This window comes from Hemicordylus capensis, chromosome 9, assembly GCF_027244095.1.
Source record: "Hemicordylus capensis ecotype Gifberg chromosome 9, rHemCap1.1.pri, whole genome shotgun sequence".
NCBI lineage: Eukaryota > Metazoa > Chordata > Lepidosauria > Squamata > Cordylidae > Hemicordylus > Hemicordylus capensis.
Window position 1 is genome coordinate 23,467,727 of NC_069665.1, and position 288,358 is coordinate 23,756,084.

The following is a 288,358-nucleotide window of genomic DNA, read 5'->3' on the forward strand; positions in this document are numbered from 1 at the left end:
AATCCAGTGCAGGAACCAGACTTGGGTGGGTTCAGACATCACACCCGCTGTGGGCATACTCTGCTGTTTACTCATACTTCCCCAGCGTTTCCCCAGTTTCTTTACTTCAAGTGGATTGTGTGAACTTGCCATCAGTATTATGGTCAACCTTAGGCAGGGATGTAACAGGGTCCCAGTCTAGCTAGTGAACATAAACCATACCCCTTTGGAAATGTTAGCAACATTACTGTTTTCACAGGGACATCATATCTGACAATATATGATGAGACAATACCTTGGCTTAATTTTGCATAGGTGAACATCAGAAGGAAGATCCTTGCTTTGGGTTGGCTGAGGTGTTGGCTGATAAGGTTTTTGCTTTCTCTCTCTCTCCCTAATCCTCTGGTAAAGTGTGCATCGAGTTGGTGTCAACTCCTGGCAACCACAGAGCCCTGTGCTGGTCTTTGGTAGAATACAGGAGGGATTTACCATTGCCATCTCCCACGCGGTATGAGATGATGCCTTTCAGCATCTTCCTATATCACTGCTGCCTGATTTAGGTGTTTCCCATAGTCTGGGAAACCTACCCGCGGGGAATGGGGATTCGAACCAGCCACCTCTGGCTTGCTAGTCAAGTCATTTCGCTGCTGCGCCGTTAGGTGACCTGTCCTCTGGAGGAGGAGGAGGAGGAGGATAAAAAATGAGCAGTGGAAGTCGAAACTTGTACCTATTGCTAATCTCAAATTAACCTGTAGGTCATGTGGGGATTCCAGATAGGGTTGCCAGCTGGGGATCCACAAATTTAGGTTTAGCTCACAAGCCAGCTATTATCTGTGGTTGCCACCAATCCCTTCTCTTCCCTTTTTAATTCTTTTCTGGCACACAGCCAGAGGGCTTAGGAGAGAAGCAGATCTTCTGTCATCTGCACTGAGATACGGAGACGGTAAGAAACGGGGAGCGCTCTCCTACAGATCAGAAAGGATTCCTACTGTTTCTTACTCTCTTGGAAATCACAGTAGAGACAAGATCTCTGGTGAGGAGATCTCTTGGTCCTGGGTGTTCTGCTTGCCAGAGAGCTGGGCCCAGCCATCCAGGATTGGCCTGGAATCCCCAAAAATTGGCATCAGTCTCCAAGTGACTCCTGAAAGCATTTCTAGATACTTTAATTGATATTTTAATTCTTGATGCTGGGGGCAGTGGTGGGGGGGGCGGCGGCGAGGGCTCCAGGAACTGCTTCAATCTTTTTCACACAATGCATAATCAACTCGTGGAATTCTCTGCCACAAGATGTGGTGACAGCCAACAACCTGGATGGCTTTAAGAGGGGTTTTGGATAACTTCATGGAGGAGAGGTCTATCAAGGGCTACTAGTCGGAGGGCTTTAGGCCACCTCCAGCCTCAAAGGCAGGATGCCTCTGAGTACCAGTTGCAGGGGAGTAACAGCAGGAGGGAGGGCATGCCCCTTTCAACTCCTGCCTGTGTCTTCTGGAGGCATCTGGTGGGCCACGGTGTGAAACAGGATGCTGGATTAGATGGGCCTTGGGCCTGATCCAGCAGGACTGCTGTTATGTTCAATCAGTGTTCACTTTCCAGAGATAATTCCAGATCGAACTTGATCCTCTGAGAATTGACCCAGCAGGGCGTTTTCTGGGCTTATCAACCAAGATAAGGACATTTCATGGTGAGGATTTCTAGAGGCCAGGCACCTGTGTTTTCATATTGCTAAATCTGGTGTTGCTTTTCATGTTACTAAATACAAACCTAAAACAAATAATACCTGCTGGTGGTGGTTGATTTCTTTCATTGTTGTGGTGGGAGGTGCAGCAAGTTTCAATAAATGAATAAATGCCAAGCATTAAAGACATGTTTAGTGGCAAGCTGTTCAGAGCTATTTTAATCCTATATGCAGGAATGGAAAACCTGCATCAGACCTTTGACGGAAATAAACTAAACAAGTGTTTTCTTTATCTGACTGGAATAAGGAAACGTTTAAATGAAAACAATAATCTCTCCCCCTCTAAAATTAATTTGGATGTGTGTTCCTTGAACTGTGTTTGGCCCTTGATTAACAAGCAGTCAGACACTATTAGTGATATGCAGGGAAACTGCATTTGCTAGAAGATGCTTGTAAGTGCCATATGATAAACTAGATCTGTATCAGGAATACCACAATTCTTAACCGGGTTGTCATTGTGGTAAACATGCTGGAATCCATCCTTAGGTGAGTTCCAAATTCCTTTTCAGCTCATGATAACAGCTGTCATGTTTATCTGCATGGATTTATTTGTTTTTAATTAACTGCTCTTGTTCTGTCCAGACTTCCAAGTGAGCATGGAGAAACATATCGGTCTGCCAAAATGTGTACTTGTAATCGGCCCTCCCCTCTCTGGTCTTGGAGGACTACCCAGTGCTTTCTAGGATATGGTCCAAGAATGGGTTTGTAAATGGAAATGTTCCTTGGGGCACCTCACCACAAATGCACCACAAGATGGAAAGAACAGCTATTCTGAATAAATCTGATATCGGGCTTTGGTACTATAGATTATGTGGTACTGTTAACATGATCCTTGTGCATGGGGTGAGCTGCTTTGTGGTGACTTTGATCGTGCCTCTTGGAACTTCGGGAGCGGTTTGGATTAATTGTTTGTCTACTTTCCATGGGAGTCTTTTCTCATAGGATTATGTTCCATCTTCTCTTCCATTCAGCATGTGTGTGAGAGAAAGGAGGGCATTTCAGAGAGAATGAGGATGTTTTGCTCTGCGCTCACCTTATTTATTTATTATTTATTATTTATTTATTTATTCGATTTTTATACTGCCCTTCCGAGCAGGCTCAGGGCGGTTTACAATTAAAAGACAAAAATCATTAAAAACAATTAAAACAGAAATACAAATATCAACCCCAATTTAAAAACATCTTAAAAAACAATTAAACTATCAAAACAATTAAAACCCTGAAAGCCAGGTTAACATTAAAACAATTAAAACTAATTAAAAACCCTGAAAGGCCAGGCCAAACAGATGAGTTTTAATAGAAACCACCTTGGTTTCTATTAAATAGAAACCACCTTGGTTTCTATTTTGACTTGGGAAGATGATAGGCTTGGTTGGGCAAGAATTTGGATGGTGGGCTCAATTGGAACAAGTAATTTCTTCTTTTAGTGGGGTGTGTTTGCCCTTTGCTGCTAAGAAATACTAGGGCTGTCCTTCTTGTCATTATTAAGGTAGGAGGCATGTCCTATCCACATTCAGGAGCTGTGTGCTCTCCCGTTATCCAATGTCTGTGTGTAAAAAGCAAAGCAGGAGTGGGAGGAAGTGGTTGTGTGCTAAACAGCAGCAGGGTCAGAGGGCTGGTCTTGTGGTAGCAGGCATGAATTGTCCCCTTTGCTAAGCAGGGTCCACCCTGGTTTGCATTTGAATGAGAGACTACCTGTTGTGTGAGCACTGTAAGATATTCCCCCTCAGGGGTTGGGGCCGCTCTGGAAAAGAGCACCTACATGCTTGGATGAAGAAGATTCCAGCTTCTCTCCCTGACATCTCCAAGATAGAAGACCCAAGTTCAAATCCTCATTCAGCCAAATACTTGCTGGGTGACTCTGGGCCAGTCGCTTCTCTCTCAGCCTAACCTACTTCACAGGGTTGTTGTGAGGAGAAACCTAGGCATGTAGTACACCGCTCTGGACTCCTTGGTGGAAGAGCGGGATATAAAAAGTAAACAAAACAAAACCAGTCTGTGTAGACAGTGCTGAGCTAGATGGACCAATGGTTTGACTTGGTATATGGCAGCTTCCTATGTTACTATGCAGCTCATTAAAGAGCTGGGTACAACTGGAGCTCTCCGGCCCAGCTGATGCTTAGCAGATGGTCACTTCCTCCCCTTCCCCTTCCTACCTTGCTTTTTACTCACAGGAGATTGCTGAGGGGGGGGTAATGTGTGTGGGGGGTTTGGTAAGAGCACCCTCCCTCCTCCTTAAAGGTAACCCCAACGCAAAACTGGCCGCCTGCCGGTTCATGCACATCTCTACTTTGGAATAACTCCTGAGTAGTACTGTTGAATAATTCAGTCAGGATGTCAGCCCTGAGATTCATATGAGCCAGGTTATTCATATGAGCCATCTCCAAAAGCCAGGTTATGGTTTTGGCAATAAGCATTCCCTCCCACACCTGTCGGTAACTAATGCATATATTTTTGCCACTCAGTGGATGCACTCTTCTCCATTGCTGCCCATCATTTTTCTAACTGCCAACATAGGCTTTGTTCAAGTTCTTCGCTGTGGCAGCATGATTTGAAAATTTCAGCTGGTGCAGAACATGATTTAGCTACAGAGGGACATGAATCCCTGACATCTCTGTGTCTCATAGCCTTGTAATTTGCTTCAGTCCTTTTTAACGCAACAAATGGTTAACTGACTGTCTATGCAGCTTCAGACATCGGTAGATCAAGAGAAGCATTTTTGCTTAGGGTCCAAGAATTTCCACTTTTGGAAGGAGCAGGAGCTAGTGTGCTTTCCAGGTAGGACCCATATCTCTGGAATTTCTTACCTGGTTTTAATTTTATTAACACCTGAAAAATTGCTGGTCTTCAGGAACCCGTTAAATCTCTGCAGGATGTGCTGAACATGGCCTGAATGAGTTCTGAAACATTGACATTCAGCCACAATTGAAGTTTACACATGGACAAGGACCATCTCTTTATTCAACCAGACAGTCTAGATAGATTTTTGATGTATCTGCTGACACCGTCTTCATTTGCTTGCTTGGCTTGCTTGTACAGCTGACCTCAGAGCGATCTTTCTTTCTTTCTTTCTTTCTCGCTCTCTCACTAGCTAGCTGAAATCCGGACAAATCTGGGTGGGCTAAGCAATCCGGGTGAGATGCTTAAAATCTGGGTGAAACCTGGAATTTTGGGGGGCATGGCAACTCTAACGTAGTGACACATAGGAACACCTCAGATGGTGTAGTTTGTGATGATATCATCCATCCACCTCAATTCAAGATGGCGGACATGTGAAAGTTTAATGCTGAAATGGGCTAACTTTTGAAGATTATCAATTAGGATTATAATGAAAGGAAAATAGGCAGATTAGTTCTTATCAGAACAGTTTGGTATTTGGTTAACATGTGGCTAGGGTTGCCAACATTACATTGCCCAAATAAAGGACATGAGAGCAAGAGGATGCAGGGGTAATTGGAAGCCAAAGTAGCAGTGCTGTATCTGTTTTAACCACTTTCAGCTTAAACTAGGTACAATTTAGACTGTATCTCTGCCTATTGATATAACCACGGTTAGTCAAGCTAGGTGTAATGTAATTTTGTTTTCTTGAAAGAGAAGCGTTATTAGCTGGTAATGATAGGTTTTGCACATGAGCACTGTCTAGTAGTAGTATCTTGGATGACTTTCAGGATCCCGATACCTGGAGATTGGTAAGCTAGCAAATAGTTGATGGCTGTCAGTATTTTTAATGTCCTGGGCCTGCAGCCCACCAGAACCACAGAGTACTCCGGTAGGGAAGGAGAAAAGAAAGGAGTTGGAAGATCATAATCATCACCTTTATTTTGTTATGGGAGAAAACAACTGGTTTAATCTTAGCTGTAGGTTATTTCTGTTAGCTGAAAATAAGGGACAAATGGCATCCTGTCAGCGACATACAATTTTGGGCTGAAACAAGGGATGTCCTTACTGATAAGGCAGCAAATGGCGCAGCGGGGAAGCAACCTGCCTAGAGAGCAGGAGGCTGTTAGCTCGAATTCCTGCTGGTGTGCATCCCAGAATATGGGAAACTCCTATATCTGGCAGCAGCAGCTGAAGAAAGGCATCATTTCATACTGTGCAGGAGATAGCAATGGTAACCCCCTCCTGTATTCTACCAAAGAGAACCACCTGGCTCTGTGGGCACCTGGAGTTGACACCGACTCAATGGCACCACCTTTCCTTTCTGACAAGGGACTGGTGTGGCCAGGGCTGTCCATAGAGAGCCCTAGGAGGGAACAGGGCCTGGGGCAAATCAGCCAAAACCAGGGCCCCTTCCAGTGAATTTCCATTGGAGATAAGAGTGGGACCCCCGAGCAGTTGCCCTGCCCTCAGGACACCCCTGAGTGTGGCTCTCATAATGTGTGTCTCTAAGTTGTAGCTTCCTTCGCTTGCACCTCCACCCTGAATAGACTGCAGCCGAAGACCTCTGCCTTCCATGCAAGAGGTTGCAGGCTCTGCTCTTCTTGCAGATGTCCTCCTAATGCTTCTTCACAATTTCCAGCCTCCACCATGCCTGGACTGCTCTCTAGAGATGTATATAGTGATGCCAGGGCAGAGCCAGCCCTGGAGGGCTGCCCGTGTTGCAACCCTCCCTCAGCCTTGTGCCTCCTTGACCCCATTCGTAAGACAAGAGGGGGAAAACGTTAACATCGATTTATTATGCTATCTTTGAACACGATTACAGCTCCTTTTGCCAGCAGGGGCACTGGTCACTACTAGGTGGTGATGGTACTACTACTACGAGCCAGCGTGGTGTAGTGGTTAGAGTGCTGGACTAGGTTCAAATCCCCATTCCGGCATGAGACTTGCTGGGTGACCTACCTCACAGGGTGCTTGTGAGGAGAAACTTTACACAAGAGCTCTGGGCTCCTGGGAGGAAGAGCCGCAGGCTATAACATGTGAAATAAACCAAACAAACAAATGGTTACTACTATTACTAGGTACTACTACTAGGAGGTAGCAGTACGAGTGGTAATGCAATAATCTGAGAAAACGGTGCAGGGCAGAGAAGTCCCCGGAGCGCGTGGGGATCCCATGCGGCCGCGTGGCTCGGGGAAGCCGAGGCGGGAGGCAAACGGAGCGCGGGGGCGAGGCCTGAGGCAGGCCTGACCCACCACCACCACCACCACCCCCACCCCCCACGCCGGCCAGGGGTGGGCCGCAGGCGGGCCTGACCACGGCAGCACGGTGGGGCGACAACGACGACGATTGCCGACTACTTCGGGCAGGTCGGCGGCCGCCGAGCCGACTCCGGGCTCCCCTCCCACCCACGCCTTTATTACGCGCGGCCCGTGCGGCGGCCGCCTCCTCGGCAGGGCCCCGCCTCGCTCGCCGGAGGGGCGGGGGCTGCTGCGTGGTGGACGGAGGAGGAGGAGGAGGAGAGGAGGTAGCGGAGCAGCAGCAGCAGCCGCCGTAGCAGTCGCCGCCGCAGCAGGCGCTCAGTCCGCCGCCCGCCCGCCCGTTTCTCCGACTGCGTGCCGGGCCAAGGAGTGGGAAGGAAAGAGGCGGCAGCGGCGGCGGCCATCGAGGCAGGCAGGCGGCCAGAGGCGGCCCAGCGCGGGAGCCCCCCGCTCCTCCCTCCCCGCCGTCGCCCCCTTCCCTCCCCGCTTGCCGCTGCCGCCGCCGCTGCTGCTTCTCTCTCCGCGGCTCCGTCTCGCCCGCCCGCCATTAGCGCGGGGAGCCGGTGGTTGCGCCGCCGCTGGGGCTGGGCCGGGCGGAGCGGAGGAAGAGGAGGAGGAGGAGGAGGACCCGGGCCCCCGCCGCCCCCAGCCCCGCGGGCGCTCGAGGCAGGCCGGGTCCCCGTTTGATGGATTCCCGGATCGCCTGGTTCCAGCCAGAGCAGCTCGGCCCCTCGAACCGCCTGTGGATGCAGATCTGGGAGACCACGCAAGGGGTCCGCAATCTCTACTTCCAGCAGCAGCAGCAGCAGCAGCAGCACCAGCAAGCCGCCTCGGCTCCGCCGCCGCCGGCCGCCCACCACCCCGCCGCCGCCGCCAGCAGCAGCAGCAGCCGCCACCCGACCCCCGGCGCCGGCCCAGCCTCGCCGCCCGGCATGTCCCGCGGCCCGCGCAGCAGCAGCGACCCCCAGCCCGACTTCCTGCCGCTGGAGAGCGCCAGCCACCCGCACAGCAGCAGCAGCAGCAGCAGCCACCATCACCACCACCCCCGGCGGCAGGCCTCGCCGCCCCCCGCCGCCGCTCGGCAGGGCACCCGGGCAGCAGCGGCAGCAGCCCCGCCGCCTGCCGCCGCCTCGCTCTCCGCCTCGTCCCTGGTCCCGGCGGCTTCGTCGCCCTCCGCCAGCCCTTCTTCGGCCGCCGCCGCCGCCAGTAGCAACAACAAGAGGAAGCGCGACAACAAGGCCAGCACCTTCGGGTTCAACTACAGCCTCTTGTTGGGCCCCGCCGGCGAAAGCGGCGTCCCGGCGCCGGGAGACGGGCCGCTGGGGAGGCCGCAAGCCGGGCCGGAGGAGCCCGCCTACACCGGCACCCCCTGGAAGAAGAGCAACTACAACCAAGGCGTGGTGGGGTGAGGACGACGACCAACACTTTCCCCCTTCCCCGGCAGGGAGGGCGGCCTTTTGCTTTTCTTTCCCCCTTGCACCGGGTTGCTTCACCTTGGGTGGTCTCTCTCCCCCCCGCATCAGATGTGGTTGGACTACAAATCCCATCAAGAGGTGGTTGGACTACCGCTCCCATCACCCCGAGTCATGGCCTTTGTGGTTGGGGGGGGTGGGAGTCGTTGCCCAGCAACATCTGGGGACCCAAGGTGGAGAGACCCGGTTTCCCAGACCCCATTTCTATCTCTCTTTCTCCCCCTTCTCTCCTTTTTCTCTCTGAAGTGAGGCCTAGTGTTAGATGAGGATCCGTGGAGCATCGTGGGGTGTGGGATATGTGGGTTGTGAAATGGGGTGTGTGTGTGTGTGTGAAGATTTGGGGTGGGAGCGGGGAGGACGACAGTTGCTACAAAACGGTGGAGTGGGTTGTTCTCTAGACCAGGACTGTGCAAATTGGGTCTGGGTCCTGTTGGACCACAACTCCCATCATCCCCAGCCACAGTGGACAGTAGTTGGGGTGATGGGAGTTGTTGTCCGGCAGCTGGGTTCTGGAGGGATGTGTACTCAGTGTATTGATTGGTAAGAGAGAGGTTTCTAGGCAAAAGTTGATTCCATTTAATGTTTTTATGAAGGGGGCTGAAGTCCCCTTTGGATGTGGAGGCCACGAATCCCAGAGGTAGAGGGCAGCTGAAGTTCTCTGTGTGTGGCTGTGCACTTGCATTCTGCATGTGCTTATGGGCACTCTTGTTTCTTTCTGTTCAGCCTGGGGTAGTTTCCGGTCCTGGACTCCAGTTTGGATTGAGGCTGGCTTCTTGGGATAGAATTGGGACATTCTGGATTGATGGGAGTAGGAAGCTGGCCGCAGCCTAGACCTGCACATTGGGCTGGAGAACTAACAGTAGTCCTACTAACTACGGTGGTAGGCTTGCCTGCAGATATGGTGGGGCAGGCTAGTCGAAGTGTGTGGTATTGCTTCGGGTGTTCCTCTCAAGTCTGTGGTGTGTTGATTGACTTTTTTTTTGGCTGAGGAAGACCTGGGGGGCGGGGGGCTGGGCCGGGCTGTCATGCTGCAGAGATCTGTAGGGCCTGAAGTGTGCTTGGAGGTTGTTCAGGCGTGGCCAGCTGCTGAGGTTTAATTCTGGTTCGTTCTGGGGTGCCAAGCTAGGGGGATGATGGTAGGTGTTGGTGTGGGCAGGGGGAGAACATCCATACCCGGCCTGGGGTGCTGTACGATGGTTAAAAAGAAGTCTCCTTTGAGATACGTGTCTGCAAATGCTGTGAAATTTCAGTCATCCTCTGCAGCCCAGAAATGCGCCTGAACAAGGGACAAGCGCTCTAAAATGCTGCCTGGCAATCGCAGTCCAAGGGCACATGGTGTGGGAAGCAAGAATGTGTTCCCATCCATGTCTGAGAGAAAGGCCCTGTCTGTCGTCACAGCACAGATGCACACCCGTTTCTCTTGCGGCCCACGCATAGGCATGTGTGTGCAGCCATATAGGAATGGGGGCACCTTTATGCTTCCTGTATCGGCAGCTTTTAGGCATGTGCCGGGGGGGTGGATATGCTCCGGTGCCATGTCTTCTTTCCATCTCTGCTTATTTGCGTGTGAGAAAAAGCCGGGGAGTACTTGGAGAGGTACTTCTTGGAGGGCAGGCGTTACTGTCGCCTGTGTGAGCTGAAATGCCACCGTGACAAGCACACGCAGACACACATTGGAAAAAAGGCAGGTTGGAGATTGAGGCTTCTGGTCCTGCGACCAGGCACCACCCAGGGCTGCCGCAGCACGTGCTCCAGCACATGGGAGTGCGTGGGCCAGGAGGTGTATTACCCATAACGTGCCAGATAAAGAGCAGCGTGTACAGAGGCTGTACAGCTGGTGTGACACCTGGGCCCCTGGGTGCGCAGCAGAGCGTTGCAGAGCACCTCCTTGGGCACAACCACTCACGGCTGTGGGCAATGCTACAGTTCCGAAGGAGCAGCTTTGTCTCTCATCGGGTTGCATTATGCAAGTCTCCAGGAGACAGGTGCCTTTCTGAATACAAATGTTCCTGTGTGTGCAGAGCCGGTGGGGGGGGGGGCGTGGCGTGCAGGGAAGTCTCCGGCCCAGCTGATGCACAACTCCTCCATGGCGTGTTCACTGGTCTTTGGAAGGTATTTGGAAAGCGCTGCAAGTTCCACGCCCTGCTCTGCCCCATTCTTGCTGCTCCGTCAAATCCTGTGCTGTGCACCATTTTTGCTTTTATTCTCCTGCTGTTGTTTCTAAGCCCGCTGCTCATACCGTCTGTGTGCTCTGGGGTTGAGGAAGCACTTGAGATGTCGTCGTAGGCAGTCTCGTCTCCTGTGCAGGATCTGTTGCATGTGGTGGGGTCTTTCACTGTAGACTTGACACAATATGGGGTATTGATGTTTTGCAGTCAAAATGTGTGGAAGAGAGGGAGGGGTGTGTTTGTCTGTGTGTACATATGTATGTATATGTTGGTCCTTTCTTTTACATGGATCTGCTCATATAGCACTATATGCCTTTTTACAATCCTGCTTCAAGGTATATATTTAGTACACGGACAGTTAAGGTAGTGTTATCTTCATGGTAGGAGATAGAAAGAAAGGGACCTCAGTTGTCCAGTTTTGCCTTTCTGTAGTTTTTTGGGCATTCATGAATGGCAGCAGGAAGAATTAGATCATAATCTACTGGTAGATCACAGAATGATATGCAGTAGATCAGCAAACAATTCTTAGTAAAGGTAAAGTTGCGCTGTCAAGTTGGTGTCGGCTCCTGGCCACCACAGAGCCCTGTGGTTTTCTTTGGTAGAATGCAGTCTTTCAGCATCTTTCCTATATCGCTGCTGCCCGATATAGGTGTTTCCCATAGTCTGGGAAACACGCCAGTGGGGATTTGAACCGGCAGCCTCTGGCTTGCTAGGCAAGTTACTTCCCCGCTGTGCCATTTAACAGTAGCAACAAAATGCCCCTCCCCGCCCCCCATCCCCATTACACTGCTTAATTAACAGAGGCCTTGTGGGGAAGAAATGATGGGCAGGCTTTATATCTCTGAGCCTTGGTATTCATATGTGAAATGGAACTTTATGAGTAAGAGTACTGACAAAATGTGCTGTTCGTTAAGCATTGCACGCAGAGGAGAAATCTGACATAACTGGTTTTGTGCTCATTGCTTACCTCTCAGTGTTGCTCACCTGCAAAATATCAGTATTAACCGGTTGCCTTTGACCAGGATATTGTGCAGCTGTGCTGGCCAGTGTGCGGGTTTTGTATGAGAATCTTTGATCGGTAGTGATTTAGATGTTGCTTTGAACTTACATGGCCCATGAAGTGCAGTAGGTAATGGTCTCTATTTTCTAAGCCCCCATTTTATGTCTGACTCTGCCCCAAACTACTCTTAAAAAAAAAAAAAACCTCGTTCTAGTTGGTGGACCATCGATTTCCATTTTTAAAAAAACTCCACCAACCACCAGTAAACTCTGCACGCCTGAAGTCTGCCCACCACAGGAGCTCCATGCAAACACGTACCTCCTGGTGGCGAATCCCTTTGATAAATACTGTGTTAAAAGCGGGAACTAGCATGAGTTGCTTGCCGCACACCAGAGTATGGAGATTTGCCATCCAATCCTGCGGAGACACGTTAAAGCTTAGTTGTTACATCATTAGTATGTGAACTACTTTACTGTAGTAGTAGGTGATCAAGTCCTGTCATCAGTGAAACTTGAGATGAGGGTGATTCTGTTAGTTGCACCTTCCAGAGAATTTGGCCCCGACTCAATGGCTTACTTGATTATTTGATAACTTTAAGTGAATATACAATTGCCTGCTTAATCTTGTACTGTATCTCCAGGAATGGCCAGAAGCTGAATTCTTGAGTGAAAGAGTATTGAGTTGTGCATGGAGGGAAGAGAACCATCATCTCATCTGAAGCATTGCCTATTACCAGGGTTGATAAATCCCAGGCGCCAGGGAGCCATGGCACCTAGAAATTTAACTGTGGCGCCTAGACTAGGATATTCAGAGATAGAATTGCTTAATGAAATTTTAATTGGTCCCCGGCTTCCCTGTTCTAAGTAAGTTACTTGTAAAGGGGATAAAGAGATACCTTTATGTCGCTGTGCATATAAATTAAATGGCTCAGTTCAGGTATCATGCTAAACTATGGCTTGTGCTAACCATTGCTTAGAACCTGGTTTCAGCTTCCAAATGTACAAACTGATTTAGAGCTGCTTGTCGTCTTCCATTTCCCCATCTACTCCACACAGTCTGTAGATCTTCGGGTTGCAGAGCAATTGCTAGAACTTTGGTTCGTCAATTCAGACAAGACAGTAAGCCACAGTTAACCTTCCTTAACCATGGTTTGGCATGATGTCTGAACTGGGGTGGTGTGTGTGTGTGTTTTAGTGAGATGTTAGGAAATGGCAAGTTGCTCTTATTTTTTGAGTTCAAGTTCTAATGATTTCAGTAGAATTGGGCTCCACTAAAGACCTTGTACTGCCAATAATTGTCTAAAATTGCCAGTTACTGCTAAAAGTAGGTCTTAATGTTCTCATGATCTCTTTCTGGAAACTCCCGTGTTGGCTTGTGGTTTGCACAATGATTAGTTAAAATCTGGGCTGGTGTCAGTGTCCTTAACCGTCATAAATCAAGCTATTAACTAGGGGTTAAGAGCTGCGTGGTTGAAGCTAGAAACTGATTATATTACCATACATTATTCCTGGGTTAGTATGTGTCACCTATATTCCAGTTGTAAGGTAACTTTTGGACTTTGCATGCATTTGACACTTAGTTTCCTCAAAACTGTTTCTTTTAGAAGGTTTTGCCAACGTATTCATTTAATGCTTATGCTTTAGCAAAGAATTGGTCAGGTTTCAGTATACATAGGAAGCTGCCCTATACCGAGTCAGACCATTGTTTCATCTAGCTCAGTATTGTCTACACAGACTTGGTAGCGGCTTCTCCAGGGTTGCAGGGAGGAGTCTCTCTCAGCTCTGTCTTGGAGATGCTGCCAGGGAGGGAACTTGGAACCTTCTTGCTCTTCCCAGAGCAGCCCCATAACTTCCAGTGCTCACCCATGTAGTCTCCCACTCAAATGCAAACCAGGGCAGATCCTGCTTAATAAAGAGAACAATTCATGCTTGCTCCAACAAGACCAGCTCTCCTCTTTATCAATGTGATAAAATTATGAAACAGTTCCTTTTGGATAGCACTGGGCAGAGTAGAAGTTTATCCTAAATCCTCCAAGGGAGGTAGTACATCTGAACATTTCAGTTCAGCAGATTATTTTTAAATACTTGAAGAAGGTGCTTTTAACTAAAATTCTGACTAGATCAGCTGAAAGCGACAATTGATATCCAGTTGATATGAAGAATCCGGAGAGGTCTCTGGAAGGTTTGCAAACTGACTTCGTTGTGTGTATGTGACGAAGCTAGAATCAATCCCCCAGGTTCTGTTCCTCATCTGTTAAATGGAACTAGTTATGATGCAGTTCACATATGTTTGGACTCAAGGTATTCAAAACGTTTTAAAGGGCTTCATAATAAATAGTAGCACTTAGTGGCAAATGGATACATGTCTTGTATCTAGGAACAGGTCTAAAAATTTAGGAGTCAGACACTGGACTCTTGAAACTTCTACGGAGTAGTAAATGTTACGTAGTGATGGGCATTGGAAGTGGTAGTGGAATGGGTTTCCCTTCATCCCCTTTACAAGTAACCCACTGAGAACAGAAACAAGGCTGACTGGAATAAATAAATATTTTATTAAATAACAATACAGCTGAGTATCCTAGTCTAGGTGCCACGGTTTACTGAACCTATTCTGAGAGGTTTTTCTGCCTAGTCTATTTATATGGTTTCTTAACCAACAACCTTCTTGTTGCTGTCTGAATTCTTGCCAAAATAATATTGTGGCTGTTGACTCTTCTTCTCCAGGCTTCTGCAATGAATAATTTTTGAATATTGCAGAAAATTGCATCTCAATCCTGTTTGAGATATCAGGTGTGCAGATTTCTTCAATTGCACTCTTTTTAATGGTAGTTTGCTTATGTGTCCCCGATTCTCCAAGTGATCTTTCACTAACAGACTGTCCCTTTTGTTGTCTAAAATGCTTGCATGGTTTAACTGTATAGATGATTACTCCCTGCCCTAGCTGATACACGTTCCCTAATCCTGTTATCCATGTCCTGACTGCAATATTACCAGATTCTAGTAGTTCTCTTTGCAGCTTCGGTCTTTTGCCTTGGTCTGAGTAGTATTCATCTGGAGGGAAATGTTGTGACACATTTAACACTGCATCAGAGTAGCACAGGTCAGGATTAGCTAGCACAAGTTGGATGCTAATTTCTCATGCCAGTGATGCTCATCCAGCAGTATACATTGGACAAGGAGCTGCCTTGCACTGAGTCAATCCAGTAGTCCATCTCGTCAGATACTGTACACTTGGACCATTTGACCAGCAGTAGCATATCCAGGACCTCAGGTATGATATTATGAACCTTTTTTGCCCTTGAAAGATTTGTTTGCAATATTTCTTCATTCTATCCAGTCAGTGAATTTTCATTTTGAATTGCTTCTCATCCTTTGAAGTTCATTATTAGGTTCAAAACCAAAATGCAGACCTGACTGTATCCGACAGTGGATCCGGTTTAGCCAGCTTAATTTGCCAGAATGCGTGCCTTGAAATCAGTGTTGTATGTACCGCAGAGCACTTGAAACCATTCTATACTGCTGGCTAATTGGCCTGCAATTAGTCAGCAGTTAATCAACAGTGCAGGCAAGTTATGGCTTTCCTACAGTTGTATTCACAAATACTCCTGAGTAATGCTGTCCATTAGTAGTGTAGCACTAAACTGAAAAATAATATACAGGAGGCCTTCATTATCTGCATGGCTTCTGTTCTCTGCTACAACTGCGGATAATGGAACTGTGGATAACGAGATCTTGAGGCAAGCCTGCTCAGTTTAGACTCCCCCCCCCCCCCCCGCTGTTTTTGGACTACAGCTCACATAATCCACAGCCACAGTGGCCAATAGCCAGGGATTATGGGAGTTGTAGGCAAACACCTGCAGGAGGGCTGAAATTGAGCAGCCCTGAGGCAATGGGAATTGGGGGGTTAGGTTCCTGGAGGCTAAAAATACCTGCTGAAACGGGAAGAAATAAAGTGCTGTAAGTACTCTGCAGGTCTCCAACTGTTGAGCAATGACACACACACACACCACCACACCCCACCCATACCCGCTTCTAGTCATTTTCCATGAAAAATTACGTGAGAGGGCGATTTGTTGTCGTCTTTTTACAAAAGAGCCATAAAATGGCTCCTTTCAGCAAAATGGTGGCTGAAAATGACCTTGGAGGTCATTGCCAGCCATCAATAAACACAGATAGTTGAATTTTAACCTTTTTAAAATGCACAGATAATGAGGCCATGTGCTCATGGCCCGGCCGCAGATACACAAAACTGTGGGTGTTGGGACCGCGGATAATGAGGGCCACATGTAATCAGTTTGATTCTTTGGGATATAAAACTGAAATTAGTTTATTTTGCAAAGGGTTAAAAGGGAAAAAAGCATATTAATAACCTGAGCACATGTGATTACCAGTTTTCCCTATAAAAGGGATTTCCAGATGTTGACTACAACTCTCATAATCCCCAGCCAAAGGCCATTACAACTAGAAGTGATGGAAGTTGTAGTCAACAACTTCTCGAAATGTTTAACTTGTGGTTACTTGTAATATCTTACTTCTAAAAAAACAACAACCCTTGTAAATATTTACAATTAATTCATGGGGAATTCTAGCAACATAACAGCAATAATAAATCTACTTGCATGTCAAAAATATTTCAGGTCACTTGCATAATTCATTCAAGTTTCAGGATAATATCAGTAATGATTAGGGTTATCTATATTTTAAAAAAAAAAGAGTTCCATAATCTGTCAAGACAAACACTAATCTTCTGTCCAAATGAAATAATATGGAACAGACTTCTGCCATAATCCATATGTGATGATTAAGTACCCAATTTTTTTTCATCCAAAAGGAAATAAATGTATTCCATATGCTTTGAAAAATGAAAGCATGTAACCTCTCAGCTCTAAATTTAATATTTTTGTGCTATACCCAGCACTTTTTTCAACCAGTGTTTATTGTGGGGGCAGGAACCAATTAAATTTCCAGCATTGTGCTACATGTAATTTTGCAGCTCTGTATACATTGGAGACAGGGTTGGATTGTTTTCTTTTTAAATCATTTAATCCAACTTCTCTATTTTAGGGTTCAGAGGTGTAAGACTCTATATTTCTTAGATTCCAGTGCCGTGGTCCTCCTATCCCCCCCCCCCCCAATCCATCCATGCGCAGACTGAGTTTTGTTGTTCTGGGGTGGCAGTATCAAGGCAGTGAGCGCGCACATGCATTCATAGAGTGAGGCCTTCCTGATTCAACCTGAGCGGGATCTAAAATTAACTGAGTGGACATTTAAAAATGTGTGTGTAGGGAACACTGTTGCAGTGTTCAGTAATAGTATTGTAAATATTGGGCATTTGAGGAGTTGTGGGGAGCGGGAAGAAATAATGGGGAAATCTCCTCCTCACTTGACTGTGGAATAATGCTTAGGTTTGGGACTAGGACAGCTATCTCTGAATGCTCACGTACAGTGTGTATAGTGTATAAATCATTCCCTGAACCATATGGGAGAGTTTGTAGGAACGGGGGTTGATGTAGAGCATCCCGTAGCCATAATTCCCATTCCTTCTAGGATCCTTTAAGATGTCAGTGGGTCTGCCCTCCTTCTCAGCTGAAGTAATACTTTAGGGATTCATTTGGCTCAGAAGAAATGCTTTCTCCTCCAATCCCAATTAACCATTTCCTCAGGACCCATTTAAGCTTGCAAAGGGGCAGGCCAGCCAGCAAATTTAAAGGATCCTGGTGGGTACACCACTGCTTTGCGTGCAGAAGGTCCCAGGTTCAATCCCTGGCAGCTTCTCCAGGTAGGGCTGGGAAAGACTCCTGCCTGGAACCTTGGAGAGCTGCTGCCAGTCGGTGTAGACCAGGCCTGCTCAGCTTAGGCCCCTAGCTGTTTTTGGACGACAACTCCCATAATCCCCAGGTACAGTGGCCAATAGCCAGGGATTATGGGAACTGCAGGCCAACATCTGCAGGACGGCCGAAGTTGAGCAGCCCAGGTGTAGACACTACTGAGCTAGATCGATCTATGATCTGTCTTGGTATAAGGCAGCTTCCTAGGATCATCTTAAGAACATGCATCCTCTGATCCCAGTTTTCTGCTCCTCCTTAGGGGTCACCATAGTGTTACAGCACTGAGGAAGTGAAGTGAATAATTCATCTTCATGTTCCAGCAAGTATGGCTGAGAGAGCTTAGGGGCTTAGTTCTATGCCGTTCCTTGTTTGACTGTTTTGCTCTGCTGATGAGGAAATATTTATCATAGCCTTTATGATACTTGACATGCTTACGAGTATACAAGGAATGGGATAGATAGCATTTGAATCCTGTCCTCTGTAGTGGCCTTTGAGCCTGTCCTAAAATTTGCAGCATTGGACATTTTAGAAGACTGGATTTCCCTTGAACGACTGGGTTTTTCTTGGATTTTACCAGTTCTAGTTGAGAATTCAGTGTGTGGCTTGTCTTTGTAGACATATGCTTGCATCTCTTGACATAGTGGTCTGTCTCCCAGAATAATTGAGAGGTTTGGGAATTGAAGTTCCTGATAGTGTTGGAGAAGTGTAAGTTTTTTTCCTCCTTTCTCGTCTTTTTTTGTTGCTCTCCTTTAAAAACATAATACATCATCGAATGTACAAAAAGAAGTTGACTTGTTGGCAACTTGTGTTTAACTTGTTCAAGGCAGAGTTGGCACTCAACCATGGGTCTCCCATATTACACTGCACTGAATCTGCTGGAACACACTGAGTGGATTACAGGAGCCAATCTTTTAATCTTTATTTTTGTGTTGAATGAGAAATAGGTATCTTCTTGTATAGATTCTAATGCTATATCTTTACAGGAGCGTAACCACTCTTTTGGAGTTGCATATGTGTAATCAGTGTGCAGAGTAAAGAGACCAATTTACTTTGCTTGAAGTTTACTCTGATCTTCCATTGCGTTCTCTACATTGCCAAATTTGCAAGATGGTGTCTAGAAAGAGAAAGAGAAATGAATAAAACTGCCCAAATAACACAAAATCTGCTCTCTTTGATGTCTCTAAAAGGAGTGGGGGCAAAACCAGCAGTGTCTAGTAGCACCTTTCAGTACTCAGTAATCCTACTTCTAGCTGCACAACAGTTTTGGGTGTTCATCTCGGAACTGCCAAAATTGATCTAAGGAACTGAGATTGTACTACTTCCAAGGAGCAAACATCCTCGTAAACACACATCTGTGAGCCATATAACAACCGAGGAAGCTCTCTAGGATGAAAGACGCTAATAGTTGAAGGGGCATGATAACCTCCTTTCTGTGCTCTGGGGATAATTGGAGGAATTGGTCGTAGATGTGTTCCTATTGCAGAGATTAGTACTACTATAAGGAACTGCAAGAAATATTAAAAATCCCTTTGCACCAACTCCAGATGTTTATGTACCAACCTTGTTGCATGGGAATCATGAGATTCTTAGGTACCTGGGATTTTTCTGGCTCTACTGGTGTAATACCTGTGATAATTGGAATTATATATGGTATTATTCCCTTAATTTCATTTTTTTAAAATGTAAACATCCTTTGAAACCAAACATAGCATGGGGGGTGGGAAATGAACACACAAGGACATTTTGTTTAGAGATAAGATGATCAAGTTTAGACTCAGAGGCTGCAGCTACAAATTACCGCATAAATTACTTAACTAAGGTGATGAGTATTGAAGCAGAAATATATTGTTCTGGAGCTGTCCATGTGTGGTTTGCTGGTCAGCTGCATCCTGTACTCTCCACGGGTGAAAGTACACTTCTGGATAATATTTAAAGACTGACCTCAGTTTCTGCCTCAGCAGACAACTTGGCCCTTAGCCAGCCAAACTTAGTCACAAGTTCCAGTCAAATCAACGGAAGGAGCTAGTTGCAGTAGAAGCTGGTCCATTGGTTTCAGTGGGACTTTGTCTTGATTACTGTTCATCGGATTGGGTCCTTTGCATTCAAAGTTGTTTTTAGAAAGAGCGTAAAAACACAGGCATAGTATGAAAATAGGGCTCTTGGTGAATTCTCAAGCCGTGCTACAAGCCTGGGGTCCTCAGACAGACAGATATATCAGCAAATACAATGCCGTTGAACTTGCCCTGTCCAGCATGCTTTTGGTGGGTTTGTCCACCCTTTTTTAAGTGTTAAGAGTGCCATATATGTGGACATTCATGCTTACATTCATTAATCACCTGTCTCATTTTTTTAAAAGTCTGCTTTATTTAAAAATGCAAAACTGCTTTGGATATTGGGGGGGGGGATTGCTTGTTGATGTCAGTGCTGTGCACGGCTTGGCTTCTGTTTCAGATGTGTACAACTGGTGTTTTTCAAAGCCTAACTCTGGAAATGAATAGCTACGCTTGCGTTGAATGTAGTAAGGGTTTTTTAGGGTGTTTTTCCCTTAAAAGTGGGAGACCTTGCTTTTTTGAGCTGCAGATCTCCTGGCCTTCAGCAAATCTTCCAACTTAAGCCTCACAGATAATGGTTACAGATTTATTGGACTAGGAATGACCTACCTCACAGGATTGTTGTGAGTGTTAGGAAAGCCCTTGGCTCCGCTTAAGTAGCTCTATCATGAGATATTATACCTAATTAAAGGCTTTGCAAACCAACTCTCTGAGCTGCTCTAGAATCCATGATTGTTCTGGGCTCATTAAACCCAAAATTGGCTTCCAGATCTCTTGTGAAGAACCTTATCCATCTAAAGATTGCTTTTTTGCTTTTGCTATCAAATGCGGTCAACTGCTAAAAGCTGTCTGGGCAACCTTTTATGAAGTAATACCAAAAGAATTCTAGAATACTGCTGTTGAATTTCTGGATGCTTAGAATGAAGCCAATATGATTTTATTTATATAATTTTTTAAAAGTGCCTAGGAAAAGTGGTTTTTCTTTAAAAAGAAGCCTAAGCTTGCTTGCTTTATTTATTTATTTATTACATGTTATATCTTGCTCTTCCTCCAAGGAGCCCAGACTGGTGTACTACATACTTAATTTTCTCCTCACAACATCCCTGTGAAGCAGGTTAGGCTGAGAGAGAGAAGTGACTGGCCCAGAATCACCCAGCAAATATCATGGCTGAATGGGGATTTGAACTCGGGTCTTCCCAGTCCTAGTCCAGCACTCTAACCACTCTAACCACTACACCACTCTGGCTAAGCATGACACATTATCTGAATTCTTGATTGGGAGGGGTAGACGAGGAAAAGTGTTTGAGATTGACGTATGTGGGCGTGGATTTCTTTATTGAAGAGGCGAAACCCTTTTGATTGTACTTCCGTTGGATGAGGTGAACCCCGAAAAGTGTTTCTTGGCATCAGCCTAACGCAATCTACTCAACTGGCGGCCCTTTGCAACCAGTTGTGATATCCCTGTGTCAGTGGTTTTGCCACTCTTCCATCCCTTGCAGTCGTTGTGTTAGCATATTTGTGGTGTGGTCTTGTGTTGAAAGTGAGTGGAGATGTCATGCCCTGGCTAGGATCGTGTACCTAGATAGGGGAAATGGAACACATTGGCCCATCTTGTCCGGCACCCTTTCCCCCACAGTGGCCCACCAGATGCCTCTGAGAAGTCCACCGGCAAGAGGTGAGGCAGGGCATGCCCTCTTGCCTGCTGTTGCTCCCTTGCAACTGGGATTCAGAGAGGCATCTTGCCTCCGATGCTGGAGGTGGCCCTTGTTGGACTACAGCTCCCCACATCCCCAGCCACAGTGGCCACTAGTCAGCGGTGATGGGGGTTGTAGTCAGTCCAACAGCTGGAGGGCCAGAGTTCAGTTGTCCTGCTTTAGCGTGCTTTCATGCCCAGCTCTCTGCCACTTGATATGTGAGCAGGGCAAACAGGTGCTAAAACACATGGTCCCACAGAGTTGTGTCTTCAGCTGGAAGACAAAGGAACACTGAACGTCCCTTCGTCGCTGGTGGATAACACTGAACGCAGCAAATGTATCCCCTTGCGTACTTTCTCCATCATTATATGGCTGAAGAGGGACACTCCGCTTGTGTTAACGGCATAATTAGGCTGTGATTTTTGTGTTTAGTCAGGCCCAATTAATTAGTCCCTACAGTGGGGGAATGTATGCAAAAGTGTGGGGGCACTTGGGGCATCTTGAGTTCCGGGCCCAGGGTAGGTACGTGGGGCCCGGACCCGTAGGACGGCCTTCTCTGTTGCCTCTCCTTCTTTATGGAACACTCTGCCTCCTGAAATTCTTAATGCCCCCTCTCTTCATTGTTGTTTTAATTTATGTAAACCGCCTGGAGTCTAAGGAAGTCAGGCAGTCAGTAAACTTGCTAACTAAATACATCTTGGAATGCATGCATAACGTTCTGGTTCCCCTTTAGAATGGGACACCTTGGTGCACTCAAGGCACAAATGCACCCTGTAATTTCCCCCTCGGTGCATATAGTTGGGGCTAAGAGATCTGATGCAACTTTGACCAGGATGTGAGGGAACCTGGCAGCTTGACAATGAGTGTCGTCATTTTTACAAGTTGCCAGCCATTAAGAAGCCAAAATATTCAGCGTATAAAAGATGAAGGCCTCGTATTCCAGTCTGATGCTTGGAGTTCCTATCTAAAGTTCGTGACTCTCTCTGTGTGGGTGTGCGTGTGTGTGCGTTGCCTATGCTTTGCTCCTCCAGGCCAGTTCAGATGAATTAGTTTTGCATTTAACTTTGGAAATGAGTGGGGTAGGAAAAGGATCTTCTTCCTGGTGCTGAAAGACTGAGAGAATGTGCCCGCCACTGCCCACACCCCAAGTTAGCTAGGTTTGGAGTATTGTAAGTCATGCTGAGAAACATTCAGTTCATCATCTTTTAAGCCCACTTGTCCTCAATATGAGCTGGACTAAAGTGTGCCATCAAGTTGGTGTCGACTCCTGGCGACCACAGAGCCCTGTGGTTGTCTTTGGTAGAATACAGGAGGGGTTGACCATTGCCTTCTCCCGCGCAGTATGAGATGATGCCTTGCCCATAGTCTGGGAAATGTACTGGCGGGGATTTGAACCGGCAACTTCTGCCTTGCTAATCAAGTCATTTCCCCGCTGCACCATTAGGTGGCATATGAGCTGGACCAGAACAAACATTATCCTGTTCAGCTTTGGATGCAAGAATGTGTAAGAAAACAAACCTGTTTGCTGAAAAGAACTGATGATGATTAAGTTTAGTGGCACAGTCCTTAGGATGTAATTACACTTAAATAAATAAAACATTTAAATGGTTGAAATCTTATTTATTTAACATGATCAGCTTTGATTTAAAAGCACAAACAAGCTCACCAACACACTGGGGGGGGGAATTTCCTGCAGCTTCTTCTTGTGCAATATTGACTTATCATGTCCACTTTACATGGTGCTGCTCTAACTTTACTGTTGTTGATTGCTGTTGAAAAATATATACTACTAATGTCCATGTTAAAAGCATCTACTGTGCACACTGAAAGTACATGGAGCACTAGCTTCTGTAAGTTTCGTTTCACTGTCATTACAATACAAATTACATCATGTTTTGGTAGTGCTGGCAACATGACATAGATTGTGATTTTGGGAACTAACCACAGGAGTCTGTAAGCAGTAAGCAAAAAGAGCCGTCAGTTTAATGATAGAAGAACTAGGTCGTTTGCTGAAATTGCTACTTGGTAAAGGCCCATTTTATTAAGCCACCTAATGACGCAGCAGGGAAATGATTTGACTAGTAAACTAGAAGTTGCTGGTTCAAATCCCCGCTGGTATGTTTCCCAGACTAAGGGAAACATCTGTATCGGGCAGCAGCGATATAGGAAGAAGCTGAAAAGCATCATCTTATACTGAGCGGGAGATGGCAATGGTCAACCCCTCTTGTATTCTACCAAACAGGGCTCTGTGGTTGCCAGGAGTTGACACTGATTCGACGGCATACCTTACCTTTTAAAGGCCCATCTTAATGGTTAGATGTTTCACCGTTGAGTGTTTAACAACTCTAAATCCTGCTTGCCCAGCATGCTGGGAGCAGTATGCAGCACTGCCTTGAAGGCACCTGGCTGGCTTTCCAAATTCTCTTCTTCACCAGGTTATTTCCAGGAAGTTTTTCACACCTGGATTTTAGCTCACGTCTCTTCCATAATGGAGGGTGTGTGTTCACATGCCAGCCAAATTTACCCTGAAGTCCCCATGAACTCTCAGGGAGCACTTTATACACAATTCCGGTTTTTCATTGCGCTGATATAAATTGTAGCCCAATTTATATCTGGAGTGTAAAAAATCTACTTTTTGCCTCATTTTTGTCGGGCGGGGGGGATTTGAACTCTCTGAAAAAAGTGTTAAAATCTGCTGTCTGGGAAAGCTCCAGGTGGTTGCTGAGTGTTCTGTAGGCCTCACCTTGGAGTAGACAATGCAGTGAGAAGTGGTGAAATGGGAAGGAAAAGAGACATAAGAACAGCCCTGCTGGATCAGGCCCAAGGCCCATCTAGTCCAGCATCCTGTTTCACACAGTGGCCCACCAGATGCCGCTGGAAGCCATAGGCAGGAGTTGAGGGCATGCCCGCTCTCCTGCTGTTGCTCCCCTGCAACTGGTACTCAGAGGCATCCTGCCTTTGAGGCTGGAGGTGGCCTATAGCCTTCCGACTAGTAGCCGTTGATAGACCTCTCCTCCATGAAGTTAACCAAACCGCTCTTAAAGCCATCCAGGTTGTTGGCTGTCACCACATCTTGTGGCAGAGAATTCTACGCGTTGATGATGCGTTGTGTGAAAAAGTACTTCTGTTTCTTGGGCCTAAATTTCCTGGCAATCAGTTTCATGGGATAACCCCTGGTTCTAGTGTTATGTGAGAGGGAGAAGAATTTCTCTCTATTCACTTTCTCCACACCACGCATGATTTTATAGACCTCTATCATGTCTCCCCGCAGTCATCATTTTTCTAAACTAAAAAGCCCCTGGTGTTGTAGTCTTGCCTGATCAGAAAGGTGCTCTAGGCCCCTGATCATCTTGGTTGCTCTCTTCTGTACCTTTTCCAGTTCTATGTGTGCCATCCCTTGGAGGTGCTTCTGCACACTACTCAGAGCATGCGGTGAGCAGGATTCTACCCTTTGTGAAGTGTATGTGGGTCTACAATGTAGTGTTCAAAGGCACAGGAGTGAAGATGCAGCATAATTAAAAGCATTATTAACGTTAACACGTGTTCCTTCACTGACACGATGGTGTTTTGATACGGAGAAGTCTTTTTTTATTTTTAAAATCGAATTATTTGTTACACACTGGTTGGGAAGTGAATTGTAGCCTGATGTTAATGATCCATCATTGCATTTTGAGAAGCTGCCTCTTGGCCCTTAAATGAAGCTTGTTACTCAAGGTTACTGTGGAATAAGTGATTTCAAGATTGGAATCCACCCACCTAAATGAGGAGAGAGGAACACTTGCTGCAGACCTGGTCTGCTGCACTCGTGTGCATGTTCAGGCTGAAATAAGTGTTAATGTGTAGCAATTAGAACTTTAATCAGTTGCGGGGTTGGGGGGACCTCGAACTTGCAAGCTTTAATTTACTGTACATCACGAAGCAAGACTGAGGCATTGGTGATTCCTGCTTGGAGGCAAGGCGTGAGGGCGGGGCTTCTGCCACAATGTTTCCCCCTCTTTCTAGAAGGTTCTGGCGTGTGGTCTCAGCGCATGTGCAAACCGATCAGTGTGATGCACAGAACCCACGTAGAAGCATCTCTTCCTTCTCTTGTTTCAAATTGCCACGTTTGTAATGTATGATTAATCCAAGTTATAAAAGTGTGAGTATGCAGATCTCTCCCTGTGGGTTCACTCTGAGTTCATAGGCACCAGGCTTTCTCGAGTAAAAACAGTTACATTAGAGACAATCATGTTTCCCCCCTGAGAGGACTGCCTCGGTATTCTCAAATGTTTGCCAATCTGTAGATGATGTTGCTTTACTCTGTGCAGCATTACTGCTGTTTGACCATTTAGAAGACCGGTTTGGATAGTATTGCTTGCAATAAAGTTGCAAATAAAACTATCCCATAAAAATAGGCAGGAGTTAATTGCATTTTATTGGCTACATTTTGTATTCTGTCTTTTCTCCAGGGAGCTAAGCACAGCATCATGATCTACCTGTGAGCAGTAGCTGAGGCTGATCAGTAGTAGCTTAGTCAACAAGGCCTCCCAGTCACTGACTTGGGTGCCCTTCTGTTAGGATGGGATATACATGCTCGTAAATACCTAATTTCCCTGATCGTGCTTCCCGTGCACAGATTCTAGACACATGCACGCTCTCTGTCCCCCCCGATGTGCTTTCAACACACATACAGTCATTCCTCGCCAACCGCAAGGGTTCCATTCTTGGGAACCCTTGTGATTGGCAAATTTGCGGTTGGCGAGCAATTGAAAAGCATTGGAAATGTGGTTAGGGGAATCGCGGTCGCAAAAAGAAAAAAATACACACACGGGAAAAAAAGGCAAAGAACAACCCAGAATCCCTTAAAATCACCAATAGTCAGCAAAAGGAGTGAGGGAGGACCCCCAGAAATCACTTCTGGACCCCCCTCCCCATTACAAAAAATCTCAAACTGTGCATATTTGGGTCGCAGTTGGTGCGACCTGTCTCAGATTCCCAGTTGCGGATACACGAAACCGCGACGGGGAAAAGCACGGTTGGCAAGGGAGGACTGTATTGCCATTTCAAGTTCATGTTAAAAGGAACTTGGTTATCCTCCTAAACTCACCTGAAGAATCCTGCTGCAAAGGCTGGGGGCGGTGGGGCGGTACTGTGTACAACATTGTAGGGGGTGCTGGTGGGGAATTCATGTCGGAGAGGGAAGGGTTTCTACGATCTTGGAGGCCTGGCTCTAGTGTTCTCTCTCTATCCATAGCAGCCACGCAGACCTCTCCTCGTTTCACAGAGCCCTGAACAGTCAGTGCTGCAATTCGTGTCTGGATTCAGCTCCAGCGTGTTAACCCTCACGCTGTAACGGTCTGAGGGGGTACCACTGCTGGTCCCGAATCAGTGTTTAATTTCTGTATATTATCAGAATACAGGAGAACCTTGTTATCTGCAGGGATTCCGTTCTCCGCTTTATCCGTGGATAACGAAACCACAGATAACACAGCATTAAAGTCAATGGGACAGGGAGTGGGTTTAGGTTCCTGGAGGCTGCAAAAAAGCACCACCACCCCCGCCAAAAACAGCGAAATAATGTGCACTACTGTGCTCCATGGGTTTTCACCAGTCCAACGATGCCCCCCATGGCCCAAAGTCCCAGTATTCCCACAAAAAATCATGGGGTGAAAGGCTATTTTTTTAGTCAAGATGAGTCACAAAATGGCTCCTTGTCATAAAATGGCAGCCGGAAATTACCTCAGACATCATTTCTGGCTATTCTGACCCACAGATCTGTGAAATTAACCTTTTATTTGCTGTGTTTTCCCTGTGTGTGCGGAGTTCAGGTGTCACTTTGCTTTAAAATACACTTGCTTTAAATTAGAACACGGCTTTGGATAGATTTAGTACTGTAATTTTGGGCAGAAACGCCGCCGTAAGGAAAAATGGTTGAAAAAATGCAGAAACGCCGCCTTTAGAGGGGGATATCATGCATCATTTTTTCAGTTGTGTTGAATGCTTAAAATTTTACTACAGCTCGATCCTGAATTCTAGCATAAACGCTGTAGGCGGCAATAAACAACTTTTAATAATGTACCCACTGTGGCCTTTCTACCCAAAATGACAGGTATTTTAAAAACCGAATTACAGCCTTTGCTCTGTCCTCAGAATATGAGGCTGAAAAGGAACTCACCTAGAGTAGGCAGTATTATCTTTGGCTCTTGGTACTGAGAGCAGATAACACCTACCATGTAGTGTGAATAATGCTGTCCTCTTTAACACATCCCTAGTGGCTGTATACCATTTTCCCCCACCCAGCCCTTTTTGCAGACCTGAGCTTGGATCCAAAGACCCAGAAGCGGAAGCAAAACAAATGCATTTGCCCTCTTCTGTGAGTTCTTGTTGAAGGCTTCTTGCAGCTCAGCGCCGTGATATATCAGGTTGCATTACAATACGAGGAACGGTGAGCAACGAAAGTACAGGCTGTAGCGGATAGACTCTAGTGGGCGGTAAAAAGGTCTCGAGAAGGAGTTTGTGCAAGCAGAAGAACTTCTTTGGATTTAGGGCTCACTTTTTCCTCACACAGTACTCTCTCCTGCTAAGTTGGAAGCAGAAGCGGTTTCCTGGAAGGGGACGGGCACCTCCGTTGGCTTTGAGGCCATGGAAGGAAGGAGTCCCGTGCCCAATCTCCATGTGTCATGGAGGCTTAGAAGTGGCAGTGGCAGCTTCCCTTCATGGAGGGAAAACTATGGGTTTTTCCACTGAAATCTGAGCCCAGCCTAGTATGTATTCCCAGCATGCTTTGGGACAGACAGGATGTTCACACAGCAGATTTTCTGGTGGAGAGTAGGAAGAGCCCCAATACCCTAGTTCTTCCCTCTCTCGCCTCAGGAAGACATCTTTGAAAGAGCTCTGATTTTTGGGTTATACTTGGGCACTATTTTTCTACCTTGCTACCACTGTCGGCTTTTTCCCTTTCAGTTCTTCCTTCATTCAAGCACTCCCAAAAATCCTCTTCCAAAAATCTAAGTTGCAAAAAGGAGACTCAACTTGGCAGGTGGTTCTTGCACACACTATTGATAAAGACCAACTGGGTCTGTTGTAATTGATCTTTTAAAGCAGAGCTACCGAACTCTGGCCATCCGCCTGCCGTTGGACTGCAACTCCCATCATGTCCAGCTACAGAAGCCAATAGACAAGGAAGTCCATGTTTATTTCAATGAAAGATCAAATACAGAGATGAAAACAAACAATAAATGCATTAAAATATCACAACCAACTGGATTGTGACTGTACCAATTGTCGTGTTTTCACTTCTGCTACCCCTACGGTGCAGGTTATGGTTTGATTTGTATCACAGTGCAAAAGCTTAGTATAGGACCCCTCCAATCCATCTGGGTACCTCTCCAATAGAGGGGAAATATATCTTATGTGGGACTCCTTGTAAAAGAGACAGTATGTTGGATTGTTTCTATCTCCTCTGCCCCACATGGGCAGGTTCTATCAGCCATTAGCCCTTTTGAGTATCAACCCTGCAGGATTGCGGAGGGGAGAACATTATGTCTTGCCCTGAAGAAGTCCTTTTGCAGCCTGGGGCAGGAAAGTGTTGTATGGGAACCCACGAGTTATTTAACAAAATTTACTGCCCAGTCCCTCATGAACCGGGGGTAGTCTGTTAACATCATTTTTATATTCTATATCATCTGCCTGTTGAGGTAATATCTGGTTTGCTGATAGCCTAAGGAAATAAGGAGTTCTACTGAAAGACCCAGTGACAGTAACTTGCTTGTAATTTCCAGTTTCCACTTGGAAAGGATGGGAATTGTAATTCAACATCAGCTGGAGGGCTGAGGTTTTGCAGCCTGGTTTTAAAAGGAGTAAAGAGGGTTCATTTTGGGGCCAAGTTCCCTATCTTTATGATGATTTAATTGTGATGGTTTCTCAGAATTTTATTTCTTTTTATTTGCATTTTTGTTGATGTGCCTACCTATTGTTATAACAGGCAGTGCCAGAACTGCTGGAAAGCTCTGCGTATCTTATCACTTTAAACCAGGCCTGCACAACATAAGGCCAGGGGGGCCAGATCCGGCCCGCGGAGACCTTTTTGCTGGCCCCCAGGTAGGAATATCCTGCAGCAACAGCAGGAGCCATGAAGAGCTCTCGGCCGTTCTTGGTGCTCCGTGGCAGCAGCCCAATAAAGTTGGCTGCTTGGGACCAGATGTCTGGACCCTACTGGCATGATCCCTCCCCCCCCCCCCACCTTTCCCTTGAACTCCAAACCTCTATTCGCTAACTTTTATTAATATTTCAAATGATTACTTTTAAGGTAATAATTAATGTGCTGAAAATTGACCTCGGGCCTACCCAGCAAGTCATGGCTGGTTCCAGCCCACCGGGGCATTTGAGTTGTGCACCCCTGCTTTAAAATGTGCTTGTGGTCTAGTTGAAAAGGATTGTGGGACAGTGGCTTTCTGAACAATACTGTATGTAACCTGGGAGTTGTTGAGAATGGGCTCGGGAAAATCATTGCTTTGGGCAACTTCATAGACATTCTGCAAACATAGCTTTGTTTAGTTGGAGGAAAGTCATTCCCCCCCTCAGAGGGGATGCAATTAGATGTGGGTTTTCACTTACGGAAGGGGCCAAAAGTGTGCCCCACCAAAGAATTGGCTCTGGCTTGTGTTGGGATAGTCAACATTGCATTGCCTAAATATTTGCATCTTCTGGCTGTAGCATCACACAGTGATTTTCTTTTTAATATACATCGAGAAATGGCTTCGTTTCTCTTATACTTATTACTCTTAACCTTTCAGTAATTGTGTAGGCTGCACAGATATTTCATTGGCAACACATGCAAGTAGCTGCCACTTACCTCTTCATTCACAATCCTTGTAGGGAAAGATTCCTGCAGTTACACAAGAGATGTAAAAACTGGCATTTAAAAACCTAAATAAATCTAAAATACAAGATTACCACAACCCCAAACCCGCCAAACCAATACACATTAGCACCCTGTCAACTTCTTACTCTCTTCATCACGCGTTATTGACTTGACTTTATGGCTTCTGTTACTTATGCAGTCTGTGGTATGTCTAGATCTCCATCATTAGTGTTATGACTACCTGGAATACAGCCAGGCTTTGACTTTGTGCATGGAAACGAAATACAGTATGAAGGATGGGTGGCGTGTATATGGCTCTTCAGACCAAAGCTGCAATCCTAAGGCTAGATGCCTTGGAAGCAAATCCTGCTGAACTCAGTGGGACTAAGAACAGAGCTATGTGTTATCCCAGTACAGATTCCCAAATCTCTGTGAATGTGGGGGTGAAGATTGCGGGGAGGAATTGGTAGGTGGAGAGGGTGCCCTGCAAAAAAGCACACCCCTCCTTGGGCCTATTTCTGGGGCTTGTTGCTTGGTTGGTGAAAAAGTAGCGTATTTACCTGAATACAAGATGACTCTGAATTTAAGATGAGCACCTTTTAAAAACAGAGGTTAAATATTATTATTATTATTATTATTATTATTATTATTATTATTATTATTATTATTTATTAAATTTATACCCTGCCCAAACTTACGTCTCTGGGCGGCTAATAATACAGGTTATCCCTGAATTTAAGGCAAGCCCCTCATTTCTAATATCGGAGAACTTGAGGTTAAATACAGTATGGGGATTGCCCAGGGAAGAATCTAGGTGGCCGAAGGTGGTAACCATCCCTGCCTTGCAATGCCCAATCCCGGCACTAGCATTGCAAGGAAAATGGCGCTTGGGGGACTCTGTGTTTGCTTTGGAACGTGAACTGTCGTTCTGCCTGTACTACTTACTGCTTTTGAATGAGCATGTTTAGGACTGGGCTGAAACCATTCATATCCTTATCAGGCTTAGACGGCGGCGGTCCTGTCGAGGCGTAACGTAACGTGGGGGAATTGAGCTCAGCGGGGCGGACTTCCAAGTAAACCTTGCAGTGTTAAGACTGGAGGGTGATGGTTCTTCGCAGAGTTGGCCGGCTATTCTTATCGCCCTGTTGTTGCATACTTTGGCTGACAGGTTGCTCTTTTTGTTTCGTTTCTTCTCTTTCAGGCTTCATGAAGAGATCATTGATTTCTACAAGTATATGTCTCCCAGACCTGAAGAAGAGAGAATGCGAATGGAAGTAGTAAATAGGATAGAAAACGTTATAAAGGAACTCTGGCCGAATGCCGATGTAAGACTCCCTAAATGCACCTTTGTCTCTCTGTGATCGGGGTTTTTCGTCTTTTTCCTGCTAGAGCCTGCTAATGCCTGTCTCGAACTGCACCATTCAGCATTAGCTAGAGGCATAATAAGTGGAAGTAAAAATACTACTTTCACTTACAGAAGAAAGGAAACCGAAAGCTTGGAATGAAATGGTTGTATAACTTCTGGGTTTGGTTTGGTTTTTTTCAACGGCATGATTGTTCTTTGCACTGTGTGTGTGTATGTGCTCGCATTCTTTCCTCCTGCTCAGTATATTGGGGGCAATTAGAGCCAAAGATATTGGCAGATCCTTTTGGAATGGCACATTCCTGTACTGAATGGAGTGGCACTGATGAATGAGGGCCTCCCCAGCTGAATTTTAGCTGCAAAGGCCTCGCTCAAGGTGCCCCCCCCATCCAGTTATTCAGCAATGCCTTATGTTGAACGCTGGGATTGCAGATCTCCATTAATCCCTTGCTACCCTCAAATTCCACCTCACTTTTTACAGGCAGCCATCCTCTTTGCTCTCTCCTCTGCCAACCCTAAACACACAAAACAAAACACTGTAGGTGGCAGTCCTGGGAGATAAAAGGGGAAGCGACCTGGAAATCCCACCCTGCCTCCAAATGAGGTGAAAGCAAGCCTTTTGCTGAATTCTGGTTATGGTATGCTATGAGAGTATTCCCCGGCCCTGTAACTGAAGTGATTTGCAAAAAGACAACCATGAGAGCCAGCGCGGTGTAGTGGTTAGAGTGCTGGACTAGGACCGGGGAGACCCAAGTTCAAATCCACATTCAGCCATCATACTAGCTGGGTGACTCTGGGCCAGTCACTTCTCTCTCAGCCTAGCCTACTTCACAGGGTTGTTGTGCAAGAGAAACTTAAGTATGTAGTACACCGCTCTGGGCTCTTTGGAGGAAGAGCAGGATATAAATGTAATAGTAATAATAATAATAATGATGATGATGATGATGATGATGTAAGCCAACCTCTGTTACGGAATAGCAATTTCATTATTTATTTTATTTATTTGTTTGCATGTTATATCCTGCTCTTCCTCCAAGGAGCCCAGAGCGGTGTACTACATACGTTTCTCCTCACAACAACCCTGTGAAGTAGGTTAGGCTCATTATATGGGCTGAGTCGCTGCAAACCTGGCGTCCCTTTAGAAAAATGTGGTGCATTTGCTTGCCGGATCACAAATTTAACCAGCAGAAAGAACATCTGCACTGATCTGTGATTCTCCCCCCGCAACTTAATTAACTTGAGCTCTACCTGTTGCTCGCATCTAAATTTGAAAGCAAGCTGCTGCCACTCACTTTTTAGAAAGATCTTGAATAATTTTTTTTCGGGGGGGGGGGGGAGCGTGTTTCTGGGAGGAAGAGGCCTGTGTGAATCCTTCCTCCAGTGTGTTCAGGAAGAGGATACAACCAAATCTTGATGGCATTAAGTGAGCATTTCTTAAACCATGGCTTTATTTATAGAAGCCAGCAAATTGTGTCATTTGCTCTATTGCTCCAGGGAATGTGCTTAGACGGAAACATTCCTAGTAAGTGAGAACTGTTCTTGGCATCAACTGGGCCCCACCAGAAGAGTGGCTAAGAGAGGCTTTAATTATCCTGGGGCCAGGGCAGCACGACTGACATAAGAGGAGGCGTGCTAGTTGAGTTTCGGGAAAGAACGCAAACCTCGTTAAAAAGTGCCAGCAGCAGCACACAGTGAGATCTTGAGGCTCTAAATTAAGTATCCGTAAAGGTAAATTGTGCTGTCGAGTCGGTGTCAACTCCTGGCGCCCACAGAGCCCTGTGGTTGTCTTTGGTGGAATACAGGAGGGGCTGACCATTGCCTTCCTCCCGTGCAGTATGAGGTGATGCCTTTCAGCACCTTCCTATATCGCTGCTGCCCGATAGAGGTGTTTCCTATAGTCTGGGACACATACTAGCGGGGATTCGAACCGGCAACCTCTGGCTTGCTAATCAAGTCATTTCCCCGCTGCACCATTAGGTGGCTTAAGTATCCTTAACATGGACCTAAATACCATCCAGTTTATTTTGTAGGCAGATGTGTGTCTGGTTGTGATGATTAACTTGGAAGGGTGCTTTTGTGTGTGCACATACGTGCGGAGGACTCTCCCTCCCCCCCCCCCCAGCCATGATTATCTCCTCACGTCCATCATAAAGTCAGGGTGTCTCAGACTTCAGGATTTGTGATACCAGGTTCTTATGACTTAATGCTCATGCGCGAAGGTGAGCGCTGTCTGCTAAAACTAGGTATTTACGTATCACTGGTCATTTTTATGATGCCAGATTTGCTGACTAGCTGGAAAGGCTATTAGTGGCACAGCTACTGTCCTCGAGCCGAACCAGACCCGGTTTGGCTTGAACTTAAGCCGACCCACTCCCCCCAGCTCGTCTGGGAGTTGTAACGATTAAAACAAAACAAAAAAACAAAAAAACTTGCAGCCCACGGGACATGGATGTGCAGCGGCCGGGGGGGGGAGTGTCTCCAGCGATTTCCCCCTCCACCCAGACTCCAATCAGCCCGGTTCGGTTGGTTTTCTGGTTGTTTCCAGCCCGTTCTTGGCTTCTTTGTGCTGGCGGTGGCCGTTTTGGAGGTCACCGCGCATGCGCACTGGCCATCTGCTAGCCAGGAATAGTGCCGTTCTGGTAGAACATTGGTTTGGGTCTCTGGAACACAGCTTCTTTGCTTCAGCAGAAGGCCAGTTGGTGCACACCCTCCTCCTCCTTCAGGTGTAGTTTAGAGAATGGGCACATCTTTAAAAAGACCCCCTCAATTCCCAGAGAGAACATCGGATGCTTGAATGCTTATCTGGATTCCTGACACTGTAGGGCTTATCCTCAAGGTCACTTTGTCAGCTTTGCACCCTGGAAATTTCTGTGCGGTGGTGGCTGCCCCAAAGCATATCTTGTTAATCAGGCTGTGTCTGAGGACAGCTTGCAATTACGGTGATGGTTTGTGCTGGAGCTACTCTTATACATTGGATATACTTGGATCTAGTGACGGTGCCATTTTTACATTCTGTACAGAGCTCTGCATGTTGCTGGCACTAAATGCATGTTGAGTCAGCCCAGCTTTTTCAAAAGGGGCTGCTGCGTTATGGCATGCGTTGATACAGCTGAAGTTCGGGTTTCCCATAGGAATGAATGGCCACAGGTGCATCGTTCATCCAAGATGGGAAGAACAGATAAAATATATAATCACCCCAGTTTTCTGATATGGTCAAGAGCATACATCTGAGTGGAATGTTACATGCTTCTGACTGTGAGCCAGCTATTCACACGAGCATCCTAACTTAGGCTGGGGCAGTCCAGCCTGGGTTAGGCTGCTTGTGTGCAGCGCACGGATCAGGGCCAATCTCGGTGCTGCCCGCCAGCTGCCTAACGCTGCTTTTAACCCCCTCATTAGCCAGGGTTAAGGGCACAAGTGCGCCCTTAACCCTGGCGCCAGGGTCGTGTGGACACAGAGTTGGATGCCTAGAGCACCCAACTCCGGGGCGATCCCCCCAGTGCACCACACAGGTTGTGCGGTGCATTGAAGGAAATCTCGCAGGAGTCGGGCACTCTAGGTCCATTGTGGGGTATCGGGAGGCCAGGATGCATTGTCCCGGTCTCCAGAGATCCGTGCTGCTTGGAGCAGCGTGGAGCAGTAAATTGGCAAAGTCCCCACCCCCAGCCCCCATCCTGTGAATCGCCTATGTGTTTTGCAGAAGCTAGGTTTGACTCCACGAAGGCCCAGGGGGTAAATGCCATCTATCTTGTCTTTTCTCCCTCAAAGTCGGAGGTCACGGCTCACAATGGGTAATCTTCTGCTCCTTGTTCCAGATAGACAGGAAGTCTCAGGTGTTTCAGAGAGGTGATGATCCGTCCCTTTCTCCCAGCATGCCCAGGTGCACTTCCCCAGTTCCTTCCTGTCTTAGCTCCTGTATAGATGCACCTGGGCAGGCTCCTGCCCAGGCCATCCTTTCTACTCTTCTTTGGTGAGCTTTCCTTTCACTTATATGGATCTTTCTCAGGTGGGGGATACCCTACAGGGATCCCTCTCAGAGAGCACCAGGGGGGAAGATTCAAGGGCGGTAAAGAAAAAATCTCATAAGAGGGGCCACCACGCTTCTTCTCCTGACCCACATGGTCAGGGAAAGAGGAAAAAGACCCCCCCACCGCCAAGGGAAGAAAAAGGAGAATGAGGCTGGGGGGAGGAATCAGTCTACTCTGCTTGCTCTGCGGCAGAGTGAAAGAAACCTAATTCAGGTCATGTTTTTGACTGGTTACAGATAATTGTCGGATGCCACGTACCTGCTTACTAGCATACACTTTTTTAGGATTGGCTGTTGGACAATGAAGATGGCTCCAGAATTTGACATGCTCAAACTCATGTCCCTGTGTCATGGCTAATTCGTTACCAATATGTACCAGTTGAGGGCAGCAACACTCCATGTTGTTCTGTTTTTGTTGAAGGATTTTAACTTGCTATTTCCCCCCACAGGTGCAGATATTTGGAAGTTTTAAGACTGGCTTATATTTACCTACGAGGTTAGTAGCCTTTCATTTGCCCCTTCCTCCTGTGCTTCATTTGAACTGAAGAGCATTCAATATTTTTGTCTCCTGCTTGCCTTTAACTCTTGAGTATATTGGGACTGCAGAGCAAGCAGTGTGATGGTTACAGAACAGAAAAGTTGTGTAAATTAATTGGAAACCAACCAAAGGAGTCAAAGTGGCTTTCAGCCTTATTTACCCTCCCTTCCGTGGCCCAGCCTGGCAGACTGTGGCATGATTTGAACAGAAACTTAGGCAGCTGCTTACCTCATCTAGTACATGATGCAATAATGGCCTAGATTCTGCTTTGCTGTAGAATTGCTAATCTACACATCTGCTCACTCACCCTTTCCCTGGAACGAAGGTGAGAGTATATTTTAGTAGGAGAATTAGTTGACTTTTTAAAAAAAGTTCTTCACACTTGTGTTTCCTCAAGGTAACTTACATCAAAATCAAAACCACAATAAATACAGTCCAAAAAATTCACAGACAGTGCCAAGGTAAGACAGCAGTGTTAATAGAACAAGCCATACCGAATAAAACCAATACGCGCAAAAAAAAAAAAGTCAGAAGTGCAGGTGAATTGGTCGGATTTAGCTTGGCACTCAAATTAGAACATTTAAGTGAAGGTCAGGCAAACCTTTCTAGGGAGGAATTGTAAATATGGGATGCCACCACAGAAAAAGCCCCTTCTGCACTAGGCACCTGCTTTGGTTAGGAAGATGGTAGTCTGGAGAAGGACTTGGTCTCAATGGCCAGGCAGATTCATGTAGTAGAAGATGGTCCTTCTGGTATCCTGAGCTCAAACCATGCATGATGCATCCTGCTGGAATTGTAGCTCAATTAATTTGTACTGAATTTATCTGTTTTACGATGTTTATATTACCCTTACAAGCCTACTTTCAAGGAAAGTTGGGGAAAGGCACTCTATACATGTGTAGAGATACTTCTGTTTACACAAGTGTGTGAGCTTCACAAGTCCTTGGTGCTGATTCTGAAAATAGGTTGCAGATATCAGCCCAAGCAAATGCTCTCTTCCATCCTTCCTTCCTTTTGGTTTATACACTGTCCTTCCAAAAATGGCTCAGGGCGGTTTATATCAAATTGTACTTCCCAAATATGCCCTCTTCTGATCCTTTATGTACCTTCTGCAGAGTGGTCTGTTAATTTTTGCTTTCTTTCAATTTCAGTGATATCGACTTAGTTGTGTTTGGAAAATGGGAGTCACTGCCTCTCTGGACCCTGGAAGAGGCTCTCAGAAAGCACAATGTAGCAGATAAAGGATCAGTAAAGGTTTTAGACAAAGCAACTGTAAGTTTATTTTCTTTTCTCTCCACTTAACTAAAATGTATCCTAAGACAGACACTCTTGTTTGTTTACTCGGTTTGTTTCTGTCAAGGCAACAACAAATATTTATATACTGCTTTTCAACAAACTTTTCCAAAGCGGTTTACATAGAGAATGAATGAATGAATGAATAAGATGGATCTCTGTCCCCAAAGGGCTCACAATTAGGGATGTGCATGGAACCGGTGACGGCCAGTTTGACGGCAGGGGGCGGGGTTTGCATTTAAGGTTATGCTTACGCCATAGCGCCCCCCGCCCCCTGCGCTGGATTTACCCCACCGGCACTTTGCTTTAAAAAATGGTCCCATGGGGTGGCAGGGTACCTCCAACACCCTGGTGCACTTTGGACCCGGGGCGCAAGGAAGTACGCTGCCGCCCCACAGGACCATTTTTATCACAGAGCTGATGGGGGAAGCATGGTGTGGGGATGGGTTAAGAGTACTCTCCTTGCCCCTCAAAGGTAACCGCCCTCCACCGTCAAACCAGCCAAACTGCTGGACCTTCGAACTGGTTTGGAGGTCCATTAAACGGCCTCCGAACTGATTCATGCACATTTTTACTTACAAGAAACATAAGATAGACACCAGCAACAGTCACTGGAGGGGTCCTGTGCTGGGGCTTGATAGGCATTCAGAGCAGTTTGCAGTTTAGTATTGAAACAAACAAAACCGACCAAGGACAGTAGCAGGCTTGTCTCCGACTGTTCTTCACCCCAGGAGTTGATGGGCTTTGCTTCTTGACCTAGGCTGTTTTGCTTCTGCCTTCCCGGAAGGCAGGAAGGTCTTTGGATAAAGCTGGAGTTCCCAACCTTGGTTTCCCAGATGTTGTTGGGTGACGACATTCCCAGCCTCAGTGGCCAAGAGGGGGATGATGGGTGTTGTAGTCCAATAACACCTGGGGACCCAAGGTTGGGAAACCCGCCCGCGCCAAGTAACTTCTTGCTGTGCAGCTGCCTTTGGCTTATGGATGTTGCATGTCCAATCAGTAAATTACTTTGGGCCGACGTTGCTTTATCAATTTTAACATGCATCACTGTGTAGATACCTATTCTGAATGAGCAGCATCGGTTGCCACTTTGGTTCCTGCATACCTGAAGGACCACCTGCTCCCAAGGGTTTCTGCCTGCCCAATAAGGTTGTCAGAGGGGCCTTTGCTCCGAGGTCACAGGGCCGTCTCTGTAGTTGTCCCCAGGCTCTGGAATGCTCTCCCAGTGAATGTCTGCTCCTTGGCATCTGTGCCTGTGTTGTTGTTTTTTAAAAAACTAAAGACACTTTTATTTGTTCAGGCTTTTACGCCTTAGGGGCTGCCGGGTCTCTCAGCTTTCCTGTTTGTCTTTTTAATGCTGGGTGGTTTTGGGGTTTTTTTTTTTGGTGTGTGATGCTTTTTATTGTTTCACTGGTTTTAGATGCAAGTTTGGTGGAATTTTATTGTATTTTGCTTTTGCAAACTGCCTTGAGATGCATTATGAAAGGCAGTATAAAAACTGAACAATAAATACAATAAACGAGTGAGACAAGTATAGGAAGAAGGGCTAGTAAAGGTCCCTGCAGGAAAACCGTGGAGGATAAAAATGCTTCCCCCTGTAACTCATCTCTGGCTGTGGGTAATGCAGGCATTTTTCCTGCAGCAGGGAATATCTTCAGCCACAGAAAGCAACGTGGAGGTGTTTGCCCAGGAACAAGGACTTGAGCTGAGGGAGGAGCGATAGATTCTTTGCTCCAGCGGTTGGCGTAGGGAAGGCTTAGCCTCTCCCTGCCACTTTCTGTCCCGAGCAGGGAGGAGGCGGCACACAAATCGCAACATATTTTGGTGGGCACACACTTGGTTGCCCACGTTGTCAATGACACCAAGCCAAAATAGCTACTTATTGACAATTATATTTGAGGCACCATCCTTCAGAAGAAACCCTTCCACACTGCCCTTTGTTTTAAGACCCCAGGGTGGTTAAGAAGATAAAAACAATTCAATAAAGACACCAAAACAGCACAGTTGAGAGTGTAAAAAGAGCAAAGCACAGCTCATGGGTGAAAAGCCTAGATTAAAAGGGCAGTCTTCACTTTCCTCCTAAAGGCTGGAAGAGAGGGAGCTGTGTGGTTCTCGGCTGTGCATTGCTCAAGGGAGGAAAATCCAGGGTTCAAACATAGGAACATAGGAAGCTGCCATATACTTACTGAGTCAGACCATTGGTCGGTCTAGCTCAGTATTGTCTTCACAGACTGGCAGTGCCTTCTCCAAGGTTGCAGGCAGGAATCTCTCTCAGCCCTATCTTGGAGAAGCCAGTTCACTGGGCATACCAAGGTCTAGTCATGCTTAAAGGGGAATGTTCTTTGTTGCTTGGTTTGCTTTGATCGTATTGTTTGTCCAAGCAATGCAGACACCTTTGATTCAGAGAAGTCTTTAGAATCCTTGGTGGACTCTAGTGTCATGAATCTGGATCTCTTTGCATCAGGGCTGCACAACTGGCCCTCCAGCTGTTGCTGAACTACAGCTCCCATCATCCCCAGCCATAGTGGAAAAGTTGTAGTCCGACACCTCCAGGAGGGCTGAAATTGTGCAGTCCTTCTTTATATCTTCTCTTCCAATAGGTTGCGTGTGGGTTGAACTCTTGAGTGTGCCATATTTTTCAGAAATAAGAGAAATCTCTCTCTGACATGAATTGTTTGCTTTTATGTTCCTCACTCTTCTCCGATAGAAGAAGAATGTATGAAGAATAGTTTCCTTTGATGGGCTTCTGTCTCCCCCTGCTGTCTGCTTGTAATGAAAAGCAACTGCTTTGTATCTGAAGTGCTATTTTATCTGCAAGTGCTGGAGGAAGGACCCGTTGTGACAGCAGAGGGTTGGATTCTGTAGAGAACTATTTTGTTCCGTTTTACTAGTGTGCTGTACCATAGTAAGGCAAAGTTTATAGCTGAAAAGGCGCTTTCTGCTTGAGATGAACATGGTGGTCTGCTCTTTCCTCAGGTACCTATTATTAAACTGACTGATTCCTTCACTGAAGTAAAAGTTGATATCAGCTTCAACGTACAGAACGGGGTAAAAGCTGCTCATCTCATCAGAGATTTTATCAAGGTTAGGTGATGCTTACATGTCAGTTGTAAAGTTGTAGTTCATATAAACTCACTCAGAATAGAGAGAGTTATGGTACGTTGTGGTCCTGAGAATCCCAGTTTCTTTCCTTCTTTTTTAATTTTTTAAGAAGTCTGGTTTATATTCTGGTGGCTGTAGAGGAATACTGGATAATTTGATGCCAAATATGTTTAAAGGGTTGGAATAAGATAAATTAAAAGGTCTAGTTCCCAAGATTGAAGGCTGCAGTCCTATCCATGCTTTCCTAGGAGTAAACCCCACTAAACGGTGCATTAGCTTCAATACTGTGTTAATGACTCTTGTTCTCAGAAGCTCCACAGCTATAGTTACTTCCAGGACAAAAGTCATAATTGGCACAGGTGGCCTCCGTTTTCCGCGGATGGGTCTTAGAGACCTAGTTTCATTAACTGTGGTATTAAAAAATAGGCTGTTTTCACCTGTCTACGGTTCCAGGGGCATTTCCTGTCCAGAAGCAGTGCAGAGCCATTTAGTAGCCCACTTTAAAAAAAAATAAATCAATGATGCAAAAATCAGCTGGTTTTTTGGGGAGTGGGTTATTGCTGGAGAGCTGGAAAGTGAGGTACTGTGCTGTACTACTTTTATTTCTGCTTCCCTCCTGTGTTTTTAGTTATTTTTGGCAATTTTTGTGTGTGCAGGAGATTGCCATGGAGTTGAGGTTTCATTATTCGCCGTTCCCATATTCGCAATTGTAGGCGAGAACAGAAGCCCCGTGAATAATGAGGGCCTCCTGTAATATTACAGCACAGGACAAAATGTCACAGCACCACTCTCAGGCTTGTGATATATGAGACCAAGATGGTCGAGAGGGAAGAGATGGAGGGGGTTTGTAAATCAGCTCCACTTTGAGCAACACTTTTCCAGTGTTCTCTCTAATTTTTTTCAACTGTGTGCGAATGAGTTTTCTTCTGGGCGTCAGTATCGAGGCAGTGTGTGCGCATGTAGGACCTAGAGTGGGACCTTCCTGATTAAACCGGAGCGGGATCCCAAATCAACTGAGTGGATATTTAAAAATGTGTGAGCACACACACATGCCTTAGAGGCAACCCTGCTCTTTTCTCTGCCCTCATCTTTAAAGATACATATGGGAATTAGGAAAAGAATGGCAGAGAACACATCTTCTGGTTGATTTGAACAGGGCAATCTAAGGCGGCTGTGTGCAACTTGATGCAGCTGTTAATCTTCATGTCTCAAAGGTAGGGTTTCATACTGAAACATCAAAAGGTTTTCGGGTGACGTGTTTTTCTTGCTTCTCTGTTCAGAAGTGGTGAGCCACGTCCCCAAACACCCCGCCCTTGTGCAGTGATGCTCCAAAGTTCTGGGATTAGCTCGGCTTACCTGTGCCTCTTGCAAGCCTCGTGAGACCGCCTTCCAACACTGTGTACCTATTTGTTGGGAGAGTGGGCTTTGGCAGTGCAGCTCAGTGGTCGGGCATCTGCTTTGCACGCAGAAGGTTGCAGACTCCATCCCTGGCAGCTTCTCCAGGTAGGGCTGGGAAAGAGTGCTCGAAGAAGCTGCAGCCAAGTCAGTGTACACAATACTGAGCTAGATGGACCAGTGTATGGTCTGATTCGGTATAAGGCAGCTTCCTCTGTGGCACTGTACATGAGCATAAGCAGCAGGATAGGGACCTGTGAGAATTTTCTTCTCAAAGAATCGACAGTTTTCTCAAAGCACCTGAGCCATAGCGGTGGTAGTTTTCATTCCTCCCACTAGAAGGCACCAGAGGATAAGTGTTTTCTCTCCACTTAGCCGTTTTAAATGAGGTTTTCAGAGATGTCTGCTACTACAGTGTATTTTCCAGATGTTGAGATCAAAATAACACAATTAATTCAGGCAAGATTTCCTCTGTATTATCCCACATGAACTGTTTCCACCATCATAGCTATGAATAGTAAGTTCTTGGACCTCTTACCTTGTACCTTTGAGTGAGTTGCCTGGGGACTTCTGTTGTTGGAGCGGAGAATCATGGCTGATCTCAACTATAACCTGAATTATAGCACTTAGTAAGAACGTGCAGGAAATTGACCTTGGGTTGGTAATGGCCCACCACTTTAATAATAATAATAATAATAATAATAATAATAATAATAATAATAATAATAATATTGTTATTATTATTATTAGGCACTTCTGATTTCTCATTGTGAACTTAATGCGATTGGGAAAGGGAAGCCATCATGGATTGAAACTAATTAGTATTAATGCAATAATAAAAAAAATAGAAACAATATTTATAGATTTATTGAGAGAAATATTCAGGGCAGGGCACTGACCTCTGGCTACCTGCAGCAGGTAGCTTCCTCACCCTGCCTGATCTCTCACTCTGCTCCTCAACTGGAAGCCAAGGTTGTGTGAGAGGAGACGAGAGAGGTACCGGCTAATACCAGGCCTGTGCATTGGGTTTGCCAGTCCCTTATCTGCTGTTCTAAACTAGCATCAATTCACATGAAGATATCCCAGTGTACCTGCAAGAGTCAGGCACAGCAAATTAGCACACCCAATGCACGATAAACCCTCTGCCTGGACGTACCCCTACAATAGCAACATTACTGAGGATGCGTCCATAGCTCAGTGGTAGATCTGCTTTGTGTGCAGAAGACCCCAGGTTCATTCTAAGTAGAGCTGAGAAAACCCCCTGACTGAAACGGTAGAGAAGCTGCTGCCAGTCAGTGTAGACAATACTGAGCAAGATGGGCCAAGAGTCTGACTTGGTATAAGGCAGATACTTAGATTCCCACTTCCTTCCTACCATTCCTCTATTCTCCTCCCCACTAGAATATCACTGGCTGCTAATTGTAAGTACTGCTACCTCTCATTTCAAGTGGCAGACTTTTTTTGTATTAACGTTTTATTTAAGTTTAAGATTACACAATCAAAATAACAACAAAAGCAGCCCACAAACCCACCCCAGACCCTTAATACAGATGAAGAAAAGCAGTGGGGGGGCGGGAGGGGGGAGAACCTAGACAAAATATCGCTAGCAACAAAGCCTGGCTCATCCGCAAGGCACAAGTACCACTGTTCCATAATAAAGCCAGAGAAGAGTTCAACCAAAGCTTTCCAAAGGTTGTTAAATTTGCTTAGTTGGTCCATTTTTCTCAATGCGTTGTTTTCTCTAGAAGCCAGGGCTGACTCTGTCCAATCTTCTCTATCGGGGGCCACAGCGGCTTGAAGAATAAGCCTTTTAGCTGTTAATAAAGTGTCAGACTTAAGGTTTTGCTTTTCACAATTGATGGTGTAAACAGAAGCCTGATTCACATCTTCTTTTTCTCCCACAGAAATATCCTGTATTGCCATATCTAGTTTTAGTATTGAAACAGTTCTTGCTGCAGAGAGATCTCAATGAAGTATTCACAGGTGGAATTGGTTCTTATAGTCTTTTTTTAATGGCTGTCAGCTTCCTCCAGGTAAGTTGAAAGTGTAATTAAATTTTATAGCACACGGACAACCTTTTTCTTCTTAAAAAAGGTGTTATAAGAGTTACAGTGAACAGGGTTATAGGCTGTAAATCAGGTCCAGGTCTAGCTTAACATTTGTTTCAACTGTTGACCCAAATTTAAAAGGTTGCAGTAAAACTGGCATAAAATCAAACGTGCATCATTTTGTACGTAGATGGCCTTGCAGTTAAATGTATTGGGCAGAACTCCTGCTTTTAAAAATGGCTCTTTGAAATGGAATTGCCAGCTCAGTTTGAATGCATCTTCTAGGTGTAATTTTTGCAAGAAATGGGGCAACTTGCTGTTGGGAAATACTTCACATTCCAAATATTTGCCTGCTTAACAGGGGACTGCGTGGGAAATGAATAGATGCTTTTGTAGAGTCCTCTTACTTTGCCAGGTATTAAATTGAGGTGCTTGTAGGTCATCATCTGAGTTTAGCTTTTTAATGGACTAGAAGGATCTCTGGAAAGTAACTTAATTCTTGTTTTTCAACAGTTGCATCCCAGGGAAGATGCCTGCACCCGCAATGCCAACTATGGTGTTCTTTTAATAGAATTTTTTGAATTGTATGGACGTCATTTCAACTACCTGAAAACAGGCATCCGGATAAAGGATGGCGGTTCCTACGTAGCCAAGGATGAAGTGCAGAAGAATATGCTGGATGGCTATAGGCCATCAATGCTCTATATCGAAGACCCCCTACAACCAGGTACTATGTCTGCTTCACGCTTTTCTGTGACACAGTGGAAAGCAGTTTCTGTAATCTTAATCTAAGGATACAAAATACGAGAGAATAAAAAACAAGTTCCATTTTCCAATAATGTTCTTTGTGAACCCTCACATTATAATAGGAACATAGGAAGTTGCCTTACACAGAGTCAGACCATTGGTCCATCTAGCCCAGTTTTGTTCACACTGACTAGTAGCGACTTCTCCAAGGTTGCAGGCAGGAGTCTCTCCCAGCCCTGTCTGGAGATGCCAAGGAGGGAACTTGGAACCTTCTGCACGCAAGCATGCAAATGCTTTTCCCAGAACAGCCCCATCCCCTAAGGGGAATATCTTCCAGTGCTCACATATAGTCTCTCATTCAAATGCAAACCTATGCAAACCCTGCTTAGCAAAGGGGACAATTCATGCTTGCTTTCACAAGACAGCTCTCCTCCCATAGACTCCCTCTCCTCCCTATTCAGAACTCATTAATAGAATGTTATCTTGACTCTGTTGCCTTTCTCTTAGGCAATATATGAATAGTCTTCTGTTTTTTTGGTGGGTGTTGATGGAATAGAACTAATGCACGCCTCTGAGATGGGATAGAACAAATGCATCCTTTTGAGACTTGCATGCGTGATCTAGGAACGCACAAGCTGAACACCAGCAGCCTCGCCTCCCAATTGTCTACTGTTGGGACATAGTGGGATCTTGTAGCTGCAACCCTTTGTGTTATTCATTTGGATTACTTTCACTGGGGGTGGTGGTGTATAGCCTGCCTGCCAAGAGCACTGGCCACTCTGAACATGTAACTGACATGCTTTAATTTGACACTGGACATGTAACTGACATGCTTTGATTTCACCCGAGGAAGGTCACCATGGTTTATCCAAGTGCTTTTCCTTGCTTGTCAGGGAGTTGGATTTCCCCCTCTCCTTTAAACCCCACTTCTGCAGGGGGACAAATGTGGGTCTTGGCTTTTTTATGAATTAATTATTAATTACATTTTTATGCCTGCCCACTCAACTGCATCTCTTGGCAGTTTACAAAAGGTTTAAAGCCAACAGTTAAAACAACCCAGCACCAGATGCCTGATCAAAAAGATTTATGGCCCTCTTGAAAAACCCATATTTCTATGGGGGGAGCATGTTCGAAAGTTCGGGAGCAGTAACCAAGAAGGCCCAGCTTTGGGTCACCACTGGACGAACTGGCGGAAACTGCAGGCGGACCACTCCTGATTTTAATAAGCAATGGGGTTCTTGCCGAAGGAGGCACTCTGAAGTTTACGTTTCTGCGAAACGACGACTACGTTGGTCAAACCTTTTGCTATCTTGCCCAAGGTTCTGATTCTACCTTTTTATTGCTTGGAGACATACACTGTATATATATTCCTTTTATTTTGTTTTACTCTTGTTTTTATCTTGTTGTAAACTGCCCAGAGACGTACGTTTTTGGCGGTATAAAAATATGTTAAATAAATGAAAGTAAACAAAAACAAACCCTAGAACCACACAACATATGAACTGAGGATACGTTTGTTAGTGAAATGATATTTGTATAATTTTGGCAGAATTCAGCAAAAACTGTAGGGCTTCTTGGGGAGGGTGAAGTGGGGTTGTGTTCAGGAAAAAAGACACTGTTGATCTTATCACAACCAACCCAATCTCTGTTTATTTTTTAAAGGCAATGATGTTGGGAGGAGTTCCTATGGTGCCATGCAAGTAAAACAAGCCTTTGATTATGCATATGTCGTCTTGAGCCATGCGGTGTCGCCAATAGCTAAATATTACCCCAACAATGAAAGTGAAAGGTAAACATTTTGCCTTCTAGTGAGATACATTGGTGATGTTGCTGCTCCCCCCCCCCTTTTTTTTAACATCTAGTAATCTCTCCTTTCTCTTTCGCCACTCTCAGCATATTAGGAAGAATAATCAGAGTCACGCAAGAAGTGGCGACGTATAGAGACTGGATATCAAAGCAGTGGGGAATACAGAACAGCACAGAGACGTCATGCAACGGTAAGATTTTCCTGCGAGTAGGCTTCTGCAAAGCCCTCGTGACCCCTTGGGAACCAGGTAGGGCAACCTGTAATAGAGACTGTACAGGCTTCACCCCTAGCCAGCAATATAAACCTTGCAGAATTATTTTTTTAAACACATCACTATCCCTCATGAACTGCAGGTGTGCTTGGAAGGGTAAGTGCATGATCGGCAGAAGCCCCTTCTTTCGACACAAATAATAGAATTGTGGTGCTGAAAGGAAACTGAAGCCACCCAGCCATTTGCCACGTCCTTGCTGTCCATTCCGAAACACTCTGGAAAACGTTCAGCAGCAGAGAAGCCTGCAGACTTGGATTTGGGCTCAATGCCACAAGCAAGCGCAAGGCAGTAGAGCAGGCCTGCTCCACTTTGCCTCCCCGACCCCAGCTGTTTTTGGACCACAGCTCTCATAATCCCCAGCCACAGTGGCCAATAGCCAGGGGTTCTGGGAGTTGTAGGCCAGCATCTGCAGGAGGGCCGAAGTTGAGCAGCCCTGTGGGTAGAGCAAAGAACACAATTATGTTCTTTGGTGTGTGTGTGTGTGTGTGTGTGTGTGTGTGTGTGTATTCAGATGAATCCAGAGTGGAAGTTGGGACTATCCCCCAGATTGCTTAATACTCAGGATTTGTTCCCCCAAAGCAATCTGCTAAATGTTGCTGTTTGGTAACTTCTGTTTGTCAGAACTGCCATCTGGCAGAGTAGAGCTGTAGGAGAGAGGAGCTTGCATATTAGGGGTGTGCACAGAACCGCCTGGTCTGTTTTGGTTCGAGTTCGAACCGGACCTGGACTGGGCCAGTTGGATTTGACACCCCCTCGAAACTCCCCGGTCCAGGGTGAGAGCGTTTCGTGAGCTTGCTTGATTTTTTTTTCTTTTCAAAAAATATATTTTAAAATGTGCAGAGGCCCATTGCACAGGCCGGTGTGGGGAGGGGGAACCTCCGCGGACCCCCAACCCCCCGCCCGCCACCTTGAATAACTCCTCCTGGTGGGGGTAAGTTGGGGGGGATTATTATTATTATTTTAAGTAAGCTTGCGACCCCCCTGAATTGGCCTGGAGTGTGTGTGTTTCGGTCTGAGGTTGGACCGAACGGGGGTGGTTTAGTTGGACTCCAAGCAGTCGAACTGAACTGGTTCAATGTCAAACACATTCGCACATGCCTATTGCATGTGCAGTAGCCACAATAGGGGGTTCTGTCCTTTTAATCAAGAATCCATATCCAAGCACTTCGGCTCAAGTCTGTTCATACAGGCCTTGCTAACAGCACAAGTTATTTTAAAGATTGCTTTGTAAGATCTGTAGCTGGGAACAAAAAGGGAAGCGTGGCATGGCGAGGGCTCAGTTAGGCAAACGCGGTGCAGTAGTTGGGCTGTTTTGGACTGGAAATGCCACAGGAACGCAGGACGCAGGCTCCTCCTGACCCAGACCTCCCAGGGTTGAGTTCTCATGGAAGCAGAGATGCCAACTCAGACAAGCAGAGGCGAGAAGCCTGGAAGTGTTTGTGCATCAAGTCCGTCAAGATTGGAGTGTTTCTGAGAGAGTGGACACCCTCAGAAGAAGAGAGTGCAAAGTATGGTGCCCTTGTCAAGGAACCTGAGATGTAAAGAACACGCAAATCCACACTATCCATTTGTATACCTTGGCAGGGAGCTGGTGCTCTGTGCATGTGGCATTTATGACCGTGGGTGTTTTTTTCTGCGAGCAATTTTCTTGCGGGGTTTTTTCATGTGCGTTTTTTTCTGGTTACCGTCTTTGATGTATCTATACTTAAAGAGGTAATTGTTCCCCTCCTTAAGAAAAGTCTTTGTGTAGTACAGGGTGTGATGTTTCTCGCCCTCCCGCAGTCCAGGGCAAACCGGCCTCGAGAGAGAGTGGGGAGGGGGTTTCCAAGCACCGTAGCTGTCCTTCACCAGGCCCCTCGCCTGATGTCTGCGTCATTCACCCAGGCGGCCTCTAAAAGGGTTGTTTGCCTGGGCCCTGCACCTTCTCCCAGTGTTGTTAAGTAGCGACACAGCAGAGGGCTGGGAACTGCTCTCACCTTCCCACAGCCAGGCGGCGGCCCAGCGGGCCAGCCCACCCATGGGCGGCCTGCCCTTGGGCTTCCTCACCCTCATTTTAATAAAAATTAAACAAATAAATAAGTAGAAGCGAGATCATCACAGTTGTGAGCAGCTTCATCTTTGTGCACAGATGCTCACACTGTTCTCTACTCCTTTTTCTACCAGGTAATGGGGTGACCTTGATAGTAGATAACCAACAGCTGGACAAATGCAACAATAATCTTTCTGAGGAGAGTGAATCGCTAGGGAAACCTAGGAGTAAAACCTCAGAGACACCAAGCAAACACTCATCAAACTCTTCATCGGGGCCCCTGTCGTCGTCGTCATCTACGCTTTCAAGCTCCAGCGATGTAGTGAGTATGGAAGCGCTCAGACACTGTTTGCTGTGTTCAGGATGGCTAGAGCGATGCAGTTACTTCAGTGCACTCAAGGAGACTCCAAAATCCCTATTAGCCAGTGTGGCTGAGGATGATGGGAGTTGTAGTCCAAAGACAGCTGGAGGGCTGAACTTGCATAGCTCTGCTCTGGACTGTGCTTCTCAAGTAGTACCATCCCACAGCCAGTAGTTTTTGGAACTGAGAGGAAATTCAGAAGCCATCACCCCTCAGTGATGTGGCGTGATGAGGGGAGAGAACCCATGAGATCTCATTTTCAAAGGAAACAAATTATCAAAATTTGGTCCATGTCAACATTCACATGTGAACCTCAAACATTCCAGAAAAATGTCATGGGTGTCCAAACACTGAGTGGTATATCAGTAAAGGCTAAGAGTAACCTAAATGTTGTCGTCATGACTGACTGGTGTATATTTGGAAAGTAGAGATACATCTGCCTGTTTTCAACATTCACAGAATTCATCTTGGATTAGCGTGAATGTCGACAATCACCAAATTTTGGACATACCCTGCAACTATAATTTTTAAGCACCTAAAATAATAAAGCTGACACCTTCACAATCATGGGTCAGGACCAAAGTGCTTCTTCAAGCAAGCCCGTGGGGTTTACGTGTGTCCAGGATATTCTCGGGTACTGCGCATGTATGTGTAAGTGTACACACATGCGCACATGTCAACAGTGAATGTCCAGAGGTCCCTTGGGCACGCGGAAGTAGTTGTTGTCGTTCTCGAGATCCTGTGTGAGAAGTGGAGCGCTTGAGCCTTTTGGAAGGGCGGTATAAAATTTTTAATAATTAATTAATTAATAATTAATTAATTTCCACTCATTAGCTGCAGACGTCAAAATGGTGGAAAGGGGCATTTTGCCAGTATGTTCCTATTTAATCTGATTGAGATAGGGAAAGAGCAAGCCTCTCTTTAGTGAACTGGGGACAGACACAGCATGTGTGCTAGGCTGCATGTGTCGCAGTGGCCCACTGCGAGCCTGCACAACTTGTGAACAACCAAGCTGAGTGTAGCCTACTAGCCCCCTGTGGTGGTCCATCAGACATTCACTTCCACATTCTGTTTTGGCTGTCCAGAGGGAGGACTACAGAAACAGGCAGGTGGTGAAGCATCCGGCAGGCCAGCTGCCTTTAGCTTTGTAGTTCGCACGTTGTGTAGACCAGGTCAAGACACACTCCTCTTGGCTGGGTTTGCCAACGGCAGCAAGCCTTGCTTAGAATATTTTTTTTTTCATCCATTCATTTATATACCGTCTGACTCCAAAGGCTCTAGGCGGTTCACACAAATCCTATAAAGCCGATCCTGCTGTCAAAGCAGCAGTTAAAAACAGTTTAAAACATTCAGCCGTGAGTATGGGAAGCTAGGGTGATAGGGAAACAAATGGCATACCATTTACCACGCATGATGTGGAGGTGAGTGTGTTGGGAAGCTGCTCTTACGTTGGAGGATTTTTGTGCCACCTTGAAGTTTTCGCTTCAAGAACAGTGAAGACCACTGCCCCAGGCCACCAGGATCTGGGATCAGGAGAAGACTCTAGGGCGGTCCCCTTGCAGGTCATGTTCTCACTTCCTCTCTGTGTGTGTTTCTCAGCACTTGTTGCAGGTCTGGCAAATAGTTGCCATCCCAGCCATCTCTGAGGGGGGAGGAGGAGGAGGAGGAGGAGGAGTGGGGACCAGTTTCCGCTCATGCCCAAGTACCAGGACTGCCTAGGGATAAGAGTGCTATAAAAATGCCATTTCCTGCAGCTTCCAAACAGCTTACTTCAGGGTACTGAAGCTAGGCTCACGTCAAAATAATTGGATTGAGGTTTGCAGCTACGTGACGTATTAAACTCATTTCTGTGAATAAAAACAACAGTATATCATGAGTGGAGAAATGGGATTCAGGAACATTCTGGGTATAAACAGGGCTGCAATAGGTCATGGAGATGGGAGCATACATGTTTCGTCTTTGAGAGTAGTGTCCTCCTGTGTAGTTGTAGTTTGGGGATGCTGATGACCATCGGAAAACAGCCGATGGGTTTATCTCCTCTCTCTTTCCCATTAACTACCCTGTGTGTTCCTACTGTTGCCTGTTTCCGACAGGAGTCTGATGGAACACCATGCAAAACCTCTAAACAGCTGAGCTGCCGCCAGCCTACAGCAAACAGAATGGCAACTCAGGACATATCCCTGGGATCCACACAGTCAAGTGGGAAAATACCAAGCAGCCAAACAGTGAACACATCCGGTGTGGCAAACAAATCCCAGGTGGGTAGGGCGTTGGGCTCACTGGTCTGGGTCCCCTCCCTCCCATGCCTGAAGTCTCTGCATCTTCAAGGGCTTCAGTAAGCCAGCTGGGGTGGTCCGTACCATCTGCATGGATGAATGCTTATTCTGATTTTTGTCTGTCCCCCTAGAACAGGGGTGGGCAAAGTTGGCCCTCCAACTACAACTCCAGTCATTGGTAGTCAACGTTTATTGTGGCTGGGAATGATGGGTGTTGTAGTTGAGCAGCTGCTGGAGGGCCAAGTTTGCCCACCCCTGCCCTAGAGGTCTGTACCCCAGAGATGAAAAATAGGTCATCGCATTGCAGTGCTTTCAGCTTTCAGCCTGGGGGTATGCTTTTCTTGTCCTGGCCATTGGGCTTGGAGCCACCAAATGTGCAATGTTTTAAAAGCTTTTAAAAACACAAAAACTACTATTAAAATGTATCATTGTTGTCAGAGGAATGGAAAAGAACGTTGGCAGGAATGTTCTCCAGAGATTACTCCATGGAGAGAGCATGATGGCGTGTTCATTATTACCCTGCGCCTGGGCAAAAATGATGGCACTTTTACCCTTATCATTTGGAGGTAGGGATAAAGGAGGGGTGATAATCCAGAGAAAGCTGTAAGCGCAACAACGCTATTACCTATTTCCCACCTCTAGGGAGTTGAAGTTGCCAAAAACCACTAGGAGCCTCCATCCACTGAGGTGGTACCAATGGCCAAACTTTGTGGACCTGGCCCATGGACTATAGAGCATTCTGTGGGCTGCAGAGATTTAGTGACCTATGTAGTTAACATAGGCTTAAGGTTGAGATCTGGAAATGGAGATCTCTTCCCCCTCTCCAGGTGTTGATGCTAAGGGGGAAGATTGTCTCTGTTTATCCAGTGAGAGGAAAGGGATTTCCGAGACATTAAGATAGCTAAAGGTATGTGGGGGGGGGGGGGAAGAGTTTGAAGTGACATGGAGATCTAGAACAGCTGGCATCCTGGAAAGACCACACAAGCCTTCCTGCTGCTTATGTGACTTGACTCTTGACCTCTGGCTTGATGGGTGTGGTTCCAGACTGCAGACTCCTGCTCACACTGCCTGCCTTCTCTTTTGCAGCATGGGTCCACGAGGCTATTCCGCACTTCTTCCAACAAAGGCTTCCAAGCTCCCGCGAACTCAAGCCATGGTGCCTCGGTGACAAACAAACAGCACCCAGGAGCCAAGTCGCATCAGTATTTCCATGGCAAAAAGAGGAAACACAAGAGGGACGTGGTCCTGTCAGACCTTTGTAGATAGTTTTTCTATCTGACACTCGGCTGTTCTTCTGTGCGCAAGGGTCTTGCGCTATGGGAATAAGTTGGACAGTGACTCTCCAGACCTCGTCTCGAGTCTCAAGACTGTTGAAACGTTGATTAGCAATGCGTTTTAGCTTTTTCCAGCTTGCCACGGAACAGATCATGAAGAATATGTGCAAAAAACAGGGGGGAGTGGGGGAGGGAGAAGGCAGCGGTTGTTCATTTGACCAGACATGCTACAACAGGGTCGTTTTAGGATATAAAAGCTTGAATGTAAAAAATAAATATCTCCCTTCAGCTTTTATGCTGACTTATAGGGGTGTAGTATTCAGTGTATTTAAGGGGTTGGGGAATGAAATAAAGCAAAGCAGAGGATAAACGGGGAGGGGGAAGAGAAGGAATGTATTTTGAGAGAAACCCAAACTTCAAAAGAGAGTAAATTCACGCACGGTTTTTTAATTATTTTTGCATATATGTACCATTTTATTGTGTATCTATAGATGACCATATAGGAAAATTTACCTTTGTAATAGTGGATTTGTTAATACTTTTTTCATAACACTACCATTCAAATTGTAGAAATGGTTTCCCTCCCGCCTTTCCCCTCAGGATTCGATTTTTTTTTAAAAAAAGAAAACCTGAATTGTCAACTTAGCAAGTAAACATGGCTTAGAATACTGTGTGTTCCCTTTTTAGCATTCAGATAATTTAATAGCACATTAATGAGACTGCACAAGTTGCTTCTCTGAAGGTGGGGCGGAGTTAGACACGGGGCAAATGTGCCAGCACACTTATAAACACACTTATCTAAGTGTTTATAAAAGTGTACAAATGCATTCTGTGTCAACCCTGACTCTGTATTTCTCTCATGGGGGGCTGGGGGTGAGGACTGAATGTTTATCTTGTTTCTGAAGTGCCATCATCTCAGGCAGTGGGCTATTCCAGGTTAGGTTTCATCAAAAGTGTGTGTCTCTCTCTCTCTCTCTTTTGTATTTGATAGGAAACAGAAATGTTAGGGAGGGGCCTTTGTTCTGTTTTACTGCATTAAACAGAAACAAATTGACCGTGGGTGATATCTGCATTTTGGGACCTCTTAAATCCTATGCCTTTTTTTGGTGTGTGCCTTTCTGTCCCAACCCTAACCCCTTTCCCCCCCCACTCCTATCTCCCGCAACTTTGTATCCCCCCCCTTTTTTTTAAACTTAAAAAAGAAATTGAACTGTTACGGTGGCTGAACATTTTTACCACGTGCTATCTCCTTTTCTTCTAGATATTTTTAATCCACCCTTACAAGAATTAAAAACAGTGTTGAATAATGGAAATAAATTTGTATTGCTGTTGAAAGAGCTTGAAGCCTTTCCTATCCCAGAATTTCTGTGCTGAACTGTTGACTCTTTCTTCCCCGACCCCCATCTCTCCTAAGGTGTTTGAACATTTTCCTAGCTCAGCCATGCTGTGAATTATCAGACTGAAGATAAGTTTAATGCTATGGATGCAGATGGAATGTGTAGATTAGTCACTTGCATCGTTTGCAGCGGTGGGGGGGGGAGATTCGAGCACTTTAATTGATAGAATGTAAAGTGACATTTACTGTAACATTTTTCTTTGAAGAGGAAAGTGTGTGCGTGCGGGCGTGTGTGTATGTCCCCAGTGCATAAGACTGCGTTCAGTGTATCCAGTCTGGAGAATGATGATGATCCTTTTGTGAGAACTAATATTAGCTTTTAGATGTTTCTTTTATAAACCGCAGACCAACTTTGACCTTTAATAAGCACTGGTCAGTGCAGAAGCTTTTTAAATAAAATAATGCAACACGACCAAAAACTGTCATGACTGAACGCTAACAATAAAAACACTACACGGTAAAGCATTTTGATTTCCAAAAACGGAGGAGAGGAGAAAAAACTACCCTTTCCATCATAATGCTCAAGAACACTAAGCTCACAAAAAAGAGAATGTTGACTTTTAGATCCACATTTTGTTCTAAGTTTAACCCTTTAAACAAACAAAAAAAACAAGACTGGTTGATAGAAGTTAGTTTAAGACATCACATTATGCATTATCAGAGTATTTATTTTGGGTTTAAAAACAAATATTTTGTATACACATAGGCCTACCTACCTACCTTCACTGCTTTGGGAACAAATTTTAAATTATATTTAATCCAGTATTACTAGCTGCTGTTGCAAACATGAAGGACAACAATCTGTATTACATTTAACCACATTGAAGGATTTTTATTTTTTATTTTTTTGTTATTGGAAGAATCACCCTCATTGTTGGAAACAAATGTTCTGTCAGGATGAAGAGATTGGTATTCCAATAAATGTGATTATTTTAATGCGGTGGTAGCGGGGAGATAATCTTGATTCCATTGGGAATCTTAGGTTTACGTTAATTTATGATTTTCATAAATTTTAATGGAAAAATAGCTTTTCCTGGACTGCTCAAGTTTCATTTTGTAAACAATACCTTTCTAACAAGAAAAAGAAGAAAGCATGAAGGAGAAATTTAAGTACTTACTTTGCCTCAAATGACCAGCATTGTATTCACAACACTGTATATATTGCAAAACTTTATTTAAACCGAACAGTTGAACTGTTCCTTTTTTCAATCTGAAGTTAAAACAACAAAACATTCAAGACCTTTTAAGTTTTGCCTGCTCATTTATCTTGTACATTTCATCTCTGTATTTGACTTAAATCTAATTTCTTTTGAGTTTCCAGACTTTTGTGAAAATTTTGTGGAAATATATATATAAATATATATATAAAATAAATGTCTGAAACAAGTTTTATCATTCTTGACATCTATTTTATTTTCATGGCATGTCTCCCCCCCCCCCCCCCGCCCCGCTTTTCTTTCACTGACAAGCACTAAATGGGCAGAAGATTACATAAAAGAAGCAATAAAGTGGGAAGAAATACCATGGCAGCATTAATTAATTCCAAGCAGTGGTGGTAAAGGGGATTTCTGATGTATGCAGAGTATCGGGTCCCTGGCAGCATCTCCACGTTAGGCCTGGGAGAGACTCCTGCCTGAAACCTTGGAGAGCTGCTACCAGTCAGTGTAGACCATGCTGAGTTTGATGGACTAACGGTCTGACTTGGTATATGGCTGCTTCTTATGACCACCCATCTGGCAAACACACGGTGAAGTGCACCCAAAGTACTAGCACCACTCTGGGCCCCTTGTCTGGTGTTTTTATTGAGTATTAAGGGTGAGAGTATAGCACAAGAGCTAGAAGGCAGGAGTTTAGAGCTAACTGCAATAAATGCCTGCAGGCCTACCATCACCAAAGCTACACTCCCCACCCCAGTTGGGTTGCAAGATGGCTGTGTATGCATTACATTTTTCAGTTAGCTTCTACAAAAGATCTCCTCACACCAGAAATGGATAGGTGTGTGACCATTCCCTAGCCAGCCTCTGTCCTGTAACTTTGCAGTTCACAGGTTGGCAAAGAAAGCCATAGGGTCATAGGAAGCTGCCATATACTGAGTCAGACCACTGGTCTATCTTGCTCAGTATTGTCTACACAGACTGGCAGTGGCTTCTCCAAGGTTGCAGGCAGGAATCTCCCTCAGCCCAATCTTGGAGATGCTGCCAGAGAGGGAACTTGGACTCTTCTGCCTGCAAGCATGCAGATGCTCTTCCCGGAGCAGCTCCATACGTGGCAGTGCTCACACAAAGGATGACCAATTTTGCAGTCCCATTCATATGTAACTAGGATGGACCCTGCTTAGCAAAGGGGACAAGTCCTGCTTGTTACCACAAGACCAGCTCTCCTCCCATACACTTGCTTGCTTGTTGAGGAATGCCAGTGTTTACAGCAGAGCTCCTGTCAGTGTTGTATTTTCAGTTCACCTCTACTGTATGGATGGGTCAGCTTTCTGCATGCAGAGGGATGAGCATATGGACCTTATTGGCACCTTCCACTGAAGTGAATGGGGAAGATAAGCAGCAGGGAGGCCCAAGGCCCAGGAAAACAAACACCTCTAGACGGCATGATCATGGCACTCGGGCAAGGGATCATTTGCAGAAGTGATGTGAGTGGATGGAAATCGTAACACAGTTTATTTGCAGTGTTCCCTTTAAGGCGTGCACACACAAGTTTTTTTTAATACCCACTCAGTTAATTTTAGATCCCGCTCAGGTTGAATCAGAAAGGCCCCACTCTGAATGCACGTGCATGCACACTGCCTTGATACTGCTGCCCAGAACAAAACTCATTCCGCACACAGATGGAAAAAAGTAGAACACTGGTGACTTGTAGGCACTACGGCTGTAAAGTGTGCTGTCGAGCCGGCATAGACTCTAATGCAATTATTTTGGAGAGGTGTAACTACCATGCAGCTCACAATTCTCATTTGGGTTTTCCAAGGGAAGTAAATATTTATCTTGTAGCTTTGTATCAAAGTTGGACGTCTGTTCTGCTTGATATTACTTGCAAGACATTTCCAAAGCCGTCAAGAAAATAGAATGTCTGTAAAGAATCACAAGAGCCTGCTTTGTTCAATACAGCTGCTGAGAAAGCTCGAAACTTGTTTTTGAGAAACCGTTCTTGTCTTGCTGCAACAGACTAATAAGACTTCTCTGGAATTAGCACCTCTATTGTACTTGGAGAATGAGGAAACTGAGTTAACATAAATGAACTTCGTGGTTGCTAGCAAGTGCCCCACTGATAATATAGCCTTGGGGCAGAGAGAGGGTAGATTTCTGGGTGCAACGCAGGAGGTAGGTAGGGGTTAGGCCCACGGCATTTATTGGAGAGTTGGCACCCCTGGAGAAGGAACTGAGAGATACAAAACATGATAACCTCGGTGAACTGAGAAGTAAAGATACAAGTAGAAAAATATCCTAACAGAGCTACTGTTATCTACCCTCATCCAAGTATGTGTCTGTCTCTTTCCGATAACTGGCCCTGCTCCTAGTAGTAGGGTGTGAGTCAGAGGGAACCACCCAGCCAACAGCTCAATTTATATTGAGTTGGGTGTGCAAAGAGTGATTAACTGAAGTTCCATTTTAATTTCTGCGATACAGCATACACGGAGAAGTTTCATCCCCGAAAGGCAGATATTCAGAGCTGTTTTTCTCTGACCAGTTTTGCTGAGTCATTTAGTGAGGTCAAGTCTGCTGGAGCCAGCAGTTCTTTTTCAATTTATACTGATCTTAGTCTGTTATAGCAAAGTATAGAAACAGTATATTAATCCCAGCCCATATTGGCATAGGAAACTGCCTGCTACTGAATCAAACTGTTGGTCCATCTATCTTAGTACCATCTGCACTGGCTGCCAGTAGTTCTCTAGGCTTTCAGGCAGGGGTCTTTCCAGCCCTACTGTGCAAGGAGATTTAAGCCAGTGTTCCCTCTAACGTGTGTGATCATGAGGTGTTTTTTTAATGTTCACTCAGTTAACTTTAGATCCCACTTAGGTTGAATCAGGAAGTTCTTACTCTGAACGCACGTGTGCACACACTGCCTTGATACTGCCACCCAGAACAAAACTCATCCCACACACAAATGAGAGGACACTGGTTGGGACTTGGGACCTTATGCCCACGAAGTGCGTGCTTCATCACTGCACACACGTCCCCTGGTAGAGTCCCCACACTATATTCTTCATGGACATTACTTAAGCAATGCTAACAAGGTCAAACATCTCCCATGTACAGAAGGGATGCAGAGATGAGATGTGGTGATTTGTCTAAGGATTGCGCAATTTCAGCCCTCCTGCAGATGTTGGTCTACAACTCCCGTCATCCCTGACAATTGGCCACAGTGACTGGGGGTGATGGGAGTTGTAGTCCAACATCCCCCAGATAGCGCATGTTGTACAACCCTGGTCTAAATCTAATGGATAGCCAGGAAAACAAACCAATGGATCATAGAACAAACCAATCCAGAATTTTCATTCAAGGCACAAATGACCAGGCTCAAACTATCATACTTTGGACACATTATGCAAAGATCCAGCTCCCTTGAGAAGTCCACAATGCTGGGAAAAGTTGAAGGAAAAAGAAGAGGACGACCAGCAGCAAGGTGGATGGACTCGATTACGACAGCAATGAATGCACCACGGAGAGACCTTAAAGGCCAAGTTGAAGACAGATCATCCTGGAGAGAATCTATCTACGTGGTCGCTATCTATGTTGGTCGACACTGACTTGACGGCACTTAATCAATCAATCAAATCTCCCCCTGCTAAATATAAGATAGCCCCACTTTAAAAGGTGCCTCTTTGCCCAGCTAGGAGGAGTTAGAGATGGCTGGAACTCTAGTGATTTGGGACCTGAGCCCTCGGATATCCCTTTCCCCCCCCATGGCTATAAAATGTTGTCAGTGTTGAATGCAATCCATCTGTTCTGAAGCAAGTCTACGTATCTCAGCAGCATTATGTTTGTTATTATTTATTTTCTATTTCCTGCTCTTTGTAAATCTTGTAATCTAATCTAACCCTTTTGAAATTCCTGGCCGGAGAAGGAGCCACTGACACTGATTTCTGTTTAACTTGTTGGATTTCTCTCTTCCTCACTCCCCCCTCAGAAGAATGCAAGCAGGTGTTTTTTTTTCTCTTGGTGCATGAGTGATACTTTACACTGAAAACAGCCCTTTTTGTTTCACTTATCTAAATAAGCTTAATGCTTGTTGCTACACAGCCATATCTTTATTAGGGCCATCGTGCTGGGAAACCACAGCTAGGCAGGTATCAGTAAAACCCAGCATGCAGATAAGCACGGCAGTTCCAAGTAGCTCCACCCATCCTGTATCTCTCTCATGGCATTTTCCTAGATGTCCCTGCTCCTCGTGGACACGAGTGAGCCTCCCTGGAGCTTCTGTGTTGTTAGAACTTGCAACGGCTTTGCCTACAGAATTCTGGGCATTGTAGTTCGGCCATTGCAGAACTACAGTTCCCAGTAAGGCTGTGCACACTGTCGGCAATGGGGCCGGAGAAGCATAGCGCCCAGCTCTGGGAGCTGTGTGCGCTCCCAAAATCTGGCCATGTGCTAGCGTAAACCTAGGTTGGCGTAGATGTTTATAAAACCAAGTGGATAAGCTTGGACTATCCCTTTATGGGCACTGGAAGGAACACTAGCTAAGGAAACGGGAGAGCTCACTTGGGTGGGAAAGCAGCAGATAAAGAGTCCTTTGTTAAATATACACCCGGCTTGCAGGAGGGGTGGAGAGCTGGAGAGACTGAGTTTGGAATGAATGACAGCCTGGCATGCCTCATTGGATGCATTTCCAGAGGCAACAGAGCAGTGGCTGCAGAAGGATGTGCAAGAGCTGAGCAGCAGGGGTGGGGGAGATGTCTAAAACTTTTGCCAACTTCAGGCACAAGCTCGGGTAACACATGTATACCACGGATGTGGTGAATATTTATAAACTGCTTTTCAACAAAAACTTCCCAAAGCGATCAATAAAATGGCTCCCTGTCCCCAAAAGGGTCACAGTCTAAAAAAAAGAAACATTAGATATGACACCAGCAAAAGCCACTGGAGGGTTGATGTGCTGGGGATGGATAGGGCGATTTGCTCTCCCCCTGCTAAATAGAGAGAACCACCACCTTTAAAAGGTGCCTCTTTGCTCAGTTAGCAAGGAACTACGGCAATGTGTTGTTGCAGTTCTATACTCTCCTAATTTCGTTCTTTAAACGCTTCTTTTAAAAACACCTTAGGTTTTTTCTTTAGGTTTCGTGAAACTGATGCGTCTGCAGGTTGTGCGGAATCTGCTGGTACATCTCCTTTGCCTGCAAGTGCTCTGGTTACGCATCCATAAGAATAGTATTTCTAGTTCCTTTAGAAATAGATTAATCCATGGACTCCATTGTGTCTGGGGATGATGACGTTGTAGTCCAACAACATTGCAGGGGCCCAAATTTGAGAACTCTTGCTGTACAATGCTAGTTCACATTTTCAGGAAGCATTTAGGAACATAGGAAGCTGCTGTATACTGAATCAGACCATTGGTCTATCTAGCTCAGTATTGTCTACACAGACTGGCAGCGGCTTCTCCAGGATTGCAGGCAGGAATCTCTCTCAGCCCTATCTTAGAGAAGCCAGGGAGGGAACCTGAAACCTTCTGCTCTTCCCAGAACCACCTTAAGTGGTGCAGCGGGGAAAGGCTTGACTAACAAGCAGAAGGTTGCCGGTTCGAATCCCCACTGGTATGTTTCCTAGACTATGGGAAACACCTATATCGGGCAGCAGCAATATAGGAAGGTGCTGAAAGACATCATCTCATACTGCGTGGGAGGAGGCAATGGTAAACCCCTCCTGTATTCTTCCAAAAGAAAACCACAGGGCTCTGTGCGAGCCCGGAGTCGAAATTGACTTAATGGCACACTTTACCTTTACTCTTCCCAGAGCGGCTCTATCCCCTGAGGGGAATATCTTGCAGTGCTCACATGTAGTCTCCCATTCAAATGCAACCAGGGTAGACCCTGCTTAGCTAGGGGGACAAGTCATGCTTGCTACCACAAGACCAGCTCTCCTCTCTAATTTCTTCCTTTAAACATTGAGGGAAGAGCAAAACATGCTCTTTTCCTCCATTTTATGATTTTATTAAGTTTTGCAAATAATACAACGTAAAAAAATGTAAACAAGAATAAAAGTTTAACTTCCCTCCCATGCAACTATCCCCCATTCTTGCTCAAAAAGGAACCAAGTGCTATAAAGAATAATCTTTCCCAAGCTGATTAATACAAATGTTTAGTTCTGTAGTCAGTTGGTTTGTCTCCATTTAGAGGATGGCTCTTAAAAAAACAAGAGCACTAGCTACCACAGGGCTCAGCGGCAGGGCACGTGGTTTCCCCACAGAGAGTCCCAGGTTCAATCCCTGGCAGCATCTCCAGGGGTTGGAGGGAAGGACTCCTGCCTGAAAGCTTGGAGAGCTGCTGCCAGTCAGGGTAGGCAATTCTGCATTAGACTGACCAATTGTCATATTTTTATACCGCCTGATATGTAAATCTCTAGGCGGTATAAAGCAGCTTTCTATGTTCTGCTCCTCCAGAAAGTGATCTGACCTTTTCCTCCCTTGGCAGAACTGCATTTGCTGAATAGGTTTATCCATACCCGGAAACGGTTGCTTCACTGCCACAATGATCAATTACCTTGAAATTGTTTCCTGAAAGGAGGTATGGAAATCTATACATAAACAAGAACTGGCAATCAACAATCAACACACAAGAACTTCCCTTACTCCGTGTCAATTTCCAGCCATCCACGTTTACTGTCGTCCTTAACATTTCGCCGCAACATGGAACGAATATAGAATGGAACAAATGCAGCACCTCTTAGTTTCCTGTTCGTTTAAGATCTGCTTTATCGTCTCCCCTTCTCCCAGTTTCAGCTTAGAAAGCTATCTTCACGCTTAGACCGAACACCGCCTATTAATTTTCGACCAACCAAGACTACCTGCACACATTCACTTCCCCAAGGCGCTCCAGCTGATGGCCTCTCCTGCTGCTTGCAGAGCAGACCCTAAACACCTCGCGGGATATGAAGGAGAAAATAACGAGACCTTGGGTTGGAAAACCCATTTTCCTGCAGTCAGGGTGCCCGTTGTGACTGAAGCAATTCTTAGATAGATCTCATTCCCCCTCTCCCTTCTCTCCCCCGCCACCATGACACTCCCTCGCTTTCCAAAGTCTTCTGGAAGACTGGTGCAGACTCTGGCCTTGGCAACGTGTGGTCTACGTGGTACAGCCCGCTCGGCCATGCCTCTACCACCTCTTCTCCGGCCACCCGTTCAGCCTCAGCCGGCCTGCCTGCGCGCGCACTCTGCTCCAGCGCTTAGCCCCGAGCAACTCGCGGACAGCGGCTGCCCTGGCTACGGCTCGGGCGCAAAGCGCGCCCCTAGAGGCGGAGCTGGGCCGGGGCCCGCCCCTGCCACCTGCTCCGTTCCCAGCCACCCGCGCAGAGAGCGGGGAAGTGGTCGGAGCGGGTCTCCCCGCGGCGCGCTGCGACTGCCGGCTCGCCTTGCGCAAGGCTGGCCGCTCCCTTGAGAGCTCAGCGCCGCCAGAGGGCGGGGACGCCGCTCGCTCGCTCGCTCGCCCCCCGGGCGGACAGCCCCTTTCCGCTTTTGACTCACGCACTCCTCGGCAGGGCTCCTCGCGCGCGCACAGCCGGGGCGAAGGGAAGCGTCCGCATGCCTGCCTCGCGGAGCCACCGAGGTGAGTCGGGGCGCGCGGCCGCTGCCCGCTCCGTGCGCCCTGGGCGGGGCGGCGGCCCCAAACGACACGCGGGGTTCCTGCGCGTGACCCCCGCCCCCGCCCGCGCGAGCCTTGCCTTCCCGCGCCAGGTGGAGCGGGGCTGTGTGCGCCAAGTGGCGCGCCGCTCGCAGTTTGCGCTCGCCGAGGGCTTTGCGCTCGCCTCGCGCGCGCTGCCCCGGCCGCCGCCTCCTCCTCCTCTCAATGATTGCGGGTTGTTGCCCCGACGGTGGTGGGCGGGGAGGAGCGAGGGGGGCCACTCAGCACGCGCAAGGCTGCTCCCACCCCACCCTTTCCTCGTCTCCCCCTCCTCCCTTTCTTCACTCCAGTCCAGCCGGGTCCGAGCGGAGGGGAGACGCCTTTAGCCCCTTGGCGCCGCTAGCCCGTCGAGCAGTGCGTCTCAGGCTGGGGTCCCCAGGGGGACTGCAACTCCCATCATCCCCATCACAAAGGCTTCTTGCCCCGGGGATGATGGGAGTTGTAGTCCGACACATCTGGCGGGGGGGGGTATCCCTCCCACCCACCCAACCACCCCAGAAGCCCGGCCGTAGAGGAGAGGCTGCCTCCGAACCCAGCCCGACCTGCAGCTGTTCAGATTAGAAGTCTCGCCGAGTTCCGTTGGGCTTGCTCTCTCCTGTAACCACCCCGGGTGCAGAAGAGAGGGGAACTCGCTTGAAGAGCAGCTCTTCAGCCCTTTTTTGGCTAGGGGAGGAAAGGCACCTGGCAGTGGGGTGGGTGCGGGGAATATGCATTTAGGGGGCAGAGTGGGGAAGCATCTGCTTAGCATGCAGAAGGTCCCAGGTGCCATCCCTGGCAGCATCTCCGGGAAGGGCTGGGAGAGACTCTGGCCTGGAACCGTGGAGAGCCGCTGCCAGTCAGTGTAGGCAATGCTGAGCCGGGTGGACCAATGATCTGACTCAGTAAATGGCAGCTTCCTCTGTTCCTCACGGTGGTGACGTTCAGTAAAATGAATGAGAAGGGGGACTCCTTAAATACTTAGGAGGGACCTGCACCCCTGCTAGTAACTGAGTAACAAGATACCTTTTCAAAGTGGTGACTCTCCTGTTTTGTGTAGAGCAGGGATTCTCAGCGTTGGGTCCCCAGATGTTATTGGACTTCAACTCCCATAATCCCCAGCCAAAGGCCACTGGGCCTGAGGATTATGGGAGTTGAAGCCCAACAACATCTGGGGACCCAACGTTGAGAATCCCTGGTGTAGAGCAACTGTCCTATCCAACCCCAGCCCAGCATCCTTCCAGTGGTTGTTCCTAGTGTCTTATATTTCCTTTTGGATTGTAAGCCTTTATGTGTCAGGGAACCATCTTTATTTGTTTGTAAACTTTGTAAATCTTTGGTTGTTGTTACAAAGCGGTATATAAATATTATTTTTGTGTGACAAAGCATTATATAAATCCATACAATGATGATTAAATGTGCTTTGAGTTGCCGTCTAAATAATCACTGGTTCCTCCCAAATATCTGGGATGATGGGGGAGGGCTTCCTTGGAAATTAAACTAGGGGTGTGTGTGGAATGGCCAGTCCAGGCTTGCGTTGGGGATCAACCTCAGAATTGACTTTCAGTATTGTAAGAAGAGCGTTTCTGGAGTTGTGAATTGCCCCGAGCAGTAGTGTACTGGAGGGGTGTGGTATAAATGTGTTAAATAAATAAGCAGACCAAGGGATGTGGAGACATTTCTTCTCCAAAGTGGAAATTTCTTTTGAATGTTCAGAGTTCCTCTCAAGGAAAATCTCAAAATCCTCTTTGAGGCTCCTCCCAATCTGAAAATTATCTATGGATTTTCTGGATTCCTTCCTATTTCGGAGAACTCTCTAAATTTTTCCGCACATCATCTAGTTCGGCATTCTGTTCGCTGCAGCGGCCAACTGGGTGTCTCTGGGATGCAGGAGCATGAAGGCAACTGTGCTCCCTTACTGTGTATCATTGCCTTTCCCCTCAACCATTATCCAGAGATATACTACTACTGCAAATGGAGGTTCAGTTTAGGTATTTTTATTTCTGGCTGGTAGCTACTGATAGATTTTTCTTCCATAAGCAGAGCCCTACTGGACCAAGGAAGAGTCCATCTAGTCCAGTACTGTTACCTACAGTGGGTCAACCAGTTGTCTCTGGGAAGCCCACAATTAGGGCAGTATCCAGGCCATAACCCTTCCCTGTGACTTGTTCCCTAGCAGCGTTTCAGATATACTGCCTCTGAACATGGAAGTTCTATTTGTGACAGACTTCTCCATCAATTTATTAAAAAGCCATCTAAGTCAGAAATCACCGGGTGAGCACCCCCTGTTGATGCATTTTGTGAAAAAGTCCTTTATTTTCTCTGTCCTAAATCTGTAACCAGTCAGTTTTATTGGTTGACCCTGAGTTGCAATATTTCTATAAGAGGGGGAAAACTTTCCCTGAATTATGCATCATTTACAAACTACTATTCTGTTTCCTTCAGGTGTCTTTCCCGGCACACCCAAATTAAGCAAACCCCTGACTTTGAACCATTCCTCCTTGAGAAATGGCTTACACCTTTTAGTTGTCCTTTTCTGCACCTTTTCTAATTCTTCCATAGATTGCATTTGCAGTCTATTGCCAAGAATATGTGAAGTAGCAATAAGGAAAAGGGCCTGTGAGCATGTGCAGAGTGCCTTTCCTCACCGCTCACTAGTGACTCTCTTCCAGGTGCTTCTTCCCACCCATAGGCAGGGCTTAACCTGAGCTTGCACTCCCTAGGGCTCACCCCAAAAGGCTGTGGTTCAATTTCAGAAGAACAGCACCCCTGAACATGTGCAGAATGCATTCCTCCTGCACTGCTGAATAACCACAGCGAGCCTCTCGGCACATCTGCAGCTGGGTGCGTGTGAGGAAAGGTTTACAAACTGCAGTTTCAGTTTGACTCTTCTCCCTTTGTCGGTAGTTGTTTCAGGAGACAAAATGAGAGTTAAAGATCGCCTGCTGTTTCTCTTTCCCCCGTTCTTTACTATTTACGGGTGCTCCACTCGTGGCGTCTTTTAATTCTTAAAATAAAATGGGTTATTTGAAAAGCTTATTGCAGCATGCAGCACTGGGACAACCTCTTCCTCTCCGTTTATGCTTTGTTTCTGTAGGAATGATAGGGTAGCAAACTTTCTGGCTTGCTGCATCTGTTGGCCAATCTGCGTTGTAATCTGTTCAGTATGGCACTGTTCATCCCCCCCTCCAACTTTTTTTTTTTTTTTTTGGCATTCATTTCCTTTTGATGTAGAAGTTGCTGCATTTTGCAAGCCTCCCAGTATTGAGCGTGTCTCAAAGGAACAGAAGACAAAGGTTTTATGCTTTTGTTGAAAAGAAGTGAGGAATTAACAACTTGGGCCAAACTTTGCATTTTCTCAGTGAGGACAGCACCTGATGGGATCATGTCTTGCCTGAACAAAGTGTGTTTAGCTTTTAATTTCTTAAAAGTATGCTTTTGATGGCAGAAAATAAGCCTTCCTTTCCTGGAGGGGAATGTGATGTTTTCTCTGTACAGTTACTGTGACGAGACAGGGGTTATGCTATGCTTTCCTGGGATCTACCCTCACTAGAGAGATTGCTCTGATCCCCATTTAGGAGCGCGCCGCTCCCTCGAGGTAGGCTGCCACCCGCTGAAGACTGATCTAAAGCCACTGACCAGGTTTAGACACGGCTTCAACAACCTAGAACTATCTGGGTTTAGACACGGCTTCAACAACCTAGAACTATCTGGCTTGGGACCTACAGGCACTGTACAGTCCACACAACCATCTCTGGACAACAATATCGTATTCTGACAACAACTCAACAGTCGCGTGTGACCTTACGAGGAACGTGGGGAAGAGTTTTGCAAGCAACCCTCCCGAACCATCTCTGGTTACTAACTGCGAGCTGCCAAAATCTTTCAGTCCTCTGTATCTGCTATTGTTTTAAAACACTCTGATTGATATGAGCCCCATTCAGACATTATAATGTACCTGCATACAGGGGTCTGTAGAGATATACGTGTATTTCTGTACATGACCCTACCTGCATTCATTTAAAAAGTTGACCTCTCCCACAAGGCCCTCAAACGAGTGCACAAAGTTGCCCCCCTCAGATAGGAAATGTACTACTGTACATGGGTTCAGCACAATGTGTGCATAATTAACTTTGCATGCATACAGATCTCTCTGTGTGTGTATTCTGTTAGGTTTTAACTTGTTTGTGTTCTCTTTGTTGTGCACTCGTTTGAGGGCCTTGTGGGAGAGAAAAGTGGTATGGAAATATAATAATAAGCCAAAAGAAAAAAGAGAGAGCCTGTTTGGATTCATAGTTTCTACAATCTGTATCACATGGAAGAATATCAGAACAACACTCGTTTCCCAGTGCTGGCTGACTGAGTGGAACTGCCTCCTTTGAATCTGTACGAGAAAAACATGCAAGGCTTATGTAGCTCATGGCTATGATGAGTGCGTGTTACGTCCATTGTGGTGTATATGGTGCTGTGATCGCAAGTATGGTCACCTTTGCTAAGCAGGGTTTGCCTTGGTTTGCATTTGGATGGGAGACTACATGTGATCACTGTCAGATATTCCCCTTAGGGGATGAGGACATAGCTCAGTGAAAGAATATCTGTGTGCTTCCATGCAGAAGGTCCCAGGTACACTCCCTGGCAGCATCTCCAGGTAGGGCTGGGAAAGACTCCTACCTGAAACTTTGGAGAGCTGCTGCCAGTCAGAGTAGACAGTACTGAGCTAGATGGACCAGTGGTCTGACTCTGTATAAGGCAGCCGCTTTCTATGTTTCTAGAAGCCTTTTCAGAACTACCACTGGGTGCACTTTCCTGTGCATGTACTAATGGAACAGTCTTCATGTGGCCTGCACACTTCTTTATACATGAGATTGCAGGAAGCCCCCCACTTAAAAATAGGGGACCAAAATTTCATTTGTAAGTTGGATGTTAACAACCCGAAACGCATATAGTTCCAAAAGTGACATCTTGTTGGTATGTGCAGATTGGCGTTTGTAAGTTGGGGACTTCCTTACATTACATAGCTTTGTTTGTATGTACAGATGTGTGTAAACCGGATGCCTGTAATTTGGGGAGTGCCTCTGCTATGCTTGCAAGAAAAACCTAATGTTTTAATGTGACCTTTGTGTACAACAGTTTCTTTCTCTTTGCTCTGTGAAATGTTCTTGTAAAAAGATAATATGAAATGTTGTGTCTTAGGCACATGTAGATCTTACAGCAAACCAGGCAGACCAGAGGTGAGTGATTCACAACGCCATGAGAGACGTAGATGACAGATGACCCACAGCAGGGGGGAAAAACCTAGATGGTGATGCTTGCCAGAACACGTTTCCAAATGTGAGACGTCATCTCGCATCAGCCAGTATTAGTAAGCTGGTTTTGAGACGTAAAATGTGGTAGAAATTGTTTAAGTTCGTGGTGGTGGTGTGTTTGTTGCTTTCCACCCACAGGAAGCCGCGCCCTCTAGTCTCCGTCCCAGTATGGGGATAAAAGTACTCCCCTTACAGGTAAGGATTGCAACAATATAATAAACATGAAGCTCTTTGCTTGCTCGAAAAAAGTACTATATAATTATTAATTAATAATTCTTAGTAAGTTAGTATTAGGCACCTAATGGTGCAGCAGGGAAATGGCTTGACTAGCAAGCCAGAGGTTGCCGATTCGAATCCCCGCTGGTATGGTTCCCAGACTATAGGAAACACCTCTATCGGGCAGCAGCGATATAGGAAGGTGCTGAAAGGCATCATCTCATACGGCACGGGAGGAAGGCAATGGTCAGCCCCTCCTGTATTCTGCCAAAGACAACCACAGGGCTCTGTAGCTTCCAGGAGTAGACACCGACTTGATGGCACAACTTTATCTTTAAGTTATTATTATTATTGGGTAAGTGGTAACTTCATGCCACCGGCAGCTAGACTGGTTCATGGAGGATGAACCAGTCCATTTGTGAAGGATGGTTTGTAGTGGGATGTATCTCTTTCCCCCTCTTCTTCCACTCCTGCTTGGTCTGCAAACAAAAACAAACATCCTCTGCATTTAACATCCCTGCTACAGGGTACACAGTAGCTGTAGGTACTGCCCATTTGCTTTTAAATGTGGAATGAAGTTGCGTATTGCAGTAACGATCTGATCTCTTTTGCATCTGGTCAGCTGCTGACTGCAGCATTACATGTGCTGCTCAGTGTGATAATGTGACTCATAGGAACATAAGAAGCTGCCTTATACTGAGTCTGACCCTTGGTCCATCCAGCTCAGTATTGTCTTCACAGACTGGCAGCAGCTTCTCCAAGGTTGCAGGCAGGAATCTCTCTCAGCCCTATCTTGGAGATGCTGCCAGGGAGGGAACTTGGAACCTTCTGCTCTTCTCAGAGCGGCTCCATCCCCTGAGGGGAAGATCTTACAGTGCTCACACATCAAGTCTCCCATTCATATGCAACCTGGGCGGACCCTGCTTAGCTAATGCTTGCTACCGCAAGACCAGGTCTCCTCTCTGTCAAACATGGTGCATATCTCAGCCTAAGCTCTCAAAAAATGCTTCTGGGAGCAGAGCTCCAGCAGGCAATTAGAGGCATCTGGAGCCACACTGGGGCGTGCAGCTGCTCTGGTGGTAGCTAGCATAAATGGTTGCCTTTGCTAAGCAGGGTCTGCCTAGGTTTGCCTTTGGATGGATGACTGCATAGATATTCTCCTTTGAGGATTGGGCCAGAGCTCAAGGGAAGAGCATCGGTTTTGCACACAGAAGGCCCCAGGTTCACTCCCTTGCGACATCTCCAGGTTGGGCGGGGGGTGGGGAGACCCTTGCCACCTTACAGAGCTGCTGCCAGTCAGTGTTAACAATACTGAGCTAGGCAGACCAGTGGTCTCACTCAGTATAAAGCAGCTTTCCTTTGTTCCTGTGTTCCAGCACAGGTGTCTGGAGCCGCAGGAAGAGAACCAGCAGGAACAGACAACAGTGTGGTGCTAGTGGAAGTCAGTGGAAAGCCAGGGGTGAGAGTGGGCGCACTGGTGGTGGAAGCCAGCTGTTGGCATGTGTTCCTCCCGCCGGCAGCCCCACCACCACGCCCCCTGCCTGGGTTGGACTTCAGACCCAGGGAGTGTGGCTGGGGTGCCAGGCGCGGCCCCTGATTGGCGGTGGCCCAGGTTCTTTGAACCCGTCTGCTTAATGGTGGCTCCATCCCTGAGTGGGCGGGAAGTCAAGATGGAGCTCATAAATCACAGGTCTTAGGTGCAGCATTGGCTGTGATCCCTGAATGTGGGGAACAGCCCCGCCTGAGCTAGATGCCTTTATAAGAATAGTTAAATATGATTATTTGTTGTTCTCACGTGGAAGCTGAAGGTCTGTCCTGATGCACGGCTGTAGCCCACTCGCATCTTCCCAGTAACAGCCAGTAAGAGAAATGTGTGGTTTGGTATCGCATAATCATGTACGGTGTCTGGTGGCTATAGGCCGCCTCCAGCCTCAGAGGCATGATGCCTCTCAATACCAGTTGCAAGGGAGCAACAGCAGGAGAAGGGGCATGCTTCTTGGAGGCATCTGGTGGGCCACTGTGTGAAACAAGATGCTGGACTAGATAGAGCCTGGGCCTGATCCATCAGGGATGTTCTTCAGTGTTTCCTCTATCCCCCCCCCCATCTGTGTGCGGAATGAGTTGCGTTTTGGGTGGGGTGGCAGTATCAAGGCAGTGTGTGCGCATGTGCATTCAGAGTGGGGCCTTCCTGATTCAGCCTGAGCAGGATCTAAAACTAACTGAGCGGACATCAAAAAACATGTGAGCGTGCACGCACACACACACACACACACACACGCCTTGGCAGGGTTTCTCAACGTGTGAGTCCCCAGATGTAATTGTACTTCAACTCCCATAATTCCCAACCAAAGGCCACTGGGGCTGGGGATTATGGGAGTTGAAGTCCAATAACATCTGGGGACCCACATGTTGAGAAACCCTGCTAGAGGGAGCACTGCTGTTCTTAAGTTCTTCCTCACCCCCTGCAAGCATCCGCCTGGGAATGAGAATGAGAATAGGAATGGAGGGAGCACAGACCTCGATGGCATCACATCACATGTTTGTTTTGCTAGATGCTAATTTGGAAGTGCGTATTGCAATGTTTGGTTGGGCTCCAGGGGTGTTACCTTTCCCTAATAGGGCTTCAATAATCTAAAATATCCCAACGGAGTGTGGACACTGTGCTGATAAATGGACTAAGTTCTCTTCCTCTTTTAGTGCACTGTCTTCAAGTTTTAAAATGTCTTCTCCCCTGAGTCCTTTTATGAAAGCTAAAGCAGGATTAATCATTAAACCACCTCCTTAAAAAAAAAAAGTGTTTGATATAGGATTTTTTTTTTTTTAAACTACCCAAGAATGAGCAATTGCCTAGGAGGAAGGTGTCACCTTGACAGCACCCTATTCAGAGTAGGATGGAGAATATGCAGATCCTACTTCAAAATGGTGTGCCTCATGCTTGCAGGATAAGTTCCATAATTGCTTCTTTCTTTCTTCTGAAAAAAGCAATGAAATTTAAAAGAGTTGAAATATGATTGTGAATATATTTCCCTCTGTCATGCTGTAATTCAGAGGACTATTTCTAGTCTGCGAAGGCGGCTGTTGAGTCCCATTTAGTAAGTTAGGATGGGGGATAAGGCCTGGTCTATCTACGCATTCAGCAGAATGACATGGTAGAGTGGACTGAACCACTTCAGACTCAAAAGTGGATGATCCAGTTTTTGAATGTTCTTCTGCATAAAAAACACTCCCCACAAGTAGAGCCGGGGCCTTTTCAGTTGTGGCCCTTTGGCTTTGGAACACGCTTCCGGAAGAGCTTTACCATGCTCCCTCCCTCAGAGTTTTTCAGAAACAATTGAAGACACATCTTTTTAGAGAGGCCTTTTAATATTTTATCTGCTGCTCAAAAATGTAGACAAGCTTTTTTTATTAATATGTGGTTAGAGTGCTGGACTAGGACCAGGGAGACCTGAGTTCAAATCCCTATTCAACCTTGATACTTGCTGGGTGACTCTAGGCCAGTCACTTCTCTCTCAGCCTAACCTACTTCACAGGGTTGCTGTGAGGAGAAACTTAAGTATGTAGTACACCGCTCTGGGCTCCTTGGAGGAAGAGCGGCATATAAAATGTAATAAATAAATAAATATACCGCCAACTACTGGTCTCCAGGTGGTATAAAGTTGTGCTGTCAAGTCGGTGTCAACTCCTGGTGACCACAGAGCCCTGTGGGTTTTTTTGGTGGAATACAGGAGGGGTTTGCCACTGCCATCTCCTGCGCAGTATGAGATGATGCCTTTCAGCATCTTCCCATATCGCTGCTGCCTGATAAAGGTGCTTCCCATAGTCTGGGAAACATACCAGCGGGGATTCGCACCGGCAACCTCTTGCTCCCTAGGCAAGTTACTTCCCCGCTACACCGTTAGATGGCTCCAGGCAATTTACAACAATGTTAATAAAGAGAGGACTTCTTCACTCTAGTCTCTACCTGGAATGCAGTCCTCTTTTTAAATGGAGTTCTCTTATAAGAATATTGGATAAATGCCCCTGAAGAAATCTTACGTCTGAAACGCGTTGGGCACATCTACACATATTAATAAAGAAGCTTGTCTACATTTTGGAGCATCTTAAGACTGGGTCTTTTTTAATGCTATCTTACAGACCACAGTCACTCCACCCACCCACGTCCTCTCACCTGTTCCTTAACAGGGTACCCTGGAGGGAGAAGCCGGGACCAAACTGGGCCACCAGCCTCTGCCAACTAATTCTCTTTGATCCATACCAGGTGGGCCCCTTCATCCGTAATCAAATCATGGATGATTTCTGACTTTTTCTGGACTGACAAAGAAGCAATTTGAGGCACTGTGAGTGCTTGGCACTGCTCCCCAAGGTCAAAGAGTTGGCAGGACAGCCATAAGGGGAAACAGCTATTCGGTTTCTGATTCCCCTTCCCCTAATGGCCTGCTGACAATGGAAACACACACGCACACACACACCCCTCCAGTCTCCCATCTCCAGACAAGCCTAGACACATTATAGACCAAGACTCAACCAGTGGTCCCTCTAATTTTTTTCATCTCTGTACGGAATGAGTTTTGTTCTGGGTGGCAGTATCAAGGCATGGTGTATGCACATGCATTCAGAGTGGGGCCTTCAACCTCAGCAGGACCTAAAGTTAACTGAGCGGACATCAGAAAACTTGTGAGTGCGCGCATGTGCGCACGCCTTAGAGGGAACAGTAGACTCAACAACCAAAGCGCTCTCAACATCAGCTTCCACTTCTGAAACAGTCATAAAAAATATGTCCATAGCTTGGTCATTACAGTGGCAATGGGTGCCTTTTAACCCTCCTTGAGTAGATAACCAGTGTATCTTTCCTGGATCAGGTGGGTTTGGTGTTGCAAGCTCAGTTCTGTCTTTCTTTAGTGTTCATTAGGCAGGTTCACACAACCATTAAAATCGGGTTAAGAGGTGAGTTACCTAGGTTTGCTTGATTGTGAGAACCTGTGCTTTCCCCTTCAGCCCAGGCTGGCTGTGGCAGATCTACCCAGATTTTGTGCCCAGGGTTTTACTGAGGGTGGAGGACACCCTGATAATTTGGTCATGTGAACGAACCTGTACCCCATTCCTACTGGTACATGCCACGCCGTCACCTACACGGCAACAACCATTGACCCCTGAGCCTAGAGTGGCCATCTCCTGCTCCTTTGGCCCTAGTGGGAGGACAGCTGCTGATGTCACTAAGCTTTTTCAGTCTGCTGGCAGGGCAGAGGATCCTGGGAATGCACCTGGGCCCTCGGAGGACCTTCCAAGAAGCGTTGGAACCTGCAGCTGCCGATTTTGGCAGCGGAGCTCATGCCAGCTGTGATGGTTTGCCTGCTGTGTTCGTGGAGTCCAGCAGAGATGTTGATCGTGTGCTGCTTGCAGGGCATCTTGCCTGCTGGGCTCCTACCCACCCTGAAACGGCCATGAGGACCGGCTTATTGAATCGGCTTTGGCTCCGATATGAACCTTCGGTTGGATGACAGCAACATTTGCTGCTGTTTCTGGGCTCCTAGCTTGCTCCCCCCCTCCCCGCCCGTTTCAAATGCTTTGCCTCCCTTGCTGATTACTTAGTTTCTTTAGAAGCTAATTGTGAAGAGGTTTGTCAAAGGCCCATTGAAAGTCTGAATAAATTACTCCAGCTGGTTCTCTTTTATCCTCTGCTTCAACTGGCTGTTATAGCAGACCTGAGATACTGTTTGTCCTTTGTAAGTCCTCACAATGGAGACCTTAGGAAGGGGATTTCTCCTCTGGTCTTGCTTGCGCAGAAGCAGGTCCCACTGAGTTCAAGAGGGCTCTCACCCCCGCTTCCCCCGCCCAAATAAGCATGCCCCAGATTGCAGCCTAGATTCATGTGCAACTTTGGACATTTTCCTTCAAGCTCAGGCCTTGATCCAGGTGGGAGGGGTGGATCTACAGCTCCTTTTCTCTTCCAGATTGTGCTCTGGGAGCAAAAGAAGAAAACAGGGCAGCTTACACAACCCAGATTGCTTCATTTGACTTCCTTGTTCCATTTATACACATTTTTTTTTTTTTGGTCTGTGGGGTTGAAGTAGTGGGTGGGGATGAAGGAAAAAAACGTTAGCCCATAGAATGCATTGGGGAAGGACAAGAAGATGTGGGTGATGGAGGCCCTGCCTTACCCTTTGGATACTGGAAGTCTGATAGAAAGCCTTTGCACATTCAGATCTTGCAGAGAGATCTGAGGACCAGCAACATTGTTTTACAAACTGGGAGATCTCTGGTATCATTTAAGCACATTCGATTGGGAATTGGGAGCTCTCTCTACAGATCATTGCTCGGCAAAAAATGCATGGGGGCGGTCGGCTCACCCTCTGGGTCAGTCCCCCCCCCCCGTGGATTTGCGCTCTTTCGCCTTCGCTTTCCTCCCTGCCCTTGTGCTCAGTGCCCCTCCCTCCCTCCCTCCCCAGGTTCATTAAACCATCATTTGCTGTTGCCTCTGAACTGAACTTCTGACGGTTTGCACAAAACCCTAGTTTGCACCAGGGGGCCCCCAACCTGTGGCTCTCCAGATGTGGGACTACAGCTCCCATCATCTCCAGCTATGATTTATTGTGTCTGGGGATGATGGGAGCTGTAGTCCAGCGACCTCTGAAGGGCCCCAGGTTGGGAACCCCTAGTTTACACTACTTGTGTCCTTCTGCTTGGCGTACCTCACAACTTGCTCTACATACTTTAATGCTTCCACTTTGCGTGCAGAAGGTCCTGGGTTCCGTCCCTGACAGCAGCATCTCCAGGTAGGGCTGGGAGAGACTCCTGCCTGGAACCTTGGAGAACTGCTGCCAGTCAGTGTAGACAAGACTGAGCTAGATGGATCTATGGTTTGATTTGGTAGAAGGCAGCTTCCTAGGGTCTGGATTGCAAACCATGGTTTGATTAAACCAGGGACAGAATCAGAGAGGGTTGAGTGTGTCTGTGTGTATATTAGGCAGCACCAGCCCGTTGCTGTTGATGCTTGAGGCAAGCAGCAGTCGTGCCTTCTGCTCCTGTGCCAGCCCAGGTGCCAGCGATGGGATGAGCCGCCATTGCTGGCTGTTCGCACAGCAGAGGCAGCGTGGTGCGTGCCTCTGTCGGCACTCGCTGTCCGCTTCTCTGGGCTGCTTTGTCAACACAGTTTCACACCGCCCCCGCCCCCGTCTATTCCCTTCACCACCGAGGGGGAAGAGAGCTGGCCTTGTGGCAGCAAGCATGAATTGCCCCCTTTGCTAAGCAGGGCCCACCCTGGTTGCATATGAATGGGAGACTAGAAGTGTGAGCCGCTCTGGGGAGAGCAGAAGGTTCCAAGTTCCCACCATGGCAGCATCTCCAAGATAGGGCTGGGAGAGAGACTCCTGCCTGTGACCTTGCAGAAGCCGCTGCCAGTCTGTGTAGACAATATCGAGCTGGATGGACCAAGGGTCTGACTCGGTATATGACTGCTTCCTAGGTTCCTATGTAAGAGTGTCAGATGGGCGAACGAAGGAGGCAGGGGGTGTGGCCAGTGAGGGGGTAAGGTGCTGCGGGGAAAACATATTTATTTATTTATTTATTTAGTCATTCATTCATTCATTCATTCACATTTTATATCCCACCCTTCCTCCAAGGAGCCCAGAGCAGTGTACTACATACTTGAGTTTCTCTTTCACAACAACCCTGTGAAGTAAGTTAGGCTGAGAAAGAAGTGACTGGCCCAGAGTCACCTAGCAAGTCTCATGGCTGAATGGGGATTTGAACTCGGGTCTCCCCGGTCCTAGTCCGGCACTGTAACCACTACACCATGCTGGCTCTCATCTCAAAGAGACTTGGTGAGGTGGATTGCTGCAAGAAAGAGGCAGGTGAGGTGGATTGCTCCAAGAATTACATGATGATGCATGTGAAGCATTTTGAATACTCAGCATTGTACAAAAGTTAAATATACTTCATCCTCATTAGTTACTGACTCTTCCTGTAATGTGATGGTGGCCCTACAGGTTTCTGCCCCACATACTTTGGTTGAAGAGCGGTATATAAAAATTTGTAGTTGTAGTAGTACCTTTCACCTATTGGAAAAAAGAAATAAGGTGTGCTAAAGGTAAAGTGTGCCGTCGAGTCGGTCTCGACTCCTGGCGCCCACAGAGCCCTGTGGTTGTCTTTGGTAGAATACAGGAGGGGTTTACCATTGCCTCCTCCCGCGCAGTATGAGATGATGCCTTTCAGCATCTTCCTATATCGCTGCTGCCCAATATAAATGTTTCCCATAGTCTGGGAAACAAACCAGCGGGGATTTGAACCAGCAACCTCCGGCTTGCTAGTCAAGTCATTTAGGAAGAACATAGGAACATAGGAAACTGCCATATACTGAGTCAGACCACTGGTCTATTTAGCTCAGTATTGTCTTCACAGATTGGCAGCGGCTTCTCCAAGGCTGCAGGCAGGAATCTCTCTCAGCCCTATCTTGGAGATGCCGCCAGAGAGGGAACTTGAAACCTTCTGCTCTTCCCAGAGCAGCTCCATCCCCTGAGGGGAATATCTTGCAGTGCTCACACATCAAGTCTCCCATTCATATGCAACCAGGGCAGACCCTGCTTAGCTATGGGGACAAGTCATGCTTGCTACCACAAGACCAGCTCTCCTCTCCTTTTCCCCGCTGTGCCATTATGTGGCTGTGTGCTATGCCATGGTTATTTCAACAAGATAGCAGAATGTCTAGCAATCAACGTGCCTCACATTCCTGAGAAGATCTGGGGAGTTGCAATCAGTGGCTTGTTACTGGTTCCCTCTTCTCCCCGCTTTTGTACTGTATGGATTTCTGGCCAAGCCAAAAACACAAGTCCTGTAGTGCAATGCTCACAGTGCATTTTGCATCTGCCAGGAAACTGACTTAACCACAGTGTTGTGTTTTTAGAACCTTAGCTTGCCTTTCCCCATAAGGGTAGCCTCAAGTCATTGAAAGTATTGCTAAGAAATGGGGGCGGGGTTGGGCTTTAATCTTGGATGTGTCTGTCTGAAGGCAGCCTTTAGAAAGTCTTAGGGTTATGCCTTCTCCTGTTACGGTGTCTCATTATGCGATGATTGATTCTGATGGACTGGAAAAAGATACTGGAATCTGTGCCTGGCTACAGCGATTGGAATGCATGAACTAAAGAATATCATTTTTCTTAATGGGTTGTCAGAGCTTGTAGTGGCAAACCACTAAAGTCAGTGGGAGCCTTGTTGTTGGTTTAAATGTGGCGTGGGTTGCTCAAGAGACTATGCATGTTTACTTGGGAGTAAATCCCATTCAGTTGAGTGGTGCTTACTCCCTAGGAGGTGTGTCTTGCAGGCAGAGTTTTGTAGCAATCCGTGTTCTGAGGTCTTTAGTAGATTATTTTTCCTTTCAGCTTTGGATAGAGAGGAGTTGGGATCCAGGCAATGGGAAGTCTGTAAAAGGCATTTGCAGTCTTAAAAAGCCTGTGTAGAGACTGGCATTTGTTCTTTTCAGAAAAGGAGTTCTTTCCGCCGCCGCATTCACCAAATGCAAATCTTAAACTTTTGGAGCACATGCTGCACTGAATAAGTTTGTCATGGCAATCATTTGTTGCAAGAAAGAACAGCCTTGTGAAACTAACAGTGGAATAAATTAGTGCAGTAGTGATAGTAATAATTTGACTTTAAAGAGCAGCATGACACAAATGAGGAGACCTTATTCTAAGTCAGTGCATTGGTCCATCCCGCTCAGGATGGTCTGGTTTCAGGCAGGAGTCTCTCCCAGCCCTACCTGGAGATGCCAGAAACTGGGACCTTCTGTGTGCAAGCAGATCCTCTGCTACTAAGCTGTGGCCCGATCCCCTAAGGGGAATATCTTACGGTGTTCACATGCAGTCTCCCTCCCATCCAAATGCAAACCAGGGTAAACAATTCATGTTTGCTACCTCAGCTCTCCTCCCCAAGTGTGTGAGCTATGCTTTTTTAAATAGTTTCCTTTTCCAGCTGTGGAATGTGTAGGCTGCAGTCCTATCAAGCAGGAGTGTCCAAACTTGGCTCTCCAGGTGTGGTTGAACTCCCACCATCCCTAATTTGCACCTAATAATGGTTTTCCAATCCAATTCAATCTTTATTACGGTCATAGACCAGAGTATAATTGTTTTTAATCTGACTTTTTTTTTAAAAAAAATTATTACGTGTATCTGTATCTGTGTTATTGTTGTAAGCTGCCCTGAGCAGTTTTGCACTAGAAGGGTGGGGTATAAATATTTTAAATAAATAATAAAAAACATCTGGGAATCTCTGTTACAGGGAACACTGTTGACTAAGTATAGCTTACCCGAGGGCTTGACAAATCTCAGGCTTCAGAGAGCCATGGCGCCTAGAAATTTGACTGTGACACCTAGGCTAGGATATTCAGAGGTAGAGTTATTTAATGAAATCTTTGTCCCAGGCAGGATGTTTCTGTTCTAAATAGCCTGTAAAAGGGATAAATAGACGCCCATTTACTTCCCCACCTTCATAATCTCTGTCTCAAAATCCTGTAATTTTGTCAAGTGCCCATAGTCTGGCTTCTAAATTTTTGGGCTGGCACCTAGACCCAAAGAGCCAGTGTGGTGTAGTGGCTAGAGTGCTGGACTAGGACCGGGGAGACCTGAGTTCAAATCTCCATTCAGCCATGATACTAGCTGGGTGACTCTGAGCCAGTCCCTTCTCTCTCAGCCTAACCTACTTCACAGGGTTGTTGTGAGGAGAAACTTAAGTATGTAGTACACCGCTCTGGGCTCCTTGGAGGAAGAGCGGGATATAAATGTAAAAATAAATAAAATAAAATAAAATAAAATTTGTTAAAACCTGGCTTATCCCATATATATATATATAATGAATTATGTTATGTGCAGACCTCCTGTTTCATTGAAAGCCTTCTTTACGTGGCCCAAGTTAATATGAGGAAGTGAAATGAGAGCTGTGAAGGAGGGCAGGAAATAGCAACACTTCTCTTTTTTTTGTTTTTTGTAAAGAGAAATGAAAGGTAAAAAGTACTTGCTTGAATTATGGTCCCGTCTTTCCCCTCCACCCGCATTTGGCTGTACAGTTTGAAAGCTGTTGTGGTTTAGTGAGTGACAACTACCTGCCAGGGAGTGTCTTTGAATGCTGGGTTGCTCTCCCCCTGCTAAATAAAGAGAATCACCACATTAAAAGGTGCCTGTTTGCAAAGTTAGCAGGGGTTGTATGTAAAGGAAAGAACTAGAGGCAAGAATAGATCACTTTTGAGGTCAGACATTATAAGTAACACAGCAGGTTATATAAATTGCACTTATAGTTAAAATTTATGAAAATTTAGATTGTCATGCATTCTGCTCAGCAATTGTCAGTCCTTACATCTGGAAAGTTCTGGGCACTTAATTTTCAAATACGTGATCATATGTAGTGTCCTTATGTGTACATAGAAAGAATCAAACAGTAACATCTGTAACTTCATTAAGTTAACTAAGTAAATAAGTAGTGCAATACTCATGTGGGTGCATGATTAGAGATTTTCGATTATGCTCTTAGCAAATACATAGACTCCATTTAATTGCAAACAGAGATTGTTTGCTATAACAAAATATTAGCATGCATACTTGTTCAGAATGTGTATGAATTAAAAAGCTGAAAACTTGATTTACAATAGTAAAATATATACCTTTTGATTTAATCCATTTTGGTTGGGTACAGTACAGTGCCACGTAATATGATTGATTATCTTAATTTGCGGAATGATCATGGAAGAGGAAACAAAGCCACAAACATGACCAAGTAATTGAATCAAATATAAGTTGCAAGTCTGTCGAAAGTATTGCATTCACATATAACTCATAAAAATCACTGAGCTTTGAGTTCCTTTTGCCATTGCATTTCCCCCCATTCCACCTTCCTCCTTTTTGTTTGCCTGCATTAGGTCTGCCATATTCTGGCTTTCCAAATCTGGGTGCCTAATTGCATATTATCTAAATTGGTCTGCAAATAATTTGCATATGCAAATTAGCAGCTGCACTTTCAAATTGACTTGTATTTGCTCTGGATATCTACCAACAATAGTTGGGGAAGATATCTTTGCCTGACCATTTCCCTTGACATATTAACAGCAGCAATAGAAGAAGAAAAAAGCACAGCTTTTTAATGAAGGCTGCAATTCTGTACACACTTATTTGAGAGAAGATCTGATTGAAATCAATGGTGTTTATTTCTAAGTAGGCATGCATTGAATATAAAACCAAGAAAGTCCTTAAACATTACAATACACAGCCTGGTAGGCAGGCAGTGATTTACATCAAAAGCAAACTATCCTCTCAACTGCCCGATAGAGATCTCCTGCTGATAAAAACCAAACAAACAAAGGCAACATTCCTCAGGGGATTACTGTACTTGTGAGAGTGAAACTCTCCCAGATAGCCTCCTGTCCTGTGCTCTTTCTCTCATAATCCAGTCCAGCGGTTGAGCAGAAGAGTGACTGCATGTTTTGCTCCATAATTCTGCTTCTACAAGGGCTAGAACTTACCTTTTTTCTTTTTTCTTTTAAATGAAAGCTGAAATCCGGGTAAGCAATCTGAGTGAGATGCTTAAAGTCTGGGTGGTACCCGGAATTTTGGGGGGCATGGCAATTCTAGGCTGCATGCTCTCTTGTTTTTTCATGTTCTCATTAGGGTGTGGCTGCACTTAACCATCCCTAAATTACGCAAATGGAGACTTTCTTTCTGTGTTTGCAATATCGCAATTTATTGGTTCACACAAGTAGGTTCCTTGCTGGAGAGAGAGAGCGATGTCACGAGGGGTGAAAGTTTGATCCATCTTGGCTACTTCTGAAAATTGAGCTAATAAGCTCTCTGGGAGTGTTTTGAGAAGGTGAACAAGGTTGTGACTTTTAAAAAGCCTTGAAAGTACTGTTGATAAAACTAAGAAGAACAAAAAGTCAGGTCTGTTGGCCTAGGCGTCACTTGCCACAAAAGTGTTTTTTATAAGCCAAGCTTAAACAAAGCCCAGAGGAAGCTGCAACCAAATTGGTTTCTCCAACTAGCCTCATACATTTGTTCTTAAACATGGGATTGATCATATCTTGGCTGTCATCCCTGCAGATTAGACAAACTCTTTGATATGCCAGTTCTACTGTTTGGACACAAAAGCGAAAGCTTTTGCCAAGGTTACAAAAGATAATGGTGTGCCAAGGCTGTCTCAGTGACAGGAGAGACTTGGACTTTTCGTTAATTTTTAATGCATGTAGAAGAGTGGTTATTTTGTGTCATGGTGCTCTCACCTTTATTAATTAGCAAATACAGCAAAGAATCCTGCAGCATCTTAAAGAGGAAAGAAGACCATTGCAGCCCAAGCTTAGATTGCAATAAACGTGTCAAATCTTTAAAATGCTACAAGATTATGTAGCTGGTTTCTTTGGTTGCAACGCCCTGACTTGGCTAACTCTTTCAGACTTCAAAGATTTATTTCCCACTCTATTCCAACTCTTCAGGGCAGGTAGCAGATTATTTTTTTCCTTTCTTTTGTTAGTGATAAGTTTTTATTACTGAACCAGTACCCCCATCAAGACCCGAGGACACCACCTTTCTGTTGTCCTCTGATTTGGAGGAGTCCAAATAGTCATAACGGGGCAGGCAACCCAGCAAGACCCTGCTAAGGACCAGAGCTTCCAAGTCAGCCTGCCTAAATGTAGGCTATAAAACCCACCACTGGAGCAACATCTCCTCTCCGTTGCAGTATCCAGCTCCTGTGTTCTCTGGCTCTGGCCAAGGTCCTGACCTGTTGGTTTTGGAGCTATCCAAGGTCCAGTGCAGGGCTGTACAATGTCAGCCCTCCAGCGGTTGATGGACTACAACTCCCATTATCCCTGCCAGTTGACTACTGTGGTGGGGATTGTGGGAGCTGTAGTCCAACAGCAAAGAAAGGGCCAAAGTTGTGCAGCCCTGGTCTCGTGCATTCTTGATCTCTGCCTTGGAGGAGATCATGGCTCAGCCTGAAGCAATATAAGAAGCCACTGCAGAGAATGATGCAACGCATAGCAGTCCACTCTAGACATTGCAGCAAGGTGAGAAAGAGTCCTACCCTTTGGAATCTTCATAGGAACATAGGCAGCTGCCATATACTGAGTCAGAGCATTGGTCCATCTAGCTCAGTATTGTCTTCACAGACTGGCAGCGGCTTCTCCTCTCACAGGGATCCTGTTAACAGAAGCTGTTGTCTACAACTCCCATAAGCTCCAAGCAAAAGCCATTGCAGCTGGGGATTCTGGGAGCGGCAGTCAACTCTGGGGATCCCTGTGAGAGGGAACACTGGTTGGTCCCAGGTTCAAGCCCCCACCACACCTGCAGGTAAGAGGGCCTCGGGCGACAGGGCAGGGAAAGGCCCCAGCAGAAGCTTGGGCTAGTTGCCCCACACACACACCCCGTGCCCTGAACAGTATGCTACTTCGCATTTTAGCCGTGACAGATGAGCAGTGTTTAACAGTGTGAATTGTATCAGACATGCAGATCTCTAGATGTAAAAATATCCTTATCTCTTCTGCCTTGTGATGGGTAGTCATGAATCTGCTATTGCCTTCATGCTCACTTAAGATGAAGCATGCACATCTATTTCTGGTGTGCAGTATACAGCTTATCTCTGAGATTTTAAGTCCTGAATCTGATGTAATTACTGACTTCTTTTTTCTTTTCTTTCTTTTTTAATGACAGTTTTAGTATCTTGGTTTTGATACTGTATTCCTACTGGTGAAGTTTTTAATTATTCTGTTTTAGTAAAAAAAAAAAAAAAAGGGTGGGGTGGGGAGAAGAGAGACGTGAGGCCACCTTGCTCAGGGACTGCATGTGTGTGTTGCACACACTTGTGCACACTGCTATGGGGCAGTGCCCTTCCCTTTTGCCTTATATTCCCCCAAATGTGACTGGATGGAGTTTGCCATTCTTAAAAGCATCTGCAAATCTGCTTCCAGTGGCAAATGCCCCCAGCCCTCTGGTGAACAGGACACCCAGCACCACACAGATTTCCTCATCAGAGATTTCATTTCCACTGCCATTTTTGAGAAGGTAAGAAACCTAATGGCGCAGTGGGGAAATGCTTGACTAACGAGCAGAAGTTTGCCGGTTTGAACCCCTGCTGGTACTATATTGGGCAGCAGCAATATAGGAAGATGCTGAAAGGCACCATCTCATACTGTGTGGGAGGAGGCAATGGCAAACCCTTCCTGTATTCTGCCAAAAGAAAACCACAGGGCTCTGTGGGCGCCAGGAGTCGAAATCGACTTGACAGCACACTTCACCTTTTAAGAAACAGCAGGGATCCTTTCTGAGGGGTAGGAGAAGGCTCCTCCCGTTGCTTACCATCTCCACACCCCAGTGCAGATGACAGAAGACCGGCTTCCCTTCTACATCCTCTGCCTGTGTGCCAGAAAACGATCTGAGGAAAAAGAGGGGATTTGTGGCGACCACAAATAATGTCTGGCTGGTGAGCTAAGCCAAAATTTGTGGCTGAAAACAGTCTCTACTTGTTTGGATGCTTGTATACACTATCGCGTGGAAGAATTTTGCCAGTGAACTGACCTGCAATTGCAGCAAAATATAAAACAAAATGCAAATGCGTGTGACTTGATGAAGTCTTTTAAAGCGTTGTGTATGTGTGCCTGTCCTCCAATGCACACTTTTTGGTGAGAGACGACTAACAAAGCATCCAAGGCTTGGTGTTCAATTACTAATCTGCCTGAGTCATCCATCCTTTCCAAGTGTGATAGCCACCTTCTGTAGCATATGTCACAAAGAATGTAGTTGTACTTGTAGTATGCAATGACTCAAGGGAGAGGGCTTGAATGGCTGTGTATGGTGCCTTTTTGCCCTTAAGATCACTAAATTAATAACATTGATGTTTGAGGAAGTAGGACAGATGGCATTTTTATTTATTGCTGTAAAGCTCTCAACCTTTGGGAAATAGTGTGGGTTAGATTTTTTAAAAGTCATTTAAAGAGGATAAAGAGAAACTTGTTTTTTCTCCCTCTCCACAACGCCCACCACTAAGTCGGGTAATTTTGTCAAGTGTCCATTGTCCGGCTGCTCAATTTTCGGGCTGGCTCCTAGATTCAAAGTAAACTTGTCAAGATCTGTCCTACTCATGGCAACATAGGAAGCTGCCTTATACTGAGTCAAGTATTGTGTACACAGACTGGCAGAGGCTTCTCCAGGGTCTCCAGTCTCTCTCAGCTCCACCTTGGAGATCCCAGGGTGGGAACTTGGAACTTTCGGCACACAAGTTCTCTTCCCAGAGCAGCTCCATCCCCTAAAGGGGATATCTTGCCATTACACGTGTAGTCTCCCATTCAAATGCTAACCAGGGCACACCCTACTTAGCAAAGGGGGCAATTCACACCTGCTACCACATGGCCAGCTCTCCTCCAACATGCTTCTCCTGGAAGTAGTTGCTGTGTTATATTTTTGAGACATTTTCAACTCATTTTTAGAGAGGAGTCTGTTTCTTGCAATAAAGGAAGCCCCTCTGAAAAACAACTCCTTTCTGCTGTTCAGCATTGTTGTTGTTTTAGAATGTCTCTCTTATTTCAGACTTAGCGGTTGGGAGCTGTGTTCTCTTGGAGAAAATTATGTCTGCGATGATGCCCGTCTGCCTGCCTTGGGTGTTTCCTCTTTGGACCTGTGTTTGAATGGAAACCTTGCACTTAATTTCCTACCTTATCACTGAATCAACATCCATTTGTTACAGCTGGCATTGCTGCTGCGAATACATCATCATTAACTGAGCGAACAAGAAGAAAAGAAATATCTCTCTTCTGCATTTGCTTAAGCAACCTAATTGCTCTTTAGAAAAGCAATGAATTAGTGCAGTGATTCACATGGGAGCCAGAATTGTACTTAGAATTACCAGTGGCTCCTCTTATTGAACAAGGAAAGAAAAGATTGTGCCATCAAGTCATTGTTGACTCCTGGTGACCACAGAGCCATGTGGTTTTCTTAGTAGAATAGAGGAGTGGTTTACCATTGCCTCCTCCCATGCAGTATGATGATGCCTTTCAGCACTTTCCAGTGTCCCCTTTAACAGGGATTCCCAGATGTTGTTGACTACAACTCCCATAATCCCCAAGCAAAAGCCATTGCAGCTGGGGATTCTGGGAGCTGTAGTCAACATCTGGGAACCCCTGTTAGAGGGAACACTGGCACCTTCCTATATTCCTGCTGCCTGATATAGGAATTTCCCATATTCTGGGAAACACACCGGCGGGGATTCAAACCAACAGCCTCCTGCTCTCTAGGCAGGTTGTTTCCCCGCTGCACCATTAGGTGGCCTCTCTCCTCTTCTTGAAAGGGGGAGCTTATAGCTTTGCTTCTGTATAACAATCTCATACTGCGTGGGAGGAGGCAATGGTAAACCCTTCCTGTATTCTACCAAAGATAACCACAGGGCTCTGTGGGTGCCAGGAGTTGACACAGACTCGACGGCACACTTTTACCAAGTATTTAAAACAAAATAAAACACTGTGCTATATGTTTTTATTGCTGCTGTTTTGTTTTTATATCAGTTATGTTTTTAGTTGTAATTTATGTTGTGGCACTATATTTATATACTTTTAGGGTGGTTGTATAAAACATAAAATATAGCATCTGCTTCAAGAGCGGTATTCAGAAATTATGCTGAATACTTGTGCAACAAATGTACACAGGTACAGTTATTCACATGTTATGCTGAACGCAGGTACAGCAGTACATTTCCTATCTGGACTATGCATTTGAGGAGCCTGTAACCTAGGTTCAGTTCAGTCATTTGCACAAAAACAAGGATGTGTGTACAGACATGTGCAGGAGTAGTGTCTGAAAGGGGCTACTGAATTTCTTGGGGATGGGGATAGGGGGAGAAGCCTTGTGGTACCTGGAACATGAAAAGATTTGTTGTGGCATCCTCTAGAACCCAACTTGCCAGATGCATGAAGTGTCAACCCCTACGGGTAGGTGTGGCTTGGTGTTTGTATGTATGCATATTTTATCTGTGTTGGCCTCCATTGTGTGTCAGGCTCAGTTCAAGGGGTTGGTCTGAATATTTAACATTCTAAATGGCTCAGATCTCGGTTTCCCAAGGACTGGATTTGCTCATGAACCTGTCTGAAGTTTGAGATCTGCGTCTGAGACCTTGCTTTCGATGGCAGGGCCCATTAGCTGATATCCGGCATGTTTTTTAAATTGTGTTTATTGATTTTCTTACACAGAGCTAAAAAGCACACAAATGTGTTTTCTGTTCTTGTGAGCAATGCATTAGGGAATCAATAACCAACAACAACAACAAATAGACCTATATAATAGACCTAAAGAAGCAATAGCCACTTTATGAACAATCTTTAACAAGAGATGTAACAAGCTTGTACATTTCTTTCTGGCAAGGTTTACTATTAAAGAATAAGGGAGAGACGGAATAGTCTCGCATATGTCTCCATTATGCAGGAATATCATTTTATGGGCTTATCTGATCAATAGGAGGGGTAAGAATTATTGGACGTCCTGTTGAAATCAAGCTACCCAATGGCACAGCAGGGAAACAACCTGCCTAGAGAGCAGGAGGCTGTTGGTTCAAGTCCCTGCTGGTGTGTTTTCCAGAATATGGGAAACTCCTGTATCGGGCCGCAGCGATATAGGAAGGTGCTGAAAGGCATCATCTCATACTGCATGGGAGATGGCAATGGTCAACTCCTCCTGTATTCCAACAAGAAAACCACAGGAATTTGTGGTCGCCAGGAGTCGACACTGACTCCACAACACAATATTTTTTCCTGTTGAAATCACTCATGTTGACTACCAGGGATAGGACCTTCTTAGATGTAGCTCCTCATTTGTGGAATACCCTTTCCTCACGGGTAAGGGAAATACCAACTCTTATTCAGGAGGTGTTAAAAATTCTTCTTGTGGATCTTAAACTCTGTCGCTTCATGGTCGTATTTCTACTGTTTGAATTTTGTGTTTTAATGGTGCTTAAATTATTCTCTGCTACTGCTTTTGAGTTTTTCTACTGTTTCATTATTCTACTTTTTAAAAAAGTTTGTTTGTTTTTTACACAGTTTTGCTTTGTTAAAAATAGAACGGCTTATAAAGTATTAGGCAGCACCCAGCCAAAGTTAGTCATGATGACTGGCTAACTTATCTCATGTGTTTCCAAGGTGCTTAGTCATGACTCGTTTTGTCTGGATCCTGCCCATTTAAAATTCTAATTGCATGCACAGACTGTCAACAGCACAGCCAAAAGTCCATGAAATGCAAAAGCTATGTCGTCTGTGAGGCTCTCTGCCTTTATCCATAGCAGCAATGGGTAGAGGTCTGGAGTGATCCTTCACCCTCAGCAAAGCTTAATGAGGGCACAAACCTTATAAACAAGGTAAATCTGAGCAAAAACTTTTACTTATTTAGGGGCTGTTGGTGGAGCAAAACGGAAGGACTAACACTGACCCCCAGTAAAGGTGAAGTGTGCCGTCACGTCGATTTCGACTCCTGGCGCCCACAGAGCCCTGTGGTTTTCTTTTGGTAGCATACAGGAGGGGTTGACCATTGTCTCTTCCAGGGCAGTATGAGATGATGCCTTTCAGCATCTTCCTATATCTCTGCTTCCCGATATAGTAGCAGCGGGGATTCGAACTGGCAACCTTCTGCTCATTAGTCAAGCATTTCCCTGCTGCGCCACTAGGGTTGCCATATTCTGGCTTTCCAAATCCGGGTGCCTAGTTTGCATGTTATGTAAATTGGCTTGAAAATAGTTTTTGAGCCGAATAGTGACTGCACGTTTTGCTCCATAACTCCGCTTCTACAAGGGCTAGAGCTTAGCTTTTTTAAAAAAACGAAAGCTGAAATCTGGGCAAATCTGGGTGAGATGCTTAAAATCCGGGTGAAATTCAGAATTTCGGGGGGGTGTGCGGCAATTCCAACTTTGTTCTTTTCCTGGTAACTGTCAGCTGCCATCTCCCCCCACCCCCCGAATCCCTCTTCAGAACAATATTATGTCACTCCATAGTGTCATTCTGAGGAGGGTTCTGCTGTGTGTGGGGGGATTAGTAAGTTGCACCCTGAAAACCACTCTCCCTTTTCATCGCCTGTGAATGGGGCAGCAAGGGGCAGCAAGGGTGGGGTGCATAGCTCAATGGTGGAGCATCTGCTTTGCATGCAGAAGGTCCCAGGTTCCTTCCCTGGCAGCATCTCCAGGTGAGGCTGGGAGAGACTCCTGCCTGAAACCTCGAAGAGCTGCTGCCAGTCAGTGTAGACACTGACTAGACGGATCAGTCGTCTGACTCAGTATGAGGCAGTTTGTATTTCAGTTTGTCACTAAAGCTCAACATGAAGCCAGCCGTGTCTAAGTCCATTGCAATTATGGGAGTTTAAGAGACATGACTGATCGATTTCAGTGGTGCTTCATCATGATTGACTAGTCTGGGCGCTGCCCACTGTCTAAATAAAACAGATTATCTCCCTCGGCCTTGGAGTCTTATTAAAAGATAGGCACAAGTGAGAGGGAAATAAAAGGCAAGTTGGGTCATAGAAAAGCTGTGTTGTAAGGATGCACTTATGGCATGATAAGGATGTCGTAAGGTGGAAGAGTGCTGTATGTCAGGCAGGATAGCATTTTGGTGGTCAGTGCTACAAAGGGAAAGGGAAAGGAACAGAGTGTAATCTTAGGTTTTAACTAGCTTGTTATGCAGCTGTTAAAAGCAGAGAGCCTCTCTTCCTGAGGAGGTGGCAACCCAAATTGGACTATTGGCTTGCAGCCAAGGAAAGCTAGTAATGACTAAATTCTACTGAAATGGGTGGGAAAATTAGTCACAACTAACTTCTTTCATTGACTGAAACGATGCCTAGTCATAACTGACTTTCTTTGGGTGTGACCTGTTAAGGGTTGAGCTCAGGTGAAAGGTGCTGTAATGCAGCGGCTTAGGAACGAGCAGTGCCCTGGGTTTAATTTTTGGCCGTGCTGAGAACTTGCTCAGTGGTCGGAGACAAGGTCCAATCCGAAATCAACCTCCTGGCTGAAATATGGGAATAACATCAATGTGGACCCGCAAGAAAGTGTTGCAGTATATTCTTTGTGTGCCTGAGGATGGTGAACATTTTAAGCATCCTTCCCCCTCAGAAGCAGAAAGGTGTGTGACTGTCTTGAGGGAGTATTCTTTAGCTGGACAAATTTCTCACTCTTTTTGCCCACCTGCTGGTCTGTTAACTGCAATCCATGAACATTTCATTACATCCCATTTACTAAGATGGGGGCAGTATGGGTCTTTTTGCTTTCTTTTTTTGCCCCACTTAGACTCCCCCCCCCTTTCATATTTTTTTTGAACATTGAATCCCTGGGTCACCCGGAGAGTTTTAGTATCTCCCACTTGCTTGCAGTTATGCGTTCACAAGGATCATAATGTTTCCAGCTCTTTTGGAAATAGATATAAGATAATAAAGCTACTTATTTCATGGTATGGTTGTAAAGATCACTGAGAGGTTATGTGAAGCACTTGAAAGTGGTATATGAACTCAAAGTGGTAGTAGTGATGTGTGCACAATTTGGACAACAAAATTTTGGAGGCCATTGGCTGAACTAGGAACATAGGAAGCTGCCATGTACTGAGTCAGACCATAGGTCCATCTAGCTCAATATTGTCTACCTAGACTGGCAGCGGCTTCTCCAAAGTTGCAGGCAGGAGTCTCTCTCAGCCATATCTTGGAGATACTGCCAGGGAGGGAACCTGGAACCTTCTGCTCTTCCCAGAGAGGCTCCGTTCCCTGCGGGGAATATCTGACAGTGCTCACACATCGTCTCCCATTCATATGCAACCAGGGCAGACCCTGCTTAGCTAAGGAGATAAGTCATGCTTGCTACCACAGGACCAGCTCTCCTCTTTAACTGTTTTGTATTGTGCTTGTGAAACTTTTGTCAGTGGCTGAGTTGGTGAGATGGGATGCTCCTTTACTTAGGGAACAAAGCTATATGTAGGTAAGCTTGAATGAGGCAAGGGAAATTGTCAGTTTGGCAGGCATAGTGGTAATAGTAGTTGAAGATTAAAAGCTCAAATGAGATGGTGAGGTCTGGTAAGAAGGGAAACCAAGAGAGGCAAGAAGGATGAAGAAAATAGTTGTACACAAATCAGATTCTGCGATTCGATTTGAGCTAGAATCAAACTGTAAAATCATCGAACTGATTTGTCAAAAACAGCCAGCTTGGCCGGCTGTCTTGCCAAATCACCCTCTAATCATTCCAATCGATTTGGGTGATTTGAGTGCCATTTTGAGCCCTGTTTTTTCCTGGGAGAGTTGGTCTGCCAACTGGGGTCGTCTCCCATGTGAGCTTTTAATACCAGTCCTCTGAGGTGGGCAGATGCACTAAATCTGGAGCAGAGGGCTGGTCTACCTACTGACTCCAATTAGTAGACCAGCTCTCCCTGGAAAAAAAGCACAATTTTGAGGCCATTTTCCCACCTCTCTTTGGAAAAAAGGGCCTCAAAATGGCGCTCAAATAACCCAAATAGATTTAGGTAGAATCGGGGGTAATTTTATTTGACCTCGAATCGGGCTCTTTATTTTGAGGGTGATTTGATTCGAGATTGAATCACCCTCGATTCGACCTGAATCAATTCGAGGTTGCATCAAATTGCACACATCGCTAGAAGGAAAAGTGCAGAGTAAGCGATGGATTGAGAAATAGGAAACCGAGGAAAGAGCTGGTGGTGAAAGATGTTTTAGGAGAAGGGGTGAAGGAGATTGTGAACTGAGACAAAAAGGAGTCAATAAGAGAGGAGGCTGTGAAGAAATTTCCCAGCATTTAAGCCCAGGAGGGGCTGTGTGCTATGTGAGAAAGGGAAAGGAGACTGATTGGAAGGCTGGTCAAGAGACAAAGGAGACAGTGGACAGATTTTAAGGAATTCAAGGAATGAACAGGTAGTATATAGGCATGGAGTGGAGCCAAGATTAAATCGGGCTGGAGCGAAAGTGCCCGTAGGGCCTAGAGTCAGGAGGCAGCTGTTGGCAAGTAGCCAGTTGGACAACTGGTCTCTGGGCCAGGATGCCAAGGAGGTATTGAGTTGCCAGATGCAGACTGGAGTGTTCTCATTCTGCTTTCTACTGCACCATGGGGACCAGACAGTCCTAAGGAGAGCCAAGATGCAATGGCTGATGGAGGAGAGATGGGCCATAGAAGCTCAGTGGTAGAGCCTCTGCTTTGCATGCAGTTGGTCTCTGCTCCAGTCTCTGGCCTCTCCAGGCAGGGCTCAGAAAGCTGCTACCAGTCAGTGTGGACCATACTGAGCTTGATGGACCAATGGACTGACTCGTATATGGCAGCTTCCTATGTTCCGTAAACGATATTGGTTTGAGCTAACTAGCCCAGTTCTTTGCCTCCAGTGATGAGCATTTCCCTCCTATGGTTATTTCACACAGCGGATATGTTCCCCCTGCCGCCCCCGAAGGGCGGGCTTCACCTGCTTCGTACTGAAATATCATGCCTTTAGGGCAAGCTTTATCTACAGATTAATTAGCATAACCTAACCTAGGAGCCAAGAGAAATAAGCTACTGAGAAGGTATCCAGATAATTTGACTGTAACCCGTAAAGATCTGACCTTCATTAAGTTTATATAGAGAGAAAAGAGTTTAAATAGGCTGCTTAATGTTGCAATTCAAGGGCAGACTGTACATAAGCACACTTGGCACGGATTCAGGGCCACACAGGAACAACTCAATCCTGCCCCCTGGGCAGGCTGGCACTGCTCTCCTCATACCTGTGCCAGGCTCCTCGGAGAAACTGAGGGGAGGGGAGAAAGAAAGGCTGTGTTGGCCTTTTGTGGTTTGCTCCCCGGATCCTGCCAACTTCTTTGCAGTTTTACTGATTTTTATTTACAATGGGCAACATCCAGACCACGTGACTAACTTCTGTTAAAATTAACGAGAAAGAGAGGCGGTTTTTATTTTATTTTTATTTTATTTTATTTTATTCATTCAGTTTTTATACCGCCCTTCCAAAAAGGCTCAGGGCGGTTTTGGGGTCTTGTGGTGGAAAGCATCAGTTGTCCCCTTTGCTAAGCAGGGTCCACCTTGATTTGTATTTGGATGAGCACTGTAAGATGTTTACCCATGGGGTACCTTTAGTTGTTGTTTTTCCCCTATGAAAACGGCTTTAGGAACTTCTGTTGAAAAGCGGTATATAAATATTTGTCGTATTCGTGTGTTCAATAGGCTTTACTCTCAGGTCAGGATGCAGCGGTTTGCAGGATCGCCCCAGTGGAAAGGCAGGCACCTGGGCATCATGCTTTTTAATTGTGGCAGTATGTCAGTCCTGTTGATACTGTATAAATGGTTTTGGCACATGTGACAAGCAGTGCTGACTGAAACAGGTAATAGGTGCAGATTCCTGTTAGGCAAGTCATCAAATATTATTTAGTCAGAATGAAATTGGCCCAGCAAGCTGTTGCTACGGAAATAGGTGCCTGTGGTTATGACTGTGTCCAGGAGGAGTTTGTATGCTTTGCAAACTGGGAACGGGATTTACAAGCATGGGCTTTTGTGTTGCTTTTTTTTTTTGGTTGGAACTCTTCTACTTATAAACAGCCAGGGGCAAAGCATTAGCAGATCAGGTTTCTTGTGAAAATTATTAGCTTGCTGTCTAAGAATGTGGCTTCTCACTTTTGTAGAGAATGGCTGCTGCCGGCAGCTGCTGTTCTTCAGTGTTATGCCGCTTTTAATTTGCAAGGTACTTTGTAGCCTTTGTTTTGAAACAAAGCCTGGTAAGGTAGGCCACTGCTCCCGTTTTACAGATGGGAAGGTAAGATTAAGAAGAGCCTTGCTGGATGAGGCCCAAAGCCTGTCTAGTCCCACATCCTGTTTCCCACAGTGGCCCACCAGATGCCTCTGAGGGAAGCCCACAGGCAAGAGGTATGCACATGCCCTCTCTCCTGCTGTTGCTCCCCTGCAACTGGTATTGAGAGGCATCGTGCCTCTGAGGCTGGAGGTGGCCCACAGACACCAGACTAGTAGCCATTGATAGACTTGTCCACCATGAGTCTGTCTAAGCGGCAGGGGCGTAGCAAGGATGGAGTTGGCCCAGAGACAAAATTTTAAAATGGGCCCCCCTCACTGAAGCTCAGCCCATGAAGTAAAGAAATCTTAAATGAGGCTGAATAGTGGTAACAAAAAACATTGTGTGTGTGTGCCACAATAGAACATCATCCTAAATTATTTTTTAAAAGGTTGTGTAAATTGTGGACGATGCAAGAGAGAGACATGTTGTTCTGGTAGCTCCAGGTCTTAACACTCACATCAATTTCAGAGGATGAATATAACTGAAGGAAGCCTGGGTGGGTGCATGGCTGGGGGAGTCAGTCATGTGACTTGCCTCTGGGAGGGCCCCCCAAGGCAGTGGCCCCCCAGACAACTGTCTCCCCTTGCCCTATTATAGTTACGCCCCTGCTAAGCGGGTGTAGCTATAATTGAGCGGATGGGTTCAAAAGATCCAGACCCGAGGGCCCCCCAGCACCACCCCTCCCTATTTTCTCCATCATCTCTCTCACTCCAAGGGGCCACTGGGGACAGGGGTGAACACGGGGCCCCTCTTCCCTAGCTACTCCCCTGTGTCTAAGCCCCTTGTCAAGCCATCCAAGCTGGTGGCCATCACCACATTCCCTGGCAAAGAATTCCATAGATTAATTATGCACTGTGTGAAAAGGTACTTCCTCTTGTCGGTCGTAAATTTCACGAGCCATTAATAGACCTGAGCTCCATGAATTTGTCTAAGCCTCTGGTAAAGCCACCCAAGCTGGTGGCCATCACCACATCCTGTGGCAGCGAGTTCTGTAGATTAGGCATGTGTTATGTTAAAAAGTCCTAAATTTCTTGACAATCAGTTTCATGGGACTTTTACACACGGCAGCCTTTACTGTGGGTTTACGTGGAGGCTTTATTGCGAACTCAAAAGTTGTCTCAAAAAACCAACACAAATAGTAGATTTTTTTACCCTGGATAGAAATCAGGCTGCACTCTAACATGCAGTGAAAAACCTGAATTGTGTGTGAACTACTCCCCGATAACTCGCAGGGACTTTGGGATATGTAAATGCATCCCCTCCATTCCAGAGCAGATGCGAGTTAAAGGGCTTTAAAAGCCCCGTTTGAGAAACTTCATGGGAACTGTTTCAAGGGAGAAGACTGGAGCACCAGTGGAGGAGTACTCGACTCAGAGATACGACACAAAGCCCATTAAAGGCTTACACTGTGGCAATATGTGCAGCAAAGAAGCAATTCTATTCTGTGCAGGTATTGCATCCGCAAGTTCACATCCAGTTGAGTTGTTCAAAATTGCGAGGGGATTGACTCAGTGGATCACACGTTGAGGTCATCTGGAGAGGTCCGTCTCCAGTTGCCAGTGGTATGTCTGGTGGCAGTTTGGAACCGGGCCTTCTCTGTAGCCGCTCCTGGCCTCTGGAATGCACTCCCAGCAGATATCCGCAGTTTAGGCTCGCTGTCGGCCTTTAAGAGAGCCCTGGAAACTTACTTGTTTGGCCTGGCCTTCCAAGCCATGAAATTAGCTGGGTGACTCTGGGCCAGTCACTTCTCTCTCAGCCTAACCTACTTCACAGGGTTGTTGTGAAAGAGAAACTCAGGTATGTAGTACACCGCTCTGGGCTCCTTGGAGGAAGAGCGGGATATAAATGTAATAATAATAACAATAATTGTTCATGAATAAACATTATGAACAAGAAGTTGGGTTCAGACCGACGCATGACCACACATGATGAAAGAAAATAATCAGTTAGAAGTTGTTAGCTTCCCATGTTCCTTTGTTCCTAGGTCGTTCTCCATGGGCCGCAGCTGTTTAGTAGGGATGTGCAATTTGATTCATATACGAATCGATTCACGCCGAATCAGGGGCAATTCGTGGATTTGGCTGCAAATTGGATCGCCCTTGAATGAATGAATGTAGAAAAAAGAGGGGTGTGTGTGTGGAGGAGAGCAAAGATATCTCCAAGCTAGGGCTGAGAGAGACTCCTGCTTACAACCTTGGAGAAGCTGCTGCCAGTCTGGGTAGACAATACTGAGCTCGACGGACCAGTTGTCTGTTTCCGCGATTGAACCTGGGACCTTCTACATGCAAAGCAGATGCACTACCATAGAGCTGCACAGCTTCAACCTTCCTGCAGATGTTGGACTACAGCTTCCATAAACCCTGACTATTGGCCACTGTGGCTTGGAATGATGGGAATTGTAGTCCAAAAATAATGGTTGTAACCAAAGAGATGCTATGGGTGGATTTTGCCATGTTAGGCAGGCTTGTGCAGTGTCTCTTGCAGCAAGTAATCTGTAAAGATGTCCTTTAAAAAACAATGGACAACTCTCTTTGCAGTCGTTGTGCTACACAACTAGCATGGAGATGTGTGGACCTTTTGTTAACCTGTCTTGCAAAGCTGGTTTTAGGCTTGCAGAATCTGTATGCACCAGCAAAGGTGCACACAGTGGGAGATGAGACAGAGGAGCATCTTGGAAGTAAATCAAGAGCTGTGGTCCTCTCTAGAAAATAAGCCCCTTTAAGCTGGAGGCAAAACAGCCAAATTGGGTTTACTTGGATTCACAGAAGCCTTTATATCTTCTTTGGCTCTGCCCACAGGAGGGAGTTCTTCACTTCCCGCTCAGTGAAGGGGATCATTAGATTTCTTATTAGGCCAGGCATCCGCATTAAGGCTGATTTGCTATAAATGTCTGAGGTGGCAGTGATTAAAACCGATAAGCCAACTTGTAAAAATTTTTCGTGTTTACCAAACATCAGCTGATATTGATTTACTGTCACTGAATGGATATAATTTGTTTTGTTTTTATGGGATTGTTTTTATTGTGCGTAATGGAATTTTAACTGTTTAGTCTTTTATATTGTGTGTTAAATTTTGTATACCCTCTAGAGATGTACATATCGGGGGGTATAGAAATATGATAAAATAAATATAATCTTCAGAAGGAAGCTCAAATCTTCTGAGACAGAAGGATCCAAAAGGTGATCTCCCCCTGCACCCTACTGAGGCAAAAATTTGAATCCACTAAACCCGGATTTCCCAATATTATATTGGTTCCCCAGCTTGTGTTGGGCTACAACACCCATCGTCCCTTTGGATGATAGTTGGCCATTGTGACTGGGGATGATGGGAGTTGGGAACTTTAGATCTGTGAGAAGAGAGAGGGTTCGCAAACACAGATCTCATGAAACTACAATTCCCAGGATTCATTTGGGCAGCCATGACTATGTCAGGGATTCTTAACATTGGGTCCCCAGATGTTATTGGACTTCAACTCCCATAACCCCCAACCAAAAGCCACTGGGGCTTGGGGATTATGCGAGTTGAAGTCCAATAACATCTGGGGACTCAACATTGAGAATCTCTGATATAATTCTGTAGTGTAGATTAAGTTCTGTGTAATGGCTCAGCGGGAAAATGACTTGATTAGCAAGCCAGAGGTTGCCGGTTCGAATCCCAGCTGGTATGTTTCCCAGAGTATAGGAAGCACCTTTATTGGGCAGCAGTGATATAGGAAGATGCTGAAAGGCATCATCTCGTACTGAGCGGGAGGAGGCAATGGTCAACTCTTCCTGTGTTCTACCAAAGAAAACCACAGGGTTCTGTGTTGGCCAGCAGTCTACACTGACTCGAGGGCACAACTTTACCTTTAATATCGTCTAACCATGTTTGCTGTGCTTTGAAGATAAATATAAAAATAAACCATAAAGTTGGCAGCCATTAATGTAGCTGCATATCACAGTTTGAATGATGAACAAAGCTTTGGAGGAATTCTTATAAATGGTTCCATATCGGGGGGTTAATTTTGGGGTGCCTTTTCTGCTTCATGATGTAATTAGTTCTCTTGTATGCTTCCAAGTAAAGGTTGGGGAACATGTTTAATGAAAAGCTACCTAACTGCTGAGGACACTGTGTCTGGAAAGAGGTGAAATTTTAAAATAGGTCACTGGAAACTTAAAGGAATAATTGGGGTATTGATCTATGCAGAGGTTGAGATCGGTTGCAAGCTAGCTGTGACTAGAAAAAAACATATATCCACAAGGCATAATGAGGACCCTGTTGGTCATGAACTGATTGAACGTCTTGAGCTTGGGAAAGCACAAATTGCAGCTGACTCCCACACTGGGGCCATAGCCTCCATTGCCCCCTGGAGCTGGCTTGCTTATGAAAAATCAGTGTTATGAAAGCCATATTCTTGTCTGGAACAAATTGTGTGAAGTTAACAGGTTGAATGGTTTTCCTTTTGAGGTGCGAAGCTTATGCACAACAGCCTTGGCTGTGTTTAGTTCAGCAGATCCTGGATCCTTGGGTTGGATGTGATACTTTCCAGGTCCTTTCAGGCCATTACTGGCTGTAATGGGAGCTGGCATCATTTTGTGTCTAGGGCAAGCTCCTTTGAACTGTGTTCCGCTATCATACTGATACCCATGAATACATGAACCATTGATTAATCTAGCCCAGAGGTTCCCAACCTTGGGTTCCCAGATGTTCGATAAGGACTGTGGAACTGTCTGCCTCATGCTGTGGTGGGCTCACTGTTGCTGGAGGTTTTCAGACAGAGGCTGGATAAGCATCTGTCAGGGATGCTGTAACCCAGGGTTTCTTAACCTTGGGCCCCCAGATGTTGTTGGACTACAACTCCCATCATCCTCAGCCACAAAGGCCATGTCTGGGGATTATGAGAGTTGTAGTCCAACAACATCTGGGGGCCCAAGGTTAAGAAGCCCTGCTGTAGCACTTTCCTGGACTGAGCAAGGAGTTGGATTAGAACACGGCTTGACAAATCCCAGGTGCCAGGGAGCCGTGGTGCCTAGAAATTTAACTGTGGCACCTAGTCTAGGATATTCAGAAGCAGAGTTATTTAATAAAATATTGATTTGTCCCAAGCAGCCCTGTTTCTGTTCTTGGGCTTACTTGCAAGGGAGTAAAGAGAAGCCCATTTACCTCCCCTCTCCACAATGTCCATCATTAAGTCTGGTAATTTTGCCAAGTGTCCATTGTCTGAATCCTAAATTCTCAGACTCGCTCCTAGATCCTAGAAGACCTCCAAGGTCCCTTCCAGTGTTCCCTCTAACGGGGATTCCCAGCTGTTGTTTACTACAGCTCCCATAATCCCCAAGCAGAAGGCATTGCAGCTGGGGATTCTGGAAGTTGTAGGCAACAACATCTGAGAATCCCTGTTGGAGGGAACACGGGTCCCTTCCAGCTCCAAAGTTCTATGATGATATTGGACTACCAGCAATCTTGGCCACGGTGGCCAAAGGTTATTTTGGCTGGGAATGAGAGCCTCTGATCTAGCCCAGTTCTGTCTACTCTGACAACAGCTCTCATTCAGGCAGGGGGTCTCTATAGCTCAGCCACCTGAGATCCATTTGGTTCCAGGGGAATTGAACCTGGGACATCTGTGTGCAAAGCAGGTGCTCTGCCACTGACCTACGGCCTCTCATCTGACCCCAGTATCCCATTTCTGCCACTCTGCCATGCATTCAAAGCTTTGGCACTGACAAGCGATTACAGTCCAACGCCTATCGAACAATTAGGACAAGGCCTGTTTGCGAATTAGGCGGCGTGTTTAGTCGTGCTTTTTTGGGGAAGAAATGAGTACACTCTGTTTTTGTACTAGTAAGCGCTTGTCACCTTTTTTTTTTAAATACACCCTAATTTATAGCTAAGTTGGCTTGCAATTGCAGCCGTGAGACAGATTGTGTGTTCCCAAATTACCTTGCAGCAAGTAGGTGCTCGTGAATGTCACATGTTGCGGGGAAATTCATCTCGAGTTAATCTTTCTGCAGTAGTTCCACATCTATCTTCATTTTGTGCCTAAAAGGGAGGAAAACTGGTCTTGTGGTAAAGGTAAAGTGTGCTGTCGAGTCGGTGTCGACTCCTGGCGGCCACAGAGCCCTGTGGTTGTCTTTGGTGGAATACAGGAGGGGTTGACCATTGCCTCCTCCCATGCAGTATGAGATGATGCTTTTCAGCACCTGTATCACTGCTGCCCGATTTAGGTGTTTCTCATAGTCTGGGAAACATACCAGCAGGGATTCGAACCGGCAACCTCTTGCTCGCTAGGCAAGTCATTTCACCACTGCGCCATTAGGTGGCTAGTCTTAATCATTCTAGCCTGTAATCTTTGCATATTTCCCATATATGTGCTTCCTTGCATTCCTGGAAGAAGGGTAGTATATAAGAAAATTAATATATAAATATGGGAAGGGGCTATAGCTCATTGGTAAAGCACTTTCCCCCCATACAGATGGTCTCGGGTTCAATCCCTGGCATTTCTAGGTAGGAAGAACCTTTGTCTGAAACCCTATGCTGCTTTCCGTCAGCATAGACAAAACTAACTTAGATGGGCCTGACCGCATAGGCAGCTTCCTACATGCCTCTTGCATGCGGATCATTCTGTGATTCTTTGCACTTTGAAGTCTCACGCAGTCGAAAGCTGGTTGGTCCTTGCTAGTTGCAAGGGGTCATGATTTTCAGCATGGCTCCCTGTGGCTGAAACGAAGAACATTCACTCCCAACCTCTAAGATATTTGTTCTGCATGTTGTAAATAGGTGTCTGTCCGAGGGGGCACTCCATGAGAATTATGTAAGGGGGGCACAGAAGGTCAAATTCAGCATGAGTCATCTAGAAGCTGGTTACCTAGACCAGGAGGGATATTTGGTGTGACAAATGGATTCATATGCGAGTTGGGAATCAAATTAAAACTTGTATTGTATTTTTTTTGTCTGGCAGCTGAGATCAAAAGGACAGGGATTTGTGTGGGGGTTCACGGTGGGGAGAAAATGCTTGTTAGAAGACTTCAGCAGTGTCCTATAAGGTGGGTGCTCCCTGTGATGCCATTATAATTAATTGCCAGTAAATTAATTGATTGGAGTTATTGGATATTTCTGTCCTTGCCTCTGATCTTTGCCAGGTTGGGAACTTAATGCAATATGAGTTGAGTTCTTGCTGTTGAAAGCCTGCGGAGTTTGTGCCACAGTAAAGACTTGGCTCTTTATCTCTGCGAGATTTCGTTGCTTTGAATAAAGGACTGGTACAAATACAATGAATATTTATATACCACTTTCCAACAAAAGTTCCAAAAGATGGCTCCCAGTCCCCAAAGGACTAAAAAAAGAAACAGAAGATAGACACCTTCAACAGCCACAGGGTGGATGCTGTGCTGGGGCTGGATAGGGCCAGTTGCTCTCCCCCTGCTAAATAAAGAGAGTGGCCACATTGAAAGGTTCCTCTTGCTCAGTTAGCAGGGGTTAGACTCAGGATAGAAACTCTGCATTATGTGTTCTGCTTAAGAAAAGAGGAACATGGGAAGCTGCCTTCTGCCGAGTCAGACCATTTGTCCAGCTAGCTCATTATTGTCTACACTCGGGGTTCTCAGCCTGTAGTCCTCCCGATGTTACTGAACTACAGTTCCCAGCATTCCCAGGAGTCTTTCCCAATAGAATCTTGAGAAGCTGCCCGGGATTGAACCTGGGACCTTCTGCATGCAAAGGGCAGCAGAGGCTTAGTCACTGAGCTCCAGCCCCATCCTGTTGTGAGGAGAGCTGGTCTGGTGGCAGGAAGCATGAGTTGTCCTCTTTGCTAAGCAGAGTCTGCCCTGGCTTGCACTTGAATGGGAGCCTCAATGTGAGTGCCATAAGATATGGGGCCGCTCTGGGAAGAGCATCTGCCTGCTTGCATTGCAGAAGGCTCCAAGTTCCCTCCTTGGCATCTCCAAGATGGGGCTGGGAGAGACCCCTGCCTGCAAGCTTGGAGAAGCCGCTGCCAGACAACCCTGAGCTAGATGGACCAATGATCTGTGTCTATATAAGGCAGCTTCCTATGTTCCTAATATCTACAGGACCAGCAGAAGACACTTTGCTGCCCATCATAGGGCAGCAAAATCTGCATCTCCATAGTGTTACTTCCCGGATAGTTTAAATGTTGTAGACCTTAAATAGTTGACAGTTTGTAGGTAGACTGAAAAGTCTGTTTCAGTTTTCTTAATGAGCCAGGAGCTGGCGTGGTGTGATGGTTAGAGTGCTAGACTAGGACCAGGGAGACCCCAGTTCAAATCCCTATTCAGCCTTGAGACTTGGGTGACTCTGGGCCAGTCCCTTCTCTCTCAGCCTAACCTACTTCACAAGGTTGTTGTGAGGAGAGCTGTAAGTATGTAGTACACCGCTCTGGTCTCCTTGGAGGAAGAGCGGGATATAAAATATAAATTATAATAATGGTAAGGTTGGCTTTTAGGTGTCCCAGGAGGAAAGGAGAAGGAGCAGCCAGGTCTTAACCACCGTGGCACACTTGCCAAATTCCTTCCATGACTAAAAATGAACATTTTTCCATTTCTAAGGTTTCTGCTGGGCTACTTGGAAAACGTTTGAGATTCAGGGAGGGAAAAATAATATGATAGGAGGTTTTAAAAATCCATATAAACAGGTTAAATATCATGTTAAACCAGATCAGTCTATGGCATCAGCAAAATGTGTATATTATTTTTAAGGGGGAAACTATGCAGATTTTATACAAATGAAGAGTGAGACGGTATGCAAAAATTTCCAGAATTTTTCCCCAGTTCAAAATTTTCTGGAAAACCTCATGTGCTAACTGGGCAAAGTGACCCCTGCTAACTGGGCAAAGAGGCACCTTTTACCATGGTGATTCTCTTTATTTAGCAGGGGGAGAGTAACTGGCCCTCTCCACCCCCAGCACAGGACCTCCAGTGACTGTTGCTGGTGTCTATCTTATGTTTCTTTTTAGATTGTGAGCCCTTTGGGGACAGGGGACCATCTTATTTATTTATATTTCTCTGTGTAAACCACCCTGAGCTATTTTTGGAAGGGCGGTATAGAAATCAAATTTAATAATAATAATAATAATAATAATAATAATAATAATAATGTGAATCCCCCATGCTGATAGAATATAAGTTTGTCTCAAGTCTTATAATTGCAGTGGTTGGAAAAGTGAAAGTTCTGTAGGGGAGGGGGGTATGCCTCAGTGACAGAGCACACATCTCCAAGCAGGGCTGGGAAAGACTGTTGTCTGAAACAATGGACAGCTGTCATTGTAAGCAAGTGTTCAATTAATCATGCCAGTGTTGAATGGTTGGTTGAAGACTCCGTAAAGACAGTTCCTATTGAACTAACACAGACAATGACATTTTGGGAAAGGAATCTAAAGCGCTTTTATGGCACATGGAGCTCCAGCACATGCGGAGCTTCTTTCATTGAAGTCACAGCCAAATTGCAGGTTGCGGAGCTCCATATATGCCTTGGAGCCCTTGACCCTGCAATAAACCTCTGGGTTTAAGGGGTATGCCTGAAATTGGATGTGCTTTAATAGGGTTTAGCAATTCCAACTGAACTAGCAAAGTAATTTGTTAGGCTAATTAACTTCCGTCTACTTAATGATCTATTGTTGCCAGAGATTGCTGTGTGACTGGTGTGTAGGATTACTTCTAGAGTAATCCAACAGGTGCCCAGGTGCAGGAACTGGAATGAAGGTTTTCCACCACCGCCGCCCCCAGAGACAGATGCATGGATTCTCTTGCTTTCATCTTTTCAACTTGGTGTTGACAATGAGACGTTGAGTAACTAACACAAGTGATTGTAAGAAGATCAAGGCTTTTATTGCTGAAGGTCAATGAGGCTTTGCTTTAATCAAATGTCAGAATATATTTCACCAACTCGGGCAACTTGCTGTTCTGGCCACTCCGGTCTTGTCTTGCTATAAATAGCTCTTGTGTGGGCTTCTTCAGTCTGAGATGAAGAACCTCCGACTGGCCTGTAGAAGCACTTCTGCTTGCAAGAGCTTCCCCATTTATTCCAAAAGGGGAAGGGCGGATGGTGCGTGCCTTCCTTGTACAGATGGACTTGCTTCCTATTTTGAGACGAATGGTAGGGTCACACGTGTGCAGGAGCTGTGCGTGTGAAACTGTTCCCTGTAGGAGGGATTCCCAGATGTTGTTGACTGTGACTCTACATGCTCTTGTTGAAAAGTGGTATACAAATACCCGTAGTAATAAGAGTCTTGGACAGCAGGTGCTGCGAAGGGGTGAGGCCTTGGGAGAGTGGACAGTAGGCTAGTTCCCACGATGATAATAGGGTAGGACAAGCAATTTATTTATTATTTCGTTTTCTTTGTGAACTGCTTTGAGAACTTGGTTGAAACGCGGAATATAAATATTCATAGTCATAGTCGTTCGCATTGGTGCAAAAAGACATTTTAGTGATGGCCGTAGAAAGATGTTGTAGTTTATATGACTGGGGCCCTCTTGCCAAATCCTTTTTTTTTTCTACAGTTCATTGACCTTTTTTTAAAGAAAGCATCTTTGAGATTGGGTTAAATACATTCACTCCCTCCTTGAATGCCAGTGGCTGTTGCAATCACTCATTCCTTTGCCGTCAATTGCTCATGTGGGCACTGTTGTCCCGGAAGTAATGCTGCTTTATCTGAAAGGTGTCAGCATTAGAAGTTGCACACTTTTGAGGATTTAAATCCAGACATGCTGCATTTGATGCTGTTGTGCACATTTGTACACATTTCCCCCATCCTGTTCTACGCCTTAAGTTTATACGTTCTATAAGATTCCTTGATAATTGGACTCGGCTATTTAGTCTGTTATTCACTCCGGTGATGGTTTATTGCATATTTCTGCATATTGCTGGTTACAGACCATAATAAAGACCTGAACTGAACCCACCCTGTTCTGTACTTTCGAACAAGTAGGGGTGTATGTAGTTCTGCAGAAGTTGATAATGCTCTGCGGGGATTCTGTAAGACTGGGGCTTGAGTTTAGTTGGCCTAAAACTACAGTTGAATGCACACTGACTTGAGAATATGCCCCATTGAACATGCTTCTGTGTGCCTAGGAATGGTGTGTTCAAACGTACAGGGGTCCTTGCGGAAATTCCCAGTTTCCCATCTGGGAAGAGGAAGTATAACTGGGAAGGAAGGTCACAGATACCTGAACATGTAAAAACTGACCTCACGAGAACTTGTTCTCGTCCCTCTGTAGCAGGGTTTTTTAACCTTGGGCCCCCAGATGTGGATGGACTACAACTCCCATTATCCCCAGCCACAGTGGACATGGCTGGGGATGATGGGAGTTGTAGTCCATCAACATCTGGGGGCTCAAGGTTAAGAAACCCTGCGCTACGGGACTGGAAAGGTGAAATATATTTTCTAGGGGTGCAACCTTTAAGTGATTAAAACCAGTTTGTTTTTTAAAAAAGAAAAATATATCCCTGAATAATCAGGCAGCAGATTTTTAATTCTTTTAAAAATAGAAGTGTTGATAAAAACTGCAGGTGGCAAGTGCCAGCCTAAAAGAGGCATTACCTTTTCTATCACACAGAAGAGAATGCCTCTTCCTGTCACACATGTCAATCTCAGGGGTAGGCAACCTTCAGCTGTTGCTGAACCACAACACTTATCACCCCCAGCCACTATTTATTGTGGAGTTGTAGTTCAGTTGTAGCCGGAGAGACAAGGTTGCCTACCTGTGGCTTACTGCTTCAGAATTATTGTTTATACACACATGGAAATTACATTGATTACTTGTATGGTGTTATGGTCCCCTGCTAACTTGGCAAAGGAGCACCTTTTTAACATGGTGATTCTCTTTACTGAGCAGGGGGAGAGCAACTGGCCCTATCCATCCCCAGCACAGCATCCCTCCAGAGGTGGTTGCTGGTCTCTATCTTGTTTTGTTTTGTTTTAAAAAGGTTGTGAGCCCCCTTGGGGACAGGAAGCCATCTTATTTATTTATTAATTCTCTGTGTAAGCCACTTTGGAAACTTTTGTTGAAAAGTGGTCTATAAATATTTGTGGTGGTTGTTTATACTTTTTAAATGGCTGTATTAGGATTCCTGGTCCTTCTGTCTCTTTGCCTGCCCTCCCACTTCTAGATTAAACTTCTGGATAAACTTAGTTATTGATTCTATGTAAACCACTTTGGAAACTTTTGTTGAAAAGCAGCGTATAAGTCGCCGTAGATGGAAGAGTTCAGGGTGGATCACACAGTTCAATTCACTTGAACACACAAAAAACAGACAAATAGAAAATCAGAAGTTGGGCGATAATAAGGAAAACACTACTATTATTACTACCGCAAATAATTATGTTCTGCTTGTCATCAAAAGTTCTCACAGCGATCTACGTAGAAAAAAGAAATAAGTATAAATAAGATGGTTCCCTGTCCCCAAAGGGCTCGCAGGCTAAAAAGAAACATAAGGCAGACACCAGCAAGACCCACCTGGAGGGATGCTGTGCTGGGAACGGATAGAGATAATTGCTTTCCTCTTGTGCTAAATATGAGAGAATCACCACTTTGAAAGGTGCATCTTTGCTCAGTTAGCAGGGGTAGAAATAGAATAAGAAAAACAACATACACAGAGGGCAGCAGATGAAAAAGCCAGTCAGATCCCAGAGCAACCAAAGAAGACAGCAGTTCTGCATGTTGCAGGAGAGTAACCACTTCTTAGCCAGCATTTTGGTAACTGCAATGCTATAATATTTTGTTACGATGAGAGTAACCTAGCATTGAAGGGATTGTTGAGACTCATTGTCCTGGGAGAAGAGAGGTGTGTTTACACTCCTGTTGTTAAATAATATTTACTTTGGGTTTGAAGAACATGCACTTCTTCTTAGACAAAGGCACACCTGCTATACTCAAGGGTGTTTTTTTTAAGCCTAACTCTCTCTCTCTCTCTCTCTCTCTCTCTCTCTCTCTCTCTCTCTCTCTCTCTCTCTCTCTCTCCTCAGCTTGTCCTACAAAGCACTAATCTACGGGAATTGCTGACAGCCTTTGAAAGATGTCTGAGTGAATGTGGCAAAATAGAAACAGCCTCCTATCAGCAGCACAAATAACAATCAAGCCTCGGGAAAACATGCGTGGCACTGTTGATGAGTAGCACATGGCTTCAGAGTGGAGGAGGAGGAGGAGGAGGGCGCTTCCTGTCCAGCTTCTGCTGATATCTGGACTTAATGCTTATAAGAAGAGATGCTAACTCACAGTCTGAGTCTACCAATGTGGCCGAACAGGACAGATCCGACAGCTACTTGACTGGCAGAAGGCACAGCGGCAGCTGCTATTTGGACCAGCAGAGACCTGTCTTCTTGCTTGTCACAGGAGAGGAGCACAGAGGCCAACTGCAATTAAAATGCCAGCGAAAGGCAAATATTTTTTTAATGAAAACGAAGGCTGCAAGATAACGGACCCTTTGTACGAGAAGTACCGGTACTCGAGTCAACAGCACCCGCTTCTCCTCTTCCTGCTCTCCATTGCAATCCTGTACTGTACGGCGCTGATCGTCATTTTTGCCAGCAGGGAAGGCGTGAGTATATGCAGCCCTTGCTCTTTGCTTTGTAGGGCCTGGGAAATCCAGAGGTATTTTGCATCAGTATGCAATCAGTATGCAGGAAGCTGTTGTGAGAAAGATGGCAAAAAAAAGTTGCTTTGCAACTCCGGTGTAGATGTTTAGTGCTGTGCTTCTGATTTCAGCTTATCAGGATAGAAAGTGGCACATTTTAAAGAGTTCAGTTGCTAAGCTTACATGTAATGTAAGAAGTGGTTTGCGAAACTAAATGGTTTACATTGTCCCCACAAACTCCCTCCAAGTTTCTAGGGGTGGCATATAAGATTCTCACCCCTTCCTAACTCAGTGCTAGAGCATCTGCTTTGAATGCAGCTGGACCCAGCTTCAATCCCTGGCAGCATCTCCAGGTAGGGCTGGGAGAGACTCCTGCCTGGAACCTTGGAGAAGCCGCTGCTAGTCTGCGTAGACTGTACTGAGCTAGATGGACCAAGGGTCTAACTCGGTCGGTATAAGGCAGCTTCCTACATCCCTATGTTCCTAAAGCGACTGGCTCAAGGTCACAGAGGATGACGCTTCAGTTCTTCGTCCTGTGGTTCAGGACTGCTTCCTCTGCAGAATCAAGAGGGGCTGATCCTTGATGCTGACTTCTCAAGACTGGCATTAAGAGTCTGGGTTTCCTCCTCTCCAGTGTTAGCACAAGGTTTGACCATCTAAAATACTTTTCTGTGTCCCCCACATCCCCCAAAGAAGTCTGAAGGATCGCACTATCAGGTATTTTGTCCGTTGGATCAGAGTGTGTTGGAGACTTTATGGTATCTTGGTAATACTTGTTTTATTTACAAATATACATAGGAAAATAGGAAGCTGCCTTATACTGAGTCAGACCATTGGTCTGTCTAGCTCAGTATTGTCTACACAGACTGGCAGCGGCTTCTCCGAGGTTGCAGGCAGGAATCTCTCTAAGCCCTATTCTGGTGATGCTGCCAGGGAAGGAACTTGGAACCTTCTGCTCTTCCCAGAGCAGCTCCATTCCTGGAGGGGAATATCTTCCAGTGCTCACACTTCTAGTCTCCTATTCATATGCAACCAAGGCAGACCCTGCTTAGCTAAGGGGACAAGTCATGCATGCTGTCACATACATATAGAGGCAAAGAGGCACCCAACAGGCACAAGAAAGCAGCACAGAGGCGAACTACAATTAAAATACCACATTTCCCCCCTCACATCAGGTCACCAAAGAAAGAGTCCTGTACTCCCAGAACTACTGGGTTTCTTTTTACTTACACTTACACACACCCCTTAGCTATTCACCTTTTCCAGCCCTAGGAATATAAGAAGCTGCCAGACCCTTGGTCCATCATCTAGCTCAGGATTGTCGACACTGACTGGCAGCAGCTCTCCGAGGTTTCAGGCAGGAGTCTCTCCCAGGCCTACCTGGAGATGCTTCCAGGGATCGAACCTGGGACTTTATGGTATGCATGCAAAGCAGATGCTCTACTCCTGAGTGACAGCGCTATCCCCAAACTTTCTCTTGGCCTTTAGCTCTCGTTGAGAAACATCAGCTTGCCAATGATAAATGAGGATGATAACTACAGATCCTTTGCAACCCTGCAAGAGGAGTTCCATCTCCCAAGTGCCTGGCAGTATATGCAATTCTATATCTGCTCAATTCAGACCAGACGCCCTGGCGTCCCTAGCAACTCCAGTTATATCCGTGCATGCCATTAAGATGTTCTCTCTTCCAAAACGAAATAAATATCTGTATGCCTTTGTACATGGACCCTGGCTTGGATATACTTAGGGACAAATGGAACCAGGAACTTACACATAAATTGTCACCAGCACAAGGGCAAGATATTTTAGGTAGTGTTAAATGCAGCTCAGTGGATCTTAAATTGCACCTTATTGAACAGAAGATTGTTTTCAGGGCCTGTTGGAACCCTCTACACCTTCTTGAGTCCTATCGGCTTCAAATACTAACTGCTGGAGATGCAGTAATCCTCACGCAAACTTAATGCATATGTTCTGAGAGTGTCCCATAGTGTGAAGCATCTGGAGGGAGGTTATTACCCGTATTAATCTAGTGATGGCTTCATCTCTTGCACTGAAGGACCTGAATGCAGTACTGGGGTGTATCCCAGCTGATTGGGGACTAAAATCAAGGTCGAAACCGTGGCTATGGAGAGGCTTACTGGTAGTCAAGAGATTAATACTGCAGTAGTGGAAATCTCCCACTCCCCCTAGAGGTGAGGAATGGGTGCATGAACTGCTCACGTTAGTGGCACATGAAAAATGGGCCCTCATAAAAGTAAATAAACCGGATCAGTGGCCCAAAATCTGGGACAACCTTCTTGAATTGATCTTAGAATAAAAACCCTTTTCATTTACCCACATCTGTTGGTGCAACAAGCCACCTAATGGCGCAGCAGAGAAAGGACTTGACTAGCAAGCTGGAGGTTGCTGGTTCGAATCCCCGCTGGTATGTTTCCCAGACTATGGGAAACTCCTATATCGGGCAGCAGCAATATCGGAAGATGCTGAAAGGCATCATCTCACACTGCGCAGGAGATGGCAATGGTCAACCCCTCCTGTATTCTACCAAAGAAAAACCACAGGGCTCTGTGGTCACCAGGAGTCAACACTGACTCGACAGAACACTTTACCTTTATTGGTTCAACGTTGTGTATTCCTTTCTCATTCCCTCCCTCCCCTTCTGCTCCCCTCCTCCCTCTGTCTCTCTCCTTTTTTTTCTCACCTCCCCACAACCAGCGCACTATGCAAAGACTGACTAGGGGAGGGAAGTTCAGGTTCGCGGGAGGGATGGGGAAAGATGTTTGTAAAATTGATCAGTGGTGAAAATTGATCAGTCTCTCCATGGTGCATTCATTGCTGTCATAATCGAGTCCATCCACCTTGCTGCTGGTCATCCTCTTCTTCTCTTTCCTTCAACTTCCCAGCATTATGGACTTCTCAAGGGAGCTGCGTCTTCGCATAATGTGTCCAAATGTCTCTTGGTCACTTGTGCCTCGAGTGAAAATTCTGGATTGATTTCTTCTGTGATCCATTTGTTTGTTTTCCTGGCTGTCCATGGTATCCGCAAAAGTCTTCTTCAGCACCAAAGTTCAAAAGTGTCAATACATTTTCTATCTCGCTTACAAAATGCCAAAAAATTTTTTAAAAAGAAAAAGAAACATCAACTGGTCATTCTTGGCAATTAACCAGCTATCTGCCAGCAAGTCATAGCAGTACTTTTAAGGAGTTTTTTCAAGGAATCTTGAAAGTAGACACATCTTCCAGATAATGCTTCTTTAGCATTTGCCACTGAAAATGCTTCCTTGCAATGCAATTGGATGGCATCTTTCTAAGATTTCCGTCTTAATGCATGACACACAACATTTTTATACCCTTCTGTGAATGTTGGCTATTCTAAGGGGAAGAGGTTTGTTACATTCTGATGCCTTTGGAAGTTCTGTTTAGCTCTGAGATTTCCTTCTGAAGGGGGTCAAAGCGTATGAATGCATGCATATTTTGTCCTCAGTTGGGTAGCTTCTTGCTTTCTTTTAAACAGGTGCCACATGAACACCTTTCCTTCATCATCACAGTGAGCATTGCTCTTGGGATTTTCATCATCATTTTTATCCTGGTTTACGTTGAATCTTTCTTTTGGTGCCGGTTGAAGCTGTTTGCTGTTGTGATTTGGATCTGCTTGCTGGCCATAGGATATGTGTCTATTTTTGACAAGGGAAACATTCCTCATCTTGCTGCATGGGAACAGGTACTTATTTTTTTTAAAAATCTGTGTCTATTTATCCCTCATTCTGAACTTCTCCAGCATCCATGATCTCACCTTTTGTCCCCTACCCTGTGAATTTGGGTAGACTTTGAAGTAGTGACTGACCCATATGAGTTTCATGACTGGGCAGTGAGCTGGCTTTGTGGTAGCGAGCATGAATTGTCCCCTTGGCTAAGCAGGGTCCTCTTTGGTTTGCATTTGGATGGGAGACTCCATGTGAGTGCTGCAAGATACTCCCCTTAAGAGGTGGTTCAGTGGTTGAGCTCAGTGGTTAAGCATCTGCTTGCATGCAGAGGGTTCCAGGTTAACTCCCTAACAGCATCTCCAAGTAGGGCTGGAGACACTCCTGCCTAAAGCCTTGGAGAGCTGCTGCCAGTCTGTGAAGACAATACTGAGCTAGATGGGCCAAGGGGTCTGACTCCGTAAAAGGCAGCGTCCTACGTTCCTCAGCCTGGGTGTGTCTCATGGGTGTCCTCTGGACTTTTCCCAGGGTTGGTGGCGGGTGGGGGTGGCAGCGGCAAAGGCTGCAGCCTTATACCCACTTACCTGAGAATAAGCCCCATTGAATTCAGTGCGACTGGTTCAATTGTGTGGGGGGTACAATTGCCTCCCCTCGCCCCCCTCAGCTGGACGCCCATGGTGTCTCTGTTCCTAAGTCCATCACTCCACCCCGTAAAGCACACTGGCTCACAATTGCTCTCCCTTTTATTCACATCCATTCAAAGCTGCCTTATAACCGAGTCAAGCCATTGCTCCATCCAGCCCAGGATTGCCTACACTGACGGGCAGCGGCCCTTCAGGGTTTCAGGCAGGGGTCCATCCCTACCTGAAAACACCAAGGTTTGAACCTGGGACCTTGTGCTCTGTCACTGAGCTTCAGCAATTCATATTTAAAAGGAACTGAATATTTCCAGGTTAGGGCTTTGGGGGCATTATTCTCAGACTCTGCTCAATGTGTAATAGAGTAATTTGTGTTCCCCCCTCCCCCGGCCATATGGCCCAAAGGGACCATATATGGTCTGAAGGGACCATTTCACACTGATTTTAAAAGAATTGCACCGGCTGCTGCTATGTTTCTGAGCAAAATACAAAGTCCTGATTATTACCTATAAAGCCCTCAACAGCTTGGGTCCAGGGTACTTAAGAGAGCACTTGCTTTGTCATGAACTAGGGATGTGCACAGAACCACGGAGGCGCTGTCTGGTGCCGGCGGGGGCCTCCCTTTAAGGGTGGGGGGGTTGCACTTACCCCTCCCGCTGCTTTCCCCCCACCTGCGCTCCATTTTTTCGAAATATTTTTGGGGCAGAAGCATTCCTCCCTGCCGTCCCTGTTGTTGCCCGGAAATAGTGATTGCGCGTGTGCTGGCCGCCACCATGCGCCCGTCCGACACACATGTTGCACGTTGCGTGCGTAACATGCACATGCAGCATGCAGTGTGCATGGCGGGCGCGCGGCGGCAGCAGGTGCATGCACAACCGCTACTTCCAGTGTTTCCGGGCAACAACGGGGACAGGGACGGCAGGGAGGAACCTGCCACCCCAAAAACATTTCCAAAAAATGGAGCGCCGGTGGGGGAAAGCGGCGGGAGGGGTAAGTGCAACCCCCTGCCCTTTAAGAACCAACCCCCAGCTCTGGACCACCGGACAGGGCCACGTTCGAACCAGTTCAGGGGCTTCTATAATGGTCTCTGGATTGGTTCGTGCACATCCCTATAATGAACCTTAAATGTCCCTTAAAAAGGACATTGTTGAACTGAAAAAGGTGCAGAAGAGGGCAACCAAGATGATCAGGGGCCTAGAGCACCTTTCTTATGAGGCAAGACTACAACACCTGGGGCTTTTTAGTTTAGAAAAAAGACAACTGCGGGGAGACATGATAGAGGTCTATAAAATCATGTATGGTGTGGAGAAAATGAAGAGAGAGAAATTCTTTTCCCTCTCACACAACACTAGAACCAGGGGTCACTCCATGAAATAGATTGCCAAGAGGTGTAGGACCAACAAATGGAAGTACTTTTTCACACAACACGTGATCCACTTGTGGAACTCTCTGCCACAGGACGTAGTGACAGCCAACAACCTGGATGGCTTTAAGAGGGGTTTGGATAACTTCATGGAGGAGAGGTCCATCAATGGCTACTAGTCGGAGGGCTGCTGTTTACCCACTTTCTCTCCCCAGGGATTTCTGACAAGCCCAGCCACCTAATGGCACATCAGGGAAATGACTCGACTAGCAAGCCTGCGGTTGCTGGTTCGAATCCCCGCTGGTATGCTTCCCAGACTGTGGGAAACACCTATATTGGGCAGCAGCGATATAGGAAGGTGCTGAAAGGCATCATCTCAGACTGCGCGGGAGGAGGCAATGGTCAACCCCTCCTGTGTTCTACCAAAGACAACCACAGGGCTCTGTGGTCAGCAGGAGTCGACACCAACTCAAGGGCACACTTTGCCTTTACCCAAACGATCAATCCCACTCCTTGGTTCTTTTACAGGTGCCATTCTTCCTCTTCATAATCTTCACCGTTTATACAATGCTACCCTTTGGAATGAGAGGTGCTGTAATCGTCAGTAGCATTTCAGCGCTGTCCCATATTGCAATCCTGATCATCGCTGTATCAGTCAACGGGGAACAGCGTCTTGTGTATCCGGTAAGGCAAAAACCTGAGACCAGTTCCCATCCCAAGCACAAGTCCCCAGGTGTTGGACTACAAATCCCATCATCCCCAGCCACAATGACCTTTGGTCATTGTGGCTGGGGTGATGGAAGTGGTTGTCCAATCCATTTGGAAGACTTCTGGATGACTGAAATTGTGTCCCCAGCTAATCTGGTAACTTTTTTGTTTGTTTGGAAACAACAAAAGCAAAGGCTTTTTCACACAGCGCATAATTAATCTATGGTGTTCTTTGCCACAGGATGTGGTGATAGCCACTAGTTTGGACAGCTTTTAAAGAGGCTTAGACAAATTCATGGGGGACAGGTCTATCAGTGGCTACTAGTCTGATGGCTATAGGCCACCTTCAGCCTCAGAGGGGAGCAACAGCAGGAGAGAGGGCATGCCCTTACCCTGTAGCCTGCGGGCTTCTGAGAGGCATCAGGTGGACCACTGTGGGAAATAGGATGCTGGACTAGATAGGCCTTGGGCCTGATCCAGGATGGCTGCTGTTAGGTTCTTAATGTTGAAAGCTGCCGTGTACTGAGTTGGACCATGTTCAGTCTTGTCCAGCATCGTCTGCACTGAATGGCAGGGCCCTCTCCAGAGATTCAGTCAAATCCAGATCCAGAATATTTCCAGAAGCCTCTGTAGCATGCCATCTTTATCAGATTTCGAAAGCTGTATGCCCAGATTGCCGGTGCTTGCCAGGCAATTGTGAAAATTTGCTGGCAGGGTGAAACCGGTGCATATTCTTTGCTGTTATAAAACCACGAGAATTTCCTTTTCCTGTCTCCAAGTAGTTGAGGAACACTCCCAGCCCCCTTCAGGAATAGCCAAATACTTTCTTCAGGATTTAACACAAAAACTAAAGCGATTAAAGAGCTCTCTGGTTCTCCTAGCTGTGAACACTTGCTTCAATTTAAACAGCTTGATACAGAGTCTGGTTTGTGTTGCTTTCTCTGCAATCCAACCTCTTTCTGAAAGCAATTACCCTGTTGCTGGAGACAAATAATGTCAGTGGGCACGATCCAATTTGGCAGGTGCCTGCTTAATCTTGCTGTAAACTGTGTCCAGATTCTACAACCATGAGTGCTGAAAAATAAAACCAAACCAAAAAAACTCGGAATGGCCTTAGCTGAACTGAAGTTTGTTTGATAGCTTGCAAAGTTTGTCCAAGATTATTTCAGGCTCTTGAATATGAGAAGAATGCTTTTCATATTCAGTTTTGCAAATCCAGTGAACTGGAAATTACAGGTGCAGTGCAAAAGCACAAATCATATCATGTAACACAAAAAGCCAGTGTATTTGTGGGGCCCCATGATTGTGTTGATCTTGAACCAAGGGTGTATTGAGATGCACCTAACTCTCTCCTATGGCTGTGGTAATGGGGCTAGAAAAGACCCTTAGGAGGAGAGCTGGTCTTGTGGTAGCAAGCATGACTTGTCCCCTTAGCTAAGCAGGGTCCTCCCTGGTTGTATATGAATGGGAGACTAGAAGTGTGAGCACTGTCAGAGATTCCCTTCGGGGATGGAGCCGCTCTGGGAAGAGCAGAAGGTTCCAAGTTCCTTCCCTGGCAGCATCTCCAAGATAGGGCTGAGAGAGATTCCTGCCTGCAACCTTGGAGAAGTCCACCACTGCCAGTCTGTGTAGACAGTACTGAGCTAGATGGACCTATGGTCTGACTCAGTATATGGCAGCTTCCTATGTTCCTGGTTTCCTGTGTACCTCACAGGGCAGTTGTGAGAGTAAAAGGAAAGCCATGTACAGCGTCCTGAGCTCTTTGGAAAGAAGTATGAGATTAAAATTAAACAAAAATAGAATGGACTGGCGTGCCAAGTGTGGACCAGTTCAGACCTGCATCTTTTCTATAAACTCACCAGTCATGACTGCCCGAATGCAAATGATCTGAATTCAGTCTCCTCCTTTTGGCTGGATTTCAACCCTGGAAAATGATGTGATTTTTTTTTTTTTTTTAAGCCCAGTACCTCACCAAACCACTAAATGTATGTGCTCATTTGTTTAAAAGTTGTCTCCAGCACATTGTGTAGTCATTCTGGGATTTAGAGGAAACTCAAGAGCAAATAAAACAAAACATGTTGCTTTGTAGTTGCTAGTAACCACAAATTGACTCAGCCTGAAGTCTGCAAACATCATCTCCACAGGGTGAAGGGGCGGGTTGCACTTAAAAACCAACTGACACATGAATGGTTGTAGGTTCTTTTCCATGACCTCTGTGTGGGCATACTTATTTTATTATTAATTTACTTATTTAGCATATTTATGTACCGCCCAAAATTCACGTCTCTGGGTGGTTTACAACAAAACAACACAGATTAAAACAATTCTAAAACAATGACAAATACTATAAGTCTAATTAAAAGCCTAGATGAATAAGTGTGTCTTAATAGCCCTTTAAGAAGTGGAAGTTTTCTAAATGCCACTTTAATGCATGCTGAGTGTTGATGTCTGCAAAGGATGTTGCTGAGTGCGTACCCCAGATGGTACTGACCATCCCAGCTGACTGATATATTTTAAGAACAAAATGTAGAATCCTGCCTGTGCTGTCAGCACTTGGCCAAGAAATCACAAAGTTTGGTAACTTGGTATTTCATCATCCATAACCATTATGTCAGGGAAATGGCAGCTTTACTGTCCCCACCACCACACCCGCTCTTCTGAGTTGCAAAGAGAGGTCAATTTTGCAGAAAGATGAAACTTGGCAAGGTGGGCTATTGGTTTCCAGTTTCCGCATTGGTTCATTCTCCCCCTATACAAATGCATCTCAAAGAAACCGAACCTACTAAAGTTTAATTTAGATGTAATTTCCCCTTTTTGCCTCTATTACATTGTACATATTGAATCTTCATGGGAACATATATGCACTGGATGACTGAATTTCCTTGGGCTTCAGTTTGCTAAGACTGGTTATTGAATCATGGCCTTCTCCCAAATAATGTTCCTTGCCCTCAAACACTTCAGCAGAGTCAACGCTTGGCTTTATATTCATTAATTTTTCTTCAATTACCTTTCAACTGAGCAAACACATCCTCCTGCGTGCGTGTGTGTGTGTATATATATATAATGATTGTTGCACTCCTATTAAAGTTCTAGCTTAAGCACACTCTTTGTAGAAAGGACTTGTTGGCAGTTAAATATACATTGCATTGACTGCCAGATGCAGTCATTGCAGAAGGCCGCGTTCCTGGTTTCAGGTTCAAATAGGGTGAAAAATTACACACCCCCTTGGAGCTGTGGGCAAAATGAAGCTTTGGCACAGAGCAGGCTATTCCGACTGTAAATGATCAATGCAGTGCCTCATCAATGGTTGATCAACTCAGAAGGAATCCCAGAATGCAAAACCAGGCAGCCGAGATGCTGAAAACCAGGGACACATTTCCAGATGCACATTCCTAAGAGCAAAACTAGCCACTGCATTAATAACATGCTAGTCCTTCCAGGTTCTTAGTTCTGTACTAAATGGAACAGGAGAGGTGTCCTGGATCAGAACTGCAGCAGGGGTGAGGGAGCTTTAACACTTTGTATTTTCTGCAGTTCTGATCACACTTGGGAGCCCCTCCCTGCTACTGTATTTACCTGCATCCAAGATTAGTTTCCTCCCAGTTCTTTCCTGTTAAATGTAGCAGGGTTGCCTTGAATTCAGAGTCCTCTCTGTTTTGGTTAAATACAGCTATAACCTGTATTTAACCTCTGTCTTTTAAGGCATTGTCAAATTCACAGTTGCTTTCTAGTCAGTTAAATATGGTACTTGATCCCAGGATAAAGCTTCTCCAGTGAGAAGCTTCCTCCTGGGTCAGATAAGCAACTGCATGGACCTGAATCTGGACTGGCAGTCTGGTAAGGGCACAGTGTCAAAGCCCTCTCCTCCTGCTATGGTCCTGATCCATAGAGGAGAGCTGGTCTTGTGGTAGCAAGCATGACTTGTCCCCTGAGCTAAGCAGGGTCTGCCCTGGATGCATATGAATGGGAGACTTGATGTGTGAGCACTGCAAGATCTTCCCCTCAGGGGATGGAGCCTCTCTGGGAAGAGCAGTAGGTTCCAAGATCCCTCCCTGGCAGCATCTCCAAGATAGGGCTGAGAGAAATTCTTGCCTGCAACCTTGGAGAAGCCACTGCCAGTCTGTGAAGACAATACTGAGCTAGATAGACCAATGGTCTGACTCAGTATATGGCAGCTTCCTATGTTGCTATCTTGGCACCTCCAAGATGCTGTTTTAAGAAGCTGCCTTAAACTGAGTCAGATCATTGGTCCATCTACTTAATATTGCCTACACTGGCTTGCAGAGGCTCTCCGCGTTTCAGGAAGGAGTCTTTCCCAGCTGTACCTGGAGATATTACAGACCAACCCTGGGACCCTTTCTCCTTTGCTGGAACTGCCTCCGAGAAACCTGTGTGTTGCCAGCTCTCTTACCTCCTTGGAATCCCTCCTCAAAGTTCAGATTTCCCATGAACATAGGTAATTGTATCAGACCACTGGTCTATCCCTCTCCGTACTGCCTACACTGATTGGCAGCAGCTCTCCAAGGTTTCAGGCAGGAGTCTCTCCCAGCCCTACCTGGAGATGCTGCCAGGGATTGAACCGGGGGCCTTCTGCATGCAAAGCAGATGCTCTACCCCTGAGCCAGGACTGCATCTAAATGCAGCAAAATTATGGCTTCTCCTCCTTTGCATGGGGAGGAAGGAGCATGTGAGTCCAAGGTTGCTTGTAGGTAATAAACTCTCAACTCTTGTGAAGGGCCAGGGAAGGGAAAAGGTAACTGGGTGCTTCAATGTGCAAGACTAGCAGGTCAGTGTTGTGACATTTGGGGCATTTTATTTCCACAGGTGATCGCCAATGTGTTCATTTTCCTTTGTGGCAACCTGATGGGTGCATTTCACAAGCATCAGGTGCAGGATGCGTCGTGGGATTTGTACAGATACACATTGAAATGCATCCAGGTCCAAATGAAGCTCAAGATTGAAAAGAGGCAACAAGTGAGTGAATAATTGCTTCATGTTCCATGTACATGAATGGGTCTTATACCGGGTCTTGACCAATTCCAGGCTCCAGAGAGCCATGGAGTCTAGAAATCTAACCATGGTGCCTAGACCAGAATATTCAGAGGTAGAGTTATTTAATACGATTTCTGTTTGTCCCGGGCAGTCCTGTTTCGGTTCCAGTTATGTTACCTGTGAAAGAGATGAAGAGAATTCAGAATGCCCCTGCTATCCACAGTGTCCATCATGAGGACTAGTAACTTTGTCAAGTGCCCATTGTCTGGCTCCTAAATTTTTGGGCTGGCTCATAGATCCATAGAAAACTTGTCAAGGCTTAACTTATACCAAGTCAGATTCATCTAGCTGAAGATAGATATAAGTTTATTCGGTCACTGACCAGCAAATAATCTAGCTGAATATTTTTCTTATGCCGAGGTTCTCAAATATGGGTCCCCAGATATTGTAGGATTACAACACCCATCACCCCCAGTCACAGTGTCCAAAGACAAATTGTACATGACAACAGCCATTGTATGATGGATGATGGGAGTTGTAGTCCAACATTATCTGATGAAGCACATTTGAGACCCCTCTGTTTTTAACAAATGGTATTGAACAGTGTTTTTGGCTTAACTAGGAGTAGCATGTTTTCCACACCTTAGGAATCCGTTATTTTTCATCCTTCCCACAAATGGCGGTATCTATAACTTTATATCACTGGCGGTGTCGTCTTTGTATTTCTCAAACACTCTTCCTTTCTCTGGACCACTTCCAGCCTCAGAGGCATGATGCCTCTGAATACCAGTTGAAGCGGAGCAGCAACAAGAGAGAGGGCATGCCCTCACCTCTTGCCTGTGGGCTTCTTGGAGGGATCTCGTAGGTCACTGTGTGAAACAGGATGCTGAACTAGATAGGTCTTGGGCCTGATCCAGCAGGGCTGTTCTTATGTTCCCATTTTCTCTTAGGAAAGCTTGCTTTTATCAATACTACCAGCTCATATCTCTATGGGAATGAAACTAGCTATCATTGAGCGTCTAAAAGAAACCAATGACAGGAAAAAGCATGATAACAACTTCCACAGCCTCTATGTGAAACGGCATCAGAATGTGAGGTGAGTCGTATTAACCATTTGCAAGTCCTGCAACATCTCTTTTTGTGCCAGCTTCCTAAAGACACCATCTCCAGTTAGTTATTCCTGTTGGTGGTCCAGTACCATGTTGAGCTCACCTTGGAGCAATCCTCTGCCCTGTGTGAAGTTAACAGTGGTCTAGTGCAGATGCAGCATTTCTTCCCTCCTCTCTCCCACACCAGTTGACTTCTTCCTTTCCTTTTCAAGGTTAGCTGTAGTCAGCATTACATCGGCACTGATATTTGATTGGTAGTGTATGATAACCATGTTTAGCAAGATGATTTCTAACCATGGTTTCAAACCCTGACTTAAAGGCTGAAACCAGGGTTAGTATCCAGTTTGCAAACGGTTCTTAAAGCTAACCAACTAATATTTGAACCAACTAATGTCAGAAACAGGGAAACTATTTCAGTAGTGGGAGAAAGGGAAGCAAGCAATTTCAGTATGTGTGTGTGGGAAGTTCTTGAAGGTGTCATGATCCCCATCTCTGTTGTAGAAAATGAAAGACAAAGTTGTGACTAAATGCTGTTTTCTTGTTCAGCATCCTGTATGCAGACATTGTAGGATTCACTCGCCTGGCAAGTGACTGCTCTCCTAAAGAGCTGGTGGTGATGCTGAATGAACTCTTTGGGAAATTTGACCAAATTGCCAAGGTAAGTAACTTTTCATCATATTTCGCAGAATTAACCTTTCTGTTTTACTCCTCCTGCTATTATTTATAAACTGCTTTTCAACAACAACAAAAATGTTCTCAAAGTGGTTGACATAGAAAAAAGAATAATGAGAAGATGGTTCCCGGTCCCCAAAGGACTCACAGCCTAAAAAGAATCGCGAGGTAGACACCAGCAACAGTCCCTGGAGGGATGCTGTGTTGGGGTTGAACTGGATTATTTCTCTATATTCCGTTAAAGCAAAAAGCCTTTGGTTTATGGGATAATTATGGCTGTGGCTGCTCCAGCTGAGCTTCAACAGGCAAGGAGATTCGATGGCCCATAATTTTCACGCCATGGGGGCATGAGACCTGATGGTCCAACCTGACATATTGTACTGGCTTACGAAATGATAACTATGGAAACACAGTCTGGCAAGGTTCTCCATGCTGCATGCTCCATGATGTCGGCTGACATAACATGATAGAATGCTGTTCTATCTTTCCACCTACGATTAGGGAAGTGCACGAACTGATTTGGTGGTCCTTTCTGGACTGCTGGACCGGTTTGGAGGTCCAGAGTTCGGGCCGGTTTGGCGGCAGTAAGGAGCAGGGAGGGTGCTCATCCCCCCACCGCCGCATTTCCCCCGCTGGCACCTTCTCCAAAACTGCTGGTGTGGGGCAGCAGTGTACCTCCTTGCTGCCCTGGTCAGAGTCTGACTGGAAGTGGCTGTTGCGCATGCACACAATGTGCGCATGCACCAGCAGCTTCTAGTCCAACACTGACTGGGGCCAGCAAGGAGGTATACTGCTGCCCCCGGTGGGGAGGATGAGCACGCTCCCTGCTCCTTAAAGGTAACCCCCCCCCCAACTCGGCACTGAACTGGCTGAATGCTGGTTCGTGCACATCCCTACCTACAATACACAGACATTCCTGTGCCTGTGTAATAAAGCTGCTTAGGCCTCACTGACTGACTGTCTTGAAACTCCCAGACCAAACCGTGAAAGATCCTAACATGCCATTTTACAGGTAGGGTTCAGACCTCACCCAGACTACTGGAAGAATTGATGAATTTGCCAGAAAATGCAACCCCCCCCCCAAAAAACCCCCCCAAAAACCCCACACCCTCTCCCATTGGAAAAGCAAGGAGAATGATACCTTCCAAGAAACTCTGGAAGTTCTCTCGGATATGTTTCAAGACTAATTCCAGACTTTTTCACTGAATTATGAAACAGTCAACATGCTATAGATAGATAGATTTCCCCCCCACACACGCCCCCCCCCTTCACTGCATTTCAATCTGTGTGATATTTGCACCAAAATAGTTGAAGAAACCGAAAAGCACGAGCAAGCTTAAGTGCTGGAGATATAAATACATTTTTCAAAACACACAAACTCTGTTGCACATCAGCTAACCATGAGGAAAGGGAGAGTGCATGGTGGTTTTGTGGTGCAGCAGGAATACACTATGCGCTGGCTGGACATACTTGGTTATCATGTCTGACCCTTGGTCTTGCTGCAAAACCCTGCTCTCTCCCTGACTTTCTGGTATTGACAATCTATTGTTTGCCTTTGTGTCTAAATTGGCGAACTATGGTCTGTCCTCCCAAATCTAAAGAAACCCTTTCAAGCTGTAGTTCACAATTCCAATTTGGGTGCAATGATAAACAATACTTTGCTCAAACTAGGAAGTCGGGGAGGGAATTGACTTTCATTACAGGAGGAAAGAATTCCTCAAGCTTGGTACTTGGACCTGCTGTCAGCCGATCCATATTCTGGCAGAACTGTATGTCGATTGTATGTGTGTAATGTTGATTTGTAAGAACACTTTTAAAAAATCCCCTTAGATTCCTATAAGAAGCCGGTTGATACATGTGCAAGAATAGAATATAGTTTGGGGCCTTGGATTCTCTCAACATGTTCCAATGCAAAAGGTGGTTCTGTGTCTTTCCATAGGATCATTCCGGAACTTTCCATTCTATTAAGCATATGGTTTTCCAAACGTTGTACACCAGCCCAAGTGTCTATTTATAGAAGGTTCTGTTTCCAGCCAGTTCCAACTGTAAACTATAAATGCTAATGATTAGGAAATTATGGTCTAAAAGTATTTTGTCACTGAACTATATCTCATTAAAGGCAAAGAAGCTATGGGAAGGTAACTTAATTAAGCCTTGATAGATGTGGTAGAATTGAATCACTCAATGTACTGAAACAACTTATACTAAAATAGTATGAATGCATAATTAAGATATTTAAAGTTCTGTCTCTCTTTCTATCCCGCCCCCCACCAATTTCTCATATAATAGAGAAATGAGTGGTTTCATACCTCATGCCAGAGTCGCAAGAATACACGTGTTGGGAAGGACATGTCGATATTGGGCGTGTTGTACAAACTTGCCAGTCCTGGCAATTCTACCCTATTTGTGGTATGGAACCCAACATCTATAACTAAGATCTGAAGTCAGGGTCAAATGTTGGGTTCTGTACCACAAGTAAAGTAGACGATACCGAGATTGGCAGGTTCTTACGACACGGACAATCTTGGCATGTCATTCCCAACACAGGAAGTAAGGTGCATGTGTGTTTCTGGGCCTCAGGCGGTTCTGCCAAACTTTAGATTCAATGTGAAATGGCCCATTGATAAGGCTTTGTGAGGAGGGGAGGATGGTGTGTCCTTGTTGAACTTGTCGAAAGGGATATTGCTGCTGATAACTTATCTAGTGCATTACAAATGGGTTTGTCAAGATTTGCCTACACACAAGACTCTTTGGGCTACATGTAACAAAGGAAGTGGTGATGGTTGGCAAGCTGTCTATCAAGGAAACTTGTCTGCCATGACTGATCTTCTTGCTGAGGAAGCTCTGATCATGACCTTGGAGGTTCTTTGGAACACAAGATGGAAAACTGCTGCTTCTGATCATGTCAAGGCAATGCCTGGCTTGTTCATCCTGCACAGTAAAGCGTGTGATTTGTGCTACTTAAGAGGCATACTTGCTGATTCATATTTACAGGGCTTCTGATTGTTGTCATGCTGTCTGTGTTTTGCAGGAAAATGAATGCATGAGGATAAAAATCTTGGGAGACTGTTATTACTGTGTCTCGGGCTTACCTGTCTCCTTGCCGGTACATGCCAAGAATTGTGTGAAAATGGGCCTTGACATGTGTGAAGCTATAAAGTACGTACTCAAAAAGTAGGCTTTAAAAAAGTGATATTTTAAAATAATGTTGCTGTATAAGCTTTAGAACTAGAGACATGGAGATATCTGATAACAATGGAGTATTAGATGTTCTCATCTGGTAGAAACCAGAGGAAATGTAGCTGTCATCCCACCATATTCCTGTTTTGTTTGTGGACTCTGTTAGGGTTTTTATTTAGTAGGAACAAATTTATCATGGCATAAGCTTTTATGGTCCATTTTTGCATGCAGATGCATGCAACAGATGGAGTAGGTTGTAGTACAGAGATTGGGGGAAGGGGGAAGATCGGGCCCACCTGGTGAGTCTCTGAGTGATCTGCAGTGAGTAAGGAAATGACTTCCAGTTGTTTAATAATAGGGTTAGGGTGTGTTTCCTTTTTATATTACGCTGCTGAAATAAAGTTTGGGGGTGTAGAACAGGATTGGATGTTTGCATAAATGAACTGTGAGCTCACAAATTCCTAGGTTGAGCATGTGGTCGTAGGTATTAGATTCCTTGAATCTTAGAGGTCCATCCCCCGTCGCCATTTTGCCCCTGACTCTGGTGGGTGGACCTCAGAATTTCTAGTTAAAACATGCAGACTTACTCTCACAAGCCTTGCTGGACCAGACCAATGTCTGCCTAGGCTAGTACTCTTCGTAGGAGCCTCAGCAAGACGCTTTTGTTCTTAAGCAAGAGCTGTACACATAGGTCTGTTATAACACAGATTATGCCTCAGCTATTGAGAAGTTCTGAACTCTTACTTTGTAAATCTGAAAACACATTGGTGGATCAGCTTAAGGCATAAATGATTGCCTTGCTAGATAAGACCAGGGTCTACCTAGGCCAGCATTCTCAGTGAAATCCAGGGCCTAGTAACTGGCCCAGTCTCAACCAGTAAGCTTGAACGTGGGTTTGCTCGGTCTAGTTGCAGCACTCTACCTGGGACCCCACTCAGTCACTCTTGTTTTGCTGTTGACTGTGAAATGATTGGGACTGCACTTCTAATTTTCAATGTGAAGCCACCGAATGGCGCAGCGGGGAAATGGCTTGATTATCAAGCCAGAGGTTGCCGGTTCGAGTCCCCTCTGGTATGTTTTCCAGACTATGGGAAACACCTATATTGGGCAGCAACGATATAGGAAGATGCTGAAAGGCATCATCTCATAGTGCGTGAGCGATGGCAATGGTAAACCCCTCCTGTATTCTACCACAGGGCTCTGTGGTCGCCAGGAGTCGACACCGACTCAACGGCACACTTTACTTTACTGCAGAAATTAGGGAGAAGTCAACACCAGGGTAGATTGTAGGTATAAAAATGAAAACCTGGGTCCCTTTTGATCCTATTCTGATCTCTTCCACAGACAAGTGAGAGAAGCCACAGGAGTGGACATTAATATGAGAGTCGGCATTCATTCTGGGAATGTACTCTGTGGCGTGATTGGGCTTCGGAAATGGCAGTACGACGTTTGGTCTCACGACGTGTCCTTGGCTAACCGCATGGAATCCGCAGGCGTTCCTGGGTAGGCACTGTCTCTTCTCGTCAGGGTTTTCGTTCGATGGCCACATGAAATAGTCCAGATCCATGCTGCTGTTTTGATTATGAGTAATGGAAATGTAGAAACAAATCATTGACACATGTATACTATACCACTGTACTGGATATTGTAGACCCAGTTCAACTGTCACAGCTCAGCCATGTTTTGACCATGTTAGTGATTTGATTACTGCATTACGAAGAGTGTAGGTTTTTGTGTGGGGGTTTTTTTTTGCATGTGTGAATGGGCCAGCATAGACATAACCCTGCAGGTGGAGCTTTACCATTGCCATGAGCATGGTGCTTTTCAAAGTGAGCCAGCACATTCAGCTGCTGGTCATCATGCATGGCAATGAAGCGTAGAGAAATGAAATCATCTAAGTTCATGATATGAACCAGCCCACTGACTGGGATGGGTTCATAGGATGAGTTGGCACAAGGTGAAACTAAGGTTAGGCTTAATTTAGGGATGCAAGCCAACATGAAATCTGTAGGGTTCAGATCTTGGTTAGAGGGCCATAAATAAACCACAGTTAATGCCATGGTACAGCTTTAGACAATGAAAGCAACCAGGGTTACATGCAATAAATGGAGGTTCGGTGTGACGTCTGAACCACCCCTTGGTACAGGGTGCTGCAGAGCTTCAACCCTCCTGCAGATGCAACTTCCATTATCCCTGACTATTGGCCACTGTGGCTCAAGACGATGGGAGTTCTAGTCCCAAAAGAGCTGGAAGACTGAAGTTGTGCATCCCTGCCTTAGTGTCTGTCACCAGAAACTATGGGTTGGTGCAGACGTCACACAGAACCTCTGTTTGTTTCATGTAACCTAGATTGATTTTATTGTTTGAACTTGTGCCAGTTGCATATTAACTGCTCCCTCTATGTGGCTTGCCTTTAGCAAGTTTATGGGGGATAGGTTTATGAATGGCTACTACTTAACGTTTTATACGGTGCTAATGAAACCCAGGTTCAGACACTCGGAATACCAATTTCTGAGGCATAACAATGGGAGAAATTTGTTGCCTTCCTTTGGTGTGGTCCAGCAAGACTGCTGGTCTTTGTGTTCTCCTATCTGACACGTGTTGTATATGTTAATTTTTAACAAAATATATCCAAATAAGCAGCGTTTCTCCAATTTCTAACCCTGATTCAAGATAAGGTTATGGCTGTGTTCACTCAGAACTGTGAAAACCTATGTGCATGTCATCTGCTAAATTGCCCCTCATTGTACCTGCAATCGGAACAGGGTTTTTAACTTTCCTGGATCTGATGGGGCACCATGCAATAGATTCTCTTGTACCATATTTGCAGCACAGCCCAGTGTCGACTCTCCTGACTTCATCAAAGTGCTGCAAATAGATTGCCGGTGAAACTAGAAGTGTGACCCTAAACTATAAAAAGTTAGCAAGGTGGTGTGGTTATAGTCACTTTTATGGCTTCAGCTGGACTGATTGCTCCTTTCCGGTATGGGGAATTCGGTTTGCCTGATGCTGCTGGAGTTACAGCGATGTCTTGTGCATATGCGATGGCTCTGATCTATCTTCCGTCCACCCAGATCATAGACAGCGACTGTCTTAGTAACTGGAAAGTCAGTGGTGGTGGGTGGTGGGTGGGAGAGAGGAAATTTGCAGCTTGTGGAAAACATGCCGTGGCTTGCCAGTCCTCCTTTTTTGTGGCCCACACAGATAAATCTCATGGCATTGGTGTGGAATGTTCTTCTCTGGACTTATGCTTTCATGTTATTTGCCAAGTTTTGTCCAGTTGCAATGAGAACTCATGTTAGTTTGTGAGCCAGGCCCACAAAACGGGGCCATCTGGACCATCTCAGGGGACAAAACACTCACCGTGCTCTTTGGCAATGTATAACCCTCCCCACCGCTACCACCGAGAAGGAAAATGGGTGATAGCAGCACTTAAAACTTTCTCTGTGTTATCACCCTTCTTTGATCACTACCCCCAATTGGTTGTCGTATTTGCACAGAGGAAAGGGTTAGGGTCAGGGTTGAACAATTTGTTGTTCTCCTTCCATGGGGTCATCCTTGGAGGACATTCCTGCCAATTTTCATTTCCATTCTTCTGACTACATCGATATGCTTTTATAGTAGTTTTTATGATTTTAAAGCTTTTACACCATCACTGCAAATTTGGCTACTGCAGGCCTGAAGTTCAGGATAATAAAAACATGATAACCTGTTGAAAATCGGCAATGCTGTCACCTGTCTTCCAGCTCTAGGGCTATAGACTTTGTAAAAAACCGCAACAAGGATTCATTCTCCCAGGTGGTGCCAACCACTCTAGCTGACTCATGTAGTATGTCTTGTTAGTTTAGATCAGGCCTGCTTAACTTAGGCCCCCCCCCAGCTGTTTTTGAACTACAACTCCCTAATCCCCAGCCACAGTGGCCAATAGCCAGGGATTATGGGAATTGTAGGCCAACATCTGCAGAAGGGCCGTAGTTGAGCAGCCCTGGTTTAGATCAGGTATTCCCAACCTGTGGTGCTCCAGATGTTGCTGAGCTACAACTCCCATCATCCCCAGCTATAATTGGGAACCCCTGGTTTAGATCACTCAGATCTTGACTCATAGACTAAGCTTACCTTGGTTCCAGCCATGAAGCGGGCCTTCTCTGTAGTTACTCTTAGGCTGTGGAATGCACTCTGTATAGATATTCGTGGTTTAACATATTAGCCAGACTTCAAAAGAGTCCTCAAGACACATTTTTTTCAGCCAGGCTTTTAGTAATCTCTGAATGTTTTCACATTTTTAAGTTGCTGTTTTTAAGAGTTTTTTTTTAAATTTTGTTTTTCTTGTGTGTATTTTTGTGAACTGCCTAGAGCCTTTGGAGTCAGGCAATATATACATTAAAAAAATAAAATAAAATGGGAGGAATTCCTAAACTCGACCCGATTCGGGTGGACGCTGAACCGGCCAAACCTGTTCTGTGCACACCCCTAGCTTCAGTTGGTTTAAACGAAGGTGGGAATATGTTCTCCCCCACTCTCCTGAAGCACAATGTGTTATGATAGCTTGTGTTTCAGAATGCTACTGGAGAAGCTCGGTGATGCTCTACAGCTGAACGGACTCTTGGAGGGGTGTGTGTTGTGTAATAGCGGCTCTTAAGAGCTTTCAGCCCACTTCAAGAGCCTTTCGGCAGCTTGTTCAAAAGGGGGAAGAGTGTTTTCTGTATGAACTTGAGTGCAGTGTTGATGGCCTTCTTGGCACGCTTGCAGGTTGTCCTTGAAAACAGAATGAGCACTTTCCACGGCCCTGGGAGTATAAAACCAACGTCAGGGCTGCAGCTAGTTAGGGATGGGGCTGCAGCTCAGCGACAGAGTGCATAATTTGCATGCACGAGGCTCTGCGTAGGACTGGGGGGAAATTCTGGGAGAGGTGTCAGAATTAGATCGACCAATGATCTGATTCGACATAAGGCAGCTTGATGTGGCTGAGCAAACATGCATGTAATTGACATATAACTTACGCAAAGTAAGAACGTAAGAAAAGCCCTGCTGGATCAGGCCAAAGGTGCATCCAGTTCATCACCCTGCAACCTTGGAGAAGCCGCTGCCAGTCTGTGGAGACAATGCTGAGCTAGATAGACCAACGGTCTGACTCAGTACATGGCAGCTTCCTACGTTCCATCCTTCCTCACACAGTGACCAACCAGGTAGGAGGGGGGCAAAAAGGCAACTGCTCCCTCCTCTTTGGTGTTGTCCAACACCTCGTGTCCAGGGGCATGCCCCTTCCCCGAAACTGTGGCTAGTAGCCATTGAATAGCCCTATCCTCCATAAATTTGTCTATAAGAACATGATGCATTTGCTGGGCTGAATGTCCCTACATGATAACATCTTCTAGTAGTAGTAGTATTTTCATTACTTGCAGGCTAGCATAAGGAAAATGTCAGGCCTCTGTTCTAGTTTGCAATCTACATTTCAGCCTAACACTGCAGGGAAGGAAGGAGGAAAGGAGAAGAAAGGGAGACCTAAGCAAGCAGTGCGTGGGGACAGATGCAGTTGAATGTACTTGGCTTTGGTTTCGAGGTGAGAACTAAGGAGTCAAGCTGAAGGCTTCATGAAAAAAGATTAGTTTTGAGCTGGGGGTTGAAGGGAAGAGAGATGACCTGTTGGCTCGGGCAGGAGACATGGGCTGCCCCACTCCCGACTCCAGGTAGTGGGAGAGAAAACTAGCAAGATTCTCTCCCACCTCTTCTCTTGTGTTAGCTCTCTGTCTGGAATTGTGTGTTCAACCATTGGGAAGCAGTTTAAAAAAAAAAATCTCAGCTGCAGTCTGAAGTGGTATGGGTACGGTCCATTCTACAACATCATCTTGCAGGAGAGAGAGAGAGAGAGAGAGAGAGAGAGAGTGTGTGTGTCTGCAAGAGTGCCATGTAGTATTCTGAGCACACGTTCCAGGCCATAGAGAGGGGCGATTGAAGCTCAAGAAGCAGGAGCCTTCTAGACCCTGAAAATCAAACAAACATGGCCAAAGCTTTTGTTTCTCAAACACACGGAGGGCTCGTGAGGAGTTTGTTTATATTCTTTGGTCACCAAATACAGTAAACATCCTGGCAATGTGATACTCTTGGTGAGTTGGTGCTCTTTCCCCTCTTCAAACAAAAGACTTTGCTACCTTCCGTGAACCAGTCCTGTTTGCCAATTATTATTATTATTATTATTATTATTATTATTATTATTATTATTATTATTATTATTTATTGCTGCTGCTGCTGTTCCCGCTTATCTCGTCAAGGCTTTACTGCATATCTTCTTCCTCCTTTCGTTTGTTCATCCAGGGGTTCCCAAACACGATGTCGTTGGACTACAGCTCCCATCATCTCCAGCCACACAGGCCAGAGGCTGCCCCCTGTCCTAAGCCACCCAGAAACTACACAGATCTGCTGGGCACCCAAGCACCTCTGGCCATGTGGCCGGGGATGATGGGAGTTGTAGTCCAGCAATGTCCTGAGACCCAGGAACCCTTGAACTAGACGATTGCATACATGCTACCAGTTAGAGGTACCTCCACAGTTCAAATCCCCGCTGGTATGTTGCTCGGTCTATGGGAAGCTCCTATTTCGGGCAGCAGCAATATAGGAAGATGCTGAAAGGCATCATCTCATACTGCGCGGGAGGAGGCAATGGTAAACTCCTCCTGTATTCTACCAAAGACAACCACAGGGCTCTGTGGGCACCAGGAATCGACACCGACATGACTGCGCACTTTACCTTTAGAAAGTGCTGCTGTGTTGAGAGAGGTTCTCTCCTAGGGAACTGTGCCTAGGATTTCAGTCTTGTTTGGTTTCTCTCCTCGTTTGCTCCTCTGCTTCTGCTTTCACAGGCAGCCACGTTGTTTAATTTGTGAAAGTGATCTATTTGGGTATATGGAAGATACCGCACCAAGTTGGGGAGGAATGCAGTGAGCAAATGTACAATGATCGCTTGCAAATAAGCAAAGCTGCTGAGCGGTAGCACTGCCAGGATCCTGGGGTTGGCTGCCAAGGCGTGAAGCTGTTGAGAAGCATGGCCCTGTCAACAGCAGCCATTGACAGGGAGATGAATAACTTGCAGTGACCTTCCTGCAAATGTCTAAATCTTTTGTGCTCCTGTCTCTCCCCACCCCCACCGCCCCCAGTCGTGTACACATCACTGAAGCGACGCTAAATCACCTAGGCAAAGCCTACGAAGTGGAAGAAGGGAATGGACACCTACGAGATGCCTGTCTCAAGGCCATGGACATCAAGACGTACTTGGTGATTGACCCAAGGGTAGGTGGGCTTTTACTTTAAAATGAACCAAGATAGGTACACAGGGACATAGGAAGCTGCCATATATTGAGTCAGGCCGTTGGTCCATCTAGCTCAGTATTGTCTACCCAGACTGGCAGTGGCTTCTCCAAGGCTGTGGACAGGAGTCTCTCTCAGTTCTCTCTGGAGATGCTGCCAGGGAAGAAACTTGGAACCTTCTGCATACAAGCATGAAGATGCTCTTCCCAGAGCGGCCCCATCCCTTAAGAGGAAGGCCCTTCTCACACATATAGTCTCCCATTCAAATGCAGACCCTGCTTGTTTATTTGTTTGTTTATTCATTTGATTTGATTGAATTTCTGTACTGCCTGATTCAGAAATCTCCAGGCAGTATAATATAAAGGCGGGCATAATATAGGGCAGATATAATATAAAAAACAATATAAAGCAGTTAAAATTCATAAAACAGATAAAAAATCTCAATAAATAAAAGCACATGTGCACTCGGGCAAGCATGCATACAATTCTGTCTGCCTCCTAGTTGACTCTAAGTTGAGTGTTGTCTGGGAGCTCCCTCCCATTGGCTTAACTGCTGTGATGTCATATGTGAACGGCTTGGGAGGAAGCTGCCAGCAACGTAATGTTTGCAAACTGTGTAGCATCTCTGTGACATCAGCAGTACAAATAGTCTGGATATAAAAACCTTTGCGCAGGAACTGAGGGCGAGAAGCGGGGGCATGTTATGTGATGTTGTCAGGAAATGGGGGTGCTTTGCGGGAGACAGTGAGGTTCATGACTGGGAAATGGAGTAGAAAAGGATCCACACAGAGAGGATAGGAGATAGGGAACCCAGAAGCAAGGTGGTCAGAGGGAAGTGGGCAAAATAAGCAATGACCTACAAAACGGGAAGAACAGGGTCTGAGACAAAGAAGAGGCAAGCCTGGCTTCAGTACGTAGCACCTTGTAAAGTTGATCCTCCTCATCCGTTTGGGTAGCTGTCGGGACCCACAGTTGCTGCCTCAGCCCCTCACAAAGAGGATAGAGACCAGCCATCTTTTCCTCCCCAAATGCCCTTGCCGTAGGGTCTTTCTGGGAGCATTGAGGGGGGTGGGGGTGGGATGGCAGCCAAGAGGGACAAAAATGACTGCTCATGAACTTGCCCTCCCATCAGAAGGTACCTTGCCAAAGGCCCCCAGACCTGGAGTTGGCTATGAGAAGAGTTTTGGCATTCAGGGGGAGGAGGAGAGAATTCACAAGGACGAAAAAGAGCTGGGGAGTAGACACTCCAACTGTCCTTTATAACGGACGTGCTACACATGTGCAGAGGTGCCCCTAGGTAATTTTGGAGCCTGGACCTTAAGGCCTTTTGGGGGGCCCCTTCTGCTCCTACCGCTGCCAATAGATAAGCTGCAATGCATTATTTTCTACACCAGAACATGCTCAGGGAAAGCTGGAAACTCTAGAAGAAGACGAAGAAGAAGAAGACAAAGAAGAAGAAGACGAAGAAGAAGAAATTCTGAATAAGATACTTCCCACTGACTTGCAGAGAGATACCATATTTTGCATGGACAATCCTGCCACTTAAATTAGTGGACCGCTCAGCATTTGAAGCCCCCCCCCCCAAGGCCTGCAGGGGGCTAGACTTCTGCCCGGAAGTCCAGTCCAAAGTGCACCACTGCACATGTGCCGGGGATGTTGGAGTGTCAAAGGGAGCTTTAGAAATACAGAATTCCAATTTGCTGGCTGCATAGGCATTCTCCAGTGTGCATGAATACCAGAGGATGATAACTGTATCCTGTTGGAACTGTGTCCTGTTGACAGGAAGGGAGAAGGCAACAAAGAGAGTTTTGGACTGGGGAAGGGTGTGTGTGTATGCACTTTTCAAATGACTGCAGGTATCTAGTACACATGTATGCACATATAAACGAGTGCAATTCTGATGATTAACTTTTTAAAAAGTTTTTAATTCTCCAAGCTGAAATCCTAGGGGAGTTTGCTTTCTGGTTGAAGTTTTCCCTCCATGTTTTTAATTGCAAGCTACAGGAAGGGGTGCTGGTGGAGGAAATTGGGGCGTTGAAAGCAATAAGCATGAAGTCTCTGTGTCTGTGTGTGCGGGGGGGAGTGTCATGGAGAGGGCAGGACTGGAGTTGGAAATGCATAATGAGGCTAAAAAGACATTCAGTTGCCAGGGACCACAGCTCCACGAAACAATGGCTTTTAGATTCTGGTCTCCAAGGAACACTCAGCAAGTATCCAGAAAAGGCTGTGTGTAATTAAAAGGATATGCTCTAAGCCTCCCACGTTCTGTCTAAGTGCAGTTTTACTGCCATTCTGAAAAGAAGTGATTAGCAAAGAGAAGGTATTCCAAGGCGATCCAGTTTGCTTTGCTCAACTTGCAAATGGAAGTCTGTTTCCTTAACTACCAGTTCCGGAGCTCAGACCCAGACCCCTTCCTTGGCTACCTGAATGCCTCTTCTGCTTTATGCATCTCAACTAAGCAACATGTTATTAAAGCCAGCTCACAAAATACAGTATGTGGTGGCAGGAGGGGCTGTAGCTTGGGGACAAAGCACAGGCTTTGCATGCAAAAGTTGCCAGGTTGGGATGTGTCCGAACCATGGTTCGAAGCACGGTTCGAGTATTTTAAAGAAAAACAAAAAGCGAACTTTAAGGGAAAGGAGAGCAGGTGCTTGCCTGCTCCCTCCTGCCCGTTCCAGCTTCCGGCTGGGGTGGTGCGCATCCCCAAAAGCTCCACGCACTGTTAGTTGCACATGGCTCCCTTTCTAATAGCATTAATTAGAAAATTCAAGAAATTTCAAAGTTTACAAAATCACAAACTGTTCAAATTACTAATACAGTCTTTACGGAGCTTCGACGCCACAAAACAGAACTTTGCCACATTATCTGAAATTACAGGTTTAAAATTGGCCAGCATAATTTCCAAATAAAATTGGTCTGTGTGACCAGGATAAATGGCTAAAATAGGAGCAATAAATTTGGTGCGAGCATCCTTATAAAACTGGCAATAAAGAATAACATGGGTGATAGACTCTATATCCCCTGAACCTCAAGGGCAACAGCACTGATCATAAGGAAGCCTTGATATTTTTAGGGTGCTTTGTTTAATTGTCCCATTGGGTGCTATATTTTTCTGCCTGCTTCAGGGCTACCTTGAGCTGTTCTAGTCCAAGATTGTGGGATTCAAATAGCTAAAATTACCTGGAGATGTACATATCAGGCAGTATAAAAATATGAATGAAATATTTCTTTAAAAGTGACACCGAAATTGTTGGTCCAATGCAAGGCTTAGGAGTGGCGTCGTTTGGTGTGTTCCACTCAGTATCCTGCTGAGTTTTCTAAACTGCCTCTGTTCCTCCCTGGTTTAGTCCAAGCAGCGGACCTCCAACCACCATCTCCCCCAAACCAGAGTGCAGGATGGCCTGAAGATGCGGGCCTCGGTTCGGATGTCGCGATACCTGGAGTCGTGGGGGGCGGCCCGGCCTTTTGCGCACCTCAACCACAGAGAGAGCGTGAGCAGCGAGACCTCAGCACCAAACCGAAGGCGTCGCAAGGTGGTGCTGCTTTTCATGCATTTTGTACTCGTAACATTTCTCTCTAACGCTTCCTCCACAGTACTCAGGGTGGCTTTTCTCCCCTACCGCCCTGTCACCCGTACCGCAGTCCTTTGAGGTACTTTAGGCTGGGAGAGAGTGAGTAACCCAAGGTGGCCTAGTGAGCTTCGTGGCTGAGTGGGGATTTGAACCCAAGTCTCTCCAGTCCTACACACTAGGCTTGAGCCATTTTAGAGGACTCCAAAACATTTCGGCTCTGGGGCCGTTTCGGGGGGCGGGTCCTTTAAGGGCGTGGGAGGGTGCACTTACCCCTCCCGGTGCTTCCGAACCCCCTGCCAGTGCTCCGTTTATACCGCAGTCCATAGGGCGGCAGTGTACCTCCCTGCCACCCCTTCCCCCTTTCGTCGCCAAAAGTGCTGGAAGTACCGGCTGTGCGTGCGCCCGTCGGGGGAAAGTGGCAGGAGGGGTAAGTGCACCCTCCCCCGCCCTTTAGGAGCCAACCCCGCCGCGGAAATGTGGCTGAGCCATTTCGGGCACAAGCCTCCTACACACGCTGGTCTCGTGTTCATATCAAATCCCACTTCTGACACCACGTTAGGACAGCCATTGGGTTTAAAGCCTCCCTGACGCACGATCCTTGTTAGCCTCCTTTTATTGTGCTCCCCCGTTGCGATTTTTATATTTGTATTTTCGAAGCCAAAGTGAGAAAAGGTCTACATGGGTTTACAGAGAGCCTCTCCACGTGCCTCTGGTTTCCCTTCCATTAGCAGTATTTCAGATGACATAGGCCCCACCCCCTGTTATTCTGTCACTTCCTGTGGGGAAATAGGACCCCGTCTGCCCCCTGCAGTATATAAGCAGAGGTGCAATTGACCATGTAGTAGGCTGCCTGTCTTCTGGGGAGGTTGCAGGGCTGGCTTCTCTGTGCCACATGGTTGGCTTGTTGATTTTTTTTCCATTTACATATTTTCCCCACCCTTCTTGCTTACCCAGGAGATTGCACTGCACCTGGCCAACCGTCAGAGGAATTCAGAGAGGCAAGTTACCCCTTCTTACTGGGCTTCAGTATCCTGTTGCATTGTGTTCACTAATTAAAGATATGTATGAAAGGAATTACCATCTCGCCTTTCCATTCTCTTACCTAATAATAATAACAATTTAAAAACCCCACAGTAATAAAACAATAGCAATAAAATAATAAAAAGCAAATCTTTTGGAGAGTAAGTGATTGACCCATGGTGAATACTCAGGAAGATTCGTGGCTGAGTGGAGATTTGAACTCACATCTCTCTGCTTCTTTTCTGAATTTTGAGGTTCTGGGTCAAAAGCTTATTTGGATACCAAATGAAGATCTTCAATTTCCAAACTGTGAAAAATGGACAGTTGTCAACCCTATTCCTTAAGTTATTTTAAACTGAGATAATTCACTTGAGCCTGAATAAATGAGTTATAATTTAGTAGGCTCTTAATTTGGTCCTTCAGTCATTTTTTTTAAAAGAAGTGAGAAGTGGTTTTGGGCGGGAAGAAAGAGAGTTGTTTTTAGTTTGATGATCCTCTGAAGGCAGACTGACTTAATGATAGTCTTGCAGGGAACAATTAATTTAATTGCTACTTTATTAATGCACTAGAGCTGCTGTATTACATCAAATCTTTCTCTCTCTCTCTCTCTTTGTGCATGTGTTAGTCTGAAAGGAGCTAGACAGCAACAGTTTTGCCTTCCTTCCGTTGTAAACTATAAGTGAGTTTCTCTTCTCTTCTTGTACTTCTATCTGTTTTTCTGATTTTGCATCATAACTAATTTGACAGTTCCTAATAATTCCTCCCCCCCCCAAGAAACTATTTTTCTGTCTGATGAAGAGATAACATCAAACTTATTCTTTCTTATTCTGTTACTTACTTATTCTGTTAGTTGTTCTTTTCCAGCTTTCTGTAAGCAGTGTCTTAGCATGCTTTATCTCCCTTGTTCTAAAAACCTTTGTGTTTTGAAATTGCTGCTGTATAAGCCAGTTCCCAAGGCTCTGAAAAGCCAGGAGAAGAAATTAGGAGTACTATAAAACTCAACCCCAAAGCACTAGAAATCTTTATTTGGCCATCCTGCTGGTGACGACTGAGATTTCAGTGCGCATTGCTCAAACCCTCTTAAACGATTGTAATCATAAGGACTAAAACTTGCTTTGTCTCTTGGGGGTCGAGGGGGAGCCAAGAATTCTAAGGAGGCTGAATTTCACTTCTAGTATTCTGTGATCTTTTTGTGGAATTGCAGGATGTACACAGCTTTTCACTTCCTCATACTATAATCCCATTAGGAGAGATCATATCCAAGGTGGCCATTTGTATTGTACCCAAATAACTGTATTATATCTGAACAGTACTCGGAATACTTCAGGCTTTAGAAATTGATTGGAATTTGTGTTCAGTTTTTACTTGATGGTATATGTGTGAGCATATTTTTTTATAGTGAAATGCAATTAATGAAAGCGTTCTGAAACTTGGATCTCTAGATGGTGAATAAGATGATATACCAGCAATTAAATAAGCATTACACTGATCCACAGACAAACTTCAAAATGACCTCTTTCATGCATAAAAGATGTTAAAGTGACCTACAGATGTTTACACAAAACATGTAAACTAAAACTAAAACGATTAAACATTTCGGCTTCATTTTAGCTTGCCAGCTTAAGGCACTTAAAAATTACAGAAGCTGATTTCGGTTTTTGCTGCTTTCGGTTTCTCGGCATCTGTATTTAAGTGCCTTCAGCTGGCATGCTAAATGGAGCACTGAGGGTGGTTTATCACACCAAAACGTTTGCTCGGTTTTGTTTTAGCTTTACATGTTTTGTGTAAAAATCTGTAAGTTGCTTTAGCATCTTTTACTCATGAAAGAGGTCGTTTTGAAGTTTGTCTCCAGATGTTGAACTACAACTCCCATCATCCCCAGCCACAATGACCTTTGGCTGGAGGTGATGGGAATTGTAGTCCAACTTTTGCAGAGCTTAAGAACTCTTGCATTAATGGATATGCAACAATTCTACATCATGTCCTTTCTCCTGCATTTTTAGGAATGTGAATGTGACAGCTCCCATCCCCAAATTGTTTTGGTGATAAACTGGGTGTCACCTGATTTTAAATAAAACCTGGTTGCTTAATCAATGGAGTTTTACTCTCTTAATTAAGTGGTTAAATCTGCCTATGTTTCTGTATAAAGAAAAGAAGAAAACACAGTTTTGTCAAATGTACTATTCTTGTATTTAGATGATGCCAGTAAATGTTATGGACATTGTAGGAGAAGCCTTCTATGAAAATAGACGGGGGGGATGCCTCTTCTGCTATGGTACTTCCTATCTGCAGCCTTCATAAGTACTTCTGTCTGTGTTGTCTGATTAATCAGATGCCTTCCATGTCACACTGAAAGGCATTTAATCCAGGGAATCCCCCCAGACTTGAACCCCAAAGCTGGTTCAGAGAGGATTTTTTTCCTGTGAACTTGAAAAGGCAATCAGTATGCCTTGAGAATGAATAGCCTTCTTTTATCTGTACTTTTTATGAGTATTAAAAATTAACATTTCTACAGTGGCTGCCTGATTCAATTGTGGAAGCTTTTAGTCTTTTTTAAAAAAAAGACTTTTAATCTTAACCCATTAGTGTGGATTGAAGCCTGTGAGTCCTATAAATATCATTTTCTGTCCGTGTTTAGAAATACCTCTCAGAAGGGAAGGATGGAAGAAGACATCAACGACAAAATGCTGTCCACCATCGAGGGCCTCAGTTCAGCCAAGTAATAAATGTCACTCCTGTCTTCCGGTTCTTAAGATAATTGCCACATCCCCAGAAAGGAAAGGGGAGGAAGAGTGCTTATTTTCTGTAATATGAAATTGAAAGCCTGCCTAGAAACCCCACCCCTTCATCTCCGTGTGGGCTGTGGTTTTTCAGTACTGAGTGAAGATGCTCTTTTCTCTTCATTGCTACGGCTTTGCATACTCCTGAAGTGAACCTTCACATGGCACAGAGGTTCCCAGGCTGAGTCTAGGAGGCCTTGCTTCTTTGGGTAGATCCAGCTTCTTGAGACACAAAGCACTATCAGCAAGTGATGTAATAACTGGGACAGTTGTGTAGAGCAGGGATTCTCAACATTGGGTCCCCAGATGTTGTTGGACCTCAACTCCCATAATCCCCAGCCCCAGTGGCCTTTGGTTGGAGATTATGGGAGTTGAAGTCCAATAACATCTGGGGACCCAACGTTGAGAATCCCTGGTGTCGAGAAAGCACAGTTAGCAGCTGCTGAGGGCCACAGTTCAGCTGTGAGAACTGCCGTGGGCTTTCAGGAAGTTCACACACACCAATATGGAAGTTAGACAAAACAGGACATTGAGAAATGGCCTTTCTGACATAGCTGTTAAATAGTAGGTCAGGGGTTAGGAACATAGGCAGCTGCCATATACTGAGTCAGACCATGGGTCTATCTCGCTCAGTATTGTCTTCACAGACTGGCAGCAGCTTCTCCAAGGTTGCAGGCAGGAATCTCTCTCAGCCCTATCTTGGAGATGCTGCCAGGGAGGGAACTTGAAACCTTCTGCTCTTCCCAGAGCGGCTCCATCCCCTATGGGGAATATGTTACAGTGCTCACACATGTAGTCTCCCATTCATATGCAACCAGGGTGGGCCCTGCTTGGCAAAGGGGACGTGGTGCTTTCTACCACAAGACCAGCTCTCCTCCCAGTGTTGGGTCCCCAGAGGTTGTTGGGACTACAACTCCCATCACCCCCAGCCACAATGGCCTAAGGGGATGGGGATGATGGGAGTTGTAGTCCCAACAACCTTTGGGGACCCAGCATTGGGAACCCCTGGTCTAGGGAATTAAAAGCACCTCTGAAATCAGCAGACTCGATGAATTTAGGGTAAGAGTTCTGCCTTGAATCTGTCTCAGCAGATGCTAGGAAAGCAGAGTGCTCACTTGAATCCTCAAATGTCTTGGGATAACCCAAAGAGAGAGTGTATGGAAAGCTGTATAGTGCGAATCATGACTGGGATCCCAGAGCGTCCTGCCAACTTGGTGCCAGGCTTTTCCCTGCAACTGGGCTTCTGTTAGGCAAATTAAGTGCCAGTCTGTCCCCATGAGCCGCTCCTTTGCAGCTGGCTTTGGGCGGTGAGGCTCACAGTTCCCTTGAGCGACCAAGAAAATGACACAAGGCTGAAGTCTGCCCACCTTTCTCTTAAGACCTTCTCCTACACTGGGCTCTGGAGCATCCAGTCTTCTCTCTCTGCACTTCCCACCTTGCTGTGTTTTATCTTGTGGCTTTCACGTCCATGTTTCCAGTGGCCCTTTTATTCATTTCCAATGTAGGCGGTGGTGTGGGAAGACCGATGACTTCCGTGGGCTCTGTGGATTTCTGCTGTGCTTCGTAGACATGGGACTCGAAAAAGAGGTTGGTGAGAGATTGGCAGACCTAGCCAGACCCTTGGAAACCAGAGCAGAAATGGCATTTTTCTTTAGTTTGCCGTTTCAAAGGGGAGCTAATGGATCTGAGCTGAATATAAAGCACTGTGCCTTTCTTCTTTGTAGAATCTTGAATACTGGAAGATGATATCCAGTTTAGTTCCCTGACCTAGGAATGCAGGAAGCAGAAAGCTGCCATATACTGAGTCAGACCATTGGTCCATCTAGCTCAGTATTGTCTACCCAGACTGGCAGCGGCTTCTCCAAGGTTGCAGGCAGGAATCTCTCTCAGCCCTATCTTGGAGATACCAGGGAAGGAATTTGGAACCTAGATGCTCTTCCCAGAGCGGCTCCATCCCCTAAGGGGGATATCTTACAGTGCTCAAACATGTAGTCTCCCATTCAAATGCAACCAGGGCAGACCCAGCTTAGCAAAGCAGACAATTCATGCTTGCTGCCACATGACCAGCTCTTCTCCCTGATATCTGCACGCCAGCTCCAACAACAGGCTGAGCAGAATTGGGTAGAGAGGAGGAATGCCAGATTCCAGGCCAGAGAAAGCTGCCCCTTTGAGAATTCCGCTCTCAAAGCAGGAAGGTAGATTCCGAGCTCAAAAGCTACGGAAGAGTTAGTCTACTTCCTCACTGCTGTCAGAGCAACTTGCCCAGCGGAGCTGTCCGTGGTGCTGCAGTCCAACTTGCCTTGCTGTCTTCCCGACCTTGTGAACTCTTATCCATGGAACGGGACAGGACACTTGCCCCTCTCCATTCAACTCTCCCTGTTGTTCTCCTTCCTTTTCTCACTTCCGTTCCTTGTTACTTTAGAAAGGATCAGACTGGACTGTTAATCTAACCTGTCTGGCTCTGACATTGTGTGTTCTTTTACTCAACAGCAGTCATATTGGGGTGGGTGGGAATCCAGATGGCAGTCTTGGCAGGGGAAAGGGCTCTAACCCCCTTCCCCTGCATGGCTGCTATTGAGTTAAGAGAAGAGATGGGCACCTTAGGGGAAAGCATGTTTGTAATGTAACGTTTAGCTCAGCCTTTTGGCTACCTGGTTTCTCTGTATATATCTAAAATTAATGTGTCATCTTGTGGGATGCAGCAAAGGAGTCTTGTGATGCAGTTCTTTTAAGTTCTAGAACTTAAAAAGGAAGAAGCAAGAGGCTAGTCCTTATGAACGAATGAAAATTATGTTCTCTGTGGTGAAGGATTCTTGTTCTGTTGTTTCCTCCCTCAGTACCGCACAATAGCAATCCCGAAACTAAGGGGTTATTTTGCCTGCGCCAGTGTTGTGCTGTTGTGTATGTTTCTGGTACAGATCACCATAATGCCAAGGTAAGCATGACTCTCCCCCCACCCTCATCGTAGACCTACTCAGTAGCAGCCGGTACCAATGAGCTGGAGGTGAGGCTAGCAAGCAGCAGCTGTATTCCTTGATCTAATCTCCCTTTCCTCCCCTCCCTGGCTGCCTCTCACTGGCTTGTTGTTTGTCCTACCCCCAACTGCCTGGGTTGCTCATTCGCCCGCTTGCCTCCAAAGTAAGCTGGTAAAGTTCCTTTCTCGAGAGAGCGAGCCCGCCAGGAGATCTCCTAGAAGGGAGATGAAGGGATGCAGCTGCTGCTTTTTCCGCTTCTGCGCCAGTTCATCCATAATTCTTGCATGCAAATCCCCAAAGGAGCCAGTTTATGCAATGGGGAGAATTGGCTCCTAATTCTTCTGTTGTTGTTGGGTTTTTTTGGTGGACTTGTATCACTTCAAGCTGCAGGTAGAGGGTCAAGTGTGTCCAGATGTTGCCCACAGACACTTTCCTGTCTTACTTCCTGTAACAGCTCATCCTAATGAGCCAGGGGGTTGCCAAAGGAGGCAGCAACTCAGGTTGTTATTATACTCATTATACTGAGTCAGACCTTTAGTCTGTCTAGCTCAGTATTGCCTACACTGACGGGCAGCGGCTTCTCCAAGGTTGCAGGCAGGAGTCTCTCTCAGCTCTATCATGGAGATGCTGCCAAGGAGGGAGCTTGGGACCTTCTGCATGCCACTGAGCTACAGCCCCATCTCCTAAGGGGAATATCTTAGAGCAGGCAGTGGCCGCATGTAGGAAGGATGCCAACCCACAGAAGCAACCTTCTCGTTTAATACGCAGCATCATCTGGTTCCTGGTCCTCTAGTCCAGGTTCTAGACTCTGTCTTCCAGAGCAAGAGGGGCTGCCAGTTGGTGGTCCTTGCGCTAGAGTGGCCAACCTGGGGCTCCCCAACTGTGTTTGGACTACAACTCCCATCTTCCACTGCTGCACTGCACCACAGCAGTGGGTGATGGGAGTTGTAGTCCAAACACAGCTGGGGAGCCCCTGGATGGTGGGAAGAAACACAAGAGTGTGTATGGCTTGCCACAAATCCTTTTGGTAATGCAACATTATCATCCTCTGCATCGGTTGTTATCTGGAGCAGCAGTTCTTGCTGACAGTGGGCTAACGGGATGCTTTGAATATGGCACTTGAGATAATAAAACGATTCAGGTTTGCAAAAAGTGCTGCTAATTTAACTTTTGAAAGTCAGATACAAAAGCCGCAAGCAACCTTCAATGAAAAGGATTAAATCACCCCCCCGAGAATTCACCACTCTTAAATAATGAATAATGCCCCCCCCGCTGCCGCTTAACACTCTGAATCATCTCTGTTTCCACCCTCTCTCTACCTCTTCCCCTTTTATTGTTTCAGAAATGCAAAATTAGGAATTTCGTTTGGAATCGTAGCTCTCATAATGGGGCTTATTTTGTGTGTGTGCTTTGCTGATGACTGTTGGGTGAGTAGAAACAACATCAAAATTTTCAGAGCTTTTAAAAAAGAAGTGTATTGTTCAATGCTTAACGTTTGGCTTGTATTAATTTGCATTTAAAGAAATACCTCTGATCAGCAGATTCTTTAAAACACCACGTACTTCTGCTTGAATTAATTGGGGTGGGTCCGCAGAATGGCTTAAAGTTATGTAAGGGATGCTTGCACGATGCTAAATGCTGCTACCCCGTGAGATCTTCCATATGGTCTTAATTAAATTAATATGGGGAATATCTGGGCTGTCCAGGTTCAGACCACAAGTAGAGTTCAGCCTCATATGTTCATTTTTGAGCATACGAGGTTGCCTTCTGCTGGGTTCTACTTCTGTTCATTGAGACCAGGATTTCCTGCCCTGGCTGGCAGCTGCTATCCAGAGTTTTGGACCACAGTCTTTCCTATCGCCTGTTACCCGATCCTTTGAAGAGGAGATGTTAAGCATTGGATCTGGGACCTTCTGCAGGAGGGTCGAAGATGTGCAGTCCCGAACTATACTGACTGGCAGCACCTCTCCAAGGTTCCAGGCAGGAGCCTTTCCCATCCCAACCCGGAGATGCTGCCAGGGATTGAACCTGGGACTAGGGTTGGACAAACAGGTTCGACCCCGAACCTGTTTGAGATTGAACCGGTTCGGTTCGACCGTTCAAGGTCAAACCGAACCCCCTGCCCCAGTTCGGTCGGACCTCAGACTAACCCTCCCTGACGGTTTGGGGTTGGGTTCACGATTTACCTTAAGCCTCTTCTGGAGGCTTCCTCTAGGCTGCGGGGGGGAGGTCCATGAAGGTTCCCCCCCCCGCCGGCCTCAGTCATCACCACCGCAGTCCGTTCGATTGTGAACCCCCCCCCCCCGGACCGAACCAAACCCGAGGGGGTGCATTTCTAAGGGGTGCCAGACCAAATCGCTCCGATCCGGTTCAAGTCTGTTCCGGATTCGAACCGAACCGGGCCAGCCGGTTCCGTGCACATCCCTACCTAGGACCTCCTGCGTACAAAGTGGATGCTTTGCCGCTAAGCTCCGGCCCCATCCCGGAGGGGAACATCTTATGACAGACGAATCTCCCATGTAGTCACCCATCGGAATGCAAACCAGGATGGACCCTGCGGAGCAAAGGGGCCCATTCCTGCTTGCCCCTGCGGGACCAGCTTTCCTCCTCTGACTCACACGTCTTGCAGTGCAATGGTGAGAAAGGCGGCGACACCCAACATGTCCCTGTGTCTCTTTCTTTTGCAGAGATGCTGCTCGAAGCGATGGCCCCTAGCCCGCTACCTCCGCACGCTCTCTCACAAAGTGGAGACGATGCCATCCGTGAGGCTCCCGCTGGCTACCCTGGCAATAGTCTCCTTGTTCATCATCGCCATTTTTAATTTGGTAATGCTTTCTGCCAGTCTTCGCTTGATTCGGGAGGGTGCTGCTGCGTGGTGTGATCCTGGAATGGTGGGATCCACGTGGACCAGGGGCCGGTCCCAACGGTGGTGCTACTCCCGGTGTTGCTGGACTACAACTCCCATCACCCCCAGCTACAGTAAATTGTTTCTGGGGATGCTGGGAGTTGTAGTTCAGCGACATCTGGAGGGCCATAGGTGGGGAGCCCCTGAGGTTGACAAACCTGTAGCGGCCACCTTCATGCGATGCACAATTAACTTCCGGAACTCACAGGCACAGGTTGAATCCTTGGCAGCATCTCTGGGTAGGGCTGGGAAAGGCTCGTGCCTGAAACCTTGGAGAACCGCTGCCAACCAGTGTGGACCACACAGTTGCTGTCGGCTGGCATTTTGGACTACAACTCCCATCATCCCTAGCCACTGTGACCAATAGCCAGGGGTCATGGGAGTCGTAGTCTAACGTCTGCAGGAGGGTAGAAGATGTGCAGTCCTGATCTACAGTGACTGGCCGCGGCTCTCCAAGGTTCCAGGCAGGAATCTCTCCCACCCCTACCTGGAGATACTGTCAGGGGATTGAAGCTGGGACCTTCTGCTTGCAAACATGAATTATTTATTTATTATTATTATTTATTTTATTCATTCATTTGATTTCTATACCGCCCTTCCAAAAATGGCTCAGGGCGGTTTACACAGAGAAATAATAAACAAATAAGATGGCTCCCTGTGCCCAAAGGGCTCACAATCTAAAAAGCAACATAGGATAGACACCAGCAACAGTCACCGGAGGGATGCTGTGCTGGGGTGGAGAGGGCCAGTTACTCTCCCCCTGCTCAATAAAGAGAATCGCCACGTTAAAAGGTGCCTCTTTGCCAAGTTAGCAGGGGTTAACTGCTAACATGGACATACATATACATAAATATCTCCTTAAGTGGCGCAGCAGGGAAATGCTTGACTAACAAGCAGAAGGTTGCCGGTTCGAATCCCCACTGGTACTATATCGGGCAGCAGCGATATAGGAAGATGCTGAAAGGCATCATCTCATACTGCACGGGAGGAGGCAGTGGTCAACCCTTCCTGTATTCCACCAAAGAAAACCACAGGACTCTGTGGGCGCCAGGAGTCGAAATCAACTTGATGGCACACTTTACCTTTATACATATACATAAATTTAAAAATTGGGAAAACCCCTCCCCCCGGTCTGTACGCGCTCTGGGCTCCTCGGAGGAAGAGTAGGATATAAATGTAAATGTATATAAATATCCGTTGTATTCATATTCGTATATGTATGTAAACGTGGCTAAAGATTCCTGTCCATCCATCTTTGTAACAAGTTTGTTTTTAATTCTCGCCCCTGGTGTTCACTAACCAACTTTTTAATGGCTTTTAATTAGTCAGTGAACCAACCCAGGGGAAACTGTACAACTTCTGATGAAGTCACCACTCTGGTGAGTATTTCATTTCATTCGTGTATTGGTTTAAACATCTGCATTCTGCCATTCTCTGCCGATTCAAAGTGGCCAGCAAAAATTAAGAGCATGTAACAATACAACAAAAGCAAAAACATAAATACTGTAGGGAAAAGTGGAATGCTATGCTTGAGAGAGTTACTGCAGGTAAGGCCAAACCTTTGCTCATGCCCAACAGTGGTGGCCTGTTCCTTACTCGGGGGTCTACAGCTCTAGGCTTGGCTTACTGGCCAGCTATTATCTGTGGTCGCCACCAATCCCCACTTTCCCCTCAGATCCTTTTCTGGCACGCAGGCAGAGGGCTTAAGAGAGAAGCAGGTCTTCCGTCATTTGCACCGGGAGATGGAGGTGGTAAGAAACAGGGGGAGCCTCTCTCTCTTGTTGCTCAGGAAGGATTCCTGCCATTTCTTACCTTCTCCAAAATGGCAGTAGAAATAAGACCGCTGCTGAGGAGATCTGTGTGGTGCCTGAGCATCCTGCTCGCCAGGGGACACTCACCATTGGCGAGCTGACACATGGATGTGTGGATGCCAGGCATGTAGCAAGGTTGGAGTGGGCCCAGAGACAAGTTTTTAAAATGCGCCCCCCCGCCCCCAAAGCTCAGTTCATGAAATAAAGAAATCTTAAATGAGGCTAAGTAGTGGTTAAAAAAAGCATGTGTGTGTGTTGTAAATTGTGGACGATGCAAGTCATGTAATGGGACTAGAGAAAGACATGCTGTTCTGGTAGCTCCAGGTCTTAACACTCACATCAATTTCGGAGGATGAATACAACCGAAGGAAGCCTGGACGGGTGTGCGGCTCGGGGAGTCAGTCATGTGTCTTGCCTCTGGGGGGCCTCCCAAGGCAGTGGGCCCCCAGTTTCCCCTTGCCCTGTTATAGTTATGCCCCTGGTGGCTGCCTTTGTGGACCAAAAGGGATTGTGCAGCCCTTGGGGGTCTTTGCAGTGTGTAAACCCAAACTCTGTGCATATCCCACTCATCACAATGATAGGCTCTCTCTGTGTGTGTGTGTGTGTGTGTGTGTGTGTGTGTGTGTGTGTGTGTGTGTATTCACATATAACTTTTTAAAAGCCAACATTCTGTCTCATCCCTCATGGTTCTATATCTAGCCTGTGAACCCGCCCAGTGGAAACTGCACAGGGACTGATGACATGATCATTCCGGTGAGTGGAAAGCTAATTTTAGGGTGACCAAGAAACCAAACGGGGATATGGGGCGGGGCCGTAGCTCAGTGGTGATTTGCATGCAGAAGGTCCCCGGCCCGTTCCTTGGCATCTCCAGGTAGGGCGGGAAAAGAATTCTGCCTGGAACCTTGGAAAGCCACTGTCAGTCAGTGTTATAGCTAGATCAGGGCTGCTCAACTTCAGCCCTCCTGCAGATATTGGCCTACAACTCCCATAATCCCTGGTCCTATTGACCAGTGTGGCTGGGGATTATGGGAGTTGTCCAAAAACAGCTGGCAGGGGAGGGGGCAAAGTTGAGCAGGCCTGAGCTAGATGGATCAATGGTCTGCCTTACTGGACGGCAGTGACCTTTGTTCCTATAAACGATATCTATGGGGATAGGACTGTAGCTCAGTGGTGGAGCATATGCCTAGCAAGCAGATGATCCTAGGTACGATCCCTGGCATCTCCAGCCCGGGCTACAAAGGACAGACCTCCTGCCTGAAGTCGCTGCCAGTCAGTGAAGTTTTTGGAAACTTCTGGAAGAAGTTCAATATTATGAGTTTCATTCCAGTAAAGCAGAACTTTGAAATCCGGGGAGGAATCAAGAAGAAACGGATTCTGCGAACACCCCCTTGTTACAGCCATGGTCTCATTAGCTCTGACTACTGTTTAGGAATGCATGAAGCAGTTTTTTCAGCCTTGCTTATCCTCTTCTGTTCCAGTATTATACCTACTGCTGCCTCCTGGGGTTTATTGCCTGCTCCGTATTCCTTCGCATGAGCTTTGAACTCAAGCTTATCCTCCTGTCGGGAGGCGTCGTTGGATATTTCATCGTATTTAATACCCACAGGCCTTTATTTGTGAGCGAAAGTAATACAACCCAAAGGTACAATGTCTGTTTCCCAACAGCAACACACTCTGCAAACTCATGGCATGCTTAGTGTAGTTGTAGATGACAATGTCATCTCAGGAACTTACCCTTAAAATTAAAAAAGGCTGAGAATGTGGAATTCCTGCAGTCAAATCTCATGGCACTTGACTGCCATATGTAATTTGGGTTTTAGTTATTGGGGGAATTGCAAATTGAACCAGAAGTTGAGGGCAGTGGGGTTCACTTTGGTGAGAGAGGATGTTTTCACAGAATTGCTATCAAGCTGGTTAGCCAGGAAGCAGAGGTTCCCAGCAAGTGGGTGCGCCCGATAGGTATGTTGTCTGAACCCACCCAAGTCCAGTTCCTGTACTGTGTAAGTGAAATTATCTTGACTTTGCCTGCCCAGCTTCAAATCTTGGTTACTAAAGTTGGGAGAATCTCTGTAATGTGGCATGTGAACTGCACTTGGGTGAGTTCAGCAGACACGCGCATTGGAGGCACATACATTGACCAGAAACATCTGGTTCTCAGCATACTTGATCGTTACCAATCATCTAATACTGCCCTTAGCCCTACAAATGCCCCACAAAATGGGAGGATAGCTGATCTTGTGGTAGCATGAATTATTCCCCTTGCTAAGCAGGGTCCATCCTGCTTTGCATTTGAATAGGAGACTACATGTGTGAGCACTGTAAGATATTCCCCTTTGGGGATGGGGCCACACCTAAGTGGTTGAACATCTGTGCGCTTCCATGTAGAAGGTTCCAAGTCCCCTCCCTAGCAGCATCTCCAAGATAGGGCTGAAATAGACTCCTGCCCATAACCTTGGAGAAGCCGCTGCCAGTCTGTGAAGACAATACTGAGCTAAATGGACCAATGGTCTGACTCAGTATACGGCAGCTTCCTATGTTCCTATGTAAACCTAAGTGTTTTTCCCTCCTTGGAAGCCAGTTCATATGACTGTGATCGTTGTCTTAATATTTTGTAACCATGTTGGTGGTATTGCAGTTGTTTGTGGGTAGCCCTTTCTTAATTTCGATGTCACTTGAGACTCTCTACCTTTCTGGAGGCCTTTTCAAGCATGCATAGTACACTGATGGTTCTCAACCTGCTGCTGCTCTGCTTTCGTTTCAGGTTTTTTATGAAAGATCCACAGATTTATACCAATTTATATCTGGCCTTGTTTTACGTAACCCTCGTCCTGCTGTCAAAACAGGTATGGCTCCATGTACTATTCTGATATACCACTATGAATATTTATTTACAGTTTTTCAACAGAAGTTCCTGAAGCAATTTACGTAGAGAAATAAGACAGAAGGGCAGCGGAGGGGGGGGGGGGAAATTAAATCAAAGAAAATCCGATGGTTAGATACGTGGTTAGTCTTAACTATTTCCAAACAGCTCTTTAATTTTAATTTGTGTTCCAAAATTCAAAACAGTTTTTTTCCTTACATGAAATAAGCTGGTCTTGTGGTAGCAAGCATCAATTGTCCCCTTTGCTAAGCAGGGTCCTCCTTGATTTGCATTGAATGGGAGACCGTGTGTGAGTGCTGTAAGATATTCCCCTTAGGGGATGGGGCTGCTCTGGGAAGAACACTTGCATGCAGAAGGTTCCAAGTTCCCTCCCTGGTAGCATCTCCGAGATAGGGCTGAGAGAGAGACCAGTCAGAGAAAGCCATGCTGGGGCAGAAAGACCAATGGCCTGAATCAGGATAAGGCAGCTTCATATGTTGGTGTGATTCCATGAATGCACGGGGGTTCTTTCCCTGTGCTAGCCAACCATGGGAAACTCCACTTGGCCGTTGATTGCTCAAGCCTGCAAGGCTATTAATAATGCCGACGGTACCTAATGACTGTCGAGGCAATCTGGGCAATGCAGCACAGAGATTTGGGATAAATAATTAAGTACCGTTTAAACAGAAATGTGGCACTTGGGATCAAATTAGATTGTAATGATGCTCCCTGTGTACTGAGATGCTAGGATTTGTTTGTATGTGGTCTTATATGCATGCGGGGGAAATGCAGGAGCTCTTGTGTCTGCAAAAGCAATTCAGGATCTTGGATTACCGGGGGTGAACTTGCTGGCCAGGTCTCACATTTATAGGTTTTTAACTTCTGTGCTTGTGAAGGAGAAGGGACATCCTGATATACTGCATGGGTATAAAACATAACCTCTAAAGTAAAAAAAATGCAAGATAAGGCTATCAATAAAGCACTCTACCAGCTTGGGTTCCTACTGCCGCATTTTGTTGCATGTGCAGAACATGCTCCACAATCTTCAGCAGTGGAAAGGGCCCATAGGTCAATGGTAGAGATTGTGGTGTGCAAGCAGAAGGCCCCAAGTTCCATCTTGGGCATCCTCAAATGACAGGATCAGGTAGCAAGTGGTAGGAAACCTCTTCCTGAGACCCGGGAGAGTCATTCATTCATTCATTCAATTTCTATACCGCCCTTCCAAAAATGGCTCAGGGCGGTTTACACAAAGAAATAACAAACAAATAAGATGGCTCCCTGTCCCCAAAGGGCTCACATTCTAAAAAGAAACATAGGACACACACCAGCAACAGTCACTGGAAGTACTGTGCTGGGGGTAGATAGGGCCAGTTACTCTCCCCCTGCTAAATAAAGAGAATCACCATATTAAACTGTCCCTTACAAACGCTGCAAGGACCACCTCTCACACTCCTTGCAAAGCTTGCAGGAAGCACAAGAGGAGGCTGCTGGCAACCTTGCCACCTCCTGGTCCCCTTTCCAAGTCTGCAAGGGTCCGTTTTGAAAGAGAAGCTGGCCCCTATCGGGGGCATGGGGCAAAGCGGTGTTTGGCATCTCACTTCAGGCACTGCAATATTTTGGGCTACCATCATCTTCATAGGCCCATTCACACATTATGTTCAGCACTCATACAACCAGTGTACAGTGTACACAAGTGCAGATCTTTATACAGGTATAGTCATTCACATGCTGTGCTGAATGCAGGTACAGAAGTATGCTTCCTATGCATTTCAAGGTCCTGTATCCAGGTTCACTTTTAAAATGTCATTCACACAAACACATACAAGTGTACAGACATCTGTTTACTTGTACAGCATAATGTCCGAATCGGGTTCATATTTCATAAATTGATATAAAATACACGTTAGTAAACAAGGAATCAACCCTTTGTCCGAAAGCAAAGAAAGATGGACTCTAATTTATAGAGGGACTTTTTGATGGACTCAAACTAATATTTGAGTCCACTTTAAAATATGTACTCAAACATGCAGGGAAATATAATAGATTATATGTTGCCAGTTCACAGACAGATATGAGAAATTATTAAAGATCGGAACCAGGGAAATCATATTGTTCAAAAGAACATAATACAATTTTTACTTTTGTAAAAGAATGGCCATTAAATGAACCCAGAGCCCCTATATTTGGTTGTCTACCATTTGTTGAGTTTCCTAGATAATGTATAAATGGAGGAACATCTGTCTCTTTTGTCGTTTGATATTACTCAGATGTTCACTAATCCTGCTCTTCAATGTTCTTACCTACGTAAAACTTGTTGCAGATGTGCTTGTACACATCTGAGGTACTATTTGCTTATTTTTAGTACTTATTTCCTGCTTTATAGCACCCAAAGGCTCCAAAAGTGAATTACAAAAGATGCGTTCAGTACAATCAGGTCAAAGACTGTGGTTTCAGGAACAGAAGTAACACAGTCCCTGCGGGATGCCTGGATTATTCAACAAATTGCTCCTCGTAAATGCCTTTGGGTAATAAACTCCTCCACAGTTACCAAAGGAACTCCTCCTCCTCTGTTTCGAGTATTTACGACAGCAGTTGAGAGGATCCTCCTGTGTTGATGACTCCGCTGATGTGTTTTCATGACGCTGATGTGTTTTCATGACCCTTTGCTTGTTTGCAGATAGACTATTACTGTCGGCTGGACTGCCTACAAAAGAACAAATTTAAAAAAGAACACGAGGAGTTTGAAACCATGGAGAATGTAAACAGGCTGCTGCTGGAGAACGTCCTTCCGGCCCATGTTGCTGCCCATTTTATTGGGGACAAATTAAACGAGGTACTACAGAACAGTAACACTGCCAATTTGCTGTGGTTGTTTTCCTGAAAAGGACCGCATACCTGCTAACATAGGGCTGTCTGTTTAGCCCAGTGCATTGGGGAAGAATACCAGGAGAAAGCAGAAGAAGAAGACAGCTGAGAAGCTCTCACCACCTATGATAAATATATATTTTTAAATCCTGTATTTCTTCCATTCTCGAACTCTTTAAAAACAAGAAACTTGTTGACTCATCAGCAATTGAATAGAATAAGACAATGCAGTAGTATAGTTAATTTAAGCAGAAAGGTCTTAGCTAGCCATCAACCTCCCCCTAAAAGCTTTCTTAGAGAGACACTTTTTAAGTGCCAGCAAAATGTATACAATGGTGGACTCAGGGGATGGACTGAGTCACCCCTCAGGGATGGACTAGAGGGGTGACTCTAGAACAGCTTGTTTGGAAGAGCAAAAGGAAGCGAGGGTTTTGCTAAACATTAAATGCTTATAGAGGTGCTGTATTTGATGCCGTTAGTTTATCTACCTTGTTAATGAAGGTTGCTTGACATTTTCAGACTTATTTGGAAGATGGTCCACTCTCCTCTTGGAAAATAATATTTTTGGGGGATTAGGCCAAACCTCCCAGTTTGCTTTCCAGGCTAGTTTTTCCTTCCTTTCTGAAACTATGCAGCAGGAAAGACTGCGGTGGAGAGAGAGGTCAGTACCAGGCCAGCCGCAGGAGGGAAGGCCCTGCACATGTGGTCTAATCCAGTCCAGTTCTGGGCCAGGAAGGAAGCAAAGGCATTGGCCTGGCTCCTGGGAGGCTGGAGGAGTCTCCTACCTAACTGGCTGCCCCTGGTTTCCTCTGCTTGTCCTGGGTGGAGGAGTGAGTGGATGAAGCTTCTTTCAACAACAGGGGCCCTTTAAATAATTCAGACTATAGGAGACCATACCGTATTTACCTGAATCGTATTTACCACTTTAAAAATATGGGTTAACTATAGGTTGTACTATTTACCCAAAAGGAAGAGGGCCCTGAATATAAGATGATCCCCCAATTTCTAACACTAAATAATTTTTTGGGGGGTGGGTGGGTTACCTAGTCTTGGATTCAGGTAAATACAGTAACTATTACTGTATTGTCTGCTGTAAAAGTCCAGTGTGGTGGATGGGAAATATTTTGAGGCAGGTGCTGGTGTCATCTCTGATGAAGCCCATTGGCTCCCTGGCGAAGGTGTTCAAAAGCTTCAGTGTGACCGATGAAAATGTCCTGCTTCTTTTACCTGCTTGCTGCACATTGATGTTGATTGAGCTGTTTGGGAAGGAACAGGAGGTTCTTACCTTGTTATATCTTAAAATAAGACCCGGCACCTTCAGTTGAGCTTAGAACCAGTTCAGCCTAGAACTACACCAATGTAGATCAAATTATTCCAGTGCCGTATGGTAATTTTGGCTTCCTAACAGCAGCACACACCCAGTGGCTTTATGAACTAAACAAGAGCAGTTCTGAACCTGTAGATACTTTGTGATTCAATGTCATTTTCATCGCGTTGGTGTGGTGTGTGTGTGAGGCAGAAGTGATGGTGGCGAGCTATATATTGTGAAACTATTATTGCATTCCCCACAGGATTGGTACCATCAATCCTATGACTGTGTCTGTGTCCTGTTTGCCTCAGTACCTGACTTCAAGGTCTTCTATACAGAGTGTGATGTCAACAAGGAAGGACTGGAGTGCCTTCGACTGCTCAACGAAATCATTGCTGATTTTGATGAGGTACTTCATCTTCAACTCTTTTTATCCAGATGTTGGTGGAATGGAAAACCACTGCCTGGCTTCTAGCTGGGAAGAGTTTTGAAGCCTGGTGGAAAGCGTCTAAAACAAGGGTGGGCAACCGAGGCACTCCAGCTGTTGTTGAACTGCAACTCTCATCACCCCCAGCCACATTTTATTGTGGCTGGGGATGATGGGATTTGTAGTTGAACCACAACTGGAGGGCCAAGGTTGCCTACCCCTGTGGCAAAAGAACATGTGAAGCTGCCTTATACTGAGTCAGACCATTGGTTCATCTAGCTCAGTATTATCTATGCCAAGGGTTCTTAAACTAGAGTCCATGGACCCCCTGGGGTAGATCTAGGTGATCCTAGAGAGGGCCTTTTTGGTGGCGGCACCCTGTTTATGGAATAGCCTCCCCAGTGAGGTTCGCCTGGCTTCATCAGTTTGTTCTTTTAGATGCCAGGTAAAGACCTTTTTGTTCACTTGGGCCTTTTAAATTTTGATTTTTAAATATGATTTTTAACTGATTTTTAAAGAGTTCTAAAATTGCTTTGCATTCTATTTTGTATTTTCTTTCCCCCCCTTTTGGTCTGCTATGATTTAAAATGTATGTTTTTATTTCATGTTTCAATGTTGTATTGTGAGCTGCCCAGAGAACAATTTGTTATGGGGCAACTAACTATTATTGTTATTGTTGATGATATATAATTAATAATTAAATCTTTGCTGTGCTGAATTTAATTGACTTCCTGGTGAGCCAGAATAAACTTCTGGAAAATAACTATCCTGAATACTTCCCTCTTCCCTCTGTTTTTTACTGGAGGCTTATGAAAATATATAAATGGAGTATCCAAGATACTTAAGCCACCTAATGGCGCAGCGGGGGAATGACTTGACTAGCAAGCTGGAGGTTGCTGGTTTGAATCCAGCTGCGATATAGGAAGATGCTGAAAGGCATCATCTTATACTGCGCGGGAGACGGCAATGGTAAATTCCTCCTGTATTCTACCAAAGGCAACCCCAGGGCTCTGTGGTCACCAGGAGTCAACACCGACTTGACAGCACACTTTACCTTTACAAGATGCTTAAAGATCTGGAGAGTCCATGAGTGCAGAAATGATAACCCCTGGCCTACTCTGGCTGGCAGCAACTCTTCAGGGTTTTCAGAGAAGGGTCTTTCCCAGCTGTACCTGGAGAAGCTAGGCTTGAACCTTGGGGTCCTCAGCATGCAAAGCCGATGCCCTGCCACTGAGTTACCGCCACCTCCCTGCTTGCAGGAAGTTCAGCAAAGGAGATGGGGAAGCGTGAGGGAAGAATCTTGAGCCAGAGAACTATTGTTAACTGGCATAATCTTAAATTTTGCTTAATTGCATAGCAGTCTTATTTTGAAGTCGGCAACACGTGGAAATGTGCCGGTTCTTTCCTAGTACGTTTCCTGGTGTCCATGGGCTGTCTGAAAGAAGCAAATGAATATTTTGAAGAGTGGGTCATTTCTCTTCCTTCCCTGTGGGAGAATGTGGAATCTGATGACTAAATAGCAAAGCAACTGAGCATCGACCCATCTCTGAACTGTTTTTCTTCCTTTTCAAACAGCTGCTGCTGAAACCTAAATTCAGTGGTGTTGAAAAAATCAAAACCATTGGGAGCACTTACATGGCGGCTTCCGGGCTCTGTGTTATACCAGGCCAGGAGAATAATCTGGTAGGTAACTTGGCGAAATACCAACATGTAAGAATTTGTGTTTTGTATGTGCATGGGTGGTTAAATCTCTTTAACTCTTTCCCCAGTGACTTAAGACAGGAGCCTTATCCAGACATTATGTTGTACAAGTGTACAGATGTCTGTATACGCATATATGCATTTGTGTGGATGACTGTAGGTACAGGTCCCTAAAATGCATAGTACAGATAGGAAATGTACTGCTGCAGCTGCGTTCTATGTAACATATGAATAATTGTACCGGTGTACAGATCTTTACCACTGTACCCTTGCTGTTGAACATAATATGTGAATAGGGCTAAGGTCCTCTTAATTTCCTTCTCCTCGCTCAATCCTTTAGGACCAGGAAAGGCAGCATGCTCAAATAGGTATCATGGTGGAGTTTGCGATGGCCTTGATGACTAAACTGGATGGCATCAACAGACATTCCTTCAACAATTTCCGTCTGCGAGTTGGTAAGTTTGACCCTACCTGTTGGACACTGGCAACGGGCAGGCTGTCTGTCTTAAGGACACTGCTATATTCCAATTCAGGAAGTGCCTTTTGATAAATGTAGATCTACAAGAAGAATCACCTGTGTCAACATGAGTCTTCCCAAGTTGCCTTTGGAAATCGTCCTCTGGGTGTGTCAGATCAATAGGGGAAGCATAGTGTGATTTTTGCCAGCTCAGTTGCAACTTTCTAGCATATGATGTAGTAGAAATGACTTCCTTCCCTTTCCCTGATGAACTGCTCAGGAAAACAGAGAAGGGAGACTTAAAAACCCAGGGCCTTGCTGCCATGGAAAAGTAGATATTGGGAACCCTTTCCAGCTGCCCTAAAGGTGGTGTATCTGTATGTATGTATTTATTTCGTTTTTATACTGCCCATCCAAAAATGGCTTAGGGCGGTTCACCAAAAAAAAAAAAAACACCATTTAAAATATTAACATAAAACCCATTATTAAAACCCCTTAAAAACACTTAAATACTACTAAAAGCCAAGCTGAAGATGTAGGTCTTCATGGCCCTCTTGAAAACCTCCAGGGGTGATGGACCTCTTATTCCCACCGGGAGTGCATTTCACAACCTAGGAGCAGCTACTGAGAAGGCCTAATCAAAAGTGGCTGCCAGATGAACTGGCGGCACCCAGGGACAGAACGGGTATTGCTGTGAATAAAATGTTAGCCCTTTTCTGCAGTATTTGTTGACTTCTTAGCCATGTTTCTGAATTGGCCATCTTGGGTTTCTTTCTTTACATCCTCCATCTATGCTATAGGATACAAAAGCTCAAAACAAGATTTTTTCCTTCCTTTCTTCCTTTCCTTTCCTTTCCTTTCCTTTCCTTTCCTTTCCTTTCCTTTCCTTCTGTACCGCCCAAAACCTTTCTTCTTTGTTCATGCAGGCATAAACCATGGGCCTGTGATAGCCGGCGTGATTGGTGCCCGGAAGCCCCAGTATGACATCTGGGGAAATACCGTCAATGTTGCCAGCAGGATGGAGAGTACTGGAGAACTTGGAAAAATACAGGTAAAAAGATAGGATTTTGAAGTGTCCTCCTAGTTGGAATAGTCACAGTGAAACCATGCTATTGAAGCATGGTGGAACTCCCCACCCCCGCCCCGGAATCCCCACCTTTAAGGTCTATTAAGACCTCCAGCCTCATAGGCAAGCTGCCTCTAAATACCACTTGCAGGGAGCAACAGCAGGAGAGAGGACAGGCCCTCACCTCTTGCCTGTGGGCTTCCTAGGGGCATCTGTTGGGCCACTGTGTGAAACAGGATGCTGGATAAGATAGGCCTTGGGCCTATCTTAAATTAACTGAGCGACATAAAAAACCTTGTGTACGCACGCACACGCCTCACGCCTTGGAGGGAACACTGCTAGGATATTCACAGAGAGAGGTATTTAATAAAATCTTTTATTTGTCTAACCCAGCCTTCTTTCAGTTCTAAGTCTGAGCAAGATACAACGTGTTGGTTATTATCTTTAAAGCCCTGAACAGCTTGGGTTCAGGGTACTTAAGAGAGCATCTCCTTTGTCATGAATCCTGCAGCCTATTAAGATCATCTGGGGAGGTCCAGGTACAGTTGCCACTGGCTCGTCCGATGGTGACTCGGGACTGGGCCTTCTCCGTGGCTGCCCCAGAGCTCTGGAATGCACCCCGTCAAAATAACAGCTTCTGCAGCTCTGATAGCTTTTAAAAGGACCCTTAAGACACACCTGTTTTCTCAGGCTTTTAATTAAAACTAGATGTATAGTATTGCTCTGGGGATGGTATAACCTTTCTGCCAAACTCTTGCTTCCCATTGCATTTTTGTTTATTTATATCTATGTAAACCGCTTTGGAAACTTTTGTTGAAAAGAGGTATACAAATATTTGTCTTATCCTCATCGTATTGTTGTGACTGTTTGCATCGCCTTTAACCTCATCTCACGCCTTGGGCTGGTGGGACCTGGGTCGTCCGTTGCCTGGCTGTGCATTTGTGCTTCCTTCCATCGCTGGACTTTAGGTCTCGACACTAGCCCCGTTCAGACAGTATGTCCAACACTTGTATGACGAGTGTACAGTACCTACGTCCAGTTATGAACATAGGTTGAACACTGGTACAGAAGTATACTTTCTATCTGTACCATGCAATTAAGGGGCGTGTATGTAGGTTCACTTTAAAAATTAATGCAGGTACAGTCATTCCCACTAATAGGGCTACTGTCCAACGGCAAAGGAGGAGGAACCAGGCATTGCAGATGGGTGACTGGCAGCAGGAAGTCCTGAAGTTCCTTGCTCTATTTTGATGTTTTGCTCTTCTTTCTTGTTTTTTGCTCTCGCTCTTTTCTTAAGGATGGTTTGCATTCGGTTTTACTGTGTTGGTAAATTTCAGGAGTTTAGCTGAGAAACAGGACAGAACCTTAATAAAGCAAAGGCTCATTGTGAATTTTAATGGGCTCTCAACTTTGTTCCACGCACAGGTTACAGAAGAGACATGCAAAATACTGGAGGGCCTCGGGTATGCCTGTGAATGCAGAGGACTCATTAATGTCAAGGGAAAGGGAGAATTGACAACCTACTTTGTGTGCACCGATACCGCCAAATCTCAAGCGCTCTGATTGAACAAGCAGCTACTGAGACGTTCGGTCCAAATGTCTGTCTTGTGAGGTTCATGCACGTGTGTCTCTTTTAAGACCCCTTCTGTGAAGCCTGGAAACTTTTGCTTCCTTTCCGGAAAGGAGCTTATGCCGAATGGCCACGGATGTCGCATGGTCTCGCTTACATCTCGAGAGAGAGAAGTACAGAAAGCTCTCCAAAGGTGTTTGCAGCTGTGTCGGCCCATTTCCAAGACAGTTTGCAGCTCTCTCTGCCATGGATCAATCTCTGCTATCCGGGGCGTGAAATGCCTACACCCCCCCCCCCCCCGCATCTCTTTGTCAAACTAATTGCCTCATTCAAACATTCCACTGCCGTAGCAGTCATCAGGTCTGCTAACAGTATTGCACTTGTATAGAAGGAAAGATTCTGACTGCACAAAGACACATTTTGGACATAGCGCTGACTGCAACGCAAAGCGGACTATGTGACAGAAGACGACAGGATCGGAATACCGGAGAGATTTTTTTCCCCCCAGCTGGAGAGGTCAGGGATTGAGCTTGGGACCTTCTGCATGCAAAACACGTGCGCTGCTACCACCAAGCAGCAGCCCCTCCTGTGTGTGCCCTAGAACCCATTTTCAATACCATAAATGTTGCACTGTCAGTATTCTCTATAACCAGAATCCAGCCCACAAAACACCTTTTCCTGCAGTACAGGAGAACCTCGATATTCGTGGGGGTTCTGTTCCGGGCTGCAGCCATGGATAGGGAAATCGTGAATATCAGGTAATGGAATCCTATGGGATCGCGGGGGTTAGGATCCCAGTTGGCCAAGTTTTGTGTGGGGGAACTACTTACCATGCTCCGTTGCTCTGCTTGAGTCATGCTGTGCTCCCAAATCGGCCGACAATTGGCGTGCCCCCCTCCCTATTTTTTACAAAGACGGGAGCCATTTTGTTGGCTCCGTTGAAGAAAATGGCGGCCGGAAATGACCTCTGTAGTCATTTCCGGCCACCTCCAACCCGTGGGAATGTGAGATCAGCATGGTCCCCCCCACTTCTCTGTGTATGCCAAGGTCAGGTGTCTTTTTCCTGACCACGGATATGCAAATCCATGGATAACAAGGTCCACCTGTAGTCCTGTAGCATTAGCAAACCTGATGCTGGTATTTCATGTCTGCTTTTGCCATCTCTACAAGAGCAAAGAGAGAGAGAAGACGAGGAGGAAAAAAAAGAGAAGTCATTTTTCTGGGGTGTGTTACCGGGGTCTGGGAACCAGCATCTTTGTCTTTGGTTTCAGAACGTGCTTCCACCCTGGATGGAAGAACTTGGATAGTTTCTGCGTTCCGTTGTGTTCCTTCTGCAAATGGTCTTGCTCTTCATGAATGACAGTTCTTTGTTCAGCCAGAAACTTCGTCTGCTTACATGAGGTTGGATTGGATCCACAGGTGTGGAAAGCATCTACTGCTCACGGAAGGGCTGTTTTACACAACTCCTTGTGCAGGCAAAAGCACGGGAACTGCTATAGAACCTGCCTATTATCGAGCTGAGTGAACTCTTGAGCAAGTGCGTGCACAACAGTGCTAGCAGCTATTTTTAGTTCTGCTCAAGGTTGTTTGGATATGCACCCCACTGTACCTGCAATTAATGTATTGGCAGGTATGAATCATGGGGCTAACCTTGAAAAGTTGATCTTAAGTTAACTGCTTGTGCTTGACAGGCCTATAACAACAGAGAATTGGAAACAAACCACAAAGTCTTACAGATGTGGAAGGGGAAAGAGGGGAAAACTGGAAGCTGTTTACAGTGTGAATTAACAGAATTATCTGTTTCTTAAGACATCGTCTTAACACCAGTGATTTGTATTAAGTAGTAGTTGTGAGTACAGTTGAGTTATTACCCGGAAAAGCGAAACTAATTGCTTTGTGTTTTTTATAAACTGAAGTGTGGCCCATGAAAAGCTTTTCTCCTATGTGACTTAAGTTTGTCTACTGGCCACATTTCCGCAAGTCTTTGTAGAATACCTTCTAACAGGTTACTATGTATAACCTAATGGGTCGGAAGCACAATTTATAAGCCACTTGCTCTGGAGTACTGTCCCTGAAATCCAACTGAAGTCTTACGGGACCAGTTGCAGGACCTCTTCCGGTTCAGAAGGCTGCAGCCCTAGTGCTTGAAAGTCTTCAGAGCCGAGTGGGACTCTGATGTTTGTTTCCAACATGCTTTGCCCTCGATGCTCGCCCTTTTGTGTTCATTATAATTACTGTGTAATTAACTTATGTGGAGGCTAAAGTGCCTATGTTTCATGACAGGAACAAATCTCTTCTAGTGGGGTCCTACTGTGGATTTAGGACTCTTTAGTCTTAGTAGTCTAGAGTAGGTCACACTGGGAAGTTGAAGTTTAGGTAGTCCTAAATAGTATTAAAATGGCGTGTACGCAATTGTCTTTTCTGTGATAGCTACAGGTTAATGTGAATTAATACGCTGCTTTCCATTATTTTACTGCGCCTTTTGTTACATGTTTTAAATAAATGCAAATGTTAGAATGGTTTAGTCCAGAAGCCTTAATTTGGTGTTTCTCTTTATTGTGTGTGACTATTCAAGTTTTTGGTGGGCATACACCATTTCATAGCTGGTGCCAGGCAGGTCTAATTGGTTCTGTTCACAATGTACTGCAGTTAGTAGCCTTAGCTACAGGTTGAGTTTGCATTTTCCAGATTGAAAACCTAGGGTGTTTGTTTCCATTTCCTGATTGCTCTTTTACTATACTAGGGTTGTATTCTACACACTGAACAAAGATAAGCCTGCGTTTACTCAGCATGGTCAGACTACCTGAGCTGCTACTAAGAGATTGAGAGTTAAAAACAAAAAATGGGACCTAAAGGCAGTTCACATATAAAACCCAATTTTGCTGTCTGAGTGTTGTTGTTGTTTTTTTAAAAAAATCTAAATGGCAGCCTCTGTGCTAAAGGGGGAAAAGAAACTGTTACCAATTTGTACTCGATACCTTGACATATCCCCAAAACTGCCGCCTGGAACATAGGAAGCTGCCATAAACTGAGTCAGACCATTGGTCCATCTAGCTCAGTATTGTCTACACAGACTGGCAGCGGCTTCTCCAGGGTTGCAGGCAGGAATCTCTCTCAGCCCTATCTTGGAGATGCTGCCAGGGAGGGAACTTGGAACCTAGATGCTCTTCCCAGAGCGGCTCCATCCCCTGAGGGGAATCTCTTGCAGTGCTCACACATCAAGTCTCCCTTTCATATGCAACCAGGGCAGACCCTGCTTAGCTAAGGGGACCAGTCACGCTTGCTACTACAGGCCAGCTCCTCTCTCCTCCTCTCTCCTCACTTGGTGGCTTGCAGGTGAGTATGTGAACTGGCCCTTGGAAAAGTATTGTGCCTGAGGCGATGGGGAAGTTCAGTCTGCAAAGATCCATTCACACATACAAATCTCTACTTGGGAACACGCAAGTGGGCTGTAGCCCAGCTGAAAAATCTCCCTCACTCCTGAGTTTCAGTGATTATTAATAAACACTCAGTTAGCATGGAGTCACATGGCTTCCTGTGAGAGGTAAACACAGTTTGTAGGGTCACAGTTAACATTTTCTTGCCAGTTTCACTCAATCCTGTAGAATGAAGGCAACATCTAATGTTAATGGTGGTCCATCTACTCTTAAGATATGAAAATAAACTCAGAAACTTGCTTCATTTCGCATTCTGTTCAAAGAGAGCCTCTTTTGGAGCTGGAGATGGAATAGGACAAGTTTGATGTTTAAGATTTTATTAAGAATCCAAATATTCCAGAGACAATTCTAAATACAAAGGGCCTGTGCATGCATTGGGATAAATCCCCAGAAGAGAAAGTCTTAACACTTAAGACTCATTCTAAATATGTGAAGCTTCATGTGCCAACTGGCTCACATTCATTTTCAATGACACTGGTAGCTTTTGGAGGTTCCTGTACATCTGGAAATAAAATGAAAAATCTCACTTTGTTTTGGTTAAAGGAGCAAGTGGGTTTATATTAGCTTCCTGGCTACTTGGATCATTAAACATTATGAATGAAATGATAAAACAGCTTTTAAGTTTGTCTAACGGTTTGTTCTTTAAGCCACCTAGTTTCAGGGATAGAAAAAAAAAACTTAGTTGGAAAGGTGTGGCATCTAAAAATGTTCCAAACAGTGTTCCCTGTTACAGGAATTTCCAGATGTTGATGACTACCACTCCCAGAATCTCCAGCCAGAGGCCATTGCAACTAGGGAGGATGCTCAACAAAGTCTGGAAATACCTAATTTAAGGAACACTGGTGCCAAACTAATTTAGATACTGGTGATTTTTCCAGCCCCCACCCATCCCACCTCCCCGTGAGGAATTCTGACTCCTGTGATATGGCATTAGTACTAGTTCTAACTGCTAGTTTACCCGATATGGATACCATATCCAGGTATGTCATGGGGGCGAGGTCGTCACAGGCTGTGTTGAGGACAGCCACTCTGTCCTCATGCTGAAATCCACAGTGGTTACTCACCTTCCGTTAAATCAACAGAGGTGTCCTCTGCCTCTGGTAGTGGGACTGAGATCCCCATCGCTTTACGGATTCCGTATGTGCTCACAATATCGCCTGGAGCCACTTGTTGAGCCAGAGCTTTTAAGTTGCTGGTCACTCTCTCCGCTAAGGGGTGGGGGGAAGCAAGCATACATTAACACGGCTGCTTTACAAGTCTTATTTAAACTATACCAGTTGTAAAAGACCCTGAATGGCCTAGAAGTCTTTCCTCTCCGTTAGGTGAATCTGTGTGTCAAGATTAGATAGAGCGACAGTCCGCTTCACTGCATGGCGTGGGGGCCAGTGGAGGTCCCCACCAACCCCATTGTGTGAAGCTTTGGCAAAAGCGGAATAGTCCCCCTGGCACCCTGCAGAGGGGATCGGCTGCTGCCACCAGTGATCACTCCCAGCGAGACTTTGCCCAGCCCTGGGGAAACCTCTTTGAGGGGAACGGAGCCCTCTAAAGCCCTGCTCCACCTTGGATGGCACATACAGTGTGCTGGAAAATGTAGCCCCTTCGGTGCTTTCCTCCTAGAGCGCTTGAGAGGGCTCGGTCTCTCTTGAAGAATCCCCCCAGCACTGAGTAAAGCACAGTAGTGTGTGGAGATCAACACAATGAGAAACAGTTCTCAAAAAAATGGAAGGTGTTTTTTTTTTTTTTTGCCAAAGTGGTCCCCGCTGGAAAGAAAAGGGAAGATCACTGGCCTAAGAACAAAATAGTGTTTCACAAGTGCAAAACGCACACCATGCTTCTCACTCCCTGCGGCTCCAATTCTTAGCATGCTGATCACATGCAAGTTTCGCTGCATTCCACACCCACACACCCCAGGTAAATGTAGGTTTGGGTGTATGGATACAGAGAAATCCATAAGGCCTTGGATATACTGTATGCGCATGCACACACACACTGGAAATACACAGTATAGAAACCAAGAAAAAAATCCATTTCGCCTAGATTGTGTTTAAAAGGAAATTAGGTAGATTTCCTGTATTATTATTATTGTTATTGCCTTCTTGCACTGAGCTTCCTAGAGACATCTAGTTGACCACTGTAGCAAGTGGAACACTGGTCTAGATGAACCTTTCAGACAAGTCACACTGAGAAATGGAAAGCCAACCTCAGCTGCTATTCTTACTGTGCTAGCCTCAGAAAAAAGATAAATCAAGAGGCAACATCTTATTCTGGGTTAGAAACTGCTACTAGACCTCTTGGGCCCAGCAGAAGACAATGGAACCAAGAGACATTGGTTCCCGCAGGACTTCCTAACATTCCTTTACTGAAATTCTTCGCATTGTCTGCTGCCCAAAGGGAGCTACTTAAAAAGCCATTATGCAAAAACTGAATATTTTATAATTGGAATCCATTTCCTTTGTTGAGATAACCTCACTTCTGGGTTTTTTCTGCTCTACTTACTGCAGCCTATTTGAATGTTATAAAAATGCCTTGCCCACAACGGTACACTTACAAAGCATGAGACCACAAGTTATTTCAGCCTCTCAGTTCCAGGGTATGCTTACAACATGCCTCAATTTCCTCTGTGTATTTTTAAGATTGAAGGAGTCACGAGACTTGCACTCACCCAAATGCATTTCCTTGTAAGATGGACCCAAAAGACAAATCATGTTTGGCGGTGGCTTGGTGCTCAGCCGTTCATTCTGAGCATCTTGGAGCTCCCTGAGCAGTTTTGTGGTTTCGTCAAGTTTTCTCTGGAAGATTTCGGCTTCTGTTTAGTCAAAAGTGAAGATGAGTGCATCTGCTCATACTTGAGCACAGAGAAAAGCACAAGAGTACCCTGGATGACACCAAGGGACCTGGTCGAAGAGGACTCGCGCCATTCATTCCGCTCACCTTCCGAGTCAAACTCTTCCGTGTGCATCCCCAAACTGGTGACTGCTCTCAGAGCAGTCAGCCTCTCCTTACTGAGGGAGGAATCCAACCTGCTAGCTGGGTCCGTTTCCATGATCTGTAGAGGGCAGCAAAGGCATATCTTTAAAATCTCACAAGGACAATTCTACAAAAGAAGATTCAGACTGCCTTATAAAGCAGGAGTTCCCAGCTGCTCTTAACAAGGGCACCCCCCTTCTGTCACTTACCTTCAGCTCAAGTACACCATAGAGCTTTTGAGTGTGTGTGTGGGGGGGGGGGGCTGTGTATGTGTGTGCGGCTTAATACCCCTGGGAGTCCACCAAGTACCCTTAGAGATACTAACTGCCTCCTATTGGGAACCCTTGCCATAAAGTACAGGAGAAACTAGTCATCCATGGACTTGCAATCTGCAGTTTTGCATATCTACAGCTGGGTAATGGACACCCGACCTCGGCACAGGCAAAAACACACACACACACAAAACCAATTCCGGCCAAAAGGGGTTAATTCTACATATCCGTGGGTGGCCGGAAATGACCTCTGAGGTCATTTCCGGCTGCCATTTTGAATGTGGGAGCCATTTCATGGCTCATTTGTGTGTGTGTGTGTTTTAAACACACAACTTTAAGCCAAATTGGGGGGACTTTTGCACTGGTGGGAGGCGTCCTTGGGATTCCTGATGGCCCACAGAGCACAGTAAGGCACTTCATTTGGCCCATATTTGCATCTTGGGGGCCATTGGGGTTTGTTTGTTTTAGTCTGGGAAACAAACCCCTGCATTCCCATAGACTCAATGACTCATCTGTGGTTTCATTACCTGTGGAATAATGAACAGAACCCTGCGGATAATGAGAATTTGCATTCTCCTGTATGCTAATGTGTTCTGGCAACATCCAACTCTATTATACATCACAACTTTATAAATAATACATTAGAACATATCACTGTATTTAACTGCTATTGGATCCTTTAACTATCTAAGTTCAATAACATTCAAAACCGTACCACCTCAATGTCCTTTATTGTATCCGTTCTTTCACGCAGGCTTTCAGCTTCCTCTGCTGGCTGCAACTGGAAAAGACCAGATAATAATGTCATTTATTATCTTCAACGTGGTTCTGTAAAACCACTATAATGAACGTGAGTTGCTCAGATCCTTTTGGTGGCATTGGGTGGCAAGCTGGCCTTGTAGTAGCGAGCATGAATTGCCCAATTTACTAAGGACTCCTGCCTGAAACCTTGGAAAGCTGCTGCCAGTCAGTGTAGGCAATTCTGAGTTAGATGGACCAAGGGTCTAACTCAGTATGAGGCAGCTTCCGATGTTCCTATCCATACCTTACTTGGGTAGCATAGGCAAGGCCTATGCTCTCCCAAGCCTCTCTCTTCGTGTCACCCTTACAGTGCAAGAAAGGAGTGGTACTACTGAGGTAACCTAAAGGACTCTTGTCTACATGACACAAGGACTACTTAGTGTCCTGCTGCTCTTCATAAAGCACTTCAAAATAGTCCATTCTCGCCCTGTGTGTGAGAGGGCAAGCATTTACCTGCAGCTTCACAAAAGACAAACACAGCCACAAGGGCTGCGTCGGGGAGTGTAACACATTAAATTGAGTCAATATTGCATTTTCCACTCTTTAGATTGCCTATTTTCACCATAGAAACCAGGGTGTTTGGCTTTTCCAGGGCTTCTGGTCTAAGGTAAGTATAGAAGATTCTGTTTGTGGAAGTGGTGCAGTGGTGTGTTTAAACATGGACTCAATAGGCCCACCCAGCGACATCTGAACACTCCTTCAAGCCGTGGCCCAAAGAGCCATGAACCAGCTGCATACGCACGTGCTCCCTTCTCTAGTGTGAGGGGCTTGACCGTTGACTTCCTTGAATCCAGCCACTTGGCTTGTTGTGATCTCCAAGCCAGGAAACTGATTTGCACAATCCCTCCCAATCAGGACGACAAAGCAGTTTCCTCCTGGTTTTGGAGGGACTGTGCAAATCACAGGTTCCCGATTTGGATGTCATGGCAAATGGCAGTTTTGGTAGGAAGCAGACATCTATTTATTTACATTTTATATCCCGCTCTTCCTCCAAGGAGCCCAGAGTGGCGTACTACATACTTAAGTTTCTCCTCACAACAACCCTGTGAAGTAGGTTAGGCTGAGAGAGAAGTGACTGGCCCAGAGTCACCCAGCAAGTCTCATGGCTGAATGGGGATTTGAACTCGGGTCTCCCCAGTCCTAATCCAGCATCTCGCGTGAGGATTGGAGAGTGGCATTCTTCACTGCAACTCTACCTCTTATTTAGCTGAACGTTCGTAGGTGAACACCCAAACAGGAGAGATTTCCAAGCTATTTTCCCCTTGCCATTGTGCAATGATCTCGTGAGAGTCTATGATTTCCAGCCCTCCACTAAATCAGTCACACACAAGTCTCACCTTCTCCAGTTCTCTGAGTGAGCGAGAATGTCCTCCTTGGGTCAAGACGTCCAGCAGGCTGTCGGCCATGACATACGGATAGTCCTGAGACTTTGCCAGAAACTCACTGATACTAAAGACGGAACAAAACAAGTCATTTATAAGGATGATGATGGGAGCGATACTCCAAGAACAGCTGGAGAGCCTCAGGTTGGCCATCCCTGGGTTTTTTGGAGCATATGTGTAAGGAATGGAACGCAGAGGCAAACACCTGGGAGCCTCAAGACATGTACGCCTGTTCAGTTCGTTATTTCAGAAAGAACTCTAGTGTCTGGGATTTGATGGAATGTTAAGCATGAGTTTCTCCTACTTTAATGTGAGCTAGCAAAACCCCCTACAAAAAAACCCAAACAAAACCCCAGATCAAATGTCAACTTTCTTTTGCTAGTGCTGCTGCTGCTGATTGATTGATTGATTAAGTGCCGTCAAGTTGGTGTCGACTCTTAGCGACCACATAGATAGATTCTCTCCTGGATGATCTGTCTCCAACTTGGCCTTTAAGGTCTCTCAGTGGTGCATTCACTGCTGTTGTACAACAGGAAAACATGCATTCTTTTCCTTGGACAGAAAAGCTTCCAAAAGAGGTGTTTCAACCCAGTTGCCGGGATACACAACAGAGGTACGCCTACATATGTTTACTGCATACTTACTTAAAACTCCCTGGATTGGAATCTTCCCCGTAAGTGGAGTAGATTAAATCCGAGTTGTCCTTGCTGATATTTGCAAAGGTGGAATCGTAAGCTGGAGCGTAAGAGCTGAAGGGCCCGTAATTCAAGTACATCACTAATGGGGGGCAAAAAGGGAAGCAGGGATTAATTTCCTCATATGAGGCATCTGATTCTAATGCTGAAGTGCTGACTTTTAGGCACCGGCAGAAAACTTTCAATTATAGAATCTTTCTTCACTGGCTTTTGTTGTTCATTGGAAGAAGTAATAAAGTCTCTTCCAATTAAAACCTAGAGGCGCTTTAATCTACTGTTTTCTTTTCTGGACACAGTAAAGATGAAATGACAGAACGGTGATGAAAAGCGCAGGAGGAAACTTCACAAGAACTTCAAAACGACCTCTTTAATGCGCAAACACAGGATGGTAAAATAAGTTCACGAACATGTAAGCAAAGCAAACGTTTGGGTGTGAAACACCATAAATAATAAATACAGAAACCAAACTGAAAGTGGAAACAACGGAGATGAGAGAGGAAACGGGCAAACCTTTTAACCCTTTCAATGACCAATCTCTCTCATAGCTTCTTGCATCTCTTCCTATACATTAATATTGGGTTGCAACGGCTCTATAAAAATTGCTTCTTTAATCTGATGTCTCCTTAAATTCCCTTCAACTGCCAATATTGACACATTTGTCCATGTTACTTGATGTCTACCTGATGTCTTTCCCTCGTGTGCACTGCCCATGGTTTTGATCGATTTTTATTATGCTGCATATCAGCCAAATGCTGTTTATACCTTTTCATTCATGGCCTTCCTGTTTCCCCAATATAGCAGACGCCACATTCCACACATTCGCTCTTATACACTGTTCCCTTCACCTCACACCGCTCCTCATCCTCCTCACAGATGGAGCAATCCTTTCCCTCCCATTTATCATCATACAGTCGGGATTTAACTAGATGTTGTTTTAATGTCTTAGATGCTTAGACCTTCCCCCAAATGCCTGAGGGCAACCCCACAGGTTCCTGAAAATGGGGCTTGCTGCAATTGTACCCGTCCCATTGCAAGCCCACCTGCTCTAACCACTACACTATGCTGCCTTGGCTCCCAGCCTCCAAATATTAGTGAAAACATCACAGGTGGGTATAAGTCTCAGTATAAGTATACTGCTACATGCAGTAGTGGCTTGTCCCAATGAGCCAGAGGGGATGCCAAAGAGGCCACTTGGGTTGCTCCTCTCTCCCGCCTTGCCCGAGAGCCGGGCTGCCTGCAGGCTGGCCATTCATCAGGTAGAGTTGCATGGCTAACGCTCAACCGCGCAACTTTATCTTATGAATGGCCGGCCGGCAGGCGGGAGAGAGGAGAGCTACCTGAGCTGTCTCCTTTGGTACCCCCTTGGCTTGTTGGGATAAGCTGCTACTGGCTACATGGCATCCTGGAATTCAGAGCATGTCTTGTCTCAGGTCAGGGTCTATTAACAAGGCTCAAAATACCTTCTGAATGGGGAGAGATTCAGTCCTGATAAAAGTGAGCTGGTCAGCTTATAGCATAACCTTAAACACACTTAATTGGAAATAAGGCCCTCTGATTTCAGCAGGACTTTCCCACTGGTACACCTGTATCGAGCAGCAGCAATACAGGAAGATGCTGAAAGGCAACATCTCATACTGTGCAGGAGGAGGCAATGGTCAACCCCACCTGTGTTCTACCAAAGACAACCACAGGGCTCTGTGGGCGCCACGAGTCGAAACCGACTCGAGGGCACACTTTACCTTTTCCTCCACTGAAGGAGGTTTCAGTGCAAAGTAACAACAGCACGTACCTGGAGTAACTTTGTTCCTTTTGTCTTCTTTGAATCCTTGCAGCGTATTTACGCCCGACTGAAGTCTCCCAGCCGACACACCCAGCTTCACAGAGCCATGGCCTAGTTCTGCCCCGCAAGAGGGTGAGACACAGGAGAAGAAACAAGTATGTGGCGTTCAAGGCTTCTTTTGAAAAGGAGTATTGATGTACAGATCTCCCTCCTGACCACTCACAAGATGTTTCTCAAGCCTTTGTGAGTATAAATCCTGAACACCCTTTTGTTGGAAGTACTTTAGTCCTTGATTTGACTATAAGCCTCTAAGAAACAACCTAAAAACCGGGATTTCCCCAGCTTGTTTTCATTCATTTCAATTTTGGACCAGAATTCACCTAAGAGTATTTGGAATTATGAACTAGAACTAGTGTTAAGCAAATAGCCCATAGTAACTAGACTGGATCTGTGGCCATAGCTTGCTGGAAGAGCATCTGCTTTGCATGCAGAAGGTCCCAGGTTCAATCCCTGGCAGCATCTCTAGGTAGGGCTGGGAAAGACTCCTGCCTGAAACCTCAGAGAGTTGCTGCCTGCCAGTCTTTATTACGGTCTTTGGCCAATAACACAACATCTAAAACAATATAAAATTTTAAACACAGCCATATTAATAACATAGCTGTACAATGGATCTAATCATTAGCGAGCAGAGTGCGACGAACTCATATTGCAGAACAACAGAACTTTGCAACTGTGTGTGTGACAGACGAATTCACACCCATTAGCAAATATTTGATGTAGAATTCGTCCGATCAACCTAGCAGATGGATCGACCTGGAAAATGACCATGGAGGTCATTTCCAGCCACCTCCAACCCGCAGATATGTGAGGTCGACGTGTTTCCCCCACTCCAAACATATGCCAAGGTTGGGTGTCTTTTCCCCAACTGTGGATACCGAATCCGTGTATAAGGAGGTTTCCCTGTATTGCTCACTGCACACATTACCTGCTGCATTATTTTCGGCTGGATTAAGAAGTCCCAGGGTGGTTGTGCCATCAGGTTTCCTTCTTTCAAACTCGCACTGAAATAAAGATCAAGCCATTAAAACACTACTCCTACACACTACCTGCAAAATTAGTATAAGACAGCTGGACCTCATTTAACAGGCTGTTTTGCTCATTTAATAGCTAAGACTCATTTCGGATTTTTAAAAAAATGATACTGATAATCATTACTCCAAATCCACAGGATGCGAGAGTGCTTAATATAAGGTTTTCTAAACAATGGGCATCCATATTCTTTTGTCTATTTACCTGAGCGTTAGCTGGCCGTTTTGTTAACTTTCCTCCTGATTCTCTAATGATACGTTCAATCAGCTCCTGTTCCCTTTCTAAATTGCTGTTCCTTATTCTTTCTTCAAGCAGATCCTTGTCTTTTCTGTGGGGTGGAATGTTACAAAATTAATTCTAAACGTATACATATGACTGCATTCCTTCAGAGCAAGTAAACCGAGTTTTAATACAACCGATTCAAAAATAGTGTTTGAATGTGTACGGTACAGTAACTGCTGAATAAATCAAGATACAACCAAAAGATGCTTATGTGGTCAAGTGGGTTTGCATCTCCTAGCAATTTGCCACCTCCTGAATGCATGTCACTGTTTCTGACAGCCAGCCTTGCAACAGACTTTGCAAATGAAGTCCTACCAGAGTGCAGATAAACACACATTAACTTTAGACAAGATAATTCAATAGTAGAATAGTTTCAATGATGCTGCATTTTATTCTAAACTTATCACCACTTAGCCCACTGGGAGCTTGAATACCAAGAGATTTCTTAAGAAAATTCCAGAAAATGCTTTAGGGCTAGAGTTCTCAAACTTGGGTCCCCAGATATGGCTGGGGATGATGGGAGTTGTAGTCTGAGAACATCTAGGAACCCAGGTTTGAGGAGCCCCTGCTTTAGAGTACAGCCACCTAAAAAGAGCCTTGCCAAAGGCCCATCTAGTCCAGCATCCTATTTCCTACAGTGACCAGTGAGGTGTCTTTGGGAAGTCCACAGGCAGCGTCTGATGACAGCAGCCTTCCCTTCTGTCACTGAGATTCAGTGGCATACAGCCTCTGTGCATGAAGGTACCCACACACGGCCACCATGGCTACTAGTCCTTAATTGACCTATCATCCTCCATGAACTTGTTTAATCCCCTTTTAAAGTTAGCTAAGCTGGGGGTCATCACCACATCCTGATATCGTTGAAATGAAAAGAAACACTCAACCCCTTGCAGAACAACAACTTTTTGTGTTCCTTGCTGGACGTTTTGAAGGCTCTGAGGTCTGTTTCAGCAGAGTCTCCATCCTTCCCAAGACCATCTTCATCTTCTCCACCAGACTGGAGATCCGCTTTATCTTTCTGCTTCCTGCTTTTCTGAAGGTCTGCCATGAAGTCTATACTCTGTTTCAAGCTCTGAATTCTTTCCTAACAAAACAAACCACACAGATTTTAGTTTTCCATCAGAGAACCCCCTTTAAAACCAGCTTGATCACAGAAAACGTCTGAATTAAATGCCTTCCTTTCCTTTACCCCCAAACCCCCTTGGGGGCTGTCCAAGGGGCTTTTGGAAAAGAAAAGACAGCAGGGCAACCACCGCTCCCCAACATCAAAAATTTTTAGCCAGGCTTTTAGTAATTTCTGAATGTTTTAAAAATTTTAATTGCTGTTTATATTTTTCCATTGCTGTAATTTCTGAAGGTGTTAGATTCTCTAATTCTTGTTTTAATAGCTGGTTTTGTTTGTCTTTATTTTTGTGAACTGCCTGCAGCCTCTGGAGTCAGGTGGTATATAAATGACTTGTCCCCTTAGCTAAGCAGGGTCCACCCTGGTTGCATTTGAATGGGAGACTCGATGTGTGAGCATGGCAAGATATTCCCCTCAGGGAATGGAGCCGCTCTGGGAAGAGTATCAAGGTTCCAAGTTCCTTCCCTGTCTTCTCCAAGATAGGACTGAGAGAGATTCCTGCCTGCAACCTTGAAGAAGCCGCTGCCAGTCTGTGCAGACAATACTGAGCTAGACAGACCAATGGTCTGACTCAGTATAGGGCAGCTTCCTATGTGACGGCAAAGCTGTGCTCTACCACTGAGTACCTTCCTTGGAGGCCCTCAGGAAAGCCTTAAATACCCATCTTTTTAGCTGGCTTTTAATGATATCTGGTTTTAATTTGGTTTAAAATTGATTTTACTGTAAACTGCCCTGAGCCACTTTGGGAAGGGCAGTATATAAATTGAATAAAATAAGTAAAATAAAAACAACTCCTAAACATTCCCTCTACCGATGTCAAAACATATTTTTTCTCCTCATTTAAATCTGTTACCTGACTGAGTATTTTCATTCCGGAATGCAACAGCTTTTTGGCAGCCTTATAATAAATGGTCTCTGGTTTGTTATAGACCATGGCGTTGGTGCACATCAATCTGAAGTTCTCCTGTTCCAACAGAAAAATTAAGAGATGAGCAGAGGTGTCTAGGAGCATTCCTTAGATTTATTCCTTAGTGTCTAGGAGCATTCCTTAGATTTACAAACACAAATCACAGAGACGGATATATTTCTTGTCCACTTTATACAGACAGTGAATGACATCCTCACAACAGTTGTGCTAGCAAGATGAGGGGAAGTTGCACCAACTTAAGAAGTCTGTGGAGCTGTGCCAGTTTGTGGAGACAGACACAGTTTGTGCAACACCCGGAGCAGCTTGTCAACATCTTCTGGAAGTGCAGGAGCTAATGTGGAACAGGTGCTCCTTTCTCTGTGCAACGTCCTGGCGCAACAGGATTACCCTGGCACAGCCTGAGTCTGGATAGAGGCCAATGTATGGAAGTCTGAACTGTGTGCAAGCCAGTTGCGGGACAGGATTCGGTGCGTATTTTGGATCAGGCAGCCTTGTTTGTGCCGGTTCTGACCAAGAAGAATTAGAACTTGTGAGGAGGATACTGGACGTGACAGTCGAAAGAGAGGGGTGTGTTTTTCTCTAGTGCCTGTCGTGAACCTGAGCCTGCCATTCCCACACATCTGGCTCAAGTGAAGAGAGTGCTCAGGGGAGGGGGATGCCGAACGGATCACAGACTCCCCCGGCCCTTGCAGAACCAGTCCATCCCGGTTCTAAAGGGCTAACGATGGACTCAAACGGACAACCATCACTATTGGGATACCGAGAAGGAGATACAGCTGGACCGGAATACCCATTGCCCCCAACAGGCCCTGAAGACACCCCTCTACCTACATCAGCAAGCAAGGAACCAGTTAGGTCTTATATTCTTCTTTAAAACATACAGGCGGATATGGAGTGGTGCGGAGGAACTTTAATACACAGTGCTAAAAGGCAGCTGAATTCCTTTAAGCTCCAAGGGTTGTGGGTTGTTGTTTTTTAAACGTACATACTTAAGTTTTATTGCAATAATGCAACCCTATTTTATTCTAGAAGGAAAAGGAACAAGACACTCAACGGGCTACTCTGTGTCGAGGCTTCTTTCTCACAGTTCTCTTACTTGACCATTTTGTTGTTATGAAACCAAAATATATTCACATCCCTTATGAAAATTATTCCTAATCTTGTTGTTCTAAGATATTTGATTTCCCCCCTTTCTGCTCTCTCTCACACACACACACACACCCCTTATGAGTTAACATTAAAAGAACCTCTTGAAGACCTGCACAAAGGAATTGCTTTCTCTGAAGACAGCGAATGGAAAACACTCGGAGCCAGATGTGCCCATTTTTGATACTGTTCATAAACTATGAAAGTCGGGCCCCTCCAAATGAATAAAATTGAAAAAACCTGCACAATGCAATTGCTAGTACCAGCAAGTGTCAACGTTTAATCCCCTTTCTGCAGTTAAAATATAAATTAAAAGCACCTTTAGTTCTTCTATGGACTGGTAACCATTGTTCTTGATCTTCTCTTTCATGGTACTAAAATCCATTGGGCGTTTAATGATCATGGAGTAGCCAGGGGCAATAAAGTCAGTCACAGGAAATGAAAAGAAAGCATTTGGATCCTTTCTGTTAAGAAATGAAAAGAGCCTTTTACATTTTCTTCTTCTTTTTTTATAACAAAAAACAGAGAGTTTCGTATTAAGCAGGAGAGAAGACTCCAACTTGAAAGAAGCCACAGAAGTGAAGTGAAACAAGAGCTGCTTTGCCCCAGCACAATCCCGCGTTGCTTTAACGTTAGAGAGGTGTTGCCTGGAAGCATCCCCGTCTCCCGCGCTCCTCCAAACTTCACTGGTGTGTTATTGTTAAAAATGTGTTTGATATTCCTAAGCTGAGCCATTGGTAGCAAAATCTTCCGCCTTGCTTTCAAACAAAAAGATGCATTATAATATCAATGGCAGGGGAAGCTTACCGCCCGAGGCCAATGATGCTTAAAAAACAGCACTCAGATGAGGGCCCAGCTGTGGGTGCAACACCAGACCGGAATGTTACAGCAAAGTGTCAGACAATACAGTCCACGTATATTATCGCTTTTGCATGAATTAAATATGCCAGGTTGATAGGAAACGCTTCCAGCCTCCCGGGAGCCCGGCCAATCCCTTAGCTTCCTCCAAGGCCAGGAGCTGGGCTGGGTAAGACCATGGGGGGGGGGCAGGGTCAGCTTCCCTGCAGATTTGAGGGGGCCTGGTACTGACCTGTCTCCCTACCACCCCAGTCTTTCTTGCCCTATGGTCTTGGGCAGGAAAAGAAAACCAGCCAGGGAAGCAGGCTTGGGGTAAACCAAAGAGGCAGTATTTTTTTCAAGAGGGATCCGGCCCATTTTCTGAATAAGTATGAAAATGCCAGGCAAACTTCACTAACCATAAACTAACAACATGAATCACCTTACCTCTAGAAGTAGAACGTATAGCAAAATTCTCCCTTCCCTAATGACGTTCTTTGTCACCCCTTTGCCGCTGCCACCACCCACGAGTTGTTCTAGAGTGGCCCTTGGCACTAGTGCAGAAAGCAGGGGGTCCTCTCAACACCAGCAACTCAAGCCTCACCAACTGTAAGCCAAAACTAAGATTTTTAAAAGCATCGGTTCCTCTCATTCCAGGCCACATGGGCATGCAGGGCACCTTAGAGTCCTCCAAGCCAGCCAGAAATCATACTATGATAGCTGGGCTTATAGCAGCAAGCATGAATGGTCCCCATTGCTAAGCAGGCTCCACCCTGGTTTGCATTTGAATGGGAGACTACATGTAATAATAATAATAATAATAATGATTTGATTTCTATACCGCCCTTCCAAAAATGGCTCAGGGTGGTTTCCACAGAGAAATAATAAATAAACAAGATGGCTCCCTGTCCCCAAAGGGCTCACATTCTAAAAAGAAACATAAGCTAGACACCAGCAACAGTCACTGGAAGTACTGTGCTGGGGGTGGATAGGGCCAGTTACTCTCCCCCTGCTAAATAAAGAGAATCACCACATTAAAAGGTGCCTCTTTGCCCAGTTAGCAGGGGTGAGCACTGTATAATATTCCCCTTAGGGGATGGGGCTGCTCTGGGAAGAGCACCTGCATGCTTGCATGCAAAAGGTTCCCTCCTGGCATCTCCAAGACAGGGCTGGGAGAGACTCCTTCCTGCAACCTTAGAGAAGCCGCTGTGTAGACAGTACTGAGCTAGATGGACCAATGGTCTGAATCAGTATAAGGCAGCTTCCTATGTTCCTAGACTACAGTGCTTGGTAAGACATATGACCCAGTTTCCGTGCAAAAGTGGGATTGGAGTTATAAAAGAATGTGTGTCTCTCCTTCACTAGCTACTGCCTACTTTTACACTTATCCTAATACACACGGTACTAGGATGATGCATTAGATGATGCATTTATGATTCTCCTTCAAGGAACTATATTTTGCTTTAATAGCTTCAGTGCTTAGTTTGTTCTGTCAGCAATTATACAATTACTTAAGAGGCTAGAAAAACTCATATGGGTTAGGCAAGAGAAAACTGTTGACAGGTTTTTCCTATTAAAAGACACTAAATCCGTCTGAAGCAAGATAAAGTTAGACCACAAACCACTCACTCTCCCTAAGGTTCCATAAAATCTAAAGGAGATCCATGACAACTCCAAAGCAAGTGATATATGGAACACAGGCTTGGTTATCAGTAACTGTTCAGAACCACAAGACTGGCTTTTAAAAGTGAAAACGGATATTAAATTAACATGTGGAAATCATGTTTAGCCATCCCACATTAGGGCAGGGTTCCCATATGCACTAGCTTGGCAACTTGTATGACTGCCGTAGCCAACAGAACGACCCAACACATCTCACCAAACCAAACTAACCTGATGCAGAAAGAAGCCCAAAGATTCAATTCTATGCCAACGTACATGTATAACCTGCCGACCTTCTATCATGGAATTAAAGGTGATATAGGTAGATGGGGTTTCCAGGTGATCACAGATCCAGGCAGTGACCAAACTGGTATGCTTAGCTTCAGCAGAATGGCTCTCCGACTATGCCCTAAAACCAGGGTAGTTGAGTGCTAAATCATTTAGCCGTTCGTACTACAATCATGATTAAGGAACCTTTCAAGAACTCACCTCTGCAGTTGTCTCACAAGCTGATTCAAAGCTTCTTGAAGTGGTGTCTGCTCCACTTCTAGGCCAGAGAGAGAGAGAGAGATGAGCCAATCTCATACACACACATATCCAATGACTCCTAAACTCATACTTTACACTGTCACAGTTTCTTATGAAATACGAATACGGCAAATATCTATATACTGCTTTTCAACCAAAGTCCCCAAAGCAATTTACACGATATACATAAATAAAATAAAATAGCTCCCTGTCCCCAAAGGGCTCACAATTGGGGGGGGGGGAGAAACATAAGCTAGACTCCAGCAATAGCCACAGGAGGAATGCTGTGCTGGGGTTGGATAGGGCCAGTTGCTCTCCCCCTGCTCAGTAAAGAGAACCACCTGAGGCATCTCATCACCAGAGGTCTTATTTCTTAAAGGTAAAGTGTGCCATCAAGGAACAAAAAAGGAGCTGTTTTATTTATTTATGTATATCTATGTAAGTTGCTTTGGGGACTTTGGTTGATTTCAACTCCTGGCGACCACAGAGCCCTGTAGTTTTCTTTGGCAGAATACAGGAGGGCTTTACCATTGCCTCCTCCCGCAAGATCATATGCTCTCCCATCATATGAGATGATGCCTTCCAGCATCTTCCTAGATCGCTGCTGCCCAATATAGGTGTTTCCCATAGTCTGGGAAACATACCAGCGGGGATTTGAACCAGCAACCTTCTGCTTGTTAGTCAAGCATTTCCCTGTGCTTCTCAAAAATGGCAGTGGAAATAAGACCTCTGGTGGGGAGATCTGTGTGGTGCTGGGTGTCCTGCTCGGAAGAGGGCTGGGGCACTCATTGCTGGTGAGCTGGCAAGGGGAGTTGTAGATACCTGTTTAAAATATGGCTATGGAGGAGGAGGGATTTAAACTGTAGGCACCTCCTTTCTCAGAAAGGGACAAGCTCTTGAGATTTTGCAGGGCTTACCCTGGAGTAAGTTGGGAAGTTAACCTGCTCAAATACCCTCTTCCACTAATTATTTTAGACACCAGCTAAAGACCTTTTTAAAAATTGTAAGCTGCCCTGAGAGAGAGAGAGAGAGAGAGAGAGAGAGAGAGAGAGAGAGAGAGATGGATGTACAAACACAATTTAGCTTGCACAATAAAACACAGCCAGACTTCAGAGTTTTCAGATTCTGGTCAGTTACATCTCAATGCAGGATCAAAGAGCAATAGTGGCCGCTGCTGCGGTTTCTGATGTATTTTGGTGATGGCTGAAATATGGTATATTATGTTCCTTATTATAACTTTGTCAGCTGCATTGAGAGACATTTACTAAAAAAAGAAGTAGGAATGTAATCATTCTCACCTTCTTGTTTTGCTAAACTGCTTGACAGTGGCTTTTCATGTTCCAGTCTTAGAGGGGTCTGATATTTCAGTTCTCGTTCTCCTTCACTTTCACCACGATCCCTGTCTCGCTTCTTTTTATCCTCCTGAGAACAGAAGTAAAACTGTGCAGTGAGGCATCATTACAAATGGTCACAAACTTCTGACTGCAGTTACTCAAAGTGGAAATGGGGTATGGGGATTTTAAAGATCCACACAGAATATTACAATTCTATTCCCTATGTGCTGTCTCCCCCTACTGAAAGACACAGTAATTAAGAACAATGAAGAGAACAGATGCCAAAATGGTAAATTCACACACAAAGCCATCAAATTCTACTTATAATCTAATTATACTGCAACAAGTTTATTTATGCAAATAACTGAAAACATTAAAGGAGAAATTTCAAAGAGAAGAGGGCAATGCTAAAGACAGTCAGCACAAGCAAATAATTCTACATTTAAAAAGAAACGTACAGCTCTAGAAATTACCTTGACTTTTCGCTTCCTTTTTTCCTTTTCTTCACCTGGTACTTGCTTTTCTGCCTTTTTCCTCTTCTTCCTTTTCTTGTCTTTGTGTTTGTCATGTTCACTTTTGTCCTCATAAAGGGTTGAATCATGTACTGAGCTCTGAGTAGAAAGCTCAGCAACTTCATTTCCTCCTACTTTTAAAACAAGCTTTAAGGGTTTCTCGACATATTCTTGAAGAAACACACAGAACAGAGAACGTGGTTAGTTTCTAGAAATAATCTGCAATATATAACCTAATCAATTCAACCGAAGAGTGTTCCAATCACAGTAGGTTACAGAAGTTTCTAAAGTTTAATTAAATAGGTATGCAATACATACTCGGGGCTTGAGAATTATTGTAATAGTGCCAATTAATATTTTTAGCCAGCCAAAAAAGGCACACTCATCATCCACTGAACTTCATACAGATTTCAGATATGTTAGTCTCTGAATTATTAAAGATTTTTTGTTTTTTAAAAAATAATAATAGAGAACATTTATCAGGTCATGACAATCTTACTGAGAGGCTAGTCAAAACAAGGGCATAGTGTAATACAGTATAGTGGTTAAGCTGTAAACCCTGAGGGTAAGCTTAGGAAGGCATACAACCACATATTGTTTACAGGAAGCTGAAGATGATATACTTGCTTGCAAAAATATGTAATCTAGTGTTACCTCCATATGGTAGTGATTATACACTACCTTTTGTGTAAGAACCTTTTGTTATTTCAAAATAACACACAAACTCCTCCGTGAACATTTTGTTTGAAAAGCAGAGGCTAATGATAATTTTATTTATTTTATCTGTACATTGCCCCAAACACGCATTTCTGGGAGGTTTTACATCAGAAATCAAATTAAGACAAAACCAAAAACCTTAGAACAATTTAAAACCCCAGTCATGTTATAAAGCTTGGCTGATTAAATATGTCTATAGGGACTTTTAACAAGTTGTCCAAGATGTGGAGGCGCTTATTTCATGGCATTCCAGTCCTGGGGAAGCAACAAAGAAGGCTTGTCCCTGCGTAGCCACTAGACAAGCCAGTGGCAACTAGAGACAAACCTCTCCAGATGATCTCAACCGGCGGTGGGGCTCAGGGTGAAGACAAAATTGTGAGCGCCGGCTGGGCCCATCTCGTCCAGCATCCTGTTTTGCACAGTGGCCCACGAGATGCCTCTGGGGAGCCTACAGGCAAGAGGTGAGGGCATGCCCTCTCTCCTGCTGTTGCTCTCTTGCAACTGGTATTTAGAGGCATCTTGCCTCTGGGACTGGAGATGGCTTGTAATCACCAGACTAGTAGCCACTGATAGACCTGTTCTCTGTGAATGAATGTATCCAAACCCCTCTTAAAGCCATCCAGGCTGGTGGCCATCACCACATCTTCTGGCAGAAAATTCCACAGATTAATTATGCATTCCGTCAAAAGATGCTTCCTTCTGCGGGTCCTAAATTTCCCGACCTTCAGCTTGCCAGCACCTGCACGGCTGCCCTTGCATCTCAAGAAATGGATGCGGCTGGCACATTAGCATCTCCAGGGGTGGGAGTTGCAGTCCAACAGCATCTGGAAAGCCAAGTTTGATAACTCCTGCCTGAGGCTGTGGAGCGGGGAGAGAAGGTTCCCCCATTGGGGCCTTGTCCCAAAGCAGAGCTAGTCTTGTGGTAGCAAGCATGACTGGTCCCCTAAGCTAAGCAGGGTCTGCCCTGGTTGCATATGAATGGGAGACTTGATGTGTGAGCACTGCAAGATATTCCCTTAGGGGGATGGAGCCGCTCTGGGAAAAGCAGAAGGTTCCAAGTTCCCTCCCTGGCAGCATCTCCAAGATAGGGCTGAGAGAGATTCCTACCTGCAACCTTGGAGAAGCCGCTGCCAGTCTGTGTAGACAATACTGAGCTAGATGGACCAAGGGTCTGACTCAGTATATGGCAGTTTCCTATGTTCCTATGAAGTGGGCGGTGGGGAGGAGGCAGGGGGTGACATCACTGACACTGACCAGTCCACCCCACCCCACCCCAGTGTTCCTTCTAACAGGGATGCCCAGATGTTGTTGACTACAACTCCCAGAATCCCCAGCTGCAATGGCTTTTTCCTGGGGATTCTCGGGAGTTGTAAATCAACAACATCTGGGAATCTGTTAAGAGGGTACACTGCTGGGGCCCCCTCCAAAAGGAAGCAGGGCGGGGGGCGGAAAGGCAGGGGATGACGACACTGACACCGACCACTCCACCCAACTGGGGCCCCCTCCTCCCAAAGGAGGAGAGATATGGGGTGACGTTACGGACACTGACCACTCCACCCTGGTCCCTTCAGGTCTCATCCCCGCGAGCGACACGCCCCGCGCCCTGCAGGAGGAGAAGGAAGGCGAGCGGGGGCACCTTCATACGGGTACTTCTCCGCCTTGTGCTTTTTGTGCTTCTTGCCCATGGCCCAGCCCGGCGGCGGCGGCGGCGTCTTCTTCTTCCTCCTTCTCTACCTTCGGTTGGCTGCTCGCCGGTGCAGACTAGCTCAGAATCAGAAAGCGCCAGAGTGGCCCTTCCCGTGGTCTGAGGAGAGGCTTCCGGGTTATCAGCGCAGCTTTTTCTGTGTGTGTTTGTGTGCGCGCGCGCGCTTCTGGGCGGAAGTGAGCACGTAACACTAGCACTGGTGTGGATTTTGAGTCCAAAGCAGATGAGCATCGGCTTAGCGCGGCTGAGAGGAGGAGAAAAAGACGCATCGGCAGCAACAGCGTGCCTGTTTCCCTATCTTAACTAAAAAAATAAAAAAAAAAAGGCAGGCGCGATGCAGCTTGGCTTCTGCAGCTCGCCTTATGGTGGAGCAAACACTCTCTTATAAACGGAGTTGGAACTGAAGTCGATGGCGCCCATAGAAAAATGAGTTGAAAGGGCGGCGCTCAATGCTCACCCCCGCTTCAGGTTTAGGCAAATGCGTCACTCTGGTTTGTTTGTATCTCTATGTGCTCTCGCGCGAAGGAGGAATTGCGGAGCACGGGCTCTTGACAACGAGGAGAGCCTGCTAAAGAGAGGTGCTGCGGTCGACGCCTTCCCTCTAGCGGCTCCAGGGTGCCATTGCAGCAGGACTCTTCGGTGTTTTCTCCTCTGTCTACTTTGGTTCCCCTTTCAAAGGTGGTGTTTTAATATAGCTTTGTAAATATTATGTGTGTCTGAAAGGAGGCTTAGTTTGGGAAGGGCGGGGTTTGGAGGCTCCTGATTAATACTATATTGTGTTACAGTTTAAAATGCATAATATTTTGTTAAGTGCTTTAAAATAATTTTAGCATATTTGCATAGTTTTTGAATGTTGCCTATAGTTATTTGCATACTGTATATAATGTTAAAATGTTGGTGTGTTTTTTTGGCATGTTTTAAATATATATTTTTTTGCTTGTTCGGACAAGATTGGCTGCTAAAGTTATTCACAACTAAAGTCCACAATGAGGTATTTATCTATTTATTTTTACATTTATATCCTGCTCTTTCTCCAGGGAGCTCTGGGTGGTGTAATCAGTTATTTTTTATCCTCACAACAACCCTAAGAGGTAGTGTAGGCTGGCAGATACGTGACTGGCCCAAAGTTACTCAGGCAACTGAATGAGGATTTGAACTCTGGTCTTCCTGGTCCTAGTCTAATCTCTTCTGCACATTGGCTGCTGAGATATTTTATGTGTGTGTGTGTGTGTGTGTGTGTGTGTGTGTGTGTGTGTATATATATATATATATATATATATATATATATATATATATATATATATAAAAATATAAATTTATTTATTTTAATTTTACATTTTTTATATTCCGCTCTAATGAGGGACATGTTGGTGTGTGTATGGCAGTCTTTCTTTCTTTTTTTCTTTTCTTTCTTTCTTTCTTTTCTTTCTACATGTTGGTAGATAAAAGTAATAACTTAAAGATCCAAATTTTGTATTGGATGGAGCTTTATCTGAGTGCTTTGGGATACGCTCCCTGTCAACAAAAAAGCTTCTCCATCTCTGTTTGCCTTTTAAAAGACCTGCAAGTCACACCTGTTTTCTCAGGCCCTTAATTAAAATTAATTTTAAACTGTTTTAATTGTCTTTATTATGTGTTATATTGTATTTTGGACTGTGTACATCACCTAATGGCTCAGTGGGGAAATGACTTGACTAGCAAGCCAGAGGTTGCCGATTCGAATCCCCGCTGGTGTGTTTCCCAGACTATGGGAAATGCCTATCTTGGGCAGCAGCGATATAGGAAGATGCTGAAAGGCATCATCTCATACTGTGCGGGAGATGGCAATGATGATCCCCTCCTGTATTCTACCAAAGACAGCCACAGGGCTCTGTGGGCGCCAGGAGTCGAGACCGACTTGATGGCACACTTTACCTTTACACCACCTAGAAATACAGATATCAGGCAATATATAAATATGATAAATATATAAATTCAGGAGAACTTGTCTTATGCTCTATCTCTTCCCTTCCTGCCTCTATAAATTTACACAACAGGAGTTCCCAACCTTAGCTTTCTATGTGTTGTTGGACTACAACTGCCATCATCCATTGAACATTGTGACTGAGGATGATGGGAGTTGTAATCCAACAACATCTGGGTAAAGCTAAAGTTTGCTTTTGCCTAGGTAAAGTGTGCCGTCAAGTCGATTTCGACTCCTGGTGCCCACAGAGCCCAGTGGTTGTTTTTGGTAGAATACAGGAGGGGTTTACGCCATCTCCTGCATAGTATGGGATGGTGCCTTTCAGCATCTTCCTATATCGCTGCTGCCCAATATAGTACCAGAGGGGATTCAAACCGGCAACCTTCTGCTTGTTAGTCAAGCATTTCCCCGCTGCGCACTTGTTACGTAAGGAGGACAGTTTTTCTTTTAATCCATTGCTCCTGGGGGGCACATTTTAAACTAGTGGTATTGGATATACTCTATCAAATAGCATTACATCTGTACAACAAAACGCGGAGAGATTTCTTTCCATCGCTGCATCCTGCGTATTTCAGAGGAAGAGGATTGGTTTCCTCGTACTTATCGACAGCGTTTTCTCGCTGTCATTGTTTGCGTTTCAGGTGCAATTTTAACCGTCACTCGGCAGTCTTAAATCCCGTTTGCAAACAAACAGCCAGTCATTAGCCATGAAGAAATGGAGATTATGAGGAGCGTGACGGTAGGGAGAGGGATGTAATGCTGCTGCTTTTGTCATCGCGACGAACGACTGCGACACTCCTCTTTCCACTGCGGTGTTTACACGATTATGGAATCCAGTTCTGTCTGTGGTGTGGTGTTAGTGTCATGTGGGGGAGCATATGTGCTCTGTGACATTGCCATTTCCGTCACACTGTCATGAATCTGTTCACAAAAGAGTCAGCACCAAAGACTGCCTTAGCTGTTAAGGATTTCCAAATCGGGTCCAATTTTTCCTGGATCGAATCCACCTGTGCTGCTCTCCAGTTCTCCTCCTAGGGTTCAAGTGGCATCTTTCCTAACCTACCCCAACTCCATGTACTGTTGTTCATGGAGAGGAGAGCTGATCTTGTGGGAGCAAGCATGAATGGTCCCCTTAGTTAAGCAGGATCCACCCTGGTTCGCATTTGAATGGGAGACTTGATGTGTGAGCACTGTAAGATATTACCTTTAGGGGATGGAGCCGCTCTGGGAAGAGCAGAAAGTTATAAATTCCCTCCCAGGCAGCATCTCCAAGATCGGGCTGCGAGAGATTCCTGCTGGCAACCTTGGAGAAGCTGCTGCCAGTCTGTGAAGACAACACTGAACTAGATAGACCAATGGTCTGACTCAGTATATGGCAGCTTCCTATGTAAGGAGGTGAGCTGGTCTTGTGGTAGCAATCATGAATTGTGCCCTTTGTTAAGCAGGGTCCACCCTGGTTCACATTTGAATGGGAGATGTGTGTAAGCACTGTGAGATATTACCCTCAGGGGATGGGGCTACTTGGGAATTGCACCTAAATGTTTGCGTGCAGAAGGTCCCAGATTCCCTCCCTGGCGTCTCCAAGATATTCTCCTTACGGGATGAGGCCGCTCTGGGAAGTGCAGAAGGTTTCAAGTTCATTTCCAAGATAGGGCTGATAGAAACTCCAGCCTGCAACCTTGGAGAAGCCGCTACCAGTCTGGGTAGACAATACTGAGCTGGATGGAGCAATGGTCTGACTCGGTATAAGGCAGCTTCCTATGTCCCAATGGTCACATCAATGGGTATCACACCCTTGATGTTGTCACTTTGGCCACGTGATGGTATCATTGCTGGGCCATAGGCAATGGTGATGTGAGAGACTGTTGTTGCCCAGATACAGGGTGAGTTCACATAAGGGCTGGCTGGACCATAAGCTGGTCATGTGTCGGTAGCATGATGGTAATGAAAAGTGTGCGCTCCTGGGCTGGGCCCAGATTCCAGTTCTCACACTGGATTCTCAACGTTCACCCAACGTTCTCCACCCAGGGGAGGAAAGCAGGTCTTGTGGTAGCAAGCATGAACTGTTCCCTTTGCTATGCAGGGCTACCTTGGTTTGCATTTGAATGGGAGACGACATGTGTGGGCACTAGATAGAAGATATTCCCCTTAGGGGATGGGGTCTGAGCTCATTGGATGAACATCTGGGTGCTTGCATGCAGGAGATCCTAGGTTCACTCCCTAGCAGCATCTCCAGATAGGGTGGGGAAAACTCTTTAAAAACCTCTTTTAAAGTGGCTCTCCAAACCTCTGTCTGTAGGTTTGGGGAGCCACTGACCATCCATGTAGACAGTACTGAGCTAGCTGGAACCAAATCTATTGGTTCCTGGTTGTAGCCCATGCCATATGTCCCCAGGAGATGGTTCTTGATTTCTCAGTCTCTTTTCAGGTGGTGATTATTGTGCAGCAGTGGCCTTTTCTTTGTGTTCAGTTGAACCTGGAAGTTGATCAGTAATGGCAGTCAAGCTTCCCTGAAAAAATAATTGGACCAGTGTCTACCATTACCACAGGACTTGACAAATCCCAGGCACCAGGGAACCATGGCACCTAGATATTTAACCATGGCACTTAGACTAGGATATTCAGAGGTGGTATTATTTAATAAGATGTCTATTTGTCCTTGGCAGCCCTGTTTCTGTCCTCAGTACATTGCTTTTGTAGGCTATAAAGAGAAGCCCATTCCTCCCACCAATGTTTGTTGCTAAGTCTGGTAATCTTGTCAAATATCCATTGTGTCGTAAATCTGTCAGGCTAGCCAGACGAAGCGTAACAGAGGTAGAAGTAGAACAGCAAAGTCTAACAGGAATAAATTCTCCAAACCAGGTCCAGTCCGAGTCAATCCAATAAATCCAACAGAGTCCAAAGTGAAATCCATGAGCAAGGTCAACACAGTCCAGGGTCCAAACACGGTCAAGGTAATACACGAACACAGCCGATTAGCTCACAGGAAATTGATGTTGCTATCAGCAGGGTAGCTATATTACAGGCATCTTAAATATGCTGACCCCTGGTGCTGTTAATTAAGAGTTGCTGAGTCAGCAGCTTTGCCTGTTGTTCTATGCATGTGGCTCCTTAACTCTTGCTGTCTCTTGGATCGGTGCCTCTCCACAGCTGAGACTGGTCGCGCCTCCTCCGCAAGAGCTGCCTCACCCGGCTCTAACTCATCTTTGTCTCCCTGTGAGTCGGACCCACTCTCCTTTGCAACTTCTGGACCTTGCCCACCAAGGTCTGCTGTCAGCTCTGTCTCCGCCTCCAACTCCTCCTCGGAGTCTTCCAGCATGCCCATCACACATTGTCTGGCTTCTAAATGTTAGTATTTTGTATAGATTATGGCAAGGGGAGCCTGTGTTCACACATCAGAACCTTTGCAAAAATGAAAAGCAAAAACTCAAACAAAAGCTCAGCCTTGTTAATATGCATTTATTAAAATCTACTTTTTACATGTAAGATTAAAATCTACTTGTCAAACAAGCAGGGAGGTCATATCACATGATGAATTGTAAATAGGATTTTATGATCGGCCCAGTCATTTAGCTGCCAGATTTACAGTGTGTATCAAGTGTGTGTCTTTTCTCTTTCTTTTAAGAACCTATGCTCCTCAACATATAGTTTTTTCCCCTAGAGAAAGCCAGTGATGAATGGCCACATCTTCTCATGCATTTATCCACTTGGTGGTGTAATATGCAAAGGAAAAACGACGTGCCAAATTCAGCATTTCCGCATTAATGAAATGTGGATTTCTATTTCAGATAACATAACTTACTCGATTATTTAATAATGCTGGAATTTGTTAGAAGTCTGGCTATGCTGCTGGATTATTAGGTAAAGGAAGAAATATACTTTAAAACAGTGTTTTCTGGGATGCTCTGGAATACTTTTGCTTTGAGTTTATCCAATGATAAGTTAAACACACACACAGGTTAAACACACACAAAATGTGTATGTATGTGTGTGTAAGAGAGCTGGTCTTGTGGTTGCAAGCAGTGTTCCCTCTAAGGCGTGCGCGTGCTCACATATGTTTGGATGTCTGCTCAGTTCATTTTAGATCCCACTCAGGTTGAATCAGGAAGGCCTCATTCTGAACACATGTGTGCACACACTGCCTCGATACTGCGGCTCAGAACAAAACTCATTCTGCACACAGATGAAAAAAACACTGGCAGCAAGCATGAATTGCTTCCTAGCGCTCTCTCCCCCACCTCTTTAAAAAAAATTGTTTTAAATTTTGTACACCACCTAGGGATTTACATACCACGTGGTATAAAAATGTGATAGATAAATAGATAGATAGTCCCCTTTGCTAAGCAGGGCCCTCCTTGGTTTGCATTTGGATGGGAGACTTCATGTGAGCACTGTAAGGTAGTCCCCTTATGGGGGAGGATGGGGCTATGGCTCATTCTCCTATAAACTACTAGCCTTCCAGAAAGCTCAGTTGGACTGAGCATGGTACTAATAATGTCAAGGCTGTAGATTTGAGTTTGGCACCTGAGGCAGATGGGACCTACGCTTTAGGGCAGGGGTGGGCAGGAGCTCCCGGCCTTATCTGAAGTAGATCTTCAGCTTGTTTCTCCCTCCTTCCCATTGCAGCCAATACTGTACATCTGACTGGCTGGCTGAATGGGGCATTGGCCGCCATTTTTAATCTCTCTTTCTATAGATGCTCAGGGCTGCTTGAGAACCTAAGAACAGCCCTGCTGGATCAAGCCCAAGGCCCATCTAGTCCAGCATCCTGTTTCTACTTTCTTTCCAGTTTCTTCCCCTGAAAAGTAGTCTCCCCTTGCTCTCTTGCTCTCCTGCCCTGCAGCAAAATTCTTCTGGAATTCAGGGGGTTTGATGCCAAAGTCCCCTGTTCAAACTGAGCAAAGAGACACCTTTTTAACATGGCGATTCTCTTTATTGAGCAGGGGGAGAGTAACTGGCCCTCTCCACCCCTAGCACAGGACCTCCAGTGACTGTGGCTGGTGTCTATCTTGTGTTTCTTTTTAGATTGTGAGCCCTTTGGGGACAGGGAGCCATCCTTTGTTTGTTTTGTTTATTATTTCTCTATGTAAACCACTTTGGAAACTTTGGTTGGAAGGCAAGGCAAATATAAATATTTGCTGCTGCTGCTGTTCTGTTGATGTGCAGTTTTGTACAAGCTACCATTTGGCAACTCCCACCTCCCCAAGCCGCCATTTTGTGATGGCTCTGCCTCCCCAAGCTGTGTTGGTTCCCATGACTCGGGTTGTGGGGTGGGGGAGCCTTAAGTCTGCCAGGTCTTGGGAGCCTTAAGTCTGCCAGTGGTGAATCTCAGCCCTTGTATGCCCCAAGTCCCAAGTTCCATCACCCATTAAAAGATCTTTGGTCATGGTTGGGGGGAAACCTGATGATGAAGAGCTCCTGCCAATCTGAGCAGACAGAGCAAGGCTGTGTGGGCTGATGGCCTGACTCAGGATATGGCAGTTCCGTATGTTAAGCTTCTCAGATCCAGGATCTTGCCTTTGATCCCAATTTTTTGTTTAAACCATATATGCCCATTTTTCTCTTTGTGTCTGATCACTAAAGGGAAGTCCGGCCTCCTGAGTTCTTAATAGCAGTATAGAATACAGCATGCTGGCTGATGCAAGTTGTCCGCAAGGGTGGGAAAAGCCTCACCTGCCAAAATATCTCCTTCTGTACTCCTGTTAATAATAGCTTGTAAAGTAAAGTTGTGCCGTCGAGTTGGTGTCAACTCCCGCAGGGCCCATGTGGTTGTCTTTGGTAGAGTACAGGAGGGGTTGACCAGTGCCTCTTCCCGCACAGTATGAAATGATACCTTTCATCACCTTTCTATATCGCAGCTGCCTGATATAGGTGTTTCCCATAGTCTGGGAAATATACCAGCGGGGATTCGAACCATCAACCTCTTGCTTGCTAGGCAAGTCATTTCCCTCCTGCGCCATAATAGCTTGTATCTTGGGTTTATTTCCTACTCCCGAGGCACATCTTTTGCAAGAACTGGTAAGTAAGTTAGAGGCCCTGCAGCTTTGCCCCTTGTGGACACTGCCATCAGTACGATGTTGCACAACAAAGCCAAAGTATAGCCATTTGACATTTTTTCCCCATGAATGAAAATACGCACCAGTGTGGAAATGCACCCTAAACGTATAGGGCAAACTTGTTCCCACTCAGTGCAAATCACTGAATTGCTTAAAGTGGGTGATTTATTTCTTTGACAGCTGGGTGTCCTTGTCCCTCAGAACTGGAGTATACACCTACCCTAATGAACAACAAAAATCTGATATAATAGTTAATAATTGGTAATAATACTGCTAATAATAAATGCACTGTATTTGTTAGCCACCCATAAACAAGTTGTTCTCTGGCTCATAACAACATGACAATAAAAAACACCAATAGATGTTTATCAATAGATAAAAACAAGTACACCAAGAAAAACCAATCACAACACACACACAAAATACAATGCAAAACATTTTTTAAATTTTAAAATAAATGTTTAAAAGCCTGAGTGAACACAAACCTTCACCTGGTGTCTAAAAGAACAAAGTGATGATGACAGGTGAGCCTCACTGGGGAAGCTATTCCATAGACAAGATGCCACCACCACCCACCAAGGGTGATCTCCATTCACTTTTCCACATCACCTTAAGTGTGATCTGGATGTGGCACTGTAGTCTTGGTTTGGGGTTTTGTGGGGACTTTTGCATGCATATATTCACCAATGGTCTGTATAAATCCCAAGGAGTGTCTATCAATAACTTAGCAAGAGTGCCATTGTGCTACTATGGAAACCGGTCATGCAGTTCTTGGTTTACATATTAGCGGAGAACTCAGGCTTTAGGAATGCATAGTTGACATGTGTAAGGCTTCACCACAGTGTGAATTCCTTTTAACGTCAGTTTCTTTTAGAGCGGATTAATTGCCACAGATGCTAGAGATCCTGGAAATAGCACTGAACAAGTGAGTGAGAGAGCACACACACACACACACACACACACACACACACACACACACACACACACCAGATATTACTTTCAATTGTTACCCCCCAACTTTTAGACTTTCAAATAATATTTGTCTGTCTATCTATCTATCTATCTATCTATCTATCTATCTATCTATCTATCTATCTATCTAGTTATTATACTGTTCAATGGAACATCAGCCTAGTAACATGTGCACACAACTTATGCAAATTTAAAATAGTTCTTATGATGTTAGATGGGAGTAAGCCCATTATTCGCGATGGACTTATTCTCATGTAACATTTGCACAGTTTTTCATTTGTGCAGTTTTGTGGGCACGCCTCGTGACTAGGCTGATGTACTTTTGTGCAGTATGTCAGCCATACACACAGTCCCATGTAAATGTATGGATGTGGGTTTTTGTGTGTGGAATGCCGCCTTTGTTGCTCTTATTATTATTTGAAAAACATGGTCCAACTGGACATTCGTGGACAGTCCAAGACATTTTGCTGCCTGAGGCGAAGGAAAATATGATGACCCCCCTCCCCCCCCCACAAAAAACACCCCACAAAACTGTGGGTGGATGCTCAACCATCTCAGACTGCAAGACTGAGGTAGTGCCAGTGACGAAACACAAATATAGGGACATAGGAAGCCTCCTTATATTAAGTCAGACCATTGGTCCATATGGCTCAGTACTGTTTACAGAGGTGCACCTAGGTAATTTTGGAGCCTGGACCGAAAGGCCTTTGGTGCCACCCGCCACCCCCGCAAATTAAGCATCATAATGCTCAATCGGGCGACCACACCACCCGGGGCAGACTAAAGATTTGGGGGCCCCCAGGGGCTGTGGAGGCCCTGAACTTCGGCCCCAAAGTCCAGAGGTAAGAGCACCTCTGACTGTCTACACAGTCTGGTAGCAGCTTCTCCAAGGTTGAAAGCAGGAGTCTCTCCCAGCCCTATCTGGGAGATGCCACTGCCAGGGAGGGAACGTGGAACCTTCTGCATGTAAGCACATCCCCTAAAGGTAGTATCTTACAGTGCATAGTATCTTACAGTGCATAATCAACTTGTGGAATTCTCTGCCACGAGATGTGGTGACAGCTAACAACCTGGTTGGCTATAAGAGGGGTTTGGATGACTTCATGGAGGAGACATTTATCATCAGCTGCTAGTCGGAGGGCTACAGACCACCTCCAGCCTCAGAGGCAGGATGCCTCTGAGTATCAGTTGCAGGGGAGTAACAGCAGGAGGGAGGGCATGCCCTCAATTCCTGCCTGTAGGCTTCCAGCGGCATCTGGTGGGCCACTGTGTGAAACAGGATGTGGGACTAGATGGGTTTCCTTGGGCCTGATCCAGCCGGGCTGTTCTTACGTTCTTATGCTCACACATGCCATCTCCCATTCAAATGCAAACCAGGGCAGACCCTGCCTACCAAAGGGGACAGTTCATGCTTGCTACCACAAGACCAGCTCTCTTGTCATCCATTTGCTGTCCTCTGTGCCCTTTCCTGCACCAGCAGCTGAGGCAGCCATCTAACTCTGCCCCATGGGAAGGCTGCCCCTGAAAGCATGACTTTGAACAAATTCTGGTTGCCAAAACCCCAAATTGCCCATCTACATTCTCCCTCTCCCTCTGCAATGTCTAGGAGAATTAAACTGTGACCTGATCTCACAATGCTCTGCATTGCTCGGTCCCATCGTGGGCTAAAAACAGAGAATGTTGTGACATCAAAACACAGTTAAGTTCTAACAGACATCACAGACCAGGAATTGGATCTCCTTAGGCTTTTTTCAGCAGCAGGCATGTTTAAGCTAATGCCTAGATTGGGACAAACTTGTCCACTTGTTAAAAAGTGGATTGCCCTCCTGGGACAGAAGCCATTAGCAGAAATAAAAACCCACCCCATCCCCAAAACCCAGTGCAAGCAAGGAAAACCTCCAGACCCTCCCTGTAAAGTAATGTTAAGAAAAACCGGCTTACCTAATGGAATCCTGCACAAATTGCACAAACGATCTCTTCATTGCGCTCTCAAGCAATGCTTCTCTGTTCCTATTTGCCATCCCTCTGTTTATAGACCCAAGAATAAATTTCTCCTCTTTCGCTTTAGCAGTTGCACTGCTGGGAGTTCACGTGAAGTTTGTTACTTACCATGACCCTCAGCCATTTTTTGAAACGACTGCTTTCAAGGATTAAGCGCTTCCCCGCCATAGGAATGATGCATTTCCCCCCACCCCACCCCTACAAATATAACCTTGAACTTAGATGTATGAAGGAAGCTTGCCAGGCAATTTCACTCTCCTCTAGCATTCTGTTGTAATGCATCTACCTTTCTTAGTATGCATTTGTAACATTAAGACTTAATCTTTATTTTGAATAAAGAAATCCTACTATTCATCCGCTGGGTATCCCATACAGATGACTTCTGATTTCTGGGCGTCTCCGAGGCTGGGTTCAAACATAACGCAGAACCAGAGGAGATTCCCAAAGCCCGAGATACGGAGGGAACTTGAAAGTGGTGCTTCAGACAATCACAGATCTTGGTTTGTTTTATCCATCCATCCCACACATGGCATTACATATACTTACATATATGTATGTATATATGTAATGCCTGTGTACATGGTATTACATATAAATAATGTAAAGCTGGCATACTTGGAAACGTCTGCTAGTACCGGAGTCTGATCATCGGATGGTTCGGTTGTGTGGGTTGAGGTTGTATCAGAGATCTTTCCATTCTGTTGGCCAAGAATTGTGCTTAATAGAACACTTGCCCATTCTTTCAACAAGGACACAGAGTCACCTATTTAATTGCTTTGTGCTTCCCCTTTCCTGAGCCCTGGAAAGTTCAAAGGTATTTTCTTTTGGAAGAGAGATCGCTGGAAATTTAATGTGTGTGTGTAGTCAAACCAACAAACCGGACGATGTGGGGGTGGTTTCCTACTTAGCTTCCTTTTTGCTTTTGCTTTTCAAATGACACACATCCCTTTGAATTCCACACCATTTCCTTCTCTTCCTCTCCACTTCCCCTCTCAAGTGCTCTTCAACTTAATCAAACTAAACAACTGTTAGATGTTTATTATTATCTATTATTGTTCTTTCAATGATACAAACCAGATTTTTTTTTCAGCTTGAAAAACTGCTCTGAATTGGGTGGGGTGGGTGGTTTCATGACTGTCACAAGGGCCAGCCAATCAGTGTTGTGCATAGCTCCTTCATCTGCATGCAGGAAGAACAAGACATTTCCCAGAGTTTGATGCAGGGAAGAAGTTTGTACGTCTGATCAAGGGGCAGTAAAAGTGTTTCGCTTGTAGGCTTGCCACTCAGATTGCATATGTCTGGACAGGGAGATGCTGAAAGGCATCACCTCAGACTGGATGAGAGATGGCAATGGCAAACCCCTCCTGTGTTCTACCAAAGACAACCACAGGGTTCTGTGATCACCAGCAGTCGACACTGACTTGACGGCACACTTTAAGGCTGCTCTCACGATGGTGAACTGGGGGGAACAAGCATCCTATCCTTCTTCAGGAGCTGTGCAGGCTTCAAATGTTTGGTTGTCTGTCAAAAAAACATAGGTAGGAGGAGTGGGAAGTGATCATCTGGGGGGCAGGGGCAGGGGCAGGACTCATTATCTGTGGGGGTTCTGTTCCCGCATATTACTGCAGATAACGAAACCGCGGATATTGAGTTATTGAGTCTACGGAAACGTGAGGGTTAGGTTCTCGTACTAAAAAAACACACCACAAACCTGTCACAAAAACAGGGCCAAAAAGGGCCATACCATGCTCTGCAGGTCTCCTGGCATCCAGCAATGCCCCAAATGGTCCAAAAAATCATGGATTCCTCCCACAAATTTTTTTTTTAATGCTGAAATGAGCCACAAAATGGCGGCTGGAAATGATCTCCACAGTAACTTCTGGCCCTCTAGGAACCACAGATATGTGGATTTTAACCATTTTATATCCGCGAATAATGAAACCGGGTGTCAATTAGACATCCGTGAATACACAAAACCACAGATACAGAATCCGCGTATCATGAGGTTCTCCTGTATTTTTTTGCTGACAGGCAGCCAAAAATTGGGAACATGAGCAGCTCCCGAAGCTAGGCATTTTGCTCATCCTACCCAGTTGACCATGGTGGGAAACCAGCCTCTTGTCTCTCTTTCATCATCTGCTACTGTTCCTCTTGCCGCTGTGCCCAAGAGAGAAGGCCGTTTCTCCCGTTTGCATGACAAAGCAATTGCCACAACTTAATACTTCAGTGTCTGGCGGAGTGGGGGAGGAAAGCGGCAGGAGCACTGCTCTCTAACAAAGTACTCTGACAATCTTGGAGCTTAGTTGTGCTGATGTGTCGGACTAGGAGGGCAGTCCAGAGCAGGAAAGGGCAGAGAGGGGCGGCTTTGCTCGTGATACCAAGATCAGAAGAGTGCAAGAAATGAAAGCAACGGGAAGAGAGAAAATGAGAGAGGAAATAGCGTTGGCACCTCCTCATAATGATAGCAACCTCACTCTTAATATGTCCCCCACCCTTCCTCTGACATTGGAAGCGACAGAACATTTTTTTCCCCCTAACAGAATGTTTTTCTACATTTTCTTCCCATTTTTTTCCCATTGCAACTCTTGTTTTTTTATTGCTGAAGAAAAAGGTTCCAATTAAGCATTTCAAAGTACAGAATTGTATTGATGTCATTATAAGGCAGGTCACAACTATTTCCTTTATTGTCCTTTGCTACTTCCATGCTGAAGTCTTCTATAACTACACACTTCTTGGCATCCATGTAAATCTAGGGAATTTTTTAAAAAATGTTTTCCTCCTTGCTTTAATGAGAAAACTCAAGGGGGCGAAAAAGGGTAATTTGAAAAGAATTGAGAAATACCTACATAACAACAGTTACAAAACTTAGGGTAAGCAGTTGACAAAACCCCCATCCCAGCAACAACATTAAATCATCGAAACATAGTCATCAGACACGTACCACCCAAAGGTTCTTGGTATGGCCACGTCTTCACCAAACAGCAGAACATTAATTATGATGAATCTACCCACCTGACTAAATCGACTGGGAGGGCTCTGCTCCGCGTGTCGACACCTGCTGAGACCTGTTTGTTGAGCACGCAGGGCAGGGCCTTCTCATTTGTTGCCCCCAGACTGTGGAACTTGCTCCCAGTTGAGACCTATATGGCTGTGCACGGAACCACAGAGGTGTGGTCCGGCACTGGGGGGAGTGTGGTTTTAAGGGCGGGAGAGGGGGTAGTACTTACATACCCCCGCCACTCTTCCCCCTCCGGCGCTCAACTTTGCTAAAACGTTTTTGGGGCGGCAGACTTCCTCCCTGCCGCCCCAAAAACGTTTTAGCAAAGTCGAGCGCCGGAGGGGGAAGAGCGGCGGGGGCAGGTAAGTACTACCCCTCCGCCCTTAAAGCTACACTCCCCCCGCTCCGGACCGGCCGAATTACAGACCGGTACGGAGGCTTCTTGCATGGCCCCGGACCGGTCCGTGTACACCCCTAATGGTAAACCCCTTCTGTATTCTACCAAAGACAACCACAGGGCTCTGTGGGTGCTAGGAGTTGACACCAACTCAACGGTGCAACCTTACCTTTAGTCAACAACAACTGGGAATCCCTGTTACAGAGAACACTGGTCAAGAGTCCTGGTTTGAATCGAGAGCAAAGCCAGCCAGTTTGCAAGGGCTTGGGGATATTCCTGTCCTGTGGGGGTGTGCTTTTCTTTGGGTTTCTGCCTCATCTGGTGACTTCTGGCTGTGCTAAGTTTAGAGATGTGAAGGCCATCTCCCATCAAGGGGGCAGTCCTCTACTCTCTCTCTCTATTCCTAATGTCCCTAGTGGCCAATAGGAATTATAAGTGCTGAGAGTCGATGCTCATGGAGACGGTCTCCAGCATTTACAGCCCCTCCAGACAAGCCAGGATTAGTTGCTCGGAAGAGTTGGTTCTTGTGTTTTTTTTGTGCATGTATACCCTGCACTGCAAGTTAGCTGTGTTTGGACTGGGAAGGATATAGCCCAAGAGTAAGCCTGTTTACTTAGAAGCAACTCTCAGTGTAACAGTACATGGAGCCTGCCCAATCTGTGACACTTTCCCTCCCAAATAAGTAAAGAATCCTTTTGTCAGGGTGGTGAAGCCAGTTCCTTGCTTGCTCTTACTTTTTTTTTTGTTTTGCTCCCAGCCCAGCAGCAAAGATTGGCAGTATCAATAATATGTAAATCTGTCTTTTAATATTTTCTCTCTCCCTAGAAATGTTTGACATCACCCAGGGAAAATAACAGACGCCGTTAATGTAGCTGCAGATCAGAGCATTCTCCTTTATTCCCCCTTTTCTTCTTCTTAAGCTCATGAATCATTACGTCCTGACACTGCGCAGAAATGTTTCCGGCTGGAGCTATTTCGTGTTGCAGGTTTGTGGGAAGGAGGAGACAATTGCAGTTCGATGCACCACCAGGGTTCCTTAACTTCTGTTGTTGCAGTCCCAGATAAAATAGCTGTGCGTGTTGCTCACGTGTGTTCTGCTGCGGTGTGTGTGCGCGTTGCTGTGTGCGTTGCCAGCACAAACGTTCCTCCCTGCAAAAGCTTCAGAAATGCCAAATGAAGTGCTTAATTATATAATTACCAAACAGAAAGCCTCGGGTTAAATTCATTAGTGTTGCCCGATTGTTTTTAGCAATCCGGTGTGTCCCCCCCCCTTTTTTTTTTTTGCTCCTGGTAATGGGAACATGTGGCAGCAGAACGTGCCCATCTCTGTGCGATTGCCTAGGTGTTCTTGCGACTTTTTTGAGGGTGACACATGAAAGACAAAACCCCAGATCAACAAACCTTCCAGCTGGCCATTGTTGCTTTGAAGAAACTGTTTCAATCACTTTACTTTGTCTTTATGTCAGTTTGCCAGATGGCGTGGGTCTTTCTGAGGTCCTGTACCAACGGGGCTCACAGAGCTCTGTTAAAGCTTCAAAGCCGCTTTTTAATCTTCGCGAACATCACAGGGGCTGCAAAAGTGTCTGGGCTCCCTGAAGTCTCCCCTACAAAAGAGGCCAAGCGGGCCTGGAAATGAAAGGAAGATAAAGGGATTGCCGGAATAAGAAACAGAGGGAAAAGAGCAGTAGTTAGTCTTTCTTGTAGCGTTTCAAAAGAAATTCTAAGACAAATTATGGCTCTGGGTGTTTTTTTTTTCCAAAAGGACTGATGCCGGGAGAGATGCTGAGGCAGAATATTTTGACCCGAAGAACCCTTAACCTTGTATGAAGAAAGCCAAGCTAAAAACAATAAACCGTCTCTCTCTTTTTCTTTCTTTTACAACATCTTAAGAAAGTGTCCCTTGCATAATTATTGGCTTGCATGCAAAGTCGGAAGGGAAAGGGCTGTGTTCTCCACTCACCTTGCCAGCAGCGGTGTTAATAATGAGGTCCTGGTTTTTTGGATTTTTTTAAATTTTAGGTTGTGTTTTTTAAAAGACACCTCTTTCCTCCGTCTCTGTCTTCATCGCCACAACAAATGATGTTGCCCTCAGATGTTGCTGACATTTGACAGTGGTTGTGTTTATTCGACGTGGCACTCCATCTGAAGGAGTACATCTTTCTTTTTGTAGATAAAGAGCTGCCTGTTTATATGCCTCCTTAAAATGCCTCGCTTCATCTTCTGCTCACAAATAAGTGCTTCCAGTGCCTTCTGTGTGCTCCGCATTGAAAACTGGAAGAGGTGGCTTTTAGAATTGCATTTAAGGTTCTACAAAATGGCGGCTGCACTGTGTGAGCTGAGCTTGACCACGCGGAAGCTTCCAGCACACGGTGGCCCACCATAGGTTTCAGAGAACACGTTACATCAGTGTAACTGGTGTTACAGAGACTATAACACTGGCTCTCTGACATAATAAAAGTCGTTGGCTTTGACTTGGGAAGCCCTGTATGGTTTGAGCCCTACAAGGGCGGTCCTTTCATGAGGCGAGGCGAGGTGGTCACCTCAGACTGCAGATTATTAGGCAACAAGATTTCCCCTGCCACATGGTGGCCCACCATAGGTTTAAAAGAGTACGTTACGTCAGTGTAACTGGTGTTACAGAGACTATAACACTGGCTCTCTCTCTCTCCTGACACAATAAAAGTTGTTGGCTTTGACTTAGGAAGACCTGTACTGTTCAAGCCCTACAAGGGCGGTCCTTTCATGAGGCGAGGCGAGGTGGTCACCACAGGCTGCAGATTATTAGGCAACAAGATGTCCCCTGCCACCGGAATAACTTTAGGACCAATTTGACCTGCTTTCATGCTACTGTCAAAGCTTGCAAGAGTTAGTTTTGAAAGGGGGCTGGCCCCACCGGAGTCATGGGGCAAGGCTTAGGCTGCCCTTGGTGCCCTGCATACCTTATTATACACTGCCAGAGCCTTTGGATGGGGCAGTTAAATAAATAAAATAAAATAAAATAAAATGGATTCCAACACAATAGACCTATTCAGAAAACATGTTGTATGCATGTTCAGGTGGCTGTACACACGTACATGTTTTTGTGTGAATTACTGTATATGCTGTGCCGGATTTAAGGAGAGGCACAGGAGGCACTTGCCTGTGGCGGCAAAATTTGAGGAGCGGCACATTTTGCCGCTCCTCAGATTTTGCCGCTCCTCTCTGGGGGCGGCTGCGGCCGCAGCCAGTGTGGAGCGGGGCGCAGGGAAAGCCCCCCCCCTTACCTTTAAATTTCTTGCTGCCTGCGCAGCACCAGCAGGATGGGGTGGCTGCAGCTGCAGTGGGGAGGGAGGTGGTGGGGCCAGGAGAAAATTCCCCCTTTTAGCAATGCCTGCTGCTGTGCGTAGGGATGGGGCGGAGAAGGTGGTGAGGAAGAGCTCTTCCTAGCTCCCCTCTTCCCATGACTGCACCCCCCCAGCTGCATTATGGGCCTTTCTCCTAATGGACTGCAGCTGGGGCGTTCAGTCATTTCAGAGGGAGGAGGGGAACATTCCAGGGGAACTTTCTCCTCACCCCACTACCACCCTTCCCACTGAAGCCACCGCTGCCCCCATCCCGTTTTCAGAACGAAAAGGGGGAGGACTCGACTTTCCCCCTCGCCCCCGCACCCTCGCTGCGGGCTGCCAGCTGCCAGAAAGGGGCGGAAAATCTTTGGCCACCTACGGGCGGCAAAAAGCTTAATCTGCCCCTGTGTCTATGCATTCATGTAAAAGGTGGATCTGGGCATAGGTCCCCTCAAATGCAGGGTACAGGGAGAAAGTATACTGCTGCACATGTGTTGAGCATAAGGTGTGAATAACTTTGTGTGTACAGATCTGAACATGCTTTCATTGGACACAGATTGTATGTGATTGCATTGAACATGATGTGCATGCAGATAGGGCTATTCTGAGATCAGTTATTAGCCGGATCCTATACATATTCATTCAGAAACGAGCTTCCTGAACTTCGGACCTCTGTTTAGAATTGCAGGTTAAGAGTGCTTCTGTTTATTGTACTGGGCACCATCCAGATTAGTTCATCACAACTGAGCAAAATTGAAGCCTGTGGCACAAGTTAGTGAATTCCCACTAATTTCAATAGGACTTAGTCATTACTAACTTAGTCTGGATTCTGCCCACTGTCTTTACAAAGAAGAACATTGTTAGTGAACATCCCAAACGTTTTGGTCTTTGTAGGCTTTTATACTTACCTGGCAGGGGAGACACCATGATCTGGTGAAGACTTTTAAAAACAATTTATGAAAGTAAAAGTAACAATATTATTTTGTATACCACCCACTGAACCCCATCCCCCATTTTGTTTGTGGTGCCTGTTAATAGTGTTATCTTAGGCCCAAGACCGCCTGTCACTTGTTTATTTGCCAAACTGTGAACCTCTACTAGTTATTGGCTGAACTTCTATGATGTCATAGAATGTGCGCTGGTTTCCTAACTGACCAAGGTAGTAAAAAACAGACTGTTAGCAAACTGATGCTTCTGTGCATGCACCTAATTAGACAATGATGTGAAAAGCGTCTTGTCTAGTTTATCCCGTGAGAGCTATATGCTGTTGGAAGGAGAATGGATAGGCAAATTGGCTCTGGATGGTTAAGTACAGGGAATCAACGTGGCTTAGATGGTGTTAGGAGGTTAAGGGTGCTTAATTTTCCTCCTTCAGTTCAACAACCATACTAGATCTCTGGTCTCCAGTTTTATGCTCTACTTGTTCATTTCTAACTTGCTGGGCCTATTGATTTTTTTTTTTTTTAAATTAACAAATCTTAGTAATGAGGCAGGTTAGAAACCAAAATAACGCAACTGCATTAAATCAATCTCTGCCAGAGCCTGCCCTGCTTAAAGGTAAGTCAGAACCATGTCAAGATAACAAGCACATTTTGAGGCACTGGGAGGGTTAGTGTGGGGAGAGCGGGCCTAGCCTGCTCTTCCCGCACACAAGCAGAGCACTCTCCCTGGGCAGTCGGATCGACTGCCCACACCGACTACCGGCTCTGTCATGGAGCCGGTAGGGGCGGTGGAAGGGGTGTAGCTAGGTGAGAGGGGGCCCGTGTTCATCCCTCTTTCTGGCGCCCCCCCAAGTGAGGGAGATAATAAAGAAATTAGGGAGGGATGGAGCTGGAGGGCCTCAGGAGCTGGGGGCCCGTGTTCTTTGAACCCTTTCGCTCAATTATAGCTATGCCCTTTGGTGGAGGGGATCGGGGGCTGCCTGGCCCCCAGCATTCCCAGCATGCTTTGTGTGAGTGCTGGGGAGACCCCCGAGGCTACATGTGAGAGCACTGTAGGATGGGCAGTGGTGGGCAAACTTGGCCCTCAAGCTGTTGTGGAGGGCCAAGTTTGCCCACCCCGCCTTGGGGGATGGGGCCACCCTGGGAAGAGTAACTGCATGTTTGCAAGCAGAAGGTTCCAAGTCCCCTCCGTGGCATCACTAGATAGGGCTGCAAGAGACACCTGCCTGCAACCTTGTTCTGAGAAGCCACTGCCAGTCTGTGTAGACAATACTGAGCTAGATGGACCAATGGTCTGACTCGGTATAGGGCAGCATATACCTCTAACAGAGATTCCCAGATGTTGTTGACTATCACTCCCATAATCCAGCAAAAGCCATTGCAGCTGGGGATTCTGGGAGTTGAAGTAAACAACATCTGGGAATCCCTGTTAGAGGGAACACTGGTGTTCAGTATTTTCCAGATGTTTCCATCCTTGACCACATAATGCATATGGGGTCATTAATTTTGCTGCCTGAGGTGAAGTACAATATGACCCCTTCCTCTTCAGGCAGGTGCACCCATGGTGGGGGCAGGGCAGTGCTTGCCATCCACCTGGGAACCCCCCCCCCAAATCTGTGTTTGAGGTGACCTCCTTGGCCTGCCTCCTGGAAGGGCCGCCCTAGGGTCAACTTTGAGTCTGAGTCATCCCACTTTCTTTCATGATCCGCTTTGTTTTTGTTTGAGTTTTTTGCCATGAGTTCTTGTGCTCTGTGGCTTGTGTCTTGATGAATCCAAGTATAGCCTAGCTGCCAAGTTTTGTGAGTGGAGCGCTGGGTGGTTCAAAACACAACAAAACAAAACATCATTGCCAGGAACCTGTTCAATGGCACGCCACAATTGCCTTGCCCTTCTCCCCTGCAATCTGGGGATAGAAATACTATATGCATAATGGTGCTGCTGGAAGGACGCTTGGGGACAGCACTGTTGCAGCAGGAAGCTGCATGCGATGGTGGAGAGCAGGTAAGGACTGGCTTTCCTCTTTTTAAAATGTTCCCGCTCACCACTTCCCTCCCTGCAGTGACGAACCGGTTCGGACCTTGTCCGAACCAGTGCACGAGCCTTGGTTCGGGCACATCCCTAGCCCATAGAGACTGTACTGAACTCCCACCGTGGAATTCCATGCTGCAAGAGGTGGGATGCTCCAACCACCATCCCAATACTACTTTTCTTCTAAATAAAAATTCTGCTAATCCGCCTACTGCATTGGTTCCCTTTTGGTGCTGCTTGATCTCCTCCCACCCACCAGGGCTGTTTGATGTGGAGCTGCTATCCTTGGGGAAGATGAGTCCACGCATGGCTTGAGCATGATCTCCAACTGACTCGTGGTCAGTCTTAGCAAAGTGCAATTCCAAGGGAATCAGACACTTTACCACTTTTTCAATGGCTGCAGCCATAAGCAAATTTCCAAGTTGATATTACATATACCCACGGGCAAGAGAAATCTCCTACAATAAGGCTATATTTTTACAAAGCCCTTAAATGTTATAAATAGTGAGGCTGTTCACATGCACAGTAGAAACTGGGTTAAGGGAGCCCGGCCCGGTTTCTGCTGTGCGTGTGAACCACCAGGCTCGCACCCCCGCCTATGCAGTCTCCCAGTTATATGAGGTTAGGAGAGCGAGTGCTCTCCTAACTCCATTTTTCTGGTCATGTGTCTGCCATGGCTGCTTGCAGCTACAGCGGGCACACTTGGGAGCTGGGGGGCTCTCAGTAATTGCACGGTGCATTATTGGGGTTCTGGGTGGCAGGGCATCACATGGCAGCACTTCCCTGCACCCGACCCCCAGAGTGGCGAGGCGTGGATGGCCCACAGGAGAGCCGTCACTCATCTGGGTAGGTGATCTGCCCGCCCAGGGAACCATCAGCGATTGTCTGCGGGGAAGGTAAACTCAACCCTCCTTCTTTGCAGACCCACCCGAAGCTCTTCACACGGATAGTGTGAAGAGCTTCAGTGTTGGAAACATGCAAGATATGTCAGTAATGGAATCAGAAATGATGTCAAAAAGTTCTGATTCCGTTACCGACATGTTTGTAGTACCTAAAATGTGCAAAATATGTCAGCAATAGAATCAGAAATTGTTTTCTTTTTTATTCTGTTACCGACATATTTTGTACGTTTCACACACTATCTATAACATTCATCATCATCATCATCATCGGATTTTAATCCCGCTTTTCCTCCAAGAAGCCCAGAACGGCAGACATGCTTGTGTTTCTCCTCACAACAACCCTGTGAGGTAGGTTAGGCTGAGAGATAAGTGACTGGCCCAGAGTCACCTAGTGAGTTTCAATCGACTGATTGGCTATTTGAACTTGGGTCTCCCCAGTCCTAGTCCAACACTCTAGCCACTATACTACACTGGCTTTTGTAAAAATATGACCATATAGTAGGAGATATTCTCTTGTTACTGGATATATATAATATTAATGTGAAAATTGGTGTAGGGCTACAGTCGTTGAGAAAATGATAACATGCCTGATTCCGTTATCCTTGGCATTCCCCAAAAAATTTCTGGGGGGGAAAAGAATTGTCCCACCACTCCTGTGCTTTGGAAAGTTTCCCACTCCATCTTCTCTTTTGAAGAATTTTGTTTTTCCATAAAAGGGATATAATTTGCCATTTGCTTTTTTAAATTAACACCTCCCCCCACCCCCCGCCCCAAGGTTATTACCCACGGAAAAGAAACTAGCCTCTCTTGGCCTCCATGCATAGATCCCAATGTAGGTCATACCTAATAACTTTCAGTCTCTTGCTGACAAAAGTTTTGAGTGGAAAAGAAAAACCCTGCCAAAGAAACACACACAATAACTTGGCTTTGACCTTGCACTCTTCAAAAAGGAAGTTACTTCTGAGTAGCAAACATCAAAAAGAATAAATAATTGTTTTTCTTTTTTGTTGTTATGATATGGATCATCTGAGCAGTTAGTGGTAGCGGGCTGCCTTTGATATAGTTTAGATGCCCTGGTGCTCGGCCCTCTCTTATGTCAGTGCGTTCCTGTTCCCACACCAGGAAAGTAGAATCCCTTGATTAAATTCATATTTGTTTTAATCTTTCTCCATGTCTGATCTTGAGCTCAAAGATTCTAATGAAAAAAGTAACGCGTCCTGCTGGGTTGAGTGCTGATGTCAGCTATTCATCTGTTTGTTCTGTTCTAACCTGATAATGCTAGAAAGGCTCAGAACCCCAAACAGCGCTAGCTCCAGCTGATCCGTAAGACAAAGATATTTCGATCTTTCACGTCGGGTATTTTTTTCTCTGCTCCCCCCATTTTTTTTTTTGCTTTGTTTGTAGGACTGAGAAGGGGGGGAAAGAAGGAAAAATGGGAGAGAAAGAGAATTGCTATAAACAAGAATGTAGAAAATATCAAACTGGCCCCAACAGGGAGTTTAATTAATCAGACTCTGATATGATTTTGTTTTCAAGGGACATTTGCAATCTATAGGAATAAAAGGGAAAAGGAAACAGAGGGGTATAAGAAGGGAATGATAAGGTAAATCCTTGCTTAATGGTGCTGATGCCTTTTTGGAATATTTATGCAAATGTGAACTTTTCCAGGAGCATTTGAACTATTTTGGCCTGCAGTTTTGTGGCTCTTTGCAAACCACAAGCCATCTTGGGCAGTTTACTGTAAAGTAGGCCCTCTGCCAATCAGTGCAAAGGAAACTTTTTAAAAATAGCTTAAAATTACATCATAACTATCGAAACAGCTTTTTCTGTGCTCAGATGCCAGAATTTTGGTCAAGGCTTGGGTGAAGACAGCAGTGGGTCCTAGCTAGGATCATAAGAAGCTGCTGTCTCCTGAGTCAGACCATTGGTCCATCTAGCTCAGTACTGTCCACTCTGACTGTCAGCGGGCAGGGAGTTTTTCAGCCCTACCTGCAGCGGGGAAGCAATCTGCCTAGAGAGCAGGAGGCTGTTGGTTCGAATCCCTGCTGGTGTGTCTCCCAGAATATGGGAAGCTCCTATATTGATTGGGCAGCAGCGATATAGGAAGGTGCTAAAAGGCATCATCTCATCCTAAGAACATAAGAACAGCCCTGCTGGATCAGGCCCAAGGCCCATGTAGTCCAGCATCCTGTTTCGCACAGTGGTCCACCAGATGCCGCTGGAAGCCACAGGCAGGAGTTGAGGGCATGCATGGGAGGAGGCAATGGTAAATCCCTCCTGTATTCTACCAAGAAAACCACAGGGCTCTGTGGCTGCCACAAGTCGACACCGATTCGATGGCACAGGAGATGCCAGGGATTGAACCTGGGACTCCTGAAAGTTAAGCAGATGCTCTACCACTGAGCTACAGCCCCATCCCAAGATACAGCCTCATCCCGTTCTAAAATTGGGGATCTGATAGATGTTAAGTAGGGATTTGTCCTGTATGTTCCCATCCAGCTCTGGCCAATGGAAGGAACTAGTTCAGGGTAGGCAACCTTGGCTTTCCTTGGCTTTCCCATCATCACCACCCATAATAAATTGTGGCCGGAGAGAATGTGAGTTGTTGTTCAATGACATCTAGAGAGCCAAGGTCGCCTATTCTTGAAATAGAAAGAAACTAGCCAGGTCAGCAAAGGAACAATAGGCCATCTGGAGGCCATGTGGTGAACCTTCTCGAAGATTCCGGGTCAAGGTTCTTTGTGATGTCCGGGCAACAAAAGGACTCTGCTTCTCTTGTTCCCCGTGTGGAGACCATCTTCACCCTCCTGCTCACCCTGCTGTCTCAGCTTCTCCTGGTCTCACCCTGCTGTCTCACCTTCTCCTGGTCTCCCTTACCCTACTCCCAATTTGATAAGAGCCATGTCTGACAGGAACATGGCTACCACTTATTGTGTTGCAGCTGGCCCACAGCTGCCTTGGACAGCCATATTTAACTGTGTACTTGGCCACCAGACAAGCTCCACTGATCAGAACAGCCTTAATCTTCCTTGCTGAATCAAAAACCGCACAGTAAGCATGGAGCATTAAAATGTTATTAACACCGCCATCCTCATGCGAGCTTAAATCACATGTCGCGCTTCTGTTTTTTTCTTTTTTAATTTCCGTAGACTTGCTGTTTAGTTTTTTCTTTCTTCCCGTGCACTGCGGCTAATGTGAAAAATATAGAATACTCTTCACCCCTTTTAGAATTTCCCCTATTCCATTGCCATGCCTCCAGCATTTCACAGATGAGAAATGGGACCCTGCCCTATACCCTCTGCCCTGGGTCTATTACCTCTTGCTGTTCTGACTCCTGTATGCTGTATTGCGTGCACAACTCAAATGCCCTGGTGGGCTTGAACCAACCATTACATAGTGTGCGGGGGGCGGAGGCAATTTGCAACCAGAGAATGACTAGCCCCCACTAGTTTGAGGATCCAGTGGGAGAGAGTTCCCAATCTATGATGGGGCAAAACTCTAACACTTCAGAGCTAGGAACATAGGAAGCTGCCATATACTGAGTCAGACCATTGGTCTATCTAGCTCAGCATTGTCTTCACAGACTGGCAGTGGCTTCTCCAGGGTTGCAGGCAGGAGTCTCTCCCGGCCCTATCTTGGAGATGCTGCCAGGGAGGGAACTTGGAGCCTAGATGCTCTTCCCAGAGTGGCTCCATCCCCTGAGGGGAATCTCTTGCAGTGCTCGCACATCAAGTCTCCCATTCATATGCAACCAGGGCAGACCCTGCTTAGCTAAAGGGGCCAAGTCATGCTTTCTACCACAAGACCAGCTCTCCTCCATAATGCCTCGATACTGCCACCCAGAACAAAACTCATTCTGTGCACAGATGAAAAAAGTTAGAGGGATGAATGGTGCTGAACAGTGATTGGCAGTGTTAGATTCTGCTAGATAAAAACAGTGGTTAGATTCTGGCTCTGATTATTTGCCCTGCAGAAATAGCTGCTCTGGGCGACTCTCTAGGCCTGCCTAGGTTTCTGCGTTTTACTCCTGTCCTTGTGGAAGTGACTGTTTTGAGAATACGAAGAGTGGTGATGAAAGAAGGAAATGTAAATGATTTCCCAACCTTCGTCTTGCAGGCACACATGCACCTTCGAAATCAGAGCAGGAAATATTTGACTAGCTTGTCTTTTGACAAGCAGAACTATCAGGTTGTCCTGCACATAATACTGTGAAGAGAAGACAGACTGCATGGTAAAACTGAAGTACAGGCCACTGATGTCTTTTGGCAGACCTCTCTACTCCTACAAGTGGGCTCATTGGTGAGTTGAGATTATGGGCTCCGTTTGCAAAGACATGCACAGGAGGGGTATCGAGCAGGCCTGATAGCAAATAATAGGATTGACGCTTGCATCACTTACTCGCTGTTTTGAAAATGCTCTCTGCAAGCTGAGAATTGCTGAGCTACACAGAATTTAATCGGATGATGCCAGCTGAAACTGTTTCTCCATATCCCCTGCGTTGAGCTGGAGGTCAAAACAGTGGTTTTTGCTGCTTGGGTCCATCAAGAACACTCAAAACACCTTGCACACAGAAGGAGACTCCATAGTCCAGTGTTTTGCTTTCTAAACTGGCCAATGCTATTTGTAAGGGAGTGACTCATGTTAAAACCTGGGCGGCAAACTTTAATTTATCAAGGCTGTTCCAGCCTTCTTTGTGGGTGTCCTGGAGGCATGTAGTTGGTTACTGTGGGCAGCAGGATGCTGAACTAGCTGGAAATTGGGTCTGATCAAGTAATGGTCCTCTGGTGTTCTAATCGGTAGATTGATTGATGGATTGATTTTAAGGACTTCTTCACCTGTTTGATCAGGCTGTTAGTTTATAATGTTTTAAAGTGTCATTGAGGGTTATTTTAGTTTGCTTTATATGATTAAAGGTTTTAATTGTGTTTTAATTCGTAAACTGCCCAGATATTTTATAGGGGGGGGGAATAGAAATAGGAACATAGGAAGCTGCCGTATACTGAGTCAGACCATTGGTCTATCGAGCTCAGTATTGTCTTCACAGACTGGCAGTGGCTTCTCCAAAGTTGCAGGCAGGAATCTCTCTCAGCTCTATCTTGGAGATGCCAGGGAGGGAACTTGGAACCTAGATGCTCTTCCCAGAGCAGCTCCATCCCCAAAGACAAATATCTTACAGTGCCCACACTTCTAGTCTCCCATTCATATGCAACCAGGGCGGACCCTGCTCAGCTAAGGGGACAACTCATGCTTGCTACCACAAGACCAGACAAGCAGAAAATGGGAGCACGTACAGCTCCTGACATAGGTAGGACGTGCCTCCTACCTTAATTAGGATCATGAGAACCAGCCTATTATTTCTGAGGCGATCAGTGAAGGGTTTATCCTGCCACCTTCAGCTCTCTCAGAAATGGTCTGTCTGTCTCCACCCCACTTTTCTTACTGCAGTCCTGTCAAAAACTGCTGTCCACAGGAAACCTCATTAGTTTTGCTGTCAAGTCAGATTTGTTTAGAAGAACGCTGGAGACTGTGAACTTGGAATTGTTGCTCTCTGTCTCATGGCTGAGCGCCAGCAATGGCATTCTGCTTCAAGCAAGGCTTTTGCAACACTTCATCGCCAGTGGGCACCACCAGCGGCAGACTTGAAAGCTTGAAAGGAAGCAGCGTTGCCCGGCTTGTTAATGTCACAAAGCATGCAGGGCAAAAGGAATGGGGCTTAGCGCCTATGAGCAGCTACAGAATCTGCCTTTGTATTTCTGCACCTCTCTCTTTAGCTCTTGTTTGATGTGTTCTCTCCAGATGAGTGGCTTGTGATAGCAAAGGACAGGGTGGCTGGGCAGGCGAGCTGGTTTTGTGGTAGCGAGCATGAATGGACCCCTTTGCTAAGCAGGGTCTGCCTTGGGTTTGCATTTAGAAGGGAGTAGGGATGTGCACAAAACTGGTGTTCCCGACTCGATTCAAATCAGAGAGCTTCAGTTTGGCCTGACTGAGCCGGGTCCGGTTCGATTTGAGGTTGAACATCCGGACCGATCCGGTTTGAGTATGAACCGGTTTAATATCGAACCGGTTTGCACACCCCTAAAAGGGAGGCTACATTTGTGAGCACTTTACGATATTCTTCTTAGGAGATGGAACCGTAGCTCGTTGGAAGAGCATCTGCATGACTGCATGCAGAAGGTCCCAGGTTCAATCCCTGGCATTTCCAGGTAGGGCTGGGAGAGCCTCCTGTCTGTTGGACAGCTGCTGCCAGTCAATGTAGACAGTGCTGAGCTAGATGGACCAGTAGTCTGACAGTATAAGGCAGCGTCCTATGTTTCTATATTGCAGTGACACTCCTTCTGCTTTCTTGCTAGGGTAGACCTCCATGCCTGGACACTACAATCACTGCTTTATTGCCCTCTATAAGAAGCTGCCTTCTACTGAGTCAGACCATTGGCCCATCTAGATCAGCATTGTCAACACAGACTGGCAGTGGCTTTCCAAGGTCGCATGCAGGAGTCTCTTTCAGCCCTACCTTGGAGATGCCAGGGTCCAGGGAGGGGACTTGGAACCTTCTTGCTCTTCCCGGAGCGGACTAATCCCCTAAGGGTAATATCTTGCAGTGCTCACACATATAGTCTCCCACTCAAATGCAAACCAGGGCAGACCCTGCTTAGCAAAGGGCACAAGTCATGCTTGCTACCACAAGGCCAGCTCTCCTCTGTATCTATTGATGGGAGAGAAATATCTCCGTAATGTCATTCTTCTCACCATATAGTCTCTTAAAAGGAGAAGGTGCTTTTGCTGCTATCAGTTCTCCAATGTATAATTTCATGTTTTTTGGTAATGGCAAACAAGTAGATAGCAGTGACAAGATCCCGTACTAGCTGGATTTGGCCGGGTGATGACCAAGCGCAGGGCCTTCTTGGTTGTGGTGCCTCTGATCTGTAATATTCACCCCAGAGAAGCTCACCCTGGTGGTAACTTGGATGTGGTTCCACTGCTGGTTGAAGACTTTCACTGTCCAGGCATTCTAGCAGGTTTTATAACTAGTCTTACTTTTCGTAGCTCTTCTAGTCTTTTTTAGGTTGCTTGCTGTGGCTTCTATATCATTTTACTTGGGGTTTTTGACTGTTTTATTTGGTTCTCCTTGTCTCTGCTTTTGAAACTGTCCACTGCCTTGAGAGTCCTGTTTCTGAAGGGCAGTTTATAAACCTACAAAAATTAATTCACACTTCTGTTCAACTACTACGGTGAATATTTATGTACCAGTTTTCAACAAAATTCCCACCAGCAACAGTCACCGAAGGGGACGGATGCAGCTATATCTGTTCGTTTTGAGCATCGAGAAGCGTATGTCACATATAAAATATCCAGCTGCTAGCACACAATTGGACGGATTTATGGTGCACTGCAGACAGCCTTCTTTCCTTTCTCTTTTCTAAAAGACTGTGGTCCCCCCACCCAAATTCAACATAAAAGTTTGTTCTTAACATCTTATCTTTTAAAAAATCTTTTCAAAGTGTGTGTTTGTGTACACACACACATAAAAGGGAAACTTACAAAGTCTTGAAAGGTGATTTCTAAAACCAGATCAAATAGTTCTGACATTTGCTATCTAGCCTTTAAAAGATGTACTATAGATGGCAGCAGCTACTTTTCCCTGGTTGATTTGCTGTAGATAAAGAGCCGACTTGCACCTGTCGCTCCAAACATAAGGCAACCAGATTATGGGAGCCAATGTCCTGGAGAGAAACACATTCCTTTAAATGTTAATCCATGGGCTTAACGTTTTGTGCCTCTTTATTCTCTTAGGAAACCGGGACCTGGCATAAATTGAATTCCTCTGCCACAATCTTTGAGAGTTGGGGAGGAAAATGATTTTCTGGCCTGATCTCTTCTCTACCCGGACATCTTTGCCAGATGGGAGGCCCGCAGCCAAAGATTTGTCTGGTGGCTTGAAATCAACATGTGAACTCCAGCCCCTCTCAACGTCAGGGTCATGAGCGTGGTCCAGCCCCAAATCTGGATCTGGAGATCGGCTCTGTGTCTTTTGAGGTTAGTTGCTTGAGCCACATGCAGAAGCTGGAAGTGCAGAAAGCCTCAAGTGCAGGTCTGCTTCCATCTGATAGTACTTAAGCGAGGCCTGGCCCATCGGGAGGCTTCATAGGAGCCTAGGAAGCTGCCATATACTGAGTCAGACCCTTGGTCCATCTAGCTCAGTATTGTCTACACAGACTGGCAGCAGCGTCTCCAAGGCTGCAGGCAGGAATTGCTCTCAGCCCTATCTGGAGATGCCAGGCGGAGGTGCGCCTAGGTAATTTTTACATACCTGGACCTAAAGGGCTTTGGAGACCCCCCCTGCTGCAAGTTAAGCATCATTTTTTAACACGTAGGTTCTTGAGGGCACAAACCACACCACCCAGGACAGACTAAAGATGATTTGTGGGGCCCTGGGGAGTGTGGAGGCCCTGGACTTCGGACCCAAAGTCCAGGGGTAAGAGCACCTCTGATGCCAAGGAGGGAACTTGGAACCTTCTGCATGAAAGCAGGCAGGTGCTCTTCCCAGAGCGGCCCCCACCCCCTAAGGGGATTATCATCCAGTGCTCACACATGTGGTCTCCAATTCAAATGCAAACCAGGGCAGACCCTGCTTAGCAAAGGGGACAGTTCGTGCTTGCTACCACAAGACCAGCTCTCCTCCCTTCATACAGCCAACCAGCCACAGAGGCTGATCCTGCACACGGCTCCGTACCTGAAGGGTTTCTGAGATCTGAACTCATACAGTCCCGGAGCACCCTATGTCCCCTTAGTTCTCAGATCCTGAGGTTCCCCATTCAAGCTCTGGGATCCCCAGTTCTCAGCTGTGCCAGAACCTGGTCACGGGCAACTTTCCTCTCTGCCTCTTTTCAAAATGACTCTCGTCTTTTTTAAGAGGTGGGGCTGAGGCTGGAATTGGTCTTGTGAGAGGAGAGCGGGACCTGTGATAGCAGGCATGAATTGTTCCCTTTGCAAAGGGTCCGCCCTGGTTTGCATTTGAATGGTTTGCATTTAGAAACTATGGTTTGCATTGTGTGCAATGCATCCACACTGGTTTGCATTTTCAGTGTGAGCACTGTAAGATATTCCCCTCAGGGAATATGGGGTCTCTGGGAAGAGCTCCTGCATGCATGCATGCAGAAGGTTCCGAGTTCCCTCCCTGGTATCTCCAAGATAGGGCTGAGAGAGAGCCTGCCTGTAACCCTGGAGAAGCTGCTACCAGTCTGTGTAGACAATACTAAGTGAGATGGACGAATAGTCTGACTCAGTATAAAGTAGCTTCTTATGTCCCATATGTGCATGCAAAAGGTCCTAGGTTCAATCCCTGGCATCTCCAGGTAAGGCTGGTATGCAGACGACAGCCATATATCTTGATTTGTTGAAAGTAGCCGAGTTGAGCCAAAGGTGAGCCCCTTATCCGTGCTTCCCAGTGAGGCACTGGATGTTGGAGAAGCCACTGCCAGTCTGTGAAGACAATACTGAGCTAGATAGACCAGTGGTCTGACTCAGTATATGGCAGCTTCCTATGTTCCTATCCCAGCCTGCCTTGCTCTGACCTTAACTGCCAAGCCTCCGCTCTGTCCACTGACTCACAACCACTGGTCCTCATTGCAAAGGAGACTGGCTTTCCTGGAATGAACCAGAGCTTCCAGAGTCGTGCAGGTTCGGACGTAGCATGCACTTCTGGGTGAGCAGAACTTGGTTTAGCAAGCCAGTCTCGGTTACACATCTTGGTTTGCCGCCCTGAGTGAACTTCCAGTTCCAGCCTCGGTGTGGGTTCCGATAGACACAGACAAGTGGGTGACTGACTTTGCAAGCCGGTCCCGGGTTGTGTGGGGAACTTGCCCAACGTCTAAACACCACCCGCCCAACTCCTGAAGGGGCACCCTGTATTCCTTCTTCTTTCCAGAAGAGGGGATGGAATGGAAGTGTGTGTGTGTGTGTGTGTGTGTGTGTGTGTGTGTGTGTGTATCTGACCCTTTGTGCCATAACAACCCAGTGGTTCTCCCTTCCCCCTGATTTTATGGACCTAGATGAATGTTACAAAGAGGAAACCAGATGTGAAGCAGGGAGGACTTGAAAGGGCACGTAATTAATATCATCTGCCTCAACCGTCTTATCTTGATGGGCTGATGTTTACAATCGTGACCTGTGGGTTGTTGGGAGGCACGACCTCCTCGCTATAAAATGAAGAATGCCCAGTGACGTTCGAGCTTCAGAGGCAGCCTCCATCCTCCTCCTGTGATGTGTGTGGTGAATGTGGGAGAAATTACTATTTTGCACCACTGTCCTCATATTAAGTTCTTTCAGGCCCCCTGCTAATTGAGCAAACAGGCATCTTTTTAAAGGGGCGATTCTCTTATATTTAGCAGGGGGAGAGCAACTGGCCCTATCTATCCCCAGCACAGCATCCCTCCGGTGGCTGTTGCTGGTGTCTATTTTGTGTTTCTTTCTTGTGAGCCCGTGGGGGACAGGGAGCCATTCTATTTATTTATTTATTTATATCTGTGTAAACCACTGTGGGGACTTTTGTTGAAAAGCGGTCTATAAATATTCATTGTATCCGTGTACTTTGCCTGGATGAGGTTGGGACGGTGGGGGAGTTAATGGCACATTTCATATGATCTCTGTCTGTTTTTCTGCATTGTGCTTGAAGTATCTTAGATGCCCCTTTTCCCTGAAAAATTAATAAATCCCTGTCAGGTAAATGTTTTTTGGGTGGGAGGTCTTCACAAAAGAAGCATTGATTCCAAGTGGCCTTTCCCCCTCCGTAGACTACCTTTTGCGTTTAATTATTCCTGACATTTTGCCCATCATATTGTAATGAGCTTCTTCAGAGGAAATGAAAACAGCTTGTCCCTTTTGAAAGTGGAGACGGCATTATTTTGTGTGTATGTGCCTTTGTTATCACAACACAGGCTGTTTTTTTTCTTTCTCAAAGGACACCTCGCCATACAATGAAAGAAACATCAAGAATTAGGTTAGACAGCATCAATCTCACATGAAAAGGAGTATCTCTTTAAGCACATTCATTCCATCTTAAGGAGAGAAAAAGACAGGGAAAAATGCGGAAGTTTGAAGGATTTTGAAATCGGAGCCTTTCCCCCAATGAGGGTCTGTTTTTGTGCACAGATGTGGTAGAGGGAGAACTGAACCACTGATTTTAAAGATAACGGCCTAATTGTGAACACGGAGGCTTGAATTAACTGAATTCATTTGGGAGGTCTTTTGATAATTCCCTATATTAGCAGGGTCTCAAACATTTTATAGTTCCCTGCTCATTTCAAAATATGTATCTGCCTTTGATCGTTTCATGATGTTAAGGATAAATCGCAGATTAATTACTGGCGGCTTTGAGAAGCTCTTTATAGAATCTAAGGCAGTTTCCCAGGGCCAGCAGTAAAATTTATATTTTAAGTCTGCGCAAATAAAACCATTTACAGATTCGGTCATTAGAAAATGATGAGAGGTTTGATTATGAAGGGGATACAGGGTAAAGGATGGATTCTTTGTTTACTGTGAATTCTGCTTGCCAAGATGTCAGCGATAACAGTCGCAGAGTTTTTAAAGGTGAAAGACGGAAAGGTGGCTTGGGTTTATTTTGGGTGGGTTCAGATGTCAAGTGGAACCTAGGTTGAAATGACCTTCAAGGCTAGGCTCCTAGGCTCCAAATGACCTTCCTCAGCTCCGGGAGTGGATGCTCCCCCTTCTCATCACCACGTGAGTGCTTCCTTCCTTTCTCGGTTAGAATATGCTGAGATTGGATGTGACATCCAAACCTACCAGCCTTGGCTTATAACCCTAACTCTAACCCTATTTGATCCCGAAAACCCAAGATCTGAACCCAAGAGTGGATGTGAGTTTCAGATCACAGGTTCTTGGAGGCAAATAGGTTAGGATAAACTTAGGCTGGTGGGTTCGGACACCACAACCAATCTTGGCATATCCTAATCTGAAAGAAAATAGGCACTGAAAGAGGGATCAGTGGGGGAACTGCATATTTCAGGGGATGAGGAAGGCTGGGGAGGAGAGCTGGTTTTGTGGTAAAGGTAAAGTGTGCCGTTGAATTGATGTCGACTCCTGGCAACCACAGAGCCCTGTGGGTGTCTTTGGTAGAATACAGGAGGGGTTTACCATTGCCATCTCCCGCGCAGTATGAGATGATGCCTTTCAGCATCTTCCTATATCGCTGCTGCCCAATATAGGTGTTTCCCATAGTCTGGAAAACACGCCAGTGGGGATTCGAACCGGCAACCTCTGGCTTGCTAATCAAGTCATTTCCCCGCTGCGCCATTAGGTGGCTGATGGTAGCAAGCATGAATAGTCATCTTTGCTAAGCAATGCCTGTCTTGATTTGCATGTGGACGGGTGACTACATTAGAGCACTGCAAGGTCTTCATCCCCCTTAGGAGATGGGACCATAGCTCAATGGAAGAGCACCTGCTTGCATGCAGAAGGTCCCAGTTTCCCTCCCTGGAATCTCCAGGAAGAGCTGGGAGAGACTCTTACCTGCCTGAGATGACTGTGCCTCCATTGTCACCTCTGCTATCTTCCTGGCAGTTTACAAGTTGCCCTGAAGAGGGAGGAGTTGACTTCTGCTAGTGACCTATCTCTAGTGTCCATCTTTGTTCTTTTCTAAAGGTAAAGTGTGCCGTCAAGTCAAGTTCGATTCCTGGCTCCCACAGAGCCCTGTGGTTTTCTTTGCTAGAATACGGGAGGGGTTTACCATTGCCTCCTCCCGCGCAGTCTGAGATGATGCCTTTCAGCATCTTCCTGTATCGCTACTGCCTGATATAGTACCAGCAGGGATTCGAACCGGCAACCTTCTGCTTGTTGGTCAAGCATTTCCCCTCTGCGCCACTTAAGGTGTTCTGTTCTAGGTGCTGCCAAAATCTCTTCCAAGAAAAGAGCCGAGGATGCCCCCAGCCCTTGGACAGCTCCCAGGGCAACAGATCAGCACCATGGTCAGAGCAGAATGGGAGAATTCAGAGCTGGGTATTGCAACAAAAGGGGGAGTTGCTCCAGCAGTGTTTCTCTGCAAACTGCTGGAGTTTGCACTGGCCCCACCCCTCCCAAGAGCAAGCTTTGGCCTCCTAAAGGGCCCTTGCCCAATTTTGCAGGTGCCTGCTCTGATCGCGCTGGAAAGGCTTCCATTATGGCCAAGAGGTCCTTGGAAGATTCCTCCAAAGCAGAGGACACTGGTAAGGCTGGGTCCTCTGGTCTTCGCAGGGGTACAGAATGGGGGTTTTCTGGTTCATCCGGTGTGGGGGTTCCCAATGGCAGGGGGTTGCTGGGTGGCAGGGTTGTTGGTGCCTCCCATTCCAAAACCTCTCCCAGACTCTCCGCCCCATCCCCTATTCAGGGAGGGAGGGGTACAGGGTCATGATAGCCACTGGCCCTGGTCTCTAGTTCTTTTCTTTCCAAGAGAAATTGACCTCTTAACACTGGAGCTTCCCACCACCTGCACATCCACCACTCCTGCTTGTGCGATGGCCCAACATAGGTGTAGTATAAGAGCATCAGAATGTAAGAAAAGCCCTGCTGGATCAGGAACATAGGAAGCTGCTTTATACCGAGTCAGACCATTGGTCCATCGAGTTCAGTATTGTCTACCCAGACTGGCAACGGCTTCTCCAAGGTTGCAGACAGGAGTTCTCTCAGCCCTGTTTTGAAGATGCCGCCAGGGAGGGAACTTGGAACCTTCTGAATGCAAACATGCAGATGCTCTTCTCAGAGTGGCCCCATCCCCTAAGGGAATATCTTACAGGGCTCACACATGTAGTCTCCCATTCAAATGCAAACCAGGGTGGACCTTGCTTAGCAAAAGGGACAATTTATGCTTGCTACCACAGGACCCGCTCTCCTCCCAAGACCCAATAGCACTCCCAAAGGCCCATCCAGTTCATCATCCTGCCTCCCACAAGGGCCCGCCAGGTGCATCTGGGAAGCCTGCAAGCGGGGAGAAGAGGGCAGCCATCCCCTTGTGTTGGTCTTGCCTCGCACTTGGAGTTCATGGTCATGCCCCCTCTGATCCTGATGGAAATTTACGGCTACTGAGGCTAGTAGCCGTTGGCAACCCTTTCCTCCATGAATTTGTTGGGTCCCCTTTTAAAACCATCTAGGTTGGTGGCCATCACTACATCCGGTGATTTACGTTGCTGGCCTGCGTGGTGTAGTGGTTAGAGTGCTGGACTAGGACCGGGGAGACCCGAGTTCAAATCCCCATTCAGCCATGAGATTTGCTGGGTGACTCTGGGCCAGTCACTTCTCTCTCAGCCTGACCTACTTCACAGGGTTGTTGTGAGGAGAAACTTAAGTATGTAGTATGTAGTACACCGCTCTGGGCTCCTTGGAGGAAGATCGGGATATAAATGTAATAAATAAATAAATATAAATAATCCGGCCGCAACCAATTCCATAGTTTAGCTGTACAGCCATTTTCTTTTGTTTGTCTTGAATCTTCCAGCATCTAGCTTCAATGGATGACCCGGATTCTAATATATATTCTATCTCTCTGTCTATCATATTTTTATACTGCCTAATATATACATCTCTAGGCGGTGTACAAAATTTAAAATATTTGCAATTCAACACAGAATAAAATACATGACCCAATAAAACAGTTAATCAAACAAATTATTAAAATATTATGACAGAGGGAGGGGAAACTCTCCATGCACTTTATCCACACCATGCATAATATCCTACACCACCATGATGCCCGCCTTCTTACCCGCCTTCTTTCTAGACTAAAAAAGCCCAAATATTCTAGCCTTTCCTCGTAGGGGACTTCTTTCAACCCCTTGATCATTCCAGTTGCCCTTTCTGGCACCTTTTCTAGCTCTGCGCTAGCCTTTTAAAGGTGCTATGACCAGAACTCTGCATAGCAATCCAAGTGTGGTCACCCCGTCGGTTTATATAAGGGCATTACTATATTGGCAGCTTTATTTTCAGTCCCTTTCCTAATTGAGTGTAGATGGTTAAGGTGTTAGAGTTCTGTGTTAGAACTCTGAAAAATTCTTTGGATAACTGGAGTAGTAAAGGATCCCTGCCTAAGTCCACAAGTTTGAAAGAAGTGAACTTTGGGGTTCTTACTGACTGACCTTCTAATCCTGTGAGGGTATATTTTCTGCGCTGTGAAAATCTTGTAAGTAGCAGAGTTAATTTTATCTTGTGCAAGCATTACTAGCTGCAAAATGCAAACTATCCACTGCTAAAAATAGAAAACAGCTGGTGATTGTGCAAGAGACTGCTAAGCACCAAGACAGCTGTAATCCCCACCCCCCTTATCATAAACTGTTGAGAATGTGTATGTCTTTATAGCATTTGTATCCATTCATGCCAGATTTTTCAATGCACGCTGTGGCCAGCATTCCTATAATGTAGCTGTGGAGCACTTAGAAAACAGAACACCATTTTATGTGTTATCTGTCCTACCAATAAGTTGGCAAATATTTCTTGGTAAACTGAGCTATTTTTATTTTAGGGCTTCAACCTTTGATCAATCTGTTAGAAGAATAGATTAAAAACCCTTTTAATCAAATCCCAATGTGCCCTCTATGAATTCGGCAATGCATTGAAAACACATACTTATTTTAATCTAAAAATGGCTGATGGCAGACACCAAAGACCATTGCCAGTCTGTATAGACAATGCTGACCATTGTGAGAAGCCGCTGCCAGTCTGTGTAGACAATGCTGAGCTAGGTGGACCCATGGTCTGACTCACTATAAGGCAGCTCCCTATGTTCCTATGATCTTACCAATTAATCAAGTAAATCAGGGCTGCACAACTGGCTGTCCTGCAGATGTTGGTCTACAACTCCCATCATCATAAGAACAGCCCTGCTAGATCAAGCCCAAAGTTTATCTAGTCCAGCATCCTGTTTCATACAGTGGCCCACCAGATGCCTCTGGGGAGCCCACAGGCAAGAGGTATGAGCATGCCCTCTCTCCTGCTTTTTTGTCCCCTCCAATTGGTATTGAGAGGCATTGTGCCTCTGAGGCTGGAGGTGGCCTAGAGCCACCAGACTAGTAGGAACTGATAGACCTGTTCTCCTTGAATTGGTCTAAGCCCCTTTTAAATCCATCCAAGCTGATGGCCATCACCACATCTCATGGCAAAGAATTCCATATATTAATTATGCACTGTGTGAAAAAGTACTTCCTATTGTCAGTTCTAAATTTCCCGACCTTCAGTTTCATGGGCTGGCCCCTGGTTCTAGTGTTGTGAGAGAGGGAGAAAAATTTCTCTCTGTCCACCCTCTCCACTCCATGCATAATTTTATACACCTCAATCATGTCTCCCATTAGTCGCCTCTTTTCCAATGTAAAGAGCCCCAGATGCTGTAGCCTAGCCTCATAAGGAAAGTGCTCTGGGTTGCTGATCATCTTGGTTGCCCTCTTCTGCACCATTTCCAGTTCTACAATATCCTCCTTAAGATACAGTGCCCAGAACTGTATGCAGCACTCCAGATGTGTCCGCACCAAAGATGTGTACATGGGCATTATAATATCAGCGTTTTTATTTTCACCTCCTTTCCTAAGGATCCCTATCGTGGAATTGGCCTTTTTCACAGCTGCCGCGCAGTGAGTGGGCACTTTCAATGAGCTGTTCACTACGACCTCAAGATCTTTCTCCTGGTCAGTCACCGACAGAGTATATGTGAAGTTGGTTGTTGGTGGGTTTTTGGGGTGGTTTTTTTTGCCCCAATATTCATCACTTTACACTTGCTTACATTGCTTACATCCCTGACGATTGGCCACTGTGGCTGGGCATGATGGGAGCTGTAGTCCCACAACAGCTGGAGGGCCGAAGTTGTGCAGGCCTGCACTAAACGGCTTACTACACCTTATTAAATAGCCCAAACAGATGAGTAAATGGCAGGCTGGGTGGTGTGCTGTGTTCAGCTTGTTGGGTCACAAGTTGTGGAGGACTCAAGGCTTTGGCAAGAAAGAAAAGCAAAGTATGTTCTGCTCTGGACTGAGGGACTCCACTTGGCAGAGCAAGGACCCTGGAGGGAAAAGGAAAGACGAGGCAGACTTTCGAGCAGGCTTGACTGACATTAAAGGATTTTGTCTGGTTTGGATTTGGGTGGCTTGTCCAGCCAGTGACGTCTTTTGGCGAGGGACTGTCGTCACAGGTTTTTGGTGCCGGGAGAAGAAAACAGTCTCCAAAATGTAGGTCTCCAGTGTTTGTTTGGCTGGCATTCCCAGATGCTGAATGTCTAATCCCAACAAAGTAAATCTGCCCAAGTAGATTTCATTTCTCTTTGTTTTTGTTTCCTAGGGCGACTCTCTCCAACAAAAGTCATAACTTCTCAAATACATTCATGATTCTTAAATCACTAGGAAGGAAAGAAGCAAGCAAGGAAGGAAGGATGAGGGAGGGAGGGAGAAAGAAAGACAGGGAGGGAGGGAGGGAGAAAGAAGAAAGTAGAAAGACCAACCAAAAGAAAGTAGAAAGGGAAGGGAAGTTAGAGGATAAAGGACTGAGGGAAAGGGAGAGAAGGAGAGGGAGGGAGGGAGGGGGAAAGAAAGAGAATGAAAGAAAGGGAAGGAAAGTTAGAGAAAAAAGGAGGAGGCTGGGGGCGGGGGGAGAGAGAGAAAATAAGGGTGACAGAAAAACAAGAAGGAAGGAAGGAAGGGAAGGAGAGATAGAAAGGGAGTGAAGGAGAGAGCAAGAAAGAAAGAAGGAGGGGGCGGAGAGAGGAAAGAACCCGTTGTCTGGTACCACATTTTTCTTCTGTTGTAATACAAACAGTTTTGCAGCCAAATCCTCTAACATGGGGACTTTTCCAGAACATGAAACATTAAAATATGAAGCCAGCAGTTCATACAAACATATATGTACGCCCGCGCACACCCGCGCGCACACCCCCACACACACCCTAAAAGGCAAACGTTCCATTATTTATTAGCAGTACCAAGAAACACCATCAGGCATTCCCTGTGTTCAGCAAATTGCTCTGACTAATGCCGTATCCAGTTACCTGAGTGCTGGAGGTACGTCTTGTTGCCTTGCCAAGAAAAGCAACTCCTAATACTTCTAAGAATTTTAACTGTAGGATATAAAATCTGCGGTGTGTGCTTGTTCTTGGCACCGACATGAGAGCAGATCTAAAGTCAATAGAGGGAGTTTGTGCTGTGGATGAGGCCGGTGGTGTTCTCTACAGCTTGGCCATTGTTTCTGCCTGGTGGTGAAAGTGGGGAAAAAGCAGCATTAAGTCACGAGATATTGCATCATCATCCGGACACTGTTTGCTGAAAAGGAAAGATGAAAGGTGGAATCCTACACAGTGAACTTTTGAGTTCCATGCGGAGGCCAAGCATAGTACAGTGTGTGAAATCATACTCAGAAAGGGCTTTTGGAACGATATAGTAATGGGAAAGACAGTGGGCATGCAAGCCAAAAATGTTCTTAGTTTTGTCACACATCTTTTTAGGTAGCCCATGCAGAGTCAAAATGGTGGCACCATTGGGGCAGTGCTCACTTGCCCATCTTGGGACCTCACATTTTGCCATTGCTACCCTCTGGCCGGTGTTGTAATGTTAATAAAATTAATTAATAATTAATTAACATTGGTTTCCTTGCCACTGTGGTGGTTACTGACAACTCAGTTTTATCAAATGCATGTTTGGATGCCATTGGACCGTAAAGGTAAAGTGTGCCGTCGAGTTGGTGTTGACTCCTGGCTACCCCAGGGCCCTGTGGTTGTCATTGGTTGAATACAGGCGGGGTTTACCATTGCCATCTCCCGCGCAGTATGAGATGATGCCTTTCAGCATCTTTCCTATATCGCTGCTGCCCAATATAGGTGTTTCCCATAGTCTGGGAACCATACCAGCGGGGATTCGAACCGGCAACCTCTGGCTTGCTAGTCAAGTCATTTCCCCGCTGTGCCATTTGGTGGCTCATTAGACAGTATGTACTGTCTATCTGACTTTTGATACATTGTGGGTGTTATGGCATCTAGTTGGCTATGTTTGGAATACTGGGCACCCTTCTGGTCAACCCAGTTCAAAAAGGGCACCATACAGCAGGAAGAGGTGCAGAAAAAGGCAACCAAAATGAACAACTTAATAGGAATCCCGCCTCCTCTTCCTCCCCCTTCCCCAGTGAGCATTGGGGTCCTCAGACATTGTGGCTAGAGATAATGAAAGCTATAATCTAACAACAGCTGCTGACCTACTAGCCTACTATACTATACTATACTATACTATACTATACTATACTATACTATACTATACTATACTATTTATTCAATTTCTATACCGCCCTTCCAAAAATGGCTCAGGGCGGTTTACAAACAGAAATAACAAATAAATAAGAGGGATCCCTGTCCCCTAAGGGCTCACGCTCTAAAAGAAACATAAGATAGGCACCAGCAACAGTCACTGGAGGTACTGTGCTGGGGGTGGATAGGGCCAGTTAGGGCCCATCTTCCATGAATTTGTCTGATCTCCTTTGGTAGGGCGAAAAACAGTGCCCACCGCCACATCCGGTGGCAGTGAGTTCTGTTGGTTAATTATGTGCTGTGTAAAGAAGTACACCCCCTTGTCTGTCCTGAATCTAGGATGAAATGATTGGTGCAGAAGAAAAGAGGAAGTAGATTAATTCTGCTTGTGTTGAGTAGAGGCAAGCTTCTCTGTTCCTTGCAATCTGGGCCTGCGCTGGGAAAAAGGATCTCACTCTACATGTGTTAAAATGTTTGGTATGGATGTTTATTTTATTAACACGGGTGAAATAAGACTAATACAGTTGAAAGCGGGGACAGCGCAAAAGTGTCTTGGAGGCTAAGCAAGCATGCACTGGGTAAAGAATCACTGCAAGCTGCTTATGAAAGCAAACCGTTCTTTTGATTTCCAACCTTTCACCTTGCGCCTTTCTTTGAATGATGCCATTCAGAAAATGAAACCTAAACCCTGCCATAGTTTATGCATGCTCAGTTGCTTGCCAACACTGCTGCTAACAAAGAGGAAACTACCTCTGTATTTGCATTCTCCCATCCAGCACGGCCACATTTTTTTGCAGTTTATTTTTTGGAGATACACCACACTGCTCTCCTTTTAAAAAAAAAAAGACTTCTACAAATGGATCCCTGAGGTGTGACTATGGACCAGAAAGCACAGACCCCTCTCGGATGCCTGACTTCCCTGGTGAAGGGGAGGAGGGAAAGATTGCAGGTATTAATTTAGCAGTGGATGCCTGTCCAATTCTCAAGGGCAGGGGTTCCCAACTTTGGCCCTCCAGTTGTTTTTGGATTACAACTCCCATCACCCCCAGCCACAACGCTCAGTAGTCAGGGATGATGGGAGTTGTAGTTCAGTGCCCAACGGCTTGGGTCCAGGGTACTTAAAAGAGCGCCTTCTCTGTCATGAACCCTGTCATCCAGAGAGGTTGGGTTACGGTTGCCACCCGACTCGTTTGGTGGCGAATCGACTTGCAACGTGGCTGCCCTGAGGCTTTGACATTCGCTCCCTGCTGAAACACGAGCATCTCCTTCTCTGTTTGCTTTTAGGAGGACCCTGAAGACACACCTGCTTTTCCAGACTTTTAATTTTAATTTTAATCTTCTTCTTCGGAATAGCCTTCCCCCATAGATTTATTCAGCCCCCTCCTTTGTGGCTTTCAAGGCCCTATTCAAAACCTCCCTTTTTTTGCCAGGCTTTTGCCCTCTAATCCCCCCCCATTATTGCTATTGTTATTGTTCACCGCCTAGGGTCTTTGGAGGAGGCGGAATAGAAGAAAGGTTTAATAAATCAATTAATTAAATAATTAACGGGGCCCAGCGGTCCAGAAGGGGGCCCGGGGCCTGACTATGTTGCATATGTTTTCGTCTTCCTTCCTGCCGCCGCCACAAGGCTGAGCCACCGATCTTTAAAATCATTCAAGCTGCCCTTTGATGAGTTTCGAAACGCCATGTATTTTACCAATTGCTCGAGCTCATTTGATCATAAGGGACGGGGAGACCAAACAGCTCTAAAAGAAACCACATTATCTATCGACTGAACCAAATCCACCTTTGATCTGTTAATCCTAAACTTATAAGGTTAGGAGATAACCAAATTCTTTTCTTTTTCTTTTTTGTCTACCTAATAGTTGATGAAGCAGGGCAAACATCATAAAAGCTGCGTTGCTACAGTTCCACTCCCCACTTCTTGCTAAATAATTCACATATGATATTATGGGGTCTTTTTTAAAGAAATCGGACTGTTTGTCCAAGCAGACAGTATTCCAAAAGTGGTGATGACTCCCCTCCGTTCCCCCCTCTGTGCCTGTGTGTGTGTGTGTGTGTATGCATGCCTTGAATTTGTATTCCTAATATTTTGATTTTGCATTGCTGACATAGTGGCTGACTGGTTTGCTCTCGCTTCTGGGGTTGGGGGACAGGAGTTGCCAAGGGTCTTTGAAGCTTTGAGGAGAAGGCATCTTTTGTCTGTGAAAGCCTCAAGGCAGATCTAGGTTACTAAGGAAGCCAGAGGGTTGTTAAATGTCACCCAAATGGCTGTCTTTATGTATTGAAATACCAGCCTCCTCCTCTTAAGAGGAAAATGAATCACGTTACCACCAAGGGAAGCACCGAGTCTGTTGGAGGAGACGGCTTGTCTACTGCTTAAGGAGAAGTGCTTAAATCTGTCGCCTCTTTCAGGTTTTCCGACCAGCTCAGCGATTGATGCCCTCTGATAGAACTCTGATATCATCTCACTCTTGGACAAGGTAACAAACACAAGCCAGCCATTGATTAGCCACCGGCGAGGTTAATTGGAGCCACCTAATGGCGCAGCGGGAAATGACTAGCAAGCCAGAGGTTGCTGGTTCGAATCCCCACTGGTGTGTTTCCCAGACTATGGGAAACACCTATGTTGGGCAACAGCGATATAGGAAGATGCTGAAAGGCATCATCTTTTACTGTGTGGGAGATGGCAATGGTAATCCACTCCTGTATTCTGCCAGTGACAACCACAGGGCTCTATGGTCGCCAGGAGTAGACGCCAAGACACCGACTCCACGGCAAACTTTACTTTAGGTTAATTGGTCTTTTGAATGACAGATCTCATCTAAAATTCTACAGCCACAGAAAGACCAGCTCAGTGGGAGAACATCTGCTTTGCATGCAGAAGGTCCCAGGTTCCATCCCTGGCAGCATCTCCTGGTAGGGTTGGAAAAGACTCCTTCCTGGAAGCTTTGGAGAGCAACTGCCAATCAGTGTAGACAACCCTGAGTTAGATGGACCAATGGTCTGACTCACTATAAAGCAGCTTACTATGTTCTATGAAGGCAGCATTCCTCCTTTTTGGAGACAGGGTCATAGCTCATTGATAAAGGATCTGTTTTGTATGCAGAGGGTCCAAGGTTCAATCCCTAGGTTTCCCATTTCCCATCATCCATTCAGCCACTGAGGCAGGGGATGATGGGAGTTGTAGTCCAACACCTGGGAACTCAAAGTTGGGAACCCTGATCTACACTGACAGGTGGCAGCAGCTTTCCAAGGTTTCAGATGGGTTTTTTTCTCCATCCCTACCTGGGTGCTTTCCAGTCTAGCTGCTCAACAGCAGCAAAATGCTTCCGTTCAGGCAAATCACATTCGAAACATAAACAGCAGGGGGCGCAGTCTCACGGAAACTAACAACCCAGAAAAACAGCAACTTTCTTACACTGGATATACGGCGTCATAGCTCTCTATCGCAGCGATTCAAATTCAAAACAAGGTATTGGAAATCTGAACCGCACTCTGCTGTCAGCGTAGGGACCGTGGTGTCACAACACAGGAAGTGTGGCAGCACACTTCCAAGATCCGCCGTGACCCCATTGCAGGATCTAATCTGGAAAGCACCCTGGAGATGCCAGGAATGTTACCTGGGAATCTTCTGTGTGCAAAAGTGTGTGTTCTACCATTAAGCGGAAACCTCAGAAATATGTAGGCAATGCTAGGGTGACATTCAGTTGGCCAATCAATAGTAGGGCTAATATAATGGAAAACAAAAAAACTTTTATCCTCAGAAGCCGGGTTCAAATCTATTCTGGATCAAAGTAACAGAGTATCTAGTGTCTGTAAAAGATGTCCCAAGTCGAGCAGTTTTTCTCTTTGGTTTTTGCATATCACACAAATCTATTATTGGCACGCTTTAATTCCATAGAAAATACACATGCCTTAGTTAACAGCCAGGCCACCCCCCCAAAAAAAGAAAAGAAAAGAAAGATAGATACTCTAGCATTGTCATATCTCTGTGCTTTATGCTGGGCTGTGAAGCTTTGAAAGACCAATTTTAGAACAGCGCATACAGTGTATGGAATAAATTTGCCTTTGCACTCATTAGAAGTTAAAATTATCCTTGGAGAAGCCAGCCTTTGTGCTGAGTGCAGATGATGGCGCGTGGGGTGGCATATTTCCTTCTAGCTAGAAGCACAGAATGTGAATGGACAATGGGAGGACTCATTCTCCTCCTGACTGCAGACGGGCGCTTTCTATTCCTAGGACCTCTGCAGACTTGGGGGGGGTGGTGGTATCAGAAGGACTCCCTTCTTGAGCACTGTAAGATCTTCCCTTTAGGGAATGGAGCCACTCTGGGAAGAGCATCTGCATGCTTGCACACAGCAGGTTCCCTGGCATCTTCAGGGAGTTATTCGCACATGGCTTCATGCTGCGGGGTAAATGTTGAGCGAAGCCACTTCGAATGACACTCGCGGCATTGTGGGATGCAGTCCCTCCCTCTGCCCTGGGGTTTGCTTTTGATGCAAGTTCACGTGTTTTCCTTCTAGCCAATGGTGGTGGGGGGAGAGGAAGAGAGTACTGAAGAGCTACATTTGCATTTGTAAAGAGAGTATCATCCTTATCATGCTAATGATTCTGCATCAGTGCCTCTCCCTATTTGCCCTGGAGTTTCCAGAAAAAGGAGCTTAAAACCTGCATTTAAAAAACCCAGAAATACATTGAGATAAGCTAGAATTCGGAAGACAAAGCCCGATTTGTGTGTGGAGTGCTTCTGAGGATCTCGAATGGACTTTGGGGTTGGTATGGCTGGTGTGTGAATGCACACACACTCATCCGGAGGAGATTCGGGGTAACAGCCCTGTCTGTAAAGCCTCCAGGTAGAGCTGAGAGAGACTCCTAGCTGCAACACTGGAGAAGCCGCTACCAGTCTGTGTAGACTATATTGAGCTAGATGGACCAGTGGTCTGACTCAGTAGAAGGCAGCTTCCTATGTTCCTAACATCTGTGTCCATGAGGACCTGGGAAAGTGGAACTTTGATCAGTTTTTGAGGGAGGAGAGTTAGCTTTGTGGTAGCAGGCATTAATTGTCCCCTTTGCTAAGCAGGTCCCACCCTGGTTTGCATTTGAATGGGAGAATACATATGAGCACCTGAAGATATTCCTATTAGGGGATGGGGCCGCTCTGGGAAGAGCATCTGCCTGCTTCCGCGCAGAAGGTTCTAAGTTCCCTCCCTAGCAGCATCTCCAAGATAGGGCTGAAATAGACTCCTGCCTGCAACCTTGGAGAAGCCACTGCCAGTCTGTGAAGACAATACTGAGCTACATGGACCAGTAGTTTGACCAGTATATGGTAGCTTCCTATGTTCCTATGACAGTGAATATTGATTTCTCCTTAGCTACTATCTACCTATATATTTGTTTTCAGATTGTTATTCCCTGACTTAAAACACTTCTCCCAGATTGCTTTTAGTCATGTGGAGTTCTGGTGCTTGGAGCCGATGGGTCATAGACATTGGGGCCAATATTCTCTGGCCAGTGGGCTGTCTTTCCCGACTTTAAAAAAAGATGACAGGCAATCACTTGTTGCAGCATATACTCAGGTTCTTTCCTCAGCTCCTGCTAAGTTCGAGGCAAGTGGGACCCATAACAACAACAACGAATAATTATTAATAATGAATAAATAATCCACTTTATTGGTTAGCCACCCCATAACAAATTGTTCTCTGGGCAGCTCACAACACCTTAAAAAACGTGAAATAAAAACACACAAAACAAATCACAACACAACACAAAAAATGCAAAACACAATACAAAACATTTTAAAAACATTTTTAAAATATCAATGTTAGCAGAAAGGTCTTCACCTGGCATCTAAAAGAACAAATTGCCCATTCCAGGCGAGCCTCACTGGGAGGCTATTCCACAAATGGGATACGACCGCCAAAAAAGCCTTCTCCCTTGTAGCCACCCACCTCACCTCGTTTGGCGGGGGCACTCGTGAGTGAAGTGAATGGACTGGGTCGTGCCCTGCCCACTGGCATCCTCTACAGGGAGTCATCGCCTAAGGAGTCGGCCCTCTCCCAGACCTCCCACTCATTAGAGTTGAGCCCGTTCGACCGCAGGTATCAGATAATACCAGGTGACATCAGTCAAGCCGTTCCTCTTTTGGTTCTTCTTCCGTGTCGGTGAGCCCCCTGATTATGTCTGAGACCAGCACATACTAGTGCACTCCCATCTGACCCTTTTAAACCTTTGCCACCCATGGATAGCAGAAGCCTGAATAGCGCTTCTATTTTGCAGCAAACTGCTGTTTCTCACATTTGGATGCAACAGCAAACTGTCATTTGCCACAAAGTAGAGGGGGAGGAAGTGGAAGAGGAGGAAGTGCAAGCTGAGGGAGAAGAGGAGGAGGAAGTGGAAGTAGAGGAAGTGGATGCAGAGGGAGAAGAGCAGGAGGAAGTGGATGCAGAGGGAGAGGAGGAGGAAGTGGAAGTGGAGGGAGAAAAGGAGGAATTGGAGGAAGTTTAAGCAGAGGGAGAAGAGGAGCAGGAAGTGGAAGCAGAGGGAGAAGAGAAGGAAGGAACATGTGAACTTGAGACTCACTGCAGCTCCTCCTTATAATAGCAGACAATGGTTTGTTGCATCTTAACCGAACTCTTGCCTTGAACTGAGCACTTGATTCTTTGGTTGCTGGCTTCTAGTGGAAAGTATAATTTATAGAAGAAAAACACCTCCAGATCACTTTATCAGAGTGTTATTTGGATGCAAAAAAAGAGCATTGCTAAAAGTTAAGTTGGCTTTTGGTCTCTAACAAATGGATTGCCTTTTTTGTATTTGCTGACTATTTCTTTCCCCCCCTGTTTGCATTATGCAAATCTGTCCTGTCCCCCTCCTTTCCTCTTGCACAGCTTGATATATGATTGGTTCTCTCTTTCAACCAAAGTGGCTGGGAATAGACGCTCTATCTATATTCAATGCCTGTGCCCTGGTACTCTAAAAGAAAACAATATCGGTCTGCCAGTAGGAGGCTGCAATTGTAAATATACATTAGTTTGGAAATAGAATGAGAGATAAAATATTCAGAAGTAGCTTGCTCTTATGGGATATTATTTTTGCACAGCCAGGGAGCAGATTAATGATTCGGCATGGGGGACAGGAATATGTGAGATGTGCCATAAAATATAGATGGAATTGGTAACAGGGACATGTGGTTCCTGAGAATCCAGTCTTTGGCTGTCTGTATGCATATAGCTTTTTACAAGGTTTAGGAAGACAGGAACCCTCCCCCGCTCTAATAATGCAGAGTAAGGACATAAGTAAATGGTCAGCTCTATACTGTATGTGCGGTCCATCTGGATCAAATCTTTATTGCACAATGAAATGCATTGTTTATAGTACTGCATTGAAATGTTTAAAAATATGGGGAAGTGCCACTCAGATTTCCAATATGCAATGAGCACTGAGATTTAATCAGAATACTGTCAACACGTGGCACTGGAAACTAAATGTGAGTGTCCCATCCCACCCCCCCACCGTTCCCAAAAGTTTAACATGCTAAATATTGCAAAAAGGTCAGAACTCACTGATTGCCAGTACTGAGCTGTGGGCAGTGGAGCCTAGTGGGTGCAAGTCCAGTCCAGGGACTAGACTGGGAGAACCAGGAATCAGGAGACAAGCTGGTAGGCAAGGGGGCCAAGAGCCAGAGGGTCAAACCAGGAACCAAGAGCCAGGAGCATGCCAGAGGTCACCACCAAGTAGATAGGAGTGAGACGGTCAAGCTAGGAATATATACAAAGCAGGGCTGGCCTGTCTCCTAGGTGAACTAGGCATTCATTCTGCATGTAGTCTAGAGATATCTCCCTCAGGGGAGGGGGCCACTCTGGGAAGAGCATCTGCCTGCAGAAGATTCCAAATTCCCTCCCTGGCATCTCCAAGATAGGGCTGAGAGAGACTCCTGCCTGCAACCTTGGAGGAGCTGCTGCCAGTCTGTGAAGACAATATGGAGCGAGATAGACCAATGGTCTGACTCGGTATATGGCAGCTTCCTATGTTCCTATGTCACCTAGGGCAGCAAGCAGGGAGGGATGCCAATGGCTTGGGTCATGTGTCACCCGCGCGGGCACCCCCATCCCCGGGGGTGGGTGTGTGCACCTCCTGTTGTCTGAGCCAGCAAGGGGGTGGGCAACCAAGCTGGTGCTCTGCATCTCTGACACCCAGCTGCCGGCTTGCCCACTTGCTCTCCTTGCTGCCTCCGCCTTCTGCCACTGCTGGCTGTTTATGGGCAGCCAGCCTTCTGCAGCACATTGCAATCACCTTCCCTTTCCCAATAATCTTAATTCTGCAGCATTTGGCATCCAAGAAGTGCAGTTGTATCGTACTTTCCTTTTCTTTCCGCATCTATCTCCATGCGCCCCGTAACTTACAACCTTGAGCAATCGAGGTTGAAAATGAGAACTTAGTTTGGTGACGGATCACCATAAACTCTTCGATGAAGCCACTCTGGATCTCGAGGGCCTTTGGAATATCAACAGAGGTATTCTCTCCCCCATCTGCTTGAAATTTGCGCTCTCACGGTGCTGCTGCATCTGCTCTTTCCGTCTTCTGAATACATTTCCTCTCTTTTGTGGTATCAAAGAACTCTGTTTTCTCCCTGTTGTCAATTGTTTATGCGTTTGAAGAGGAAGAGGTGACTTTGTGTAGACATAATTAACGGAGGACCTATCGTATCCTGCTTGTGGACAGACACAGCCTGTTTCCTGATGCCAAACAACAATGCGAAGATCAAAAGAAGAGTTGTGCTGGTGTCTGCTGGATGTACATAACTTCAGAATAAGACTGTTTACTGAGTACATTTCTGAGAATGAGAGTAAAAATGGAAACGACTCTGTTGGAAAAGTCAATGGTGCAGCTCTTTGCTGACTCCAAGTTTGTGACTGTAGGTTTGCAGCCTCATATTAAATGTTCTGCACATGGACAACTTGCAGGTAAGGGCAAAGAACCATGCCCTTCGTGTTGCCATGCCCCCCAGAATTCCGGGTTTCACCTGGATTTTAAGCATCTTGCCCAAATTGCTTATCCCACCAAGATTCACCCAGCTTCCTTTTCTTTCTTTCTTTCTTTTTTTAAAAAGCTAAGCTCTAGCCCTCGTAGAAGTGGAGTTGTGGAGCAAAACGTGCAGTCACTATTCGGCTCAAAAATTATTTTCGAGCCAATTTACATAATATGCAAATTCGGCAACCAGATTTGAAAAACAAGAATTTGGCCATCAGGACCATTTTCAGGGGATGAATGCTATAGTGGTTTTTGGTAACGCCTGCCTCCCTCCCCCCAAGATCTAAAAAAGGTGGTAGCACAGTTGCACTGACAACATTCTCTGTTATCACCCCTCTTTTTAATCACTGCACCCTAACGATTTGGATAAAAATTGCAGTCATTTTTGCACAGAGGAAAGGGTTATTGTATCTCCCTGCAAATGAGGAGTTGTAGTTCAACAAACGCTAGAGAGACCACCTACCTCTGGGCTAGAAGAATTTTAGGTACCTTCATCAAACTACATTTCCCAGGTTCCTCTGGGGGAAAGCCATGACAGCTAAACTGGTATTGAACCTCTATACATTTGCAGATAGACCCTGTGTTTTCTGGGAATCAAAGACCCAGGTTTCTTAAGAGTACATACAGGTATGGCATACTCTCTCTGAAAATGCTTTGATAACCTTTCTCTTCCCAATTTGCCCTCCTTGGGGCTGGGGCTTTCCATCTCTATACAATCTGTTTGTCAAAGTAAAGCTGAATTATTCAGTTCACATAAAGTAAGGGGAAGTGTTCCATTAAGAGGAGGGGAAATCAAATTTCCATAGGATGTTGGATGTTCCAGAATGGAGACCCTGCTGTGTAACATATGCATTTTTAATGGCTTATTATTCCGTTGCCTTTATTCCATATGCAAACGGCAAAAAGAAGAAGTCCGGATTAAAAGATTAGATTTGTCAAGTGTGTTTTTAAAATCACTTTCCTCCTATTCAGCGTCTGTGTTCTTAAACCAAGCCACTGACCAAACAGCTGGGCTTCTTTTCTTTGGACAAGAAAGGGGTTTTTCTTCATGCCCACAATTGATTTTCACACTTTAAATCAAAGATTATTCAAATCTTTCTCTAGAAATCTGATGTATGTTTTAGAGGCGCTTTTTTTTTAAAATGTCCTTTAATTATACCATCACATGTCACAATTATCTCTTGAATTGAGCTAAACTAGTCATTATAAACGAGTAATATGTTTTGGTCTGGATGGGCACTTTTGTTCTTTTTTGGGAGTGGGGACAAGAATGTATTCTGGTTGCATATAGGAGAAGATTCAAACCACACCCAAGCTGTCCTGTACTGATATGATAAAGAGATTGAACCTGGTACCTTCTGCATGCAAAGCCAATATTGTATTGATCTGAATCCAAGACTAGGTTTTTTCCAAGTTTTTTTCATATTAGGAATCAGGAGTTGTCTTAAATCCAAAGTCCTGTTCCTTCGGAGTAGATGCAGTTATAAGATTATCTTATTTAACCTCTACTTTTGAAGGGGGCGGGGTCATCTTGAATTTGTGCCACCTAATGGCGCAGCGGGGAAGCAACCTGCCTAGAGAGCAAGAGGCTGTTGGTTCGAATCCCCTCTGGTGTGTTTCCAAAAATATGGGAAACTCTTATATTGGGCTACAGTGATATAGGAAAGTGCTGAAAGGCATCATCTCATACTGCGCGGGAGAAGGCAATGGTAAACCCCTCCTGTATTCTACCAGGAAAACCACATGGCTCTGTGGTCGCCAGGAGTCGACACCAACTTGATGGCACAACCTTTCCTTTCCTTTCCATCTTGAATTCAGAGTCGTCTTCAATTGGGTAAGTAAAAACAATGAAATAGGTAGATTAACAGAATAACACGAGAGAGACACAGAAGAATAGCAGCGACAAAACCCAGACACTAAAACTAGGCGGAGAGAGAGATAAGTTTATTCGGTTATTGACCAGCAAACATTTACAATAAGGATAAATTTACAGGAGGATAAAAGCCCTAAACTGGCTGGTAGAAAGATCTTGCTGGCACCAAAGAGCATCAAGTATGGTCAAGCAAGTCTCCGTGGGGGCCATGGTGAGTTTAAGGGAGCCACACTGGAAAAGGTCCTGTCCTTGGTCAACACCTTCCTCGCTTCCAAAGGCAAGGAGTACGTAGAAAATGGCTTCCAAAGATGACCTTAATCTTCAGATTTATGTGGGAGTAGATGGTGTTATAAGCACCTGGGTCCAAAGCCATTTAGGGCTGTAAATATTTAGCTCAGCATCCTGTAAGTAACTGGGAACTAATGTAACTGCTTTATGCATGGCAAGCTATGGTCAGTCAGTCTTTATTACAGTCTTAGACCAAAACTGATTCACTGAAAACAGTTATGTACTTTTATACAAGCTTGCTACGTTGTATATGCTCAGTCTTGGTAGATAATTTAGCTGCTGTATTTTTAACCAACTGAACAGTCTTCAAGGGCAGCACCACATACAACTCCTTCCTGTAGTCCGTCTGGAATGTTACCAGAGCATGGATCACTACAGCCTGGCTATCTCTATCTAGGACAGGGGTGAGCAACATAATTCTCCAGCTGCTGTTGAACTACAGCTGTCATCACCCCCAGCCATAATTTATTGTGGCTGGGGAAGATGGGAATTGTAGCAATAGCAATAGCACTTACATTTATATACCGCTTTAGCCGGAGCTCTCTAAGCGGTTTACAATGATTTAGCATATTGCCCCCAACATTCTGGGTACTCATTTTACCGACCTCGGAAGGATGGAAGGCTGAGTCAACCTTGAGCCCCTGGTCAGGATCGAACTTGTAACCTTCTGGTTACAGGGCGGCAGTTTTACCACTGCGCCACCAGGGGCTCATTGTAGTTAGACAACAGCTGGAGAGCCAACTTTGCCCATCCCAATCTAGGACCTAAGCTGCTATGTTGCGACTGTGTTGTCACTATTATGTTTGATACGTGGAAATTTGCAGATTCAGACAAAGAGTTTCTAGTTAAAGCAGGGGTGGTCAATGAGAGATGCCCCAGCAGTTTTGGACTGCATTGCATTGCAGCTGGGGATGATGGGAGTTGTAGTCCAGCAACAGCTGGAAAGACTCCTGTGGCCGCCATCACCATCCGCAGTAGGAAGCAGTAGAAATGGAGATCTAAACCAGTCAGAATGATGCTCCAGAAACATTGCAGACATTGACACACATGGGCCATCAAAGATGATTCACATCTTCATTTTGAACACTCAGGTACGAGGTCTGTCAGCTGCTTAGCTGGGGGTGTTTTTGCAGTGATGGCAAATGCAGGGTGGGTCTCTTTTGTGTCTCCATCATCTGAGGATCTGAATGACTTTGCAAAGTTGCGTTAATTAAGCCTGGCGGCACCCTTGTGAGTCAGACAAGGAATATCTAAATGTGACATTATCCATAACTCACTTGCAGACACCTGTGGGACGGAGCATGATAGTCCTCTCACAAGGCAGGCCACCCAGCGTGTGTGCTAATTAAGCAATTAGGAACCGTAGACAGCTGCATTCAAAGGGAATGTAATCACTGGTAACACTCGTTGAAAAACACATCATACCCTGGATTGTTTGTCATTGCCGGCAAATTTCCAGGACGCAAACCCAGATCTATCTATGTGGTTGCTAAGAGTCGACACCGAATTGACGGCACTTAATCAATCAACTCAAATTACTGTGTCAGACGTAGATCCATCTTAGCACTGGTTGGACATGGAGGACGGGATACTCGGTTTCACACGAACAAAGTTAGGGTAAGAGAAGCCTCGTACCCTAAATCGGGAGCCGAGCACGCTTTGGTTTGCCAGTCATTTACAACTTCAAGCCAAGGTTGGTGGCGGAGAAAGTGATTGTGGGGGAAGCTGGATAGGAGCAGTTTTTGTCCTTCCTCAATCAGCAGCTGGGTAGGACAGACCTACCTTCAGCTGCTGGGTAGGACCACTCCATTGGCCTGGTTGGGACCAACTGCTGTGTGGATTCTCTTTCTGAGGAACTGCCTTCATTTTTGGGGGGGTGGGGTTGTTTTTAGAGATGGGGACCATGGCTCAGTAGCAGAACATCTGCTTTGCATGCAGAAGGTCCCAGGTTCCCTCCTTGGTATATCTCTTATATATATATTGGTGGCAAGGTGTAGTGGTTAGAGTGTTGGACTAGGTCCGGGAAGACCCAAGTTCAAATCTCCATTCAGCCGTGAAGCTCCTTGGGTGATTCTGGGCCAGTCATGTACCACTCAGCCTAACCTACCTCACAGGGCTGTTGTGAGGATAAACATAACCATGTAAACTGCTCTGGGCTCCTTGGAGGAAGAGCGGGATAGAAATGTAAAAAATAAAAATAAAATATCCTGAGATAGTCCTTGGTATCTAGACCAAGATTATGATGAAGGCTCCAATCCTGAACCCTGGGAGCTGTTTTCTGCTAGCACGTTCCTAGCACGTCAGTGCTCTAACATCATAACATATCCCTCAGAAGGTCTCTTTTTAAAGCTGTTCAAGTCCATTGGCCTGAGCAAGATCATAACGGGAATTAAAACGATAATTTCTACTTCAAGCATTCTATAATTTTTTTTGTTAAGGAAACCAATTCTCTTTTATTGATATCGAAGAGAAAAGCACTCATTTTAGCTTTTTTATTTTGCCAGCCGAAGCTTTAGCCTTTATTGTCATGGCTGAACATTAGCCTAGAGGTTTAATTCAAGTTGAATGTAGGGGATGTACTTTTGTAGTCCTTCATTTACATGTATGCCAACAAGCTTAAATGCAAGGCAACCTTGGAAGACTTTCAAAGGAAGTAATAATTCCTCTGAAATAGGTCTTTTGAAAGCTTTATCTTGTTCTTCCTCTTTCTGTTAATCTTGGGAACCCCTTAGCATGTCAAAGCAATTTTTCTAATGTCACATCTTCTCAACATTACCATGAAAGCGCTTTAAAAAGATGATTTGAGAGAGAATAAATGTTGAATGAGCATTTATTAAAGGGCCATTTATGGCCCATTTGCATTTTGACTATGTTTTTGACGTGAAATGTTTGAGAAGCAGGCTAATTTGAAAGTCAATCTCGTCTCCAAACAAACTACATGACAAGTGTGTTTACACTGATCGCCTTCTTTTGTGCCTTTGTTGAGCAAAACACCCTGAAAAAATGAAAACAAAACACCATCAGTAGGTAAAACTTTTTAAAAAATATATAAGGATGAAATTAGACCAAGTCTGGGTATTCCCTTCAGATATTTGTTAGCTGTATTCAAATGTTTCCCCCTCTGTTTGGAAGACTGGGCATTTCCAAGGCACGGGAACATAAGAAGCAGCTTTGCACGGAGTCAGATCATTGGCCCCTCTAGTTCAGAACTGTCTACACTGACTGGCAGTGGCTCTCCAAGGTTTCAGGTAGGAGTCTCTCCCAGCCCTGTCTGGGATTGGGCAGAGGTTACCTTTTGCATGCAAAGCAGATGCTCTACCTCTGAGCTGTGGCGCCATCCCCTAAGGGAAGTGTCTAACTGTAGCCCACATGTATTCAGCCATTGAAATGCAAACCAAGGTGAACCCTGCTTAGCAAAGGGCACAATTCATGCCCAGGATGGTAAGACTGGCTCTCCACCCCATTGTGATACAAAGAGGCTATTCCCACGAGCAGCAAAAATTGGGCTAGGAGAGCCTAGTTTTATCTTTATCTTTAAAGTTTTATCTTTACGGTGATCAGTGTGCCAGAACTGACTAACATTGGTATGTGTAGATTACTAAATAATCTATGGGATGATAACTTCCATGGATATATATTTATAGGGCTGATCTTTAAGACCACACTTTATCTCATTTGTATCCCATGATTTCTACAAGGAATTCAAGGCAGTGTGTTAGGATTTTCCTCTCCTTTTTAGCTTCATTTCCCAGACTATGGGGAACACCTATATTGGGCAGCAGTGATATAGGAAGCTGCTGAAAGGCATCATCTCACACTGTGTGGGAGATGGCAATGGTAAACCCCTCCTATATTCTACCAAAGACACCCAGAGGGCTCTGTGGGCACCAGGAGTCGACACCGACCTGACAGCACACTTTACCTTTACCTTGTGAGGTAGGTGAGAGCGAGAGCAAGTGATCAATCGACCAGTCTCACAGTGGGATTTGTCACTGGACCAGGGATTTGAGTCCAAGTCTCCCTGGTCAAACTTCAACACTTTAGTATGCCACTTTGCAAGTTAAGAGTTTAGACTGAAACTGGTTTGAATACAGGAGCAAGATGTTCATCCAAGGATGAACCAGAACATAGAGTTTGAAACTGTATTCTTATGGAAGGCTGATGGACAGGGGGCATACCTCTGGTTACTTCCAACAAACCAAGATGTGTGATCATCTCCAGCTCCAACTTCAGGTCCCTTCCAAATCCCAGTCTTGAGGGGACCTCTGATTCCCCATTGTGTCTGAACCCACTGCGCATCTTCTCCTTAGCCCTCATGACTATAGTAACTTCCCTGATTAATGCCCAACTAAGCCAAAATGAATCAAAAGCCGCCGGGTCGTCAAAAGTGAAAACTTCCTTGAAGATGGGAAGTGGGAAATCCACGGTGCTCGGGGCACAGGTGTGGCAAATCCAAACCCAGATGTTCAAAGCTGAGCAATCGAGTTAAGAGGGAGTAGTAAGCCAGAGGGTATTCACCCAGCACTTGATTATAGAAACATTTTCTGTCTTTGAATGAATACTTCGTGACCTCTCCAGGGGCGCTGGGGTGGAAGTACCCAAGTTCCTGAACAATAACAAGGTCTGGAGATTCTGAAGGAAGAGGTTGCTTACACAGATTGTTGCATTTGGATGGTACTAACAAGATAACTCAGAACATTTTTTAAAATTTTCTTTTTTGCACGTCTCACAGTGTTGGTCAGACACAGGGCGTTTCAAGAACAAGTGGAAGGTTTTATCCATAGATCTCCCTTTGTTGGTGAACTTTTGGAATAAAGAAAAAGGACCCTGACAAAGGATGATTTAAAAAAAGAAATGGTTGAAAATGACCAGAGAATAGAAGTTTTATACAGCTCCCTGCCCCTCTCTCTCCACTACTTTTTTAGGGGGTAAGAATAAAAGTTTAGCCTTTTAACCTCCACTGCCCCATTCTTCTGAGCAGATTTACATTTCAGATGGTCTAATTTTTCTTTTTTGAATTGTTTGATGTGAACTGATGAGTGTGTTGAGAGCAAAGGCCTCTGTTTCCTATCATACTGGATCTCTGCACTTAGCTCAAAAGTTGTTTTCAGTAGTTGATCAGAAAGGCAGCTCTCTTGTTCTTCCTCAGATGTTCTTCTGTTAGACCTATCTGGAATACAGCCTGGAGATATTTAAGTTCTGATTCATTAAAATATGTAGAAAGTGTTTCGGTGACTGGGACCTTTGTAACCATTCACACCTTAGATGGGTGTTGTTTCAATGCTGGGATGTTGTCAGGAGGGGAAAATCTTTCTTTTCAACCTCTGCCAGGTAGAAGGGGCTGTACTTGCTTGGAAATCCTCTGTTTTTGAAACAGAGAGTCCTTTATTTCCCCTTCTGAACACCTCCTCTTGTTCCCTCCCTGGCTATACCAAGTTTATGGAAGCAAGCTAGGATCTTGGATCTTGGTAACTGGTCTATCTATCTATCTATCTATCTATCTATCTATCTATCTATCTAACAATAACACACACACACACACACACACACACACTCTCTCTCTCACACACACCCCCCCACACACACCCCTGCAATGGCTGCCAATAGGTTTCTGGGCAAAATACAAAATGCTAGTTATAACCTATAAAGCCCTAAATGGCTTAGTAGGCCCACGGTATTGAAGAGAATGTCTTCTTCACTATGAACCCCACCGCCCATTGAGGTCATCTGGAGAGATCCGTCTCCAGTTGCTGCCAGCTCGGGCCTTCTCGGTTGCTACCCCGAGATTGTGGAATGTGCTCCCTACTGAAATACAGTCCTCCCCGTCTCTGGCAATTTTTTGAAAAAGCATTTGAAAACCCACCTCTTCACCCAAGCCTTTTGAGCTTTTTAAATGTTTAGGTTTTAATCTGTTTTTGGCTTTTAAATTGTTTAAATGGTTTTAAGTTTTGTGTATGTTTTAACTTGCTTTGTGTTATTGTTGACCACCCAGAGACAAAGGTTTGGGACGGTGTACAAATTTGATAGATAGATATGAACATACGAAGCTGCTGCCTTCTGAGTCAGATCCATGGGTCCATCTAGCTCAGTATTGCCTTCCCTGCCTGGCAGCAGCTCTCCAAGGTTTTAGGCAGGTGACTTTCCCAGACCTACCTGGAGATGCTGAGGGTCCAGCCTGGGACTTTCTGCATGCGAAGCAGCATGTGTGGGCTCTACCCACCTAGTTATGGCCCCTTCTTTGACAGAGGGAGGGAAACTGCTAGAAGGTTACAGCCAAAGTCTTGGAGGTCTCTTTATGCTTAGTAGAGACCCTCAACTTCCCTGCAAGAACTCCTTTGAACTGTATCTGATTGCCCTATTCATTTTTCTTTATTACTGTATTATAACCTGTGCTGGTCTCAGACCGTACTAAAGATTGATTGATTGATTGATTGCCTTTAAATGGTCAGATAACACTTCCAAGGACATTCATGACTTAAGAGAGGAGAGCTGGTCTTGTGGTAGCAAGCATGACTTGTCCCCTTAGCTAAGCAGGCTATGCCCTGGTTGCATATGAATGGGAGACTAGAAGTGTGAGCACTGTGAGATATTGCTGCGCTGGGAAGAGCAGAAGGTTCCAAGTTCCCTCCCTGGCAGCATCTCCAAGATAGAGAGAGTCCTGCCTGCAATCTTGGAGAAGTCGCTGCCAGTCTGTGAAGACAATACTGAGCTAGATAGACTAATGGTCTGACTCAGTATATGGCAGCTTCCTATGTTAGATATATTGATGTTTCTGCTGTGGGAGACTCATAAGCAGAAGGTTGCCGGTTCAAAGCCCTGCTGCTATTATATTGGGCAGCAGCGATATAGGAAGATCCTGGAAGGTGTCATCTCATAGTGCGTGGGAGGAGGCAATGGTCAACCCCTCCCTTATTCTACCAAAGACCACCACAAGGCTCTGTGGGCGCCAGGAGTCGAAATCGGCTTGACGGCACACTTTACCTTACAATATTGAAAGGCCTCTCTGAAAAGATGGGCCTTCAGTAGTTTCTTAAAAACCCTGAGGGAGGGTGCGTGGGAGCGCTCTTCCGAGATGGCGCCCCAAAGCTGAGGGGTCATGGTCCCAGGAATTGAGCCTGGGAGTCCATGGGAGTCCATGGGAGAGGAGAGCTGGTCTTGTGGTAGCAAGCATGACTGGTCCCCATAGCTAAGCAGGGTCTGCCCTGGTTGCAGCTGAATGGGAGACTTGATGTGTGAGCACTGCAAGATATTCCCCTCAGGGGATGAAGCCGCTTTGGGAAGAGCAGAAGGTTTCAAGTTCCCTCCCTGGCTTCTCCAAGACAGGGCTGAGAGAGATTCCTGCCTGCAACCTTGGAGAAGCCACTGCCAGTCTGTGAAGACAATCCTGAGCAAGATAGACCAATGGTCTGACTCAGTATATGGCAGTTTCCTATGTTCCTATGAAAGCAGATGTTCCACCACTGAGCGACAGACCCCTTTCATCTAGGACCCTTATTGAACACGGCCCTGTTATCCTGCCTCAGGATTCTTTCTCCTGGTTGCCTCAGATAGCGGTTTTCTTGCATCATTGCATTGTACACTGCAAAAATGCAACGATCTCTTGCAGGGCAAAAATGAAAAGAACTCTTGCATTTTCTAGCATCTTTCTCCCTTAGTGGAGGCTTCCATCGTGGAGACAAATTGGCACTGCGTTCCAGTGAAAGAACGGACATTCCACAAATCACGGCGCTTTAGCAGTCTTCTACGTTATGAGCTCCTGGAGGCAGAACCCAGCTTGTGTTTTATATACTTGTAAAGGGCTGTGTTCACTTAAGGAGCTAGGAAAGAAAATAATTAATGGAAAAAATCATTATTTATAGAGGACCATAAATATACAGTACAACGCTTAACATTTCTGCCCTGAGGAGCCTGCAGTGTGAAATCTTTCTGTTGCTGCTCCAGATGTCTCTGTGGCTTTTAGATGTGGGAGCGGAGCCAACAGAAGTACCACTCTGGATTGCTTTCAGAGGCAGCTCCCATAGAACCCCCCCACTCCACTCGTGTGTGACGTTTCTTTGCCAGTGTTTAGCAAAACCACATGATAGATCCCCTCGGGACGGTACCATTCCAGGCTGCAAATGGGGGAGCACGTTTTTGGATGCTGTAATGCTCAGTGGGGAAACGACTTGACTTAGCAAGCCAGAGGTTGCCAGTTCAAATCCCCGCTGGTATATTTCCCAGTCTATGGGGAACACCTATATTGGGCAGCGGAGATATAGGAAGATACTGAAAGGCATCATCTCCTACTGCGCGGGAGGAGGCAATGGTCAACCCCTCTTGTATTCTACCAAAGACAACCACAGGGCTCTGTGGTCGCCAGAAGTCGACACCGACTCGACGGCACACTTTACCTTTAATGCTCCCTCACAGAATGATCTTTTCTGATCCCAGAAAACTAGCCCATCCGTGAAAGGAGTAGGCTGCAATTTTTCTCGTTAATGTTCTCGTTTCAGTTGGCACAGTGGGGAAATAACTTGCCTAGTGAGCAAGAGGTTGCTGGTTCGAATCCCTGCTGGTATGTTTCCCAGACTATGGGAAACACCTATATTAGGCAGCAGCGACATAGGAAGATGCTGAAAGGCATCATCTCACACTGCGCAGGAGGAGGCAATGGTAAACTCCTCCTGTATTCTACCAAAGAAAACCACAGGGCTCTGTGGGCACCAGGAGTCGAGACCGACTCTACAGCGCAACTTTACTTACTTTAACTCTCCGCTCTTCTTTAGGAGAGGAGAGCTGGTCTTGTGGTAGCAAGCATGACTTGTCCCCTTAGCTAAGCAGGGTCCACCCTGGTTGCATATGAATGGGAGACTAGAAGTGTGAGCATTGGAAGATATTCCCCTCAGGGGATGGAGCACCTCTGGGAAGAGTAGGTTTCAACTTCCCTCCCTGGCTTCTCCAAGACAGGGTTGAGAGAGACTCCTGCCTGCAACCTTGGAGAAGCTGCTATCAGTCTGTGAAGATAATGCTGAGCTAGATAGACCAATGGTCTGACTCAGTATATGGCAGCTACCTGTGTTCCTATGTGGTCTCCCATTCAAATGCAAACCAGTACAGATCCTGCTTAGCAAAAGGGACAATTCATGCTTGCTACCACAACACCAGCTCTCCTCCCATCATGCTGCGTGCTCTGAACAGCCCAAGTTATGCTGCGGAATGTGGCAGTCGAAATAATATTTCTGGACACGTATTGTGTAAATTATTCTACATTGCATGAGTGTCAATTCTTGGAAAACAGTATCTGCTATCATCCGGTTAATTTGTTCAGCTCCTCTGCCTACGAACTTGGCACCTTGTAGATTAGCACTCTGGAAATCTGCCTCTGTTACTCTTCAGGCATTCATGGCTTCCGATTTCCTACTTTTGAACTCCTTTCTTAGAGCAAGGTGTCTTTCAGTCCATTTGTATTTGTGATAATGAAGTTCGTTGCCGCCGTCTGTTAAATAATTCACTTCCTTTTCCGCCTCAGTGCAGTTCCCTTATTGTGGCGTGGTGTCCAAAACATTTTCACAAAAAGGCGTAATCCATAAAATATGAAGGAGTAACAATGAACACTGACATTTTAATTCTTCACTTATGAGCTCAAAGGGGATAACAATAGGAAATTGCCTTGTTGCCATAATAAAGAGAGATTTGCATTCTTCTGAAAGTGATAGTTCAGTGTTTGAGCATAATGTCACTAACAATAAGTAACCATGAATAGGTTTTGCAGATGAGTAATAGGTATTTTGTGTTGCATCCTGTAGGATGATGTTTTTCTTTCTGCAGACAAATGGGAATTGCTGGTAATAAGACAAGCTTGCAGGGAACTGGAATGATTTAGGAGTAACCAAATAGCAATTTTGAAATGCAGTAACTAATGTCTATATGTAAAGTGATGCATATTGGGGCAAAAATGCCTCTCCCTATATACACTGATGGGATTTGAGCTGGCTGTAGCTGACCAGGAGGCGTTACACAAAGGGCTTCTACCCGGAATCTCATTCGGGAGATAGTGTGTACATTCACACACCAGCCAAACTTACCCCGAGGTCCCTTCGAGATCCTTGGACCCACTCCACACACAAATCGGGCTTTGTGATGCGAATTCTAGCTTATCTCGAGGTTTTTCTGGGTTTTTTAAAATGCTGGTTTTAAGCTACTTTATCTGAAAATGCTGGAGTATATAGGGAGAGTCACTGATGTAGAATCATTAGCATGATAAGAAGGATACTCTCTTTACAAATGCAAATATAGCTCTTCAGTACTCTCACTCCACTCCCCCCAGCAATGGCTAGGAGGAAAACATGAAGGAAAACACGTGAACTTGCATCAAAAGCAAACCCGAGGGCAGAGGGGAGGGGCTGCTTCCCTCAATGCCGTGAGTTTAATTCGAAGTAGTTTCACTCAACATTTACCCCGCAGCATGAAGCCATGTGCGAATAACTCCTTGGAGAGGGATCTTGGGGTTGTGGTGGACCGCTCTTTGAAAATGTCAACTCAGTGCTCAGCAGCTGTGAAAAAGGTAGATTCCATGCTAGGCTTCATTAAGAAGGAGAGATGGTCTTGTGGTAGAGAGAATGAATTGTCCCCTTTGCTAAGCAGGATCTGCCTTGGTTTGCATTTGGATGGGTAGGAACATAGTAAGCTGCCATATACTGAGTCAGACCATTAGTATCTCTAGCTCAGTATTGTCTTCACAGACTGGCAGCGGCTTCTCCAAGGCTGCAGGCAGGAATCTCTCTCAGCCCTATCTTGGAGATGCTGCCAGGGAGAGGACTTGGAACCTTCTACTCTTTCCAGCGTGGCCCCATCCCCTGAGGGGAAGATCTTCCAGTGCTCACACATCAAGTCTCCCATTCATATGCAACCAGGGCAGACCCTGCTTAACTAAGGAGTCAAGTCATGCATGCTACCACCAGACCAGCTCTCCAGCCCTACATGGGACTACATGTGAGCACTTGCTACTGTCAGGTATTCCCCTTTGAGGATGAGGCTGTAGTTCAGTGGTGGAGCATCTGCCTTGCATGCAAAAGGCGCCAGTTGGAACTTCCGGGGGCCAGAAATCCTGGAATTCCAGGTGCTGGGTGGCCCCCGATCCCCTCTGTCCCTGCCAGCTCTGTGATGGAGCCGGCAGTTGTGTGGGCAGCCGATCCGACCACCCAGGCATGGCTCCCTTCCCGTGTGCAGGGAGAGCGGGCTAAGCTCGCGCTCCTTGCACTACCCCAAAATGGCACTCCGCACCAATCGTGTGAAGTCCCTCGTGGTTGCGTGGAAGCAAGGTCGGGGGAAAAACCTGGGTAGAAGTGATTGTGTGGAAGCCAGGTGTGTGGGGGAACCTAGGTAGAAGTGATTGAAGCTATTCTCAAGATCACTGGAAAGCAGACTAAGGGAGCCCACCCAACTACCCCTCCCATAAGACGAGGTTAACGGAGCAAGTGCTCCATTTTTTGCTTGTGTATTGCCGCGGCATGTGGCGACACACGAGTAGACCCCGGACCAGGAGGCTGCAAGCAGCCTCACGGGCTCAAGGGTCTCTACAGAATGCCCCCCGTGCTTGTTCGGGGCATCCTGGAACTTCTGGGGGCCACGCGGCCCCCGATCCCCGCTGCCCCTGCTTGCTACAAGCGACTGCTCATCTGCAGGAAGAGCGGAGAGCTAAGCCTGCTCTCCCTGCATGTAGCCCTGAAGCTCTTCTCACTGATCATGAGAAGAGCTTCATTGTGTGGAAGCAAGGTAGGAGGAAAACCTGGGTAGAAGTGATTGTGTGGAAGCAAGGTAAGTACCCAGGTTTTCCTCCTACCTTACTTTCACACAATCACTTCTACCCAGGTTTTCCTCTTACCTTGCTTCCAGACAGCCGACAATTGGGAGCCACTGCTCCCAAACCCTGGTAGAACACAGTTTTTGATTGTGTGAATACCCTCCCTGTGTTTCTGCTCTCTCCCCCTCAGCTGGGGGAAAAAAAAATTCCACCCAACTGTCATGGGTATCCTATTTCAACACACATAGAGATGCCTAGCTATCAGGATACTTAACTACTGGCTCCCCTTGATGAAACATCAAGAGATCGTCCTGGACTATTAACCAGCAATCTTCCTAACAAAAGGCTGGTCAACCAGCAGTCAGAGCAATATGGTAGCTCCTGTTCTGTGATGTCCAAAGTGCAATTCCATGAGAATAATTAAAAAAAGAGAGAGCGTTTTCACAAGGCCGGTGGAGCAGATTGCTTAAAGACTGACGGAAGTCAAAGGTTCACTCTCCGATGATACCTGCCAAGATCAATCCGGCTTTGGGGTCTCTTTTGTTGGAAGCGAATTCTGTAAGAACTCGTTATCAGAAGTCTCTTTCCAATTAAGTAATTAGACAAGGTACTAAACATAAAGGCGGACTGGTAATGAGCCTGTTATTACGGTGTTAAAATATTTTGTAGCATAAGAGCATTAAGGCCTTAGTGGCGATTTGAAATTAGGATCCTTTTTTTTTTAAGCCCATCAAATGAAAAGAGCAGAAGAAGAGGAGAACTTCAAAGCTGCTCTCCCCCGCCCCCACCTTTGGAAACCTGCCTGTGTTAGGATGAAATGAATAGGGAAAAAAGAGAGCAAGGTTTGCCTTCTAATAAAGCATCTGTTGCTTACTTTGAACATTTCTTCCTCTTTTGTGAGCGTGTCTCTCCAGTTATGGTGACTACTGACAATGAAGAACAGAAGCTCTGGAAAAAGACAATACCTGTTATCTAGCCAATATTTCTGATTTTCATGTCACTTTGAACTCGATCTTCATTTGACCACATGCTGAGTCCAAAAAGAATTTCTTTGTCGGCTGATCCAAGGATGCCAGAAGATACTAAAGAAGAAGAAGAAGAAAAAGTAAACTGTGGGAATCTCTTCAATAAAGGCGAGATGAAAACAAGCCGTCAGGATTCATTCCATGCACGGACAGTGCTTTTAACTCCTGCCTATTAGGGCGCTGCAGAAGAAACCCCATAAATGCAAATGACTTGTGTGTTTGTTGTTGTTGTTCCAAGGCAAGGTTTGCCTCTCCGCCCCACCCTGTGTTGCTGCATAAAACAATGTAGGCCAAGTCTAGGCTGCTGCAAAAAACGGTGAGAATGGGTAAATCGGCTTGTGGATCCTGCCTGCTTTTGGAGAGAACCAAATGGAAGTTTTGGCTGCTACTGAAACCCGGCATGTTGTTGAGCGAGCTTTAGGGGGCATCGCTCTCAACAAAAGATTGGCGGTTTTTCACAGGGGAGAGAGAGTCAGATTTGGCCACAGTACCTCGCAGAGTGATTCAGCAAAAATTTGGCTGAGCTTCACTAGGCTCTTGTGGTGTGTGTGTGTGTGTGTGTGTGTGTGTGCGCGCTCTCTCTGTCAATGCCAGAGAACGCCGGGCCAAAACAGGCGGGGACGCCATTCAGAGGAATATTTTCATCTCCTTCCAGGGAGCTTTTGTTGCAATGGAGCAAGGATAAAGCTGGGCCTGGTGAATTGATCAATGAAGAGCGGGAAAAGAAAAGCGACCCACAAAGTCATTAAAAAAAAAAGAAGTGCATTACTTGGAATGGTCCGTGGAAAAAGCAAACGAAAAGGGGAAAAACAACAACAACCTCAGCCCTTTGACTTGAATGAGGATGAATAAGAGAAGCATGGAGTGTTTTGCTTGAGTGTGTGGTGTGTGTGTGTGTGTTTAATGGGAAGTTTGGGCCAACACAAAAGAGCATCCATGTTTTCGTCAGTTCATACGTATGCAGAAACTGCCCTGCTGCACCCCAGATTAATAGTTCTGGTTATCGTGTTCAGGTTGTTAGATCTTCTAGTTAGGCCTGCAAAACTTGTGACTCATTCGACTGAGCGAAGGCCATTATACAACGGCTCACCAGAGTCATTCGAGTGTTGCTGCCTGCCTGGGATTGCAAACTGTGTGTCAAGCCCCTGGTGGCCATAATATGTCGCGGATATGCCATATTGGCTCAATAAATCCAAGGTGTTCCTGTAAAGCTTGTGACCCATCAAACTGAGTGAAAACCACGATACTCACCAGAACTTTTCTAGTGTTGCTGCCTGCCTGGGATTGCAAAACAGGTGTATCGAGCCCCTGGTGGCCATATTATATAGCCGATATTCTGTACCGGCTCGAGAAGTCACCATTTATGCAGGCCTCTCCTATTGCCAAACTTCTGCTTTTCACTGCTTTAATTTGCACTAAAAGCAGATTCAGATAGCTAGAAGGCTCATGGTTCCTGCTTGAAATTTCTGCCAACGGTGCGTAGCTATCGCATGCAGAACTGAGCTAATTTGCCACCATTAGTCCTGCTTTAGTCACTTCAGGGAGTGGGATTGACTGCTGCAACACAGTCGTTGAGAGACTGCCCTTGAAGATTATCTCGGAACTCCAGTTTGTGCAACATACTGCAGCTGGCTTGTTGACTGGGGAGGCTTGTTTCCAATGGATCGCCCCATTTCTTGTTCCAGTTGCGATATCAGCAGCTTATATAGCCGATATTCTGTACTGGCACAATATTCTGCTTGGCGTGCAGAAGGTCTCAGGGGTCCAGTCCCTAGCATCTCCAGGTAGGACTGGAAAGACCCCTGTCTGGAACCCTGTGCTGAGCTAGACGGACCAAAGTCTCACTCGGTATAAGGCCGCTTCTGATGTTTGGGCTATAGCTCAGTGGTAGAGTATCTGCTTTGCATGCAGAAGGTTTTGTTTTCAGCCTTCCAGCGTCTCCAGATAGGGCTGGGAGAGACTGAAGAAAGGGGGCAAAAATTCCCAAAGGGGCTGACAAATTTTCGTTAAATAATATATTCAATATTGTCCAAGTTCCAAGTGCGAGATGCCCTTCTTTAGAGAATTAACATTATTTCCTTAAAATCAATCAAAGTATCTTCTGCTTACTTCTCTCTCTAGCCCTCTCTCTTTTTCTCCCTTTCTCCGGCTGGGAGACACACCTGCCTGCAATCTTGGAGAGTCGCTGCCAGTCAGTGTCTAGACGATACTGAGCTCGGTGGACCAAGGGCCTGGCTCAGTATGAAGCAGCTTCCTATGTTCTTAAGGACGCATTTTTGTTTCCCCTCTCAGTTCAAGGTGTTCTTCTTTCTTCCCCCTTTAAGCGCTGAACTGCCTGGGACCGCCTTGCAGGAAGTCGTAACTTTCCTGCATTTGCCCCGTCTAATCCTTTCTTCCTCCCACAACCACCTGCTGGCTTTCCCTCTGGACTGCCACTTTGCGGAGAACATTCTTTCTCCCAAGTCCTCCATTAACGTTAGAGCAGATGTCTGCACTGTAATTGATTTAGGTACCGTTCCACAGCAAAACCGTCTGGAGCGGTGATCAAATGAGCAGTGCTTCCGCGTGGAGCATCAGAATCTGATTATGTCCTCTGAAAAGGGAGCCTTTGAAGTGGGCCAGCAACACTGGGGTAATTCCAGCTTTATCTGTCTTCTGCAAAATTCATCTCGAAAGGCGAGGCTTTGCCCAGGTGCGGAGGGGGAGGGAAGGGGATTGTTCCCATTATGACCCATCTGTTGGCTTCAAAGTTCAGACCTTGCTGGAAGATTGATTTACACAGCCAGTAATCTAGGTGGGCTGTTTTGCTTCGAAAGCTAGAGGGGCGACAGGTAGATTCAAAGCACCAGAAAACAATTCGGAAAACAATTTTATTTCCCTCCCTGTGTCGGCCGATTTTGAAGTCGCCAGGTGCTGGGAATCGTGGCATCATGGTGCTGGGAATCATGGAATTAGGTGGCCTTGAGGCTAGCTAGTGGTGGTGATGAACACCCCTGATAGCCGGGCAATGAGACAAAGAGGGGAGGAGAGCTGGTCTTGTGGTCACAAACACGAATTGTCCCTCTTGCTAAGCAGGGTCTGCCTTGGTTTGCATTGGGATGGGTGACGACATGCAAATGTTGTCTGCTGTAAAATATGGGGACGTAGTTCAGCGGCAAAGTATCTTCACAATCCCTGGCAGCATCTCCAGGTAGGGCTGGGAGAGAATCCTCCTTGAAACTTTGGAGAGCCGCTGCCAGTCAGTGTAGACAATACTGAGCTAGATGGACCGAGCGTCTGACTCACTCCATAGAAGTCAGCTTCCTTGGATGCAATTTAAAAAACCATTCAAAATAATGGTAACATTTTTATTTTAGTAATATTGGTCTTTATTTTTAAATAATTTGATCTCTTTTTCTCTCTTTCTCCAACTTTTAATCAAATTATCATTTTCCCAAGACAAGATTATCATCTAGATATTAGCTGACTGACTGATCCGGTGGGAGTCGTTCAATTATTATTTTCTCATTCTTTTATAATTTTCTTTTTCATTTCAACTGGGTTTGTGTTATTGATGGGCAAGATCTAGTTTATTTTTGCATATGTTCCGTATGTAAATGATTAACTATGCTAAGTACGAATGTACATAGTATATATATGGGTACGAACGTGTGTGATACATCATTTTATGTGTTATTGGACAAGTTGGTGGCTCAGAGGTGTAATCTTTATTTTACTGTTCTGTATTAATAAAAAGCTTTTGCTTTTTTAAAAAAAGAGAGGTCAGCTTCCTGTGTGCCTATATATAACTTTTACAGTGGTGGTTCTTTTCTGTTTAGTAGAGGAGAAGGTTTTAGTGCTGGAGAAGACTTTTGAGGAGACCATGGACAGTCAGGAAAACAAATCAATGGATCCTAGAACAAATCAATCCAGAATTTTCACTCCAGGCACAAATGACCAGGCTCGAATTATCATACTTTGGACACATTATGCGAAAACCCAGCTCCCTTGAGAAGTTCATAATGCTGAGAAAACGTTGAAGGAAAGAGAAGAAGAGGATGACCAGCAGCAAGGTGGATGGACTTGATTATGACAGCAATGAAGGCACCACTGAGAGACCTTGAAGGCCAAGTTGAGGACAGATCATCCTGGAGAGAATCTATCTATGTGGTCACTAAGAGTCGACACTGACTTGACGGCACTTAATCAATCAGTCAGTTAGTCAGAGGGAGAGCAGAGCAAATGTTCCTGTTCAACCCACCAGCACAGCATCCTTCCAGTCGTTATTGCTCGTGTCTACCTTACACTTCCTTTTTGATCATGAGCCCTTTTGGGTCCAGGAGCCTCCTTCCTTCCTTCCTTCCTTCCTTCCTTCCTTCCTTCCTTCCTTCCTTCCTTCCTTCCTTCCTTCCTTCCTTCCTCTCTGTAAACTGCTATGAGCACCTTTGTTGAAAAGTGGTATATAAATATTGGTTGTAGTAGTACTCAGTAGTGGCTCATCCTAAAGAACCGAGGGAAGGGGGGCGGCAGCAAAGGAGGCACAGCTGCCTCTGCTTCCTGGCAGCATCACGAGTTGTTCTTCTCTCTTTCTCCCACCCCACCTAAGAGTGATGCGGCTTGCAAGCTGGACATTTGTCAGGGAGAGCTGTGTGGCTCTCGAGTGGGGTGGGAGAGAAAGAAAGGAGGTGAGAGAGAGAGGAGCAAGCTCAGTTGCCTCCTTTGGTGCTCACCCCCACCCCCACCCCCACCCCGGCTTCTTAAGACAATCCACTATGAGTAGTGGTAGATGACATTTGCTGGCATTCAGGATCATGAAGATTGCACTTGAAGAATTCCAAGCCACTGTAATGGCTTGTGAGTGTTCTGCTTGTCCTTAGAAGAAATGTTGCTTTCTGTACCAGAAAAAGAAAGAGAGAAAAGAAATGCACACCGGAGGTCTGTGACATCCAACCTGAGCTAATTCTGTGTGAGTAATAAATGGTTCCTAAGCCTGGGTATGTTTTGGCATATCTGTTTTCCTTTTGTACATGTTTCCCCATTACCGGGACCTCCCAGAATATATTCAACTTTCCCCCCGCCTTACCAGCAGCTGGAAATTCTAATGAATTCTGCTAACTTGACAAGGAAGCCATGAGGCTTCCAGAACAGGCTGTGACTTTTGCAGAAACTTAAATGTGTGAAGGAAGACATACACTAAAAAAATATATTAAAAAATCCTCAAATCGCACACATGACAGTAATTATCTTCTTTGCTGATGCTGAACAAAGTTTGCATCATACCGGATCCTTCCAGTAAGTGTACGCATGGGGAGGTGAGAGCTATATCGTCAGGGCATCCCACAGCAAGCTGGGACAGGCTGACAGGAAAGCTCTGTAGCAATAAAACTGCAGGGGAAGTGATCAGGCAGTAGAACAAAACCCGAATCCAAGTGTCAAGAACTTGAAATGAGATGCCAATTGTAAAAGTCTTCTGCGGCAGAAAGGAAGAATTCCATCATCAGCAGGCAGAAAGGAAGAATTCCACATCATTGCGAGACGAGAGAGTAACACATTTTCAGACTTTGCTTATTTCCCCCTTACTCAGCCCCGAAAGGAGAGTCAACTGTAGATAGTTGCTAGATTGCTTGACTTCAGAGTTGCAGAGAGAGGGAGTGTGGCTCACTGTCAGGGGCATAACTATAATAGGGCAAGGGGAGACAGTTGTCTGGGGGCCCCACTGCTCCCCCCCCCGAGGCAAGCCATATGATTGACTCCCCCAGCCGTGCACCCGCCCGGGCTTCCTTCAGTTGTATTCATCCTCCGAAATTGATGTGAGTGTGAAGACCTGGAGCTGTCAGAACAGCATGTCTTTCTCTAGTAACATTAAATGACTTGCATCATCCACAATTAACAAAACCTTTAAAAAAATAATTTAGGATGATGTTCTATTGTGGCACATAAGTTATATGTGTGTGTGTGTGTGTGTGTGTGTATTTACTATGCTTTTTGTTACCACTATTCAGCCTCATTTAAGATTTCTTTATTTCATGAGCTGAGCTTCAGTGAGGTAGGGGCCCATTTTAAAATCTTGTCTCTGGGCCCACTCCAACCTTTTTCCTCCTCTCTGCCCAGTTCTTTCTCAGCTGTAATTTTACCTTGACTGCCTCAGGTCTGTAGGGAGCTGTGAACTGCCCTCATCCTTGGTGGACTTTGCTTTTATTGATGCCATACATCAAAGTTCTACCCGACACCTTGTTACTTCCCCTTCCTTCCTGCTTCCTCCCTTATTTCAGATCCGCCTTCCCCTGGTAACTCTTTCTTCACCCTTTCTCTCCAGGTGCGTTACTGCCTGCAGGTTTCCTGATGCCTTCCACAGAAGTACTCCTCTGAAAGCAGAAGATGCTTTAACACTGAGCTATGCCCCCATTCTCAGAAGTTTGGCAAGGGTTCCTCAGTGAGAAGATCAGTGATGGTAGTCAAAGTTCTTGGAAGGGAGATGGCTCTACACAAAGAATGTACCCTAAAATCCATTGAGTGTTCTTCTAGGGTAACGTTGCAGGAGATCAGTAGTGGTGGACCATGAGGGAGCCCACTGTGGCTGGTTTAGATGTAATGGTGATAGGAACATAGAATATAGGAAGCTGCCAAGTTAAGCCTTTCATCTATCTAGCTCAGTATTGTCTACACTAGGAGTAGGCAAACTTGGTCCTCCAGCTGTTGCTGAACTACAACTCCCGTCATCCCCTGCCACAATAAACTGTGCCGGGGATGATGGAAGTTATAGTTGGGCCGATTTTCCCCATCCTTGGTTAACTCCAGTGGTTCCCAACCTAGATTCCTCCAGAGGCTGCTGAATTACAACTCTCAGCATCCCCAGTGGCTGGGGATGGTGGAAGTTGTAGTTCAACATCTGGAGGAACCCTGGTTGGGAACCACTAGTCTACACTGACTGGCATTAGCTTTCCAAGATTTCAGGCAGGAGTCTTTCCCAGCCCTACCTGGGGGGGATTGAACCTGGGACCTTCGGCATACAAAGCAGATGCCCTATGACAGAGCTACAGTTCCACCACCAAATCATGGTTTGGTTCTTGGGTCCCAGCACTGAGCCTGTATGCTCCCTCCATTTCTATTGTTTGCTCTTTTATCTCTCTGACTTCCTGCTTTGGGCAAACCATAGTTTGTCGTGATAACTGCATTTAAAAAACGATGGCTTGCACATGTTCTCTCTATAAGAATTGGGAGCCACCATTTTTTTATTTATTTTTGGGAAGTAGGTTTCCGATTCTGGTTTGGAGGACAAACTATTGTTTGCCAATTCGGATGTTCATGGCAAGCAGTGGTCGGGCCTGAACCAGGAAGTCAGAGGAGGGAGCAAGGAGGGGAGGAAGAAGGAAGTAGCATGTGAACCCAAGGCTCAAACTTGATGGCCAAAACATGGTTTGACTGGTACATCTGAATGAGCCCTGCACACCTAGGTTAACTGCACACCTAGAACATGACCGTGAATCCTCTGTAACATGCAAGGATTCCATGGCAGATGAGTAAATTGGAAAAGGTTCTCTGATGGAATGCAACTTGAAAACTATGGATGTATTGTTATGATTTTATTTTACTTAATCTATTCAGAATCTCAACAAATTGGAGTTTATGTTGGGTCAGGGGCTTGCCTTTTGGTGTGCGATACAACATGTGAAGGTCCACCTCCTTTTAAAGTGAATTGCTCTTGTGCAGTTCTTGTAGAGGCGAAGGAAAGTTCTGTGGAATTTCACCACCAGGTGGCATGGAGAGTGAAAGCAGAAAGATGTCTTGTTGATGACTTTCTGATGTTCAGTCAGGGCTCAAGTTGGGGGGAAAAACAGAAAGGTTTTGATCTGGAGCCCTCCGAGAAGACAGGAGGATCAGGACCTAAAACTTACTTCTAAGAGCAAAGGAGAAACTGGCCCAGACAATTTCACCGAGGAAACCTTTCCCAGGGAGATAATAAACTAACAAGACACCTTAAAGTTGTGTGTCACCCTTTGAAAAACGGGAGAGTGCAGAAGCGTGAAGCTCTGTAAATTCAGGAGGAAGATGAAAAAGGAGGAGAGAGAAAAAATAGAGAAAAAGTCAGGGGCACAAAGGGTGGGGGGCAGGAAGAACAACCAGAGCTAGTTTTTCCTTAACCTTGCTGTGACCATGGTGAATCAGATGCGTGGCCTTGTTAGATGGAAGGGAAATGGCAGAGGAGTGCAGTTGCAAGTAGATTTGTCAAGGGAGAGGGGGCCCTTTGAAAACAAAGGAGAACAATGCTTTAAAAGCTTGTGTTAACAGCTCCCATACCATTCAAAGTGCTTCTGTTCTTTTGTGTCATTTTCATGTACTGGCATTCATTGAGCATTCAGTGCTCCATCAAACTGATTGAAAAGAGGACACTTGTCAGGATTTGTGTGTATGCATGCACGTACTACTTATCTCCCCCCACCCCAGTTCCAAAATCCAAAACACAAGAGCCAGCAGAGCGTAGTGGTTAGAGTGTTCGACTAGGACCGGGAAGATCCGAGTTCGAATCCCCGTTCAGCCATGAAACTCACTGGGTGACTCTAGGCCAGCCATGTATCTCTCAGCCTAACCTACCTCACAGGGTTGTTGTGAGGATAAAAATAACCATGTGAAATAACTCTGAGCTCCTCGGAGGAAGAGCAGGCTATAAATGTAACAAATAAATAATAATTTGAAACTAGGCTTAATGTGGTTTGCCAGCATTAGTGTGAGTGTGTGAACCCATGGGAATCTTAGACAGGCCATAAACCATCTTGGCGTGGGTTCACATGATCACTTCAGTGTTGGTAATCCACATTAAACCTAGATTCAATCACTTGTGTGTGAACAAGCCTGAGCCCTGTGTTTTTGTAGAGTGGTTGCTTGAATGGGTTTCTTGTCACAGGGCAGAGTCAAGGTGGCAAGGACAGCAGTGAGTGCTAAGGATGGAAAACTTTTCATTTCCCATATGTGTGGAATTTAATTGGAGTTTTTTTTGTGTGTGTGTTTTAATTTAAATCTGGCTTTATATCAAAGTGACGTTCAAGGTTTTGTTAACACAATAAAAAAGAAACCAAATTGAAGTTCAAGATTGTACATCAATACAAAAATGAGAATAGAGTAAATTATATTACAAGAAGTATGGACCTGCAACAAAAGGTTGCAGTATTTCTCTGTTGTGCATGTGTTACCTGAGCCTGTGCCTGAGAATGTTTTTGGCAGTTCCCCCACTCAGAAGCAGAAGGGGTTGTGACTGTCTTTAGGGAGCATTCTTCAAGCTGAGAATTTTTCTGCTCTTTTTTCTTCAAGGCCTCCTTCCCTGCTTGCCACTGAATTTCTTCAGCTCTGCCCACCTGCTTGTCTGTTAACTGTTATTTTAAGTTCATGAACATTCTGCTCCATTGAGTTATGTTGGAGCAATCTTGGAGGGGTTTTTTGCCCACGTAGGTTTTTTGCTCTTCATACATTGCAGAAATGTTTTGAAATCAATGAATCTGCGGGTTACCCCAAATCTGCTGGTACCTCCCTCTCAGCTGCTGCCCTTAAAGCAAGTATCTCAGAATGCAATGACATATTGAACTGAAAGCAGTTCCATTCCATTTTAGAATATTGATCTGTCTTCGCCCTTGATATCTGCCCAGGAAACACCCAGAATTCTTCTCTACTATGCTTGCTCTTTTTCTTGGACAACGTTGTGCCTTTTAGGAGAAAGGATTCATCTTGCATGAAAATAATTCTTGGGCTCAGGCGGAGGAGCTGAGAATCCTAATTCATTTCCTTGTGGTCTTGGGCAGATGGCACACAGATCTCCAGAGATGAAAGCCCCCAAACATGTTGACCCACTTTGCCACCAAAACCCTCCAGAATGCTTGGATAATGAGAAACACTGAGACATGCGTTCCCAGCTCGTCTCTAGGGTTGGCCAAAGTGATTCAGTGTCTCTGAAGCAGGCTTAATTGTCCACATATGTTTAGTTTTCTTGCAACTCTGATGTTGGAAGTGGAAAAAAAAACTTGAGCTGGATGAGTTTAAAAGCAAGTCCAGATTTTGTTAAAAAAGCAACAACCCCAAAACACCACATAACTTCTAGCTCAAATTGAAAATTAAAAATCCTCTTTATTATTATCATTATCATTCTCATTATTATTATTTCCACAGACAGGTGTTATTGACTGGTTTGTTTTATCCAGACATCGAGTCCTTCCCAAGGACCTGGGATGGCTGAATTTTATTGTCAATGTTGTTGCTGTTGTTATAGATATCGTCGCAGAATATAGGCTGTTCCCAGTAAAGTTGCTTTTTGTAATTGGCTGATGGTGATTTCTGTGGCCCCTATGGTGTTGAGGTGCTCTTCAAGGTCTTTTGGAACTGCACCCAGGGCGTCAATTACCACTGGGATTATTTTGGTCTTTTTCTGCCACAGCCTTTCAATTTCAATTTGTAGATCTTTGTATTTTGTGATTTTTTCTATTTCTTTTTCTTCTATTCTGCTATCCCCTGGTATTGCTATGTCGATTATTTTAACTTGTTTTTCTTTCTTCTCGACTACAGTTATATCTGGTGTATTGTGTGGCAGATGTTTGTCTGTTTGTAGCTGGAAGTCCCATAATATTTTTGCATCTTCATTTTCTTCAACTTTTTCAGTTTTATGGTCCCACCAGTTTTTGGCTACAGGTAGCTTGTATTTTTTGCAGATGTTCCAGTGTATCATCCCTGCTACCTTGTCATGCCTTTGTTTGTAGTCAGTCTATGCGATCTTTTTACAACAGCTGATTAGGTGGTCTATGGTTTCATCTGCTTCTTTACAAAGGCGGCACTTGCTGTTTGTTGTTGACTTTTCTACTTTTGCTCTTATTGCATTTGTTCTTAGTGCCTGTTCTTGTGCAGCCAGTATTAAACCCTCTGTTTCTTTCTTCAAGTTGCCATTCTTAAGCCATTGCCAGGTCTTGGTGATGTCTGATTTTCCACTTATATTGTGCAAATATTGACCATGCAGGGGGTTATTTTTCCATTTTTCTGCTCAGTTCTGGACTTGTTCTTTCTTGTAGGCCTGCTTTGTTTCATTGGTGTTGAATAGTTTCACGTTATTGACCATTTTAAGTGCATCTTCTTCACTGTCCTTGATATAATCTTCAGATGATGATGATGATGATGATGATGATGATGATGATGATTGGCTTTCCTCTTTATTTACTAAACTGGATAGAAGCATTTTTGCTGCCTGACACCTCTGAGAAGCTTCACCGGAGGCTGAATTACATCTGAGGCTTTTAAAAGCTTTGGGGGAATTCTCTTATTCGCAGAGCAGGGAGAGAAGCTGCCCTTAAAAACACCATGCCCAGCTCAGCTCGAGAAACAGAAGCTGACAAAGTCGTCTCAACATGGCCTTGTGGGTTTGCTTAGCCAAAGAATGAGTTCTTGAAACTAGTGAAATGCCTCCACAGACAAGGAACCGGGCGCAGGGGCAGATTAAGCCTTTTGCAGGTTGCAGGCAGGAATCTCTCTCAGCCCTATCTTGGAGAAGCCAGGGAGGGAACTTGGAACCTTCAGCTCTTCCCAGAGCGGCTCCATCCCCTGAGGGAATATCTTGCAGTGCTCACACATCAAGTCTCCCATTCATATGCAACCAGGGCAGACCCTGCTTAGCTATGGGGACAAGTCATGCTTGCTACCACAAGACCAGCTCTCCTCTCCCTATTTCCTTCTGAAAACCACTGCTGTGTGGTGGGATAAGGGCAGCAAAGGCCGCAGTGGTGGCTGCAGTAAGGGTGGGGTGGGGGCAAGGAGGAAGTCCCCCCCTTACCTTTAAAATGCTGCTGCACGGTTGGATGGGGCTGCAGCAGGCGGGTGAGGGTGGGGCAAGGGGAAAGTTCCCCCTTTTAGCCACGCCTGCTGCATGGCGGGATGGGGCGGCGAGAGAGAGCTCCTTCCAGCTCCCCTCCTCCCTCCGAAATGACTGCACGGCCCTGTCTGCAGTCGGTTCATGGAATTTGCCGCTCCTCCAATTTTGCCTCCCTAGGCGAGTGCCTACTTTGCCTCTCCTTAAATCCACCACTGATTGGGCAGCGGGGCAGAGTCAGTATTTGACAGAGAACTTTGTGAGGTGTACTGCCTCCCCCCACCCACCCCCGTGGAATTCCTGTCGTTAGATCATGACCTGATATTTGCATGCAGAAGGGCCTGGGTTCAGCATCTCCTGGTAGGGCTGGGAAAGACTCCTACCTGCAAACTTTGGAGAGCCGCTACCATGTCAGTGTAGACCAGGCCTGCTCAACGTTGCCCCCCCCAACAGTTTCTGAACTACAACTCCAATATTCCCCAGCCACAGTGGCCAATAGCTAAGGACGATGGGAGTTACTGGACGACATCTGCAGGAGGGTCGATGCTGAGCAGCCTTGCATTAGAGCAGTGATTCTCAAACTTGGGTCCTCAGGTGTTATTGGACTTCAACTCCCATAATCCCCAACCAAAGGCCACTGAGGCTGAGGATTATGGGAGTTGAAGTCCAATAACACCTGAGGACCCAAGTTTGAGAATCCCTGCATTAGAGCTTCTCTCCCAGAGGAAGTAACCATGGGTGGACTCCGTCTGGATCGGGACTGTGACATAGGTGAAGAGCTACAACCTGATTGGCTCTTCTGCCTCTCCTATTTAGCAAAGCAAAATTAAGAGCATCAGAGCCAACAGGGTCTTAGGGACATAGGAAGCTGCCTTTTGCAGAATCAGACCCTTGGTCCATCTAGCTCAGTATTGTCTACACCAGGGGTTCTCAGCGTTGGGTCCCTAGATGTTATTGGACTTCAACTCCCATAATCCCCAACGAAAGGCCGCTGGGGCTGGGGATTATGGGAGTAGAGGTCCAGTAAAATCTGGGGACCCAACTTTGAGAATCCCTGGTCTACACTGACTGGCGGTGGCTTTTCCAGGATTTCAGGCATGAGTCTTCCCTATCCCTAACTGGTGATGCTGCCAGGGATTGAACCTGTAGCCTTCTGCAGGCAAAGCCGATACTCTCCCACTGAACTATGGCCCCATTCCCTTGAGGTCCCACTCTTTTGGGATGAGAGGAAAATGCTTTGCAGTGTTTCTAGGCAGTATTTTTCCCTTCCCCTCTTTTTCTCCTTCGGTGGTGTTTGGCTTCAGACAGTCTCTGAGACCATCAAAGCCCGTCCCACTTTCGAGCACCTTAAAGCATCCTCGGAGCGCCGTGACACGATCTGTGCTGGCCCACCTGGAAACAACCCTTGCAAAGCAGATGCATCACCGATTCTCTTTATACTTCTGGCATCAATGAACTGCAGAAACAAGAGGCAGGAGCAGACCAAACAGGGAGGATGCAGGCAGAGTTACAATCAGCTCCTTTGCAAGTTTGAAACCTGCCCCCGAACACCTCACCAAAAGACAAAATAGGAAGATTGGCTTACCAGAGGCTGATACCAACAAAATCTGGGCAGCCCCTGGTAATTGGAGGTCACTGGAATGTGTGTGTAAGGCCTTGGGGAGGGGCTTGTTTGTTTGTTTGTTTTTTAAACAGAGTATCTAGCACAGCGTTAGGCAACAAATGCCTCTCCAGATGTTGCTGAACTACAACTCCCATCACCCCCAGCCACAATTTATTACAGTTCAGCAACATCTGGAGAGCTACACATTGCCTACCCCAATCTAGTAGCTAGGCCGAGATGTGCCCCCATGTCCTAGGCAGCTCCCAGGCAGGGGGAGTTATCAATTTTATCTTTGCTGCTCTGCAGCGCCACCCAGGTGATGGCGAATCAGGGTACTGCAAGGCCACCTAGATGGTATCAGAGAAAGCATCTGCTGCTCACCATTCCAGCCAGCCAGAACAGGTGATCTGCGGAATCAATGGAGGCTTGGCTGGCCCTATAGGATTGTTCCTTCAAGCTTGGCAACGTGGTCGTTACAAGTTGCCATGCAATGGTTGGCTTAGCCTCCTTTTGGAACCTAACTACTTGTCTGGCCTTGATGTTGTAGCTGCCTCTGTTTCCCTTGCCAGATCTCTGTTTGCTACTCTGGACCTTAACTCTTGCCTTGTCCAACTTGTTATTTCTGCCTCCAGTTCCTCGAATCCTGGTCTGCCCATTCTAGAACCTAACCCTGCCTTGCGTCTCTGAACTGCAGCAGACCAATGTATGTTCCTGTTCAAATCTTTTCCAGTCCCAATGGAATAGTTAACCCATTTGAATTGCTGAAAGGATCTCTAGAAAACTGGGAGAGCTTTGAAGAAATGCTGATGCAACATGGGTGCCGGCCAGGACACAACTGACTACCAAGTAAGGTGCATAGGATTGTGTCCGATTGTCCGTATAGTGAATTGTTCTTATGAGAATATAGTCTGCTTCACACAGTCATTTGAATCTAGGTTTAATGTGAGTTGCCAAAATTAATTATATTGTGTGACTCCATGCCAAGGAGGGAATCTCAGATGCATTGTGAATCTGAGCTATTGAGCCATTTTTGGAAGGGCGGTACAGAAATCAAATAAATAAATAAATAAATTGTGGGTCATAAACCACCTTGGTGTGGGTTCACACAATCATACTATTTATTTGATTGATTGATTGATTGATTGATTTCTATACCGCCCTTCCAAAAATGGCTGAGGGTGGTTTACATTAAAACTACACTAAAATCAATTAACTGTTAAAATGAAAAAATGTAAAAACAACATAGAACCGTTATGAAAAACAGTTTTTAAAACCCTGGAAAACTGGGCCAAACCTTTACTAATGTTAGTAATCCTCATTAAACCTAGATTTGAACAATTGTGTGAACCAGGCATACCTCTCTGTGTGATGCCACTGTGCTCCTGCACTTTATTAGCTCCAGGGACCCAAGGCTCAGCCTTCCCCACAAAACTCCTCCTGTCCCTAGACTCCATGAGGTTTTCATCCCAGCTCAACGGACAGTTTCCCCATCTCTAAAAGAAACCGAACATCCTGAGCAGTTGGGGACTCTGTGAACATTGACATAGCAGTTCATATGAAGCTAAAGGTAAAGGGTGCCGTCAAGTCCATTTCGACTCCTGGCACCCGCAGAGCCATGTGGTTGTCTTTGGTAGAATCCAGGAGGGGTTTGCCATTGCCTCCTCCCGCGCAGTCTGAGATGATGCCTTTCAGTCAGTCATTTATTGTTACAGTCACAGACCAGTACAATACGAACAGTACATTAAATAAAAGAGTAAAAGAGCTTAAAATACATTTATATCTAAAATTGAAAAAGTTAAGACAACGATAATTTCTTATTAATCAATCGCCGACGAGTATTAGTGGCAGCAGCACAGTATCTAGCCACTCTGTGATGCCTTTCAGCATCTTCCTAGATCGCTGCTGCCCAATATAGGTGTTTACCACAGTCTGGGAAACACACCAGTGGGGATTCGAACTGGCAACTTTCTGCTTGCTAGTCAAGCACTTCCCTGCTACGACACATGAAGCTGCCTTATACAAAATCAGAATATTAGTCCATCTAGCCCACGACTGTTTGCTTCTACTGGCTGAAGGCTCTCCGGGGTCTCACATTGAGGTTCCCCCAGATCTCTTTAACAGGAGATACCTGGGATTAAAGCTCTGGGACGTTCTGAGTGCAAAGCATGTGATCTACCCCTAAGCGATGGCCGCTGTCAGAGCCATCACACCAGATCATCCAATCCTGTGAGAGGCCAGTGAAATACAATGTAGATTTATGTGCAGCATCCCTTTCGCACCATGCTCACATTTGTTCTTGTCAGTCAACAAGTGATTCATTAATCAGACAGGGACCCCGGGGTGTTCATTACCCAAAAAAGTTCCAGTGCTGAATGTGATGGTAATTTTAGTGCTATTGACAGATGGGGATTATTAAGCTGTCTCCCCAACCCTCACACCCACTATCTGATTATTAAGGGCATGCTTGTAGTGAAATGACAGGAACCCTAAACCTCTCCCCCTCTAGTTCATTGACAGAGAGGTTTATTTCCCCCACCCCATTCAGGTTCCAAGAACCCCTGCTGCTCTTCCCAGCATGCACTGCTGTGTGACTCTTAACCTCTGGCAGTGATTAATTGTCTTAGTGTCATAGCAATCACCTTGCTCTCTCTGATCCTTGCTCACTTTGTTCTCCTTAAAAACACACACACACACACACACACACACACACACACACACACACACACACACACCCCAAAAAGACAACCGAATTGGTCTAGGCCAGTTCCCACTTTAAAAGTAATTTTAAAAAAACACAAAACACCTCCCCACTATTCTCGATACTATTAAACAAAGGAACAGACCAGTTATTGGGCCCGGAAAGTCTTATCTACTGGTTTTGAGATCCTTTTCTCGTCACATTCTGTTTGGAAAACTCTGTAGAACAACTTTGATTGAAGGGTGTTCCTTCTAAGAACATAAGACAAGATGTTCTGGTAAGAACTAATCTGCCTACTTTCCTTCCACTATAATCTTAATTGATAATTATCATCTTCACAAGGCAGCTCATTTGCACTTCAAATGTTCATGCTTCCATCATCTTGAATTGGGGTAGAGGACATCATCATGAACTATGCCATTGAGGCATCCCTTCATGTCCCTACAGCTGTAGCAAATTTGGTTTAAATTTGTTAGGCGGATCATAAGTTATGGTTGTGCATCCGCCATCTTGAATTGGGGTGGTTGATATCATCACAAATGACACCATTGAGTTGTCCCTATGTACCACTCACTACATCTGTACCCAGTTTGGTTTGTATCAGTTGGACGGTCCACAAGTTAACCCACTTGCGCCTCAGATGTTTATGTGTCCACCATCTTGAATTGGGTGGATTACATTGTTACAAACTACGCCCTGTGTGCCTCTACAGATGTACAACTCTTCAGGGTTTCAAGCAGGGGCCTTTTCTAGCCCTATCTGATTTTTCTGCCACTGAGCTATGACCCCCATCCTGACTGTACCTCCCTCTTTACAAATCCTTTGTATCCACTATATGAGTTCTCAGGGGTCCTCTGGTGCTGTTGAACTACAACTCCCATCGTCCCCTTCCAAAGACCACTGGATTATCTTTTTGAGACTGGGGATGGTTGGAATTGTAGTCCAACAACATCTGGGGGCCCAAGTTTGAGAACCCTTGTGTTAGGTAACCGCAGAATTGTCATCGATGGTGTTGGAAGGAGGAAAAGCTCAATAACAATATATCTGTTAGATGGTAAATTATATATTTAGTTGTATGAAGAAAACACATTTAAAGCCCCCCCCCCAACTTTTTTGCAGTACTCTAAAACAGTATTGGTTTAAGAGCTGTTAATCCTTTTTTTTTTTTTTTTTGGTCCAAATTGCCAGATTAAACCACTTTGTAGTTCTGCAATCTAGATTCTACTGATCAGGATGGCTGTGTCAGCTGAGTGCTTGCTTTGTCTTTCTTGTTAAGCACGGCATGCTTGTTAATTATTTTCCCCAGTCCTTTAATGTTGATCTGACAGCTTGTCAGTTTGTGGGCTTTTCTCCCCTCTCTTTCTCTCTTCTGGGAAGCTCCTTGCCTGCTTGGCTGAGTGTATATGGCTGCAGCCAAAGAGATGTGAACAGATGTAATCGTATCTCTAAACAGAAAAGCATGCAAGGAAATTAAACGGTGTATGACAAGAGCATTCTTTAATAAGCTTTTAATGTACGTGACACCCTTTGCAGGTATAAAGGGAGTTGGCTTTGGGCTTATGGCAGCAGGCTTTTATCATTGCCCTATATCAGGGTTGCACAGTGGGAACCCTCCAATGCCGTTGGATCACAAATCCCATCATCCCTGACCACTGGTGGGAGTTGTAGTACAATAGGGCTGAAATTGGTCACCTCTGCCCTATATTGATGCTGAGAACTCCTTATTAACACCAGGCCGTTCTTCACATGGGGCTTTTAAAGTCCTTTAGCTCTCATCTGCTCTGGAATGGAGTGGGTGTGTTCACATATCGGGCAGATTTACCCTGAAGTCCCTGCGAGCTATCAAGGGAACACTTTACACACCATTCGGGTTTTTCACTGCATGTTAGAGTGTAGCGCAATTTCTATCCAGGCTTGACTACTGCAATGCGCTCTACGTGGGGCTGCCTTTGTACATAGTTTGGAAACATCAGCTCAAAATGTGGCAACCAGACTGGTCTCTGGGGCATAACGTGGAGAGACCATATTATGCCTCTTTTAAAACAGTTGCACTGGCTGCCGAAAGCCAGTATGTTTCAATCCCCATTGCTCATTGAGGTCATCTGGAGAGGTCCATCTCCAGTTACCATAGGTATGTCTGGTGGTGACTCGGGGTTGGGCCTTCTCTGTAGCTCCTCCTGGCCTATGGAATACACTCCCGGCAGATATCCAGTTTAGGCTCCCTGTTGGCCTTTAAGGGAACCCTAAAGATGCAGTGGTTAGAGTGCTGGACTAGGACTGGGGAGACCCGAGTTCAAATCCACATTCAGCCATGAGACTTGCTGGGTGACTCTGGGCCAGTCACTTCTCTCTCAGCCTAACTTACTTCACAGGGTTGTTGTGAAAGAGAAATTTAAGTATGTAGTACACCGCTCTGGGCTTCTTGGAGGAAGAGAAGGATATAAATGTAATAATAATAATAATAATATTGGCCAGATTTACCCCAAAGTCCCTGCGAGTTATCGGTAGAGTTGCTGTACCCCTGGAATTCCAGATTTCATCCAGATTTTAAGCATCTCACCCAGATTGCTTAGCCCACCCAGATTTGCCTAGATTTCAGATTTCATTAAAAAAATTAATCATAAATAAATAAAAAGCTAAGCTCTGTCCCTTGCAGAAGTGGAGTGATGGAGCAAAACCTGCAGTCACTACTCTGCTCAAAAATTATTTTCAAGCCAATTTTTACATAATATGCAAATCAGGCACCCCGATTTGGAAAGCTGGAATATGGCAACCCTAGTTATCGGGGAGCAGTTTATGCACAATTCAGGGTTTGTTTTTTTACTACACATTAAGAATGTAGCCCAATTTATATTTGGGGTAAAAAAAATCCACTGTTTGCATTGGTTTTAGGGGACAACTTTGAGTTTGCAATAAATCCTCCCAGTAAACTCCCAAAGCCTACTGTGTGTAAAATTCTGTGGAGATGCCAGGAACTGAACCTTGGACTTTTTGCATGCAAAGCAGACACCCCACCACAGAGCCAGTCCCCTCCCGGCTTCTTGGAGGACATTCCTTGTTTTTACACACACACTACACACGAACCTTTTCCCAGTGTACTGATGCTGCTTGCCTCCCATTTCATTCAGAAAAGCAAAGTGTGTCTCGGCATCCCAGAAGCTCAGGAAAAGACAGCCTAAGCTAAGCCCCAGTGCCTTGACGGACGACTGGCACAGTACAGTATATCCCACAGCTTCCTTGGAATAGACAGGCCGTCTTAGATTTCTGGGACATTCTAGCCAGGAAGCTGCACTATTTCAAAGCGCCTAGACAGGATGTCCTCGGCACACTGATGTTCTCAGATGTTGGCTAAGGTTGGATATGCGATCTGACTTGGCTTAGTAAGCAAAGGGTATGATCTCGCCTCCTCGCATTCTTAGAGATCATGATGAATCAGGGAGAGGCAAATCCCTGGGTTATGTTACTTCCACGCGAGCAAAGAGGAACCTTTCTCCTTGGCTAGAGTCTCTTGTGTACTCCAAATACTTGGTGGAGAGCATGAACTCTGGCAACCGCATCAGGATGAGCGGGGACACTGAATATGTGGACTGCAACACAACCAAAATTATATTTTCTACACGTCTCGGTGCTTCACTGCTAGGCTTGCTAATATTGTGCACTTGATCATTGGGTGGTGGCCCTTAAGAAGCTGTCGGCATTCAGCACTGCTTTTTTTCCGCTTCTCTCTGGATTTATTTGTGATGGCTGAGATGGGGAGAAGAGCTGGTCTTGCAGTAGCGAGCATGAATTGTCCCCATAGCTAAGTAGGGTCTGCCCTGGTTGCATCTGAATGGGAGACTTGATGTGTGAGCACTGCAAGATATTCCCCTCAGGGGATGGAGCTGCTCTGGGAAGAGCAAGAGCAGAAGGTTTCAAGTTCCCTCCCTGGCTTCTCCAAGATAGGGCTGAGAGAGATTCCTGCCTGAAGCCTTGGAGAAGCCGCTGCCAGTCTGTGAAGACAATACTGAGCTAGATATACCTATGGTCTGACTCAGTATATGGCCGTTTCCTATGTTCCTATGTTCCTAGAAGTGACTGGCCCAGAGTCACCCAGTGAGTTTCCTGGCTGAGTGGGGATTTGAACTCGGATCTCACTGGTCCTACTCCAACATTCTCCCCACTACACCAGGCTGGCTCTCACAGCTGCCTGAGCTGAATAGAGCTGACATCTGACTAACTTTTTCTGGGCTGGGGCTTTTGGTGTGTGGCCACTCCATAAAAATAACTATGCATCAAAGGACCCTTTAATCTCCTGCTCGTCACTGGGTGTTATCAGCAGTGCAGCAATCTTCATGCATGAGAACAAAGGAGGGGGACAGCTCAAGAGGAAAGACTCCTGCCTCATGGCCTCTGAGTCACTGCCCAAGCCTTGATGTGAGAGGAATTTGGAGGAAGAGTTTTACCAAATGCCCTTGGAGCTAGTTGGGCCCTCAAGGGAATGCTCATTTGAGTCACGTCTGTTGTCCTGCTTCAAGACTTTGAATCTAATCATAAATACATGGAGATACAGTCTTCAAGGAAAGCAGATAAGGGCAGTATGAAGTAAAGGACCACTAACTGGAGGTTTTAAGGAATGCTGACTTATCTTACTAGCCATAGAAAAGAAAAGAAAAGGTTAAATCCCAACAGAGGCTGGGGAAAGCCTCATAATGCCAAGTCCCTTTGTAGGCTGTAAGCTTCACCCATCCATCCTTGACTTCACACAGGACACTTCATGTGACAAAAATGCTCCAGGCGTTGAGTCAACGGCATTGTTCCGGCATGTTGAGCAAGTTGAGGATTACGGTTGGATTAAGGCATGTACTTAAGAATCTAAGAAGACCCCAACTGGGTCAGGCTGGCAGCCCATCTAGGCTAGTGTCCTCTTTCTAATGGTAGCCAACCAGAGGCTTATCTGTTCCTGGGTCCAGCAAGGCAGTGAAGGAGCTGTGATCCAGTGAAGATTAGCTGAAACTGGAAGGCTTCTTGACTAGCCAGGAGCCCACTCCCTTCCCAGATCTCTCAGGCCAGCCCCAATCCAAGGCTGGTGGCTGAGCTGGCTTCCCCTTCTTCTGAGTAGACCCATTGGGTGGGAGGCTCCAAGCAGCCGACTGAGCGCTCCATCTCCAGAGCTGGAGCTTGGCCCTGCCATGGTTTTGTTTAGGAAAAAAGGCACAGTGGGGAAATGACTTGATTATCAAGCCAGGGGTTGCAGGTTCGGATCCCCGCTGGTAAGTTCCCCAACACCTCTATCGGGCAGCAGCGATATGGGAAGATGCTGAAAGGCATCATCTCATACTGCGTGGGAGGAGGCAATGGTCAACCCCTCCTGTACTCTACCAAAGACAACCACAACCTCCGGGGAACCCTAGAGATTTCTAGCTCCGCTGGGGAGGCAGTGGGTTCCTATGGCTCCTCCAAGGGGCCAGCAGAAGGAGAGGTGTCCAGCTTTGGCTGCTTGGGGTCTGATGGGGAGAATAACTGGCCCTCTCCACCCCCAGCACAGTACCTCCAGTGACTGTTGCTGGTGTCTATCTTATGTTTCTTTTTAGACTGTGAGCCCTTTAGGGACAGGGATCCATCTTATTTATTTGTTATTTCTCTATGTAAACCACCCTGAGCCAGTTTTGGAAGGGTGGTATAGAAATCGAATGAATGAATGAATGAATGAATGATGGACCTTAGGGAGCTTTCGTCAGGACTGGGGGTTCTGGTTGGATGTGTTCTTCTTCCAAGAGTATCTGCTCTGGGTTGGAGTCCAGGTGGCTCTTGACACACTCAACCTCACAACCTTCATATTAAGAAACCGACAAGCTACGTATTGTACTGACTGGGGAAATGCAACTTATTCCTAGTTAGCGAGATATTCTTTATTCCAGTCAAAGATGAGCAACAGGACACACAATACATTATTAATACAAATTAAATTGTCCATTCATTGAATAAGATAAAGATGCATCCCACAGAAGCAAAAGAAGAGAGTATAATTATATATATATATATATATATATATATATATATATATATATATATATATATATATATTCCCAGTGGTGTAGGGCTGCAGGGACGGGCATGGATGTAGTCTCAGCAGGGACACAAGAAAACACTGCTCCCTCTAAGGCGTGCACACATGCCTGCGCTCACACATTTTTGGATGTCTGCTCAGTTAATTTTAGATCCTGCTCAGGTTGCATCAGGAAGGCCCCACTCTCAGTGCATGCGCACACACACTACCTTGATACTGCCGCCCAGAACATAACTCATTCCGCACATAGATGGAAAAAAAATTAAAGGGACTACTGCAAGAAAGCCTTTGGCTTTCTACCCATGTATTACCATTCTTCCTGTCTTAAGATCGTAGAATGCTGCTGTATACTGAGTCAGACCCTTGGTCCACCTAGCTCAGTATTGTCTATACACTGACTGGCAGCAGCTCTCCATGGTTTCAGGCAGGAGTCCCTCCCAGTCCCTGCCCTTCAACACAGGGATTGAGAACCTGGGACTGTCAGCATGAAAGTCCTATGGTGGATTAATGTCAGGACATCCTGGAACAAGTGACAGGGAACGCCTACTGAAATGCACTACTTCCAAATGGCCAAAGGAATGCATGGAATTTCCAAACCAGTGCATTTCAGTGGGCATTCCCAAGAGTCTACATGATCCGTAACTTCTTATTTGTTTTATTTATTATTTTTTACATTTATATCCCGCTCTTCCTCTGAGGAGCTCATTTTTATCCTCAACCCTGTGAGGTAGGTTAGGCTGAGAGATACATGACTGGTCCAGAGTCACCCAGTGAGTCTAATGGTTGAATGGGGATTCAAACTTGGGTCTTCTCGGTCCTAGTCCAACACTCTAACCACTATGCTATGCTGGCTGTTGTAATAGAACCCCTCAAATTATTGCATCTATCTGAGTGGGGATGGGCGTGGCCATGGGATGTGACTGTCAGGGTGAGTGGGTGAACTATGGGTGCTGTCATGGAGAGCACCTGCACTTCTGAATTTGCGACGACATCACTGAAATATACCAATGTATTAACGATCCTAATGCATTCATAGATGCAACCTTGCGGCCAGTTTTCCTTGGTGCAATTGTATCAGGTTCCTGAGCCTCCACAGTCACACAGCAATGGAATTTCTTCCAGGGTCAAAGCTGAACTAAAACCAGGATGGTGACTCTTTTTCTTTCTTTTTTGGCCTTCTCTTAACAGGGTTGTCTTTTGACTGTGAAATGTCTCCATGTTGACTCCCAACAACTGTTCCCCCCACCCTTTTTAAACTCCAGTTTGCATTTTGATCTAAATTGGCTGTATAAGTGAAATTGGACTATCAAGATTCCAGAGGCCACTTAGGAAAAAAAGAAATCAAATTGACAGCATTTTTGGGGTTGTTTTCCATTCCAAATAAGGACATTTGCTTAGAATAAAGCCAGAGCTCTCATTTGGAGGAGTGCGAAATGGGGCTTTAATGCCAACAATATATTATGCTGTTGAGTACTTCCTTGAACTGTTGATTCTTCCGTATAGGAGCAAGCAAACAACAGCCCAAAGGAATGCTTCATGTGGAATTATTTAATTTTGATGAACAGAGTCCTACTTTTAGCCGGGAAGAATGTTCCCATAGACTAGTAGGCTACAGAAAGGCAATATAAAGCCAGATGACCTCACCAGTTTCTCAGGGGAATAAAAGACCAGTGGTACCCCTCACCCCTTACTGAGTAGAAATGAGTTGCAGCTTTGAGCCCAGGGGAATTATTTGGGAGGAAGGGATGTGTTGGTTTCTTCTCTGTGTTGACACCTATCCTGCAAAGCACACCAGCCATTTCCTTTAGGCTCGCAAGTACATCTCTTATACCTTGGATTACCAGCTACTGCAAACATCAGATTGCATAAGAAAACCCCTGATCAATACAGGGGAACTGTCAAGGTAATCACATGAGAAGGCAGTCATTGACTTAAACACACACACACACACACACACACACACACACACACACTTTACTAAAAGTTTACTTAACTTTTAAAATGTTTTAAAAGTGTACTGGAACAAGTCTACTTAACTTGTTGCTAAAAGTTTACTCAATTTTAAAGAAGTTTTCAAAGTACTGAAAGTTTACTGAACATTTTGTTTAAGTTTACTAAACTTAAAAAGTACTGAAAGTGTACTGACAGTTTACTGACCATTTTAATTAAAAGTTTTAAAAGTATACTGTAAGTCTACTGAAGATTGTGCTAAAAGTTTCCTAAACCTTTGACAAGTGTTAAAAGCATACTGAAAGTTTATGAAACATTTTTCCAGAAGTTTACTGAACTTTTAAAAGCGTATTGAAAGTTTACTCAACATTTGACAAAGTTTACTAAACTTTTCAAAAGTTTAAAAAGCATACTCAAACTTTACAGTTTAGTTCAAAACAAAACAAAACAAAACAAGAATCCATCACTTTTTCTTTCTGCTACATGAAAGAAAGCCATGTAGTCATTTTGCCAGTTCTGCTGTTCTAGATCAGGTCTATTAGAACATAATAACATTAAAAAGCCCTGCTGGATCAGGCCAAAGGGCCACCCAGTCCAGCATTCTGTTTCCAGCCATTCTGGCTGGGAAGGATGGGAGTTGAAGTTCAACAACCTCTGGTGACAAGTCTGAGAAGTCCTGGCTTATTGTAATAAATAATTATTTTATATGTAGAATGTTCATAGTTTAGACCAATTGAATCAGTGGACTGGCTGTGTGTGTGTGTGTGTGTGTGTGTGAGAGAGAGAGAGAGAGAGAGAGAGAGAGAGAGAGAGAGAGAGAACTTCTGGCCAATGGGCAACTTAACTTGCTAAGATTGCAATAATATAATCCAGTGGTTCCTAACAGGGGTACTAATATCTCTGGGGGTGCTTGAAGGGCTCCCAGGGGGTACTCAGAGCCCCCTCTACCTCCCTATGTTGAAAGCTGATGTATCTGGAGCAGAAGGGGAGGGAAGATGGTGAAAACCCTCCTACTCGACTCCTGATTGGCTGGTTACATGCTGAAGCTCAGCATGGCCCTCCCCTCAGCCTGAGTGACAGGCTTCAGAAAATTAGCACTGAGTGCTCCCATTGAAATTAATGGGACAAGTAAAACTGGTTCCATTAATTTCAGTGGGAATACAGGAGAATCGCGTTATTTGCAGTTGCGCGTATCTCATTGACACCCTTTTCCAGTATCCACGGATATGAAGGGGTTAAAACCCACGTATCCCTGGGTCCTAGAAGCTCGGAAGTGATGGTGGAGGTCACGTTCACCCGCCATTTTGTCTCGGGGTTGGCTCCTTTTCTTACAAAATGGCTCTTTTCCTTGTGAAAATGGACCTTTTAAAAAACTTTCCCCCACGGTTTTGCAGGGCATTTTGGGGGAATTCCTGGACACATAGAGGGCGGTTTTCTGGGCAACATACAGACCCCGTGGAGCATGCCACAGTAAGGGTTTGTTGGTTTTGTTTTGTTTTGTTATTTTGCCATTTTTTGATGTTTCCTCTCATTTCCCCTCCGCTCTGGAATCTAACCCTTCTTTCTCCATAAAAACAATGACTCATTACTCGCGGTTCTGTTACTCGCGGCAGCAGCCGAGGAATGTTACTCCACAAGTAACGAGGTTCTCCTTTACTCATGACTCCTTTACTCTGCATGTAAGCCAGTGATTGGTGTTGACTGTTTCATAACTGTAACATTTGAATTTGTGTGTGCATGCACACACACTAAAAAATCTCTGTGGGGTGCCTAATTCAGACAGAAGGGGTACCCTTGTTTAAAAAAAGTTGGGAACTCTATGCAAATGAGCAACGCCCCCTTCTTCCCTTTCCCCTTGGAGAGGTAACAACCGGTTTGCATTTCAACAACCCCCAGGAGCCAATAATTGCCGGATTCCAGTTGCCTTTCTGGATGAAATGTAGCAAGCGAAGCAGAGAATTAAAATACGGCAAAAAAGGTGGCGTGCCTGTCTGTATGGGTGTGTGAAGGATTTCAGAAACAAAACAGTGAAGAGAAAGGAAAATATTGAGCTTCTGGTTTGAGTCAAGGAAAGTTTGTTTGGGATTTAACGTCTGGCGTTCAGATCACTCACCTTGATGTCTTCAAAGCGACCTGAAGAAAGAAGGTGAAGAGAGACGGCAGAGACGGCCATAAATCACCAGGCGAGGAGAAGAGGCCACAGACCGTCAGCTGTGCAATGCCGCGAGGCCATTTGCAGCTGGAGGAGAAGGCAGGGGAAAGCGGTTCTGGGTTTTTGGTTTCCACGGGTGTAATGGTGGCCCTCGAGCCAACTATCAGAGGAGTGGAAGTCTCTTCAGCATGCCATCGGTATGTGACCCTGACGGCACCTGAGAAAACAACCTGATGGAGTGCTTGCCACAGGAATTCCATCTGGGAGGCTCAGTCCTGCTCAGCTACAACTCGGGAACATCATATTTGCAAGGAGGGAGGGAAGACCTTGCCTCCGGCCCTTCTGTAGGCCAGAGGAGAGCTGGTCTTGTGGTAGTAAGCATGAATTGCTTACTACTTTGCTAAGCAGGGTCCACCCTAGTTTGCATTTGAATGAGAGACTACATGTGTGAGCACTGTAAGGTATTCCCCTTACGGATTGGGTTGCTCTGGGAAAAACAACTGCATGCAAATGGTCCCAGATTCCCTCCCTGGCATCTCCAAGAAAGGGCTGAGAGAGATTCCTGCCTGCAACCTTGAAGAAGCCGCTGCCAGTCTGGGTAGACAATACTGAGCTAGTTGGACCAAGGGTCTGACTTGGTATATGGCAGTTTCCTATGTATGTTCCCATGGTTCCCTCAGTCTGAGCGACTGCAGCAGCTCCATACCAAGGTATTATCATATCAAAACCATGCGGCAGCGGGAGGCAGAGTGGTTTGTGTGAATGTGACCCCCCGAAGAACTACAGTTACAGGGGAACAACCTGCCTTTCTTCTTCGTGGTCTCTGTGTATTACACATGAGATAATCGCAAGCTGGATGGAGTCTGTAGCCCAGACTAAAGGAGGAAGAACTCAGTGGAAAGCAGAATGAAGGACGGGGGTAACAAGCGTCACTTGAGACCTGGACATTCAACACATAATGTCTGACGGAAGTAGTTGGACAGGACCATGTTGCGGCCTTGCAGATGTCAGTGATAGAGACACTGGTCAGGTTGAAGTACGGGCAAAGCCTGGAGGGGCACCCTATGGACTGTCACCCCCCAAAGCCTCCTGAGAGTGACCATGGACTGAGAAGAGTAGAGGAGACCCAAACAGGTGCTATGAATCTTATAGGTGTTGAGAATTCTCTCTGGTAAGAGATAACCTTCTATTACAGCAGAGTGCACAGAGGCAAAACACAGTGGAGTCTGCCTAGGCCTGCGTGTATGCTGAGAGTAAAAGAAACTTGGAGCCAGTTCATAGTTTCCAATCAATATAAGGAGTCTTTATTGGTGAACTCCATTCTAGATAGTAAAGTGGAGAGAGAGGATCTCTAATCTAGCTAGCTAGCTGGATGCAGAGGGATGATTTCTGCATCTCTGCACATATGGTGCAGGGAGAGAAGAGAGCGTGTGTGTTGCAAGGGAGAAGAAAGGGAAGAGGAAGCGGCAGGCAGGCAGGAAATCCCGGAGAGTAGCAATCTACATATCAAAGTGATAGTGTCAGAGCAGTAGAGAAGGGATGACCAATGTCTTGACCCCTCTAGCCCTCTGACTCACTAGTCTTTCCCCCTCTGTCACTGAGGCATGAGCCAGCGCAGAGTCCTTCACTTCCAAAAATAGGAGCCTTATAGGAACTCCATCTACGGAGTTAGACCCTTGGTCCATCTAGCTCAGTATTGCCTGCACAGACTGGCACTGGCTGCTCCAAGGTTACAGGTAGGAGTCTCTCCCTGACCTGCCTGGAGATGCCAGGGAGGGAACATGAAACCTTATGCATGCAAGTGTGCAGGTGCTCTTCCCAGAGCGGCCCATCTTACAGTGCTCACACATAGTGTCCCATTCAAATGCTTACCAGGGCAGACCCTGCTTAGCAAAGGGAGCAGTTTATGCTTGGCACCATAAGACCGGAACTCCTCCCTCAAGCCTGACAGGCTCACAGGACCTGGTGCCACACCGGAGGTCAGAAAAGCAGGAAGGGCAGGGGCTAGCTGATGACCACCCCTCCAAGGAAGCCTCCTCTGTCCCCACCGGAACCCCAGGAGTGGTCATGACATCGAGTCTGGCAAGGACCACTGGAAAAGGGCAAGACTGACTGCTGTACAATTCCACCAGGAAGAGACAACTCGTGAGGAAGGGGCTTTTCAGCTCTGAAGTGCTTGAGTTTTGCCCCCCTCATTGCCTGGGTAACCTCTCACTCTATCCTCAAACTAGGGTGGGCTAAACATTAACTGATCATTCAAGCTCACAAATGAACAACCTCCAGTTAAAATAAGGACTCTGTGCTTCCCGCTGGGGGCGTCCAAAACCCTAGGGCTGGTCCTGGTGAGTTTGATACATAACGAGGCCAATCTGAGTTAGCTTTTGGCCCATAGCTGCGGTTTCGCACATTCGGGTATACTGCAGTTACAGCCTCGGCCAGTTATAACGGTGGTTATCCTGTACGTCTGAACTCGGCCAGAGACACAACAGTAAAACCGAAATATGAGAATGCATTTAATGCGGCATCTACTTTGATCCTTGATACTTGGAATGCGTTCAACATTGTACGTGAGTGCACCGTACAGTTGTGCCTATATAAGGCACACCAACTACGCCTTCTCTTTAGCAGGAATGCATCAACAGGCAGCCTCATGACCACAGCAGGAGAATGTGCATTTGGTTAAGGTGGGAGACATCCACATATGCCTTTAATGTGTGCTTAGTACACACCAATCTCGGCTGGCATCTGTTGTTTGTTTAAAGAGCTCTTTCTTTCTTTATAGCTGGCTGAGGAAGGAGGGGAGGGCAGAATGGGCGTGTTGAGAAATGAAGAAGGATTGGTGAGGCTTTGTCTGCTAAAATAGAAGAACAAAATGGTGTACTCTTTGGGACAAGTGGAAAGCGTTTATTTATTTGGGGTTTATTTCATTTTATTTCATTTTATTATTTTTTATTTATTATTATTTATTATTATTTATTATTTATTATTTTTATTTTTATTTATTTTATTTTATTTTATTTATTTAAGGTTTATTTATTTTTTGGCAGCACTTTAAGCATCAAGGCTCCCTTCTTTGCAAGAATCCCAGGGATTTTAGTTTGTTGTGAGACTAAAGGCCCATTCACATGTTATGTTCAACACTTGCACAATGGGTGTACAGTGTACACAGGTACAGATTTGTGTGCAGGTACAGTCATCCACATGTTATGCTGAACACAGGTACAGAAGTACGCTTCCTATCTTTAGGCCATTTCAAGGGCCTGGATCCAGTTTCACTTTTAAAATCAACACAAGTACAGTCATCCACAGACACACATATCTTACAGCAGACAGTGTTCTCATATAGTCGCCCATCCAAATGCAACCAGGGCAGGCCCTGCTCAGCCAAAGGGACAATTTTTGCTCACTATCTTAAGTGGTGCAGTGGGGAAATGCTTGACTAACAAGCAGAAGGTTGCCAGTTCAAATCCCCACTGGTACTATATCAGGCAGCAGCGAAATAGGAAGATGCTGAAAGGCATCATCTCATACTGTGCAGGAAGAGGCAATGGTAAACCCTTCCTGAATTCTACCAAAGACAACCACAGGGCTCTGTGGGTGCCAGGAGTCGAAATCGACTTGACAGCACACTTTACACTTAACTGCAAGATCAGCCACACAACTACACCTGCACTCTTATAAATTGCAAAGTATGGGGCTCTTATCCGATGCCCAACTTTTCTCTTCCCTCCCACTTTTTGTTTTCTTTAACATATTTACTTGTTTGAGGTATTTCTTGCCTATTCAGCACACTGCTCCTCAACATGGTTTACAGTCAAAGCAAGAAAACACAATACAAACCAACAACTAAAACAAATGACGGAAATGAAGAGCAACCAATATGATACAAATGCTAAAACCGATTAGAACTGGGAAACAAATTAAAACCAGATTTTAAAAATGCCACCCAGAAGATGGGACTTTTCCAGCCTGACCAAGAGTTCTGGAGAAGCCGGAAGCTTGCACCTCATGTCTTTGCATCCTTTTGGTTGGCCCTAAGAGAGACATCGCCAGACTGTGGCTTTTGCACTGTGAGGGGCTTATTGGCGTCGTTTTCTTTGTGTTGCTTGCCTCATCGAAAGCAAAATGGTTAAAACCAGGCAGGCTGGGGAATATTCCATTTCCTTTTTGCCTTTGAGAAAGGAAAAAAGCAACACTCAGGGCTGACCCAGCTCCTTCCTAATCTGCAAAGGAAGCCGACCCAAGATTGATTTCTCCCCTTCTCTCTCCCTGGACTCTGATTTTCTGTGAGAAAACAGTGACCAACGCACACCTGTGAATAGAGGAATATTGAGGTTCTTGCAACAGAAATCCCTGAGACCCCTCAGGAATTTCTCTGACACTGGGATATGAACAACAGCTGTGGGTCACCATAATGGTTTCGGCCTCCTTTGTAAAGTTTAATAGACACTCTTTTCCTTCAAGAGAAGCTGCATTTCCCCCACTCGTAAGCGATGTGATGCTCTGCTAAACCGGCTGCTGGTACGTAAGACGACAGGGAGTTTTCATCGGTGCTTTTATGGCTCACTATCAAAGTTCCCTTGGGAAATGAATTAAATGGAGAACTAACACACATTAATTCTGTCACTTCCCCCCATTTGTAAACACAAACCTGGTGACGATGATACTGTATTAACCTGAATCCAAGACTAGGTCCCCCCTACCGCCAAATACCTGGATGTTAGAAATCAAGGGGGTCATCTTGAATCTAGAGTCCTCTTCCTTTCAGGTACATACATTATAACCTGTATTTAACCGGTCTTTTTTGAGGGGGTTGTCATAAATTCTGTGTCATCTCTTCTTTGGGTGAATACAGTAGGCACTCACCTAAGGAGATCATATTCTGAGACGCAGCTTTCTCCATTTAAACTGTAGAGAAATGCTTCTTTCATTATGCAAAGATGATTAAAGAAGATCTGGTCATGGGCAGTAGTATTGTGAGGAAATGTGAAAATGTTGTTTCTCTTAGAATTGTTCCTTGCTTTTATATTCTTATCCTGTCTTTCTTAATATTTCTAACTTTTTAAACTTGGATAAGCCCCACAATTCAAACATGGTCAATTTGGAAATAAAAGTTAATGTGTGTAAAAAAACTAATCTTGGGTTGGTTCATAAATTACCTGCCACCTTTTGATACACATAGATTGATTAGGAATAGGTCTGACTTGGTAGAAGGCAGCTTCCTCTGTTCCCAACCCCTCTCCGTTGCTTTCCTTGCACTGCTGCCGAGAGCACGTTCTTCAGCTCCCGCCATCCTTCTTTGGGTACCGACCAAAACTCCAAATGACAGATTGCTGGCACTTGAGCTATCTTCTGTAATGAAGAAACTCCATTTACAGTGTATTTTTGTTTTCAGCTGTTTTTCCTTTTGTGAAGTCTCCTTGTTAGAATACTACTTCTAGAGACTTGGGAGGTTCCCCCCACCCTTGTTTTATTTTAAGAGATAATGAGAACTTTATGTGAGAAGCCTGCAGCGGTCCTGTTCGACTGTGATTAATGTCACTGTATAATTCTGACAAGCTGGAGTTCTCCCATGGTGCCCATTCATCACAGAGTTCGTCTCTAGCTCTTATTTATTTATTGAACAACATGTAAGCATCATTGCTTTATTGGTCTAAATGTATCAGTGTTGCAGCACTGAAACTTCAAGGTTTCAGTCTTGTTGACAATAATGAGATCATCTAGACAATTATCGCTTTTTAAAAAAACACAACCCCAAACCTTCACTAGTGAGAAAGATTAAAGAAAAGTTAAGAAGCTTTGTCTGTTTCCTGTTATCCATTTACTAAGCTGGAGGGGAAAATCAGGGGTGGGGGAAATCTTCCATTCTTTAACATCCCCCTTGTATCAACTCAGGGTGAAGACAGTTGTAACACTCACAGAGCAGTGGGGCTGGTTTGGAACTGCCCTCAAGGTGCTCAGTACAAGTATATTGCTCTCTTTAGAGCAGTCAAGCTCAAAACAAAAAGCAAGCAAGCAAACAAACAAACAAACAAACAAACAAACACCCCTCTATAAGTTTGTCTCCAAAAGCCAGCTGTGCATGGCATTGCTTGGCTAGTACCCATTCCGTTGATGCTAGTCAGGAGATCTCAAATGCACTCCCCCCAACTCCAGTACAGTTTTGTCATTCTGTTTAATAAGTCTTCAAGCTCTTTCTTAAAAAAAAAAAAAAGAGGGGGGAAAGGCGGCCAAGGATGAATGTATAAAAGGGAAAGGTGCTTAAATGTTTTTTGAAAGGTGGGCAAACTCCCTTGAAGCATTGATAGAAGGACTAGACTGGTTGTGGATCCAGTGTTTGATGTGATTAAAGCTGATGTGTATTCTGCAAAACGGAAGGAAAGCTGAGTTTCACTGCAAGCACAGAACTCACAGTGATGTCTCATTTGATATTCAGACCTTTTTTAGATCATGCCCATCCAATGTGCAAGGTGAACCTGACTGCCTTCGGACATAACACAAAACTGGAGGCAACCCTGCCAGAGGTGAGAGATTTGTGTTGTCCAAATGCATAATAAACCCACAGTTTCGTCACTGAACTGCAGGTTGGTTTTAGCCCCCAAACATGAAGTTTTACCTACGGTTGCAATTAAGTTTTGCCGCCAAAATCTCAGGTCAAAAAGCAGCATTGTGACATCTGGATTTGCAGCCATGGATTCTGCTCCCTTAAACTGGAGTTGAGGGTAGGGACCCGCTCTATTTGATTGGCTGCCACAGCTGTCTTTCATGCTACATGCACAGCTAGTGCCTCCCACTTTGCAGTCTCCCACACTGCAGATCAGATCATTCTGGGAGCATGCGGTGTGTGTGTGTGTGTGTGTGTGTGTGTGTGTGTGTGTAGGCATTCGGTTTGCTGTTATGTCCAACGGGGGCATTAAAACTGGCCAACACTGACTTACTAGGCTTCCCAACACAGTTTGTATAAAATCAGCTCAATACAGGGGAGGAGAGCTGGTCTTGTGGTAGCAAGCATGGCTGGTTCTCTTAGCTAAGCAGGGTCTGCCCTGGTTGCATTTGAATGGGAGACTAGAAGTATGAGCACTGTCAGATATTCCCCTCAGGGGATGAAGCCACTCTGGGAAGAGCAGAAGGCTTCTCCAATACAGGGCCGGGAGAGACTCCTGCCTGCAACCTTGGAGAAGCTGCTGCCAGTCTGTGTAGACAATGCTGAGCTAGATGGACCAAGGGTCTGACTCAGTAGAAGGCAGCTTCTTATGTTCCTTACAGGACCACTAGCATGACTCCCACTGTGTGCAGAGTCCAACCTTGAGGAGGGAGGAGCAGGCAGACCGAAAGAGCCCAGCTACGTGCCCACTGCATCAGGGTGTTTGCTTGTTAAATTAAAGCCTAAATCTCATTATGAGCCAGTGACTTCCTATTCATAACATTCTCTTTATGCAAAAGAGCGAGAGAGAGAGAGAGAGAGATGAAGAAAAAAAACCCACTCCATCTACAAATGGGAAGTGGGCAGTGGGGGGAAGAGAAGAAAAGTCCCGTCAAAACTAGATTAAAATAACATCAAAGAACGAAAATAAGTGAATTCAGAGTTTAACTATGAAACTCTCTTTCCTGCTGTGTATCTAGATACTGCAGGAGCCTCAAAGCCATGATTAGCTTAGACACCAAAGGCCGAACGGTACTGTAGATCAGCTCCCACAGTTATAGATGACATCAAAGCAAATTCCACGCGAAGGACAAGGGCGGGCGGTATACAGCGCTACCTACGCCTCAATCAACATGGCCAGTGGGGTGTCCTAGGCGCTGTTGTAAAAACCGGCTGCTTTGCTTGGCAGGGTCTGTACCATCGGTCCATGCTGCAAGGTCGATGGATAAGAGAACTTGAGGATCCGTCCCCTGCTCCCTGCCTCCCGCCCTCCTCCAGTGTGCAGGGCAGAACTGCCATTTGTAATGCGGATGGCTGCTGGTTTGGGTTTTAATAAACATCAAAGTGAAACCTTTTATGCACAGTCGGATGGAGATCTAGTCTTGTGGCAGCGAGCCTGAGTTGTCCCCTTTGCTAAGCAGAGCCTGCCCTGGTTTGCATTCGTATGGAAATGCGAACCAAGGGTATTTGTTACCCCTGCTAACCGAGCAAAGAGACACCTTCTAAACTGGCGATTCTCTTATATTTAGCAGGGGGAGAGCAACTGGCCCAATCCAACCCCAGCACAGCAAGCCAAGCTCAGCACAGCTCTCCAGTGGCTGGTGCTGGTATCAGCCTTAGACTGTGAGCCCTTTGTGGACAGGGGGCCATCTTATTTATGTATTATTTGTTTTTCTGTTCTGAAAAATTTGGATGAGGAATGGTATATAAATGTATGATGATGTTGTAGTAGTAGTGGTAGTACATGTGAGCGATGTAAGATATTCCCCTTAGGGGATGGGGCCGTAGCTCAGTGGAGGAACATCTGGAAAGATTCCTGCCTGAAACCTTGGAGAGCCGCTGCCAGTCAGTGTAGACAGTCCTGAGCTAGCTGGACCAAAGATCTGGCTCAGTATACAGCAGCTTCCTCTGTTCCTCTTTGTCCCTGCCTTTCCCTTCTTGCTGTGACTTCCAGACTTGATGTGTGGGCACTGTAAGATATTCCCCTCAGGGGAAGGAGCCGCTCTGGGAAGAGCAGAAGGTTCCAAGTTCCCTCCCTGGCAGCATCTCCAAGATCGGGCTGAGAGAGATTCCTGCCTGCAACCTTGGAGAAGCCGCTGCCAGTCTGTGCAGACAATACTGAGCTAGATAGACCAATGGTCTGACTCAGTATATGGCAGCTTCCTATGTTCTTATGTTCTCCCCTTGTATCTCTGTGGAGGACTTTGTTGGAGCGTCGGCCACCCCTTTGTAGGCTCAGGTATCTCTGCTACATGGGTAGACCTGTGCCAGGCTGTGTCAATAGCAGCATCCTCCACCCCACCTCCACTGCATGGATAAAAAATGTACCTGAGATTCATCACTTATTTTTCCAGTGCTGGACCTCATCCATAAACACAGAACTCAAACACCAGCCGACAGCTGGGCAGGTTGAGATCTGTATGGAGCCGTTGCTCTCCGCTCTGACCCCCGTCCTCAAAGGAGTGGAGTGGACGACGTATTCTTCCCTTTGTGCGGAGATTAATCTACAGTGTAGAATGTTTCACTGTGAACGCTGAGCCAAGCCATTTCCTTCCCAGAACATGATTTTGGCATCATCTGCTGCTTTGCTCTTTGCTGGAGTTGACTACATGCCAAACCTTGAAATTTTTACATATTTCTGACTTGGAATATGTCCAGTCGTTGTCCAAAACCCAGGAGCGGCCTTTCCATGAGGCAAAGTGAGGCCTTTGCCTCAGTCAGCAGACTATTGTGGCACCATTCGTGGGGTGGCAAGATGCACTTTTGCCCCCTACTTTAATGAAATGGAGAGGAGAGGGGGAGGAGGGGACACAAAAGGGGGATAACATTTGAAGCCCTGCCTCAGGTTCACAGAAACCTTGGCCTGCCATGCACAAAAGCTCTGGGTCACACTGTGGAAATCTCAGTGTTTTGGACCTGGACGTCAGATCATATGTTCCTTCTCCGTGGCTTCTTTTCGTGCCACCTTGATAATGGACAGACCCACCGGAGCGAGCTGGTCTCATCGGACCTTTCCACACCATTGTTGCTTTGCCAGGAGGAGTCAATATTTGCTTCTTACTGCGGAATGTGAATTAACAGAATAGCCCTATTCAGACATTATGCTGTACAGATGTCTGTGCACTCGTACATGTGTTTGTGTGAATGACTGTATCTGGGTTCATTTAAAAAGTCAACCTGGATACAGGCCCTTCAAATGCATGGTACAGATAGGAAGTGGACTTCTGAACCTGTGCTAAGCATAACATGTGAATGACTGTACCTGTGTATAGATCTGTACCTGTGTACTCTGTACACTCATTGTATGAGTGTTGAATGGGCCTGTTGTTAACATGTGAATGGGCCTATTGTGAAATTGTGACTCATGGAATTCTGACATCTTACTGAGGAATGTGAATTAACAGAGACAAATTAAGTCTTTTGTGAGGGTTGGGGACACTCTGACAAGCTGATGAATGGTGCCAGTTCCAGGATTTGTGAGGGGACCTTAGGAAAAATAATCTCAGGGACCTCCGTAGTTTGAACAGGTGGGGCATTAAGTATTCTGTCATGCTGCAATTGATGTTGTAAGCCGCCCCAAGCACTGGAGGGGTGGGGTATACATATTTAATAATAATATCAATATTAATAATATTAACTAACGAACTAACAAACTAACTAAATTAAATAAAGTCCTCCATGCAATGTGGGACCCTTTGCTGCTCTTGAGGTCATGGGAAAATGGGAAGCTATCTTATACTGAGTTGGACCATTGGTCTATCTCGCTCAGTATTGTCTACACTGACTACCAGCAGCTTCTCTAAGGTTGCAGGCAGGAATCTCTCTCAGCCCTATCTTGGAGATGCTGCCAGGGAGGGAACTTGGAACCTTCTGCTCTTCCCAGAGTGGCTCCATCCCCTGAGGGGAATATCTTACAGTGCTCACACATCAAGTTTCCCATTCATATGCAACCAGGGTGGACCCTGCTTAGCTAAGGGGACCATTCATGCTCACTACCACAAGACCAACTCTCTTCCCCTCAGAGTGATCCCTTTTCCCCGTGCACAAGCCACTGCCACCTCTGGTGTAAAAGAAAGAGATGCAATGCCTGTGTACGATTGATGCACAGCGAGATCTGAATAGGCCCCTCTGTCTCTGTTTGTGTTTTGTCTGGCACTCAGAATGCCATTAGAGCTCAAATAATAACGCAAAACATTCATGTTCTGTTCTGTTTCTCAGCCAAAGGGAAATCGTATCCAGGCAAACTTTGCTCAAAATCCAATCATCCACCATAATGGGAATCAAATGAACAGAATGATTGGATGCCTTTGGGGAAAAAAGAAAAAGAAAACCCAAGAACAGAATAAAGCCACGGAAAGAGGGAAACGCCAAACACAGAGAAGAAAGAGGTCTGTTCATGAATGGAATGTGACCAACGAGAATCAGCCAAGTCGTCTGGAAGACATACATAGGATTTGCTGTGCTAAGTTGACAATTAGGCTGGCAAGATACAAAGTATGCCAATCGAATCCTGATTACCCAAGGTGTTGCCATTGTGTTCGTGTTGGAAACTGGGAGGTTTGCTTGGGATGAGAGCGGGATTGTGTCCCTGCATTTGGGGAGAGCTCCTATGGTCAGGGCTCGCTTGAGCCTAAATGGTGCTCTGGGCGAAATCAGAAATGGCTACCACATGGGGCTTTATCATGATGTCTGAAGGAGGCTAAAGAGAGAATGGAATGGGGGAGCATTAAATGGGAGTCCTCTCTCCAGTTGAGCCCGTTTCTCCAGTTCTAGAATACTAGACCTTCCCCCATGCTATCTAGTTTTCAGTGGTGGTGCCTCAAGAGTTCTGTGCACCTGATTTTACCTCCCCTTTCTTTTTTTACACACACCTTCCTCCCACTTTCTTTTTTTAAAAGCGAGGGGCAGGAGGGTATCGTGCTGCCTAGTTGTTTCCCCAATAATCTGCTGCCCGAGATGACCACTTCACCTCGCCTCACTTGAGGGCCGCCCTGCTGGTCTTCATTTCTCTTTTTTGAGATCATACACTGTGCCTCATTTGACCAGTGGCCGAATAGCAACCTTTTTGCTTCCCCATCATCAATGACAAACAGCTGACAACCCTTTTACACAACTCCAGTGTGGTGTAATGGTTAGTGAGGGATGGACTAGGGATGGGGAGACACGATTTCAAATTCCTGTTGGAATTTGACTGGGCGGCCCTGGGCCAGTCACTTCTCTCTCAGCCTAACCTACCCCGCAGAGTTGTTGTGGGGATAGCCTCACGGTGTGTTTCCTAAAACACTTCCTATGGACCAAGACCATCTTTGTCCCTGTCTTCCCTGTTCAGAGTTGGGGAAAAGAACGCGATGAAAACAATAGCTTGTTTCATGCTAATGTCTAAGACCTGCGTCTAAGACATTTCCATCTGGATCCCTGCTTGTTACATATTTTAAGCACCATTAAACTCAAGGATGAATGTTAGTTGTCTAACCATAAGCTATCCCGCACTATAATGCATAAGAAAGTGGCGGAGGCAAAAATATGTTTTAAAAAACAACTCCTTATTGCTGCAACATATACATAATAGAGGCTCGTTATGGAGACATTTGGCTTTTTCCAGGCCTATGTAATTTCAAAGTAATCCCGATTTCAGAGCTGTCTTTATTGCTCCCACAGCTCAATGGCCTTATTGCGCTTCGCCGAAACTTCTGACTCAACTCCAGTTCATAAAGTTTTTGTTCTGCTGAGGCAATTCAGCTCCGAGGGTTATCCATCTTAACTTGTTACATCTGTTTGGGTCTTCTCCCCCCGCCACCCGCCTGCCCTTGTCTCCTCCTGCAACTTTCTGGTTGATTTGATACCCCGCCAGATGAGCGATTGATCCCTTTGTCCCGTCCTTCAGTCATTTCCTGAGCAACGGCTCTAATAACTTCCCCCACCCCTCTTTTCAAGGGGCAGACTTCAAGGAAATGCGGGCCTGTTCCTTCTGCTTCCACCCTCAGGCTTATTAGCATTGGCCTTCACCGGGAAATCATTTTGTAAACACAATTTTCGCTTGTGCAGATGACATCGTTGTCTGGTGCTGAAACCCGGAGCCAACATTGTTGTAGGCATTCCTTTTTCCTTCCTAAACCCCACAAAACCACCCACCCACCTCCCATCCCCTCCTTATTTTTTTAAACTTATCCCCATTTCTCGATTTCTGGTGGAAAGCGATTTATTTTTCTTTTGCAGTGGGAAAGAGAAAGCCGCCTGATGATGACATAAAAACGGCTCAAGTGCTATTTATACAGGTCTTTATCGCCAGCAATCAGTTTGCACAGGGAGAAGTTGAAGCTTGATAGCCTTGCTTTATTCCCACTTCTCTTTCCACCGCCAACCCCCCCCCCAATTGACTCGCATAATGTTAAAGGCGCAAAGGAGGCCTTTTTATTTCAAGTGTCTTTTCCGCATATCTAATTATTTCTCTGTGATATTCATCTTGAGGTTTTGAGAGGAAGGTTAAAATTGCAGGCTTGTGTTCTGGCTGTTTCTGTTCCTTCATTATTCGATAGACCTTTCCTGAGTAGCTATTTCGGAGCGCCTCCACTATAATATTGGCAATGAAGCCAAGCTGTAATTTTTTCTCTCTCCACCCCCCCCTTCCCGGTTTCTGATCTTGGTGCCAGAGAACTCTTGGATCTCTACCTTTCCTCCCCTGTTTCTGTTCCCTTTTGAAATCTGATCTCGAAGACTCTATGGTTGCTTGCTGATTGGGAATCTGGCCCAGGAGGTTGGATAGGATTACAGCCAGGTCTTGTTCAGGTCAGCAAGGACCATCCTGTCATCACTTAGCGGGGGTCCAAGGGCAGATTCAGACATGTATTTACCACGATGGAGCCTGTAGTTATTTTCGTATGGGCTTCCTATCGTGCGAATCAAGACCACAGGGTAAACGTAGGTCTGAAGCTGCCGTATGTAATTACCGTGGTTCCATTGCCAAATGGAAGTTGATGTTTGCAGGAGCCGTTGGTAGCAGGGCTTAGGATTATTATGATGTAACGTAAGAACATATGCTTTATACTGAGTCAGGCCACTGGTCCACCGAGCTCAGTGTTGTCTACACTGACTGGCAGCAGCTCTCTGCTATCTTAGGCAGAGGTCTTTCTCGGCCCTATGTGGAGATGTCAGGGATTGAACCGGGGGCCTTCTAAATGCAGAGCAGGTGCTATGGACCCACAATTCCACAGAACCCTTGTGCATCTGAGTCCTCCAGTAAGTATTGGCCATGCTGTAGAGTCTGAAGAAGTTCTCAGCAGCCTGCGAGGATTCCAGATGGCGTACGGTATGCGCTGTTTGCAGAATACGCAACCTGCATATCTCTTAGCATGAGGGTCTTTTGATTTACTGACTGAGTGCCTTTGTTTGCTGCCCATAGCTACTTCTCCCTGTGTTAATATTATCTTTACAGTCCTAAGAAGAGATTAGCTGTTCTGACCCTCGAGCGGATCATTAGAAAGATAGATCTTCTTAACAACTATTATGTTGTTTGGGGGAGAGAAAAAAGAAAGACAGGGGAAAGAAAGAAAGGGCGCTCTTTATTTTTATGTTAACATTCGGATTATTTTCTGTGTACAAACACCCTTGATGCCTGGAAGAGTATTAAGTTTTGAAAGAAGCGAGACAGAAATAATAATCATATAATGGCACACAATTTAAAAAGGGGAGGGGGATGAAGTAGAGCAGATATTAGAAAATTCTGAGAAATAGCCTGTAATGCTTTATTTCCTTAACAATCGTATGCGCCTTTATTTATTTATTTACTTCTGTCTATTTTGAAACCCTGTAAAACAGGCTCTAAATCTGTGAGACTGATCACATCAGCATGCATTCGTGGTCACCGGAGGTGTTGACCAGCATAGTATTTGGAGAACGCATTCAGAATGCTGATTTTGAACAACAGGATGAAGAACAGCAGGACTGGTGGTAAAAGAAAGTTGTGCTGTCAGTGTCGAGTCGGTGTCGACTCCTGGCGACCACAGAGCTGTGTGGTTGTCTTTGGTAGAATACAGGAGGGGTTTACCATTGCCTCCTCCCACGCAGTATGAGATGATGCCTTTCAGCGTCTTCCAATATCGCTGTTGCCTGATATAGGTGTTTCCCATAGTCTGCTTCCCATAGTCTGGGAAACATACCAGTGGGGATTCGAACCAGCAACCTCTCGCTCCCTAGGCAAGTTACTTCCCCGCTGCGTCATTAGGTGAATTGTCTTCCTTTGCTAGGGAGGGTTTACCTTGGTTTGGATTTGGATGGGTGACTCCGTGAGAGCGCTGTCTGATGTAAGATATTCCCCTTAGGCAAGAAGCTCTGCAGATTTTGTTGGGACCTATTTTTGGTTTTTCTTTTTCTTTTCTTTCTGAGAGTGAGCTTTCAGCATTGTTGAGATGCCTCATCCATATCTACAGAGCCAGGGTTTTCAAACTTTAAAGAACCTTCTCCACATCTTCTGTTCTGCTGTGGAATTCCTGTGGCAGAGAATTCTGGAGCGTTCTCTAGGGCATACAGTCAGGTTGTGCAGGTTACTGAGGCCAGGTTCTCAAGCTAGATATACTCCAGAAGGTCTCCATGCAACGGAGGGCATTAGATTAGAAGTTTAGGTTGACCCTTGCTTGCACAGAGTTGACAGTGATGTATTTGTGAAACCAATGCATTTTTGCCAAAAGAGACCAAACCATGGCAATTTTAGTAAGCAAACAATATCATGCTGGTTATTACCTTTAAAGCACTGAACAGCTTAGGTCTGAGTTATCTTAGAGAGCGTTTTCTTCTGCATGATCCCCACCACACACTAAGATCATCTGAGGAGGTCCATCTTCAGTTACCACCAGCACATCTGGTGGAGACTCAGAAGCGGACCTTCTCCTGGGCTGTGGAATGCACTCCTGGCAGAAATCTCTAATTGGAGTTCATTATTGGCCTTCAGGAGAGCCCTTAAAACCTATCTGTTTGGCCTACAGAAAAGGTCCTCTCTCATGAGTAGAAAAGGTCCTCCTCTTTAACAGGTCCTCTGTCATCTCTGGTGACCTCAGTTGCCAATCTTAACAAATGAGGAGATTCTTATGGGAAAAGGTTAGGGACATCTAGTCCAGCACTCTGTTTCCCACAGTGGCCCACCAGATGCCTCTGGGAAGCCCCCAAGCAGGAGATGAAGGCAGGCCCCCTCTCCTGTTCGTTGTTGCTTCCCTGCAACTGGTATTCAGAGACATGATGTCTCTGAAGTTGAAGGTGGATTATAGCCGTCCAGACTAGTAGCCATTGATAAACTTGCCCTCCATGAATTTGTCCAAGCCCCCGCTTAAAGTCATCCAAGCTGGTGGCCATCACCACATCCTGTTGCATCAAATTCCATAGATTATGTGCTGCATGAAAAAGTATGCCTTTCATCACCCCCCTCCCCCAATTCCCAAACTACAGCTCTCTTCTGGTTTGAAACCAGAGGCTGCGCGTCATTGTCATCTAGACAACTTGCCAGATTTGGCATACATTTTGGAATGTCTTGGATGCCTACAGAAAGTTTTGTCTCCGTGCGGTGTGTGTGTGTGTGTGTGTTGTGTGAACTGGCTAAAGAATAACATCTCAGCTGCCAGGAGAAATACGCCGCTCATGTAACAGGAAGGGTTTGTCAACTGTTCCCCTGCTTTTCATTAGAGCTGTGAGGTTTAGGCAAGGCAGTTCTCAGGGGAGGGGACTAGAAGTCCTTTGAAGTCCTTTGTGGTGGCTGTCTAATCTGGGGGAAGAGGATTACTTTCTTTCTGCCAGGAGCACATGACAGTTTGGTAATTAATGAGCATCATAAAATTCTCTTTTACTATTAGATACCCATTAGAAAACCTGGGACGGTTGTCATCTCAGACAAAACCATGCAGATTCTCAATTTATCC

General features: G+C 45.7%; 3 protein-coding genes and 3 long non-coding RNA genes across 10 annotated transcripts; 3 read left to right on the top strand and 3 right to left on the bottom strand.

The window, feature by feature from the left end:
- Window positions 1-6,920: 6,920 nt before the first annotated feature.
- Window positions 6,921-55,220, top strand: TENT4B (terminal nucleotidyltransferase 4B). The gene is made up of 12 exons (XM_053270858.1): window positions 6,921-8,257; window positions 31,108-31,231; window positions 35,746-35,792; window positions 36,986-37,106; window positions 40,104-40,211; window positions 43,529-43,657; window positions 44,186-44,399; window positions 46,082-46,208; window positions 46,313-46,416; window positions 48,661-48,848; window positions 50,981-51,145; window positions 52,250-55,220. Exons 1-12 carry the CDS (start codon window positions 7,539-7,541, stop codon window positions 52,427-52,429), a joined length of 2,226 nt encoding a protein of 741 aa, XP_053126833.1. The 5' UTR covers window positions 6,921-7,538; the 3' UTR covers window positions 52,430-55,220.
- On the bottom strand, window positions 18,209-20,194 carry LOC128334276 (uncharacterized). The gene is made up of 2 exons (XR_008311240.1): window positions 19,980-20,194; window positions 18,209-18,433 (listed from the first exon to the last, which is right to left on the bottom strand). It is a non-coding gene; the product is annotated as an uncharacterized LOC128334276 (long non-coding RNA).
- A 7,111-nt stretch (window positions 55,221-62,331) lies between the features above and the next one.
- On the top strand, window positions 62,332-160,060 carry ADCY7 (adenylate cyclase 7). 4 transcript variants are annotated; one of them, XR_008311239.1, is made up of 29 exons: window positions 62,332-62,597; window positions 105,931-106,502; window positions 110,053-110,259; window positions 112,769-112,924; window positions 117,773-117,922; window positions 118,891-119,036; window positions 119,596-119,707; window positions 122,753-122,880; window positions 124,246-124,404; window positions 130,053-130,185; window positions 133,551-133,736; window positions 134,730-134,773; window positions 135,421-135,474; window positions 137,434-137,514; window positions 139,081-139,162; window positions 140,413-140,510; window positions 141,893-141,977; window positions 143,238-143,375; window positions 144,781-144,834; window positions 145,966-146,019; window positions 146,745-146,908; window positions 148,028-148,109; window positions 150,804-150,959; window positions 152,563-152,709; window positions 154,303-154,410; window positions 154,769-154,883; window positions 155,812-155,936; window positions 157,377-158,279; window positions 158,793-160,060. XR_008311239.1 is itself a non-coding variant. In XM_053270855.1 (28 exons), the coding sequence occupies exons 2-28, from the start codon at window positions 106,329-106,331 to the stop codon at window positions 157,512-157,514; spliced, it is 3,276 nt and encodes a 1,091-aa protein (XP_053126830.1). In that variant the 5' UTR covers window positions 62,332-62,597; window positions 105,931-106,328; the 3' UTR covers window positions 157,515-160,060. The 4 variants fall into 4 exon arrangements, 3 of the variants coding, with proteins under 3 accessions (XP_053126830.1, XP_053126832.1, XP_053126831.1); XM_053270855.1 differs by having other exon boundaries at window positions 157,377-160,060; XM_053270856.1 differs by lacking the exon at window positions 62,332-62,597 and adding an exon at window positions 99,915-99,997 and having other exon boundaries at window positions 157,377-160,060.
- Window positions 160,061-161,258: 1,198 nt separating this feature from the next.
- BRD7 (bromodomain containing 7) lies at window positions 161,259-180,809 on the bottom strand. Of its 2 annotated transcripts, none has more exons than XM_053271511.1 (17): window positions 180,650-180,809; window positions 178,258-178,466; window positions 177,749-177,872; window positions 176,412-176,469; window positions 173,743-173,887; window positions 172,203-172,313; window positions 171,111-171,310; window positions 170,149-170,272; window positions 169,841-169,916; window positions 168,865-168,972; window positions 167,025-167,157; window positions 166,336-166,447; window positions 164,913-164,978; window positions 163,890-164,004; window positions 163,621-163,764; window positions 162,023-162,166; window positions 161,259-161,460 (listed from the first exon to the last, which is right to left on the bottom strand). In XM_053271511.1, the coding sequence occupies exons 1-17, from the start codon at window positions 180,696-180,698 to the stop codon at window positions 161,396-161,398; spliced, it is 1,983 nt and encodes a 660-aa protein (XP_053127486.1). In that variant the 5' UTR covers window positions 180,699-180,809; the 3' UTR covers window positions 161,259-161,395. The 2 variants fall into 2 exon arrangements, with proteins under 2 accessions (XP_053127486.1, XP_053127487.1); XM_053271512.1 differs by having other exon boundaries at window positions 164,916-164,978; window positions 180,650-180,808.
- A 59-nt stretch (window positions 180,810-180,868) lies between these two features.
- LOC128334575 (uncharacterized) lies at window positions 180,869-196,960 on the top strand. Its single transcript, XR_008311326.1, has 3 exons — window positions 180,869-181,709; window positions 195,931-196,091; window positions 196,868-196,960. It is a non-coding gene; the product is annotated as an uncharacterized LOC128334575 (long non-coding RNA).
- A 38,678-nt stretch (window positions 196,961-235,638) lies between these two features.
- LOC128334104 (uncharacterized) lies at window positions 235,639-247,828 on the bottom strand. Its single transcript, XR_008311178.1, has 3 exons — window positions 247,712-247,828; window positions 245,490-245,606; window positions 235,639-235,737 (listed from the first exon to the last, which is right to left on the bottom strand). It is a non-coding gene; the product is annotated as an uncharacterized LOC128334104 (long non-coding RNA).
- Window positions 247,829-288,358: the final 40,530 nt, after the last annotated feature.

Coding starts and splice junctions, on each gene's coding strand:
- TENT4B (XM_053270858.1), top strand. CDS start 7,539: ATGGATTCCCGGATCGCCTGGTTCCAGCCAGAGCAGCTCGGCCCCTCG. Junction 40,212..43,528: donor TCATCAGAGATTTTATCAAG/GTTAGGTGATGC, acceptor TTTCTCCCACAG/AAATATCCTGTATTGCCATA. Junction 46,417..48,660: donor CACAGAGACGTCATGCAACG/GTAAGATTTTCC, acceptor TTTTTCTACCAG/GTAATGGGGTGACCTTGATA.
- ADCY7 (XM_053270855.1), top strand. CDS start 106,329: ATGCCAGCGAAAGGCAAATATTTTTTTAATGAAAACGAAGGCTGCAAG. Junction 110,260..112,768: donor ATCTTGCTGCATGGGAACAG/GTACTTATTTTT, acceptor GTTCTTTTACAG/GTGCCATTCTTCCTCTTCAT. Junction 137,515..139,080: donor GAGGGCCTCAGTTCAGCCAA/GTAATAAATGTC, acceptor TTTCCAATGTAG/GCGGTGGTGTGGGAAGACCG.
- BRD7 (XM_053271511.1), bottom strand. CDS start 180,698: ATGGGCAAGAAGCACAAAAAGCACAAGGCGGAGAAGTACCCGTATGAA. Junction 177,873..178,257: donor AAAGGAAGCGAAAAGTCAAG/GTAATTTCTAGA, acceptor TTCTGTTCTCAG/GAGGATAAAAAGAAGCGAGA. Junction 163,765..163,889: donor GGAAGAGTTTGACTCGGAAG/GTGAGCGGAATG, acceptor TTGACTAAACAG/AAGCCGAAATCTTCCAGAGA.